Genomic DNA, 288,358 nt, shown 5'->3' on the forward strand with positions numbered 1-288,358 from the left:
AATCTTGTAATCTTTTGTCACAGCCCCAGGAGTGTTTGATACCTTCCTTGCTGTCTGGTATGACAAGATGTTCCAGGCTCAATTTACACATTTCCTGTCCCAGATCCAGAATTAGCCATTTATCTAAGGCGCCAGGGTTTCTTTTAATGGGAAATAGGAAAGAAAACAATCTGGGCTCTAGGAGTGCTTATTAGTCATCTTTTCCAGGCTCTTCCAGTGGATAATATTAGGAGATATATATACACACACATACACACACACACACACACACACACACACACACACACACACACATACAAAATACATAGTGAATTCATATTGGTATTTCCAATTTAAAGTTAGGATTATAAGGTTTTTATATAACTTCTTTAATTTTTGTATCTTTTACACCAAAAGTCTTGGTTCCTAATAATATAATTACTACTTGCTTTCTCCTACAATACATACTAGTATCCAAATAAGGATTCCAGTATTATTAGTAACAATCTAATTACTGAGAACAGGTTAGGATTTCCATTTATCCCGCAAGGGATGTAGAGTTAAATTACCATGTCTTAAAGTCATTTGGAAAAGATTTCATTAAGTTGATAGTGAGCTTTCTTTGTTTTATTTTTCTTTTGATTTTTAGAGTTAAGAATCCTTTGGGCTAAATACATAAAGGGGGAGGGGGCTGACAAACAGAAATGCTCCTGGGTTTCCAGCAGAATGAAATGAAAATGTTGCATAGAAAGCACACTATAAACCACAAGATCTATGGGAATGTAAAGCTCTGCCTACTGTGATTATTGCCCTGTGGCAAAGGCCATCTTCACTCCCAGTTAGAGGATGCTATTGTCCAAGTTGTTCAGAGCTCCCCTGGCTCCTTACTCAGGGTTGATTACTAGCCACTGGGGCCCAATAGTCTCCTTTGGCCATTTGACCTCTCCATGTCTCAGGCTTCTCATTTGGAGAGAAGTTAGAATACCTACCTCATAGATTTTCTGTGTAGATTAAAGGCAAATGTGTACTCTATTACATATTTTTCTTCTTCCCTCTCCTGCTTCCATCAGGGAAGCTGTGTGGGAAATTTAGACCATTTAGAACATGGCAACCAAGCAGACAGAGCCGGTCACCGTCATTAGCCTCCAGAAGCTGAGCCTGGAGACCCCAGAGCCACAGCCAAAAGGTAAGAGGATCACGGAAGTCTCATATCCTGAAGCTGCTGCTTAATCCCCCTCACCCCCCCGTATTTACTAATTTTTATAAAAACGGACTGGTTTCTCAATATCTTCCTCCTCATTATTAGTGGCAAACCTCCACATACATTCTCTTTTCACAGAGGCTATTTCTCTCACTCTGCCCTTCCTTGTTAGAGTCAAAGACATTCACCGTGGAAGACGCCGTGGAGACCATTGGATTTGGACGATTCCACATTGCTTTGTTTCTGATCATGGGCAGCACTGGGGTAAGTGCTCCTTGGAGATCATTTGAGTCTCCAAAGCTAATACATTATTGGACACATAGAATCTTCCCTGACCTCCAGGTCTGGAGTGTCCATTCAGGGAAGGGAGTGATGGGGAACAGGAATCCTGGGAGGTGGTTAATTCAGAAATAATTTTCATTATTTTGGTTTGGTCATGAGCAAATAAATTTGTGTCTTTATGTTCTGGGAATTCAATATTAATTTTTTTTTAAATGTTTATTTTTGAGAGAGAGAGGGAGAGAGAGAGAGAGCGTGAGCAGGGGAGAGGCAGAGAGAGAGAGAGGGAGACACGGGATGGAAGCAGGCTCCAGGCTCTGAGCTGTCTGCACAGAGCCTGATGCGGGGCCCGAACCCACAAACTGTGAGATCATGACCTGAGCCGAAGTCAGACGCTCAACCGACTGAGCCACTCAGGCGCCCCTTTTCAGTATTCACTTTTATTTATTTATTTTAAATGTTTATTTATTTTGAGAGAGAGCGGGTGTGTTTGTACTTGTGCGTGTGTGCATGCAAGCACCAGCTGGGGAGGAGCAGAGAGAGAGGGAGAGAGAGAGAGAATCCCAAGTAGGCTCTATGCTGTCAGCCCAGAGCTGGGCTCAAACTCACGAATCGTGAGATCATGACCCGAGCTGAAACCAAAAGTGGGATGCTTAACTGACTGAGCCACCCAGGTGCCCCTCAATATTCATTTTTTTTAAATGCTTTAAATCGCTTCCTTCGCTGCGAAGAGAGGAGAAAACTAATATCGTTCTAAGGAAAATTAGACACATGGTCCTCACATATTTTGTGCATAAGAATCCCATGGGACACCTGTTGTAATTACAGATTTCCAGAACCTTTAAGCGGCACTAATGCAGGTTTGCTATTTACCGTCAGCTGTTATGAGGAAAGAAGAGAGACGTCTCAGCCCCAGGGCTTTTGCTGACAGTGAAACCACTACAGACAAAGCTACTACTCCTTTTTCTGTAGGTGCAGTGAGAATATGTCAGGAATACGATAATGGCACTGAGACAGAATGGAAAACCTGAGGGAGGTGGTCCACATGACAGTGGCTTAAGGTGGGAGATAAAGATAGCCAAGCGGGGCGCCTGGGTGGCGCAGTCGGTTGAGCGTCCGACTTCAGCCAGGTCACGATCTCGCGCTCCGTGAGTTCGAGCCCCGCGTCGGGCTCTGGGCTGATGGCTCAGAGCCTGGAGCCTGTTTCCGATTCTGTGTCTCCCTCTCTCTCTGCCCCTCCCCCGTTCATGCTCTGTCTCTCTCTGTCCCAAAAATAAATAAAAAACGTTGAAAAAAAAATTAAAAAAAAAGAAAAGCTCTTAGAAAAAAAAAAAAAAAAAGATAGCCAAGAGACCAGTGAATAAATAATAGCCCTGACCCTCACTCTCTGCTAAATGGTTTGAGAAAAACGTGGCACTTGACACGTTCTGAGGCATCACTCCAAAGCCCCACACTCCCAGGAGGCAGCTAGGTAAGGAAGGAGAGAAAGGCAAGACACGTCCTGGCCCTACTTTTATGATAACCAACAATACAATTTAGAGCATGTCTTCATCTATAAAGTAATATCTCACCTAGGCTCCAGAATGTTAAGACTCCATATTTCAAGGCATGAATGGGTATGAATGGCCAGGGTTTTATCCTAACTCTCCTCTACTTTCAACCAGAATATTTCTACTTCTGTTTTTCATATTTGGTTTCCAGTATGGTTTCACTACATGGTCCTCTTGGCTTAAACACTGCTAAACTCCCTGCATCTTTTACCCTCAAATATGGCAAGAACCCTGTCTTTTCTTCCATAGCAGCAAGTGAAAAGGGTATGCAGAATGTTTTTACCTTCCCAAATCAAACCATCTGTACAAAGAGACTGCATTTTTATTGGTTATTATTTGTATTGGAAGCATGGTACTTAGGGGATGGTGCCTGGGTGGCTCAGTCAGTTAAGCATCTGACCCTTGATTTTGGCTTCAGTCATGATCTCATGGATTGTGAGTTTGAGCCCTGTGTCAGGCTTTGGGCGGACAGTGCAGAGCCTGCTTGGGATTCTCTCTCTCCTTCTCTCTCTGCCCTCCTCTGCTCATTCTTTCTCTCAAAGTAAAAATAAACTTAAAAAAAAAAAAAGAAAGATGGGGGAACCTGGGTGGCTCAGTTGGTTGAGCATCCATCTTCGGCTCGGGTCTCATCTCACGGTTTGTTGAGTTCTAGCCCCACGTGGGGCTCTTTGCTGACAACTCAGAGCCTAGAGCCCACTTCGGATTCTGTATCTTCCTCTCTCTCTGCCCCTCCCCCACTCACACTCTGTGTGTGTGTCTCTCTCTCTCCCTCAGAAAATAAATAAACATTTAAAACACGAAAGATGATGCTATTGTACTCCCTTCCCGAAGGATAGTTACCACCTCTATATAACTAATCCCTGATGTCCAGATCCAGATCCACATCTGTGGAGATTGTATGTCTATTGCCTATTTATACTTGGTGTTGTTGTGAAATAGCTTCTGGTTTTCTTTAAGTGTTTTGTAAGTTGCTTCAGTTCTTCCCAACGCATCAAGATAGGAAGGGCTGTTTACCAGGTCTCTTCCTCCCTCCTTCCCCCCTCCCCCCCCCCCCACACAGAACTGTTTAATTGGGTGTTGTAACCAAATCCCTCCCCTGTTTTTAGGATGGGGCTGCTTTGGATGGATCTTCTCATCAGAATAGGTGTGCTGACAACGACGGGCATGGCTCCTCCGGGCCATGGTCTGTTAAAGTTCTTGGTCAGAGGCAGTGGGAGCAATAGTTGGGTTTCAGGGCCTCACACGACCAGGGTATATGTAATAGTATCACAGCAGCCGCACAGCCTCAGTCTGTGACCAGGCTTCCTGCATCCCAGTGTCCTCTGAGGTCTTCTTCTTTTTCTTTTCTTTTTTTTAATGTTTATTTATTTTTGAGAGAGAGACAGAGCACAAGTGGGAAGGGGCAGAGAGAGAGGGAGACAGAATCGGAAGCAGGCTCCAGATTCTGAGCTGTCAGCACAGTTCCAGACATGGGACTTGAACCCATGGACTGTGAGATCATGACCTGAGCCGAAGTCGGATGCACTACCGACGGGGACACCCAGGAGCCTTTAGATCTTCTTATGCAGTGCTGCTCCTTCATGCCCCCTTCCCTAGGTTCTTGCTGGTCCCTCTCCCTTAAGCCTCCTGTATCAGAGTGATGCAGAGCTTTATCCCTTATTGACTTACTTTCTCCTAAGACCATTTAGAAGGGTAGAGTCCTGATTAATATTGACCCAACTGCTCTATATTACTGAGAGATGTATAATAAATCAAACATCCGTCAGAGGTTGCCATGCCATCTCTTATTTATTATACTTTTTGGGCTAAGACATACCCACTATCTGAACTCTAAGCGTGACTGTAATACTCTTCAAGAAGAGACAAGCCTTTACAATACTTTTCCAATTCCCATGTAATAGCTAACACCGTTATACTTCGTTCATCCCAGACCTTCACATTATAAATATGCAAATAGATCATAATACATAATCCACATTACTATCAACTCTTCCCTAGCATCTGCTTCTTCCTTACCCTGGGAGATAAACTCACTCCATAACGGATTGCAAGAAATGAACAAAGGATGATACCCAAACTTCCTATTGAAAGAAATATTTAGTAGCACAGCATACCCTAAGTCTGCTGAATAGACGCTCTTTCCTGATGATGAGCTCATTGTTCTGTACGTGCTGCTTTACTCTCTTCTAGTTTTCATGAAGACTGCCTTCTATCTCAGCTTCTTGAGTTCAGAGACTAGTTCACAAATCCATCTGCAAAGGCTATGCCCTGAGACTTTCACAGTCATGAGTGTGAAGCAGCAAAGCTAGGTTGATGTAGATGCTGGTGATTAGCTAGATTCTCCCACTAGCTAAGTGGCTGCCCCCTCCCCACCCCAACACCCTCATAGTGCTGCCATGCAAATGCATAGATCAGCAACATCACAAAGAGATACGTGTCATAAATCTGTGGGAACCCTCTCAAATTGTTCAAACCATAGCTATTACATCCATGGAAGCCAGAGTTCTACTATACTTCTTTATCCAACTAGAAGGGCCGAGTGGGTTCACAATAGATGCTCCCTAAATGGGGGAAGGGGAAGGAGGAGGTTAGGATTAGAAGGATGGATGGACAGGCACACATGGGCAGAACTGATGAGAAACCAGACAGAATACTAAGAATGTAAGAATACTAAGACATGGAACTCTCTCTCCTTCTTTAAGGTTGCCGAGGCCATGGAGATCATGTTAATAGCGGTCGTGTCTCCTGTCATCCGCTGTGAATGGCAGCTGGAGAATTGGCAGGTGGCATTAGTGACCACGGTGAGTGCCTGCTTTGAATGAACCAACTGAGAACCTAGGATTTCTGTTCCCCTTCCCCCATCCTACAGGGCTGAGAACCAGAGGCTCCCTCCCTGCTTGGTGTGTTGGCTTCCAAAGCTCATGGGTTGTCAGGGTCAAACTACCATTTTAGGTCTTTCTCTGTTTTTTTTTTTTCTCTCTTTTCCTGTAGGGAGCACAACCTTGAACTACTTATTTTCTAGCCTCTAGCAAGAGGTTAGACAAGACAAATGCAAATCAGAGAAAGTAGCCCTTAAGTCATGGATTAGTTATGGTTTGAGTCAGACTGCAAATTAGTTGAACTGTAGTCACTTAGGCAATCATCAGATCACCCTCACTGCAGTGAACTGTATTATGCATTCAACTTTCCTCAAAGATGATTATGAATAGCCTTATGAATTGCACCCCAAGGTTTGCTACAGAGGGAATTAAGGATATTATATATCATTCTTTCAAAAGGTATTTATTAAGTGCCAATTGATTGCCAGCAGGCTGTGTGCAGGCATGAGTGTTGGAGGGAGTGCAGGCAGTTCCGTGTTGCTTGAATAGAAAGTCAGGAAGAGAGCGCAGTGTGAGACAAGGCTGCAGAGACAGGTGGGGACCAGAAGCATCTTGGAGTCTGTGCATGGACTCCATTCTGGAGACTGCTGTAGGCTCCTGTGCCCCAACATGCATCAGCATGTGCAAATTCTCCAAGCAAAAAATAGTTGGCCTATATGATAGTTTTTCAAATTACTGTTTTATGTAACAGGAATCAATTTCACCCAAACACATCATTGACTTCATAGTTGTCATGTGTTTCTCATTAAATGGGTATTAAAGTATACTTCCCATCATGCACAGCTCTGGTAAATGTATTTCTTTTTTTTAATCTTGAAAGAGGTTCTTCATGCTTAAAAATGTTGGAGGCCACACTGTGGATGACAGGGAGCCATTCAGGGGCTTTAAGGAGGGACACGCAGGGTCAGCTTTCCAAAAGCTCTGAGGAGATAAGGTTGGACGGTAGATAAGTTAGTGGTGGTAAAGCAGCAGAGTGAGTGGAGGTGAGGAAGCGTGTTCTGGAAGTATTTGAGACATCACATCAGCCAAGGAGGCAAAAGAAACACAAGGTGAGAAGTGGAGAATTGACTTACTTGGGTATTGAAGCTGGTTTTCATGAAGGCAGGACTTAAGAGAGAACTCTGATGAGCCAGGTGCTGAGATTCTCACTGAAATGGGAGTGTCAAGGGCAGGTGGCGGGTGATGGGTATGGGATACAGAGTCACATGGCAGAGTTCTTGAAAGAGGGTGAGGCTCTGTAAGAGAGTAAGAGTTACGGCCTGAAATTGGCCATGGAGAATGCTGGAAGTTATCCCCATCCCCCTCGCCTTCTGCGGGTTATGGGCAGAGAGCAGCCTTCACTGCAGAAGACTTCTGGGGAAGGGCTGTCCCCTCCTCACACTTGGGAATTCTTGACCTGGGAATTCTCATCCGTGTTGGGAACCAGGAACCTCCTTCTCACCTCAGGGACTGATCTGAGTTCTCTCAGATGACATATTATGTCCACCCAGTTGTATTTCTCTCTTTGTCATGGAGGCCTCAGTCCCAGCAGCACATGTACAGATGTGCTTATTTTCTTACATCCATTTCCCTCTTTAAAGTTCCTTTTTAAATTTTGTTGCACTTGTTCCTTTTTTTTTTTTTTTTTTAAGTTCTAGTACTTTGGGGGCATGTGGGTGGCTCAGTTGGTTGAACATCTGGCTCTTGGTTTCAGCTCAGTTCTGATCTCAGGATTTGGGTGATCGAGCCCTGCGTCAGGCTCTGTGCTGCCATTGAGGAGCCTGCTTGGAATTCTCTCTCTCCCTCTCTCTCTCTCTCTGCGCCCCCCCCCCCAAATACATGCTCTGTCTCTCTCAAAATAAATAAACTTAAAAAAATTTCTAGTACTTTTTTAGTCTGGAAAACCTCCAAAAGCATGGAGGTTAAAGAATACCCTACTAAAGAATGAATGGGTCAACCAGGCAATTAGGGAAGAAATTAAAAAATATATGGAAACAAATGAAAATGAAAATACAATAATCCAAATGCTTTGGGATGCAGTGAAGGCAGTTCTGAGAGGAAACTACATTGCAATCCAGGCCTATCTCAAGAAACAGGAAAAATCCCAAATACAAAATCTAACAGCACACCTACAGAAACTAGAAGCAGAACAGCAAAGACATCCCAAACCCAGAATGAGAGAAATAATAAAGATCAGAGCAGAAATAAACAATCTAGGATCTAAAAAAAAAAAAAACAGTAGAGCAGATCAATGAAACTATGACTTGGTTTTTTGAAAAAATAAATAAAATTGATAAACCTCTAGCTAGTCTTCTCAAAAAGAAAAGGGAGATGACCCAAATAGGTCAAATCATGAATGAAAATGGAATTATTATAACCAATACCACAGAAATACAAGTAGTTATCAGGGAATATGATGGAAAATTATATGCCAACAAACTGGAAAACCTGGAAGAAATGGACAAATTCCTAAGCACCCACACACTTCCAAAATTCAAACAGGAAGAAATAGAAAATTTGAACAGACCCATACGTAGTGAAGAAATTGAATCAGTTATCAAAAATCCCCCAACAAATAAGAGTCCAGGACCAGATGGCTTCCCTGGAGAATTCTACCAGACATTTAAAGCAGAGATAATACCTATCCTTCTCAAGCTGTTCCAAAAAATAGAAAGGGAAGGAAAACTTCCAGGCTCATTCTATGAAGCCAGCATTACTTTGATTCCCAAACCAGACAGAGACTCAGCAAAAAAAGAGAACAACAGGCCAATATCCATGATGAATATGGATGCAAAACTTCTCAACAAGATACGAGCAAACCGAATTCAACAGCATATAAAAAGAATTATTCATCATGATCAAGTGGGATTCATTCCTGGGCTGCAGGGCTAGTTCAACGTTCACAAATCAATCAACGTGATACATCACATTAATAAAAGAAAAGAAAAGAACCATATGATCCTGTCAATCAATGCAGAAAAAGCATTTGACAAAATTCAGCATTCTTTCCTAATAAAAACCCTCGAGAAAGTCAAGATAGAAGGAACATACTTAAACATCATAAAAGCCATTTATGAAAAGCCCACAGCTAATATCATCGTCAATGGGGAAAAACTGAGAGCTTTCCCCCTGAGATCAGAAACACTACAGGGATGTCCACTCTCACCGCTGTTGTTTAACATAGCGTTGGAAGTTCTAGCATCAGCAATCAGACAACAAAAGGAAATCAAAGGCATCAAAATTGGCAAAGATGAAGTCAAGCTTTCACTTTTTGCAGATGACATGACATTATACATAGAAAACCCGACAGACTCCACCAAAAGTCTGCTAGACCTGATACATGAATTCAGCAAAGTCGCAGGATACAAAATCAATGTACAGAAATCAGTTGCATTCTATACACTAGTAATGAAGCAACAGAAAGACAAATACAGAAACTGATCCCATTCTCAATTGCACCAAGAATCATAAAATACGTAGGAATAAACCTAGCCAAAGATGTAAAAGATCTGTATGCTGAAAACTATAGAAAGCTTATGAAGGAAATTGAAGAAGATACAAAGAAATGGAAAAACATTCCGTGCTCATGGATTGGAAGAATAAATATTGTTAAAATGTCAATACCACCCAAAGCAATCTACACATTCAGTGCCATCCCAGTCAAAATTGCACCAGCATTCTTCTCAAAGCTCAAAGAGGCAATCCTAAAATTTGTATGGAACCACAAAAGACTCTGAATAGCCAAAGTAATATTGGAGAAGAAAACTGAAGCGGGAGGCATCACAATCCCAGACTTTAGCCTCTACTACAAAGCTGTAATCACCAAGACAGCATGGTATTGGCACAAAACCAGACACATAGATCAATGGAATAGCATAGAGACTCCAGAATTGGACCCACAAAAGTATGGCCAACTAATCTTTGACAAAGCAGGAAAGAATATCCAATGGAAAAAAGACAGTCTCTTTAACAAATGGTGCTGGAGAACTGGACAGCAACATGAAGAAGGTTGAAACTAGACCACTTTCTCACACCATTCACAAAAATAAGCTCAAAATGGATGAAGGACCTGAATGTGAGACAGGAAACCATCAAGAGTCTAGAGGAGAAAGCAGGAAAAAAACCTCTCTGACCTCAGCCGTAGCAATTTCTTGCTTGACACATCCCCAAAAACAAGGGAATTAAAAGCAATTTCTTACTTGGCACATCCCCAATAGTTCATTGGGACCTCATGAACATAAAAATTTTCTGCACTGCAAAGGAAACAATCAGCAAAACTAAAAGGCAACCGAAGGAATGGGAAAAGATATTTGCAAATGACATATCGGACAAAGGGCTAGTATCTAAAATCTGTAAAGAACTCACCAAACTCCACACCCAAAAAACAAATAATCCATGAAGAAATGCGCAGAAGACATGAATAGACACTTCTCTAAAGAAGACATCCAGAGGGCCAACAGGCACTTGAAAAGATGCTCAACGTCACTCCTCATCAGGGAAATACAAATCAAAAACACACTGAGATACCACCTCACGCCAGTCAGAGTGGCTAAAATGAACAAATCAGGAGACTATAGATGCTGGCGAGGATGTGGAGAAAGGGGAACCTTCTTGCACTACTGGTGGGAATGCAAACTGGTGCAGCCGCTCTGGAAAACAGTGTGGAGGTTCCTCAAAAAATTAAAAATAGACTTACCCTATGACCCAGCAGTAGCACTGCTAGGAATTTCCCCAAGGGATACAGGAGTACTGATGCATAGGGGCACTTGTACCCCAATGTTTATAGCAGCACTTTCAACTATAGCCAAATTGTGGAAAGAGCCTAAATGTCCATCAACTGATGAATGCATAAAGAAACTGTGGTTTATATACACAATGGAGTACTACGTGGCAATGAGAAAGAATGAAATATGGCCTTTTGTAGCAACGTGGATGGAACTGGTGACTATTATGCTAAGTGAAATAAGTCAGGCAGAGAACGACAGATACCATATGTTTTCACTCTTATGTGGATCCTGAGAAACTTAACAGAAGACTGGGGGGAGATGAAGGGGGGAAAAGTTACAGAGAGGGAAGGAGGCAAACCATAAGAGACTCTTAAATACTGAGAATAAACTGAGGGCTGATGGGGAGTGGGAGAGAGGGGAAGGTGGGTGATGGGCATTGAGGAGGGCCCCTGCTGGGAGGAGCACTGGGTGTTATATGGAAACCAATTTGACAAATTGTATATATATACATAATATATATATATATATATATATATATATATATTTTACTATTACATTTTTTAAAGTTTATTTATTTATTTTGAGAGAGAGAGAGAGCGAGCAAGAGAGTACCAGCAGGGAAGGGGCAGAGAGAGAGGGAGAGAGACAGAATCCCAAGCAGTTTCTACCAACTGTGAGATCATGACCTGAGCTGAAGTCAAGAGTCAACTGCTTAAGTGACTGAGCCACCCGGGCACCCCTGAAGTTCTACTACTTTTAGAAAAGGGAAGGGGTATAAATAAAAATAGCTGAAGACCTTACCTGGGCTTGTAATTAAGCGACTCAGCCATTTTTCATTTTCTTCTATGTACAAAAGTTAGTTGCAATTTTGAGAGCATTGCTTGTCGATCCTGGACCCGTAGAGTGACTGTTGTAAGGTTTCGTGTAATGATAGCTGCACCCAGCTGGTTTTGTGGCCACACACGTCTTGATTCCCAAGGATGCTGGGAGATCCAGCTGTGGTGTTTGCATCTGTCACCTCACGAAACTATATTACATGGTTCGCTTTTGACACTTACAACTGACATTTCATCGGTTGCATTTATGTTGTTCCCGGTGGCATCTAAGGAGGCTGCCTAACATCAGCTGTAACACGACTTCCTTGTTAGGTGGGTCCCCTCTCCAAGAACTGTCCTCTAGGGAATTCAAGTCACCCCTGATGAGACCATTTCTTGCTCAGAGTTCCTGGCCGACTACCATTCTTTAGTGTCTGTCATCCTGGCTGTGAGTCCCATCCACCGTGGGCAACTGTGCTCTGGGCTCACTGACCACAGCCTTGCTTACAAGGAGGGGCCCAGACGGATTCAGCCAGGTGGCCACATGTTCCCCATCTCCCAGGCTTCCCTTTCCCCAACCCCAACACCACCTTCTGATCAGCCTGACCTGAGAAGTTAATTGTAAAACCTTGAGGAAGGTGGATGAATTACGGTTCCTCGTGTTTTGGACTGAAGAAACAAAACTTCATGGGGTGTGTGAAACAGAAATAGAAGAGTCATTTCTATGCTAGAAATAAGGGCCTGCAGAAAAGGCAGACCCCTTGGAAGAGAGGGGGGAGAGGCAGGGAGAAAGAGAGAGAGTTTTGTGTCTTCAAGCTTCTGTGTGCTTTTCCAACAGGATCAGCATTCACAAGCTTTGGGGTTCACACAGGCTTTGAGTCAAGGTTTGTGCTCCAGATATGCTTAATAATAAACAACTCAGCCTTAGGAAAGTCATTTCTTTACCCTGAATGGAATGAAAACAGGAAAGAAAAAAAAAAAGACAACTGCCACTGATGGGAGAGAACAGAGGAAACTTTAAATTTAATCTTATTTGACTCTTTCCTTCACCTTTATTAGTTAATTAAATTTAATCTGGTTGCAACTTAGATGCAACATAACACCTCAATGAACAAAAATGTTTTAAATCCAAAGAGCCACTTTCCTTTCTGCCCTGGGTGGTTTGTGTATGACTTCCTTTTATTCAAGTCTGGTCAAGTCTTCTTCCTTCTTGGAGGGAGTTTGATAACTCCATGATAGAAACTGCTTAATTTCAGGGATACCCAAATTTTGAGATTTGCCAACTGATATGATTTTTTTTGTAGTTTTCACATCCAGCACAGAGCCCAATGCAGGACTTGAACTCAGGATCTGAGATCAGGACCTGAGCCGAGATCAAGAGTTGATGCTTAACTGACTGAGCCACCAGGCACCCCACTGACATGATTTTTTTCTTAAGTTTGCAAAAAATCAATTTTTTTTTTTATTTTTGAGAGAGAGGGAGGAGGCAGAGAGAGGGAGGGAGAGAATCCCAAATAGGCTCCACACTGTCAGCACCGAGCCTGATGTGGGGCTTGAACTCATGAACTATGAGATCATGACCTCAGCTGAAATCAAGAGTCAGATACTTAACCAACTGAGCCACCCATGTGCCCCTGATATAATTATTTTTTAACTGGTATAATTTTTTTTTAACTGAGTGGCTGACATAGGGTTGACATTAATATACACACACACGCACATATACACACACACACATATTTGATAATTGATAATTAAGGTCATTGGACAATGAGAAAGAGGTAAAAAATCTTGCTATCAGCTATCATCTTTCAAAAAAAAAGTGCACATTGGGGCACCTGGGTGGCTCAGTTGGTTGAGTGTCTGACTTCAGCTCAGGTCATGATCTCACAGTCCATGAGTTTGAGCCCCGTGTCAGGCTCTGTGCTGACTGCTCAGAGCCTGGAGCCTGTTTCAGATTCTGTGTCTCCTCCTCTCTCTGCCCCTCCCATGCTCATGCTCTATCTCTCTCTGTCTCTCAATAATAAATAAACGTTAAGAAAAAAAAATTTAAAAGAAAAAGTGCACATTAATACTAACAATCAGAAAGAAAATATTCCAGAATAAAAAGTCTTGGCATTTAGAAAGCACTGACTTCTTCCCTCCCCCCGCCCCCCGCCCCCGCTTCTATCCTGGAAAGTACAGTGCACAGAGGAAAAACATGGCTTTGTGTTCAAGAATAGATACGGGTTGTTGTTTTCTTTTTTAATATAGTTCCCAGTGGAAGAAATGTGTTTGAGTCTTCCTTAAGATGAGTAGGGAAGGGAGAAAGAAAGAAAGCAAAGCAGGCAGAGAGAAACAGCTCTCTTATTGAAAAAGTCTTAGAAATGCAAGCTAACACCTTTCCTTTGATTACCCTAGAGGCAATCAGTCCGAGATCTTACTAGGAAGGAAAGCTAGCGAAGCCTGGAACTGCCTGAAAGAAGAAAAATAAGTAGCCTAAAGGCACAGACATCAGATCACAGCTCAGGCTGAGTTAAAATGCTGGTAATCATATCTAGCTTCTTGAATTTTATCAGTGTAGGACAAGCCATTGTGAGAGCAAGTGAGGAAAAGAAATAGATTTGTATTAGTTTTTTTTTTTTTTAATTTTTTTTCAACGTTTTTTATTTATTTTTGGGACAGAGAGAGACAGAGCATGAACGGGGGAGGGGCAGAGAGAGAGGGAGACACAGAATCGGAAACAGGCTCCAGGCTCCGAGCCATCAGCCCAGAGCCTGACGCGGGGCTCGAACTCACGGACCGCGAGATCGTGACCTGGCTGAAGTCGGACGCTTAACCGACTGCGCCACCCAGGCGCCCCTAGATTTGTATTAGTTTTGAAGAGTGTTTCTAAGTGATTCTTTTGGTGTTTGTTTAAAGTTTCTGTTTACCTGTGAGAACACAAAGGAAAATTGCCTCTAGAAGTCTCAACTTACGTGTGGAATAAGGCAGGTCATGAATGACTGGAGTTTGTTTTTTTAATTCTTAAAATGGAAATTCACGATGATACATCTGAGTAGAATGAGGCCAGTGCCATCATCTTGGATCAGAGGGGAAGCAGTGACCTGTTCCTTCGACCCCTGTTTCCACCTGGAGGCAGTGTCTCCAGGTGTGGGGTGAGCCAAGGGGAGACGTCAGCCTCGGGAGCCCTGAACATGTTAACCAGAGACAGGAAAGTTTTGTGAACACACATTCTTCACTTTCCTTCACCTTCACACGTGTCCAGTCGACTTTTCGTTAAAATGGAGGCATGGGAAACGGAGTAAGCAGCATATTACCCTGCCCACAGGATAATTTTTTCTCACTCCACCTCCAGATGGTGTTTTTTGGCTACATGGTATTCAGCATCCTCTTTGGCCTTCTGGCTGACAGATATGGCCGCTGGAAGGTAGGTTGGCCTTGAAGAAGGATTTGTAATTCTCTTTTATGTTTTCCTTTGTGATGATGCCACCACTGCTTCTCTCCCTCTTTTTTAAAAAAATATTTATTTTGGGAAAGAGAGAGAGAGTGTGTGTGTGTGGGGGGGGGGGGGGCAGAGAAAGAGGGAGAGAGAATCCCAAGCTCAAACTCAGAAACTATGAAATCATGATCTGAGCTGAAACCAAGAGTTTGATGCTTTCCTGACTGAACCACCCAGGTGCCCCTGATCATTTTCATTCCAGAAATCTAACCTGTGTGGATCACCAGAGAACCACAGAGATTTATGCACAGACATTGTCACGGCTAATTGTAATAGCGAGAAAACCTCAGCATTAAACTATAGGGGACGGGTTTATGCATTGTATTATGTATTCTAGTCCTTCTTTCCATTGGAATATTTTGCAGCCATTAAAAATATTTTTTCCCTTTCAAACAGGGAAAATAGAATAAAAACATGTTAACAGTATTTTCTTTGGGTTGGGGAGTCAAGCAAGTCAAGCAAGATTTAAATATTTTGTTTTTCTCTTTTTCTTCCATATTCTCTACTGTGAATTTGTACTATTCTTAAAGTACGAAGAAAAAGAGAAAAAGCAATTACTTAAAATTTTCTCCTCATGCCCCTTCCAAGACGTGCTTCACGGTGCTCTAGCGAGGGCAATTTTTTGCACCCTGATTTCCAAGTTTAGGCTCCTGTCACCTGTCAGGGTGGAGGCAGTTGGGCGGTTTTGACACATGGTGTAAATTTGGAACGCCTGGGCTTTCAGGTACTACAGTGGCACTGTTTGTGTCGCTTGAAGATCCAGAGCGATTGGTGATCTGCCTGTGCATTAGCTGCTCAGAGAAGCAAGCGTCTGGATGGAAATGATGAAATCACCTTCGGAAGTTAAATTTTCTCCTGTGCCTTCCTTTGACGCAGGCCCCATTAATAAGTCTCCTTTTGTTGCTTTAGATTTTGCTCATCTCGTTCCTGTGGGGAGCCTACTTCTCCTTGCTGACCTCTTTCTCTCCCTCGTACATCTGGTTTGTCTTCCTGCGGACAATGGTGGGCTGTGGTGTGTCTGGCCATGCACAAGGGTAAAGACTTCACCTGGGGGATGCTTGACAGGAGGATATGTACACCCCCAGATACTTACACACACTCTGTGGTCAATGGGTCAATAGCATCAATAAGTTGCAGATGGATAAGACCCCACTTGGGCTAATTTTTCAGCGAATGACTGGTTGATTGATTGATTGATTGAAGTGATGGCTGCTAAGAGCTATTTGCTCATTAAATGACGTTTGTTTGATGGTGAGGCCAGCAGAGTGCACTAGATTGAAAGTATGTCAACTTTTCCATCCCTAAGGCTGATCTTTATCTCGTTAGACGAAATGCTAGGCAGAAGTGCCATATGAGGTAGGAAACAAACGCAATCTATTCATTTCTTGAGGATTTGTTGCAAGAGTTTAGTTTGATCAGAAGCCCCTTTCACATTTAGGAGTCACTGTGTGTGTGTGTGTGTGTGTGTGTGTGTGTGTGTGTGTGTGTGTGTGTTTTAATGTTTATTTATTTTTGAGAGAGAGAGACAAGTGGGGAGTGCAGAGAGAGAGAGAGAGAGAGAGAGGGAGACACAGAATCCAAAGCAGGCTCCAAGCTCCGAGCTGTCAGCACAGAGCCCGATGCGGGGCTCAAACTCACCAACCTTGAGATCATGACTGGAGCCGAAGTTGGACGCTTAACCGACTGAGCCACCCAGGCGCCCCTAGGAGTCACTGTTTTAAAGTGCCCTTGCCCTGTGACGAAAGACTGTGTCTAAGTGCATTTGCAAAGCAGAGGGGGAATGCTGAACCAGATTGTGGCTGCTTGTCCTCATCTGCCCCGGGATAAGTGCGTGGTGTCTTCTGGGCCTGGGCGTGGGAAAGGTGTCCCATTGAACGTTCAGCAATTTGGAGCCTCCCTTAAATTAACAGGGTCCCTCAGGCTACTCTATCCTGGGTGCCTTGGAGCAAGTTACCCTTAGAATATATTAGGAGATATCAAAGCACCTAATTATTACCTTAATGTGTTGAGGAAAGACTATTCTTCCCTGGGGCATAAATTAAGCCCCACTCTGAGCTTTGGAGCCCTACAGGAGTAGAAGTGAGCTGGAATTTTAAAACATCCCTCAGGAAGGAGCAATAAAGCTACCAAGAAAGCCCAAACCCTGGTTAATAACCGCAACAGAGAAGAGCAATTAGAAAACTGATGGAATATGATTCTCTTTATTTGTCTATACCCAAAATTAATATGTACTTTATTAGAAACCAGTGCTTTGACTGTCATCATGTGTTGTGGTAACTATTTACTTCCTTTCAGGTGTACTTTAATTTCCCAAGTGTGTTTTAGAAAAGGGAATCAGGCTTGGCAAAACATTTTGCCAACTTTGCGGCATGGTGGGGGGAGGGGAGTGGTGGTGCAAAAAAAATGAGGCTTATCTCTCTTAAATGGTAGAAGGCTTAAAATAATTTCGGGAATAAGCATGTCAACAGAGGAGCAGCTGTAAGTTTCTTCTCGTTCTCTTATGTGGATATTGGCCCTGTTAGCAATTATACAGCAAAACATAATTGTTGAGGAGAAACTTCTGTTTTCCTTTACACGCTCACACTCAATACTTCTGACATCTGCACTTCTGACACTAAGTGTGTGGGTTATTTACACACCAACCAGTTTTTCAACACCAGTCGGCTGGTATACAGTTCGATTCAATTCTGACCCTAACTGGATCTGAACCTGACCCTACAAGTGTAGGGCTCAGTCCCGCGAGGCTGTCACCCATCTCCGACACCAATCACAAGTAGTAGGTCCCCAGGTTCTCCACAATTTCTGTCCAACTTGTTACAAATTGGAAGTTGCCACAAATTGTTCCTCAGACGCACTAATTTGGTAGAGAAGCTCACAGAACCCCGGAAAACAGTTTACTTCCTATTGCAGTTTTATTACAAAGGAGATTTTAGAAGAAACAGATGAACAGCCAGATGAAGAGATGGACACAGGGCAAGGTCTGGAAGGGTCCTGAGAGCGGAGCTTCTGTCCCTGTGGAGTTTCTGGCACACCCACCCACCCGGCCCAGCCCATAGATGTGTTCACCCACCTGGCAACTCTCTGAACCTTGTGTGTTAGGGATTTTTATGGAGGCTTCGTTCGGGAGGCATGACTGATTATCAGCTCATTTTCCACCCCCTCCTCTCTCTCCAAAGGATGGGGGACAGGGCTGAAAGACCAAGGTTCTAATCACAGCTTGGTCTTTTATGACCGGCCACCATTCAGGAGCTCACCAAGAGCCATCTCATTAGAACAAATGATGCTCCTTTGGATCAGGGAATTCCAAGGATTCTCAGTGTTCTGTGTCAGAAACCAGAGTCAAAGACCAAATATTAGCAGGAACCGGGAGCTATATATATGCATACACACACACACACATATGTATATACGTATATATATACACACACACGTGTGTATATATATATATGTATGTGTGTGTGTATATATATATATATATATATATATATATATATATATATATATGTGCCATTGCTCTGTGACTGAAGACTGTCTAAGTGCATTTGTAAAGCAGAGAGAGACCACTGAAAGAGATTGTTATGTATGTATAACAATATATGGTTACATATTATGTATAAAAATATATTTCTTGCCACTTCATAATGGTGAAGTCTACATTTTCACCTCTGTGACAAGAAAAGTTATGATTTTTTTAAAGTTATTTGCTTTGATAAAAACAAAATTATTTTGTTTCACCTCCCTTCCTGTTTAGGCTAATCATAAAGACTGAATTTTTGCCTACAAAATATCGAGGCTATATGCTCCCCTTGTCTCAGGTAAGGTAAACTAGGAGATCTACTCGGTCTTTGGTCTTCGGATCCTAAAGGATACAATGTACATGGTTTTTCTTCTGGCCGATCGATTGTTGATTATTTGATCAGCACACTGCCGATTTCTTGGTTTGCACTGGTGAGCACTGGGAATGTTTGATGCTGGAGGTCCTAGTCTGAGGTGCTCTGAGCCCTGGCTTCAGGGGAATGAGAGAAGCCCGGGAATGCATCTGGGACGGACTTCCTCTTCCCACTGAATGGGAGCGGGGGGGCGGTGGGGAGGACACAGCTACCCCATTTTGGGCATCCCATCTGCTCCCCAGGGTTACTGGTATCTGCCAGGCCATAATTGGCCCCCGCCTGTGGGGACATGCCATAAGTGCCTCGTCCGGCTGGGCCATCTATCCAGGGGAGAAGACTGGGATGCTTCCAAGCCTTCCCCAGGCTCCGCTGACCCCTGAGGAGAGGTTTTGCATCCAGAAGCCAAGTCAACGAATCTAGATGCCCTTGGACCATCTCTGATGCTATCACTATCCAGAAGCCCTGACTTTCAGGCAATCCAGGAAAGAGACATCTCGTCTCACTGAAACATATTTGACAATAAAAAAAGCAGTAGGAGAATATTTTAAAATTTATTTTAGGGGCACCCGGGTGGCTCAGTTGGTTAAGTGTCCGACTCTTGATCTCAGCTCAGGTCTTGATCTTAGGGTCATGAGTTCAAACTCCATGTTGGGCATTGTGCTGGGCATGAAGCCTACTTTAAAAAAAAAAATAATAGAGGCGCCTGAATGGCTTAGTGGGTTAAGCATCTGACTTCCGCCCAGGTCATGATGTCACGGCTCATGAGTTCAAGCCCTGTGTCAGGCTCTGTGCAGACAGCTCAGAGCCTGGAGCCTGCTTTGGACTCTGTGCCTCCCTCTCTCTGTGCCCCTCCTCTGCTCGTGCTCTGTCTCTCTCTCTCTCTGTCTCAAAAATAAACATTAATAATAATAATAAATAAAATTTATTTCAAATTTTTCCAACACTAAATTTAGGCAACCAAAAATACAAAAGAACATAACAAACACTGCTGTGCTAACTCTTTACAGCTACCCCTTTTTGGGCATCCCATCTACTCTCCACGGTTAGTGGTAGCTGCCAGACTTTCTTCTGATCTTGGTTAAACTGAATGCACACACTTTGATACTTAGCATTTGGATTTTACACTTAACGTTATTTAATGGGCTAGTCCTGCTCAAGCTTATCTGTGGACATTTTCTCTTTTGCCTGCCATTCATTCATCGGCATGCTTGCTGGTTAGGTCTTCTCCTTGCTCATCTTACTTTCCTGCTCTCCTTGGGTCATCTAATTAATTCCAGTGTTTTTAGCTATCTATATTTGTAAATGCCAAAAATCTTTATCTACAACCAAGAGCATGTCCTTGAACTTCAGATGCAGGTAGCCAACAGACTACTTGACAGTCACTTGACTATCATATAGGCTCCACAAATATAATATGGATAGATTTCACCTCTTCATGTTCCCCTGAAACCTCTTATTTCCATGTTCCCACTGTATCAGGGACGCAAACTCAAGAACCAACCCCGACCCCTCCTGTCCCATCACCCCCGCCCGTTCAATCTGTCACCAAGCCCTGCTGATTCATTCCTTATTGATGGGCCCTCAGTGGCATTGTCCTATCAGCAGACCCTGTCACCTTTACCTCTAATATCTGTGCCGAATCTTCATCTTTTAAATTTTTTGCCATGTTGCTACTAAAATCCTTTACAGTGCCACATCACCTGTGATCTGGTCCACTGCAACAGCTTATTACCCCTAGTCTTGTTTGTTGCCTCTTCAGAAAGTTCATCCCTCAGCACTCAAGTCACACTCCCGGACATTTCTCTCTCTCTCTCTCTTTTTTTTTTTTTTTCATAGTCCTTAGCACTTTCTGAAATACTCTTGTTCATGTTTTATAATAGAAGTCTTTCGTGATAAAATAATCATCCCTTAATTAGTCTCCCCCAAAGGGCCTTTTTTTTTTTTTAATATCATCTTCTCTCCACCTCTGTGAGGTGGAGTTGGGTTGTCATTTAGTCTCTATCTTCCAGCGGGGAGATAATGCTCGGGCTAATACTTGGAATTGTTCTAATTCCCAAACCCATGGAGCCTGGCCATAATTGGCTGCCATGTTATTTGTTGATGTGAAATTATCTTCAAGATACATTTTTCAGTACAAAAAGCAATATTTATACTCTGATGCCATTTGTGAAAAAAGAGAAGAGCAAGATATATCCTTATTAGCTTGTATATGCTTAGAACAACTTTGGAAGGACACACAGGAAATTGGTGATATTGATTCCTTCTGAGAAAAGACTGGACAACAGGGAACTCAGAGAGGAAGAGAATATTTTCAGCATTTTCCTTTGTGCCTTTTGAGTTATGAACCAGTAAATCTATTATTTATTCAACAGGGAAAGCAATATCACTGTCTCAGGTTTTTAAAACTTTGGAGACATTGCTGACCCCCTGTCTAGTGAGCCTTCTATTTATAGACAAGCAAACTGAGCCATGTTGAAGTGAAGCAATGTTCCGAGTTCATCCAGGTCATAGAGGTCGTGCTGGGATTAGAACCTGGGCCTCAGCTCCTCAAAGACCCTTTCCCCCCTCTCCTCCTCTCCCCCCTCTCTCCTCTCATACTGAAATGCTTGACAGGCTCCCGGGAGAGGTGGTGTTGAGCACACTCGATAGGAGGAATTTTAAAGATTTTATTTTCAAGTAATCTCCACACCCAACGTGGGACTTGAACTTACAACCCTGAGATCAAGAGTCGCATGCTTTACTGACTGAACCAGCCAGGCACCCTGATGGGAAGACTATTAATCTTCCATTCTCTCCCCAGGTTTTCTTTTCTTTTCTTTTCTTTTCTTTTCTTTTCTTTTCTTTTCTTTTCTTTTCTTTTCTTTTCTTTTCTTTCTCTTCTCTTCTCTTCTCTTCTCTTCTCTTCTCTTCTCTTCTCTTCTCTTCTCTTCTCTTCTTTTCTTTTCCTTATCCTTATTCATTTTTGAGAGACAGAGAGAAACAAACTGCTAGTTGGGGAGGGGCAGAGAGAGAGCGAGACACAGAATCCGAAGCAGGCTCCAGGCTCTGAGCTGTCGGCACAGAGCCCCACGTGGGGCTTGAACTCATGACCCATAAGATCGTGACCTGAACCGAAGTCGGATGCTTCACTGACTGAGCCACTCAGGTGCCCCTTCTCTCCCCAGGTTTTCTGGCTGGCTGGCTCCCTGCTTATCATTGGCCTGGCCTCTGTGGTCATCCCCACCATCGGGTGGCGGTGGCTCATCCGCATCGCCTCTATTCCTGGCATTATCCTCATCTTGGCCTTCAAGGTGAGGACGCTCACAGCCTCCCTCTGGTCCTCCCCTCCAGCTGGACCAGTGTCCCTACAAGTACCTACCTCATACCTGCGTCTTCCCTTTGCTGAAAACTGTCTCAGTCCACTTCATCCCTCCCCTCCTATATCCTGCCTTATGATTGTTCATTACTGACCGTTTCGTCTGACAACTCCTCCCTATTTGGGCTGACCCCTCTCTAAGCTTTAGAGCAGGTAGTTGGATGCCTTGTACGCATTCTCAGGCCACTGCAGGCCAGCTGGTTTGTCCTTCTGCTCTCCCACTAATGTGCAGAATCACCATCTTCCTTAGGTTCCGTTGAATTATGTTCGTTGTTTATTTATTTATTTTTTTTTTTAAATTTTTTTTTCAACGTTTATTTATTTTTGGGACAGAGAGAGACAGAGCATGAACGGGGGAGGAGCAGAGAGAGAGGGAGACACAGAATCGGAAGCTGGCTCCAGGCTCTGAGCCATCAGCCCAGAGCCTGACGCGGGGCTCGAACTCACGGACCGTGAGATCGTGACCTGGCTGAAGTCGGACGCTTACCCGACTGCGCCACCCAGGCGCCCCATGTTCGTTGTTTAAAGTCGAGGTTGGCCACTCAGTGGAACTGGGATGTATTTTGTGTGTTTGTCACCTAACACTGTGGAATCAGAGAGTTTCAGATTTCAGAAGGGTGCATGAAGGGCATTTGTTTCATACCCCAGCCCAAAGTACACATCCTGTCTCTGCCAGAATACTTGCAGCTTTGCTGGAATACTTCAAGTTTGGGGCATTTTAATATTTATTTATTTATTTATTTATTTATTTATTTATTTATTTATTTTGAGAGAGAGAGAGAGAGAGAGAGAGAGAGAGAGAACACTAGAAGGGGAGGGGGCAGAGAGAGAGGGAAACACAGAATCTGAGACAGGCTCCAGGCTCTGAGCTGTCAGCGCAGAGCCCGATACTGGGCTTCAACTCACAAACTGTAAGATCATGACCTGAACTGAAGTGGGACACTTATCACCTGAGCCACCCTGAGAAGTTTTAGACTTTAGACTTTATAGACTCCTTCAGTATGTTCCAACTGCAGTCAGTCCCAGTTCTTAGGAAGTTCTTTGTTCTGTTGAGAGGACCCCTTCCTCCCTTATGAATTTACCTGCGGTCTTAGCACTTCTCTGTGAAAAACCAGAGGAGTGTCGTCTACATGGTATTCTTCCAAATACTTAAGAACTAGCCTAACCAAAGCTTTCCTTCTCTGAATTAAACAGTACCATTACCTTCAACTCTTTCCCATGACACCTGCTCCCAGATCCCTGTCCATTTTTTTTTTTTCTGGATGAGCCAGGTGGTCAGGGTGCTCTCTGCACTGAACTGTGACTTGATGTCCCCCCAAAGACCTGCAGGAGCCTGGGCCCAAGGGTTTAGCGGGCTTGGTGCTTCCCGTGAGCAGCCCATCTGCCTTGCTTGGTGTAGGCTGACTGTGCAGCTTCTTAGCCAACTGCCTCCCACAGCTGGCTACTGCTGGGCTTAGGATCAACTACAACCCAAGGTCTGTCCTATGTGAGTTGTTTCCAAACCTAGACACCTGAAAACTATAATTGGACAATTGATACGGTTTTTAAAAATTTTTCTTTAATGTTTATTTACTCTTGAAAGAGACAGAGACAGAGACAGAGCATGAGCAGGGGAGGAGCAGAGAGAGAGGGAGACACAGAATCTGAAGCAGGCTCCATAGATACGAATGTAAAAGCTGGTAGTTCCAGTGAGACTCGGTAGGCGCCATAACAGCTTTCCTTCTGTGGGTGTGCAGGGGAAAGAGTGGTTTGTTCCAGTGGGGTGGTGCTCTTGAATTTGGCCTTGTGGGATGGAATGGCCTGCATTGGGATCCCTGGACAGTGGGGAAAGGGCATTTTGGCAGGACTGCTGCGTCAGCCCAGTCATGAAGGCATGAAATGCGGAACACGTTTGGGGGAGAGCAGGCAGGCTGGGATGAGGGGTGCTGGGAAGCTGGCTCATGGCTCCATGGAGCCTGGGTGGGAGGGAACACAGAAAAGGCCAGGAAAGCAGTCAGAATAATCCTGGTGGGCGATGAGGAGGAGCTGCCCTGCCCACTGGCCCCTGGCCACCAGGTGGGGAGCAGGGTGCTGCTGGGGGAGGTGCTTTTCTCAGGAAGAACCAGCTGGCCTTGACTGGTTGCGAGGCATGAGGGGCAGGAAGAGGTCCATGGTGATTTTCAAGGTCCCAGCTTCCATAGAGGCCTGTACCGTTTTCTGGGTGTCGTGTTCAAGACATTCAACAATCAGTGGGGTTGAGGGTCTGGCCAGTCAGGAGCAATTCTTCCACCTCATGGGTGCTAGAGGTCCCTGCTGTAGTCATGCTGTGGGGTGTTGCATGTGGGAGGTCGCAGGGCTACTGGGGAGAGGCTGGGGTGACAGAGAAGTGGAGGCCCTGGGGCAGCAGTTATTTCCCAAGCGAATGTAAGAATTTACTTGTGTTAACAAGTAGGTTGAGCTGAATTGCTGCAAATCCGTACTGACCCGCTGTCATCAAGAAGGAACTCCAATAAGGAGAAGATGACCTTATTTGTTCCGGAACCAGTTGGAATGCACAGGATGCCTGCCTGCTGTTGGTGTGGCTTTGTGCTTGCTAATCTTCCATCTGGAAACTGGGGCGGCATGACATATGCAGCAGTAATAGCCGAACCCCCGGGGTCCCAGCAGTTGCAACTCTGATGTTCTTTCCTTCTGCGCCCAGTTTATTCCTGAGTCTGCTCGCTTCAATGTCTCCACTGGGAACACTCAGGCTGCCTTGGCCACACTGGAGCACATCGCCAAGATGAACCGCTCCGTCATGCCAGAGGGGAGGCTGGTGGAGCCCATCCTGGTAAGTTCCCAGCCAGGAGGTCTCTTTCCCCCACCAGCCACCTCCTCGGGGAAGGGTGGAGGGGAGGGGACCTTCACTCTGGAGCCCTGCCCTGGAGGGAAGAGAAAAGAGCAGAGTAGACTGGGACAAAATCCAGCTGCACTCAGAGCCCGGTGGCCCTGGAAAGTTCCCTGCCTTCGTTTTCCTCATCAATGAAATGGGAATAGTAACATCTACCTGGTGGAGCTAGTCACATGATTTGGCATCATTGTTTATATCGGTGAGAGATTGTTTTATAATTTCGTTTTCTTGTGCTGGCCTTATAAATGATATAAAATTGTATAAATGGTAAGTGGTCTCAAACTTAGAAACCTCATGAAATGATTTGTAGTGCTTTTTAATTTACTTTTTATTTTTTAAAATATTTATTTATTTTTGACAGAGAAGGGGGAGAGGGGCAGAGAGAGAGAGGGCAGAGAGAATCCCAAGCAGCCTCCACACTGCCAGCACAGAGCTTGACGTGGGGCTTGAACTCATAAACTGTGAGATCGTGACCTGAGCCATTGCCAGGAGTCAGATGCTTAACCAACTGAGCCCCCAGGCACCCCCCTTTTAAATGATTTTTTATTTTTATTATTTTTCTTAACGTTTATTTTTGAGACAGAGAGAGACAGAGCATGAACGGGGGAGGGTCAGAGAGAGAGGGAGACACAGAATCCGAAACAGGCTCCGGGTTCTGAGCCATCAGCGCAGAGCCTGACGCAGGGCCCGAACTCAACAAACTGCAAGATCATGACCTGAGCTGAATTCGGACGCTTAACTGACTGAGCCACCCAGGCACCCCTAAATGATTTTTTAAAACACAGTTTGGCATTTACAGTCTAATGTTTTCAGGACTCTCAAGGTCAATTTGAAATCATTTCTCACACCAGTGCTGACCACCCACCCGTAGGCAGGCTGATCATAAGCTCTGGGAAGTTTGACCAATGGCACCTCCCTCACCTGTCCAGCCAACTTGGAGTGCTTGGTGAAACTTGCCTCGAAAGTAGTTTATGCCTAATATTTTTTTTGAGGTGAGGGGTGGGGGATAATGATGGGGTGTTACGGGGAGTTTTTAAAAGTATGAATCAATTTATGTAAAGGTCACAGTCTACTTTTGTTTAAGACTTTTGGTTGAGTCAATTTTGGTAACATATATATTTTAGAAAATTGTCCAGCTCATCTAAGTTTTCAAATTTATTGATGTAAAATCCCACTGTTCCCAGTGTTCTCTGATGAGTTTCAAAAATCTATGTATGTCCCCTCTTTCATTTTAATGCTGTTTATTTGTGGCTTCTCTCTTTTTTCTTGGTCCTCTTACTAGAGGTTTGTATAGTAACTTCAAAGAACAAGAGTTTTTGTTTTTGGTGTTGTTGTTATTCTCTTTATTGATTTTTTTTGGCGGCCTCATTAATTTCTATTCTTTGTTTTCTTCTTTAGCTTTTTATGTTTTTCTAGCTTCTTGAGTTTAGTACTTAGCTCATTTGTTGTCAGTCTTTTTGATTTTTAATGAAGCATTTAGCTACATTTGGCAAGTTTTGTTAGAGAGTAATTTTATTTTTATTTCTATTTTGTAACTGCTATGAACTTCTCTTTAACCAGTGTGTTATCTGTTAACACTCTTTTGTGTTCTTTGTTTCTAATTTAATTGCATTTTGGTCAGAAGATGTTATCAATTGTTTGGAACTTTGGAGACTTTTCTTTTGTTCTCTACATAGTGACTTTTCATTGATGTTCCATGTGTGCCTCAAAAGAGCGTGTGTTCTCATTGTATGTATTTTGTTATACGTTGTTAATTGTGCCATATAAATACTGACACTTGTGCTAGGTTTTGCTTAGCTGAGCTAACAGTTTGCCAATAGATGGCTTTGTTGATTTCTCCTTATAAGCCTGACAGTTTACTTCATATAATTTGAGAATATCTTGGTGCTTCCTAGCATATGATTGGCTTAATTTTATGGATAGATTTTATTATGATGTCACTTCTTTATACTGCTTTGGGCCTTACATTTTATTTTCGCTCATATTAGTGTATTGAAACTAGCTTAGGTTAGCATTTTTGCTGATGGATCTTTTTTCCAGACTTCATTTTTAACTTTTCTGTGTTACTTTGCTTTAAAGTTGTTTCTTCTAATTATATAGCTGATCTTTTTTTTTTTTTTTCACTCAGTCTGGTATTCTGTGTCTTTTAGCAATGAATTTGATTCAGTTACATCTATTGTGATTACTCACATATTTGGACTTCTGTCATTTTATTTTATAATTCCTCTTGACCATATATTTCCTTTTCTCCTTTCCTACCTTTTACTAGAGTGATTCAGTTTGATTTTCTCCCCACTGTGTTTCCTTCTACTGGCTTATAATTTATTCATTCTATTCCTTTTATTATAGAGGTAGCCCTTAAATATTGAAAATGTGCTCCCACAATACCTATGTTTTTTAGTATCTTTATTTGCCATCTGAACAATACAAGGACCTTGAAAATATTAATTCTGATCTGCCCCAGTCTCATCTTCCAAATTATTTTTGTCTGATGTTTTGGTTTCCTGTTGTTTATAAGTTTTCCTAAATTAGACATTACTTTCTAAGCAGGTATCTATTTAGGTTTATTAATGTTTTTACTGCTCTCTTTTTTAGTGGTTTCAGACTTAATTTTTACACCTACATTCTTGTATCCTTCTTCTTCTTATTTGGTTAATTTGGTTTCATACTTAATATTTAAATGTTGGACCATCTGGGTTTAACTGAATATGAGAAACATGGTACAGGTCTAGCTTTGTCATATCCAAATGGCTAACCATTTGCACTCATATATTTTTATTGAATAATTCATCCTTTGTATATTTGAATCTATTTTTGAATTCTCTATTGTGTTCTAATGACAGATTTGTAGATTCAAGTATATATGGGGACTTATTAAGTAATAAAGAGGGCATTTCATGTTGTTGGGAAGAGGATAGAGATTAATTGTTGGTCCAATGTGATGCTTTTAATAACAGTATTTTTTTGTATTAGTAGGGTAAGTCCCCCTTGTCAAAATTCTTCTTCAGAATTTTCCAAATTATTTTCTGAGTACTATTTTTCTAGAACAGCTTTGAAGTCACTTTATTAAGATCTTCTCCTAATTTCCCTCCAAAATCTAAGAGAGTTTAATTGGGATGGTGTTGGGGCACCTGGGTGGCTCAGTCAGTTAAACGTCTGACTTCAGCTCAGGTCGTGATCCCACGGTTTGTGAGTTCAAGCCCTGTGTCAGACTCTGTGCTGACAGCCCAGAGCCTGGAGCCTGCTTCGGATTCTGTGTCTCCCTCTCTCTCTTTGCCCCTCCCCTCTTCCCGCTCTGTCCCTCGTTCTCTCAAAAATAAATAGACATTTTTTAAAAGTTTAATTGGGATGGTGTTGAAATTATTAGTTAATACATAAAGAGAATTGATACCTTTATAGTATTAAAAATTCTTGTTTTGATAAAAGTATATGGTTCCCACTCTTCGAGTCTTTTTATATTCCTCAGCAACATTAAAAAACAAAAAACAAAACAAAAAAGACTCTTACCAGAAGACTGAATTTCCTGAGGGGAAAGTTCTCATATATTTTTTATCTCTATTCTTTGTTCTCTTTATTTTTATTTATTATTTATTTATTTATTTATTTTTGAGAGAGAGAGAGAGAGAGAGAGCGCGTGCGCACATGCACATGAGCAAGGGTAAGGCAGAGAAAGTGTGAGAGAGAATCTCAAGCAGGCTCCGTGCTGGGCACAGAGCCTGATGCAGGGCTGGATCTCACAACCCTGAGATCATGACCTGAGCTGAAATCAAGAGTTGAACCCTTAACCAACTGAGCCACCCAGGCACCCTTTTTCTCTTTACACACACACACACACACACACACACACACACACACACACATTTTTTATTTGATACTTAGAGAAAATCCCTATGAGGTAGGCAAATATTATTACTTTTATTTGTCAAATTAAGAAACTGACCTCAGAAGGGGGACCTGGGTGGCTCAGTTGGTTGGGTGGCTGACTTTGGCTCAGGTAGTGATTTCACAGCTCGTGAGTTCCAGCCCTGTGTCAGGCTCTGTGCTGATGGCTTGGAGCCTGGAGCCTTCTTCAGATTCTGTGTCTCTCTCTCTGCCCCTCCCTGCTCACACTCTGTCTCTCTCCCTCTCTCAAAAATAAATAAACATTAAAAAAAAAAAAAAAAAAGAAACTGACCTCAGAAAAGAAAAGTGAAGAATCCAAGATTCTAAGGTGAGTATAGTTGACTTTTGAACAACACAAGGGTTAGGGGCACTGTGGAGTTAAAAATCTATGGGTAACTTTTGACTCCTCAAAAACTTTACTAATAGCCTGTTATTGACCAGAGGCCTTACTGATAACATAACCAGTTGATTAACATAGATTTTGTATGTAATATGTATTATATACTGTGTTCTTACAATAAAGTAAGCTAGAGAAAAGAAAATGTAATTAAGAAAATCATAAGGAAGGGATGGGGTGCCTGGGTGGCTCAGTTAGTTGAGTGTCCAACTCTTGAATTCCCCTCAGGTCATGATCCCCAGAGTTGTGGGATCGAGCCCCGCATCAGTCTCTGCACTGAGCATGGAACCTGCTTGAGATTCTCTCTTTCCCTCTGCTCTCTCCCCTGCTGTCTCTCTAAAAAAAAAAAAAAGTCATAAGGAAACATTTATACATACATTTATACACACATTTATAGTACTGTGCTGTATTTATTAAAAACAAATCCACATTTAAGTGGGCCTGCATGGTTCAGATCCACATTTTTCAAGCGTCAACTGTAATCTTTTTTTTTCCAGGCAAGGTTTTTTAAAAGTTTTAATTCTAGTATAATTAATGTACAGTGTTGGGTTACTTTTAGATATACAGTATAGTGACTCAACAATTTTATACATTGCTCGTTTCTCATCATGATAAGTGCACTCTTAATTTCCTTCACCTATTTCACCCATCTCCCCACAAACCTCCCCTCTGGTAACCATCAGTTTGTTCTCTATAATTAAGAATCGTTATTTTGTCTCTTTTTTTCTTTGTTCATTTGTTTTGTTTCTTAAATGCCACATATGAGTGAAGTCATGTGATACTGTCTTTCTCTGACTTGTTCCTCTTAACATTATACCCTCTAGATGTACCCATGTCATTGCAAATGGGAAGATTCACTCTTTGATGGCTGAGTATTATTCCACTGTACTCATACACCACCTTTTCCTTATCCATTCATCTATGGATGGACACTTGGGTTGCTTCTATAATTTGGCTTTTGTAAACAATGCCACAGTAAACATAAGGGTGCACATATCTTTTCAAATTAGCGTTTTGGTATTCTTTGAGTAAAGACCTAGTGATGTGATTGCTGGATCATGTGGTAATTCTATTTTTAATTTTTTGAGGAATCTTAATACTGTTTTCTATAGTGACTGCACCAGTTTGCATTCCCACTAACAGTGCTAGAGGGTTCGCTTTCCTCCATATTCTCACCAACACTTGTTGTTTCTTGTAGTTTTTTTTTTTTTAATTTTTTTTTTCAACGTTTATTTATTTTTGGGATAGAGAGAGACAGAGCATGAACGGGGGAGGGGCAGAGAGAGAGGGAGACACAGAATCGGAAACAGGCTCCAGGCTCTGAGCCATCAGCCCAGAGCCCGACGCGGGGCTCGAACCCACGGACCGCGAGATCGTGACCTGGCTGAAGTCGGATGCTTAACCGACTGCGCCACCCAGGCGCCCCCTGTTTCTTGTAGTTTTTAAAAAATGTTTATTTATTCTGAGAGAGAGAGTGAGTGCCTGCACATTTGTGAGTGGGGAAGGGGCAGAGAGATAGGGAGAGAGAGAGAGAGAGAATCCCAAGATACAGGGCTTGATCCAATGACTGTGAGATCATGACCTGAGCTGAAACCAAGAGTTGGACACTTAACATACTTAGCCACCCAGGCTCACAAGAAACACTCTGTTTCTTGTGTTTTTGATGTTACTCAAAATTAACTATAGTGAGGATATATCTCATTGTGGTTTTGATTTGCATTTCCCTGATGGTGAGTGATGTTGAGCATCTTTTCTTGTATCTGTTGGCCATCTGGATGTCTTCTTTGAAGAAATGTCTGTTCATGTATTCTGTTGTTTTTTAAATTGGATTTTTTAGGGTTTTTTTTTTTTTTTTTGGTGTTGAGTTGCATAAATGGTTTATGTATTTTGGATACTAACCCCTTATTGGATATGTCATTTGTGAATATCTTCTCCCATTCAGTAGGTTGTCTTTTAGTTTTGTTGATTGTTTCCTTCGCTGTGCAGATGTTTTGTATTTTGATGAGGTCCCAAAGTTTATATTTGCTTTTGTTTCCCTTGCCTCAGAAGACATGTCTTGAAAAATGCTGCTATGTCACCGTCAGAGAAATTATTGCCTGTGCTCTCTTCTAGGACTTTTATGGTTTCAGGTCTCACAGTTAGGTCTTTAATCCATTTTGAGCTTATTTTTGTATATGGTGTAAGAAAGTAGTCCAGTTTCATTGTTTTGCATGTAGCTGTTCATTTTTCCCAGCAGCATTTGTTGAAGAGACTGCCTTTTTCCCATTGCATACTCTTGCCTCCTTTGTTGGAGATTAATTGGAACATACAATTGTGAGTTTATTTCTGGGCTCTCTATTCTGTTTCATTGATCTTTGTGTCTGTTTTTGTGCCAGCACCATACTGTTTTGATTACTATAGCTTTGTAGGATATCTTGAAATCTGGGATTGTGATGCCTCTGGTTTTGTTCCTCCTTTTCAAGATTGGTTTGACTATTCAGGGGTTTCTTGTGGTCCCATACAAATTTTAGTATTATTTGTTCTAGTTCTTTGAAAAATGTTGTCGATATTTTGGTAGGGATTGTAGTAAATCTGTAGATTGCTTTTGGTAATATGGACATTTTCACAATATTTTTTCTCCCAATGCATGAGCATGGAATATTTTTCCATTTGTGTGTGTCATCATTTTGAAGCATAAAGTTCAGTGGCATTAAGTACATTCAGGATTTTGTCGTCATCCTGAACAGATACTCTGTGAGGTGATAACTCCTCACGCCTATCTACCCCAAACTTCTGGTAACTTCTGCTTTCTGATTCTAGGAATTTGCCTATACTCTATTTCATATAAGGGGAATTATACAATATTGTGTCTGGCATATTTCACATTGCTGCCTGAAACAGGTGTTCATTAATGCTCATCTCGCTGTGGGGTTTCCTTCGACTCATTGTAAGCCTCTGCACAACCAAGAATGATCGGCTGCCAATCCCATTGGTTCTTCTAAAACGGTGGCTTTTACTCTAGTCTCTGTCTTTCTCACAGCCACCTCCTTGCCCCATGCTCCGTGATTTCATCTAGCACAACACAGTCAGACAAATTGTCTTTAAACGTCAATACCACCCCTGCTGCTCAGGAGCCTTCAGTGCCTCCCACCTCCGCCCCTCACAGTCCCTGACTATGAGTGAAGTCCAGAATCCTCATCCCAGCATTTAAGGCTTCCTGTGACCTTTATCAATCAGCCTTTGCATCCTTAGATCCATGGCTAAGCGCAGACTTGAATAGGAGGAGGAAAGACAGAATACAAGGATGCTGGACATATGACAGAGCAAAAGGCATCACCAGAGAGGTGGGGAATGACACAAAGCAGGGACACCAGTGATACGGAGAAAAGTTGTAGGTTCTTACCAGGGCTGGCATGGCAGTTGGAGAGCCTATTCTTTTGTTTTTTCCTCTCCCAGCTTTATTGAGATGTAATTGTATAAGCTTAAGGTGCACAGTGTATTGATTTGGTACGCTTATATATCTCAAAATGTTAGCTGCCATAGAGTTAGTGAACACTTCTGTCATATCACGTAATTACCCTTTCTTTTTTTGTGGTGAGAGCATGTAAGAGCTACTCTCTTAACAAGTGTCAAATATATTACACAGTATTGTTACTGTACTAAATTACTAAATTGGAGAGACTCAATTCCCATAACAACTACGCTCCCTCCTCCACCCCTCTCTGGTCTCCATCTTCTCTCCACATTCCACATCCTCCCTACCCCTGCCTCTTACATCCTTCTCCTTTCTCCCCCTTCCTTTTCCTCTTCCTCCTGCTTTCCTTCTCTCGCCTTCAGCATGCAGCTTCCATCCATATGCCCATCAGAGGGTCTTGTCCATCTTCGCCATTGTCTCTTGTGCGAGGCCCCCAGATACAGAGCTACAAGTCATTGACCCTGCCTTCAAGACTCTTACACTCTGCTTGGTGAGATGAGGCTCACACAGCAAAGAATCACCCACAGAACAGTCAGATGTTAGAACCAGGTGAGTGGCATAGGCAACAGCGTATAGGATTGGAGCAGAGAGGTGACCAGGAGCCAGGGCAGTTGAGCCCCCTTGAGGGGATCGCTGCGGCAAAAGTCAAACCCTGAAAGGAGAGGCAGCCTCAGGGGACGAAAGAGGAGGAATGGTGTGAGTCAAGACCAGAGGCAGGAATGTGCAGTGGATTTGGTCACACCAGCTGTCGTCAGAATGCCATGCGGAGGAGGCTGGACGAGATGGTATGGGCAGACCAGCCTGTGCAGCTTCACAGCGCAGACACGGAGATGAAAAGCTCCGGGCACTGGCTAAGGAAGAGCCACACCACAGATGAGATGAGTGAGTCCACCATTTTGGCTTGTAGTCAAAGGTTCATGGGCAAATAATTTATGTGAATGCAACTTGTAATTCATTATGATTCACTGCAGACTCATCATTCTGAATCTCCGGTTACACTCGGGAAGTTGAGGGGACCATAGTCACACATAAAGTCAAGGGGGCATGTCAGAAAGGTAGATGGGCAAGAGTCAGGACTAGTACTTAGAAGACCTGGATAGCAGGCTGGCTCTGCTGCCCACCAGCTCTGTGACCTGGGGCAAGTCACTTACCCTTTCTGGGCCACATTTTCTGTATTGGAAAAATGGAAGGCTAGGACTAGTTCAGAGGTTTTCCAATGATAAGTAGCCAGAGCCCCAACATGTAAAGCAGATGAAAGAGGACTGTCAGTTGCTCCCCTGTTTCCACAGTGACCTCTAGGAGCTGAGCCTAAAAGTCACTGGAACAGCAGTGTCCCTGGCTGGCTCTTGATCTAGGGGTTGTAAGCTGGAACCCCATGGTGGGCATGGAGGTTACTTTTTTAAAAAGTCCCCCAAGCAAGCTCCTTCAAACTGAAACTTTCTGTGACAACAAAATCCAGGATGCCTGGTTTACTGCTGGTCTCGCCAGAGGGGACCTGTAATTTCAGGTCTATTCGTGAGAAAAGAATAGTTGGTTTTCAACAGAGCACCCCTTGAAGCATTCCTAGCTTTATTTATTTTTTTAAATATGAAATTTATTGTCAAATTGGTTTCCATACAACACCCAGTGCTCATCCCAACAGTCGCCCTCCTCAACACCCATCCCCCACCCTCCCCTCCCTCCCACCCCCCATCAACCCTCAGTTTGTTCTCAGTTTTTTTTTTTTAATTTTTTTTTCAACGTTTATTTATTTTTGGGACAGAGAGAGACAGAGCATGAACGGGGGAGGGGCAGAGAGAGAGGGAGACACAGAATGGGAAACAGGCTCCAGGCTCTGAGCCATCAGCCCAGAGCCCGACGCGGGGCTTGAACTCACGGACCGCGAGATCGTGACCTGGCTGAAGTTGGACGCTTAACAGACTGCGCCACCCAGGCGCCCCTGTTCTCAGTTTTTAAGAGTCTCTTATGACTTGGCTCCCTCCCTCTCTAACTTTTCTTTCCCTTCCCCTCCCCCATGGGTTTCTGTTAAGTTTCTCAGGATCCACATAGGAGTGAAAACATATGGTATCTGTCTTTCTCTGTATGACTTATTTCACTTAGCATAACACTCTCCTAGCTTTAAATAACAATCCACCACTGCCCAATCATATATAACCCATCTTTGTTTATTTTTATTCAAAATATTTAATTAGCACTGACTATGGATAAGACTTCTGCGAATCACCCTACAGACACAAAAAGAAGTCAGACATTCTATCCTTTTTCCACATGTATGCCAGTTTTTCCTTACACAATTCTCTTGCTATGAAAAATAATACTATTTTTCATTTCAATATGAAGTTTAAAAGAATCTTCCACCAAGGGTGCCTGAGTGGCTCTGCGGGTTTAGCGTTTGACTCTTGGTTTCTGCTCAGGTCATGATCTCACAGTTTCATGAGTTCAAGACCCATGTAGGGCTCTGCACTGACAGCATGGAGCCTGCTTGGGATTCTCTCTTTCTCTCTCTCTCTGCCCCTCTCCTGCTCGCTCTCCTCTCTCTCAAAATAAACAAACATATAAAAAAAGAATCTCCAATCAGCTTTACAGTTATACTTTTCATGTATCCTATTTTCCATGCTCAGCTCCACCATTCACCAGCACTGGTGAGAAGAGGAAGAGAAAAAGGGTTAGAGTCTTCAATTCAATGGGTTGGTCCTTGTCAGTGATAATAAAAAGCACGCAGAGGTGCCTGGGTGGCTCAGTTCATTAAGTGTCTGACTTCAGCTTGGGTCACGATCTCACCATTCATGAGCCCCACAGCGGGCTCTGTGCTGACAGCTCAGAGTGTGGAGCCTGCTTTGGATTCTGTGTCCCCTCTCTCTCTACCCCTCCCCCACTGCGCTCTGTTGCTCTCTCTCTCTCTCAAAAATAAACAAACATTTGTAGAAGTTCAAAAAGAACTTAAAAAAAGCATGCAAAGACTGACTGGCTGAGATGGACGTGCAGAAGCAATGATCTGTGGGCCTGGTGAGGTGCACTCCTGGGAGTTGAGTGGTTCTCTCGCCCCACCACATTCCCAAGCTGTTCTTGTTTTCTGTTCTCCAAAATACTAGAGAAAGCTTTGCCAGTCCTTAAGCCACTAAATCTAATCTCCCTGTCCCTTTTCACTACCCCAGGAAAAAAGAGGAAGATTTGCAGACCTATTGGATGCTAAATATTTACGGACCACATTACAGATCTGGGTCATATGGTAAGAGTGTAATTATTTCAAAATGACTTCTCAATAAACACAAAGCTGACTTAAGTAAATCCACTCTGTGCCACTGGACAGAAAAACCACAGGCTGACTCCAGCAATGTCTTATCTTTCCACCACCACCACCAACAAACCAATAAGTAAATGAACCAATTTTTTTTTAAAGGAGAAAGAAATTGTCCATGACCAGTGTTTTATTTTTCATATGAGCTCACGTTTTAAACTTTTGTAGTCTGGGTTTTTTCCTCACCACATGATGGAAAGGGATCCTTTGGAGTCATCAATAATCAAATTCAATGGAATAGGCTATGGCAGTTTTCTTTGTACTTCACATCTCTGTAGCCATAACCTTGGGTCCAGAAAGATTTTCTAAACAAGATACAAAAAGTGCTACTACATTAAATTAGGAGCTCTGTGCCGTGAGATATGAACAATCTGAAAAGTAGGTCACCAACTGGGTGAAAAAATTTCTAAAATATGTACCAAATAAATTCATATACATATTATAAATATCTCAAAAATTACAAGACTGGACAAGAAAAAGGTACACAACGCAGTAGAGAAATGTTACCCTCTATCTCAACAAGAGACTTGAATAGGCATTTGACCAAAATTGTATTAAATAAACATATGAAAATATGCTCAACCTGAAAGTCACCAGGGAAATGCAAATTAAAACCAATGACACTGTTACATATCCACTGGAATGGCTAAAATTGAACAGATTGACTACACCAAGTGTTAGGAAGAATATAAAGTAAGTGGAGTCACACGCTGTTGACTGAAGTTCAAGTTAAAACCACTTTGGGCAACCGTCTAGAGGTATTTATCACAGTTGAAAATAAGCACAGCCTACAGCTCGGTAAGTCCACGCATATGTTTCCACCTAGCGGAAATGCATACATATGTTTACCACAATATATTTTTACATGAATGTCCATAGAATTATTTTATTTGCCACAGCCCCAAACTCTAAACAGCTCACAATTCCATTAACAGTATAATGGATAAATAGTGTTACATTCATAAACTGGAAAGCTATACAGGAATGGAAAGGAGATAACTAGTTATCTCCATTCAACATCGCTGAGTCTTACAAATGTCATAACGAGCAAAAGAAGCCAGACACACAGGTATGTATTATGCAATTCCATTTATATAAATAGAGAAAGCAGACAAAACTAATCTATAGTGTTTCAATTCAGAAAAGTGGTTGTCTGTCTATCTGCTTTTCCCGGATGTAATAATTATTAATAGGTTCGTATGTCACCTCCTAAGATGTTAAGTTTTAAAATATTCTTAATATTTGGAAATTGAACTCAAGCTACTTGAATAACAAGGGAGAGTATTATAATTACTTGTGGGGTGTTTTTTTATATTTCATTATGAAAATTTTCAAATTCACACAAAAGTACAGGATACTATGATGACCTGAAACTGACCCGTCACCCAGATCTGACAGTCGATAGTCACTCATTATTGCTTCAGCTGTTTTCCTGTGCTGACATATTTTCAAGAAAGCCCAGGCTTCATGACATTTCAACCCCAGATACTTTAAGACTCTCAATTACTTGAGGGCCTTTTCTTAGATGACTCCAATTCTACAATCAACCGATGACAGAGATGAACAGTCATCTGATTAAGATCAGCCAATACCCAGAACATTTGTGATTTCCCCTGGTTTTCCCTATATGTGTCTTTTACAGCTGACTTTTGCAACAATTTCTGTAAAGCTGAGAGGAGCAAAAGGGGAGTTTCTGAGAGGCTGATACTATTCCTTTTCCTGACTTTGATACATGAACTTTTATATAACTCTATATCTCAACAAAAATATTAATTAAAGAATAGACAGAATAAAGACAGGAAGAAAACATAAAGCAAAAGCAAAACCCTTCTGTTCTCCTCTCATGGCCTGCTAAAGACACTTGGGGATAGGCAGGATTCTAAAGATGAACCCCAAGATTACCAGCTTCCATTGATTTAATCACACACTAATTTGAGTGCTCATGTGAAAGGACTGCATAGATGTAAATAAGGTTATGGGCCTTAAAATAGGGAGAGTATCCTGGATTAAGCAAGTGAGCCCAATCCAATCACTTGAGTTTTATTTATTTATTTATTTTTAAAATTTATACTCAAGTTAGTTAGCATTTAGTGGAATAATGATTTCAGGACTAGAATCCAGTGATTCATCCCCTACATATAACACCCAGTGCTCATCCCAACAAGTGTCTTCCTTAATGCCCCTTACCCATTTAGCCCACCCCCTGACCCCCAACCCCTCTAGCAACCCTCAGTGTGTTCTCTATAGTTAAGAGTCTCTTATGTTTTGTCCCCCTCCATTGTATTATTTTTGCTTTCCTTATGTTCATCTGTTTTATATCTTAAATTGCACATATAAGTGAAGTCATATGATACGTGTCTTTTCTCTAATTTCGCTTAGCACAATACCCTCTAGTTCAATCCATGTTGTTGCAAATGGCAAATGGCAAGATTTCATTCTTTTTGATTGCTGAGTAATATTCCAGTGTGTGTGTGTGTGTGTGTGTGTGTGTGTGTGTGTGTGTGTGTGTGTATGACATCTTTATTCATCCGTTGATGAATATTTGGGCTCTTTCCATACTTTAGCTATTGTTGATAGCACTGCTATAAACATTAGGGTGTGTGTGCCCCTTTGAAACAGCACACCTGTATCATTTGGATAAATACCCAGTAGTGCAATTCCTGGGTCACAGGGTAGTTCTATTTTTAATTTTTTGAGGTACCTCCATACTGTTTTCCAGAGCGGTTGTACCAGTTTGCATTCCCACCAGCAGTGTAAAAGGGTTCCTATTTTTCTGCATCTTCACCAATATCTCTCGCTGCCTGAGTTGTTAATTTTAGCCATTCTGACAGGTGTGAGGTGTTATCTCATTGTGGTTTTTATTTTATTTCCCTGATAATGAGTGATGTTGAGCATTTTTTCACGTGTCTATTTGCCATCTGGATGTCTTCTTTGGAAAATGTCTATTGATGTCTTTTGCCTATTTCTTCACTGGGTTGTTTGTATTTTGGGTGTTGAGTTTGATAAGCTCTTTATAGATTTTGGATACTAACCCTTTATCTAATATACCATTTGCAAATATCTTCTCCTAGTCTGTCGGTTGCCTTTTAGTTTTACTGATTGTTTCCTTCACTGTACAGAGCTTTTGTTTCCCTTGCCTCTGGAGACATGTTGAGTAAGAAGTTGCTGCGGCTGAGGTCAAAATTGCTGCGGCTGAGGCCTGCTTTCTCCTCTAGGATATTGATGGCTTCCCGTCTTACAGTTAGGTCTTTCATCTGTTTTGAGTTTATTTTTGTGTATGGTGTAAAAAAGTGGTTCAGGTTCAATCTTCTGCATGTCACTGTCCAGTTTTCCCAGCCTCATTTGCTGAAGAGACTGTCTTTATTCCGTTGGATATTCTTTCCTGCTTTGTCAAAGATTAGTTGGCCATATGTTTGTGGGTCCATTTCTGGGTTCTCTATTCTGTTCCATTGGTCTGAGTGTCTGTTTTTGTTCCAGTACCATACTGCCTTGATGATTACAGCTTTCTAATACATCTTAAAGTCTGGAATTGTGATGCCTCCAGTTTCAGTTTTCTTTTTCAGGATTGCTTTGGCTATTTGGGATCTTTTCTGGTTCTATGCAAATTTTGGACTTGTTTGTTCTAATTCTGTGAAAGATGATGGTGTTATTTTGATAGGATTGCATTGAATATGTAGATTGCTTTGGGTAGTATCGACATTTTAACAACATTTGTTCTTCTAATCCATGAGCACGGAATGTTTTCCATTTTTTTGTGTGTCTTCTTTCATAAGCTTTCTATAGTTTTCAGTGTATAGATTTTTCACCTCTTTGGTTAGGTTTGTTCCTAGGCATTTTATTGGTTTTGGTGCAATTGTAAATGGGATCGATTCCTTGATTTCCCTTTCTTCTACATTATGGGTGCATAGAAATGCAACTGATTTCTGTGCATTGATTTTTATATCCTTCAACTTTGCTGAATTCATAGATCAGTTCTAGCAGTTTTATTGTGGAATCTTTTGTTTTCCATATAGAGCATCATGTTGTCTGCAAAGACTAAAAGTTTGACATCCTCCTTGGCTAATTTGGATGCCTTTTATTCCTTTGTGTTGTCTGATTGCTGAGGCTAAGACTTCCAATACTATGTTGAATAACAGTGGTGAGAGTAGACATCCCTGTCGTGATCCTGACCATAGTGGAAAAGCTCTCAGTTTTTCCCCATTGAGGATGATATTAGCAGTGGATCTTTCGTATATGACTTTTATGATCTTGAGGAATGTTCCTTATATCCCTACTGTCTTGAGGGTTTTTAATCAAGAAAGGATGCTGTATTTTGTCAAATGCTTTCTCTGCATCTATTGAGAGGATCATGTGGTTCTGGCCCTTTCTTTTATTAATGTGATGTATCACACTGATTGATTTGTGGATAGTGAACCAGCTCTGCCTCCCAGGTATAAATCCCACTTACAATAGTGAATAATGCTTTTAATGTATTGTTGGATCCGGTTGGCTAGTATCTTGTTGAGGATTTTTGCATCCATGTTCATCAGAGAAATTGGTCTGTAGTTCTTTATAGTGGGGTCTTTGTCTGGTTTTGGAATCAAGGTAATGCTGGCCTCATAGAATGAGTTTGGAAGTTTTCCTTCCATTTCTATTTTTGGGAACAACTTGAAAAGAATAGGTGTTAACTCTTCTTTAAATATTTGATAGAATTCCCCTGGAAGGCCATCCAGCTCCAGACTCTTGTTTTTTGGGAGATTTTGAATTACTAATTCAGTTTCTTTAGTGGTTATGGGTCTGTTCAAATTTTATATTTCTTCCTATTTCAGTTTTGGTAATTTATATGTTTCTAGATATTTGTGCATTTTTTCCAGGTTGCCTAGTTTATTGGCATATAGTTGCTTATGATATTCTCTTATTATTGTTTGTATTTCTGTAGTGTTGATTGTGAGCTTTCCTCTTTCATTCTTGATTTTATTTATTTGGGTCCTTTCCTTTTTCTTTTTGATCACACTGGCTAGGGGTTTATCAATTTTGTTAATTCTTTCAAAGAACCAGCTCCTAGTTTCATTGATCTGTTCTACTTGTTTTTTGGTTTCCATAGCATTGATTTCCTTGCTATTCTTTATTATTCCCTGTCTCCTCTGGTTTTGGGTTTTATTTGCTGTTCTTTTGCCAGTTTTTAAGGTATAAGATTAGGTTGGGCATCCGAGACCTTTCTTCCTTCCTTAGGAAGGCCAGGATTGCTATATACTTCCCTCTTATGACCACCTTTGCTGTGTCCCAGAGGTTTTTGACTGTAGTAGTATCATTTTCATTGGCTTCCATGTGCTTTTTAATTTCCTATTTAACTTCTTGGTTAGACCATTCATTCTTTAGTAGGATGTTCTCTAATCTCCAAGTATTTGTTGTCTTTCCAAATTTTTTCTTGTGGTTGATTTTGAGTTTCATAGCATTGTGGTCTGAAAATATGTACAGTGTGATCTCAATCTTTTTGTACTTATTGAGGGCTGATTTGTGTCCCAGTATGTGATCTATTCTGGAGAATGTTCCATGTGCACTTGAGAAGAATGTATATTCAGCTGCTTTAGGATGAAATGTTCTGAATATATCTGTTAAGACCACCTGGTCCAGTGTGTCATTCAAAGCCATTGTTTCTTGTTGATTTTCTGCTTAGATGATCTGTCCATTGCTGTAAGTGGTGAGTTGAAGTCCCCTACTATTATGGTATTGTTGCCAATTCTTTATATTTGTAAATAATTGATTTCTGTTTTTGGGTGTTTCACATTGGGGGCATAAATATTTATAATTTTTAGATCTTCTTGGTGGATAGACCCCTTAATTATGAAATAATGTCCTTCGTCTCTTGTTACAGTCTTTATTTTAAAATATAAATTGTCTGATATAAGTATGGCTACTCTGGCTTTCTTTTGGTGACCATTAGCATAATAGATATTTCTCCATACCCTTACTTTCAGTATGAAGGCGTCTTTAGGTCTAAAATGGGTCTCTTGTAAACAAGATATAGATGGTTATTGTTTTCTTATTGATTCTGTTACCTTATGTCTTTTGATTGGAGCATTTAGTCCATTGACATTTAGAATGAGTACTGAAAGATATGAATTTATTGCCATTGTGTTGACTGTAGAGTTGGAGTTTTTGGTCATGTTCTCTGGTCCTTTCTACTCTTTGTTGCTTTTGGTCTTTTTTGTTTCACTTCATCTTTTCTCCTCTCAAAGAGTTCTTAAAATTTCTTGGAGGACTGGTGTAGTGGTCATGGACTCCTTTAGTTTTTATTTATGTGGGTAATTATGTCTCTATTTTGAATGATAGCCTTGCTGGATAAATAATTCTTGGCTGCATATTTTTTGATTCAGCACATTTAATATATCCTGCCACTCCTTTCTGGCCTGCCAAGTTTCTGTGGATAGGTCTGCTGTGAATCTGATCTGTCTTCCTGATAGGTTGACTTTTTTCCCCCTTACTGCTTTCATGATTGTTTCCTTGCCTGAATATTTTGTGAATTTGACTATGATATGCCTTGTTGGTGGTCGGTTTTTGTTGAATCTAATGGGAGTTCTCTGTGCATCCTGGATTTTGATGTCTGTGCCTTTCCTCAGTTTAGGAAAGTTTTCCACTATGATTTGCTCACATAAATCTTCTACCCCTTTTTCTCTCTCTTCACCTTCTGGGACTCCTATGATTTGGTTATTCCTTTTTAATGAGTTACTGAGTTCTCTAATTCTTATATCATGCCCTTTTGCCTTAGTTTCCCTCTTTTTTTCTGCTTCATTATTCTGCATAATTTTGTCTTTTGTATCACTGATTCACTGCTCTGCTTCATCCATCCTGGCTACTATGGCATCCATTCGAGATTGCATCTCAGTTATAGCATTTTTCGTCCTGACTAGATTTTACCTCTTTTATCTCTGCAGAAAGGGATTCTATGCTTTTTTTTCAACCCCAGCTAGTATTCTTATTATTGTGGTTCTAAATTCTAGTTCAGACATCTTAGATATATGTGTTGATTAAATCCCTGGCTGTTATTTCTTCCTGTTCTTTCTTTTGGGGTGAATTCCTTCTTTTCATTATTTTGGAGGAAAAAAAGAATTAATAAAATTAAAATTAAAATTAAAAAATTAAGAACAACACAAAAAATCAAATAAAGGAAGCTAGATCCTAGGTGTGTTTTGGTCTGGAGCTGAAAGAAGCTTGAGGGGCGCCTGGGTGGTGCAGTCGGTTAAGCTTCCGACTTCAGCCAGGTCACGATCTCGCGGTCCGTGAGTTCGAGCCCCGCGTCGGGCTCTGGGCTGATGACTCAGAGCCTGGAGCCTGTTTCCGATTCTGTGTCTCCCTCTCTCTGCCCCTCCCCCGTTCATGCTCTGTCTCTCTCTGTCCCAAAAATAAATAAACGTTGAAAAAAAAAATTAAAAAAAAAAAAAAAGAAAGAAGCTTGATAGAATAGAGAAAAAGGGGAAAGAACAAAAAAGAAAGAAAAAGAAAAAATTTTAAACTTTAAAAAAATGTATAGAATAAAATGAAATGGAGAAAGTAAAATAGAATTAAAAATTACCAAAAAGTGTAAAAAAAGGTAAAAAATTTTTTATAAAAACAGAAAATAAAAATATTTTTTCTCTTTCTGTATCCAAGAATAAGAAAAGAGAAAAACAATGAATAGATAGATCAGTGAACAGAATGAAATCTGAATGAAATTACATCCAGTTTCTACTAGAAGCACTTTATAGTCTGTAAACTAAGCAGGTGAAGAGACTTGTGGTCATCCTCTAGGGCTTGGTTGCTGCATTTGAACAGGGCTTGATGTAAGAGCTCTGTACTCCACTAGGTGGCACTGCTTAGCTTATTGCGGTGGATTGGTGTGGTGTGTGTGTACATGTATGCACAGGTGTAGGAGAGGTGAAAATGGCATCACACAGTGACCCAGTCTGTAGCATCAGAACTCTGCCCTACTCAACCAGCCATCAGGCACCCCTCCTTTATCTCCAGCTTCCATCCACTTCCTGCTTCTCCACTGTCCGTGACCAAGCTGTCAGCCTGCCAGGTGGCACTGTTTCCTAAATTTTACCTCAGATGGGGCTTTGTTTCCAAACCTCTCACTTTTGAGGGCCCTGCAGTTTGGGCCTGCCCTGACCCTCTGGGGGAGGGTCTTGCTGAGCAATGGCCAGGTGCCAGCCTGACTCTGTGAACACTTGTGCAACCGCAACACTGCAGAGACCCAGAGACCCAGAGACTTTTCTGCCCCAGAAAAAGTTTGCATGATTGTGTAGCATCAGTGGTTCAGGGACTATGGCAAATCACAGCACACAACTGGCACCAGGTTTCACCACATTCTGTTGTCCTTGTTCCAACACCAGCAAAAGTGGCTGTTCTCCAGGGTCCACTAGGACCTTTTCCCGTGGGGAGGCCGCACAGCCTCTACCAAATGTCCTCTCAGCAGGGGAACTGCCTCTCCCTGTGTGGCCCAAGGACCCTTTGGACCTTGCTGCCAGTTCCTGGGGATTTGCCCTTCCCATCAGAGCACCGCCACGTATTGGGCTGAGGACTTTCCAGTGTTGCTCTGCCCTATTTATAGAGTCCTAATGGTATTGAAACCCTCTCCTTTTTCCTTTATCCCTTTCTTGTTCAGACCCTTCTGGGTGTTTCCACTCTTTCTTTTTCTCTCCATCTGCTTTTTTGGGGGGAGTGCTTTTCCTATACCTCCCCACATCTCTGTACTCTCTCCACAAACTAAATCAGCTCCCAACCCTCCGTGGCTTCTTTCTTCCCCCAGTTCACCTCTCTGCACTGTGTATCTGCCAAATTCTGTGGCCCAAGTTATGCAGATTGTTGTGTTAATCCTCAGATCAATTTTCTAGGTGTGCAAAATGGTTTGTTGCTGATCTAGTTGCATTTCAGGGACAAGAGAAGCAGAGAACTTCCATGCTGCTCCGCCATCTTGGCCCTGCCCCCTCCCCCAATAAGATGCTTTAAAAATCACAAATGCCTGCTTTGTAATTCTAAGAAAAGGAATTGTTTTGAAATTTTCTGGAACACCCTACCTATTCTTAAGGAGAATGAAACAAAAACAAAATGAAACAAAGTACGTAGAGTATGACATCAAAATGGAAGACTCCAATCACTTGGGTTTTTAAGAATAGAGTGATTTTTCCAGTTGGAATCAAAGATGGAGCAGAGAAGAAAGCAAGAGGTGAGGTGGGCGATTCCAGAGCCTGAGAAGGATTGGGTCCACACTCACTGACTGAAGACAAGCAATGAAGGAAGCCTGCAGAAGCTGAGAGCAACTGGTCAATAGCAGCACAGGAGGGGCACCTGGGTGGCTCAGTCAGTTAAGTGTCCAACTTCAGCTCAGGTCATGATCTCACAGTTCGTCAGTTTGAGCCCCACGTGGGTTTCTGTGCTGACAGCTCAGAGCATGGAGCCTGCTTTGGATTCTGTGTCTCCCTCTCTCTCTCTACCCCTTCCCCGTTCATTCTCTCTCTCTGTCTCTCTCTCTCTCTCTGTCTCAAAAATAAACATTTAAAAAGAATAAAAACAAATAGCAGCAAGCGAATGGAGAGGAGTTTTCCAGCCCCATGGAGAAAATTCTGCCTAGAATCTGGAAAGATTCTTCCCCCCACACCTAGAAAGGAATGCAGCCCTGCCTACACTTTGATTTCTGTCTCCTGAGGCTCTGAGCAGAGAAATCAGTCAGACCCATACAACTTCTGGCTTACAGAACTGATAGAATAAATGTGTGTTGTTTTAAACAAGCAGTTTTGTGCTTCAAACTCCCTCACTGACTGTGGGGTCCTCCGGGATCTGGTTCTAGGCTGTGTTTGCAAATCCATTTCCCACTCCAGTTCCCCTGCACACCACCCCCAGGCTCCATGAGATAGGTGAGACTTGCCTTCCATGCCCTTCCCACCCAGTGCCTCCTGTCCTGTCTGCTAGAAGAGGGAGGGGGGGGTGGGGGGCTTCTATCCCCTTCTCTCTACTTCTGGTGGCACTGCCCCTCCTTCAGGCTGGTGGCAGCCATTCTAATGACTGGCTTCTCTCACTTCCAGGCTGGGAATTTCTTTCGCCTACTATGGAGTCATTCTGGCCAGTGCCGAGCTGCTGGAGCGGGACTTGGTCTGTGGCTCGCGGTCTGAGTCTGAGGTGGTGGTGACTGTGGGGGACACAGAAGGGAGCCAGAGTCCCTGCCACTGCCACATGTTTGCCCCCTCTGACTACCAGACCATGATTATCAGCACCATTGGGGAAATTGCTCGTAAGTGTCTACCTCTGGGTATTGGGTCCCTCTCTGTGGCTCCTGCCTGGTAGAGCTGAACAAGTCCCCACATCTTGCTGACATGTCTCCAGTGCAGATTGGTATAGGGAGAAGTCTGGAGGAGTAGAGCTTTGAATTACTGTATTATATCAATTCTAGGATGCGTGTTTTCCTCCATGTTTTGACATCTCTGAAAGTGAGATGTGTCTTACAGTGGCATGTTAGATTTCAATTTGCAGCACTGTTTTTGTTTCAGTAGACATAAAATAATGGTACTTAAAAATCAACAGAAACTTGAATTTGATGAAAAACAGTATAAACCATTTAAAATATAGATCTAGCAGGGTTTCAATTAGTGATTGACCTACATGTTGTAATAAGAATCTTGGGCATAAAATATCCTTTATATATATGCCATTGCTTTTCATTCTTGGACCTATGAGGAAAAAACATATTGAAGGGGAATCCTGAGTTTGATGATCATGTTACTGGGTTTTGGCTGGAACACACATGAGGTTTGGATGAAGTTGCCTCTTTCTTAAATGACAGTGAGGAATCCTTGCCAATGTTGGTAAATGCATCTTGCTTTCAAGATTTCAGAAGTTGTTATTGTCATTTGCTTTCTAGTGAATCCTTTCAATATCCTGGGCATTAATTTCCTGGGAAGACGGCTGAGTCTTTCTATCACCATGGGATGTACAGCCTTATTCTTCCTTCTTCTCAACATTTGCACATCAAGGTATTTTCTCTCTGGTTGCTTCGGAACAATCTAGTTTTGTGCAGTGGCTTTAAGTTGGAGTTTCTTGACCTATAGTGTTCATTGGGGGAAAGAACCTTTCATGAGCAGAGTAATGAATAGGCTGCTGGTCTTACTGGAATGGCCTTTCTGTTCCATGCCACCCCCACTTCCCTCTTCCACAGACCCAGCCCTCTATCAGCTATTCCAGGGTATAGGTGCTAGTGCTGGTGCAATCATTGCACCCACCAGGATACTTAGGATCTTTATGCAAAGCTTCCTGGAATCTCAGGACTGTAATTGTTTACCAAATTTCCTGGACCATTATTAAGATAGTTCAGGGAAACAGGTAATATACCTGTGGCATAAAAATTTATTTCACTATTACTTTGCAATCCTTAAATGTCCTCAATTATTGTTCTGTGAACTGCATTGGTTTTGGAGGGTGGTGGCAGAAGATGTGCTAATCTGGGATTGGGGGGCAAGCTGGAATTTCCCCCTTTGGGGAGAGGGGGGACAGGAAGTTGGGTTAAAGGTTGGAGTCAGGCATTTACTTGAGGACCCCACAATCAGGCCAGTTGAGAAGCAGCATCTCCTGGGACTTGGTTATCTGTAGGCCTGTGTTAACACCTGTAATGCTCAGTTATGTAATGTGAGCACTTGTCAGGGCCATGGAAGGCCCTCCATCCTTTCCTAACTTCTCTGGCATCTTGTTTCCTAGTGCTGGCCTGATTGGCTTCCTGTTCATGCTGAGGGCTTTGGTGGCAGCCAACTTCAACACCATCTATATTTACACTGCTGAGGTCAGTTGTTGGGAGGGGCTTGGGTACACCAAGGCATGCAAGGTGAGCTACTGAGGGTCTCTGTCCACAGACAATGCATCCTAGCTTCTTTTGACTTTGAATGATTTTCTAAAAACACCTCCTAAAAATGATACCAGGAGGTTTATTTGATAGCTTCCTCTACTCCATAAAGTCTAGTGCAAGCCAGTCTCTAAGAAGAAATTTAAGACCTGCCTTTCTTGTGACACATGTAAAAAACAACTTATTGTCCTAGCACTATGCTATTTTTCATCCATCTGTTACTTGCAACATGTAGCTTAAGTTTGAATAAAATAGAAATAGCTTAAATTTGAATATGATATTCTTTATGAATTTATTAAATTAATACATCTATTTTTATGCAAGGTACTACCTAAAGAAGCTTGAGAATTTCCTCATAAACACCCATACTGAAGAGCTAGTATTCCTAGAAATAAACGATATTTGAACAGGAAATTCAACCATATTTTAACTGGTGTTGTCCTTCATTGAGCTAGAGAAAATTGCACTACAGGAACTGGTAAAGCTGTGCTCATTTTCTTTTCTGTCTTTCCAAGTTTTTATTTAAATTCCAGGGGCGCCTGGGTGGCGCAGTCGGTTAAGCGTCCGACTTCAGCCAGGTCACGATCTCGCGGTCCGTGAGTTCGAGCCCCGCGTCGGGCTCTGGGCTGATGGCTCGGAGCCTGGAGCCTGTTTCCGATTCTGTGTCTCCCTCTCTCTCTGCCCCTCCCCCGTTCATGCTCTGTCTCTCTCTGTCCCAACAAAAATAAATAAATGTTAAAATAAATAAATAAATAAATAAATTCCAGTTAGTTAACATACAGTGTAAAAATAGTTTCAGGTATATAATATAGTGATTCAACACCTCAATACATCACCCATTGTTCATCCCAACAAGTGCACTCCTTAATCCCTATCATCTATTTCACCCATTCCCCCCCCCCCCCCACCTCCCATCTGTAACCATCAGTTTGTTCTCTGTAGTTAAGAGTCTATTTTTTGGTTTGCCTCTCTCTCTTTTCTCATTTGCTCTGTTAAATTCTACGTAAGAGTGAAATCATATAGAATTTGTTTTCCTGATGGACTTATTTCACTTAAGCATAATACTCTGTAGCTCCATCCATGTTGTTGCAAATGACAAGATTTCAGTCTTTTCTATGGCTGAGTATTATCCCATTGTGTGTGTGTGTGTATATATATATATATACATACACACCATATCTTCTTTATCTCCTTCAGTCAGTGGACATTTGGGTTTTTTCCATAACTTGGCTACTGTTGATAGCACTGCTATAAACATTGGGATGCATGTGCCCCTTTAAATCAATATTTTTGTATTCTCTGAATAAGTACCTAGTAGTGCAATTGCTGGATCATAGGGAAGTTCTATTTTTAACTTTTTGAGGAACTTCCATATTGTTTTCTACAGTGGCTACGTCAGTTTGCTGGGTTTTGGCTTCATTTCTTGTTCTTTTTCTAGTTCCTTTAGGTGTAAGTTTAGGTTGTTTGAGATTTTTCTTGCTTTCTGATGTAGCCCTGTATTGCTATATACTTCTCTCCAACGACCACTTTACTGCATCCCAAAGACTTTGGACCATTGTGTTTTTATATTCATTTGGTGTCATGTATTTTTGTTTTTTCTTTGATTTCCTTGTGGACCCATTCATTCTTTAGTAGCATGTTGTTTAATTTCTGTGTATTTATGGTGTTTCCAAATTTCTTCTTCCAGTTTCATGGTGTTGTGATCGTAAAATTTGCATGTTAGGATCTCAGTCTTTTTGTATTGTTGAGGCCTGATTTGTGACCAGTATGTGATCTCTTCTGGAGAATGATCCGTGTGCACTTGAAAAGAATGTGTATTGTGCTGCTCTAGGATGAAATATTTTGAATCTGGTCCAGTATGTCATTCAAAGCCATTGTTTCCTTGTTGATTTTCTGCTTAGGTGATCTGTCCGTTCATGTAAGTGTGGTGTTGAAGTCTGCTACTATTATTGTGTTATTATCAACGCGCTCCTTGATATTTGTTATTGTTTTACATATTTGGGTGCTTCCACTTTTGTGGGCATAAATATTTACAACTGTTAGATCTTCTTGTTGGATTGTCCCCTTTTTTTATGATATAGTACCCTTCATCTCTTGTTATAGTCTTTGGTTTAAAATCTAGTTAGTGTGAAATAAATATTGCTACTCCATCTTTCTTTTGATATCCATTTGTATGATAAATGTTTACCCCTCACTTTGAATCTGCAGGTATCTTGAGGTCTAAAATGAGTCTCTTATAGGAGGTTTATAGATGGGTCTAGTTTTTTTTTTTATCCATTCTGACACCATATGTATTTTTTTTAAGTTTATTTGTTTTTGAGGGAGACCAAGACAGTATGAGTAGGGAAGGGTCAGAGAGAGAGGAGACAGAGAATCCCAGGCAGGCTGTGTGCTGCCAGCACAGAGTCTGGCTTGGGGCCTGAACTCAAGAAACCATGAGATCATGACCTGATCCAAAACCAAGAGTCAGAAGCTTAACCAACTGAGCCACCTAGGCACCACTGACACCCTGTGTCTTTTGATTAGAGTCTTTAGTCCATTTACATTCAGCGGAATTGTTGATATGCATTTAGTGCCATTTTATTACTTGTATTATGGTTGTTTCTGGGGTTTTCTCTGTTCTTGTCTTGTCTTTGTCACTTTTGGTCTCTCCTTTTCACTCAAATAGTCCCCTTTAATATTTCTTTCAGGGCTGGTTTAGTGGTCACAAAGTCCTTTAGTTTTTGTTTGTCTGGGAAACTCTTTATCTCTTTTTCTATTCTGAATGATAGCCTTGCTGGATAGTGTATTCTTGGCAGCAAATTTTTCCATTCAGCACTTTGAATATATCATGCTACTCTCTTCTGGCTTGCCAGGTTTCTATGGAGAGATCTGCAGCTAGCTTTATGGGTCTTTCATTGTAAGTTAGGAACTTCTTTTGTCTTGCTGCTTTTTAAGATTTTTTCTTTAACACTCTATTTTGCAAATTTAACTGCAATATGTCTTGATATTGGCCTGCTTTTGTTGATTTTTTTTTCACATCTGACAGATACATAGTGTGTTTTATTGAAAGAAACTAAAACCTCAAAATGTTCTCTGAAACAAATTGGTTAATCAGTCCCCACCTTTTTGCTTCTTCATGATCAGGAATCCTGCTGTTAATAAAGCTTCTATCTTCTTATGATTGCCTTCATGTTCCTTTTCATCAGGTTTTTTCCTTTCCTGTCTAAACAAAGAATGAATGTGTATATAGTCTTGATGGGAGAGAGTCAAAGTCAGGATTTTGTCCCATGGCCAAGAGAAAGCTCCAAGATATTGTCTCCAAGGTCGTATGTCATCTAAAATCATGGACACGTAATAATAAAAATGATGATATTGTTGGCTAACATTTATTAAAGTCCTATTATAGGTGGTAAATTAATGTGCCTCTTTCTTTCTTTTTAGCCTTAGTTATCCCTTTACTTACTAATGCACCTAAGAAATGTTTACTGAATCACCTTAGATAGATGTTTGATTAGATTCATTCATTTATTGATACCTTCTCCCCATATGTTGGGGGTACAGCAGTGAACATAAAATATCCCTATTCTCAAAAAACTTAGATTCTAGTGGGGTGGGGGACAGACAATACGCAAATCTACTTGTCAGGTAATAAGTGCCGTAAGGAAAAAAAAACAAAAAGAGGGAAAAAACAATAGTGATAGAAGCAGAGTAGGAAGCATTATTTAAAAAGTTTATAAGGGTGGTCAGATAGAGGAGAATTACAAATTTTTGTTTTGACGTTTTGGAATTGTTAAAGTTTCCTTTAGCAATTCCAGAATTTGGACTCTAACTTGTTAAAGCTCTCTTGACATGCATTTGCACAGCTTCAGAGATGTACCTGGAGAAGGCAAATAATCTAAAGAAGCATGAGCATATGACCCTAGAGGTTACTTTGCCCTTAACTTGTAAAACAACATTTGTAGCCAGTCTAATGTCAATCAGCAAAGGTTGACAGATGATTCATCCGTGTTCGTACCATTGTTGGTCCCTGTTATTGTTTTTCTCCTCACATTTTATTTATGTATTTACGTATTTATTTATTATTTTAAAAATTTATAGCCAAGTTAGCATATGATGCAACAATGATTTCAGGAATAGATTCCTTAATGCCCCTTACCCATTTAGCCCATCCCCCCTCCTACAACCCCTCCAGCAACCCTCTGTTCTCTATCTTTAAGAATCGCTTATGTTTTGTCCTTCTCCCTGTTTTTATATTATTTTTGTTTCCCTTCCCGTATGTTCATCTGTTTTGTCTCTTAAAGTCCTCATATGAGTGAAGACATATGATATTTGTCTTTCTCTGACTAATTTCACTTAGCATAATACCCTCCGGTTCCATCCACGTAGTTGCAAATGGCAAGATTTCATTCTTTTTGATTGCCGAGTAATACTCCATTGTATATATATACCACATCTTCTTTATCCATTCATCCATGGCTGGACATTTGGGCTCTTTCCATACTTTGGCTATTGTTGATAGTACTGCTATAAACATGGGGGTGCATGTGTCCCTTCAAAACAGCACACCTGTATCCCGTGGATAAATGCCTACTAGTGCAATTGCTGGGCCGTAGGGTATTTTTTAATTTTTTGAGGAACCTCTATACTGTTTTCCAGAGTGGCTGCATCATTTTGCATTCCCACCAGCAGTGTAAAAGAGATCCTCTTTCTCTACATCCTTGCCAACATCTGTTGTTGCCTGAGTTGTTAATGTTATCCATTCTGACAGGTATGAGGTGACATCTCATTGTGGTTTTGATTAGTGTTTCCCTGATGATGAGTGATGTTGAACATTTTTTCACGTGTCGGTTGGCCATCTGGATGTCTTCTTTGGAGAAGTGTCTAGTCATGTCTTTTGTCCATTTCTTCACTGGATTATTTGTTTTTTGGGTGTTGAGTTTGATAAGTTCTTTATAGATTTTGGACTAACTCTTTATCTGAGATGCCGTTTGCAAATATCTTCTCCCATTCTGTCAGTTGCCTTTTAGTTTTACTGATTGTTTCCTTTGCTGTGCAGAAGCTTTTTATCACTATGAGATCCCAATAGTTCATTTTTGCTTTTGTTTCCCTTGCCTCGGGAGATGTGTTGAGTAAGAAGTTGCTGCAATGTGTTTGTTGATTTTGACAGGAGTTCTCTGTGCCTCCTGGGTCTGGATGTCTTTTTCCTTCCTCAGGTGAGGGAAGTTTTCAGCTATTTCCTCAAATAAATTTTCAGTCTCTTGTTCTCTCTTCTTCTGGGACTCCTATACTAGGAATGTTATTATGTTTGATGGAGTCACTGAGTTCACTAAGTCTATTCTTGTGTTTCATAATTCTTCTTTCTGTCCATTTTGTTCAACTTCATTGTTTTCAATTTTTTCTTCTGTGTCACTTACTCCTTCCTCTGCTTTTTCCATCCTTGAGTTCTTGCATCCAGTCGGTTCCCAGTATCAATTATGGCATTTTTCATCTCTGATTCTTCTTTAATTCTTGTATCTCTGTGGTAATGGCCTCCCTTAAGTCTTCCATTCTTTTCTCAAGCCCAGTGACTATCCTTAGAATCATTGCTAAATTCTTCATCAGGCATGTTACCTATATCTGTTTCACTTAGATATCTGGCCATGACCTTATCTTATTGTTTCATTTGGGATAAATTCCTCCATCTTGGCATTTTTGTCCAAATCTCTGCCTTCCTCTGTGCATTAGAAAGGCCTGTTATCCTTCCTGTTGTTCAGAGTAATGGCTTTATGAAGAAGAGGTCATATGGTGTCCAGGCCTGGTGCTTCAGTAAGTGAGTGACTCTGGTGTTTGTTGTGTGCACTCTGCTGTTGTCTTTTGGTTGCTCTGTCCCTCAGGCCAGTCATCTGGAGAGGCTCTGCTTGCCTGGAGAGGCTCTGCTTGCCTGCTATGGGCAGTGTTTGGACCTTTGCCAGAATGTGGTGAGTTTAACTAGCTGTGCTCTGGTCTGCTTGTTAAATGAGACCTGATGCTGCTTCACTAGAACTGAAGCCTTGAAAAACTCCCTGGTTGGGAGATGTGGTGTGGATGGGGATTTGTGCTAGTCTTCTGGGGAGGACCCTGCCACCCTAGGACTGAGGTACACTTACCCAAGGAGGGCAGTACAGGCAGAGTGCAGGGGGAAGCTATGTTCATTTTCATCTCAGGAAATGCAAAAGTCTGTTTGTTCAGATTATAGATATGGCATGTCAAAACCATTAAAGCCACAGTGAAGAATACTCTTTTCTCCTCATACAGATAAAAATAGGAAACTGGCGTATTTGACATGAGTAATACAGTGTGTTTCTAAAGTTATATTTGAAATATTCAACTTAATGACTTTTGGGGCAAATTGATTTAAAAGGTCATTTCTAAGTAATCTTTGTGATACTTGTTGTCTAAAAAAATCAAAGGTATATACCTGAAGATGATTACCTTCTATTATCCCACCCAGAATTGTCAAAACATGAAGGTCATTTCTGAGTAATCTTTGTGATACTTGTTGTCTAAAAAAATCAAAAGTACATACCTGAAGATGATTATCTTCTATTATCCCACCCAGAATTGTCAAAACATGTAAAAAAGACTTTATTTTCATTGCTCTGATATCGTCACCATGTATCTGAATCCATTATTTTTAGTTATTTTCAGCCTCATTTTCCAGAAAAAGAAAAAAGCTTCCAAAAAAGGCACTCAACTCCTAGACCTTCTCTTACAAAAACGGTGGTTTCAGCTAGGCCAGAAAGCTTCTTGATTTTGTATTTGACAGATGCTACTTAACAAAATGTGACTGAGGAAAGGGGCTATGTGCTTTGCTTTAGTGAATGAAATAAAAACTACTGGTATTGTATAGCTTTGAGAGAAAATTCTCAAGTTTTGAAAAACCATTCTTAGATTAAGTATTCTCCCTATAATGTGTTAAATACCATTTGCTTACTTTTGCCAGTTCCTATAAGAATTTGGAATTAATAAAGTCCAGATTAATGAAGTTTTATTATAAATGTAATAAAGTTGCGTCAAAAAAGTAGATTATGCCATAAGATTCTTTTTTTTCTTTTAAGTATGTTCCACACCAAACATGGGGCTTGAACTCAGATCCCTGAGATTAAGAGTTGTGTGCTCTACTCATTGAGCCAGCTGGGGGTCCCAGGACATAAAATTCTACAACAAGAATGTGATGAATGGTATAGCATGTACCTGGCACACTGGTCAAGTCTTTTCACTGTATCTGTATTAAAGGTTTCACTGAATCATTATTTGGGGAGGATTTTCTTTCCCTTCAGTAGAACCACTTTATTTTTTATTTATTTATTAAAACAATTTTTTTTTAATGTTTGACAGAGAGATAGAGCATGAGTGGGGGAGGGGCAGAGAGAAAGGGAGACACAGAATCCGAAACAGGCTCCAGGCTCTGAGCTGTCAGCACAGAGCCTGACGCAGGGCTCAAACTCACCGCGAGATCATGACCTGAGTCGAAGTCGGACGTTCAATGGACTGAGTCACCCAGGCACTCCATTTATTTATTTTTTAAATGTTTATTTGAGAGAGAGGGGGAGTGCAAGCAGGGAAGGGACAGAGAGAGAGCGAAACACAGAATCCGAAGCAGGCTCCAGGCTCTGAGCTGTCAGCACAGAGCCTGATGTGGGGCTCGAACTCACAGACCGCGAGATCATGACCTGAGTGAAGTTGGACATTTAACTGACTGAGCCACCCCAGCACCCCATTAGTAGAACCACTTTATACATTTATAGTTTTAAAATGGAAACCTTCTTTCTGATTCCAAAGCTTACCTTTTTGAAATTATACTTGGAATATTCAATTAAACATATTTTGGAATTTTGTCATTTAAAGGATAATTGCTAAGTGTTTATCATTTCTCTAATATTTAAGAATGCAAGGGGCGCCTGGGTGGCGCAGTCGGTTGAGCGTCCGACTTCAGCCAGGTCACGATCTCGCGGTCCGTGGGTTCGAGCCCCGCGTCGGGCTCTGGGCTGATGGCTCAGAGCCTGGAGCCTGTTTCCGATTCTGTGTCTCCCTCTCTCTCTCTCTGCCCCTCCCCTGTTCACGCTCTGTCTCTCTCTGTCCCAAAAATAAATAAACGTTGAAAAAAAATTAAAAAAAAAAAAAAGAATGCAAAGTTGTATGCCTGAGAACACACATGTCCTGTATCTCATATCCTATATATCTGTATAGAATATCTGGTATTTGAGGGGCATCTGGGTGGCTCAGTCAGTTAAGTGTCCAACTCTTTAATTTTGGCTCAGGTCATGATCTCACCATTGTGAGATCAAGCCCCACGATGGGTTCCATACTGAGTGTGGAGTCTCCTTAAGATTCTCTCTCCCTCTCTCTCTGCCTCTCCTTTGCTCATGAGCACATGCTTTCTCTCAAAACAAAACAAAACAAAAACCAAAAAAAGAAAGAAAAGAAAAAAAAAGTCTCGTATTTGATATATACCAAAGCTTGGCAAGGGGAGGAAGGGAAGGGGACTTGGGAAGGAAAAAGTCCAAGCTAACTGATGCTTCTTATGCTCCTCTCTCCAGGTCTATCCCACAACGATGCGCGCTTTGGGGATGGGGACCAGTGGCTCCCTGTGTCGCATTGGTGCAATGGTGGCACCATTTATATCCCAGGTACAGTCCAGGAGTTTTTGTAGGGGGGGCGGGGGAAGAAGTCTAAAGTAGATGGGGAAAGATGCATTCTACGTCCTTTCAAGTTAAGGGTTTAATCAGGGATTTCTGTTTACTTAATGATTTTTCTTGAGTTGCTGTTTTCCCATTGTGTGGTGAATATGGGTTAGGGAGAGAGGCTAAGTAAAAGCTTCCAGGCTTGTAGCTGGTCAATAAACTGTATTTCATCTCATGCAGGGTTTGAATTTTGTGGGGCATTGTTGTGGGAAGATAGAAAAGAAATGGAGGATGCGAGGAGCTTGAGCAGTTGAATGACAGTTGGTTTGAGCCCTGACCCTATTCTGGGGCACAACTGAAAAACAGACTATAGAAGTGCCCGGAGGCATTTGTGGGCAGCATAAGTCTAGTGCTAGGGCAAACCTAGTGCAGACTGGGATAAAAATCCAAAGGTGGCCTGGAATCATGGATGGACACTTGTTTGAGGAAGGATATAGGCAGATATGGTGCTACACATGGTAATGTTTCTTCAGAGGGCTAAACAGCTGGCTCATCTGCACTGGTCCTTCTCTTTTGGCCACAGAAATGGAAATCCACCCAAGCTGACTGCAGCAAAATGACAGGAGTGAGGCTAGGCCCTGGGAGAGTCTGATCCAGGCAGCGGTGGTAACAGGGACTCAGGCCCTCTCCTCCTCATGTCCATCTGGGCCCATAGTCACTCCTTTGCCTTTCTGAGCATTCAGGATTTACCCCACTCTCCCTGAAGACCAGTACTATGCTTGCCTGTGTACACGGCCATCCCATGAATCTCAAACGTAGACCCTTAGATCCAGCCACCAGAAGACACTGATGCACTCTCTCTGCATCCGTAGAAAGGGACTGTCAGTAGTCATGTCTGGTCAGATGTTCATACTTGAGCTAAATCAGTTGTGACCAGGAGTCAAGGTTACCTACAAATGCAGCTGGGGGAAATGCAGTTTTCAAAGAAAGGAGGTTGTTGCGGGCTGAGCATTCTGTCTCATGTATTTGCTATAAAATTGTTTGTGTGTTTTAAGCTATTTTGGGAGTGCTTTTTCCACTCATCTTAAGGAAAAATGAGGGCAGCTTTTGTCTAGTGATTTTCAAAGTTCTGTTATACTGACGACTTCACAATTTTCAGAAAAGAACATAGTGGTGAAACACAGAAGTAAATTATTAATCCTGTTTCTGGATGATCAGGCCAAGGTATAGTTTATTTTCCAAGCCTTCATTAGAAATTGAGTCTGTTTTTCAACCACTTGAAAGAGGTTTTCTGGGTATTTGTGGGTATTTACCCTAGAGACCACATGGCTTTTAGTGGTTTTGTGGACCAGGAAAGATTGCCTACTGGGACTGAGTCTTCTGGGGCCATAAGGCTCTGGTCTGCTTAGCGTCCTGCAGCCAGAGGGTCACAGCTTTTTATACTTAAGTCACTCGTCTCTATATCTGTCCCCCTCATTTGTAAAATAAAGATCAATGATAGCACCTACCACATAGATTTGTTCTGAGCATCAAATGAGATTAACACATGGAAAGCACTATGACACATAGTAAATAATTAATGCTACCTAATAGTAACAATGATCACTAATAAGGCCAAAATGCTAAATATTCAAACAAATGTTTCTCAATCACAAAAATACTTTTAAGTCCGGTATTTCAATCACGATACAATTGGAATGTTTTGCTTTCTTAACAGATCTGGAATGGGAAGTTAGAATCCACTCCTAGGATATGTGCCTGCATTTGGGGTGGGGTGAGCTGCTTCCAGTGAGGTCTTCGTGTCGCTCTAATGAGCTCATAATCTGTCAGCCTTCCCTTGGACGTGGTTCTCAAACTTCACTGTGTGTCAGAATTACGAGTAACTCGGTAACAAGAAGATTGCTAGATTCCGGCCAGAGATAGATGCTGGTCTGTGGGACCACTACAGTAGTTGTAACAAGTCCCCAGAGCAAAGCTGATGGGATTGGTCTGTGGACCGCCTGCTGAGAAGCACGGGCATCAACCGGGAAAATACCAACCAGGAGACAAGCTTTACTTGCACTTAATTCTTCCTCTTCCCCCTTCCCTTTTCACTCCCCTCACTCTTGCCTCCTCCTCTTCCTCCTCCTGTTGCTCCTCACTTAGGAACCTCTTGTAATGACCCACTCAACAAGCTGACTCCAAAATAATTGTCTGCAAATTCTAGAAACAGTTTGGCAGCTGGCAAAAAAAAAAAAAAAAAAGGACTCAATTAGCTACCATCTATATCTGACAGAATTGAGACTTATTTTATTCCAACTCAACACCCCATCACCAGTTACTACACACTTGGCTCTGTGCCTGGCATCATTCTAGTTTTATTTATTTGTAGCAGTAAATAAGTCAGACAAGTTTCCAGTGGTGGGGCTGGAGCTGGCCTGCTCTGGCTTGTGAAAGTGAACTGTTAAGTTTTCAGGAAATTTTACAAGCTGGTTGTGGTCACGGTGGACCTTGAAATTACTCTTGGTGGTAGTGTAGTATGGAAATTAGCATATGGTAGCCGTGGGACTTTTCCAGGGAAAGCCTACTGTTAACGCTTGGCAGAACACCCACCCCAAGATTCTTGCTCTCGAGAGGCTTCCTCTCAAGTTGGGAATTTACAAATATGAAATAATTATGATAATTTCAGATGATATAAGTGCTGTGGAGGTAATTTGATAATCGAAGGGGTGGCAGGCAAAACCTCTCGGGGAAGGTGACAATGGAGTTGAAACCTGGAATATGAGAAGTTGACAACTTACAAAGAGAAATAGCATTTCAAGTAGGATGCCTGGTGGTGCAAGGGCCTGGAGATGCAGCCGAGACTGGGGTGTTCCAGGAACAGAAAATAGCTGTGCTGAATTAAGGGGAGAGATGTGCAGGGAGAGAAAGTGCCTGACAGGCATATTGAGGAGTTGGGATTTTTTTCTGAGGAGTAGTGGGAAATAATTGAAGGGTTTTAAGCAGGGAGGTGACATGATGAATTTTGCGTTAGGTTGAGTTGAGTTGATTTTTGTGTATGATTTAAGATAGTGGTCTAGGGGCACCTGCTTGGGATCCTGTCTCTCCCTGTTTCTCTGCTCCTCCCCTGTTCACCCAGGTGTTCTCTCTCTGAAAATAAATAAATAAACATTAAAGATTTGGGCTTAGGTATCAGGGTGATGCTGGCCTTGTAAAATGAGTTTGGAAGTGTTCCCTCTTATATGTTTTGAAGGAACTTGAGAAGGATTGGTATTGATTCTTTAAGTGTTTGCAGAATTCACCAGTGTAGCCAATGGTCTTGGACTTGGGTTTGTTGGGAATTTTTTGATTACTGATTTAATCTCCTTGCTAGTAATTTACCTGTTCAGATTTTCTATTTTTTTTTTTAAGGTTTATTTATTTATATTCAGAAAGAGAGAGCATGAGCAGGAGAGGGGCAGAGAGAGGATCCCAAGCAGGCTCCATGTTGTCAGCACAGAGACTAATATGAGGCTTGAGCTCATGAACCGTGACATCATGACCTCAGCTGAAATGAAGAGTCAGGTGCTTAACTGACTGAGCCACCCAGGCACACCCACATTTTCTATTTCTTCATGATTCAGTCTTAGTAGATGGTATATTTCTGGGAATTTGTCCATTTCTTTTAAGTTGTCCAATTTGTTGATATAATTGTTCATAATAGTCTGTTATGATACTTTGTATTTCTGTGGCATTAGTTGTAACATTTCCTCTTTCATTTCTGATTTGAGTCCTCTCTCTTCTTGATGAGTCTAGCTGAAGGATTATCTTTTTTTTTTTTTTTTTTTTTTTTTTTTTTTACCAAAATAGCTCTTAGTTTTATTGATCTTTTCTATTGTCTCTTTAGTGTCCATTTATTTCCACTTTGATCATTGTTATTTCCTACATTCTATTTTTTTTAATGTGTATTTATTTTTGAGAGAGAGTGGGGAGACAGAGACAGAGTGAGAGAGAGTGAGAGACAGAGTGAGAGTGGGAGTGAGAGTGGGGAGAAGCAGAGAGAGAGGGACACAGAGCCTGAAGCAGGTTCTAGGCTCTGAGCTCAGCACAGAGCCCAATATGGGGCTCTAACTCACGAACTGCGAGATCATGACCTGAGCCGAAGTCAGACACTTAACTGACCGAGCCCCAATTTCCTACCTTTTATTAACTTTAGGCTTCATTTGTTCTTTTTCTAGGTCCTTGTGGTATAAAGTTAAGTTTTTTAGGTGAGATCTTTATTCCTGAAATAGGCTTTATCACTATGAACTTCCCTCTTAGAATGGCTTTTTATGTATCCATAAGTTTTAGTATGTTGCATTTCTATTTTCATTTATCTCACGGTATTTTTTTATTTCTCCTTTGATTTCTTCTTTGACTCCTTGGCTGTTCAGCAACGTGTTGTTCAATTTCAACATAATTGTGAATTTTCCAGTTTCTTCTTGTAATTAATTTCTAGTTTCATACTACTGGGGCAAAGGGTACTTGATAGAAGTTCAGTCTTCTTAAGTTTATTAAGACTTGTTTTGTGGTCTAACACATTTATTATCTATTCTGGAGAACATTCCATGTATCCTTGAGAAAAAGGTGTATTCTGTTGCTTTTGGATGGAATCTGTATATATGTTGAGTCCATCTGGTCTAACATGTCATTTAAGACCAATGTTTCCTTATTGATTTTCTGGTTGGACAATCTATCCATCGATCAAAGTGTGGTATTAAAGTCTCATATTATTGCTACTTATTTCTCCCTTTGGTGTGTTAGTATTTGCTTTGTATATTTAGGTGCCTCTCTGTTGGGTACATGAATATAAGTGCTCTGTCATTTTTGTTGAATTGATCCCATTATCATTTTGTATTGCCTTTGTCTTTCACAGTCTTTGTCTTAAAGGCTATTTTGTCTGATAAAATATAGGTACCGCAGCTTTCTTTTTGTTTCTATTTGCATGGAATATAATTTTGCATCCCTTTGCTTTGAGTCTGTTTGCATTTTTACATCTGAAGTAAGTCTCTTATACACAACATTGAGATGGGTCTTGTTTTTGTAGCCATGCAGCCACTCTGTGCCTTCTGATTAAAGAATTTAGTCCTACATTTAAAGTAATTATTGATACGTATGCACTTACTACCATTTTGTTCATTGTTTTCTGGCTTTGTTCTTCTTCTTCTTCTCTTGCTTTCCCTTTGTGACTTGATCATTTTCTGTAGAGGTTTGCTTGGATTCTTAATCTTTTGTGTATCTACTCTAGGTTATTGCTTTATGGTAACCATGAGGCTTATGTAAGACCTTGTATAGATACAACAGTCTATTTTAAGTTGATGACAGTTTAAGTTTGAACTCATTTGTAGGCATCCATTTTTTTACCCATTTTATGTTTTTGATGTCACACTTAACATCTTTTTATTTTGAGTATCCATTCACAGATTAGTGGAGGGGTTTTTTTGCTACTTTATGGGGTGGGGCAGAGGGAAAGTGTGAAGCTGGTACTGCTTCTCTTGAGAGTGGTGTAGTCAGCCCCTAAATGTATGTGGAAGTCTGCCCCTCAGGCCACACCTTGAAGATAAATGAATCGGCCTCTTTACAGAAAGACCCGGTTGTGTGTTTGCTATGTTTCAGTCGGCTGTGCCTGCGCTGTGCTCTGGGTGGGGTCAGAGGGCAGGCAGCCAGTTGGCAACTGTTTCTGTCTGTTGTGGTCTTATGGGACCAATGAATAGAAGTTCTGCTGGCCACCAGAACCAGATGACCAAGGGGTGCCCCTGGGTGGCACCAAAACTGGGGGCAGACATATGTTTAAGCTCCTTTCCGGGAGATGCTGGTGACCTGAAGTGAGCCAGAGGGAGAAGATGGCACTCACCCTCTGAAGGGTCTGGGGAGGATTACAGTTGGCCCCTAAATGTGTATGTAGTTAGATACCTGACCACAGGCTACAGCTATAAAGATCAGCTAATTGGCCTCTTTTCCAGAAATCCAGACAGACAGAGTTTCTGTGTGCTGGCTTTCCACTGCTGTCTCCTGTAGTGTAGCTGGTTACAGTACAGGAACTGTTTGCTTGTTATATTCCTGTGGACCCATAAACTTCAGCCCTGCTGGCCATCGGAGACAGGTGATCAGATGTCTCCTGGGCAGTAGCCACAAAAACTAGGGCACCAGACATGTGCACAAGCTCCTTCCTTGGAGATACCAGAGATCTGGAGCAAGGTCGAGGGAGGATGTAAAGCTGGCAACTGCTGGCCTCCATATTTGGAGAATATTTCAGTAAATTCCTCGTTGTGTGTTCAAGTAGATGCTTGCCTATCAGGGTGATGCTTTAAGAGAAGAAAATAGGCCTCTTTCACAAAAAGACTGGATGTGTTTCAGTGTGTTGCCTCTGTATCCTGGGTGGGGGTGTGGGAGGGTGGCAGTTGGTGGGGGAGGGAGAGAGGGGATAGGTGGGAGGGAGGGGTAGGTAGCCAGGTGAGTTCATGTGAGCCCTTTAAGAACTGTTTCTCAGTTTGATGTGGCTGTGTGGATCTCATGGATACAAGCCCATTCATTGGCTTTCAAAGCTGGTTGTTGTGGGGGCTCATCTCTCAGGCACAGGTCTTAAAAGTTGGGGTGCCAGATGCGGGATTCAAACCCTTAGGTCCTCAGGGAGAAGCTTGGAGTTCTAAGTTCCTTCCTGATTGTGGTGGCTGCACCAGGGGTGGGGTTTATGGCAAGATTGTGTCTCAGCCTCTCCTACTGTTTTGATGTGGATTTTTTTCTTGTTTACCTTACGCTTAGGAGTTGCTCGGCTAGTTTTTGTGTTTCTTTCAGAGGAAATGGTTTCCTATTTAGCTGTAGATTCAGTCTGTCCACAGAGGAGGTGCTTTCAGGATCCTCCTATGTTGCCATCTTGAATGGGAACTTTTTAGGTTGATAACAACATACATTTTGTAGTCTGCTTTTTGTATGCAACAATACATTGCAGACATTTTTTTCATATGAATAAAAGTCAAGCTCTCTGTTGATGCTGAAAAATAGACCCTTGTATGCATATTCCAAAAGTAAATTTCCAATTACTTTATTGGTTCTATATTGTTAAAGGTCTAGACTATTGAAATTTTTCTATCATAAATAACAGTAATGAGCGTCCTCACGTTTGCATTTTTATCTAACTTTGGGATTATCTCTTTAGGATAAATTCCTAGGAATTGGAATGGTAAGTAGGTCAAGGGGTCTGCTCATTTTCCATTTTGACACATTGTGCTAAAACTCTCCTTGGGAATGTTGCACTGGTGAGTAAGGTCTTGCTGCTTCACAGATTTGCCAACTGGCTTTGTCAGTCTTTGTCATATTTGCTAGTCTCACTGGCAATAAATGATCTTTGTTATTATATTTAGCATTTCTTTGACGAGTAATGAAACTGAATGTTCTTTGCGCATTTTAATTGGGTATTTTATCTTTTTTAGCTTGTCCATTCAGGGTCCTTCCCATCCAATTCAGTTTTAAATCCTTGATTGGTGAGTCCTTCATACATGAAGGATTTTAACCATTTTTCCGGCATATTGTAAATATTTGTCCCAATTTTCCATTTGTTTTTCATTCTTATTTATGTTCTTGCTTTGTACAGAAACTGTAAGTTCACAGACAAATTTATCAGTATTTTCTTTACAACTTCTGTGTTCTGTGATTAGGATTGTGAAAATACACGTCTCCTTGCCCGTACTCTGTGGACTTCTCATTTTGGGGGAGAGGATTCATAAGCATTTTATTGAAGTATAGCATGCATATAAAAGTGTTTAAAAGCATCCCTGGTTCCGATCAAGAAATCCCTGACTTGTCCTCTCCCAGGCCATTGGGATATGGCAGTAGGAGGCCTAATGCAGCAAACAGCTTTATGATTCCCTAGATGGAAGGCCAGTGGTCCCTACACACTTGAGTTAATAACCTATTTTTTACTCCTGGATTAGAAATGTCTATTTGCTTACATTTCCACAATTTCTTGGTCTATTTCTAGCCTAACTATTTTAGTCCATTAATCTGTCTGGTTTCGTCATTGTCATATTCTTATTAGTTGAATATTTATAGTACATTTTCAAAACTGGCTGCCTAGGCCCCACCTAATTGTTCTTTTTTCTCAGATAAGCCTCAGAATCATTTAATTACAATGTGCCTCCCTTGCCTGTCCAAATCCTATTAAGATTTTAATGATTAATTCATTAAATGTATCCATTAATTTAGGAAAAAATGGACTTTTCTTCCCCCTTGGTATTATCTTCCTAAGAGCAGAGTTTGTGTCAATTTGTTCAATGTTTGTTCTATGCTGTTCCTTGCTAACATGTTAGTGTTTCTTCAAAGAGCTCCTGCATATCTTGTTAAATTTATTCTTAGGCATTTTAAGGCTTTTCATTGTTATTGTGAATAGATTATTTGCTTTCATTATAAATTCTAGTCTTGCATTCTAAGTTATTTGTATTTGGAAAAGCTGTTGATTTGCAAACAGCCAGCTCACTGAATGCATTCAAGATGGTTTTTCATTCGAGCCTCTTGAGTTTTTCAAATTTATAATCGCATCTGTATTGTGATTCTAGTCTATCCCTCCAGATGGAATGCTTCCAGTCAACATTTATTTAAAAAAATTTTTTTAAATGTTTATTTATAATTGAGAGACAGAGCACAAGTGGGGGAGGGTCAGAGAGAGAGGGAGACAAAATCTGAAGCAAGCTCCAAGATCTGAGCTATCAGCACAGAGCCTGATGCAGGGCTCAAACTCACATGCCATGGGATCATGACCTGAGCTGAAGTTGGATGCTTAACTGACTGAGCCATCCAGATGCCCCTCAAGTCAACATTTAATGTACTTACGATTCCATAGCTTACAAACGGTAAACTCACCCCCATTGACTTTCTTTCCTTCTCTTTCCAGCCAAACTACTTGAATGGGTTCTTTTCCTACACTGTCCTCACTTCCTGTCCCCACTCATTCCCTTGCCCCCCAGACCTGCTGCAGCCATCCCTACTCCACCAAAATGATTCTTGATGGTGTCTCTGATGATGACCATGTCTCTAAATTCAAACTTTGTTTTAATCTCCCATCACACTTGACTTCTCCCTCACTGTAAACACTGATGGCTACCTCTTCCCTTGGCATCCATCACCTGGCACACTTTGGGTTTTCTCCTGCATCTCCAGCTGTTCCTTCTCAACTTGTGATTGATCTTCCTCTGCTTTTTCTCTATTGTTGAGGATTCTCAGTGCTCAATTTTAGACCCTCATCTTTTTATAATCTATCTCCATGTAGGTGATTTCACCCATTTTTATGATTTTAGTTACCAGTCATTTGCTCATGAACCCCAACTTTGTATCTCTGGACTAGGTCTTTCTTCTGAACTCCGGATTCATGAATGTAATCACCTCCTGGGCATTTCCACTCAAATGTCTCAAAATCATACTCAGGATATCTTTCCCAAACCCATTCCTCTTACACAGTCCCCATCAGTGAATGTTGTCACTTTCCAACCTGGTCTTCACTACCTTCACCCTCCCCAACTATTCAATCCCCAACCATGTGGATTTAGCCTCCTAGTAGATCCTGCATAATTCACCTTCCCTCCTTTTTCACCACCTGCACCACTCTGGTTCAAACTACCCTCACCTCACTGGGCTGCCAAGATAGCATCCGGACTATTCTGCAAGCTCTTACTCTCCTTCAACTTCCTCTCCTCCCTGTATCCATGTTGATCTGTGTTCTTTTGTTTATAATCCTTTATTGTCTTGCCCTTCCTCTTAGGCGAAGACCCAGATCCTCAACTTGGTTTACAAGATTCCACCACTAAGGCTCCCAACCTTGTGCTCATACCCATTTACCTAGCTATAAGCAATCTGGTGTTTGTAGTTGATTACCACAGTTACCGCCTTCTGGGATTCTCTCACTTGCTATTCCCATGGACTGGAAACCCTCTCCCTTTCCACCCTGTCTCCACTTCCAGTAAGCTGGGATTCTCTGCTCAGAAAAGCCCTCCCTGATGCCTTAAATTAAGTCTGGTCTCTCTGCTGTGAGCTTTTATGACCCCTTGAAATTTTCCTTCAGATTGTCAGATTATAATTGCTGATTTGTTTTGCCAGGCTATTCAAAATCTCTCTCTTCCAACACTTTAAGCCCTGTGGGGACAATATGGGCTTGTTTTACTATCTTTTGTATTTCTAGCTCCTCCAGTACCTGGCATGTAGTAGGCATCAAAACATTTTTTGAGGGGCACACCTGCGTGGCTTAGTTGGTTGAGCGTCCTACTCTCGGCTCAGGTCATGATCTCACGTCATGATCTCACAGTTCATGGGTTGGAGCCCTGCATCGGGCGCTGTGTTGGCAGCTCAGAGCCTGGAGACTGCTTCCAATTCTGTGTCTCCCTCTCTCTCTGCCTGTCCCCACTTGCACTCTGTCAAAAAAGAATACAAGTTAAAAAATTTTTTTTGAATGTTTTAATATAGAAAATGCATTTATTTTTTATTATTTAAGTAATCTCTATACCCAACATGGGGTTTGAACTCATGACCCCAATATCAAGAGTCACATGCTCCTCTGAGCCAGCCAGGTGCTCCTGAATTTATTTTTTATATTGATTTTGTATCCAACTATTTTACTGAAATAGTTTCAGTCTTTGGGAAAGCTGATGCTAACAGAGAATTCAATGTGCAAGAGACTTGTTGGGGAACACCTGGCAGGGCAAATGAGGGAGGGAGCAGGAGTGGGTGGGGAGAACTTCCACACCGTGGTGCAGGGGATAGCAGCGAAGGTCCACTTAGCCAGTGTTTTGTTAGTGAACTACTAGGTTTTATTTACTGGTACTTATTTACAATTTTTGAATCAATACACTTGAGAGGGCAGTTGGGGTTTTGTGTGTATGTATTTTATTTTTGTTAGGTTTTATAGTCATTGTCTTCCTGGTTTCATTAAAAAAAAAGGAAATTGGAAGAATAGGAGGGAAGGGGTGATGGGCTACCAGCAGTTATCAAATGTTGTAACTTGTCTATGTACATGTGTACATATATGTGAGTATATATGTACCTAGGCTCATATATAAACACACATACACAAACTCTCCATCTATCTACACATATATCTACATATTGCAAAATTTTAAATTTTTATGTAGTCAATTTACCAAGTATTTTCACTTCTAGAGTTAATGTTTTGTATCATGTTTATTTGGCCTTCATCATTCATGCATTATTTCTAAAAATATTTCCAATATACTACCAGTTTAACAGCTTTCAGTGTTTTCATCTAAAACATTAAATTCTTTGATCTTTTCACAATTTATTTCTGCTTAAGGCCTGAGGTAAGAATTCAGCTTTAAAAATCAACAATGGCTAGCTAGTTGTTCCCGGGGCCACTAATCATCCTTTTGTCTGGCTATTCTCAGTTGATTTACCATGACTCCATTGTTGGAAACCCCCGCTTCCATACTGGATTCTATTTTGGCACCAGTATCACACTGCTCATGGTTAGACGTTATTACCACTTAGGCTGGTGACTTCCCTCAGATTCTCTCACTTGCATTTGTTCTCAGAAATTTCCAGATTTTCCTTGCATGTTAATTGTTTCCAAGAAATCTTAGGGTCAATTTTTTCCCCTAAATTGACTAAAAAAAAAAAAAAATCTTACTGGAATTTGGATTGAGAATCCATTAGAATTACAGATGACTTTGAGAAGTATACTTTCACAATTTTCTAAGAACTAGATTTACTCAATTTTACATATTCTTTAGTTACAATTTTCTTCATATACGTCCTACACATTTCTTATTTATTCCTATTTTTTAATTTTTTGTCGCTATTAGTTGTGTCTCACACATTTAATATTCTTTGTTGTTTTTATTTTTGAGATTTGACCCATGGATTAGAAGTGGAGATTTTGCTGTTATATTTCTGTTATTTCAGTTTGATACCCTTTTAGTCAGAACACATTCTAGGATTTTAAATCTTTTAGGTTCATTTTATGCTGCAGAACATGGTCTATCTTGGTGAATGTTGCAGGGGCAGAAAAGAATATGTACTTTGCTGCTGTTGGGTAAGGTGTCCTGTAAATGTCAGTTAGACCCTGTTGGTTGATGGTGTCATGAAGTTCTTCTATAGCCTCCATTTTCTGCCTAGTAGTTCTATCAATTGTTGAGGGAGGACAGTCTTGAAGTTTCCAACTGTATGTGGATCTATCTAGATCTCCATTCAGTTTTTACTGAATATATTTTGAAGCTTTTTGGTACGTAAACCTTCAAAATTGTTGCCTCATTGACTAAACCTTTTATCACTGTGTAATGTCCCTCTTTGTTCCTGTTCTGGGCTGGATTTTAGAAGTAGAGATGAATAGATCTTTCTTTTTGATACAGTACATCAAAGGGGGGCCTGGAAATCCACATTGTAACAGAATTCTCAAATTATTTTTATAATCAGGCATTAGGGTTCTTGGTTCCAAACAAGAGAAATTGACTTTAGGCAGAAAGGAACTTACTGGAAGACTATCCACTCACATCTACTAGGTGGCTAGAGCCCTGTTAGGAAGCCCAGCACGGTTTCTCTGTAGGGAAGCTAAAAACAAAACAAAACAAAACCCCCCCAAACCCAAAATGCAGTTGCCTCTGGTCCTAGCTAGGAGAGCAGTTAGGTTTTGCAACTTCAGGCAGCCCTGGGTTAAGGGATGTAGGAAATGGTAATGTTACTAGCTAGTAACACAGCATGATCTCAGCCAAAGGTTGTGTACAAATTGGTAGAAATTCATTCTGAATGTGGAAAAATGAACACCAGTTTTGTCACACATGAAACATCATGAACATAGATACACATGTCATCTTTCCAGACACTACAGATTACATCTCCAAAACCTTTTTCCTTAATTCATCCTGTCAGAACTGAAGGGGACAAGTGGATGTTTGGCAGAGGGAGTTCTGCATAAAATGAACTAGAGGTTGAGCAAACTAAACTGGTATGAGAGTGTGGGAAAACCAGATCTTTTTACCTTCCCTAGGTACTGGTTTGCTCTGGAGATGCCGGAGGAGTGGGTGCAGAGAGGTCTGACCTGGCCAGTACATGCTTATGTCAGTCCCCACTCACAGAATCACACAAAATGCCTGCAGTAGCTGGGCCCAAATAAATAACTCACCTGAGGCGTCGGGAAGGCACAATTTACAGAATGGCTGCAAAAGACATTCATTCATGTCTGTGGAGAGATGATTTCCCCTCTGACATAAAAAAAAATCAGCTGACAAGTGACTGGGACACAATAAATGGAGTCATTCCTTGTGACTTGCAGGTTCTTATGAGCGCATCCTTCCTGGGGGCCCTGTGTCTTTTCTCATCAGTCTGCATTGTATGTGCCATTTCTGCCTTTACTCTCCCCATTGAGACCAAAGGACGAGCTCTACAGGTAAGTGATGCAGAAATCTCTTAAGTATTCTCAGCTACCACCTTTTGACCAAAGGAAATGACCTTGGAGCATGGAAATTCTTTGAAGTAGACATGACATCCAAGTGTGTACTAACACAATGGTGTTGCATGTAACTTTGAGCAGCACTGAAGCTAGAGTAACCAATTATTCACTCCAAACCTTTGCTAAACTCTTCAAAGACGATAGTGTGGTGTGATTTTCCCTGAATAATGTCTGTATTCCACTAAAATAACAACTATAAAACTACCATTGCCATTACCAGGTACGCAAAGGTAAATGCGAAGCTCTTAATTCATTGTAAGTTTATTAAGAAATCATCTATTACTAGTTTCTAGTGTCTGACAGCTAAGGATGAATGGAGAAGCCTTTTTATTAAATGTATTGATCTACTAAATCACTTCTTATTCCAGCAAATTAAATGAAGACCTGCAAACCAATGTCTACCGGAGAAGAAAAATGCATTTTGTGTTTACAAAGAGCTGTGGCACAGTTTTAAAGACCTGGTTTAATTTCTGTATGCTACTTGGTAATTAAGAAACTGATTATGTATTTCTGAAAAATAAGGCACATGAGAATGAGGTGGGTTAATTTTATATTCCTGTCTTTTTTGGGAGACTACAGAGAACTTTTGTAAAAATATACTTCAAAGATGGGAAAGGTAGGTCTATGGGAGATGGGCAGGGGGAAGTAAAGTTTCTCAGAGAAAGCGCATATATACTTGATATTCTCCCATGAGGTTTATAGCAAAAGTTGGACTGAAATTTTGTAGCTAAGGCATGAACTTGAGGTTGTATCATTAAGCCTTTCACAACAGTCACCAACTTTACGGCAAAAACGAGCATTTAAATTGTCTCCATGTTGATGAAATTTGCTTATTTATAAAATATGCTTAAATGAGTATGAGTCTTGTATATAATTAGGAAGAAGCTGGGAATACACTATTTTTTCCCATTCTGTTTGTATTCTAATTTCATTACTTTATGGGAGAATCTTTGATTCCCATGATGAGATTTAAAAAAATGAAAGTGCAGCAAGCTCTCTGACATCATGTCACCATTTGCCCCTTGTTAAGCAACTGCTTTACGCAGGACATCACACCTGTGCATATCACTTTAGTAGGTTAGGTATGGTGTGGAAAGAAAACACCGAAGGCTTTTACATTTAGATTCGTCGATTGCTATTCAGGCTTACTGTGGACACCTCTAAAACTGGGGACCCTATGGCTTGGCTCATCAATTCCTCCTATCCCCCCTCTGCAGGGGAAAAAAGAACTCACTGCAACTAGAATCAAGTATCACTGTATTACCAAACAGTAATACCCCTGCTGTTTATACCCCTGCTTCCATAAGGGTGCAAGTCACCCCTATTTGAACAAGAGGCACAAATAGCTTAAAGTCAGGAAACTTTTCCTGTCAAGGGCCAGACAGTATTTAAGACTCTGTGAGCTAAACATGGTCTCTCTCACACACCCCCAACACTCCACTAGCCTTAAAAAATGCAAAGGGGTGCCTGAGTGGTTCAGTCGGTTAAATGTCCAACTCAATTTCAGCTCAGGTCATGATCTCACAGTTCGTGAGTTCGAGCCCCACACTGGGCTCTGCACTGACGGTGTGGATCCTGCTTGGGATTGTCTCTCCCTCCCTCTCTCTGCCCCCTCCCGTTAGCTCTTACTCTCTCAGAAGTAAATAAAAACATTTAAGTAATGTTTAAAAATGTAAAAAGCATTGCTAGCTCTCAGACTATTGAAAAGATGGCCATAGGTTAAATTTGGCTAACAGGTCATAGCTGAAATAAATTTTTAGGCCCAAGAGGAAGCAGCTCCTGCCTAGGGTGCCTAATCAGCAAACTGAAATTTAGATAACTTTCATGTCCCTGTAAATGTTCCACTTGACCAGAAATAGTGTGTTCAGTCAGCTGGCACCAAGCCAACTGTGGCCGCTTACTTTCTTCCTTATCTTTTAATCCTATAAAAGTTTCCTGCCTTCTGGCCCAGGTTGCAGGTCTCTGGACTCTTGGGAGTGGACATTGCCTGCTTCATAAAGCATCAGATAAGGTTTGTTTGAATCACCTATGTTGTCTTCTTAAATCATTTTTTTAAACATATATTTTTAAATATTTATTTTTGAAGGAGAGAGAGACAGAGTGTGAGCAGGGGAGGGGCAGAGAGAGAGGGAGACACAGAATCTGAAGCAGGCTCCAGGCTCTGAGCTGTCAGCACAGAGCTCAACGCAGGGCTCAAACCCACAGACCATCAGATCATGACCTGAGCCAAAGTTGGAAGCTTAGTCGACTGAGGCACCCAGGTGCCCCTCTTCTTTAATCATTTTTAACTGATTTTGGCAATGAGGATAATCTGAAGCTGACTGCTAATGGCTTGTGGGACAATGAAACACACAGGCAAGGAACCTGCTAAACACTTTGAGTTCTCTGTTGCTCTAGTCAAAACCAAAGGCTGTGGATGAGTCACTCCAGGCTTTGAGTGCAGCTCTCTGATCTAAACAAACTATAGGTTTAAAAATATATATTTATATATGATGATATGTAAAAATATGTATATATTAAAATATAGTTCCCAGAAAGGTTCCAGACAATTATAGTGGGAATCTGCAAAGAGAGGCAGCAGTTAGGGAACTCCTAAAGCTTGGAGGTATATCCATTGCATAAACTTCTGGGAGATGTGGGGAAATAAGAAATTTGACCTCTTCTAACCAATGGCACAACACAATGGAAATAGGCACAAGTTGGACTATTAAAAGCCACTGCTAATAAGAATCTTGGAAGCTAAAGGTGCAAAGTTGGTAGGTGGGGGATTGAGCACTTAAAGATGTTAGATTGAAGTGGCCAGTGTGCCCAGACTCCATGCAAGGACATATTGGTCACAGAACAAACACTAGGTCACTTAGCAACCTCAAGAAAAAAAACTCTGTGCAACAAGGTACATAGAAAACACCACAAAATCCTAACCTTCCGGTACATCCCTCTTAGGTATTAATTTGGCTCAGAGAAACCCAAGGCTTAAAGGAATAAGATGTTCAAATCTCAGAACTGAGTGCTTTACCTTCCAGCCCACCTACTTAATGTCTAAGAAGTGTGGTCTTGGAAGCTCAATCTACTGACTAGAAGTGCACTTGAAAGGAAGGGTTCCCTTATCAACAACCAGGATGGGATACCTATTTTAATTGGTATGCAGAAGTCTCCAAAATTCCAAAATACATTCATTGATTCAGTGAAAAAGGTTAATGAGAAGTTAAACAGACACAAGAGTTACCTAAAAGACTCTAAGACCATGGGACATCTACAACCCCTTCGATCTTCCTTTACCTGAGTACTCAGTCTACTAATCCATTACCTGAATTGCCTTTCCACTCTGAAGAGACCACTGGGCCATAAACAAGCGTCCTTGACTTTGGTGGCCTTAAAACTGCAGCAGCTCCAAAGCCAGAAACCTAAGACAACAGCTGGGCCTCCTCTGTTGCACTCATCCTGGGGGGGTCCATTAAAGCACAGAACCACAAATTGGTGCAATCAACTGTGACACTGGAAAAAAGATTGTTCTTGAAGATTTTATCAAATCTATATGCCTCCTTATCTACTCAAAGGAGGGACCTCTGCCCCGCACCCCCCCTCCCCGTAGGCTAGGGTTGATGGGACCCTGAGGGCTTCTCTTGTAAACAACTATCAGTTATTCCCTTAAACAACCAAGGGGAGGCTAAAATTGATGGAAACACTTACCAAGTGAGATCCTTGGAAAATTGGCTGAAGCTGGTGAAGAGTGAGTCTTCTGGGGTGGTTCAATACTGCAAGGAATATTTACTATTTGTGCTCATTGATAATTCAAAGACCTTTTTAAAATGGAACTCCATGGTACTGATGAGGGAGCATAAGGGAGGCTGAAGGCCAAGTACAAGTTAGCCTCTCCCCTTCCCCCCCTCCCTGCCCCCCGCCTCCCCTGCCCAGCACCCCCTTCCTCCACCCCAGGTGGGATATGTATGACATTCCTTGGACATTGCTGGCTACCCAAACCAGAAAAGGACAAAATAACCAAACAGTTAAACTGGTAGGAGTCTCCACCAGTTTACAAGAAAAAGGCAATCCTAGGAACTCCCTACTGTCTTAATGTTAATGCCTTGCTAGAGGGACAAACCATCTTAGCTTGATAATAGCTGGGCCTCCAGTAATCTGTGAGTCTTGAGCATATTAAAGTCTCCTTGGAAACTTACCTTTTGACTTTATCGCCCCCAAGTCCATAGTGTATAACTAGTCATTCTACACAGCTCTTTCGGTCCATGGGTCCTGTCCCTGTGCCTTAATAAAATCACCTTTTTGCACCAAAGATGTCTTCAAGAATTCTTTCTTCACTGTCAGCTCCAAACCCCACCATCACCCCAAAACCTCATCAGTACCCTATGGTCAGAAGTTGGCCAAATAATGGGGTGCCTGGATGGCTTAGTTGGTTAAGCATTGTACTGTTGGTTTTGACTCAGGTCATGATCTTGGTTGTGAGATAGGGCTCCAAAGACAAATAGTTCTAAATCAAGAACACAGAAATCTTCTGATTTCTCTTAGTTGGAGATAATCTCCCAGATACAAAAGAGCAAATTGAAGATAAAGTAGTTGGATAGGTAGGTCAGCCCCTTCCTTAATAGCATTCAGGGTGCAACCCAACTCTTTGAGGAATTATAAACAACTATCTTTGTCTTACAAACTGAGTCTTTACAAGAACAGAAAAAGGCCACCCCTCTTTTTACCAATTCCCAAACCTCCTCTATTAATCTCAAAAGTCTTGTTGATTCTGTAAAAATTCTGGTCTTAGGCAACAAAGATTCTCTTAGAGGAACTTGCATTCTTTCTCTGTGCCTTTGAGATGTAAATGTCCTAACCCATCTTTTCTAGGAAACATCTAGGGCCACCTCTTTGGAATGCAATCCTCAGGGATTGCAATTCTTACTTTAAGTCTAGAAATTAGGTAAGTGAAAAATCTTTTAAGTCTTCTCCAGAAATACTAGTAAAAAGTTTGAGCCATCTGATCAGGTAAATTTATTCTATCTGCTAGAAAGACAATTTGGGGGGCGCCTGGGTGGCGCAGTCGGTTAAGCGTCCGACTTCAGCCAGGTCACGATCTCGCAGTCTGTGAGTTCGAGCCCCGCGTCGGGCTCTGGGCTGATGGCTCAGAGCCTGGAGCCTGTTTCCGATTCTGTGTCTCCCTCTCTCTCTGCCCCTCCCCCGTTCATGCTCTGTCTCTCTCTGTCCCAAAAATAAATAAACGTTGAAAAAAAAATTAAAAAAAAAAAAAAGACAATTTGGATCCAATTATTTATAAATTAGTGGGGATCCGTTTGCATCTGTATGTTTATATATGTGTACATATATGTGCATATACATACATGTCTAAAAATGTTATAGATGTGATTTTTTTCTACCTTCAGAGGGCAGTGCCAAAATTAATTTGCAAAGAGCTTTAAGTTGCTTAAAAACAAGTATTTATATAAATCAAATATACTCTCTGAAATACAGAAACTAACCCAAATGTTTTTCAAGTTCAAGCGAACTAGGATAATCTTTGTTTTTTTTTTTTTAAAGCTAATTTCGTTGTCTTAATTAAAACATACAAGTCTTTAGAGTTACCAATATTAAATATAATATAGACATAGGACTTGTATTCTATCTAGTTTACTCAAAGTCAAATAAGGTCATGTTTTCTGTTAGAGAATTTGTCAGCAAGAAAGATAACTTAAGGTGATGGTTAGCTGTTCAATGTCTCATGAGTAATCTAAAGAACAACTACATCAACTGATGAAGGAGCATAAGGCAAGCTGAGAGCAAAGTAGAAGCTGGAATATCCCCAACTCCTACCCTGCCCTGGTGGGATATGTGTGATATTCCTCAGGCACTCCTGGCTGCCCAGGGAAAGGGGAAGCAAACAGTCACACAGGACAGGAATCTCCATCAGTTTACAAATGGCTTAGTAAATTACAAGAAAAAAGGCAATCTTATCAATAGCCTGATCTCCAGAAACCTATGGACTCAGTTTCCTAGAGCCCTAATATCACTTTCCCCTCCATAGTGATGTGGGGAACAAAGGCAAGAAGGAAATGGAAAGTAAAATTTCTTTGTAACCTGCAGCCCAGTGACAAATATTTGAGGCAGGGTGAGTAGAACATTTCTCTGGCAACTCCCTACTGTCTTAATGCTTTGCTAGGGGGAAAAACCACCTTAGCTTGAAAATAGCTAAGCCTCAGTTATCCTGTAAGGCTTCTTTAGCATATGAAAATCCCTTTGGAAACTTCCCCTTGGCTTATGCTCCCTCATCATTAACTAGATATAAAAGTTTACAAATAAACTTTTCAACAATAATTATGGTTTATGGTATGTCTCCTTAAGCATTGTTTCCAGGGGCGCCTGAGTGGCTCATTTGGTTAAGTATCTGACTTTGGCTCAGGTCATGATCTCAGGGTTCATGGGCTTGAGCGCATCAGGCTCTGTGCTGACAGCTCCGAGCCTGGAGCCTGCTTTGGCTTCTGTGACTCCCTCTGTCCCTGCCCCTCCCCCACTCTCTCAAAAATAAACATTAAAAAAATTAAAAAAAAATTGTTTCCGGAATGGGAGAGGGAAGATGGCGGTGTAGGAGGACGCTGGGCTCACCGCGCGTCCTGCTGATCACTTAGATTCCACCTACACCTGCCTAAATAACCCAGAAAACCGCCAGAGGATTAGCAGAACGGAGTCGCCGGAGCCAAGCACAGACGAGAGGCCCACGGAAGAGGGTAGGAAGGGCGGCGAGGCGGTGCGCGCTCCACGGACTGGCGGGAGGGAGCCGGGGCGGAGGGGCGGCTCGCCGGCCAAGCAGAGCCCCCGAGTCTGGCTTGCAAAAAGCGGAGGGGCCTGACGGACTGTTTTCCGACAGCAAGCGCGACTTAGCGTCTGGGAGGTCATAAGTTAACAGCTCTGCTCAGAAAGCGGGAAGGCTGGAGGACAAAGGGAAGGAGAGCTGCTGAGCCCCCTGACGACACAGCTCAGATTGGTGGGGAACAAAGGCGCTCGCCAGCGCCATCTCCCCCGCCCATCCCCCAGCCAAAATCCCAAAGAGAACCAGTTCCTGCCAGGGAACTTGCTGGCTCCACGCAAACACCCAACTCTGCGCTTCTGCGGAGCCAAACCTCCGGCAGCGGATCTGACTCCCTCCTGCTGCCACAGGGCCCCTCCTAAAGTGGATCACCTAAGGAGAAGCAAGCTAAGCCTGCCCCTCCTGCCCCTGTGCACCTTGCCTACCCACCCCAGCTAAGACGCCAGATCCCCAGCATCACAAGCCTGGCAGTGTGCAAGTAGCCCAGACAGGCCACCCCACCCCACCCCACAGTGAATCCCGCCCCTAGGAGAGGGGAAGAGAAGGCACACACCAGTCTGACTGTGGCCCCAGCGGTGGGCTGGGGGCAGACATCAGGTCTGACTGCGGCTCCACCCACGAACTCCAGTTATACACCACAGCACAGGGGAAGTGCCCTGCAGGTCCTCACCACGCCAGGGACTATCCAAAATGACCAAGCGGAAGAATTCCCCTCAGAAGAATCTCCAGGAAATAACAACAGCTAATGAGCTGATCAAAAAGGATTTAAATAATATAACAGAAAGTGAATTTAGAATAATAGTCATAAAATTAATCGCTGGGCTTGAAAACAGTATAGCTGACAGCAGAGAATCTCTTGCTACAGAGATCAAGGGACTAAGGAACAGTCATGAGGAGCTGAAAAACGCTTTAAACGAAATGCATAACAAAATGGAAACCACCACGGCTCGGATTGGAGAGGCAGAAGAGACAATAGGTGAACTAGAAGATAAAGTTATGGAAAAAGAGGGAGCTGAGAAAAAGAGAGATAAAAAAATCCAGGAGTATGAGGGGAAAATTAGAGAACTAAGTGATACACTAAAAAGAAATAATATACGCATAATTGGTATCCCAGAGGAGGAAGAGAGAGGGAAAGGTGCTGAAGGGGTCCTTGAAGAAATAATAGCTGAGAACTTCCCTGAACTGGGGAAGGAAAAAGGCATTGAAATCCAAGAGGCACAGAGAACTCCCTTCAGATGTAACTTGAATCGATCTTCTGCACGACATATCATAGTGAAACTGGCAAAATACAAGGATAAAGAGAAAATTCTGAAAGCAGCAAGGGGTAAACGTGCCCTCACATATAAAGGGAGACCTATAAGACTCGTGACTGATCTCTCTTTTGAAACTTGGCAGGCCAGAAAGAATTGGCACGAGATTTTCAGTGTGCTAGACAGAAAAAATATGCAGCCGAGAATCCTTTATCCAGCAAGTCTGTCATTTAGAATAGAAGGAGAGATAAAGGTCTTCCCAAACAAAAACTGAAGGAATTTGTCACCACTAAACCAGCCCTACAAGAGATCCTAAGGGGGACCCTGTGAGACAAAGTACCAGAGACATCACTACAAGCATAAAACATACAGAACATCACAACGACTCTAAACCCATATCTTTCTATAATAACACTGAATGTAAATGGATTAAATGCGCCAACCAAAAGACATAGGGTATCAGAATGGATAAAAAAACGAGACCCATCTATTTGCTGTCTACAAGAGACTCATTTTAGACCTGAGGACACCTTCAGATTGAGAGTGAGGGGATGGAGAACTATTTATCATGCTACTGGAAGCCAAAAGAAAGCTGGAGTAGCCATACTTATATCAGACAAACTAGACTTTAAATTAAAGGCTCTAACAAGAGATGAAGAAGGACATTATATAATAGTGACAGGGTCTATCCATCAGGAAGAGCTAACAATTATAAATGTCTATGCGCCGAATACCGGAGCGCCCAAATATATAAAACAATTACTCATAAACATAAGCAACCTTACTGATAAGAATGTGGTCATTGCAGGGGACTTTAACACACCACAGAAAAAAGTCTGGAAAACCTCCAAAAGCATGGAGGTTAAAGAACACCCTACTAACGAATGAGTGGGTCAACCAGGCAATTCGAGAAGAAATTAAAAAATATATGGAAACAAACGAAAATGAAAATACAACAATCCAAACGCTTTGGGACTCAGCGAAGGCAGTCCTGAGAGGAAAATACATTGCAATCCAGGCCTATCTCAAGAAACAAGAAAAATCCCAAATACAAAATCTAACAGCATACCTAAAGGAAATAGAAGCAGAACAGCAAAGGCAGCCTAAACCCAGCAGAAGAAGAGAAATAATAAAGATCAGAGCAGAAATAAACAATATAGAATCTAAAAAAACTGTAGAGCAGATCAACGAAACCAAGAGTTGGTTTTTTGAAAAAATAAACAAAATTGACAAACCTCTAGCCAGGCTTCTCAAAAAGAAAAGGGAGATGACCCAAATAGATAAAATCATGAATGAAAATGGAATTATTACAACCAATCCCTCAGAGATACAAACAATTATCAGGGAATACTATGAAAAATTATATGCCAACAAATTGGACAACCTGGAAGAAATGGACAAATTCCTGAACACCCACACTCTTCCAAAACTCAATCAGGAGGAAATAGAAAGCTTGAACAGACTCATCACCAGCGAAGAAATTGAATCGGTTATCAAAAATCTCCCAACAAATAAGAGTCCAGGACCAGATGGCTTCCCAGGGGAGTTCTACCAGACGTTTAAAGCAGAGATAATACCTATCCTTCTCAAGATATTCCAAGAAATCGAAAGGGAAGGAAAACTTCCAGACTCATTCTATGAAGCCAGTATTACTTTGATTCCTAAACCAGACAGAGACCCAGTAAAAAAAGAGAACTACAGGCCAATATCCCTGATGAATATGGATGCAAAAATTCTCAATAAGATACTAGCAAATCGAATTCAACGGCATATAAAAAGAATTATTCACCATGATCAAGTGGGATTCATTCCTGGGATGCAGGACTGGTTCAACATTCGCAAATGAATCCATGTGATACATCACATTAACAAAAAAAAAGAGAAAAACCATATGATCCTGTCAATCGATGCAGAAAAGGCCTTTGACAAAATCCAGCACCCTTTCTTAATAAAAACCCTTGAGAAAGTCGGGATAGAAGGAACATACTTAAAGATCATAAAAGCCATTTATGAAAAGCCCACAGCTAACATCATCCTCAACGGGGAAAAACTGAGAGCTTTTTCCCTGAGATCAGGAACACGACAGGGATGCCCACTCTCACCGCTGTTGTTTAACATAGTGCTGGAAGTTCTAGCATCAGCAATCAGACAACAAAAGGAAATCAAAGGCATCCAAATTGGCAAAGATGAAGTCAAGCTTTCGCTCTTTGCAGATGACATGATATTATACATGGAAAATCCGATAGACTCCACCAAAAGTCTGCTAGAACTGATACATGAATTCAGCAAAGTTGCAGGATACAAAATCAATGTACAGAAATCAGTCGCATTCTTATACACTAACAATGAAGCAACAGAAAGACAAATAAAGAAACTGATCCCATTCACAATTGCACCAAGAAGCATAAAATACCTAGGAATAAATCTAACCAAAGATGTAAAGGATCTGTATGCTGAAAACTATAGAAAGCTTATGAAGGTAATTGAAGAAGATTTAAAGAACTGGAAAGACATTCCCTGCTCATGGATTGGAAGAATAAATATTGTCAAAATGTCAATACTACCCAAAGCTATCTACACATTCAATGCAATCCCAATCAAAATTGCACCAGCATTCTTCTCGAAACTAGAACAAGCAATCCTAAAATTCATATGGAACCACAAAAGGCCCCGAATAGCCAAAGTAATTTTGAAGAAGAAGACCAAAGCAGGAGGCATCACAATCCCAGACTTTAGCCTCTACTACAAAGCTGTCATCATCAAGACAGCATGGTATTGGCACAAAAACAGACACATAGACCAATGGAATAGAATAGAAACCCCAGAACTAGACCCACAAACGTATGGCCAACTCATCTTTGACAAAGCAGGAAAGAACATCCAATGGAAAAAAGACAGTCTCTTTAACAAATGGTGCTGGGAGAACTGGACAGCAACATGCAGAAGGTTGAAACTAGACCACTTTCTCACACCATTCACAAAAATAAACTCAAAATGGATAAAGGACCTGAATGTGAGACAGGAAACCATCAAAACCTTAGAGGAGAAAGCAGGAAAAGACCTCTCTGACCTCAGCCGTAGTAATCTCTTACTCGACACATCCCCAAAGGCAAGGGAATTAAAAGCAAAAGTGAATTACTGGGACCTTATGAAGATAAAAAGCTTCTGCACAGCAAAGGAAACAACCAACAAAACTAAAAGGCAACCAACAGAATGGGAAAAGATATTTGCAAATGACATATCGGACAAAGGGCTAGTATCCAAAATCTATAAAGAGCTCACCAAACTCCACACCCGAAAAGCAAATAACCCAGTGAAGAAATGGGCACAAAACATGAATAGACACTTCTCTAAAGAAGACATCCGGATGGCCAACAGGCACATGAAAAGATGTTCAGTGTCGCTCCTTATCAGGGAAATACAAATCAAAACCACACTCAGGTATCACCTCACGCCAGTCAGAGTGGCCAAAATGAACAAATCAGGAGACTATAGATGCTGGAGAGGATGTGGAGAAACGGGAACCCTCTTGCACTGTTGGTGGGAATGCAAACTGGTGCAGCCGCTCTGGAAAGCAGTGTGGAGGTTCCTCAGAAAATTAAAAATAGACCTACCCTATGACCCAGCAACAGCACTGCTAGGAATTTATCCAAGGGACACAGGAGTACTGATGCATAGGGGCCCTTGTACCCCAATGTTCATAGCAGCACTCTCAACAATAGCCAAATTATGGAAAGAGCCTAAATGTCCATCAACTGATGGATAAAGAAATTGTGGTTTATATACACAATGGAATACTACGTGGCAATGAGAAAAAATGAAATATGGCCTTTTGTAGCAACGTGGATGGAACTGGAGAGTGTGATGCTAAGTGAAATAAGCCATACAGAGAAAGACAGATACCATATGGTTTCACTCTTATGTGGATCCTGAGAAACTTAACAGGAACCCATGGGGGAGGGGAAGGAAAAAAAAAAAAAAAAGAGGTTAGAGTGGGAGAGAGCCAAAGCATAAGAGACTGTTGAGAACTGAGAACAAACTAAGGGTTGATGGGGGGTGGGAGGGAGGAAAGGGTGGGTGATGGGTATTGAGGAGGGCACTTTTTGGGATGAGCACTGGGTGTTGTATGGAAACCAATTTGACAATAAATTTCATACATAAATAAAAAAAAAATTGTTTCCAAAATTTTTCTGTGACAAGAAACTTTAAAGTTATACTGAGGTAAATTAAATGGTGGATATTCACTGAATATCTAGATCATTTACAAGTAAGACAAAATACTGAGACCTTAACTACCGAACAGAGGTTTATCCATGTATGGCTTCCTTTTACAAACGAAATAAAACTATTTGGGTCTATTAAACATGTTTTGTGCCACAGTGAAAAATTTTCTGTGAGGAATATACTTCTAGAAATTATAGAATGTATCCACACACTTGACAATCCACAAAGTGCTAGCGTAAGAGTCCACAAATGCTTACTGTTGAAGAATTAATGACTCTGAGGGTGTTAATAATTCTAAACAATATATATGAATAAAGGAAACATCTCTGCATAAGAGTAAGATGTATTTGGGGTAAGAAAAGGCATCAGATATGAAGATGTGTTTTTACTAAAGGAAAAAGTCTAACAATTTGTTCAAAGGGAAACAATCAATGGATTGTGCCAGAATGAGAGGAAAAAAAGGGCAAAATCTGAATGAATGTTTAAAAAGTTTTTGAAGGGTTGTGGAAAAGGAAGTTTCTGTGTGGTTAAGCTAAGACTGGAATGGATTTCTTTGAAAAAGGAGTTTTAATATAAAAAATACACTGGTACAAAATTAGAATTTAGTTTTCCGTTAAAAAGAGAGTTTTCTTAGATTGTGGGTCTGCTCTTAGAAAGCTAGTGTAAATAAAATTTTTACTTTCTAGGTAGGTGGTAGAGTCTCCTCCCTAAAGAAAGAGACCTCAGGATAAGGGAAGCCACCTGGCTAGTGTGCATCCATGACTTCCCTCATGAGCCTGTAACATGAGGCCACCCAACCAAACTTTATGCCTATACATTACCCATACATGCGAGACAAAGAAGTAGAAAATGTGTAAAAGCCTACGCCACGTGGCATTCCAGGCTGTTTTTCGGGTACAAACCCAACTGAGCACGTGTGGGCACAAATAAAGTGGCTTCCCGGAAAGAAAAGCCTCGGTGTCACTACTCTTTGTGTGAGAAACCTGCTCCAGGTGGATTACTTACCAGAATTTGTATCTTACCAAAATAACTTACTGTGCTTCATGTTGTCTTTAGCAGGTCTTCAATTATTTAACCCAGTCTTCTCAATACCAAAAGAGCTAAGGTTTTTAAAGTTTTTTCCTTTAGAGAGAGCACATACGCACATGCGAGCTGGGGTTGGGAGGCACAGGGAGAGGAGAGAGAATCTCAAGCAGGCTCCAGGCTCAGCGTGGAGCCTGACATGGGGCTGGATCCCACAACCCTGGGATCACAACCTGAGCTGAAATCAAGAGCTGGACGCTCAACCAACTGAGGCACCCGGGTGCGCCTAAAAGAGCTCAGGTTTTTAAAAAAGAACTATGCAAATTTCTGTATTTGCCTTTGAAGTCACTTTGGTTAATGGTTATCTTTGACAAAATTCCCTCAAATTCTAAACAAAGTCTTTTTGACTTTGAACTGATACCTTCTAAAGAAACATGTTAAATTACAGAGAAAGCACTGTCAAGTCATGCTTAAACTTCTTAGACTCTCTCTGTATATGTTGTCAATGTACATGTTCCAGAAATTACATTAAATTCCTGAAAATCTGATATGTACTGGTATGTTATTAGTCACAATTCGTTATTATCTTAAACTGTTCTATCACAGAAATACCATTTGCTGATCAATTCCATTATAATGAATAATCATTACATCTTTAACCATGGGCATCTTCAAGTCTTCCATCATTAACAGAGTGTTATGGTTTCACTCTGGTATTTTTGCAAAACTGAGATTCACAGAAAGGGCCCTACCAAGTACTCTTGACCACAGACACTGCCACCAAATTTTAAGGTGTTAAACCCTGGGTACATATCTGTTCCCAAATATGGAAGTTTCCATCTGGCATCTGGCCCTATGTAAACACTGGAGACTCAAAATCAAATTGACTAGGAAGAGAAGCAGACATCGAGATCAGGTATTTCTCCCATGAGAACACAGCAAGAATGATTCCTCCCTTCCCTCTCTCCATCATTGTCCTAATTGTTATACCATGAAGGGCTTTATGATTCTTTCGTCCACCTTATGCTTTGCCCTGGTCTGCAAAGAAGATACTATTACACACATATCTCAGGTCATTACAAAGGATGGTAATCAAACCTCCTACCAACTCGACTACTGGATCTCCTATGAGGCTGGATATTCTGTAGTTTTTATACTTGTCACAAACTTCTCCCTGATGTCCAATGCCCCAGTTTCTCTGAATAAAGTGTACAGGATAAACACTTCTGGAGAAACAGACAAACAATTACGTGAACTACATAAGCAGGCCAACTGGCTTAAAGAAATATCCCTCTCTTTGAGAATTTCTTTTTCATATATATTTTTTAATTTTGAGAGAGAGCATGCATGCAAGCAGGGATGGGGCAGAGAGAAGAGAGAGAATCCCAAGCAAGCTGTGCGCCGTGAGCAGAGAGCCCAATGTGGGGTTCAATCACGACTTGAGCAGAAAGCATTTTTTTTCAAAACTTTTTATTTTTTAGAGAGAGGGAGACAAAATGTGAGCAGGGGAGGAACAGAGAGAGAGGGCACAGAATCCAAAGCAGGCTCCAGGCTCTGAGCCATCAGCACAGAGCCCGACATGGGGCTTGAACTCACTAACCATGAGATCATGACCTGAGCCGAAGTCGGACGCTCAACTGACTGAGCCACCCAGGCACCCCAGAAAGCATTTTTTTGATTTCTATTTGGGTTGAGACATAGTGATGAGGGATAGAAGCAGAAGAATGTTCACCTTTAGTGCAGAAGACTGACTGATAGCCTGCTGCATGGTTTTGAGAAGGATCAAATATGTACTGGTTGCTACCTTCTTAAAGGGTCTTATGTGTGCCTGCACATCTCACCCATAGTTAATACTGAGCAGGATGATAAACACCAGAAAAATCTTGTGAAAGCGGTTTTACAAGTAGAAAATCAGAGACATTTATGATGTAATACTCCCTGCATGTCCCCTCCCCCTTAAGCACAAAGCGTATAACCCCAGCTTCATACAGCAAAAGAGCAGCCTTTTGTGCCCACGTGTCCTGTCCCTGTGTCATAACAAAGCACCTTTTTGCACCAAAAACGTCTCAAGAATTCTTTCTGGACCGTTTGCTCACCACCCCACATCAATAGGAACCCTGACCCAGGAGCATTCTCCAAACCACAGGCATTATTTTGATGCTAAGAATGTGTCTCCCTAATATGCTGCATTCTCTCAGAAGTTTTAAATGCATGTGGGCAACCACTGACTAGCTAGCAGATCATCTGTCCAACTGGAAAACAAAAGAGAATGGAAGTACATAACCAGCCCCAAGAAGATGTGCCAGACATCTTTTGTGAATACTACACTGAGAGCTCAAGAGCCAGTGGTAACTGAGTCACATTATTTTTGATCAAATATTTTTCATCAACCTTCTTGAATGGTCAAGAGGATGATCAAAAGTGGGGTAGGAGGACTACTGAAAGAAATTTCTAGGTCCAAGATGGAACCACTCTGCTCAGGGTGCTGCAGCAGCAAACCAAAACTTAAATATGTCCCTGTAAATGTCCCACTTGGCCAGAAACACAATATACTCAGTCAACCAATCCCCAAATGCCAAGCCAACTTTGGACTCTACACTTAGCTTCCTTGTCCCTTATTCTTTATCCTATGAAATCTTCTGCCTTCTACCTCATTTTGTAGTTATCTTGGTCCTTGAGAATGGAGACTGCCCACTTCATAAAGTGTTTGAACCACCTAAATTGCTTTCTTTAATCATTTTTAAAAGTTTGCAAGCCCACCTTGGTCTAGTTATCAAAAATTTTAGGCCCAAATATTTTTTTTTTAATTTTTTTTTCAACGTTTATTTATTTTTGGGACAGAGAGAGACAGAGCATGAACGGGGGAGGAGCAGAGAGAGAGGGAGACACAGAATCGGAAACAGGCTCCAGGCTCTGAGCCATCAGCCCAGAGCCTGATGCGGGGCTCGAACTCACGGACCGCGAGATCGTGACCTGGCTGAAGTCGGACGCTTAACGACTGCGCCACCCAGGCGCCCCAAGGCCCAAATATTTTTGATGTAAAGACATCTAGGCTACACGTGTAAGGTTAGCTCAAAAACCTACCACCAATCACAACTGAAAATCCTGAAGCTGATGTTAGCAGCAATTTATAATTAACACCAAAGGATAGTAGTGGTTCACAACCACAGTCAACTATGACACAGCTGATGATCAAGCACCTTCCCAAGAATTTCAGGAACTCTCAGTACCCGTGGAGGTATCAAAGCTTCAGGAACATTACAATGCTGCCCACACTGTCTAGTACCCAGGCTTCCTAGACAACACTAAATCAGTCAACAGCAAATTTTATTAACATGATTTTAATTGCATACAAAATTTGAGAAATCCTTCATAAACTCATGTGTACTGCTTACCCTCCTTACTAGTACTAGTCATTAGTAGAAATGGAAGTCAACATGTATCAAGTCACTTACCTGTAACAAGTTTTTTGGTTTCACAACTTGCTAAAAGGTAATCAGTCACGTAACTGCAATCTCTGTACAAAGAATATTTTACTTGATGCGATACGATAGGGGTTGAATTTGTTTGAACCTAATAGTTGTTGTTGTTGTTGTTTTTTAAAAAGATTTTAAGTAATCTCAACACCCAACATGGGGCTCAAACTCACAGCCTCGAGATCAAGAGTCTGCTGCATGCTACACAGACTAAGCCAGCCAGGCGCCTGAACCTAATAGTTTTACAAATAGAAGAGAATGTGATTTGAGTCTCTTTAAGCATAGTCTACAATGGCAAAAAATCATTCCGTAACATGAATGCCAAAACCTTTAGACTTTCTGTACGTTGGGCTTTAACACACACCCTCCTCATCAATAAATCCCTAAAATCAATGGATTAGAGAACCAGCATTATTGTCAAAACATGGTGCCGCTTCTTGTTGCCATTCTTCTTCTTTCCTCTTTAAGAACACTTGATTTTCTTTGGAAAAATGCCACTTCTCAGGTCCACACATTCCCATTCTGAGGGTGAGAAGCACTTAACCGTGATTGATCTGTATATTCTATGCCCTCCCGTAAACCATAGCTGTGCTTTAATCATCAATAATGGAAAGATTCCTGGGGCACCTGGGTGACTCAGTTGGTTGAGCGTCTGAATTCACCTCAGGTCATGGTCTCACGGTTTGTGAGTTCGAGCCCCACTTTGGGCTCTGTGCTGACAGCTCAGGGCCTGGAGCCTACTTCGGATTCTGTGTCTCCCTCTCTCTCTCTGTTCCTCCCCTGCTCACACTCTGTCTCTCTCTCAAAAATAAATAAAGATTAAAAAAAATAAATAAATAATGGAAAGATTCCTGACTGGATTTTCTGGCTCACTTGTCTTAGGTTTAAAAGGCACTAGAGAGCATGGGTAAGGAATTCACTCCAGTATCCTGATAAATGGCAGAGTACATTAAAGTTGCCGGTTTTCCACATCACATTTGAAAACATGGGAAAGACAATTTTACAGAATGTTTAACTTGTAATTTTTAGGTAAGGGCTTTTTTTTTTAGGACTCAAATTAGGACTTAATTATTCTACTTAAAAACTCAAGAATCAGATAGAAGTTTATTCCTCTACCCCTACCAAAAAGTAAGTTCTATTTAATATCCAACAGTGAGTTTTAAAAACAGTTGTAATTTTAGAGACTCAAAACTTGTTTACAGGTGAAATTAACATAGGTAAACTTTCAAAGTGACCTATCAAAGTCCCCACTCTGTCTTCCCTTCCTCTTCCAACAGGCTTTAGATAAGAATTTTTCATGGCATCTTTGGTTTTCCTACTTCGAGGGGAGTGGGAATCAGTGATTAAAGTTACCATACCCTTCCTGTTTGTAAAATTACTTTTTGCTTATTTTTTAAGGCTGGTGAAATGCATGTGTCAGAATTTTTTAAAAAGTTGTCCTATTATTTATAGACTAGTGGCTTATCCCTACATGTATCAGTTTTATAGAGGAACACACAAAGGTAGTAATGAAGCGAGACTCAAACTAGGTAAAATTCTACTGAATGACATATAGTAATTTTTCTATTAAAATTCCTTGTGGTAAAACATTCACAGTAAAAATCCATCGAAGCTAATTTTTATTAAAAAATCAAAGCACCAGATGCCCCCCCCGCCCCAAATTAAAGAAAAAACAAAGACCAAACAACAACAAAGACTATTGCCTCAGATGTGCTTCACAAAAAGCAAATCTTTGTGAGGAAAGAAATCAATGGTCTGATTGGTTAGCATTTTTCTCACTCAAGAACATGAACTACCACCATGTGAATTATGACTTACTAAATACACACCCAAGAGGAAAGGGAAATATATGTAAAAAGATATCAATTGTTAATTTACATGAGGTTATAAAATATTTTAAAAACTATGTACATGTTATTTAAAAGGAGGACCTCTGTAAGAAACTAGATGGTTGAACTCATTGTCATGTCCATAATAATACCAATCAGATCACTCAATTTCTCTCATTCATAACAGAAAATAAGCACATCTTCTATTTACATCTAAAAACATTTTGCTCATAGGTAGCAACTTTAGGGATTCACATTAATTTATGGATCAGGTTTCACTGAAGGAGGAATTCTTCCTTTCAGTGTCTAACTAGTCTGTCCATGGAACCCAAATTTACAAGTTAAGCACTGTCACAACATAGGAATTTGAAATGCAAATTCATAAATGGAGCAATCAGCTGAACTCACCCTTTTGATTGTGGAGCGAATCTTCCTGAAAGCATTGCTAAATTATACTGCATTTATAATATGGTGTAGGTGTAAAACATGGTGCCTATTCTTTAGATTGGAAAAGCAAGTGAAACTACCAAGGGAAGAGGACATTTTCCTTTTAGCACATCCAGCATCCTACCCCTCCATCCAGAAAGGACAAGTGAGGCCTGTTAATTCAAAGGGAAAAATAACTGCATTGCCTGATGCTCATGTACAAATGTATTCTATATATGTTAGAATTGCCTTATGCCAAAAAGATCAGATGCTTGATGCATGGGAAAGCTCTTGATGAGCCGGACTTCGGTAAATCCCAGTTCCCACAAGATTTGTTCATTCACAAGCCTTGGCCAAAGGTGTGGTCATGTGATCACATTAGAGGGTCTTGTAGCTAAGACACTGGGCACTGGTTCTAAATTCAGAGGGAAATCACCAGGAGTTTTTGATCAGAGGTAAACACTGTAGTGTTTTAAGTTTAGGTCAAGGCTGCTTGAATCACACTGAACTTTTGGGAGATGGCTCTCTAAATGAGCACAGTTATTTAGGCTCACCTTATACCTTACTTCTATTAGAATTTCAGGACTATTTTGCTGGGATCCACCTGGGTACACAGGCACTTGTTAATTTAAGGTCACAGAACTTTAATCGTAAAGAGCATTACAAAAAGGCTGTTTGGAGAGACAAACACCTAGTTTTAATGTAATTTATATTATGTATGACTACAGGAAAGATGGTTCTTAACTGCCTTTCAATCAGCAAAAAAAATGTTAAGGTGAATACTGTTTTTAAAAGATTAATATGACTGAATGTAACAGTGCAAGTTTTGGGCACATTAGTAGAAATTCTAGCTCAGATGCTAGAATTTAAGAAATTATATATATTTTTTCCCTTAAGAGCTACTTCTCTTTGTGATCCTCCTCAAAATTTGTCTGTATTGCTCTGTTTTACCTCAGGAAACAAGTATGGAAGAACAAACAGTCAAGAACAGTATTCTAAGTGCCAACAATAAACTTATTTGCAAAACCTCCGGAGTTGCTGTGCTAAAAATGCTGGAGCAAAAAAACAGACAATAAAAAGGTATATGCACTGTTATCAAAATTTGTTCAGCCTTTAGAGAATGTCAAATGCATCTTCACAACAATACAACAACTATTCTGAAACACACATTTGGAGAAGTGATTAAGACTTTGTAAGTGACATATTATGGACAAGACCTATCTTGAGAAGCTAATGTAACTAAATTATTTTCTCATATTTTATCTTTAGCAACACGTGAAAACCCAATGAATTAGCCACAGAATATTTTCAAATTGTCCATTTTAAGAAGTATTGCCTTGTGGAAAAAGCAAGTCCTCTAGGTCCAATCCGTGGGAGATGATACCATTCACAGCCTAAGATTCTTTCAGTTCAGCTATATTTTTATTCTGTCAGCCTAATGAGAAAGATTTCCTCAATTAATGTTTCATAAAGGTTACTTTGAAAAAATTCATGTAAATATTTTGTCAAAGGTTAGAAGAGAAATATTGTGCCATTTGCCAGTCTATCTTAATTTAGTTTCCTTCTTTGACGCTGAACAAGCAAAAGGAATAAATGGATTATCAGTTCAACTAGTCAGGTCTGGCCCATTAGGAATATGCTTGCTCTCAGAAGATTAGTCTTCTGTATCTCTATCAGGAGAATGAAAATGAAATTCAGAATGAAGTCAGACATAAGATTCAATTTGAGGTTCTGACTTTTTAAAAATAGGAAATATAAGCTTCAGAAAACATTACATTTTCCTTATAGTTCCCTTGAACTGCCCGCTCCTAAATTCCACAACACATTTTATTCCAAATTATAAAGATGAAAACCACCAAACTAGTCCCTTTCGGCGGAACTTATATTTAATGCTCAATAGGGTATATGTTGAAAAAGCCTCACATCAAATATGGCGCACACTGCGGTATTTCATGTCCAGGGTAGTTCCACTAACAGCCGTACTGCTAACAACGAGTCTTGTTATAAAAGGATCACCTGCACAGTTAAAAAGCAAACAACAAACTACACAGAGACACATAGCAAACCAAACACGTGTACGCTTACTTCCTCAGTGGAAGAAGTTATATTTAGAAATGTACGAAAAATGGCTTTGAACACCTGCTATACCAAACACTTCTACAGACAAGAAAAAAAAAAACAAAACAAAAATCAAACATTTGTTTTCCTGCTTTTTCTTTAATACAGTTGCCATCTTACATTATATACTGTTAGGTGCCTCTTAATAGCATCTAATCTACTTTTTCGTTGCACCAGTCAGCATCCTAGGATAGAACTCTTATTACCACTCATGTTCACGGAGTACTGTTCGTAAGTACTAATTCATGGTTGGGCCATAATTAATGGATAGTGGTATTTTCTAAAAATGGATTAACGCACACATCCAAACCACATTAAATTTCCACTTAAGAGTTCATACATAGTCTATTTCCTTTCTATAGTTGCTATCACTCCAAATTATAGTTTTGAAATCCAAGAAGTGGGAAGAACGTCTTTTTGTTGTTGATGCTTCTTTCTTCTTTCCTTCCTTGCTCCCTCACTTTCATTCCTTTCCTTCTTTTTCTTTCTTTCTTAATAAGATTAAAAGAAATGGTTTATTAGGGAAATCAAAATCTAGTAAACATCAAAAACTTACAGATCAGAGTGGTCACAAACTCATTTTGTAATGATGTTAAAATTACTGACAAAATGTTTTTTAAAAACAAAAACAAAAAAATCTAAAAACCAGCACACGCCAATGGTGTTGCTTTATTTAAGCAACTGGCGTTCCTCTATGCTTTTGAGGCGTTTCTTCCGGGGCTGTACAAAGTCATCATCTGAGTCATCACTAAATTTATTATCTTCTGATTCATTCCTGAATTCTAGTTTAGGAAACTTTTTTTCTGGATAAAGGTTCTTTAGAAGTTCTTCAAAATAGCTTTCAAGTTTTATACCAGCATTGGCTACTTCTGAATCAGGCTGTTGGATAAAAATAAAAACATGAATTAAAAACAAACATCAATATTTTAACAGTCAACAGTCAATAAAATAAGTAAATTTCTCACATTTTTGTTCCCTTTTAACTCAAGTTTTGGGAAAGTATTTATGCATCATCAATGATGTAAAGTAAAATAATAGCCTGGGGCTAGACAAAGTCTAGAGAAGGTCAGATAAGAAGTAAATAAAAGGCTTAGACTCATCTGGATTATTCTATAAGGGAGTGGTAACTACTTATTTTCTAAATTGTTTTCAAGTTGTCAGCTATAATTTGCATTTCCACTTACCATATAATAAACCTTGGATAGTAATGTGGATAAAGTTTTCCTAATTACCTTTCATTCTCTGACAAACTTTAACTTTCAGAAATTTATACTATCATTGGTAGATACTCATCTCTTTTGTTGATGAAGTGTTTGATTTAATATTACTTTCGCATTGCTATTGTTTTTTGTTTTTTCCCTCTTACCTCATTGAATTCGGCACAGTTTTGAAAGATCAATCTAAAATCAGCTACAAAATCTTCAGGCTTTGTATACATGGAATAATCTTCTTGTAGTCTCTTCTTGATGGTTGACAAGTCCATTGGATTTTTAATTATTCTATAATAATCAGGCACCTTTCAAAATAAATGAGATGCTGTAATAAAAATGACTAAATTCTACCCGTCCTAAATAAATTCTACAAGCAGGAACCTTTTATAAGCAATAGTACACACACCCACACCCACGCACGCACATATCCCTTCCTGTCTTTTTAAAGTCTACTTAGTTGGGGCGCCTGGGTGGCGCAGTCGGTTAACCGTCCGACTTCAGCCAGGTCACGATCTCGCGGTCCGTGAGTTCGAGCCCCGCGTCAGGCTCTGGGCTGATGGCTCGGAGCCTGGAGCCTGTTTCTGATTCTGTGTCTCCCTCTCTCTCTGCCCCTCCCCCGTTCATGCTCTGTCTCTCTCTGTCCCAAAAATAAATAAATGTTGAAAAAAAAATTTTTTTAAAAATAAAGTCTACTTAGTAGTTGCAATCTGGGTCTGTATAAATCGAAATATCTACAAAGAATTTTGGGGGTCTTTATCTCAAATGAACAGTTTTTTCCCAACAGCTTAGGATATAGGACTAAGCCTCTTGAGAAACAACAGAAATCAGTCCGGAGGGGTGCCTGGCTGGGTCAGTTGTCAGAACATGCAACTCTTGATCTTAGGGTGATGAGTTCGAGCCCCATGTTGGGTGTAGAGATTACTTTAAAAAAATAAAATCTTAAAAAAAAAAAATCATTCCAGAGAATAGTAGGTAAGATGTATGAGATGAGAATATATGAGAAATGAATACAAGTTTTGGACCAGTTTGTGAACATTAAAGTGTATTCAAGATCAAAGCATTCTGTTTGTATTAATAAAACTATAAGATATGCATCAGATATAGGAAATTGACTATACATTCTCATAAATCAAGTTTCAAAAAAAAAAAATCACCCTACTGTGTAAAAATGCACAAAGTGATATTAATACTTACAGTTAGAGGAACTGGATCTTGAAAAGCCAGGCTCATTTCATGGCAATAAAGAAATAAAAGTAGGCGTTCACACTTCTAAGCAAAAAAATAAAATTAAAAAATGTAATAAAATAATGAAACCACAACTTATTTTTAACAACGTCATGGGTTTCAAAATACTAGAATAAAAGTTAAAGCCAGATAAATACAGGAAAAACATTGAAAGAATTTTCATCTCTTCAGTCATTTACTGAACTATATACTGTTTAATAGTTTGGGGTGTATGTGATATAGGAGAGCCATTCTTACAATTATAGGAACATCAAGTGTCATGAGCAACCTATTTGAACCTCTTTAAAAATAAGTTTCCACTTAACTCTCCAAATTGTATATTGGATTATTATAATTATTTTACATTTTATTTTATATTATTTATTTATTTACTTATTTTTTTAATATAATTTGTTGTCAAATTGGCTAACACACAGTGTGTATGGTATGTTCTTGGTTTTGGGGGTAGATTCCCATGATTCATTGCTTACATACAACACTGTATATTGGATTATAATTAATAATCAACAAGAAGAGCATATGTATGTAATAGATCCAGAGGTGGAACCCTTCCTATGGTGTGTCCAGTCCCAAGGCTGCCTGTCTGAATGCAGAAGGTCCCATCGGCTAGTTTTCCCTGCGTAGGGGTTTATCCCAGTAAACACAGTGTCGTGTTGGTAGTGTGTGTTTGGGCCCCTTCTTGCACAGTAACTTTCATATTGATTGTTTTACTTAATAATTTAGCAAAGGAACTTCTTTAGCACTAAAGAAGTGTTGATGTAGTAGCTTTTAATGTTAATTACAGTTAACTATATTAGGTGGCTTTGAGTTGTAAACCCAGTACCACTGGGTAAAAGAATGGAATTATTTCCAGGAAGAATAAATACGAAAACCCGTCTGTGGTGCCAATTCTCAACACATTAGGAAGAAAACTTATCTATAGTAAAAATAAAACAAATTTACTGAAGGTACACTAAATTTAAAACTCTGGACCACATAGAGGATACATGTTTTACCTTGTTCAACTACAGTCTTTTAAGCTTCTAAAAAATGTATAGACAGTACTGTGATTTTTTTTTTCATTTTAACCAGGAAAAGTCACAGGTTGTATCGCTTAAGATTCTTACGCTCTTGTGAAAAAACTAAAGAAAAAAGAGGTCAGCATAAAATTTTGAATATACACTTCTTTGACGAAAGGCACACTTGCATTACAATAATCCATCTAAACAAAAAAACTGTTTAGCTAACAGTCTAGGTTAGAAATGTTTAAAAAAACTTACCCTTTTATCTATTGGTGTTAATTTAACAAGGCCTTCAGTTTTCTTTTTCTCTGAGTTGTGACTGGGAGCATCACAATCATATTCAACTTCTGGTTTGGATAAGTCCCGGCAGAAAGTACAAATCCACTCTCCACTGTTGGGGGATAGAGTATTTCTGAATTCCTTTTCTTTTTTTTTTAAAGTTTATTTTTATTTATTTTGAGAGAGATATAGAGAGCAAGCAGGGGAGGGACAGAGAGAGAGGGAGAAAATACCAAGAAAGCTTTGTGCTATCAATACAGAGCCTGATGCAGGGCTTGAACTCAGGAACTATGAGGTCATGACCTGAGCTGAAATCAAGAGTCAGATGCTTAACTGACTGAGCCACCCGGGAGCCCCAGGAATTTCTGAATTCCTAATGCATCATTTCTCCCATCACCATCTCACTTTCCCACATCCTCCATACCATCTATGATACAGATTTATTTATTTGGCATGAATTTTTATCACTGAGAATTTACTGCATATCTATTATGTACACAGCACCATGCTGAGAGAGCTTAAGAGCAGAAATATAATACAAGGGCCTAAGTGGTAAACGTTAGGCAAGGAGGTATGAAACACTTACATGAAAGAAACACTTAAAAAAATAAACACACACATTAATTTATGGCTGATGTGAGGCACAACTGTTATTTTCCCCAAAATGATTCATGGAAAAGAAATGTTCTTGGTACTATTGTTGCAACTTTATTATTTAAAAAAATTTTTTTAAATGTTTACTTTTGAGAGAGAGAGAGAGAGAGAGAGAGAGAGCGAGAGAGAGACAACGAGAGAGCAAGTGAGAGCGAAAGAGAGCAAGAGAGAGTGAGTGACCAAGGGAGGAGCAAAGAGAGAGGGAGACACAGACTCTGAAGCAGGCTCCAGGCTCTGAGCTGTCAGCACAGAGCCCAACGAGGGACTCGAACCCACGAACTGTGAGATCATGCATGACCTGAGCCGAAGTGGGACGCTTAACCGATTGAGCCACCCAGGCGCCCCCATTCTTTCAACTTTAAATGTGGAATTAAATTTTAAAAAGTACAGCGTTCCAAGAACTAAAGAGATCAACGCAGTGGCCGCTCTTCCCCATCATCATCAGCAGGAGCAGCATCTCAGAGATGGTTGGAAAAGGTACTTGAGATATTTATAAATGATACAGCTCAATGCTTGGCAAAAACATGCAGTAACTGTGGCCATTGTTATGCGTAAGGATCACCGTTTTCTAGGGTAACCATCTGTAGTAATTCAAAGTAATTCAAAGTAATTCAAAAGTAATTCAACGGTTTTTTTCCCTTCTTCTTTACAGAGTAGATTTTTGAGAGAAGCGCACAGAATGGGAAGCAGAGTTATCAAAGCCCCTATGCTGAAGAATCCATTTGTGTGAAGTGGGTTTTCACTGAAGTTTTTTACAAAATTACAACGAGCATCAATTATTATTTCTAGTGAAAGAATGTGGGAAAGGGAAGTAAGTACCATCTTACCTTGGAAAATTTGCCAAGGTGGGCACATGACAAGAAAGATGAAACACTTTGGGACACTTCTCACAGCACAGGAGCTCCCCTCCATTCTGACAAACTGCACACCAGTCCTCATTGGGGTCGTCCTCTTTCCTGGTCTCTCCGACATGAACAGGTGACTTCTGGGAGGCATCCGGCCACTCCGACTTTCCATTGGAGGAATTTTCCTGGTGAAGTCCAGGTTGATCTCCTGTGCTATCAGGAGCATCTGACCTTAGCACAGACTCCTCAGAGGTAGAGCTCTGACTACTATTTAAGAGCAGGGAGGTGAGTATGCTCCTTGGATAGTTGGTCTGCAATGGAAAGAAGTTAAGAATATGTGTTTATTTCTCAAAATTGGCATTCTTCATTAGCACTGCTGCAATTCGGGACCGTAGACTGCTCTCTCATAGGCACCTGCTTACTTCAAAAGAATCTGTGAATATGTATGAGAACAGAAGAGGTTTACTCTAATAGAGTCCCCAAAGGTAAAGAGGACCTGAATCTCTACCAAAAACTATCATCAAAATAGAAGATCAGCAGGGGTGCCTGAGCAGCTTGGTTGGTTAAGGGTCAGACTCAAGGTTTAGTTCATGAGATCAAGCCCCACGTTGGGCTCTGGGCTAACAGTGCAGATCCTGCTTGGGATTTTCTCTCTCCCTCTCTTTCTGCCCCTCCCCTGCTCTTTCTCTCTCTCTCAAAATAAATAAATATTAAAAAAAATTATATCCAGACTCAAAATATGTCTACTGTTGGTTTTTCATTCATAGAAAAGTATTGTGCTTTAATTCTTATAATTAATTTCACTTCTGCAAGAGCTATTAATAACTTTAAGATGAATCTAAATTTTATGTTGGGGCCTGGGATGGTAAAATTTTTAATAACAACATCTATGATTTCCTTTAAACTTTTAATATTTAAAGTAATAAATGCAGATTTAGTTAAAAGCATGATTACATAATCTCATTCCTCAGAGGCAATTATTTTTAAATTATTTAGCTTTTCTTTTGCTATTTATTTTTAAATAATTTGCTTGAGGGGCGCCTGGGTGGCGCAGTCGGTTAAGCGTCCGACTTCAGCCAGGTCACGATCTTGCGGTCCGTGAGTTCGAGCCCCGCGTCAGGCTCTGGGCTGATGGCTCGGAGCCTGGAGCCTGTTTCCAACTCTGTGTCTCCCTCTCTCTCTGCCCCTCCCCCGTTCATGCTCTGTCTCTCTCTGTCCCAAAAATAAATAAATAAACGTTGAAAAAAAAAAATTTTTTAAAAAATAAATAATTTGCTTGTATTGTAATTTCTCAGATTTTCAATTTTAAACATATTTTCAGTCTTAAATGTGGGTATGTATATTCTTTATGATGGAAGATTAGATTTTTCCTTCCTGCCTCTCTACCCACTCCTTACACACATACACGCCACTCATGCCACTTTCTTAACGCTTTATGAAGTAAGTATGTATGTATGTATTTATTTGGTACCAGTATAACTTTATGGCCAACATCTATTCCAATTGGTCAGTATCACTGCTGCACTGGTTAAGTGTCCTGAAAAATCAATTTCTGGTTAAATTCATGTTCAGGTTATATCCTGATTATATCTAGTTTTTAGTTAAATTTGTATAATACAGGTGTTTGTTTATACCACTGTAAGTATAAATATTGTTCATCACATAACCACAGAATGTACTATGACTATACTTCCTTTTTTTGTCTTTTTGTTTTTACTGTGATTCAATTCTTCCTTCCTTCCTTCTTTCCTCTCCCTCCGTCTTCCACCCTTTTCTTTCATCTGCTTACTTTTCTAAATACTATATCTCTAAGTCATTCTCACAGCCTCCAGTAGGGTTATAAAATGCTTTCCAATACTGCCGAACATTTTTTTTTGCTCTTACATATATCCCTACGGAGTCTCCCATCCTCCCTGCTACAGGATGCACCAGGGGAGCTGTTGTACTGGGAAGTACTCTTTTTGTCTCTCTTCTGGGATCTTATGCCTCCTTTCTTGGTTCATTCCATTTTTGATGAAGCATACTTTCAAGTATCTTCTGGAGAATGAGTACATGAGAATTAAAATTTCTCAAACCTTGCATTTATGTCTAAAAATCTTTATTTAATCTTTATGCATGATTGAGAATTTGCCTGGGTGTAGAGTTCTGGCTATGAAATACTTTTGCTCACAATTTTGGTATTTCTCTTTTGTTTCAGATTCAAACATCCATTTTGAGGACTCACTGCCATTATGTCTGATCCTTTGCATAAGGTGTTTTTTCCATCATAGAAGCTTTTAAAATCCTGGTATCCTGAAATTGATGATAATATAATTTGAGTCCTGGTTTCATTTAATGTTCTGTTATTTGGGTCCTTTCAATTCAGATGTGCATGGTTTTCAGTTACAGTAAATTTCCTTGTATTATTATTTTTTTTGCCAATTACCTTCCATGTGTTTTACTCAAATGCCCAACTTCCTTGTTTTACTCAAATGCCCAACCCCAAATGCCCCTGATTTTTCGAACTCTTCTCCCTATTTTCCATCCATCTTTTTCTTTTAATTTACTGAGAGAGGTCCTCAAACTTTTCAACCTTTAAGTTGACTATTTCCCTGTTTTTAAACATAACATTTTTTTAAAGTTGATTTATTTATTTTGAGAGCATGAGTGGGGGACGGGCAGAGACAGAGAATCCCAACCAGTCTCCAGGCTCAGCACAGAGCCCAACATGGGGCTCAATCCCACGAACCATGAGATTGTGAGTGACGCTTAAGTGACTGAACCACCCAGGCGCCCCTCAACATAACATTTTTAACCTCCTATCTGCTAGTTACAAGTTTCTTTCATCCTATCCCCCAAATTGATATAATTACATTTTGAGGCCTAGATTCTTCATCGGATTCTTGTTTCACTATGACCACAGGAAAATCGTAATTTTCAGGTGGTCCACTGTTTTCCTGTTTTATTCGGATTGGCTCCAACATGACCACCGGGACTTTGTGTGTGGAATCAGCTCCTGCTGGTTTGCTGGAAGAGCCAGAGCTGTAAGAGAGAGAGAGAGAGAAAAAACAAAAACATCAAAGAATGCTACCTTAAGTGTCTCAAAACAAAGCATAACGATAGCTTTTAGAAGTAATTCTGTATAACTTCACAGCAATGGTCACCATGTTCCATTATCACAATCCATGATAAATGACAGTGAGATGCAACCACTGCCTGCACACAGATGCCTGCACACAGCTTCCTGTATAAAAAACCTTTTACATATTAACCTATGTCATTAGTCACACTATACTTCTGGAAAGATATTTGAAAAGATTTAAATAAAACCCGAATCATAAGAAAACAGACTTGAATACTCTGAGGCTCTCCAATTGGGCAGTCAGATTTTAATATCTCAGAACTATCTTTCCCACTTCCTTCTCTAGTCAGTGACAAAGAGCACTCTGGGCCCACATTAACGATTTACTGTCACAAAGTGTGAAGACAATTAACTAGAGATATAAACTGTTGGTGTTTGGCTATTTTAAAAAATGTACTGGGACAAAAACCCTTTACGGATACCCACAATGTTCTCATGGGATTAAAGGCAACATTTTTCTCTTGAGAGAATGTATCTTCCATATGATTAGCAAATAAGAACTGGGTTCACTAGGAGAAATCTGTAAGCATAAATAGATGAGCAAAGCAGTAAGCTGGGAGAGAATTTCAACAACTATGACTTTGTTTATTTTAAAGCAGACCTAATGTTTGGGCATTAAAAAAGTCAGAGAACATTGAAGTTAGTATAAAGTTATTGTTTCTTTTCCCCCTAAGTTTGTGTTTGTACATATCCTATATAGTGCAATCTGTTATACCTACTTCGTTTCAATTTCTTCCTTGCTATTAGGCTCAAGACAAACATATCATCCCCCCCAATTTTTGTATCTCTAAAGACACAATTATACTTTATTTACTTAACCCATTAATTAGTTTGTTAAATTATAACAATCATTGAAATTTTGATTTAAAAGTTAAAAATAAAGGAAGTCGTTCAAGATGTATTGAGTACCAAGAGCACATTGAGCCCTGGCAAGAGAAATCTAATCAGAGATTGTATACACTAGAGGATAAGATTAAGTCAGTTTACCTTCCTCGGCTCCCAACACTGGAGGCACTAGGTGAACGTATTGGTGGGTGAACACTAGTCATAGTAACAGGTCCTGGAGAAGAGGAAATCATTCACGTTCATAACATGAGTTAATGATTATGTGTGTCATTTCCTACTGAATACGCTCACTTAGCACTGGAACAAAATGGAATTATATAAAACAATAACCAGTTGTTGGACTCCCAGCCAAGTCTAACCTGGTTAGACTAGCAGAATTAAACCTCAGTACTCCTGGCATTTTGGGCCAGATAATTCTTTGTTGTGGGGGATCTCCGTGCACTGTGGATATTTAGCAGTATCTCTGGCCTCTACTAGTTATTAGATGCCAGTAGTATCTCTCCACATCTCCCACCCAGGGGTGTGACGATCAAAAATGTCTCCAGGGCCGCCTGGGTGGCTCAGGTGGTTAAGCATCTGACTTTGGCTCAGGTCATAATCTCCTGGTTCATGAGTTGGAGCCCCACATAGGATTTTCTACTGTCAGCATGGAGCCCACTTTGGATCCTCTGTCCCCCTCTCTGCCCCTCCTCTGCTTGTTCTCTCTCTCTCCCCCTCTCTCTCAAAAACAAAAAACAAAAAACAAAAAACCAAACCAAACAAAACAAACCTTAAAAAAAAAAAAAAGTCTCCAAACAGAGTCAAATGTAAAGCAGGGCAAAATCTCAGTGAGGACACTAGTACTAGTGAAAGCTACAGACGACAACGAAAAGCAGTAGGTGCTGATGTAAAAGCAGTCCAAGACAGAAAGCCACACAGAGACCAATCAATGGAGACACCGAGACAACTATTCTACTAGGCAACGCATTAAGATACTTTGTCCAATGCCTAGCATACAGTCAGTTATGCGTAAATGTTAGTCTTAGTAATATTGTCAAAATGGTATCCAGAAATGTTCTGTCAAGTTACACTCCCGCCAGCTATGTATCAGAGTACTTCTCTTATCACATTCTTATCAATGAGTATTTTCACTATTTAAGTCTTTGCTAATTTAACAGTTAGAAATTATATCTTATTTTGATATTTATAATGACTACTAGTGACATTGAAACCCCCAAGTTACTGGCTATTTGTATTTCCTCTTTAGGGAATTATCTAGTCAAGTCCTTTGGCAATTCTGAGTATTTTCCTTAATCATTTATACAAACTTGTTATATAATTTAACAGTTTCTATGCCATATTTGTCAACAGTGTTCTTCCATTTTGTTTGTATGTGTTTTAAATAAACATCTCCTTTTATATTGTGTAACTGTCTTATGTTTGTGTGACTGATGAACCTTCAGAAATTCTCCTCTCTCCATATTTTGTTCTAAGGCACCTATTTTGCCAACATCTGTGAGTAGTATTAGGTGAACAGGATTAGGGAGAGTGCTTCTCTCTTAAAGGAAATGAGTAGGTATGTTAAAAATTCTTAAACATCAATTACACACACACACACACACACACACACACACACAGACACACAGACACACACACACACAAAACCCACCAAAGAAGAGACTGACACTGATAAATTTTGACCCTAGGCAACTTACATCCAAAAATATACCATATCACAGGAAAACTTATCAAAAAGAGTAAGTATAATACTAATTTCCTCCTAGGAATGCTCTAATGCCTACAAGTTTTGTTGAAATTAAAAAGGTACAGAGGTTTAAACTTTGCTTCCCACCTTGAAAGTAGACTAAATTTAAACAGTGCCCAAAACTCAGACTCATTTTAATCATCCAAGAAAAGGGTGGAGGGCAGAGGTGAGGGACGAGGGTAATTATGAGTAAAAAAAAAAAAAAAAAAAAAATGGGAAAACACCCCAAAGTCAAAGGAAGCTCACTTTACCTGCAAGGCCTGGAGATGGCACGGATGAGTTTGGTGACTGGACGGTTCTGTTTGAGGGTGGTCTTGGCTGGCCATGATCTATACTGGTATCTTTCCTCACAATATTGTCCAGCATAATAGTACTTGAACAGTCAATCTTATAAGAAACGAAATTATTTCACAACATCCCGACTTTGCAAGTTAAAAGCTACTTTAAATTTAAAAGAAAACTTTAATAGTTTAATTACTATCAAGTAATGAAGTATATGAGTATCATATTTAAGAAGTTCTGATGTATATTTTCCCTATAAACAATCTTGAAAAAAGCTTTTATTCATCTTAATGGTCCATCTTAGTAAATATACTGAAGACATACTATTTCAGAAGTTATGAGGAAGGAGAAAGGAGTATCATGTATCATTCGCACCCTTAAAAACTCAAACAAAAAAATATATAACTTATTTAAAAATAACAAAAAGTAACCCCCCCCCTCCAAAAATAGCGCAGTTTTACATTTTTGCAAGTTTCTTTAGTGTCTGGCTTAATTAATAGCCAAAAGGATTCTTTTATGTGCATAAGAACATAAGCACATTGTGATGTGTGGTTCTGGTTGAAGAATATGAAGAAAATCTGGCCTTACACAGGAAGGACCTTGTGTAGTGTCCTCTGAAAGGGTGGTCACTGATCCACACTGCTGAGAACTCGTCTCTGGTATGCACTACGTAGATGAAATAAGCCCACACATAGCATATTTCTAGAACACTAATCTCACCTGAGTACATTACTATTATTTCGTAGGGGAAAATGGGTCCTTTAAAGATTCTTGCTTTAATGTAACAAGTATACAGGTAACACTTCTTTTCCAACTGATCACTCAGCTCAAATAATGCTACACTTCTACTAAATAAGACTTTAATTCTTTTATTTTTAATGTAATTTATGGTCAAATTGGCTTACATACAACACCCAGTGCTCATCCCAACAAGTGCTCTCCTCAATGCCCATCACCCATTTTCCCTCCCATGCCGTAACCCCTGTCCACCCTCAGTTTGTTCTCTGTATTTAAGAGTCTCTTGTGGTTTGCCTCCATCCCCCTCTGTTTCTATTTTCTCCCTCCCTTCTCCCATGGTCTTCTGTTAAGTGCCAAGTAGTATTCCATGGTATATATAAACCACATCTTCTTTATGGAAAGACTTTAATTCTTTAGATGCAAATACTTCTCATGCTTAAATAGACCATTTATTTCTCCAAAATGTCTTTGTGATTAAAATCAAGTTCAATTATCTAACATAGTTCCAGCCTTTCTGAACTAGGATCCTACAAGAGACTTAATTCCTACTGTCCTAGGGCACAGATTGTTTATGATGAATCTACTTTTCCTTCTCCATCTAGAATGGTGCTACTTATGAACCATCTTTGGGGGGACTGAGAAAACGGTCACTCAAATCAGCTTCTTTATTCTATGGTTCAGCTGAAGAATTTCAGTTGAGCAAGGCTGGTAGACAAAGGTTCACCTGTATCTGAGGACTGCAGAGAAAAGGCCAGAAGGACGATTTGTGCTTTCTGTGGGTCCTCTTCAGGGGAGGGGGAAAGTACACAGGGTCATTTATGTTTAATAATCTTTTGGCAATACCTTGGCCAATACTTTTCGGAGTGTGAAATGTACTGGAATGTGAGTGGATCTATTGAATCTTAACGTAAGGAAAGTTATTTACACTGTGAGTTAATCCTAAAAGCTAAGGTAAAATTATAGGAATGAGACAAAATTAGTTTGCCCATATATTACCTATGAATGAAAAATACATGTCCTTTACCCATTTAAAGTATATGCAATTATTTAAAAAATGAAATAACTCTGGTAAGGTTAATGATGCAACTAAATAATTGATCTCAGTAACCTGAAAAACCAACTAAATAATGAAAATAAAAAATTTATTTTACCATCTGATCAGATGTTTCTTTAAAGTTTTAATGTTTGTGTCACAATTCTATAACCTTGTAGGATAAGGAAAGGTAAAACAAGTATCAACTTATATGGAGATCTATCTATAGGATGGTTTATTTTCTGCCTTTGGAAAAGATTTTTTAGAAAGTCATATTGGTAAAGTTAGTGAGGAAATGTATTTAATTTAAATATAAAATAAACCAGAGCTAATCTTGCACTGGCCAGCATAATCTGGGAGAAAATGTTTTCATTTCCATTGTTAAACTTGTCTCCATCTCTTCTGATGTTTTAAATCCCAGCCTCCCCAGCCCACCGTATCCTTATTCTAATACAGCACATTGCAACATTCACCTTTCCAGTACCTCTTTCCCAGGTCCTTACTTCCCAGCTTAGAGTCCAGAGTCCATCACTATAATCATTAATTTATAACATGTTTAACATCAGTGCCATGAAAGATGTCCTCTATATACGTTTAAGGGCTTATCTTTTTATTTTTCCTGCTGTTTTATTTCTAAAGAAAAAAAAAATAATTTCTAACACCCAACACACAACCTATCATCTGACTAACTCAAGCCTTTTACCAGGTAAATTCACTTGAAATTTTCGAAACATTCTTAGTATAAATGTTATGTATACTTACATCTGGAAGAGAAGGAAGATTATAAGAGCCTCCCACTGGTGAGCTCAAATCAATCATAGGTGAGCCGAAAGCCTTTGCATCATATCCTGCTGCACTCGTAATGGTAGGACTAGAAGGAGTAGAGGATGTGCTGCTGGCGGTTGATGGGGCAGCCTGCCCACTGCTGATCTGCCACTATAGTAGCAACAAAGGAGGAAGGGGGTCTATTAGCAGGCCAAAGCATAACATGTCCTACTAATCTCTGTTCCTTTGTTACAAAACAAAGTAGAAGACACATTTCTGCTATCTGAATTCAACTATAATTTGAATGGAAAGCAAGGAGGGACAGGAATGTATAATTTTCATTAATCCTGTCCAAAAATAAAAAATAAAAAGCAAATTATACATATATATATATATGTATATATACGTATATATATACATATATATATATATATATATATATGTATGTATATATTACATATATTTAACCAGAAAACAGTTGGCATGTATCAGAAAACCACAACATCCAATCCTAAAAAGCTAACACATAGGGGGTGGGCGGGAACATAAGCACATAGCAACTTCAAGGTAAAGATGGAAGGCTAAAAAGATACATTTTCTTCTGTCCCCACCTGAGACACTTGAAACTAAATAACAGTTTGCACATATTGCAGAACCCCTAAGAGCTTGGAAATTAAAAGCATGAGAGGTAAAGCTGGGGCTGAAAACAGGATGATCTGCTGAGAGTTTGTTTAAGAAGCACTGAGGCTCATGTTCCTTTCCCACTTTACTGTAGTTACCCCAAGATAATACAGACTTCCTCCATTTCCACAGATGAAGGCTGGAAGTTTATTCTCTAAAATAGAGAAAACTGTGTCTTTGGATTGAAGGGCACCAGGTTCATCTGAAGGCAGAGACGTACTGCCGTGAAAATGAAGATTATGAAGCCACACTGACACTGAATGCTGAGCTTCCCTCCCCCACCCCCAACTCTGCCACTGGCCCCCACCAATCTGCTTACCCAAGCTGGCTTCAAGGTGCAGCCAGGCCCTGAATTTTAGGCAGACGACAGAAAGACGCTTTGGGAACTGGACCAGTCTAAGAAGTACAACTTAAAGATTGTGACACTAACAATTCTCCCAATAAATCTACCTCGTAGCCTTAAAACTAGAGTGAAACCTCAAACATCAAACATTAGCTCTAGACCCAGGCTTGCAGGATTTTTTTTTAACACTCATTTCTTATATACGAAGAGGTAATTAAACATAAACAACTGAGGAAACTCTTATCATTTATGTTAAAGGCTGAGATAAACACACTAACTAAGATAATAGCAGAATACTAGGAATGAGAAGAGATGAACCATGCTGCTCTCCACAATTTACTTCAAAGCCTATGAAAAAATAAGACTTGACTGATATATGGAAGAATAAATGGCTATATGATTAGTAAGTGAGAAGCCAAATAGAACAATTAGTCCCTGACACAACTCTTTTAGCTGTTGTGTTTGAAAATTTTTGTAATAAAATATAGGGGAAAAGGAAAGCAACTAAGAGGTATCTCAGGACTATACAAGGGGGAAAAATCCCCAAATACAACAATATATGGACTACATTATACAGAGTGATAGTGTGACAGGCATTCCAATTTTGAAAAATCTAATTTGTATTCCTCACTGAAAACACTGTATAAAGAAACCTGTGAATGTCATCTTTACCACCTACCTACTCCTCATGTCCATCCATCTCTTCCTGTGCCCTCTGCCAACTTCCCTCCTTCAGAATAATCATAGTTATGGACGATGTATATCTTTCCAAGGTTTATTTTTTTAAAAAAACCCTCCCCACCCCCCACTCCCCACCCAACCAGAAAAATGAGATAATACCCTACAAAAATTCTATAATGTTTTTTTCCATATAACATCATCTATAGATTACTGCATTTTCTCAATTGCTGAACATATTCCCCTATGCAAGTGTACTATAATTTGTTAATTTAATCTGTTGATTAAATTTATTATCTATATTATCTCCTAGTTTATTCATTTATTCATTCATGTTTAGATTTTTGATCAGGAAACATTTTAAATATATATATTTTTAATGTGTATTTTTGAGACAGAGACAGAGTGTGAGCGGGGTAGGGGCAGAGAGAGAGACACACACAGAATTGGAAGCAGGCTCCAGGCTCTGAGCTGTCAGTACAGAGCCCTACGGGGGGCTTGAACTCACAAGCCAGGAGATCATGCCCCGAGGCGAAGACAGAAGCTCAACCTATTGAGCCACCCAGGCGCCTGGGACCAGGAAACGTTTTTTTTTTCCCCAATATATGAAATTTATTGTCAAACTGGTTTCCAAACAACACCCAGTGCTCATCCTAAAAGGTGCCCTCCTCAATACCCATCACCCACCCTCCCGTCCCTCCCACCCCCCATCAACCCTCAGTTTGTTCTCAGTTTTTAACAGTCTCTTATGCTTTGGCTCTCTCCCTTTCTAACCTTTTTTTTTTCCTTCCCCTCCCCCATGGGTTTCTGTTCAGTTTCTCAGGATCCACATAAGAGTGAAAACATATGGTATCTGTCTTGCTCTGTATGGCTTATTTCACTTGGCATCACACTCTCCAGTTCCATCCACCTTGCTACAAAGGGCCATATTTTGTTCTTTCTCATTGCCATGTAGTACTCCGTTGTGTATATAAACCACAATTTCTTTATCCATTCATCAGTTGATGGACATTTAGGCTCTTTCCATAATTTGGCTATTGTTGAGAGTGCTGCTATACACATTGGGGTACAAGTGCCCCTATGCATCAGTACTCCTGTATCCCTTGGGTAAATTCCTAGCAGTGCTATTGCTGGGTCATAGGGTAGGTCTATTTTTAATTTTTTGAGGAACCTCCACACTGCTTTCCAGAGTGGCTGCACCAGTTTGCATTCCCACCAGCAGTGCAAGAGGGTTCCCGTTTCTCCACATCCTCTCCAGCATCTATAGTCTCCTGATTTGTTCATTTTGGCCACTCTGACTGGTGTGAGATCTGAGTGTGGTTTCGATTTGTATTTCCCTGATAAGGAGCGATGCTGAGCATCTTATCATGTGCCTGTTGGCCATCCGGATGTCTTCTTTAGAGAAGTGTCTATTCATGTTTTCTGCCCATTAGTTCACTGGATTATTTGTTTTTCGGGTGTGGAGTTTGGTGAGTTCTTTATAGATTTTGGATACTAGCCCTTTGTATGATATGTCATTTGCAAATACCTTTTCCCATTCTGTTGGTTGCCTTTTAGTTTTGGTGACTGTTTCCTTTGCTGTGCAGAAGCTTTTTATCTTCACGAGGTCCCAGGAGTTCATTTTTGCTTTTAATTCCCTTGCCTTTGGGGATGCATCGAGTAAGAATTGCTACGGCTGAGGTCAAAGAAGTCTTTTCCTGCTTTCTCCTCTAGGGTTTTGATGGTTTCCTGTCTCACATTCAGGTCCTTTATCCATTTTGAGTTTATTTTTGTGAATGGTGTGAGAAAGTGGTCTAGTTTCAACCTTCTGCATGTTGCTGTCCAGTTCTCCCAGCACCATTTGTTAAAGAGACTGTCTTTTTTCCATTGGATGTTCTTTCCTGCTTTGTCAAAGATTAGTTGGCCATACGTTTGTGGGTCTAGTTCTGGGGTTTCTATTCTATTCCATTGGTCTATGTGTCTGTTTTTGTGCCAATACCATGCTGTCTTGATGATGACAGCTTTGTAGTAGAGGCTGACGTCTGGGATTGTGATGCCTCCTGCTTTGGTCTTCTTCTTCAAAATTACTTTGGCTATTCGGGGCCTTTTGTGGTTCCATATGCATTTTAGGATTGCTGGTTCTAGCTTCAAGAAGAATGCTGGTGAAATTTTGATTGGGATTGCATTGAATGTGTAGATAGCTTTGGGTAGTATTGACATTTTGACAATATTTATTCTTCCAATCAATGAGAACGGAATGTTTTTCCAATTCGTTATATCTTCTTCAATTTCCTTCATAAGCTTTCTATAGTTTTCAGCATACAGATCTTTTACATCTTTGGTTAGATTTATTCCTAGGTATTTTATGCTTCTTGGTGCAATTGTGAATGGGATCAGTTTCTTTATTTGTCTTTCTGTTGCTTCATTGTTAGTGTATAAGAATGCAACTGATTTCTGTACATTGATTTTGTATCCTGAGACTTTGCTGAATTGATGTATCAGTTCTAGCAGACGTTTGGTGGAGTCTATCGCGTTTTCCATGTATAATATCATGTCATCTGCAAAAAGTGAAAGCTTGACTTCATCTTTGCCAATTTTGATGCCTTTGATTTCCTTTTGTTGTCTGATTGCTGATGCTAGAACTTCCAACACTATGTTAAACAATAGCGGTGAGAGTGGACATCCCTGTTGTGTTCCTGATCTTAGGGAAAAAGCTCTCCAGTTTTTCCCCATTGAGGATGATGTTAGCTGTGGGCTTTTCATAAATGGCTTTTATGATGTTTAAGTATGTTCCTTCTATCCCGACTTTCTCCAGGGTTTTTATTAAGAAAGGTTGCTGAATTTTGTCAAATGCTTTTTCTGCATCGATTGACAGGATCATACGGTTCTTTTCTTTTATTAATGTGATGTATCACGTTGATTGATTTGCGAATGTTGAACCAGCCGTGCAGCCCCGGAATTAATCCCACTTGATCATGGTGAATAATTCTTTTTATATGCTGTTGAATTCTATTTGCTAGTATCTTACTGAGAATTTTTGCATCCATATTCATCAGGGATATTGGCCTGTAGTTCTTTTTTACTGGGTCTCTGTCTGGTTTAGGAATCAAAGTAATACTGGCTTCATAGTATGAGTCTGGAAGTTTTCCTTCCCTTTCTATTTTTTGCAATAGCTTGAGAAGGATAGGTATTATCTCTGCTTTAAACGTCTGGTAGAACTCCCCTGGGAAGCCATCTGGTCCTGGACTCTTATTTGTTGGGAGATTTTTGATAACTGATTCAATTTCCTCGCTGCTTATGGGTCTGTTCAAGCTTTCTCTTTCCTCCTGATTGAGTTTTAGAAGTGTGTGGGTGTTTAGGAATTTGTCCATATCTTCCAAGTTTTCCAGTTTGTTGGCATATAATTTATCATAGTATTCCCTGATAATTGCTTGCATTTCTGAGGGATTGGTTGTAGTAATTCCATTTTCATATATGATTTTATCTATTTGGGTCATCTCCCTTTTGTTTTTGAGAAGCCTGGCTAGGGGTTTGTCAATTTTGTTTATTTTTTCAAAAAACCAACTCTTGGTTTCATTGATCTGCTCTACAGTTTTTTTAGATTCTATATTGTTTATTTCTGCTCTGATCTTTATTATTTCTCTTCTTCTGCTGGATTTAGGCTGTCTTCGCTGTTCTGCTTCTATTTCCTTTAGGTGTGCTGTTAGATTCTGTATTTGGGATTTTTCTTGTTTCTTGAGATAGGCCTGGATTGCAATGTATTTTCCTCTCAGGACTGCCTTCGCTGCCTCCCAAAGCGTTTGGATTGTTGTATTTTCATTTTCGTTTGTTTCCATACATTTTTTTAATACCTTCCCTAATTGCCTGGTTGACCCATTCATTCTTTAGTAGGGTGTTCATTAACCTCCATGCCTTTGGAGGTTTTCCAGACTTTTTCTTGTGGTTGATTTCAAGCTTCAGAGCATTGTAGTCTGAAAGTATGCATGGTATGATCTCAATTCTTGTATACTTATGAAGGGCTGTTTTGTGACCCAGTATGTGATCTATCTTGGAGAATGTTCCATGTGTACTCGAGAAGAAAGTATATTCTGTTGCTTTGGGATGCAGAGTTCTAAATAGATCTGTCAAGTCCATCTGCTCCAATGTATCATTCAGGGCCCTTGTTTCTTTATTGACCATGTGTCTAGATGATCTATCCATTGTTGTAAGTGGGGTATTAAAGTCCCCTGCAATTACCACATTCTTATCAATAAGGTTGCTTATGTTTGTGAGTAGTTGTTTTATATATTTGGGGGTTTCCGTATTCGGTGCATAGACATTTAATATTGTTAGCTCTTCCTGATGGATAAACCCTGTAATTATTATATAATGCCCTTCTTCATCTCTTGTTACAGCCTTTAATTTAAAGTCTAGTTTGTCTGATATAAGTATGGCTACTCCAGCTCTCTTTTGACTTCCAGTAGCATGATAAATAGTTCTCCATCCCCTCACTTTCAATCTGAAGGTGTCCTCAGGTCTAAAATGAGTCTCTTGTTGGGGCGCCTGGGTGGCGCAGTCGGTTAAGCGTCCGACTTCAGCCAGGTCACTATCTCGCGGTCCGTGAGTTCGAGCCCCGTGTCGGGCTCTGGGCTGATGGCTCACAGCCTGGAGCCTGTTTCCGATTCTGTGTCTCCCTCTCTCTCTGCCCCTCCCCCGTTCATGCTCTGTCTCTCTCTGTCCCCAAAAAAATAAATCAACGTTGAAAAAAAAAATTAAATGAGTCTCTTGTAGTCAGCAAATAGATGGGTCTTGGTTTTTTTTTTTATCCATTCTGATACCTGTCTTTTTGTTGGCGCATTTAGTCCATTTACGTTCAGTGTTATTATACAAAGATATGATTTAGAGTCATTGTCATGTGTGTAGGTTTCATGCTTGTAGCGGTGTCTCTGGTACTTTGTCTCACAGGATCCCCCTTAGGATCTCTTGTAGGCCTAGTTTAGTGGTGATGAATTCCTTCAGTTTTTGTTTGTTTGGGAAGACCTTTATCTCTCCTTCTATTCTAAATGACAGATTTGCTGGATAAAGGATTCTCGGCTGCCTATTTTTTCTATTCATCACATTGAAGATTTCCTGCCATTCCTTTCTGGCCTGACAAGTTTCAGTAGAGAGATCCGTCACTAGTTTTATCGGTCTCCCTTTATATGTTAGAGCACGTTTATCCCTAGCTGCTTTCAGAATTTTCTCTTTATCCTTGTATTTTGCCAGTTTCACTATGATACGTTGTGCAGAAGATCGATTCAAGTTACGTCTGAAGGGAGTTCTCTGTGCCTCTTGGATTTCAATGCCTTTTTCCTTCCCCAGATCAGGGAAGTTCTCAGCTATTATTTCTTCAAGTACACCTTCAGCACCTTTCCCTCTCTCTTCCTCCTCCGGAATACCAATTATGCATATATTATTTCTCTTTAGTGCATCACTTAGTTCTCTAATTTTCCCCTCATACTCCTGGATTTTTTTATCTTTTTCTCAGCTTCTTCTTTTTCCATAATTTTATCTCCTAGTTCACCTATTCTCTCCTCTGCCTCTTCAATCCAAGCTGTGGTCATCTCCATTTTATTTTGCAGCTCATTTATAGCATTTTTAGCTCCTCCTGGCTGTTCCTTAGTCCCTCGATCTCTGTAGCAATAGAGTCTCTGCTGTCCTCTATACTGTTTTCAAGCCCAGCGATTAATTTTACGACTATTATTCTAAATTCACTTTCTGTTATACTATTTAAATCGTTTTTGATCAGTTCGTTAGCTGTTGCTATTTCCTGGAGATTCTTTTGAGGGGAATTCTTCCATTTTGTCATTTTGGATAGTCCCTGGAGTGGTGTGGAACTGCAGGGCACTTCCCCTGTGCTGTCTTGAATAACTTGCGTTGGTGAGTGGAGCCACAGTCAGACCTGATGTCTGCCCCCAGCCCACCGCTGGGGCCACAGTCAGACTGGTGTATACCTTCTTTCCCCTCTCCTAGGGGCAGGATTCACTGTGAGGTGGCATGGCCCATCTGGGCTACTTGCACACTGCCAGGCTTGTGGTGCTGCGGGTCTGGCGTATCAGCTGGGGGGTGGGTAGGCAAGGTGCACAGGGGCGGGAGGGGCAGGCTCATTTCGCTTTTCCTTTGGTGATCCGATTCGGGAGGGGCCCTGCAGCACCGCGAGTGAGTCAGACCCGCTGCTGGAGGGATGGATCCGCAGAAGCACAGCCTTGGGTGTTTGCGCAGTGCAAGCAAGTTCCCTGACAGGAACTGGTTCCCTTTGGGATTTTGGCTGGGGGATGGGCGAGGGAGATGGCGCTGGTGAGCGCCTTTGTTCCCCACCAAGCTGAGATCTGTCGTCTGGGGCTCAGCAACTCTCCCTCCCGTTGTCCTCCAGCCCTCCCGTTCTCCGAGCAGAGTGGTAGCTTATAACCTTCCAGATTTCAAGTCCCACTTGCTGTCAGAACACACTCTGTCCGGCCCCTCTGCTTTTGCAAGCCACACTTGGGGGCTCTGCTTTGCCGGCGGGCTGCCCCTCCACCCCGGCTCCCTCCCGCTGGTCTGTGTAGCACACACCGCCTCTCCACCTTTCCTCCTCTCTTCCGTGGGCCTCTCGTCTGCATTTGACTCTGGAGAATCCATTCTGCTAGTCTTCAGGTGGTTTTCTGGGTTATTTAGGCAGGTGTAGGTGGAATCTAAGTGATCAGCCGGAGGCGGTGAGCCCAGCGTCCTCCTACCCCGCCATCTTCCCCAACCTCTTCTCCAGGAAACATCTTAAAAACATCCTTAGAGTGTGTATCTACACATTAAAAATAACAACTGGAGAAGAGGGGCGGGGCGCCTGGGTGGCTCAGTTGGTTAAGTGTCCGACTTTGGCTCAGGTCATGATCTCATGGTTCGTGGGTCAAGCCCCACATCAGGGTCTGTGCTGACAGCTCAGAGTCTGGAGCCTGCTTCAGATTTTCTGTCTCCCTCTCTCTCTGCCCCTCCCCTCCTTGCTCTCTGTCCATCTCTCTTTCAAGAATAAAAAAACATTAAAAAAAATTAAAAAAAAAAAAAAAAACAACTGGGGAAGAGGGAAGGTACACGTTTGTGCACACAGAGTGTGCTAGGTGCTTTTGTACACATTAGCAGTCTCAGCACAACTCTGCAAGGGATTCAATATATAGCTGGGGCAAATGACATTTAAAAGATTAAACTTGCACAAGGTCACAAAACTCTTAGGAAAGTAAACAGGACTTAAGGCTACAATGCAGCTTGAGTCCTTTTCACCTCTCTCTACCAATGAAGCAGAGAAAGAAATGACTTATTTAAAAGCGTTTTTATTAAAATATTAAGAAAATTCTGTGCTATTAAAGCAAAGCCAAACTAATTATAACCACACACAAACACACAGCACATGTACTTTTTGAATAGAATTTTCACATCATTTGATTAAACGAATGTCAGAGAATTATAGAAACCACATCATATTCCTTATTTTGGTCTTGGCAAAAATATGAAACTGAAATCAGCCTACAAGTATTAAGCTGGAAAGAGTGTTGACACAAGTGATTGAAGACAGAGAACTTTGACAAATATAACAAAATAGTGTCTTATCTAGAAAATATTTTTACCTGAAGACCTTAAGAATATAAACATTGAAGATGGCGGCGTAGGAGGACGCTGGGCTCACCGCGCGTCCTGCTGATCACTTAGATTCCACCTACACCTGCCTAAATAACCCAGAAAACCGCCAGAGGATTAGCAGAACGGAGTCGCCGGAGCCAAGCACAGACGAGAGGCCCACGGAAGAGGGTAGGAAGGGCGGCGAGGCGGCGTGCGCTCCACGGACTGGCGGGAGGGAGCCGGGGCGGAGGGGAGGCTCGCCGGCCAAGCAGAGCCCCTGAGTCTGGCTTGCAAAAAGCGGAGGGGCCTGACGGACTGTGTTCCGACAGCAAGCGCGACTTAGCGTCTGGGAGGTCATAAGTTAACAGCTCTGCTCAGAAAGCGGGAAGGCTGGAGGACAAAGGGAAGGAGAGCTGCTGAGCCCCCGGACGACAGAGCTCAGTTTGGTGGGGAACAAAGGCGCTCGCCAGCGCCATCTCCCCCGCCCATCCCCCAGCCAAAATCCCAAAGAGAACCAGTTCCTGCCAGGGAACTTGCTCGCTCCGCACAAACACCCAACTCTGCGCTTCTGCGGAGCCAAACCTCCGGCAGCGGATCTGACTCCCTCCTGCTGCCACAGGGCCCCTCCTGAAGTGGATCACCTAAGGAGAAGCAAGCTAAGTCTGCCCCTCCTGCCCCTGTGCACCTTGCCTACCCACCCCAGCTAAGAGCCAGATCCCCAGCATCACAAGCCTGGCAGTGTGCAAGTAGCCCAGACAGGCCACCCCACCCCACAGTGAATCCCGCCCCTAGGAGAGGGGAAGAGAAGGCACACACCAGTCTGACTGTGGCCCCAGCGGTGGGCTGGGGGCAGACATCAGGTCTGACTGCGGCTCCGCCCACCAACTCCAGTTATACACCACAGCACAGGGGAAGTGCCCTGCAGGTCCTCACCACAACAGGGACTATCCAAAATGACCAAGCGGAAGAATTCCCCTCAGAAGAATCTCCAGGAAATAACAACAGCTAATGAGCTGATCAAAAAGGATTTATTTATTTTTTATTTTTTTAAATTTTTTTTTAACGTTTTATTTATTTTTGAGACAGAGAGAGACAAAGCATGAATGGGGGAGGAGCAGAGAGAGAGGGAGACACAGAATCGGAAGCAGGCTCCAGGCTCTGAGCCATCAGCCCAGAGCCCGAACCGGGGCTCGAACTCATGGACTGCGAGATCGTGACCTGGGCTGAAGTCGGACGCTTAGCCGACTGAGCCACCCAGGCGCCCAAAAAGGATTTAAATAATATAACAGAAAGTGAATTTAGAATAATAGTCATAAAATTAATCGCTGGGCTTGAAAACAGTATAGCTGACAGCAGAGAATCTCTTGCTACAGAGATCAAGGGACTAAGGAACAGTCACGAGGAGCTGAAAAACGCTTTAAACGAAATGCATAACAAAATGGAAACCACCATGGCTCGGATTGGAGAGGGAGAAGAGACAATAGGTGAACTAGAAGATAAAGTTATGGAAAAAGAGGAAGCTGAGAAAAAGAGAGATAAAAAAATCCAGGAGTATGAGGGGAAAATTAGAGAATTAAGTGATACACTAAAAAGAAATAATATACGCATAATTGGTATCCCAGAGGAGGAAGAGAGAGGGAAAGGTGCTGAAGGGGTCCTTGAAGAAATAATAGCTGAGAACTTCCCTGAACTGGGGAAGGAAAAAGGCATTGAAATCCAAGAGGCACAGAGAACTCCCTTCAGACGTAACTTGAATCGATCTTCTGCATGATATATCATAGTGAAACTGGCAAAATACAAGGATAAAGAGAAAATTCTGAAAGCAGCAAGGGGTAAACGTGCCCTCACATATAAAGGGAGACCTATAAGACTCGTGACTGATCTTTTGAAACTTGGCAGGCCAGAAAGAATTGGCACGAGATTTTCAGTGTGCTAGACAGAAAAAATATGCAGCCGAGAATCCTTTATCCAGCAAGTCTGTCATTTAGAATAGAAGGAGAGATAAAGGTCTTCCCAAACAAACAAAAACTGAAGGAATTTGTCACCACTAAACCAGCCCTACAAGAGATCCTAAGGGGGACCCTGTGAGACAAAGTACCAGAGACATCACTACAAGCATAAAACATAGACATCACAACGACTCTAAACCCATATCTTTCTATAATAACACTGAATGTAAATGGATTAAATGCGCCAACCAAAAGACATAGGGTATCAGAATGGATAAAAAAACGAGACCCATCTATTTGCTGTCTACAAGAGACTCATTTTAGACCTGAGGACACCTTCAGATTGAGAGTGAGGGGATGGAGAACTATTTATCATGCTACTGGAAGCCAAAAGAAAGCTGGAGTAGCCATACTTATATCAGACAAACTAGACTTTAAATTAAAGGCTGTAACAAGAGATGAAGAAGGACATTATAAAATATGACAGGGTCTATCCATCAGGAAGAGCTAACAATTATAAATGTCTATGCGCCGAATACCGGAGCGCCCAAATATATAAAACAATTACTCATAAACGTAAGCAACCTTATTGATAAGAATGTGGTCATTGCAGGGGACTTTAACACCCCACTTACAGAAATGGATAGATCATCTAGACACACGGTCAATAAAGAAACAAGGGCCCTGAATGAGACATTGGATCAGATGGACTTGACAGATATATTTAGAACTCTGCATCCCAAAGCAACAGAATATACTTTCTTCTCGAGTGCACATGGAACATTCTCCAAGATAGATCATATACTGGGTCACAAAACAGCCCTTCATAAGTTTACAAGAATTGAAATCATACCATGCATACTTTCAGACCACGATGCTATGAAGCTTGAAATCAACCACAGAAAAAAGTCTGGAAAACCTCCAAAAGCATGGAGGTTAAAGAACACCCTACTAACGAATGAGTGGGTCAACCAGGCAATTCGAGAAGAAATTAAAAAATATATGGAAACAAACGAAAATGAAAATACAACAATCCAAATGCTTTGGGACGCAGCGAAGGCAGTCCTGAGAGGAAAATACATTGCAATCCAGGCCTATCTCAAGAAACAAGAAAAATCCCAAATACAAAATCTAACAGCACACCTAAAGGAAATAGAAGCAGAACAGCAAAGGCAGCCTAAACCCAGCAGAAGAAGAGAAATAATAAAGATCAGAGCAGAAATAAACAATATAGAATCTAAAAAAACTGTAGAGCAGATCAACGAAACCAAGAGTTGTTTTTTTGAAAAAATAAACAAAATTGACAAACCTCTAGCCAGGCTTCTCAAAAAGAAAAGGGAGATGACCCAAATAGATAAAATCATGAATGAAAATGGAATTATTACAACCAATCCCTCAGAGATACAAACAATTATCAGGGAAAACTATGAAAAATTATATGCCAACAAATTGGACAACCTGGAAGAAATGGACAAATTCCTGAACACCACACTCTTCCAAAACTCAATCAGGAGGAAATAGAAAGCTTGAACAGACCCATCACCAGCGAAGAAATTGAATCGGTTATCAAAAATCTCCCAACAAATAAGAGTCCAGGACCAGATGGCTTCCCAGGGGAGTTCTACCAGACGTTTAAAGCAGAGATAATACCTATCCTTCTCAAGCTATTCCAAGAAATCGAAAGGGAAGGAAAACTTCCAGACTCATTCTATGAAGCCAGTATTACTTTGATTCCTAAACCAGACAGAGACCCAGTAAAAAAAGAGAACTACAGGCCAATATCCCTGATGAATATGGATGCAAAAATTCTCAATAAGATACTAGCAAATCGAATTCAACGGCATATAAAAAGAATTATTCACCATGATCAAGTGGGATTCATTCCTGGGATGCAGGGCTGGTTCAACATTCGCAAATCAATCAATGTGATACATCACATTAACAAAAAAAAAGAGAAGAACCATATGACCCTGTCAATCGATGCAGAAAAAGCCTTTGACAAAATCCAGCACCCTTTCTTAATAAAAACCCTTGAGAAAGTCGGGATAGAAGGAACATACTTAAAGATCATAAAAGCCATTTATGAAAAGCCCACAGCTAACATCATCCTCAACGGGGAAAAACTGAGAGCTTTTTCCCTGAGATCAGGAACACGACAGGGATGCCCACTCTCACCACTGTTGTTTAACATAGTGCTGGAAGTTCTAGCATCAGCAATCAGACAACAAAAGGAAATCAAAGGCATCAAAATTGGCAAAGATGAAGTCAAGCTTTCGCTTTTTGCAGATGACATGATATTATACATGGAAAATCCGATAGACTCCACCAAAAGTCTGCTAGAACTGATACATGAATTCAGCAAAGTTGCAGGATACAAAATCAATGTACAGAAATCAGTTGCATTCTTATACACTAACAATGAAGCAACAGAAAGACAAATAAAGAAACTGATCCCATTCACAATTGCACCAAGAAGCATAAAATACCTAGGAATAAATCTAACCAAAGATGTAAAGGATCTGTATGCTGAAAACTATAGAAAGCTTATGAAGGTAATTGAAGAAGATTTAAAGAACTGGAAAGACATTCCCTGCTCATGGATCGGAAGAATAAATATTGTCAAAATGTCAATACTACCCAAAGCTATCTACACATTCAATGCAATCCCAATCAAAATTGCACCAGCATTCTTCTCGAAACTAGAACAAGCAATCCTAAAATTCATATGGAACCACAAAAGGCCCCGAATAGCCAAAGTAATTTTGAAGAAGAAGACCAAAGCAGGAGGCATCACAATCCCAGACTTTAGCCTCTACTACAAAGCTGTCATCATCAAGACAGCATGGTATTGGCACAAAAACAGACACATAGACCAATGGAATAGAATAGAAACCCCAAAACTGGACCCACAAACGTATGGCCAACTCATCTTTGACAAAGCAGGAAAGAACATCCAATGGAAAAAAGACAGTCTCTTTAACAAATGGTGCTGGGAGAACTGGACAGCAACATGCAGAAGGTTGAAACTAGACCACTTTCTCACACCATTCACAAAAATAAACTCAAAATGGATAAAGGACCTGAATGTGAGACAGGAAACCATCAAAACCTTAGAGGAGAAAGCAGGAAAAGACCTCTCTGACCTCAGCCGTAGCAATCTCTTACTCGACACATCCCTAAAGGCAAGGGAATTAAAAGCAAAAGTGAATTACTGGGACCTTATGAAGATAAAAAGCTTCTGCACAGCAAAGGAAACAACCAACAAAACTAAAAGGCAACCAACGGAATGGGAAAAGATATTTGCAAATGACATATCGGACAAAGGGCTAGTATCCAAAATCTATAAAGAGCTCACCAAACTCCACACCCGAAAAGCAAATAACCCAGTGAAGAAATGGGCAGAAAACATGAATAGACACTTCTCTAAAGAAGACATCCGGATGGCCAACAGGCACATGAAAAGATGTTCAGCGTCGCTCCTTATCAGGGAAATACAAATCAAAACCACACTCAGGTATCACCTCACGCCAGTCAGAGTGGCCAAAATGAACAAATCAGGAGACTATAGATGCTGGCGAGGATGTGGAGAAACGGGAACCCTCTTGCACTGTTGGTGGGAATGCAAACTGGTGCAGCCGCTCTGGAAAGCAGTGTGGAGGTTCCTCAGAAAATTAAAAATAGACCTACCCTATGACCCAGCAATAGCACTGCTAGGAATTTATCCAAGGGACACAGGAGTACTGATGCATAGGGGCACTTGTACCCCAATGTTCATAGCAGCACTCTCAACAATAGCCAAATTATGGAAAGAGCCTAAATGTCCATCAACTGATGAATGGATAAAGAAATTGTGGTTTATATACACAATGGAATACTACGTGGCAATGAGAAAAAATGAAATATGGCCTTTTGTAGCAACGTGGATGGAACTGGAGAGTGTGATGCTAAGTGAAATAAGCCATACAGAGAAAGACAGATACCATATGGTTTCACTCTTATGTGGATCCTGAGAAACTTAACAGGAATCCATGGGGGAGGGGAAGGGAAAAAAAAAAAAAAAAAAGAGGTTAGAGTGGGAGAGAGCCAAAGCATAAGAGACTGCTGAGAACTGAGAACAAACTAAGGGTTGATGGGGGGTGGGAGGGAGGAGAGGGTGGGTGATGGGTATTGAGGAGGGCACCTTTTGGGATGAGCACTGGGTGTTGTATGGAAACCAATTTGACAATAAATTTCATATATAAAAAAAAAAAAAAGAATATAAATATTAAATCCTATTGGATTTAATATAGAACCTTAAAACATTCAATTTCATCAGATGTATAGGTACTCCATATGAAAACTATCAGTTTTTTTCTAAGTCTCCTTCAAACAATTTAAAGATTTCTCTTTTGCAGAATATAACCTGTATTTGTTAGAATTCTTCTTAGTAAATGTAATGAACTCAGCTAAAAGCTGCACCTACGAGTATTGCCAAAAGTCATACCTACGACTCACTGATTATTCTGGGCCTTTAATCCAACTTAAGTGGATTTCTCTTGTTAATTATAAATCAGGACCCATTCTCTTAGCTTTGTCTCTATGTCTGTAATAAACTTGGTAACTCACACTTATTAAAAACAAAAAAACTTGCTCTTCATAACCATTGCTTTATTTATAGATTCAACATTATCTGAAAGCAGAGAAGCAGAACAAGAAGCTGAAGAGAGTAAATATATATACCTGTTTTATAGCTTGTTGAGCCAAAAAAGCCATCTGTAGTGGGTTGGGCTTTATTGCTTGCCTTGGCATGTTCTGGTTCGGTGGGTATCTCAGCTGTTGAGGATGTGGAGGAAGAACTGGTCCATTGGGTTTGGGGCTGTGATTTTGGAAATTTATCAAACGTGGAGGGGGTTGCTGGAAAAAAGAAATTAAACCATTTTAGTCACAGTCATCTCCTGAAAGACAAATTACAGAGAAGTCTGTAACTTTCAAAGAAAGACAGCAACTCTGTCACAGACGAACAACTTATTAATACTACAACAAGGGTGTGGGGGAAGGAGGCAGCCTTCCAGAATGTGTAAAGCTATGTGAAAAGGGGTTTCATTAGGAAAGAGCCGTGGGACAGGGGTTTCCAACTTTAAGTAGGTTATAATAGGACTGGATGTAGGCGATGTTAGGAAGTAGGGAAAATTTGTGTTAAGTATCCTTCTAAGTCCCTGATTTGCCCTCTTCAGACATCCTAAAATAATATGGTGGTTGAATACTAATCGCTAACATTTACTGAGCAGTTGTTACATGCCAGGCACTGCTTTCAGAGATTTCTATGAGAGAACTCATTTAATCTTCACAACACTCTTATGAGGTAGGGACTCTTTATTTTACAGAAAAGGAAATCAGGGTATAGAGAATTTAAATAACCTATCCAAGATTAACAAAGGTAGTAAAAGATGAAGCTGGAACTTGAACTTAAGCACTCTAGCTCCAAACTCTTAACTGACAAATCATGAATAGTGAAAACTGTTAATATTTGAAAACTGGGACACCTGGGTGGCTCAGTCAGTTAAGGGTCCAACTTTGGCTCAGGTCGTGATCTCACGTTTCGTGGGTGCGAGCCCCGCGTCGGGCTCTGTGCTGACCGCTCAGAGCCTAGAGCCTGCTTCAGATTCTATGTCTCTCTCTCTCTCTCTCTCTGTCTCCCTGCCCCTCCCTTGCTCACACTCTGTCTCTCTCTCTCAAAAATAAACATTAAAAAAAAAAAAAAAAGGAATTAGTGAGTTTTAGATCTGAGGTCAAACCATATGCCATGCATTGTGATTACCATTTTACGTGTGTTACTTCATTATGTCATTTGTAAAATGAGGACACTGAACATTAGAAAGCTTACGTAGCTTGAAAAAGGTCACGTGGCTAGTGAAAGGTGGTGCTAGAGCTTTGATCCAAACCTAGTTTGCCTCATCATTACCAAAATGCGTTCTGGTATTTAGCTGGGGGTTGATTAAGGTACAGATGAGAGGATGAAATTTCCCTAAAAGAAAATAGATTTCAAGTGGAAACCCTCCAAGGACAACACTAGTTGGTTACAGGACAGGGCAAGGGCTGGGAAGACAAGCCTACTTTGTGCATAAATGCTAGCCTTGGAAATTGAGATCTGTGTTCTAGAAAAAGGTAACCTTATATGCCAGTCTTCGTTTCATCATGAACCAATCCTACGGTTGGCAACTTATTGCGAAGCAAATACTTATTTTTAGGTGCTCTAAACTGTGAAGGAAGACAGCTATAAAGTGTAGCCCTGCCTTCTTTTTTAGCTTTTACTCTCTCATTGTTTGAATTTACTCTCCTTGCATGGGTAAACTGCTTCTCTTCCCCCTGTCTTACAAATTAGTTGGCACTGGGTTCACCCTCAGTAACTCTCAAGAGTAGCCAGCAATTACACACCCAAGAAAAACAGATTTAGATACTGTTTCAACACCAAGGGAAATTCTGTGGGTGAAGAAGAGAAAAATATTAGAGAAAATATCAGAACTGTACAGAAGCGTATGCCTGAAGCCATAGCAATTCTTTCTAATTCTTAAAGTTTTGTGACTTGAAGGGTTTTATATCAGAGAAACGCAAACAGAAAACAGTTGGGTGATTACAGTGGAAATAGTACAAAACTTCTAAATTTATCTAAGAGATAATTTTTTATAAAGTGGAAAAGCACCTAAAATGGTCCTTAAGGAGAATAAAGGTAATCCTCGAAGCCCTTTGCTGCCCTACTCTCACAGTCCCAGCAAGAATGAGGTTTATATATTGATACAGTCAAGAAATGACACTTGATGTCAGAGTAATGTACCCTGTGAGAAGTCAGTGTGGGAATGGATGTCAACCCTACCATCAAGGAGCTCACAGTTTGATAAGACGTGAGGGGTTTTTCCCCCCTTTCCTAAACAGTTACAGTTGACTGCATTAGACTGGGAAGGCAACTTCGAAGAATAAGATTAGGAACTAGTTCTGAGCATAAAAGAAAAAGCAAAGCCAGTGGTACTTTAATTAAATGGAATCACCTAATTTGCAAGAAAGATACAGAAGGAAAAACAGAACAGAGAAATAATTGAGCACTTTAGCAAACTAATGTATAATCTTCGTTACCCTCATCTGCACTCTAAGTACCTTCATTATTATAGGGTTTGACTGTATTCTAGGTCAGTAGTTCCCAACTGTGCATAACCATGAAGGATAGCAGATGTCCTTCTGACTCTTCAGGAAAATGAATGTTTACATATGAATGAGAGCATCTCCACAGCAATAAATCTGACTCAGGAGTAAGAGCCATTGCTGTGAATTATGTATTCAATAACATACATGACCACACTCAACAAACTGTAATCTGTCCACTGGAGTATAAAAAGATATACTGTATATTGCTAAATAAACAGAGATACACAGTCTATCAAGTTTGTACCACTTGGTCATAGAAGTGTGTATCCTATGTCTGTATCACCCAACTCTTTAACCACACAGATTATGTGGTTAATATTCAGAGGAAGAAGAAATAAGGAACTCTCATGCAAGCAATTTTTTAGAAGTAGTCCTTCAAATTTACCTGGGTCCTACAGACAGATGCAGAGTACGATCTGAACATGTCCACAAGGCCAGAGGCACACACGCACCTCCTCTTAGGCACACATTTCCCTACGCTTTACATGTAAATAAACTGGTAGAAAACAAAGTCTACAGCTGAGCAGGGCAAGCTTATGGAGGAGGAGAAACTGATGACTGAAAAATATATGAGTATTTGACAGAGAACACATAAAAATGAGGGGTGAGAAGACAGAAAAACAATAGTGTGTGAGGTAATGACCAAAAGATATGAAGGTTATCTTATTTCTAAGTGGGAAAATCAGGTCACATAATGGAGATTGTGCATTATATAGATTATACAGCAGTAAATCCTAGAGAGGAAAAATAAGATCAAATGCAAATTTGAGATACGTAGGCTAAATAAAGGCTCAGAGATCACTTCTGTTTTGTCGCTGCTTAAATAATGAGTGACCAAGTCACACAGTATCTAACTGCTCAGTTCCTCACTTCTAAGTGAAAAGATAATTAACACAAATAATGGAGTTATCCTTTTTTTTTTTTTGCTTTAATAAACTATTAAATAAAAATCACGTTTCTATCTCCCACTTAAGATAAATATTAATCATGCAAATGCTTAGCACTAAGCGCTCAACCCTCTTCTCTTCACATTTATCTTTAGAAATATTTTGGTACTCTTTGAAGTCTACCTGCAATATGTCGCTCTGCAGAGATAATGACAAAATTACTCAGTTTTCTTAAAATTCCAACTCTACCAGTTGAAACTCTTGGTATCTACAGTGTACAACTCTCTTCTCACGGAGCACTCACCAAAGACTTCTTAAATTCTTTGTTAATTACTTCTGTGAACATGTGGGTTAAAGTAAAGTTCTAGAGGAATAATCAATTTGGCATATTAAGTTAGGCATTTTAATATACCCCTGGATTTGACAAGCCTTCTTAATCAAATTATTAGAAAGCCATAAACCTCAAATAAATCAACTCAGGCCTTCACAGAAGCAATTTAACAAAATCACGATCTACATATGCCTACAACTTTCTTCAGGGTTGAAATAAGAGCCCTATGAAGACCAATTCTATGTTTTGCAAAATTGCTACAAAAAAATTATCATGCCATTTAAAATTGCTTTTTCATTAAGAACCACATTATATATTCCTCTTAGTGCTTGTAAAATACTAGTAAAAAGTTTTTTCTCTAATTAACTGGCATTTTTCCTTTTTACCAAATAATATAGATATTATGCCAGTTTCTCATTTTCTTGGGTTGAGAAAAAATTCTGAGCTAAGTCTTGTTCTCAAGTAGTTCTTCACACTTTGATACTTATTAAACCATGTTCTACTTCATTTGTGTCATTACTGTTTCATTACTTCAAATGCTTCTCAGAAATAGGAAGAGTACATATTAATAAATGTAACTGTCAATAACAATTTGTATGATTTGATTAGACCTTATATTCCTTAGTAAACTTATTACGTATGCCCAGATCTAACTTGAGCAAGACGGTTATACTACTTAACAGAGTGCATAAACTTCTTATCTTGAAAAACTGACTTAAAAGTAAATGGAATACTTCATATCTAGTAAGAATAGGAATGGTTCATGGAGTATCTGCTCAGAAATAAAGTTTGAAAAAGGTAGTTTTCTAAGGAACCATTCCGCCCCACTTTTCTATTTGACCCTAGTTTCTAAGATGCAGTGTGGTTTTTCTAAAACACTGCATCCCCACAAAGAACAGAAAACTGAAGTATTAGTCATTCTGAAGCACTAATACAGGAATTATGCATTACAGATTTACAAATTTCCTCATGAGTCATAGGCATGGGTTATTTAGGAATGCAATCATTTATCCTGTTATAATTTGAAGAGTAGATGAAAACAGATGTACCAGCTAAATAAACCATTAATTCCTTTTTGAGAAGGACTAAAAACTAGAAGCTAAATCAAGGATACTTAATGTGATAAATTTTTAACAATTCATATATGTAAATCACAAATGACAGATGTCTTGGTTATTTTAAGAGATGTTGAATACAATTGTACTATCATTATCTAAGTTAGGACAGGCCTGCTTCCAAATTTACCTGATGAGAGATGGAAGGTTGCTGGATGGGCCCCTGCATTCTAGGGTTTGGTAAACCCACAGGTGCTGGCCTCCGTTGCACCTGTTGCCTCTGAGCCATTACCTGTTGCTGCATATGCTGGAGTCGTAATTGAGCTAGGCTGATCTGTGTTGGAAACTTGGATAACTGGTTTGAAGATAAACCACCTGGTGGCTGTGAATTCTGTTCCACGACAGGATTCTGCTTAGGCATTTGTGGCTGGCTCTCTTTATCTTCAATTACTAAAGAACCTAATTAAAGAGAAAAAGTTAAGTTCTAAAGTTTTTCTGAAAGTGAAATAGCATATTTCATAAGGCTCTTTTTGCTGAACTTCAAATTGCCAAGAAACTTTTTCATCTCAGGAACGCTTTACACTCTTAGAAATCAAAGGTCACAAAGAGCTTTTGTTTACATAAGTTCTATCTATCAAATTTTCACATTTTAGAAACTATTAAAAACATTTTTTAGTTATTAACTCATTTAAAAATAACAAGCCCACAGTAACACATTTTTATGAAAAAATAACTTCACAAAAATTAATGAAGATTTACATTGTTTTAAGTTTTTAAAATCTTCACATGTCTGGTCTAAGAGCCGAACTCTCCAATTTGTTTCTGTATTGTCTGTCATTATATGTTGTTTGGGTTGAAATTTATGAAGAAAATGCAGCCACACATAGACATGTAGTTGGGAAAAGTCCCATAAAGGAGTCCCACACAATATTTTGAGAACTGCTCTTGTATATCAAAATAAAACAAGTCAATCTGACGTTGGTTCTAAAAATCCCACAATGTATTTGATTCTTTAGAATGAACAATTTGTAATCTCTCAAGTTCCTTATACCTTCACGGCTCATACTACGTCAGCTCTCAGACAGAGAATACTGTGGCTCACAACTACACTTTTAGAATTTAAAGGTGCCTCTAGTAGGTCTGATTACAGCATAAGGCAAAGCTTGACTTCTTCAACAGACTCAATTTCTGATTCATTAAGCATAAACATCCTAAAAAAATATGGTCATCATTCATTAAATACTCATTGCATGTTAGGTAATGTGATAGTAGGTCTATGTATATTCTTGTCCTTTTTACAGATAAGGGATCTAAGGCTCAGAGAGATTGAGTAAATTACCCAAACTCACCGAGACATTAACTGAATGTTGACATAGATCAATATTTTCCCTCTGTATTCTTCTAGAAGACATTTCTCAGAAGCCACGGATAACACCAAGTCTGGGAAACCTGAATCCTTCTTAGAATATTTAAAATGTAAATCTCATTGTAAATGGTAATTTACACAGCTGTAAGTGATGGCTCTGAGAAGTCTTACCGTAAAGGATATTGTTTAACCTTATTATAGGAATTTCACAAATAGGAGATGCTGTTTTTATTTTGTTTTTGCTGATGCAGACATACCTAAAACTATATACATTTATGTATATAGTTACACATTTTACTTATGTCTACATCACGAGGTTTATGCTGTAAGTTATATGCTTGTAATTACATGTATTTCTGTACATGACTACTTGTATAGATATATAACTTGTGATTCATATCTTCTGTATAGCTGAATCTGTGGTGGTTTGGTGAGGTAGGTAAGAGATAGTTACTTAGAAACACACTTTGTATTAAGATGCTGCTTTTTAGTAAGACAGGTCAGAGTGTGTGTGATTCCAGCTGCCTGCTACCTATCAATAAATACATTGCTGCACGCACTTCAAAACTGAGCTACAGGGGTTAACTTATCACTATCCTTTTTGTTCTTTTGTATGGATGCGATCTGTGTAAGCTTATTGCTTCCTTTCTTGATGTGTTAGGAGAGCACTGGCTCTCTCCAGCCATTTCTTCCTTTCCTACCTAGAATCGAGCTGAGGGTATGAGAGACCAAACATCTGTGATGATTTTGAAACATAGTCTGTGAGCCCAAAAAACTGTCATCAAAGGGAATATACTGATGGCTGATGAAGAATGTACAGGGAATTCTTAAATTTCTGTTTCTATAGTTTCCATGTGAGAAATTAAGAAGAAAGGCAAAAAGTGAAGACTTTTTCTACTATTTGAGTTCCTAATCTTCCCAAAATGACAGTCTCCCTCTGTGATAATTTGGTGGGCTCTAATACTAAAAACTGGGGCACTTTTCTGTGTGCATGTTACATTTCAATTAGGAAGTTTAAAAATACAGTTATTTCAGGGCGCCCGGGTGGCTCAGTGAGTTGAGCGACTGACTTCGGTTCAGGTCATGATCTCACAGCTCATGAGTTCGAGCCCCGTGTCGGGCTCTGTGCTGACAGCTCGGAGCCTGGAGCCTGCTTCGGCTTCTGTGTCTCTCTCTCTCTCTCTCTCTGCCCCTCCCCCCTCGCGTTCTGTCTCTGTCTCTCTCAAAAATAATTAAACATTAAAAAACAATGTAAAAAAAATATACAGTTATTATATAAAAGGTGGAATAAAAGATGAGAAGTCTTCCCTAGCAAGATCAAGCAAATGAACCTTTAGGTGCTCCATGACTGGGTATAAGAAGTAAGCCAATATGAGAAATACTATCTTAACAGAACACATTCCACATAACAAAAATCCTGTATCAATGGCAGTTATGAGTCAGAAGTTTTATTACCCCATTGTGATAAATCTATAGTTAACAGTAAAAGCAATATTCTATGGAAAAAAGAACTTCTAAATTCCCAAGTCTAGACATCCTGTGAGTCAATATTAAGGATGTTTCATATTATCCATTTATTTACATATGTGTATTTATACTCAGGCATGTGTTACACAGATACACACGTTAATAAAATACTGGCAAAAATTCCATGTCTTTAAAATAAGGTAATAAAAACACTTTGATAGCATTATCATAATCATTAAGAGCTCCAGAAACAAATGGCACTTTGAGGAAACGGACATAATGGCCTACCTAAATTGATAATATTTTGAGCCCAGAAACTAGGATCACAGTGAAACTGGATGGTATTGTTGGTCACTGGGGAAGCATCACACCTTGCTCGAAGGAGGTGCCGTAACCGGTATGTAATCTAGGAGAAAGGAGAGACAACTAAACATCAGTATCTTTCATCAGGCAAATAATTTATTAAGTTCCCAGGGAATGCACAAAAAAAGTCATTTCTGGTATGTATGCTGATACAAAACAGGTAATCATATAGAAGCTATAAAATATGGATACACAACATGGTTTTCTTTCTAAAACGTTACGTTTTGAAGTATAATTTAGTTACCTATACTGTTGAATACAAAACTGAAAAGTATCTTCAAGTGATACGTTAAAGTGAGTTTTTTTTAATTAATAAAAGTTTAGAGAAGCACCAACTAAATATCTGTAAAATAAACTTTAACATATTTTGCTCTTTTATTATACTTATGCTTTTAAAGAAAGTTTCAGGATTTGGATTAAGGGGCTAAGGAGTTATGGAAAATACAGATTAATCTGTGCTCAGGAGATGTAAGTACAGCTCACATCTAGGCTGCTAGTGGGATGGCTCCCCTTGCTCCTATGTTTTGAATCTCATGTCATTACACCACACCACCCACCTCCTTCCACCCTGTAGTCCTCAGTGAACACTTGGACCTTCTCTCTCAGCCCTTGAAGAATTTAGCTCCTGGCTCACTATCACCATCTCCAACATCACTCATCATAATTCTTCATGATTTTAATATCCAACCAGCTGATCCTTCTTTGTAGCTCACTTCCTCTGGTGCCCAGGTACCCATTATCCTATAAACCTTAAAGGCCCTATAAGCCTTTGCTCTTATAATTTTTCCATGTCCTTCAATCTCACATTACCATTATCCTTACCCAGCTTAAACCCCAGGGTCAAGCACCATAATCATCTCCTTGCACATACCCTCAATACCTGTTTTTCTCACATACTCCATCAAATATACTCCCATCTCTCTCCTCAACCTTTGTCACCAAAAAAAACAAAACAAGCAGCCCTGGTTAAATCCAGCTTTTGCCTAAATATAGCTGGACTGAGAAAGGGAATGATCACTTCAGACACATGACAATTTACTTCCGGTATGCCCCTAAGGGTGACTGGCTAGCATGTGACATTCTTTTGGTACTTTACTTCCCTGCTCTCCTAAGTAACTGTTCAACTTTTCTTCTCAAATCTCTAGCACCCTTCCTCCCCCATTGTCAATCTCAGCTGATGATTTTGCTTCCAACTTTACTGAGAAAGCAGGAACAATCAGGGACCTTCTACAAATTCCCACCACTTGTGAGTATTAGTGTTCCCTCCAGTTGCAATGTTTCTAGAGCAGTCCTTCCACTTGTGCAACAGCACCCAACCCTTCTTGCCTACTCACAGACACTGCTCAGCAACTTTCTTCCCTCTCCTGTATCACCTAGGCTTCCCTTTTACTGGATCACTCCCATCGACAGAGAAATGTTTTAACTTTTCCCAGCTAAAAACAAAACTCTTGGCTCTTTTTCTCTTGCCGTCAACTGCCCCATTTCCCTGCTTTTTACAGCAAACTCTTGAAAAACTCATCTATTTTTACTGTGCCCTGTTCCTCTCCTCCCATTCTTTTCTGAAACCACTCCTTCACTTGGCTTTCAGCATACTATACCCTCATGGTTTTATCTTTATTTTACCAGCTGCTACTTTTGGGGGCCACTGAGAACAGGTTTGGGCTCCAATGCACCATCGAAGCCTCTACTGTTGGTTCTTTCAACTGAGCCCCAGGGCTCAGTCTTTCAACTGCTCTCATTTCTCCTCTACCCACAGTTTCAGTGATCTCATATGGTCTCATAGTTTAAATGACTTCTTAATTTGTATCTCAAGTCTAGATCTCTCTTTTGAACTTGCATTTCCAACTAGTTACTCAACATCTCCACCTGGTTGTCTAATAGGCACCTCAAATTTAATCTGTTTAAAAGAGAATTTGTGATCTTTCTACACAAGTCTACTTGTCCTATAATCTTAGCCTTGTCCATTACTGTCAACACTATTTTTCCCACAGCTTAGTCCTTGGTTCCTTTCTTTTTCTCATGCCCTACATTCAACCTGTTAGCAAAATCCTACTGGTTCTAGCCTTAAAAGATATGGATAACCCTACCCATTTTCCCATCAACTCTATTATTTATTATTATTATTATTATTTCAGTTTATTTATTTTGAGAGGGAGAGACAAGAGGAGAGGCGAGGCAGAGAGAGAGAGAGAGAGAGAATGAATCCTAAGCAGACTCCACACTGTCAGTGCAGAACCGGATGCGGGGCTCAAACCCAAGAACCGTGAGATAATGACCTGAGCTGAAATCAAGAGTCGGATGCTTAAGTGACTGAGCCACCCAGGCACCCCTCTCATCACCTCTATTAATTCTCCTGCTATCACTTTGCAAAAGTTACCTTACTGCAGTAAGTAAGGCTCTAACTGGTCTCCCTTATAGCTCCCTTGCCCTCAACTACCTATAGTCTGTTCTCAATAGCTACAGTGATTGTTAAAATATAAATCATATTCTGTCTTCCTTCTCAAGTCCCTCTCTCCAGCAGTTCCTCATCTGAGATTAAAAACCAAAGTCCTCATAATGAACTACAAGGCTTGTGCTATCTGACTGCACGACCTTACTCATACTACTTTCTGATCCTTCACTCTGTTCCAGCCCCTCATGCCTCTTTATGTCCATATCACAAAAACCACCACCTCCGTCTTTGTATCTGCTGTGTTGCTTCGCCAGAACAGACTTCCCCCAAATATCTGCAGGAATTACTTCTTCACTTTTCTTTAGTATTTGCTCAAATATCACCCTCTTTAGATAGACCAACTTATCTTAAATTACCACCTGCACTCCAGTGTTCCCAGACTCCCTTTCTTAATTTTCTCTAGAGCACTTAATATATACCAGGTAATAGTTCTATATTTTACTTATTTTGGTACTGTCTCTCTCCACTAAATGTGACTCTTTTTTTTTTTTTTTTTTTTCAACATTTATTTTTGGGACAGAGAGAGACAGAGCATGAACGGGGGAGGGGCAAAGAGAGAGGGAGACACAGAATCCGAAGCGGGCTCCAGGCTCTGAGCCATCAGCCCAGAGCCTGACGCGGGGCTCGAACTCACGGACCGCGAGATCGTGACCTGGCTGAAGTCGGACGCTTAACCGACTGCGCCACCCAGGCGCCCCTAAATCTGACTCTTAAAGGGCAAAGATTTTATTTTGTTCTCTGTTCTCCCAGTGCTTAGAATGCTGCCTGATAAATATAGCAGGTATTCAGTAAATAATTGTTGAATACATAATTTGCTTTAGTTGCTAAATTATTTTCAATAGCTCTAATAAATTGTGAGTAAAAAACCATCGAACTATTTTGGGACTAAGTAGAATACATGGCACAGTGTGTAGCTAACAGCACTCAACACAATGCTCTTCTCCCTACGTTTTTCTGTCTTAATTTTTTGTGTCCTCTAACAGTTCTCACCGTAAAAGATGTTCCTACAAAGCCGACCAAAACAATCATTCCAAGAACTTTCCTTTGTAAATATACTCCTGTTTTATCATTTCCAAAAATTTGTTCATTTTGAAATAATTTTTAAATTGTAGAAAAGTGAAAAGAACCCTTCACCCAGATTTCCCAACGGCTGCTGTATTAACACACTTCTTCCAGTGCCTCCCCAACTGCTTTTGCACATACACTATTGCTACTAGTCTTTTTCTGAACCTTTTGACAGCAAGTTGCAGACATGAGGTTCTGTCTACCCTAAACACTCTGGCGAGTGCACCTTAAAACAAAGATCGTCTAGCATAAAGAGCAAATTCCAAATTCCGAAACCAAGTCTGACAACACTGCCATCCAATCCAAAGACCTCATTCAAATGCCAACTCTGCCCACAGTGTCGCTTGCTAGGATACTGTTAAGGAATACAGGTTGCATTTGGATGCCATGTCCCTTCAGTTCCTTAGGCTTTCCCTGTCATTTATGTCCTTGATGGCTTTAAAGAGTTCAAGAACTTATATTCTAGAAGAGCGCCTTCAACCCGGGTCTGAGTGCAGTTCCTCTTGATCAGACTTGGTAAAAGCATCCTTGTCAGGAATCCCACACTAATGATAATATAATGTGCACTTCTTAGCACATGAGATCAGGAAGCTCAGGATGGCAGCCTGTCCCACCACAAGTGCTGATACGAATCTTCATCGCCTGACAATTTTGCTCCCCAGGTTCCCCACCTTGAATTCACTCGATTTCCCCATTTGTAAATGCTTAGTATTTTGCAAAGAGGTATTATAGCATTACACTGAAATCCTGTTCTATCAATTCTCTACCCAGCAGATTAGCATACACTGATGACTCCTTCTTAATGACCACTACGACAGTGACCATATGTACTATCCTTTCTACGTTTATTGATTTACACTGTGACATAAAATTTTCTTTATCATTTAGATAAAATGGTTAAATCAGAAATGCGAACACTTTCTTAAAAGAAAATCAGCTCTAATAAAAGGGAACTGTGAGGTCAATACTTGGATATACTTTTTTCTCCCCTTGAGATACTATGCTGTAGATGAGAAGCCGGAAGATGCAATTTATTTACAACTCCGATAGCTAGTATCTATTTACTATTAATTTGTACCAAGGTCTAAAAGTAGTATCAAACTTGGCCAAACTCTGTTCCTTAAGTAACATTTTTTCCTGATGTATTTTACTGTCATTCAATGTAAATATAAGAGCTCTTTTACTGTCAAATTATTTTATTACCCATCTAAAATGTAAACCTTGTCAAAACTCCTGACGCACGTTTTAGTTATTTCTGAGAAGTGATAAGGCATGACTAGTATAGAGGGTAATGGTTCATTAAATATACACACTTGTTAATCTCTCCAGATGTATCTGAACTTAAATGAACTCAGGTTTTACACTGAAACCTTAGCTACTGTTCAAAAAGCAACAGACAAAACTTTTTTTTAAATATGAAAGGTATCGGGGCGCCTGGGTGGCGCAGTCGGTTGAGCCTCCGACTTCAGCCAGGTCACGATCTCGCAGTCCGTGAGTTCGAGCCCCGCGTCAGGCTCTGGGCTGATGGCTCAGAGCCTGGAGCCTGTTTCCGATTCTGTGTCTCCCACTCTCTCTCTGCCCCTCCCCCGTTCATGCTCTGTCTCTCTCTGTCCCAAAAATAAATAAACGTTGAAAAAAAAATTAAAAAAAAATATGAAAGGTATCAAAACAGCTTTCAAGATAGCAATACTATTTACTGTCTCCTTTCTAATGAAGTTAAAATAAACTTAAAGAAGAAATTTAGTATTTGATTTTCCAATCCTATAAAAATGAACAGGCGGTTTTGTCTATACTTAGAGCTTCTGAAAGAAGACATTATCTTGTACCTGATTTTTTTTTACCATCAATCTTTCGTTGAATTCCTATGCATCAAGCACTGAGTAACACAAAATTCCTACTTTAAGAAGTGTAGAGTCTAATGAGATTCATAGAAACATATGCAAATATAATAGCAGATAAAAATCAGTAATAGTATGATGGACATATGCACAAAGGGTGTGTAAACACAAGAAAGAGAAACCCAATCCAGTCTTGGTCATGAAAGGCTGACAAGTGGAAAGGAAGACCAATCTAATCTGAAGCAGGTAGTCTTTAAAAAGATGGACATTATTCAGGAGCAAGAAGAGGCAGGAAAGGGTACTAGTACTCAGGCAAGAAAGAATCATATCCTGTGAGCACCAAAGATTAGAAATAAGGAGATGGCAATGAGGCATTCAGGAATACACAAAGAAGGTCACTGAAGATTAATTAGATGGGAGAAGGGAAAAAAGGAGAAAAGAATTCCTTTTTACTACTTATAACTTAATAGTTTGCTAATTGCTAGTATTATAGAAATATTTATGGAGAGTAAAAAGAATGATAGTGTTTTACTCTCCTGGCCTTCCTTCTAAATAATAAAGGATAAATTCAGTGTTAACAGGTTGACAGAAGAGTTCTGAGGAAATACTGTGAAACTGTTTCAAAATATATTTAACACTAGACTTCTGGAAAGATTTTGCTCTTCCATTGATTTTTGTCTTTTCTTGACCACAGTTCCTATAGCAAAAAGTGAACTAAGAATTGCAAGCCAAGCTTGAAATTTCAGGCCTGCAAGGCATTTCTTCCTATTTTTTTAAGCACATGAAAGCCATCATTTAAAGGATAACTTGAGTAAACATGGCTACATGTACCATGCAGAAAAACTATGAGGAACGGAGTTATAGAATATAGTAATTTTCAAATTTTTTGAGGTTGGAGATCCTTGTAAGTGTTTACAAATAAGTATAAGCCTCAGCTCAGTGTGCATTGCAGGCAAATTATTTTATTAGCTACATACATTTGCGACTCAAGGGCCACTTGGGTTCCACAGACTTTTAAAAATCAGAAAAGAGGGGTGCCTGGGTGGCGCAGTCGGTTAAGTGTCCGACTTCAGCCAGGTCACGATCTCGCGGTCCGTGAGTTCGAGCCCCGCGTCGGGCTCTGGGCTGATGGCTCAGAGCCTGGAGCCTGTTTCCGATTCTGTGTCTCCCTCTCTCTCTGCCCCTCCCCCGTTCACGCTCTGTCTCTCTCTGTCCCAAAAATAAATAAAAACGTTGAAAAAAAAATTAAAAATCAGAAAGGAAATGATTTGGCGAATCAGGTATCTAATAATACTGGTTCCTTGTAATTTGCTGTACCCATTTTCTCCTATATAATGTCAACAACATTCTTCCTTTCTCCTATGTCACGAGATCATTGTGCTGATTAAGTAATCCCACCTGTTTTTATTGTTTTCTTTTATTATAATTGCAAATAAAATCATAAAATAAAATTAGAGAAATTTTTAGACAGAGATTTACTAAGTATCTGACTGTATGAATAATATGCTTTCTTACACAATACCGTAATATTCAATATTCATAACTTTTCATTCATAATTGAAAAAAGAATTGTTTCATTTTCTATTTTTATTCTTTTTCTGTTGGACATTCAGAAAAATATCTAGGAAAACAGAAAAGATATGTACTATCTAGAAGCTATTTTTCAAAAGACCAATAAAGCAGTTGGAAGAAAGAAAGAAAAAAAAGAAAGAAAGAAGTCAAGAAAAAATGTATCACTGAAATATTAAGAAAGAAAAAAAAGTCCAAGAGTTGAATACAATTCATGATTAGGAATAGTTTTAGAAATAGTTATAAATTAATTTTTTTTTAACAAGTCTTCAACTCAATATTTGAACCTAGTCTATAAAAGTTTATCCAGAAGTACATTTCCTTATTTCAAAATGGTCATAGAAAAATTTTGCTACCTGATTCTAAAAACAGAATAGGTGAACAGAAAACTGATTTGGAAGTCCTAACTTGATTTCAAAGGGTAACTCTCTGTGTAATCTTTTTTGTTTAAAAAAAAAACAATTTTTTTTTTATGTTTATTCATTTCCTGTGAGAGATAGAGTGCAAGCAGGGGAGGGGCAGAGAGACAGGCTCTAGGCTCCAAGTTGTTGGCACAAAGCCCCACATGGGGCTCGAACTCACCAAAACGGGAGATCGTGACTTGAGCTGAAGTTGGACGCTTAACTGACTGAGCCACCCAGGTGCCCCGAATATATTTTTTAAATGTCTTCTTAATTTTTTTTATGTTTTATTTTTTCTTATTTTTGAGAGAGAGAGAGAGAGAGAGACAGAGTACGAGTGGGGGAGAGAGAGTTAGAGACAGAGGGAGACAAACAATCTGAAGCAGGCTCCAGGCTCTGAGCTGTCAGCACAGAGCCTGACGGGGGCCTTGAACCCACAAACTGTGAGACGGTGACTTGAGCTCAAGTTGTAGATGCTTAATTGACTGAACCACCCAGGCACCCCATTTTTTTAATGTTTATTTATTTTTGAGAGTGAGAAATAGAGAGTGCATGCACAGAGGACAGACAGAGGGAGTGGGAGAGAGGATCCAAAGTGGGCTCTGTGCTGATGGCAACAAGTCCAATGCAAGGCTTGAACTCATGAACCTTGAGATTATGACCTGAGCCCAAGTCAGACGCTCAACCTACTGAGCCACCCATGCACCCCCATTGTGAAATCTTTAATAAAATGAAGGTAAGGCAGCAATTTTTAAGAATGCAGACCAGTGGCACCAGCATCTCCTGGGAGCTTGTAAGAAATACAGAATCTAGCTCTACTCCACAACTATTAATCCAGAATCCTCAGGTGATTACTAGCGTGCAGTGATGAAGTATTTTCAGTAGCAAGGTTCTTTCTAGACTACTACCACAATTGTTCATCATGACACAGCCACTTTTCTTTAACAAATGGGGTTGAGATATCCAGCACCATTTATGGCCGCCAGAGTTATCAACGTGCTGCCGACAAGAGGAACACAGCTTCTAAGCGCAGTGTCCAAGACGGAATTCTGGTTGATACCTCTGTGTGACCTTACAAATGTCACTTAACTTTGTGCCTTCATCATCCATACAAAAAAGATGGATAGGTATACCTATCTTATAAAAATGATGCCTAAGTTTAAGTGAACTATTACATAGAAAATACTTAGAATTAGCACCTGGCACACTACAGGTGATCAGGAAATATTTATTATTATCATTACTGTTAGTGTTAAGTTCGATTGCCACTGAGAGAAAACCTGGCAAAGAACCAGACAGGAAGGACAGTGGTGGATTAGAATACACCTAAACCATGGCAGTTAAATATACTTTTTAAAACCAAAATATTTTGATCACTTAAAATTAGAAATAGGTAAGGGCACTTAAGTACAAATAGACTAATGACCATTTCTGAATTTTAAGTATTCCAGTGACTCCCATCATTTCTCTGCTTTTTGATGGTATGTTCCATGCCATACTTAGCTATCTTACCAGTCGCTTGCTATAAAGTAATGCTGTGCTGCTGCCACTGGAAACTGCCCATTTAGAAAAATGCATGACATGTTCCAATTGTTTAGAAAGTCCAGCCACTTCCTGTTGTTGTTGCATAAGTTTCATGCGATGGTCCTTTGCAAGGCTCTGAAAAAGAAGAAAATTCAAAATTAGTCCCGCATATAACATATTTTAATGGTCATTTTCAGATTACCAAATTAGAGTAACTGTCACCTCTGAGAAGCCAAGCGATAGAAACTTGAATTTTCATAAGAAATATTCTTAGTGTTCTTCCTCTTAGTATAAAAGGATCAATCTCACTGCCACAAAAACTGTGCCCCAAACAACGCAGCTTCTGCTGTTGCCACCACTGCCTCTGCACCCTTTACCCTCCACACCAGGCCCTTGGTCTAGTTTTACATATTCTGGAATTTAGGTCGGTGTTCATGCATCTTCCAATATTCAAAAAGGGGCAAAAACCATGGATTGGCTATGATACAGTCAGTCAATGCCTATTAAATTCAACACTCACAAATAAAATTCAATACTCATAAATAAAATTCAATACCCAAAATTAAAACTCAATACTCACAAATACAATAAAAATAAAATCCAATCTAATAAAGTTATCAGATCACATGTTGTGCAATCACATGATTTCACGTTTTAGGCATTCTAGTCCTGATTGCAACCAGTTTTGTGCCCAGTCACACCATGTGGTAGACAACACTTAAACTTTTTGTGTGTTTTTTTTTGTTTTTTGAGAGAGAGACAGAAGTGGGCAGGGGGAGAGGGGGAGAGAGAGGGGGAGAGGGAGGAAGGGTGCACACACACAAGGGAGGGGCAGAGAGACAGAATGAATCCCAAGCAGACTCCATGTGCAGCACAGAGCTGATGTAGGGCTTGATCTCACAAACCGGGACATCATGACCTGAGTGGAAATCAAGAGCTGGACCCTTAACTGACTGAGCCACCCAGGCACTACTTTATCTTCATTTTTTGAAAAACTCTCCAAGAGATTCTGATTTACAGCGGAGTCTGGAAAGAGCCACAGCAATGCACGCACTAGTAATCTCTGAGAAAGCCAATCTAAGTGATGCTTGATTTTAAACAGAGCTTGGAAAATGTTTTAAATTCTTTGTTTCTATTAAAAAAAAAAAAAAAGAGGGGTGCCTGGGTGGTTCAGTCAGTTGAGCATCCAACTTCAGCTCCTGTCATGATCTCACGGTTCCTGAGTTTGAGCCCTGCAAGGGGCTCTAGGCTGACAGCTCAGAGCCTGGGCTGTGTCTCCTCTCTGCCCCTCCCTCGCTCACACTCTGTCTCTTTCTCTCAAAAATAAACAAACATTAAAAAATTAAAAAAAAAAAAAAAGAAATCACAGAATCTTGAAAAAATACTATAAATGAGGTCTCCTGGACAGAATACTTCTTCACTAAATAAGACAAGTCTTTAGTCTTTGTTTCCTGTATGGCTGATGAGCCACGGGAATGACCATGCTTTCCCAGGAGGGCAGGACTCTCTGAGAAAGACCTTACAATTTTGTCAACTACAAAATAAAGAGGTTAAACCAAATTATTCTAGGAGTTATTTTTTTTAAATCCTTAAACATCAGAATTCTTTCATTCTCTTCTCATTCTAAATTGCTTCTTTACTGTGAATTCTTTTTGCACCATTAAAAGAATACTAAAATACCATGCAATTAATATTATGTTACTATGGAGAAGTTGTAATCTATTATTATTTGGAGGCAAACACTGACTTTGGATCTAGACCTTCAGGAGTATAAAAAAACTCATAAAGAGCCCAATATTTTTCTCACCGTGGTGAGAAACAACTATCCTAAGTGCCCTGAGTATCCTTCCCTACATACTGCTTTCACAGAGGATTAAGACTAAAATGTTGAGAGTGGAAGGCATACCCTTTTACTTAATTTCTCATAGGGTTAAACCGTTATGTTTGAAAACAAAATATAGCTTAATTATCTTTCTAAATCTTTTTTGCTCGATTGCACCCCTTTGGTGGCCCCAAGTTGTCACTTGAATGAATCTAAAATGATTAATCTCTTCAACATTTACAGAGCTCCTTCAAGCAAGGCACTGTGCTTTGTGCTATCGAGGAAACACTAAGCCATAAACTGTCAGCTACAATGTAGAATATGTAAATGAAAACTTAGGAATGGAGAAGCAATATTATTCAATCATAAATGGATGAAAAAGTCTGTGATTTCAAAGTCACAAATACATGAGAAACTACTATATTAAATCGCTACAAACATACTGTCCCATCAACAGTAACTTACCTCAAGCTGATGCAGTAGGGCTTTTCCTTTTTTATTTATTTCTACCATCAATGTAAATATAGCAACTTTAATATCCTGCTCCACCTGCTTTTGATTTTGATTTACTTCAATTATCCTGAAAATTAAATGAAAGGGGGAAAAATCTAAACTCTAAGGCAGAAGATTTGTTTTATAATATTTAAAATTGATTTTCTAATGTCTAAATTAGGCCAAAATGTTTTCAATTCTTAAAAGCTCAGCTGTTTCTAAGGGTCCTTCAGTGTAAATTGACTTTCTCGAAGATGACATAGCAGAAATGTAATTCTTCTGAAAAACACAGTCACTTAATTCAATCTTAAAATCAAAATGTATAAAATTGTAAGAGAACGAACACATTTTAAGAAAATATGACTTGGAAAGATCATGATGAAAATCATTCAAGAAAATCAATACTTGATCTAAAAGGGTAGACCAAAAAAAGGTTTATGAGCAAGAAAACCAGGACTCCAAACATGTTCGATTGTATCCACTCTAACTACCAAGTAGGAAAGTGTAAGCATGTCATTCTTAGTGATCTGAACTGCTGCAGTATTCATTATGCCCGCACAGAAGCAGAGAACAACAGTAGAGAGCTACTGTAAGAACACATCTGTCTTCAAATAAGCAGCTCAATACTACTTTATGTTTCATCAGCTATCATGTACAGTTTTTCCCTTCGTTAGAGAAGACGGGATGGCCATTGTCATGGAGATCGAGATAGATAAGAAATACACAGCATCATACCAGAATATCTTACAAAAGCAGAAGAGAATAACGGGACACCCACTAAACACTTTGAGAGAAATTGGAAGTTTGATTTCTCCAGTCTGCTTCTCCAATAGTTATCCTCCAAGACTTAAAACCAATAGGGCAGAGATTTTATTTTCTGTTGCAACTTAAGATAATCACTTGACACCAATATTGGCTATGAAAATCAAGAAACCCAGATAGATATGGGAAGAAAACAACCCTCTGAAACAAAACAAAACAAAAACTAATTTAGAATTCACATCTTCATGATGGTTAAACGGGATGAAAAAAGGACAGGCAGTGCCATTGTCTGCACACACGTGAAAACGAATTAAAACCAAAGTAAGTCCGTGTTGTAAATGTAATCCTTTTATGACAGTCTATTCAGATATGAGCAATTAGCACCTAATCCGAAGATTCTTTAATTCTCACAATTCAAAACCCCAAATCCTTTCATGCGATAATGTCTGACACTGTAAAAACAGCATAAGGAAGCCACTAACAGAAAGGTAAAAGAACAAATTTGGAGAATTCACACTATCTGGTTTGAAGACTAACTATAAAAAGCTACAGTCATGAAGAAAGTGGGGTACTGTCAAAAAAGAAAAATACAATGGAACAGAATACAGAGTTTAGAAAGAACCTTACACATACATGGTCAACTGATTCCCTACAAAGGTGCCAAGGCAATTAAATAACAATAATTTAGTCTTTTAAACAAATGGTGTTGGAACAAATGGCCATCCATAGGTTACAAAAAAGTGAACTTTGACCCATAGCTCATACCATATACATAATGAAAGAGTAAGAAGAAAGACTAAATTTCCTCAAGGGTGGAGCTTTCACATAAAATTAGTTACTTTACAATTGCTACCATTTGCCACTTACACAGTAGAATCACCTGTAACTATCTCTCTTCATCATTCTGTGAATATCCCTTACAAATTTTCAACTACTCAGATAAACTTTTAAGCCCACCACTTTATTTGGCAAAAATAGTATGGTTAGAATATGGTAAATGAAACACTATTTGGTTAATATAGTTGTTATGTAAAAGAGAAAGGTAAAATGCAATGACAGCTGATAAGGAAGACTAACAAAAACAAAAGACACACGATAGAACTGTTATCACAAAGAATAAAAATGGTCATAGTAATTACTGAAAAAGGTTAATGACAAAAATAACACATTATAATGATCGGTCTTAAGGAAGATAAACCACAAGACTTTCTCTTATGAATCCCCTGTGAGGCCTCTCTTATTCAGGCTCTTTCTAAAAAGGATTTCTTGATTTATTTGGACAGTGATATGTTACTTTTGTATGCATAACAACAAAAGAAGGGAAAATGGGATTTCATAGCTGTTGTAAAGGTTGTACTATGTCAGTGCGGGTTCCAAACAGGATGAAAAAAGGGGGGTAAGCAAAACAAACTCACTCTTCCATGTGGAGGTGAGTGGTTTGCTCCCCTAATCACTGACTTGTGAGATGTGAGACTTTGGACAGTTGAGGATTCCTCCTTCGGAAAACAAAAAGCATAACAGGTAATATGTAGAAACCGTGCAAGTATTGTTATCTGATAAGAAATTAAAGGTGCGTGAAACCGTTTAACAATCCCTGCCTCCTGGTGTCCTAAGACTTCCACCCTATTGTAGTTAAAAGGTGACAGCCCAGAGAAGGCATCTCAAAGTTGACCAATGCTTAAAAAAGCAGTTATGTATGTATAATAAAGTGTTAAAATATTTTATAATAGTGGCAAAAAGTAGCTGATTTTGTTTTTAAATCCTGGCATTTCTTTAAAATTTGAAACATCAGATAATTATAAATTATCAACACCTGCCAGATAAATGATCCATTACTCAATGCAATTTATTACCATAACAGTTTTGAAATTTCATGGCTGAAAAGAATGCTTTCCAGTTTAGTTTCCAGAAACCCAAAGTTTCTAGAAAAGTCTTACAAACTATGTTATTAGAGGCATCTGACAGCTTACTTAGATCTACTTCACCATGAGCTAAGTAAAATACCTGTTCTAAAAGAGAATATTAATATGTTATATAAATATGATTTATCATAACACCACAAATGTAAATTTACCTGTTTTGGATCTGATTTCCTGTGAATTTTATGTATTTTGTTTTTTCCATCAGTTTTGTGATTAGTGTATCTATGATCACTTTCTGATTCTGAAAAGCTTCTTCTATAAATTGGTATCTGAAAAGACAAGTAAACAAGCCAATTATTTCATGCTAATAAATCAAAAATGAGGAAAAGCATCCCCCCAAAAACTAAGATAAAAAGAGTTTAAAAGATATAAATAATACTAAATATATCCCTGGAAGGCAGGTTTTCTGCACTCTCCAAAGTGTCTCTAAGAAAAGGAGGAATCTTTACAGATATTACTCATGGATACTCTAAATTATTTTGGAAATTTGGGAAAGATACATATCTATCACTCATAGTTTAAGAGGCTTAAAGAACTCACCTGGCAGACCTGGCAAAAAGTAACCACAGATATTTAAGTAGATTTCCTTACTACTTTGTAATTTCCTAATTATTAAAGTTTGATGCTGTAAATATTTTGATGATCACTTTTCTTTAACGTTTGAGAGCACATGCGCTGGTGTGCACACACACACACATACAGAGAAAGAGAGAGGAAGAGAAAGGATCCCAAGCAGTTTCCATACTGTCAATGCAGAGCCTGACACAAGGCTCGATCTCATGAACTGTGAGATCATGACCTGAGCCAAAATCAAGAGTTGGATGGTTAACTGACTGAGCCACCAGGCACCGCTTGAAGATTACTTTTGAACATTAGGTAGTTGTGTCATAAAGGTCACAAATATATGCCTTTGGGGAAAATGGTGGGATGAGGAAAAACTCTTGATGCTATGCCTTGCATGTAACAAAGCTTCAAGCAACATAAAACACAGCACTTTAAAAACTTTAACTTGTAAATGAACATGATAATCTCTGACAAAGTACGTATGATGACTCAAGAGTAGCTCCAGGGGCACAGTAATATAGAAGACAACCAGTTTTATCAATTTTTCGTAAAATGCATAAAACACAGTATTTTACATAATGTGATTTAAAAGTGCAAGTGTACTTAAATCAGTATTATAGTGTTGCCAGCATTAGAAAAAAAGGGGAACATAGTTAATATTAATTCTGTTGGATTTTCTCTGTATTGAATGCAGTCTTTGAGACCCTAGTAATGTGTAATGTTATATGAAATGGTCAAAATGTTTGTTATCTGGTTCCTAAACTCAATTTTAAAACTTTCAATAATCTGTTATGATGTTTTCTGGTTCATTTTACAGAAAACCTTTCTCAGGTTTAGGAAATTTCCTTTTATTCTTAGTTTGCAAAGTCTTTATATCATAGGTGCATATTTTTGACAGAATGTTTCTCCTGTCTCTATTGAAATGATTATGTAATTTATCCTTTATTCTTTTAATATGAATTACATAACTGATTTTCAAATGTTACATGAACTCTGTATACCTAAAACAAGGCCAACTTGGTTGTAATTATATTGTCCAAAAATCACATTACTACTGGATTTGGTTTCCTATTTCTTAGAATTTTCACATTCATTTCATGGGTGAGACTAGTCCGTGATTTTCTATTTTTATTCCTCATAAAACAAGTTGGAGAGAATTCATTCTTTTATTGTCCTCTGGATGAGATTGTGTGTATTTAAAAGGTGTTATTTTTATCTCACTATTTTGTTGATTCATCAATGAAGTCATCTGGGCCTGTAGTTTCCCTTGTGAGAAAGTTAAAAATTATGGATATAGATTAAATCTAAGGGCTATTCTGATTTTCTATCTTACCCTGTGCTAGCTTTGGTAAGCTGTATTTTCTTTTCTTTTTTTCTTTTATTTATTTTTTGAGATAGAGTGAGCGAGCAGGGGAGGGGCAGACAGAAAGGGAGACAGAGAATCCCAAGCAGGCCCAGCGCAGTCTCACAAACTGTGAGATCATGACTGAGGCTGAAATCAAGTTGGATGCTTAACCGAGCCACCCAAGCGCCCCTGGGAAGCTGTATTTTCTAAGAATTATCCTATTTCATGCAAAAATTTCCAAATCCATTGATAGATAATCATCTCATAATTTTGAATGCCTTTAGAAAATGTTGTGATGCCCCCTTTTCACTCCTGGCATTGGTTTTTTGGGCCTGCTCTCTAAATCACTCATTAAAGGAATTTGTCAATTTACTAATCTTTTGAAAGATTTGATTTTTGGCTTTACTTACTTCATTAATGTCTGCTTATCCTCATCATGTCCTTTTCCCCACTTAGTTTAGGCTTAATTTACTAATTTTCTGAAGTTGAGATGTTTAGTGTATTTTTTTTATCTACCTAATATATACATTTAATGATATCTATTTCCCTCTTATCATGGCCTTAACAGTGTATTTCAAGGATATTATTTCCACGATCATTCAGATAAAAATATTTTCCCATATTCATTGGGATTTCTTCTTTGATGTTTTATTTAAATTTAGTTCAAACTGTTTATTTTGAAATAATTTCAGTTAAATCTGCAATGGTACAGAGATCTCCTATACCTTTACACAGCTTAGTTTTTCAAGTATTAATTCATCATAGCTCTTTAATGTCTTAATAATCAGAATGCATTTAAGAGTAAGGATATTGCTATGTAACCAGAGTGTGATGATTAAATATAAAACTGACACTGGGGTGCCTGGGTGGCTCAGTGGGTTAAGCATCCAACCTCAACTCAGGTCGTGATCTCATCGTTTTTGGGTTCGAGCTCTGCATCGGGTTCTGTGCTGACAGCTCGGAGCCTGGAGCCTGCTTCCAATACTGTGTCTCCCTCTCTCTCTGTCCCACCCCGCTTGCGCTGTCTCTCAAAAATAGGCAGTGAAAAAAAAAAAATTAAAAAAAAAAAGAAAACTGACGTTAAGATAATACTCTCATCTAAACTACAGACCATATTCCAATAATGCCATTTGTTTCATGGCCTGGTGGCTCAGTAGGTTAAGTGTATCACGATCAGCTCAAGTCATGATCTCACAGTTTGTGGGCTAGAGCTCCACATGGAGCTGGGTGCTGGCAGAGCCTGCTTGGGATTCTCTCTCCCTCTCTCTCTGCCCTCCCCCTACTCACAGTCTCTCTTTCTCTCTCAAAATAAGTTAAAAATAATGTCCTCTAAATAATTTTTCCCCTTCTAGTCCAGGATACAGCACAGGATCATGCATCACTGCATTTCATTTTCATATGAAGTTCATTTCTTCATTTTCAAATATATGGAGATTTTTATCATCTATCATTATTTTCTACATTAACAGCATTGAGTTTTTACACAAAAACTTTATATGGTGTTAACCCTCTGAAATTTAAGATTGCCCTGACATATGGTCAATTAAATGTTTTCTTTTTATGTTTATAAAGCATGTGTATTATTGGGTGCAGTGTTTAATGTCCACAAGGTCATTTGCTATTTAGGTTATTTGAATCTTACAAAAATATACTGTTCTAATTTGCTTGTCAATTATTGAGAAAAGTATGTTGAAATTTCCCACTCTAGATATGTCTATGTTCTGTCATTTTTTGTTATGTATTTTAAAACTATGGGCATATAGATTTAGAACTGTTACATCTTTTAAATGAAGAGAGCCTTTTATCATATAAAGTTTCCCTCTGTATCTCAAACAATACACTTTGACATAACAGCATGCCTTTGGTTAATGTTTGTATAACGCATCTTTTCCCATCATTCTTTCTATATACTTAGGCTTTAGTTGCTTCTTGTCTAAAAAGCAAATAGCAGATTTTCAATTTTTTTATTAAGCTTGCAATCTTTTAATTTGGGACATTTTATCCATTTACATTTATTATAATTACAAATCTATTTATAGATTTACACTTACCAAGTCCTTATTAAATCCCCTCTGTTCTTTGTTTTTCTTCTTTGGCCTGTCTTTAGACTAATTATTCCATTTCCCCTCTGTGTTACTTTGATAATCAGATACACTTCTATATTCTTTTAGTGATTACTCTAGACATTTCAAAATGCAGATCTGGAGTTATCTAATACTGATTTATATTTTTTTACCGTCTTCCTAAACTGTACATAAGCCTTAGAACACAGACTCCATATCCCCCTAACATGTCTGTTGTGTACTATACAGAACACACATGACATATACCAGTAAGACATTTTTATTGTTTCATAAATTGATATTTATTTAGATTTACTCGTACTTACCATTTTAAATGATTTTCATTCCATCATGCATTGACTACCATTTCTCTTTTGCCTAAGGTATACTTTAGTGAGGGTTTACTAGGGATATATTATCCCAGTTTATTTGGTCTGAAATGCCTTTCATTAATCTTCATTTTAAAGAATATGTTCACTGGCTATATAATTTTAGCTCTGTAATTATTTTCTTTTTGTACTTAAAAACATACTGGCTTTTTTTTTTTTTTTTTTTTTTTTTTAGCCTCCTGGGCATTTATAGGGCTTCCTAAATATGGGCTAGATATCTTTCTTCAGTATTACCACATTCCAAACCATTATATTCTGTCCTTACATGTTGTTTCCTTCTCATTCCTCTCTCTTCTCTCCTTATGGGACCCCAGTTGCACCCTGTATTACTTCTTCTCTACTTTCCATCCTGGGTATTTTCTTACTTTTCTTCTAGTTCATCAATTCTCATTTCCTGCTATGTCAAATCTGTTATAGCCTCTAAGAGTTAATTTCAGTTATGGTAATTTTTAGTTCTGGATTTCCCATCTCATTCTTTTTTATAGTTTTCAGTTCTCTACTCAAAATTTCCATTTTGTCCCTGATCTTCAATATGGTAAGATATAGCCTTAAGGGTCTTTTTTTTTTTTTTTTTTTTTTAAATTTTTTTTTTTCCAACGTTTATTTTTTTTGGGACAGAGAGAGACAGAGCATGAACGGGGGAGGGGCAGAGAGAGAGGGAGACACAGAATCGGAAACAGGCTCCAGGCTCTGAGCCATCAGCCCAGAGCCCGACGCGGGGCTCGAACTCACGGACCGCGAGATCGTGACCTGGCTGAAGTCGGACGCTTAACCGACTGCGCCACCCAGGCGCCCCAGCCTTAAGGGTCTTTTTATCTTATTTGTTGTATCTGGTAGGTTTTGTTCACATTGTCTCATCACCTAGCATACGTGATTACTTCTAATTATGTGTTGGACCATTTTGCAAAATTCATTACTGCATCAACTTGAGGCATAGGATGATGTTTTCTCTCTTCAGGGAGCATTTACATTTGAATCTACCAGGCACCCGGGGGCACCAGCAATAGGATTTCAATTTATTCCAACTTTGGGTAATGAAAAAATTTGATGCTGAGGCTTCAGTCCCAGTCAGGAACTATTTACTAGCTAGTTCATCTTTACTGTGATAGCATAGACTTTCAGGGTTCCAAATTAAGGCAAGGAGAAACCTTCAAGCCCTGTAACCCCTGAACTCCAATTGCTGTCTTTCCAGCCCTGTGGCCTATTAAAAGTGCTCCTTGATTTCCTGGTAAAATGCCATGAAGGGTAAAAACGCTCCTCGCATTCTCTGTCCCCACTCCAACCTGGTCCAGTAAATCTTTACTCCTAAGACTTTTTATCAATGACTTCTGTATTTTATCCAGGTTTTCTAGTTATCCTCCCTGGTATGGTTTGGTCCAAATTGTCTAGCCTGCCATTACTGGGAGCCTAGACAGTTTTTTTTTTCTTTTCCTTCTTTTTGTTTTATTTAAATTCCAGTTAGATAACAATACAGTACAATATTAGTTTCAGGTGTATAATTTAAGGAGTCAACACTTAAACACAATATTTGAAACTCATAAGTGCTCTCCTTAATCCCTATCACCTTTTCAACCCCACCCCACCTCTCCTCTGGTAACCACCAGTTTTTGAGCCTTGACCATTTTAACCAATTTTATTTGTACTAATCAGAATCTTACTATTTAAATGAATTAGCGGTTGCTAACTGAAATGCCTATGGACATCAGATTTAGAAATAATCTTCAGTAGGAACTATGATGAATTGTTAAAGGCGTGCCTCATTCTACACAACACTAAAGTGAATTCCACCCAAATGCTAACATGAAAGTGTACGAGGCCCCTGCTATAACAGGTTCTGTTCTCTCAAAAATCCAAAGACGTAGATTTTTTTTTTTAAATGTAAAATCTCATTTTACAACACTGGAAATTAATTCCATTTAGTTTTAAATAGTGTGTAAGCCAGTGGTTCTCAACTCAGGGTAATTTTGTTCTGCAGAGCATTTGGCAACATCTGGAGATATTTCTGGTCCTCACAACCAGAAGGATGCCACTGGCACCTAGTGAATACAGGTCAAAGATGCCGCTGAACACCATACAATGAACCAGACAGGACCCCCACAATTATCTGTAGTGACCAAGTTGAAAAATCCTGGAACAGGCCAACGTACTGTTGGCCGAACAAAACTTCATTTGCCGACTGCCATCTGGCCGGGGTGCCAGCAGCCCTCCAGTCCTCATAAAGCTTACCATACATGTGTGCACATAATTAAAGATGACAGTACCTATGCTCTTTGTGTTCTAATAACTGGCAGTCCCGGCATGTCAGTTTGTCACATGTTTCACAGTAAAGCTTCAGCTGCTCCTTCTTATGAAAAGGACAAAACACTGGCCGCTGACTGGTCACACCAACTGCCTCTGTACAAACAACAGGAGGCAAAAAGAAGAAAATTAACATAAGTGAATACTACATAATTATTAGATTGTTCATTTGCATTTCAATCCGTTGAAATATAAAAGAGCTATAAGCAGTTTCACTGACACCATCACTACTACTAGGTTTGTGGTACAGGGACACATGGTAGTGTGGTGAGCACAGCATAACGTGCAGACTTGTCCACTCACGATGTTGTACACCTGAAATTAACTTGACGTTGTGTGTCAACTAGACTTCAATTAACATCAAGAAAAAAGACACAGAATGTTAGGTATTCTCAGCATTTTAGAAGGAAAAGATAAATAAGCTTTTCATTCCAGAACTTCAAACTAACTCAGGAGAAAAATAAAGTATGTAGCTTAAAATGTGCTTTATGGAATTAAAAAGTCTTAAGAAAATAAGCAGATAAGTGAGTGTGACCCAACTCGATGTTTTCCACCAATATGGCAGAAGACTGTTTTAAATGGAATTCAGAAAATCTAATAAAAATGTATAAAGAACATGATTAAAAAAGTTATTTATCCACTTGTGCAAAAGTCCTTAGAGGGTACCCACTAACACAGAAATAATCATAAAGTTTTCACTATATACTGTAGTCCTCCATGTAACTTACTAGTTATCCAGAGTGAGGATAATATTGAGCAATGCTTATGTATAATGTTAAATTAAAAAAAAAATCAGAATACAAATAAGTATAATAATTGACTCAACAGTAAGCAGTTATTTCACTAATAATTAAGGATAAAATCCAAACATTTCAGAAATAATCCCACTTCTAGAAATAACCACTATTAATAACCTAGTACGTGTTCTTATGGTTGTTTTTCTTTGTATATAACTACATACACTAGCAGGTATTTTGTTTTACAATATTGTCTACAGTAAGTACAGAGCTTCTGACTTAGATAATTAGAACATGTCATTCATTTATAGATTTCTTTTACTTATTGGAGAATTTAGATCCTGACTCAGTCATCTTCCTAGTCCTCAGTGTCGCCATCACTCTGGATGAGTTAGAAGTTTACACAGATTGCCACATAAAAACAAGGCTCTCAGACTTTTTCATCTCCAGACACCTGTACTCCATTTTAGCTCCTTACATCATGGTCCCACCCAAAACTTTGGATTGTGCTTAACTGGTTCATTTCTCTAATCACAGATTCAAACATCCACTCTAATAACGTCTACTTTTTAACCTTCCGGTTTTTAGTTAACTGCTCTCACTGTGCCTCCGTGATCTCTAGTTCCCAACAATTTCTTTCATCCTATCAACTGACAGTACTATCAACTTCAACTCCTTTATAGAGTTATAAAAAAAATCCTTCATTTCAATAAATGCCATTATTTGTACCCCTTCCTCTCCTGAACTTCCAGAACACCTGTCCAGCTAAACCCCAATCCTAGAGAAGTGCAATTCTTCTCTATCTATACCAATCCCCACACTGCTGAAGCCTGATGGAGGAAGTTTTAAGGCCTATACATCAAATGTAACCTCAATGCTACCAAACATTCTGTTTCTGAAGTTGGAGCTCTCTTCCAACTAGAGTTCTTTCAAATATCCCTCACATTCCTTACCTTTAAATCTTATTTCCTCTCTTTGTTTTTCAGTAGATGGCTGAATTCACAGAAAAAGAAGTCTGTCTAGCAGTAATCTGTTCAACGTGTCTGAAGCTGTACCTGGCCTCTTTTGCCTTTTCCTCATCAGTACCTTCAGAAATCATATTCCCTTTTCCTGTGTCACCAGAATCCTAGCTTCATCTCGTTCTTCCTCCTCTTCTTGCATCTTACTTTCCAGGTACATCTAACTGTCTCCCTCTGTAAATGTGCACCTGTACTTCAGTTTTCCCCACCCTCCTCCTTCTATTCGTTTGTCAAGCCCCAGATGTGGCCTCCAACCTAAATCCCCAAATCTGAGTCTGATGCTCCTTTGATGTGCTCCCGTGGAACTTATGAGACCAAACTATGATTGCTAATTTGTTCGTAGTCTTCATCATACTAATAACTCTTGTGGGGGTAAAAGTGTTTTATTTACTTTTTCATCTCTAATACCCAGCAAAATTCCTGGAATATAGAATAGACATATGAACACTGGTTGACTTGAATTAAAAGCAATAAACGAATTTTTAAACAAAAATATATTAATGAGCCATAAAAATTAATGAAGTTCTGATAAATGCCACAACATGGATAAACCCTGAAAATACTGTGGCGAGTGAAATAAGCCAGACACCAAAGGACAACTACTGTATGATCTTACTTGGAGAAATAAGCAAATTTGTAGAGACAGATAGTAGATTAGGGGTTAGCAAGGGCAGAGGAAAGAGGAGAATGAGCATTATTACTTATTGGGCACCGTTTCTTTCTGGGATGATGAAAAAACTGTGGAAACAGACAGTGGTGATGGTTGCCTAACACTGTAAATGCAATTAATGCGACTGAATTGTACTTGTAAAAGTGGTTTGAATGGCAAGTTTTAAGTTACATATATTTTAGTACAATGAAATATTAGTAATCTTTATAAGCAATACAATAAAAACTGAGAAGCCATAAATTACATAAAAAGCAGAACTTCTTCAGTTATCTACATATCAAATATCACAAAACCGGTTTACCACAACAATATCAGAGGGAAAAGAGTTGTAAAACTTTTGTTAAGCCCACCTCTTGTCACACCTTAGAAATAAGTGATGAGAGAAGTTTAAAAAGCAACTTTTTTTTTCATTTGCTGTACATTCGCACCAAATTAAGCCATTTATAGGAAGGGGAGGGTTTATATTTGTCATTTATATATGTCTTCAAATTTCAATTACAATATACACCTCCTTTTTTTAAACAAAAAAAAAGAAAAAAACAGGAGTCTATTACAAGTGTATGAAAACAAAGTCAGTACAGGAAGGAAGAAAGATAAGGGTGGGAAGGATAGAGAAAAAGAGGTTAAAAGAACTAATTTATTACCTGGAGATACTTCCTCCTTCTGTCTCACAGTGTGGTCTTTTGTGAACTTCACTCTTTGATGAGCTCTGATGCATGTCTTGCAGAGCCACTCAACACACTCTACACAAAACCCATTAGCTTCTGCATTGTCCTCACAGCTTGTACACACCTAATAAGAGAAACATGTCACATCAATTTTTAAGAAAAATGAAAAGGTGGTCAAACAACTCGTCATATAAAAATGATATACCAACCATACTTGGTCTCTATCGGTTATCTTAAGAGTGCTTGTAAATTTAAATTTATAAACTTATGAAACGGATATATAATACTGTCCTTCATTCAATATACAAATATTCCAGGCACTGTGCTAAGTGCTGAGGATAGAACAATGCGGAAAAGCAAACATGGTTCCTGCCCTATGATCCTGAGTGTCCTAGATGGGAGTGTGGGTTCATATCCCAGTTCCCCACTCGTCAGCTGAGTAGTCTTGGGCAGGTTACTTAGAAAGCTCTCTAAAATGAGGTTAATAACAGATTTTACTGAGTCGTGGTGAAGACTAAATGTGAAGCACACAAACATTACTGTAAAGCTCACACCAATACACAATTACACACTGAGAAGTGCCATAAAGTATGAGAAGTTGTAAGAGCATTATGATAGGGGAAACGATCTCATTTTAGTGGGGCTGGAGTACTGCAGAAAGTGAGAGATTACCCAGGCAAGGCTTTCTCTGAGGAGATCATATTAACATTAAGGTATGGAAGTTGAGTCATCAGTTATTAATGAAAAGCCTTCTAGGCAGAGAGAAGAGCATGTACAATAGCCTCCAGGCAAAAGGAGCACAGCAGGTTCAAAGAACTGGCACAAAGTAGGATCAAGGGGAAAGACGGGCAAGAGAAGAAGTGAGGGGCAAGGCAAGCAGGGGTCAGATCAAGCAGGATCATATGACAATTTTGGTCCTTGTCTGATGAAGTCTCCTAAAAGCTTTTAAGTAAGTGACATGGCCAGATTTGCAATTTTAAAAATCACTGTCACTGCAATATAGAGAATAGATTAGAAAAGGGGGAAGTGTTTCCTGCAGAGACAAGTAAGAGGGTTTTTTCAATGTTTTAGGTGAGAGTGGGTGGAAGTGGGAATAAATGAGGGAGATTGGGAGTGAAACTGACTGGTTCAGACGATGGACTGGATACGGGAGGTGAAGAAGGGAAAGCTTCTTTGTTTCCAGCTTGTGTAACTGTACATGGTGTCACTATTCTCTGGGAACAGTTATTAAAGTTATAGAGAAGCAGTCCCTATGTTATCTTCTGTGATGGGGAAAAGAAATTCTGCCCCCCTCCCCCTCAGTTAGCGCTTTACCTTAGCTAAATTCCAAATACGTGGATAACATTTTCATTCATCGAACCTGTCTTTTCTTCAGCTCTTATCTTTAACCTTTCTAACATCATTAAAGCCCCTGGCTCCTACTTCCTAGAAACCATTTGGATTCCTTGATATCTCCAGATCCTCTTATCTCCCTGATGCCCTCTGGATATAACCCGCCACTCTTCCTCCTCCCTCTGTAGATTTTTGTTAGAATCGGGAATTGTCTCGTCCTTACTGCCTTAGCTTCAATTATGACGTCTTTAAAGATATAACCTAAAATTTAACCTCTAGGCTACACTATGCTACAAAAAAGAATGAGGACAGGGGCGCCTGGGTGGCTCAGTCGGTTAAGCGCCCAACTTCAGCTCAGGTCATAATCTCACAGTTCGTGGGTTCGAGCTCTGCGTCGGGCTCTGTGCTGATAGCTCAAAGCCTGGAGTCTGCTTCAGATTCTGTGTCTCCCCTTCTCTCTCTGCCCCTCCCATGTTCATGCTCTCTCAATAATAAATAAAGGTTAAAAAAAAAAAGAGAGAATGAGAGATCTCAGTATATGAAGTAAAATAAAAAAGCAAAGTAGAAAAGTAAATCATGCTAGTGCTTATCTAAGAAAGATGGGGATGGGTGAAATGACACTTGCTGATATTTTTTAAACATAAAATTACTTAAAATTACATATGAAATAATATTTTAAACAGAAGAATAAAGGAAATTAAATGGCTACCTATAGGGTAGATTAAACAGTGAGAGTCTAAATTCTCTCAATATACTGTATTTCATAAATTAAATTAAAAACATTAAATGCCTGGGGCACCTGGGTGGCTCAGTTGGTTGAGTGTCCAACTTCGGCTCAGGTCATGATCTTGCAGTTCATGAGTTTGAGCCCCACCATCAGGCTTTGTGCTGACAGCTTGGAGCATGGAGCCTCCTTCAGATTCTGGGTCTCCCTCTCTCTATGCCCCTTCCCCAATCATGCTCTGTCTCTCTCTCCCTCTGTCTCTCAAAAATAAATAAATGTTAAAAAAAATTAAATGCCTAAAAATCAAAAGCAAATTAAACTATCAAGTGGGTGGTTTAACCACACAAAGAATTATTTATTTCAAGTAAACTTTAAAATATTACACTGTATGGTAACTCATGTTTAAATAAAAACTTAAAAAAAAAGTACGATTTGATTGACCATCGCCAGTGCATGCATGTAGTAATTGCTGTGTTCCTTGCTTTCTATTTTGACGGAAACAACTCTATAATTTCTACTTTGAGCACCATCTCTATTCTTCTATACTCTTACTCTGCAAACTGCATTTATGCTTTATGAGCTGGGTCCACATTGGATTCTAACAAGAGATGGTGCTGGAGGGAGACTGCAGTGCCAGAGGAAGAAGTACTTGATCATCTTAGCTGTCTTTTTATTTGCTTGCATTCTCCGTGAACATCAGACCCATCAATACTGCCTCACCCTGGCAGCAGCCGTTCCCTCCCCCAGCAGCACTTAGCACCAGACTACAGTTTTTCCAGTCCTCATGGAACCAGCTTTGGAGATACTGACACCGTAGGCCAACGCCTGCTCCTCTGAGGTCTGCAATCCCAAGGCTGAAACATCGCCTCTTCAGAGGTCTGAACTGACGTTCCACAAGACCCTTCTTCTAACTTTGACTAGTTTCTCCTTTTTCCCTCAGCCGCTTCCTTATGGTTGCTATCTCTATGATACTTTAAGTATTTATTTACCTTTCAGTAAACAAGTTTATATCTAGTTAATTTTCAGGATTAAGATGGTTTCTGATTTTACCAAAACTGATATAGTATACCCTATAATATAATGTATAATATATATATTTGGAGAAAATAAATGATTTTGTCACTGTAATTAAGAACCAAGATTTCCAATACTGGATGAATGAGATAAATGTAAAATCAAAAAAGTAAAACCTACAAATCTAAATTGGACTCACAAATATCAATATACACCACAAGTATATATTGATATTTGTGAGTCCAATTTAGATTTGTAGGTTTTACTTTTTTGCTTTTACATTTATTTTATCTTTTTTTTTTTTCCTAGACAGTTGCTCCTTGTATATTTTCAAATACTAGGCACCCATTACCTCATAAGGAAGCACACTTTATTTTTGGAGAGTGCACTACTGAGCCAGATGAAATGCCTCCTCTTCTTAAGGTCTTCCAGATACAAGAATCTCAGAGATATACGTTATGTCCTCCCTCAGTAACTTCTCATGAGCCTCAAATCAGGCTGTTTGCTTAGTAGTGGAATACATTCATATTTGGTAATCACAGACTTTACTCCCTCCAATGAATGTGAATTTTCAGCAGATCCACGACTCTCCTGATAAATAAGCGGTCTTCTTGGTGCTGTTCACATGACCCTTCCATGGCAGTGAGGGTAGGGAAGGGAAACAGGGAGCCTTCTGTGACCCTCAACAGGGTCAAAGTAGAACCTCAAAGAACGGCTGCACTAGAGATGATCCTGACTCTGGTTATCCTAAGGGACAGCCCAGAAGGCAAGGCTACAACCCTTATTTCTCATATACTCTGCATGACACCAGGTCAAGCTACTAGCCAGCTCTGCAGAAAACTAACAGCAACAAAAACGTCACAGTTGGACATTTGGTATCATAAAGAACAAATACCTGTACACCAAATTTTTATATTATTATCTACCGGTTTGGGTATCAAGGGGATGAAGATTTAGGTTTTTTTTTGATGTAGAGAACAGACACTTGCTGTTTGAACTCTTGAAGTTATTTCTCACATTTTTGCTCCAGAAATTTGTTCATTTGGTAAGTATATTCTGACCACTAGGCTCCCTTTTCTGTTAAAAAATTTGCACCTATGACTTTTCTAAAATCTCAGCCTTCTTAAAAATGCTAGTTTCCTTACTAAGGTTTACAGTTTTCTATCATCTAATACTCACTTGGCATTCTGTTTATCCTTTTCCCTGTCACTTAATAAACATTTCAGAAACTCTAACACGGTTCTTTCCAAAATTCCATTTGTTTGAAGATCCTTTGACTGTGCCCCAGGAGATACTATGTGGCCTAAATTCAAAACCAAGCCAGATGGACTTGTTTATTCTTTTTTACTGACATATAATTAACACAGTTATATTAGCTTCAGGTGTACAATTTTAGGATTCAATAATTCTATATATCCCTCGGTGCTCAACACTGTAAATGTAGTCACTTCTCTTTTTTATTTTTATTTTTTTTTTTATTTTTGGGACAGAGAGAGACAGAGCATGAACGGGGGAGGAGCAGAGAGAGAGGGAGACACAGAATCGGAAACAGGCTCCAGGCTCTGAGCCATCAGCCCAGAGCCTGATGCGGGGCTCGAACTCACGGACCGCGAGATCGTGACCTGGCTGAAGTCGGACGCTTAACCGACTGCGCCACCCAGGCGCCCCATCACTTCTCTTTTTTAAAGTGAATACCCCTAGCACCCATACTGTGGTCTCCAGATACCATGTGTGACTAAAAGCAACCAAAGATCCTAACAAAATCTCGTCAAAACACAAAGTAGGGAAGACAGCAAGGACTACTGCGATTCTATCAGAATGACTCAGGAATCAATGTGAGGCTCCTATTGCCAAGATGGCACAATTTTATCATCAATTAAAAACAACTAACTACTACAACACCTTTTATATTAAAAATCCATGAGTTCATAAAGATACAAACACACCACTCATTAGTTATCTCCGAAGAACGCTAAGAAACTAAGTCACTATTCTAAAAATTAGCAACTAAAGGAAATGAACCAAGTACTTAACCTACCTTTGCTATGTATGTAACCAAAGAATAAATGAAGGAAGGCTTCTGTTTCTCTTCCAGATAAGAAATATAGGGGAATGGCAGAATGAGAATGTCACAATTTTTCAAAGCCCTAATTTAATATGAAATCATGGTGGTGATCATTAATGGTCATTGACATTAGAAAAAAGACAGATAAAACTCATATGCCTCCTGATTGAAGTACACACAGACATATGGATGAAAGTATTCTTATGCCCCCTAACCCAAAAGGACCTGAAATGAAATCAGCTTCTACCTATTTACTGTCAGTATACACAAAATACAGGAAACAGAGAAGCATGTTAAATGACTTTATGAAGATGGTCAGCAAAATGCAGAATAAGGCTAACTCCACAGGACTAACACCCAGTTTATCTAACAAATATGTTTAAAGGGAGGAAAAAGAAAACTAGTGAAGTAAAGGGGTATTTTGAGATTAATTAAAAGATAGATTTGAGACAAATCAACCAAATGCACTGTGTAGGCCTTAATGGATCCTTATAGAAACAAACCACTGTTTAAAAAAAGAAACCATAAGAATTAGAGACACATATCACTGGGTGTTTGATGATATTAAGGTTTACCTGTAAAATTTTTTACATGTGAAATTGATATGCTGGTTAGGTTTATAAAAAAATATTTTTCCAAAGAAGTACTGAAAGATTTATGGATTAGATTACCCTCAACATAATATAGTATGTGGAAGGGTGTCAGGATAAACATAAAACAAGAGTTGATGGCTACTAAGCTAGGTATGTGTACATGGGAGTTTGTTATGTGAAACTTTATGTCCCTTCTCTTGGTAATGCCTAAAATTATCTGTAACAAACATTTATTAAGCTTTATCTTTGTTCAGCTATGAACTATCCTCAGAGCTCCAGTTTGACCACAGATGACATCACCTTAGTCTCAGAGGCAAACTCAATCACATTCAAAACCAATTCTCTATCTACTTCCCTTACCTCTTAATCTCTGTGAAAAGCACCACCATCTTGGCAGTGAGGTCCCTCTCACCTCCACATCCAATCAGGTACATCAAAACCTTGTGTGAGCTGTAACTTATCCCCTTCCTTCTCGTATTGCCACTAGGCTAGCTCAGCTCTCAATACCTTTTGCCTAGGCCTTTCTACCTCCAATTCATCCCACATTATTACCTCTCTAGTCTTCATTCCCAAAATATCCATAACAAGTACCCTATTCCTGAACCAGGTTTAACACTCTCCTAGCCTCACTTACCTACATTGAAGATGTCAATTTGGACTCTATTTCTAGTTTAACTGATTATAACTTCTTCCTATTATGTTTCTGTGACCAAAATAGAGTCAATAAACTTACTAAAAACTAATTGATATACAGAGGAAAAAAGCAGCCTCTTAGATTTGTCCTTTAGATTAGAATCCCTTCAGTTCTCATCTCTTATCATCGTCAATTCATATCAGATCATTATTCCATCCTGTTGATTATTTATGCTGCTTTGCTTTTGAATTTTCTGGATTGAGCATGCACGTGTACTACTAGAGTTCAAGTGATATGACTAACAAAGTTTATGTAGTATAAATATAATCATATATGAAAGTGACATGACACTCTAGAAGACAAAAAAATCAGTAGTATTCACAGGGAAACTTTCAGAAGAGCTAAGTACTTGACACTGTAGTTCACATATAACTACATTTCTATTCTTTAAAGCTGGTTTCACAACAATTAGCAAGTTTATTCTCTGCATTAAGCCCTGGTTTGGCCTTTGATGAACTGTGGATACTTTGTTATTATCATTTTTTACTTTTTTTTTTTTAACATTTATTTATTTTTGAGAGAGATAGAGACTGAGCGTGAGCTAGAGAGGGGCAGAGAGAGGGGGAGACACAGAATCTGGAGCAGGCTCCAGGCTCCACAGAGCCCGATGTGGGGCTCGAATTCACGAACTATGAGATCATGACCTGAGTTGAAGTCAGACGCCACCCAGGCGCCCCTGAACTGTGGACACTTTTGAAACAAAAGGGGTATTTTTGTTAGTAACAGATGTATATAAGATGAGCCCTAAATTCCCACAGTTCCCCCAAGAAACCAACAAGAAAAGCTGAAAGTGAAAAGTACAGAAACTTAGCTATGTGATTAGTAAAGTGTCTTAAAGATTACTTTTTAGATTTTTACATTTTAGATTAATAATCATTTTCTTCTCATAGATTCAATTCCTTCACAGATCTAGTGTGCTAAATTAAAGGAACTGCCTAGAGAAATCATCAATCAATCCTAATTCAAAAGTAGACTAATATACTACGCTTAGTGTACGCTACAGAATCAATCCCAGCTCACCTCCACGAGAGGCACTACAGTTCATCTTCCAGGGACTGGACATCTAGATAGATCTAAGGGGCCAATAGAAATGTTCTACATGTGGGATATGGAAGTGGGGAAAAGAGAAAAACACCAGTGGGCCTCTAAGCGCAATACCCGGACAATGTTACCAAATGAGGCTTTCAAAGAAATACCATGCAGAAATTTTAAGAAATTTTTTTCTTAATACCATTAAGAAATTTTCTTAAACTGTGAAACCATACTAATCAAAGACATGCAATTTTTCATATGTATCATTATAGAGTTCATCATTAAAACAGAAAAAAATGAAAAAAGGGGTCTTAAAATTTAGAAAATCTGTCAATATATAGTAAAATTGCAAAAAAAAATGAAATACATAGAGTAAAATTACAAAAAAAATGAAATACTATCAAATACAGAATAATGGTTTCCTCTGAAGGGAAAGGGAAGGTGAGGGTACAAGCAAGGCTTCTGTATTGGCACTGTTTTAATCCTTAAGATGAATTATTCATTATTCTTTATATTCCTTTTAAAATATTACATAATTTGATAGACATAATGGTCAAAAGGGGGTCAGACACCTTTTATTTTAGCATCCTTCAGTAACTTAGGCTGCTTCATTAAGAGAAGGCAATATGGGGCGTCTGGGTGGCTCAGTCAGCTAGGCGTCCGAATTCAGCTCAGGTCATGATCTCGCAGTTCGTTCGTTCAAGCCCCACGTTGGGCCCTGTGCTGACAGCTTGGAGCCTGGAGCCTGCTTTGATTTTGTGTCTCCCTCTCTCTCTGCCCCTAACCACTTGCATTCTGTCTCTCTCTCAAAAAATAAACAAACATTAAAAAAAAAAAAAAAAAAAAAAGAGGAGGCAAAACATTTTAAGGCTTAATACACTTACCTGATTAGACTTTTCTACTGTACTGCTGGGAACCTCAGTAGTGTCCTTCACAAAAAAATTATCTATGATGTGTCTCTCTGCACATTCTTGGCTGCAAACTGGACATCGAATGACTCCAACTGGGAAAGACAAAATTGCGTTCTAAGTTTTTTTGGTTTGTACAGCATAATGATTTGACTGTTTGTATTTAAATGCAAAATGATCACCGCGATAAGTTCAGTTAACATCTGTCACCATGCAGAGTTACAAAAGTTTTTGTGAGAAGAATTTTCAAAACACTCTCCAAGCTACTTTCACATATGCAATACAGTACTGTTAACTACAGTCACCATGCTATATGTTACATCCCTATGACTTATTCCTTTTATAAATGGGAACTTGTACCTTTTGACCCCTTTCATTCATTCCACCCACCCATGATCCGCTACATCTCAGGCAACCACCAATCTGCTCTCTATATCCATGAGCGCTCATTCTAAAGTTTTAATACAAAAATACAAAGCACTAAATGAGCACATCTCACTTAAACTGTAACTGGGTTCTTTTACAATGTCCACTCTCTTCAAACTCATACCTGTCACTACTTAACACAAAGCAATTCAGTTTATACACATATATGAATTATAAGTATGCATGTGTGCACCATAAATAAAGTAGGTGTGGAATATACCTAATAATGACTAAAACTTCATTATTCTAAATGAGATTCCACCCGCCCCCCACCCCCCCCCCCCCGAATAAGCATCCCTATGGGCTGCTCTTTTTATTGTTTAGCAACTTCTCCTAGCAGTGGTTTTCAAATATACATGTGTAGAACCACAGGGGAGATGTTTAAAAGAAAAGAGTTCCAGGGGAAACTGAGTGGCTCTGTCAGTTGAGTGCCGGACTCTTGATTTTGGCTGAGGTCATGATCTCACAATTTGTGGGACTAAGCCCCGAGTGGGGCTCATGCTGAGAGCACAGAGTCTGCTTGGGATTCTTTCTCTGCCCTCCCTCGTTCACACTCTCTCTCCCTGAATGAATGAATGAATGAATGAATGAATGAATACAGAGTTCTGATTTTCTCTGGACCTATTGAACCAGGATTTCTGAAAGGGGAGCACAAAGATACTTGTTTTGCTTAAAATCTCCATGGGAAATTATTAAGAAACGCTATTTAGTTTCCTTTAACAAGTGCAAACAGTGTTCCTTTTAGGGGAGGAGAGAAATCATCTTCCATAGTACTTGGGAAATCAATAAAAAATTATGAATTGATTAAGATCTAAATTTTTGACTAAAATATTAAAAATCTAATATTCATTTGATGCTGTAATTTGTACCAAGGAGACTGCAATAATGTTCCCGGGTACATTTTTTTGGAAAATGAAATGCATATGAATGAATACAAAGCAACCCAAAGGCCATTTTCATTTGTATATACAAGCACTATTTTTTTTAATTAAAAAGAACCTATTTTACTTTACAATAGCAACAAAAATATACTAACTACTCAGAAATAATTGTTTTAAATATATAAGGTCATTGTGGAGAAAAATGGTAAGCTAAATTTAGAAACCTTTAAAAATATCTAAGAAAAATCATGTTCGTGATGGTAAAGATACCAATTCTCTCCAAACATCTATACATTTAATAATCCCAATAGGAATTTCAATAGAATTTTGATAAGCTGGGAGACATTGTCTACCAAATAACAAGACTTACTCTAAAGCTATAGTAAATAAAATGGTGTGAAATTTATGTAAGGATAAAAAAATGGAAAAGAATACACATAAAAGGCTCACATATAAGTACATTTTATACATGACAGATGTGGCACTAGAAATCAATGGGAAAAGAGATGAACTTTTCATGGTGCTATAGTTCTCTAACATGGGAGGGGGATGAATTAGATCACTACTCAGTTAAAAACAATAATTCTTTTAAAAGATTAAGAACTTTAAAACTTTCGCAAGGAAATGTAAGAAAACATCTCTGTAACCTTAGAGCAGGAATAAAATTCTCAATCAAGAAACAAAAAGCAAGAGATTAAGGGAAATATTAATGAATTCAATTTCACTCAAGAACTACAGCTAGTCTAAAGATACACCCAACACATGCTGACAAAGAATAATAAAAATCCACAAATTAGGTGACAATGCATTTCTAAAAAGAGAAAGATTGAATAAGCATATTTTTCCTTATACCTCCAGATAAGTACAGCTAAAAACTCTAGGCCTTCTATATGAAACAATCGTAAGAACACTGAAAGGTAGAGAGAAGGCGGCAGACTAGCTACAGATCTCAGAACCCAAGGAACGACAGTGGTAAGTTCACTGGATTTTCTTTTAGCCCCATGTATTCCAAAGTGGATGTTCATGAAGTCACCATCCTAGGAACATCAACAGGTGTAAACAAAAAAAAACTATCCCACAGAAACCTTCTGTGGAAGGAAGGTCCAGGAAAGGGGGAGCCTACCAAGACAAAACTTTTAGACAATAACTGCTCTACTCCAGCCAAACACCACAGATAAAACTGTGCTCCCTTTCCCACCAGCGCAGGCCCAGTGGGAAGCCTAGACTTCCACTAGCAGAAATCAAGTACCCCCACTACGCACTGCTGTGTGTGTCAGAGAAGCCTGGTGGGGACCCGGGGCTTTCATCCTTACTGGGCGCTAATGGAGCTTTCATCCTGCAGTGTCAGTGGAGACCACATGAAGAGCCTGATTTTACACTTCCAGGAAATAATGAGGTACTCCTCTATCTCTACGCTGGGATGGAGTTAGAAAAGGCCTATTGGGGGGCGCCTGGGGGGCTCAGTTGGTTGGGCGACCAACTTCGGCTCAGGTCATGATCTCACAGTTTGTGAGTTCGAGCCCTGCATCGGGCTCTGTGCTGACGGCTCAGAGCCTGGAGCCTATTTCAGATTCTGTTGTCTCCCCTTCTCTCTGCCCCTCCCTTGCTCACGCTCTGTGTCTCTCTCTCAATAATAAATAAATGTTAAAAAAAAATAAAAAGAAAAGAAAAAAAGAAAAAGCCTATTGGACATTCAGAACTTTTACCACTGCCTACCAGTAACCTCCTGTCCCTCTGTCCCCACTCCTTAGATGTGTCAATAAAGAACACATGAGCAGCAGTTAATAGACATCCATTTGCCCTATCAACCAGGGAGGTATCAAGAAGTACCAAGAGACTTCCACATCATCTACTGGTAAGGAGGAGGCCCTCCTCTTCCAGATGTCAAGGGAGGCAGAGTAAGGAACACAGACTTCAATTTCTACCTCATAAGAGGCAGAAAATAATAAATATAAGGGCAGAGACCAATGGAATTGAAAACTGAAAAGTCATTGAAAGAAAAAGCTGGTTATTTGAAAAGGCCAATAAAATTAACAAACTTTCACCAAGACTGAAGATGACAAAGGAGAAGATATAATTTAGCAAACATAAAGAATGAAAAAGGGAGTATCACTACAGACCACATGGACATCTAAAAGATAACAGAGGAATACTAACACTAGTCAGAGAAATTTAATGATGTAAGTGAAACAAACTCCTCAAAGAGGGCAACCTACTATAACTTACCCATTATGAAATAATTTCAATAGCACCCTAACTATTTGGAAATTGGCTCTAAACAAACCAAAGTACTTAGGTGTAAACCAAACAAAACGTGTATTGGACTTATACGCTGAAAACTACAAAACTCTAAGGAGAGAAATCAAAGAAGATCTAGATAAATGGAGAGACATAAAGTGTTCACGGACAGGGATAATCAGTGTAATAAAGATGTCAATTCTCTTTAATGTGAGCTGTGGGTTTAACACAATTCCTAATATGCTGGCAACATTTTATTTGTAGATGCAGACAAGATTAGTTTAAAATTTATATAGAAAGGCAAATGTACAATAATAGCTAAATCAATATTGGAAACAAGAATAGAGGAACTGTTCTATCCAATTTCAAGACTGTAATCAAGAATGTCTGTTACTGACTAAAGGATAGACACCAATGAATAAAACAGAACAGAGAACTGAAATAGATTCACACCAGTAGGGTCAACCCATTTTTGACAAATGCGTAAAAGCATCTTAATGCTGAAGGTACAAAATGCTGATGAGAGATATATTGTGTTCACAGATTGGAGGACTCATTTCAGTAAAGATGTTGATTCTCCCCAAATGGATCTACAGATCAATATACTCCTATCAAAATCCTAAACAAGATTTTTTTAGAAGTATAGACAAGGTTAATCCAAGATTTATGTGGATAAGGAAAAGAACTAAAATAGCTAAAGCAGTTTTGAAAAAAAGAAAGTGAGAGGAACCACTAACCAATTTTAAGACTTATATAGATAGAGTAGTTGAGACAGGGTGGTATTGGCAGGATAGACACATAGATGAAAGGAACAGAATAGAGCATCCAGAAATACACCCACACAAGCCCAACTGATTTTTGACAAAAGTGTGAAAATAATTCAGTGGAAGGAAATACTTTTCAACAAATTACACCGGAGTAACTGGGTATTCATAGGCAAGAAATTGAGCCTCAACTTAAACTTTACATTTTATATAAGATTAACTCAAAGTGGATCAGATTTTAATACCAAACATAAATCTATAAAAACTTTAGAAGTGAACAGGAGATTATCTTAAGGGCGTAGGACTTGAAGAGTTCTTAGACATATCAACAACACAACCCATCATTAAAGAACATGGATGAATTTGATTTCATCAAAATTAAAAACTTTGCTCTGAAGATGGAAAAAAAAAAACACTACACAATGGGCGAAAATATTTGCAAACCAGAGGTCTGACAAAGGATACATATCTACAATATATAAACAACTCTCAAAACTCAATAAAGGAACAAACATCCCAATTAGAAAATAAGCTAAACACATGAAGAGATATTTTACCAGTGGGGATATATACATGTCAAATAAGCACACGATAGGATGTTTCACATCACCAGCCATCAGGTAAACACAAATTAAGATTATGACAAGATACTAATACATAGGTATTATCGCTATTTTGGATCTCTCATACAGTCCCAGCAGGAATGTATAATGGTACAGTCACTCTGTAAAATAGTTTGGCAGTTTCTTAAAAATTAAGCATAACGTTAATCATATGAATTGACAATCTCACGCCTGGACATTTATTTGGTGTTCTCCTTGTATATACTGCTTTATATTCCTAAAGATGAATAAACAGATCAGTAAATCTTGTTGACCTGATCAAGGTCACAGAGCAGTGGAGCTATGATCTAAATTCATTGCTGACTGACCCAAGCGCAGGCTCCGTACTACTACACTTTACAAAAATATTTTAGAAAACATGGGTTAATAGATCACATCATTTTGACAGATAAGATATTAGTCCATGAATTAAGAATCCTATTTGGCTCTCTTTTCCTCCCTGGCTGCTTGAAGCTCAGCTGCCATCATGAACAACATAGTAACTATCCAGACCAGTAAGTTCATGACCAACTCATTACTTCAGCAGAAACACATGGTCACTGATTTTCTTCACCTCAGAAACCCAACAGTACCTAAGCCAGAAATTCGGGGAAAACTAGCCAAAGTGTACAGGACCAAGGAGATGTCTTCTTTGTATTTAGATTCAGAATCCACTTGCTGGTGGCAGGACAATTGGCTTTGGTATGATTTGTGATTCCTTGGATTATGCAAAGAAAAATGAATCCAAACATAGATGTGCAAGGCATGTCCTAAATGAGAAGAAAAAGATGTCAAGAACACTACGAAAAAACTCAAGAACAGAAAGAAGAAAGTCAAGGGGACTGCAAAAGCCAACGTTAGTGCTGACAAAAAGAAGGGGTAAAGATCCTGCAGTGACTTGATCTGTGGTGATCATGCAGATTTTTCATGAGAGGATTAATAAACTAAAAACTTTAAAAAAATAATCTCATTTGTGTAAGGTGCTGAATTTGACCTAAATCAATTTAAAATCCAAATAAATGCTAACTTAACAGTATCTTTTTAACCATAGAGTTAATGGGGAAATTTAATTAAAAAAATTTTTTTTAATGTTTATTTTTGAGAGAGAGAGAGTGCAAGTTGGGGAGGGGCAGAGAGAGGGAGACACAGAATCCAAAGCAGTCTCCAGGCTCTGAGCTATCAGCACAGAGCCCGACATGGGGCTCAGACCCACAAACGGTGAGATCATGACCTGAGCCTAAGTCGGGCGCTTACCCAACTGAACCACCCAGGAGCCCCTAATTTTTATTAAGATTTTATTTTATTTTTTAAAAGCAATCTGTACATCCAATGTGGGGCTCAAACTCACAACCCAAAATCAAGAGTCCCATGCTCTACCAACTGAGCCAGCCAGGTGCCTCAGAAAATGTAATTTCTATTTGACCAAGTGTGAGTACATTTATAGTTCCTCTGCATATATTGGTAGAGATTAGCATCCAGAATATATCCTTCCAGAAACTGGAAGGATTAAAATCTGATTAACTAAAGAAAAATCATTCTCTAAGAAGGGTTGAGATTTTTACTTTTATCACTCATCACTATGAGTGTTTAATGGCCATGGTTGTTTCTTTTTGTTATTTAATTAGGTTGAAAAAATTTTTTTAAATGTTTATTTACTTTTCAGAAAGAGACAGAGAGAGCGAGTGAGCAAGCAGGGGAAGGGCAGAGAGAGAAAGACACAGAATCTGAAGCAGGCTCCAGGCTCTGAGCTGTCAGTCCAAGAGCCCAATGCAGGGCTTGAACTCATGAACTGTGAGATCATGACCTGAGCCAAAACTGGACACTTAACCGACTGAGCCACCCAGGCGCCCCTAGGTTAAAAATCTTTTAAGTGGTATGTACCTTCCATTAAGTCTGTTTTTTTTTTTTTTTTTAATTTTTTTTTTTTTTTAACGTTTATTTATTTTTGGGACAGAGAGAGACAGAGCATGAACGGGGGAGGGGCAGAGAGAGAGGGAGTCACAGACTCGGAAACAGGCTCCAGGCTCTGAGCCATCAGCCCAGAGCCTGATGCGGGGCTCGAACTCACGGACCGCGAGATCGTGACCTGGCTGAAGTCGGACGCTTAACCGACTGCGCCACCCAGGCGCCCCATTAAGTCTGTTTTCTAACGATACCTTTGATGACGCCTGCAACCCCACCTACCTTCCTGTACAAATAATCCCATCTTGTTCTAATTCTTCCCCCCTCCCCCACATTTATCCTTTTATTTATTTATGTTTATTGTTTATTGTCTAGCAATCCCAAATAGAACATAAATGCCACGAGGGCAGATTTTAGTCTGTTTAGTTCACTGGTATTCCAAGACAATTAAAAATGTACCTGGCACAGCGCTCAATAAATATTTGGTGAATGATGAATAAACTGCTTAGTAATATATATACTGTATGATTCACAATTCCAACATTGAGAAACTCTTATACTGTAGCATCAGGAGACATGCTCAAGAATGTTCATCACAGCATTTTTCACAAAAACCCATAACTGGAAACAATCCAAATGTCCATCAACAGTAGAAATAAAATCCTAAGTTATATTTAATAAAATACTTCATAGCAATGAAATCAATGTACTTAAGTGTTATCAACATGACTAAATCCCCAAAATTATTTTGAGTAAAGAAAGGAAGTCCTAGCAGAATATATATACCATTTAAGTTCAAAAATCCAAATAAAATATTTTATGTAAAGTATACCTAGCTGATGAACTATAAAGAAAAGCATTTATTTAAATATGTTGATTCACTCACTAGAGCTGCGTTGCTCTGAGGCTTATTAGTCCCCTAGTGACTAGTCTAGAGTTAGAAGAGAGCTGTGACAAAAGCCAGCAGATCTCTGACTGGGTCTGAGGTCTCAATCGCACCATCCATCTCCTTGACTTGGGTGCTAATGATTAGCACACAAGTCTGGACAATGGCTAGGCCTAGCAAAGAGGAAAGAAGCAGCACTTCCTCCCTAGTACTAACTTCAACCCATCTACTGTTCCTGAACTAGACTCCTTCCTAGGCCTAGGAAGATGGGTGAATGGTGCAAATGAGACCTCAGACCCAGTCAGAGTTCTGCTGGCATTTGTCAGAGCTCTCTTCTAACTCTAGGCTAGTCAGTAGGGGACTAATAACCCTCAGAGCAACCCAGCTCTAGTGAGTGAATTAAGTATAATCCCCATTTTACAGATCAAAAAACTCATCACCATCACTTGTCCATGGTCATACTACTAAGCAGCAAATCTGGGATTTCAATCCTGCCTAATGACACATCTTCTATACATTCTACATGGAACATATTTAAATAAAAAAGATAAAATATGAACCTTAAAACCATATACACCTAAGTTATTCCTTTTCATTGATTTCTTTATAACCCCTAAATCTTTCGAGCCTATATTTCCTCTTCTGTAAAACAACAGTAAATGATCATCATGATGATAATGGTTACCATGTTGAGAGCTTACTGTGTGCCAGTTATTGTGCTAAATGTTTCACATTCGTTAGAACAAATTTGAGGCAGGATTTTTATAAGGATTATATGAATAAATGTACAAAAAAAGCCTAACAATGTCAGGCTAGTACCTGGTAAACCTGTGCATTATGAACTTTGTGCCTTCCAATTAAAATTAGGCTAACAGGTGACTCCTGAAAGGACCAGCATGTACTTACCTACCTGATTCCCTCAAAGTATGATCTACTAACATTACAAATGAATTTGGAGTCACAGATGCACTTCTACCTAGATGTAACAAAATGTTGGTGTATCTTAAATTTGTGTCTCTTCTCAAACTTCCTTCCAAGTCTAAGATTTGTCAACATAAGAAAAATCAGACACTGCATTTATACACTAAATAACTGAATGTTTGTATGAAGAAAGTGATTTTTTTTGACACACTATCCTGGGAAGGCCGAGAATACTCTGGAGACATAACTCAACTCTCATTTTTGAAAAGGGAAAAGCTGAAATACAAAAGGAAAGTAGGGAGTCAACTTTAAAGAGAAACAGTAAAGCAAATGGATCTCACAAATGCTATAAACTGCTTCTGTTAGCTGATAGCAAGGTAAGAAGACTACAGAGTATGTGGTGGGAAGTAGCTAAACAAGGAAACCACTATTTATTGAAACAAGTAACACTTCAGTATTATATTCTTCTGCATTTTATTTTTATGTTTGTTTATTTTTGAGAGAGAGATAGAGTGAGAGCCGGGGTGGGAGACAGGGTGGGCAGGGCGACAGAGAGAGGGAGACACAGAATCAGAAGCAGGCTCCAGGCTCTGAGCTGTCAGCACAGAGCCTGACATGGGGCTGGAACACACAAACCATGAGATCATGACCTGAGCCAAAGTCAGATGCCTAAATGACTGAGCCACGCGGGTGCCCCTATTTTTCTGCATTTTATTTTATATTTAAAAAAATTTTTTTAATGTTTATTTAGTTAGAGAGAGAGAGTGAGCGAGCAGGGGAGGGGCAGAGAGAGAGAGAGGGAGACGCAGAATCCGAAGCAGGCTCTAGTCTCCGAGCTGTGAGCACAGAGCCTGATGCAGGGCTCGACCTCACAAGCTGTGAGATCATGACCTGAGCCGCAGTCAGACGCTTAACTCACTGAGCCACCGAGGCACCCCTATTTTCTGCGTTTTAAAGGAAAAGGACTTATGGAGTTATAAATTCATTACCCCTCTAAATGTAAGTTTCTGTGTTGGTGAAGTGAAATCATGAAACATGTTTAGACAACTGTTAAGGTCACATGACTGATGTAGGAAATTAATGACACATTATAAATTATACACTTATAAAAGCAAATGGACTTAAAATGAACTTACTAGGATTTGGTTTTATTCTTTTGTCTACAAATTAAATGTTTACAGCTTTTTGTGAAGCCTTAGTTTCTAAACCTAAGCATAATGCACGGCTTATGCTTTGACATTAAGTGCCAGGAATGACTGGCAACTCTTAGACTACTCATCTCCACAAGAAAGACATATGTGGACTTAAAGCCTCTTATTAAATGCTGTATCACAGACCCAAGTGAGTTCAATGATAGGACCATGAGATGGATCACAACCAGTCAGGAAACTATATTCCAACATCCAGGGGACTTTTTTAAAAACTAGAGGATCTACACTGTGCAAAATAATGCTCTGTCCATGGTCCCATCAATACCAGGATGGCTTCCTCTTTAAAGATACATACATGTGTATATAACAAAAGACCTAATTAACATTTTTAATGTTTATTTATTTTTGAGAGAGACAGAGACAGAGCACGAGTGGGAGAGGGGCAGAAAGAGCAGTATAGACAGACTCCAAAGCAGGCTCCAGGTTCTGAGGTGTCAGCACAGAACCTGACACAGGGCTTGAACTTGTGAATCGTGAGATCATGACCTGAGCTGAATGAAGTCAGTTGCTTAACTGACTGAGCCACCTAGGTGCCCCTCAGAAGACTTAATTAAATAGTACCTATAAGAAACCCAATTAAATACAAACACAGGTTAAAAAAAAAATAAAAGAATGCAAACAGATACACAGTCAACAATAAGCCTATAAAAACCTGGTCAATTTTATAATGATATCAGACAGAGGAGACAACAGAACAAGAACTTTTACCAGATATAAATTGGGACAATGTATAAAGATAAAGGGGTCAATTCCTTACAAAGATATATAATCCTAAATGGAAATGCACTTAATTAACAGAGCTTCATAACACAATGTAAAAATTGATACAGCTGAGAAGAGAACAAAGTTGTAATCATCAAGACAGCATGGTGTTGGCACAAAAACAGACACATAGACCAATGGAATAGACTCCAAAATTGGACCCACAAAAGTATGGCCAACTAATCTTTGACAAAGCAGGAAAGAACACCCAATGGAAAAAAGACAGTCTCTTTAACAAATGGTGCTGGGAAAACTGGACGGCAACATGCAGAAGAATGAACCTAGACCACTTTCTTACACCATTTGCAAAAATAAACTCAAAATGCATGAAGGACCTAAATGTGAGACAGAAAACCATCAAAATCCTAGAGGAGAAAGCAGGACAAAACGTCTCTGACCTCAGCCGCAGCAATTTCTTACTTGACACATCCCCAAAGGCAAGGGAATTAAAAGCAAAAATGAACTATTGGGACCTCATGAAGATAAAAAGCTTCTGCACTGCAAAGGAAACAATCAACAAAACTAAAAGGCAACCAATAGAATGGGAAAAGGTATTTGTAAATGACATATCATACAAAGGGCTAGTATCCAAAATCTATAGAGAACTCACCAAACTCCACACCCAAAAAACAAATAATCCAGTGAAGAAATGGGCAGAAGACATGAATAGACACTTCTCTAAAGAAGACATCCAGAGGGCCAACAGGTACATGAAAGGATGCTCAACGTCGCTCCTCATCGGGGAAATACAAATCAAAACCACACTGAGATACCACCTCACACCTGTCAGAGTGGCTAAAATGAACAAATCAGGAGGCTACAGATGCTGGCGAGGATGTGGAGAAATGGGAAACCTCTTGCACTGTTGGTGGGAATGCAAACTGGTGCAGCCTCTCTGGAAAACAGTGTGGAGGTTCCTCAAAAAATCAAAAATAGATCTACCCTATGACCCAGCAATAGCACTGCTAGGAATTTACCCAAGGGATACAGGAGTGCTGATGCATAGGGGCACTTGTACCCCAATGTTTATAGCAGTACTTTCAACAATAGCCAAATTATGGAAAGAGCCTAAATGTCCATCAACTGATGAATGGATAAAGAAATTGTGGTTTATATACACAATGGAATACTACTTGGCAATGAGAAAGAATGAAATATGGCCTTTTGTAGTAACATGGATGGAAATGGAGAGTGTGATGCTAAGTGAAATAAGTCCTACAGAGAAAGACAGATACCATATGTTTTCACTCTTATGTGGATCCTGAGAAACTTAACAGAAGACCATGGGGGAGGGGAAGGGGAAAAAAAAAAAAAGAGACAGAGAGAGGGAGAGAGCCAAAGCATAAGAGACTCTTAAAAACAGAATAAACTGAGGGTTGATGAGGGTGGGTGATGGGCATTAAGGAGGGCACCTGTTGGGAGGAGCACTGGGTGTTGTATGGAAACCAATTTGACAATAAATTTCATATTAAAAAAAAAAAAAAGAATTTCACCAAAAGAACATTTTGCTCTTTCCAAAAAAAAAAAAAAAAAGAGAGAGAACAAATCCATATAACAGATTTTAACTTTTCTCTTAATAATCAATAGGGTAGAATATAAAAGTAAGTAATGATATAAAAGACTTGAACAAAAGAATCAAATAACTTGCTGCAATAGATGTTTAAAGAATACTCAAAGTTAGGGGTACTGGAGTGACTCAGTTAAGCATGTGACTTCAGCTAAGGTCATGATCTTGCAGTCTGTGATTTCGAGCTCTGCGTCAGGCTCTGTGCTGACAGCTCAGAGTCTGGAGCCTGCTTTGGATTCTGTGTCTCCTTCTCTCTCTGCCCCCTCCCCCACTCATGGTCTGTCTCTCAAAAAAGAAAAAAATGTTAAAAAAAAAATACCCAAAGTTAGCAGAATACATATTAAGTGTGCATAGAATATTTACCAAGATATACCATATGCTGGGCAACAAAACAAGTATGAATAAATTAAAAGAACTAAAAACACACAAAATATGTTCCATGACCACAATGAGATAAACTTAGAAACTAGAAACAGGAAGAAATGGAAAACTCCCACACATGTGGAAATTGAAGAAAGGCATAAAAAAAATCAATGATCTAGGAAGCTTCCACATCAAGAAGCTGGAAAAAGAATTGCAAATTAATCCCAAGGAAAGTAGAAGGAAGGAAATAATGAGCAGAAACTACTTAATAAAAACAAAGAAAATGAGAATAAAGAGGGGGAAAAAGCAATGTAACCGAAGCCAGTTCAGGAGGGAGGTAGGGTGATTGTCAAAATTAATACTTTAGCTAGACTAATCAAAAAATTATTAATGAAATAATTAGAAATAAAAATAGAGGTCATTCTACAGATTTTGTGGACCTTATAAAAGCTAGTATGGGAATATTTTGATCAGCATGATTAAATGTATTGATTCTTTGAAAGACACAATTCTCAAAATCTTCAAAAAAACAGAAAACCTGGGTGGCTCAGTCAGTTAAGCATCTGATTCTTGATTTCAGTTCAGGTCATGATCTCATGGTTCATGAGATCGAGCACCATGCTAGACTCTGTACTGGCAGTGAGGCACCTACTTGGGATTGTCTCTCTCCCCCATTTTCTCTTTGTCCCTCCCCTGCCTGCACACACTGTCTCTGTCTCAAAATAAACTTAAAAAAAAAAAAAAGAAGAAGAAAATGTGAATAGCCCTTTATCAATTAAAGAAACTCAATTTGTATTTAAAAGTCTTCTCACCAAGAAAAGTGAAGATGTAGAAGGAACTGGTGGTGAATTCCCTCAAACATTTAAATATAACACCAACTTTTCTAAACAACTCTTAGAAGACAGAAACGGAAGGGACACTTCTCATGTCATTTTATAAAACCAATAATGCCCTGATACTAAAATCAGATGCAATCATTACAAGGACAGAAAAGTACAGATCAATACCTCTCACAAAGATTAACAAAAACCATTAACAAAATATCAGATGGTCAAATGCAGAAAAAGATACAAAGGAAACTACAAAAATGCAAGGTTGGTTGAGCTTTCAAATAAATTAAACTAATTCACTACATTAATAAAAAAAAAGGAGAAAAGCTATATGACCATCCTTGAAAAATTCAACACCCATGCAAGATAAACTTTCAACACCCTAGGAATAGAAGGAACCTTCCTCAACCTAATAAAATCCATGTGTGAAAATCTTACACCTAACGTGGTTAATGATGAAATACTAAATGCTTTCTGGTGTGACTGGGAAGAAAGCAAGGATTTCCATTCACAACTTCTATTCCAAGCTGTTTTAGTTCATATAAAGAGGCAAGATAAACATAAAAGGTTAACATATTGGAAAGGGAGAAGTAAAACTGATGTCACAGGAAACATAATCGCCTATGTAAACAATTGTAAAGCATACATACATACACACACAAAAGCCACATGAAATAGCTACCAATACTTTAACAAGTTATGTGCAAGAACTGTATAATGAAAACTAAGAAACAAAAATTAAAGATGACCCTTAAAAGAGATATTAAACATGTTCCTGGATTGGAACACTCAATATGGTTAGGTTTTTCCTTCTTCCCCAAACTAAGCTAAAGATTCATTGCAATCCCAATTAAAATCCCAGCAGGCTTTTTTGTAGAAACTGACAAACATGCTAAAATTTATGTGAAAATGCAAAGGACCAAGAATAGCAACAAGTTGAAAAATTAACAAATTCGGAAGACTTATGCTATCTGATTTCAAGACTTACTATACAGCTACAGTAATCAAGACAGGATGGTATTTATATAAGGAAAGAAATACAAACAAACAGAACAGACTCAGGAAATAGACTTATACATATAAAATATAAAACAAGTATTTAATCGTTGTTGCAAAAAGGATGGATTGAAAACAAATATAACTAAGAATTTTATAGAAGTGAAGTGATAAATCCTACAAAGAGAAAAATCTGAAAAGAAAAAGAAAAAAGATCAACAAAAGTAAGACTGATCACCTACTTCTCATGAGCAACAATGGAAATCAGAGGACAGTGGAAAGACATCTTCCAAGTGATAAAATACAATAACTGCCTAGCCAGACCTCTAAACCCAGTAGAATTATCTTTAAAGATCAATTAAGATGTACTACTTGAAAGTTCAACAACTTTATAATATATGATCTGGCCAGTCCACCTCAATATACTATTCTATGAGCAAATCTGACATTATTTTCTTCCTGATGCGATGCGATCTAAACAATATAGCATCTTCTATGAAGTATTATTACCCAACAAGGTTCAACCTGAATTTAATCACCTAAAACTTCCAGTTGAGAGGAACGACTTAAAGAGCCTATGAGGAAACATCACAGAAACCCAGAATGCAAAATATTTTACAATCCAACTGACTTGTTCTCTCCACCAAGTCCAAATCATAGAAACAGGAATAGGAGAAGGAACTATTCTAGATTAAGAAAGATTTAAGAAAGAAAATACCAAATGTAGCTAATCCTTGACTGGATTCTGGCTTGAACAATACAACTGTAAAGGACATTTTGAGAACAAGATGTGAAAATGTGTACTAACCTTAGAATATTAGAAAATAACAGCTACTTTAGTTACCCACAATAATGATATGGGATTATTAAGGTGACTGTTGTTATTTCTGGGAGATGCAAGTGAAGGTATTTAAGGATCAAATGCCAAATCTATGATTTACTTTAAAAAAGCAGTGAAAGTGGCAACAAAGGATGTCAAAAACAATTGCAGCTTCAGGAGTTGGTCTCTCCACCAAAACAAACATTAAGCTAGAAAAAACAACAACAACAACAAAACAAAACAAACTATCAGAATCCACAATGTCAAAACTCTGGAGCTTATTCACACATTTATAGCAACCAGAGAAGTGCTTAATGGAGAGAGAGTCTGCTGAACTTTGGTAAAAAGAGTTGCTTGGGTGAACCACCCACAACGCCTCCTTCCTTTATCCTGTTGCAATGTGGGGAGAGCAGCCTACATTCCTCAAGTGGCTGGTGGTTCCAGGGTGGACAGTGGACAGTAAGGATCTCGTGATCTAAAATTCTGGAGTTTTGTGATTTGAGTAGTATGAGGTTTCTGCAGGCTATAGCAGCTTCTTTGGTAGCATCTATCAGAAAATCTACAGAGGTTCGGGGCACCTGGGTGGCTCAGTCGGTTGAGCGTCCGACTTCGGCTCAGGTCATGATCTCGAGGTCTGTGAGTTTGAGCCCTGCATCAGGCTCTGTACTGACAGCTCGGAGCCTGCTTTGGATTCTTTGTCTCCCTCTCTCTCTGCCCCTCCCCTGCTCGTGCTCTGTCTCTCTCTCTCTCTCTCCGTCAAAAATAAATAAACATTAAAAAAAAAAAAAATCTACAGAGGTTGGGGTGCCTGGATGGCTCAGTTGGTTAAGCATCCAACTCTTGATTTCAGCTCAGGTCATGATCTCATGGTTTGTAAGTTTGAGCCCCATGTGGGGCTCTGCACTGACAGTGTGGAGCCTGCTTGGGATTCTCTCTGCCCCTTGCCCACTAGTGCACACTCTCGCTCTCTCTCTCTCTCAAAATAAACAAATAAACTTTTAAAAAAATCTAAAGAGGCATATACACTAAAAAAAAAATCCACATATTAAAAATATTCTCTAAGATGTCACAGGCTGAGTGCCAAGATTACGGGTCAATACACATAAGAAAGGCTTTGCAAAAACAGTTTAGAAAAGTCATTATACAAATAGGCCACTGAAGACCTCAACAAGCAATAAAATCAAATCCTGAAGAGGAGAAGAACCTGATTTCCAGAGTTATCATAATATACTACTCAAAATGTCCAGTTTTCAACAAAAAATTACAAAGCATTCAAAGAAACCAGGAAAGATAATTCATCCATAAGAAACAGGAATTTGGCAGAACTGGCAGATTTGAAAAGGCAGAAAGAAAAAGAAAAGAACCAGCAAAAGAAATAAGTCAGCAAACCTGAAGGTAAGTCAGCTGAAATTATCCAGACTAAGAAGTAGAGTAAAAAGATGAAGAAAATTGACTAGAACCTGAGGGACCTGTGGGATAATTTGAAAAGATAACAGTTGAAAACCTCCTAAATTTGATGAAAGACATGAATCTGTATACTTAAGAAGGGGAGTGGGGTGGAGGGAGGGGAAGGAGTAGAGATGGGGACACTTCAAACAAATTAAACACAAAGAGATCTAATTACGGTAACTCTGGAATTCTAATGGTCTCACTCCTCACAGACTGCTGATTTTTGCTTGTTGATGGAGGTAATATCCCATTTGAGACTTCTCCAAACTATTTTGCAAAGTATGTATGTATTCTTTGTTGAGTGTACTCACTGAAGTTTCTGTTCCATGCTGTCTGGTGGCCAGCCAATAACCTGAAAAAGATTTCCTTAAATATCTGGCTCCAAAAGGGGAAGGAGATACCATCACTTTAAATTGCAGCAAACATCAATGTCCAGTCCTCAGGTATCTGTCAAACCAGTGAAAATACACAACCCCAAATTTTTGGAGCCCTCTGCCGAAGGGCACCAGCCTCTCCCTTCATCAAGCACTCTCCTGCTTCTTTTAAGAGTCTGTCCAAGGTCCAGAGTCTGAAATAGCAGATTCTAGTCATTTTCTCCAGTCTATTGGTTGTTTCAGTGAAGAGACTGACCCCTACCAAGTCCCACTCTGTGATTATGCATGATTGTCACTTTGACTTAATCAGAATGTAAAACTATTGTACATCAAATAGCACTATTAGGGTGAAAAGACAACACACAGGGAGAAAAATATTTGCAAATCACATCTAATAAGGTTTTAATATCTAGAATCTATAAAGAATCCCTACAACTCAACAAAAATTCAGAACCAGGCAAAGGACTTAAATAGACATATCTCCAAAAAAGATACACCAACAGCAAACAAGCATATGAAATATTCTCATCATTAATCATTAGGGAAATGTAAAAAACCGCACTAAGATACCACTTCAAACTCATAAGAATGGCTATTATCCAAGCGGGGGTGGAGGGGGGTGGGGGGAGGAGAAAACAAGGAATATAAGAGTTGTGCAGAGGATGTGGAGAAATTAGACCCTCAGACATGGCTAAAGGGATACAGCAGATCAAATGGTGCAGCCAATGCAGAAAACAGTTTAGTGATTCGTCAAAGAGTTAACCACAGAATATACCATATGATCTAGCATTTCCACTCCTACTAGATACATGCTCCACAGAACTTAAAACAAGACTCATACATCATACAGCAGCATTATTCACAACAGGGAAATTGTGTCTGTGTCCATCATAGATGAATGAATAAAAAAAATGTGCTGTATCTATAAAATAGAGTATTATTCAGTCATTAAAAGGAATGAAATTCTGATACATGCTACAACATTGATAATCCTTGAAAATACTAAACGAAATAAAGCAGACAAAAAAAGGACAAATGCTATATAATTCTACTTATATGAGGTATCTATAAGGCAAATTCAGAAGGACAGAAAGTGAAAGAGAGGTTACAAGGGGCAGGGAGGAGGAAACGAGTTATTGTTTAGTGAGTACAGAATGTCTATTTAGGATGAGGAAAAATGTTCTGGAAATAGCGGTGATGGTTACACAACATTATATTTGTACTTAATGCCATGAAATTTTATGCCTAAAAATGGTTACATTGGTAAATTATACATTATGTATATTTTACCACAATTAAAAAAATATTCAAAACGTTGGTAAGGCATAGTAAACCCAAATGAATTACAAGAAAATCAATTGAACGGTCATACTTTCTCAAGTGAAACAGAAAACCTGAAAAGTCTTATTATAGATAAAACTTTAAGAAAACTGATTCAAAAGTCAAAAATCTTCCCACAAAGAAAAGCACAAAGCACTGATTACTATTATATATTCGAGAAAGAAAGAATTACAATCTTACACAAATTCTTTCAGAGAACTGAAAAGGGTGGCACTCTCCATCTTATAAAGCTCACATAACTCTACAGGAAACCTCGTAAGAGTAGAATAAAAAAAGGAAAATCACAAATGAGCAAAAGGAAGATGGTAGTGGAGCAGGAGGACCCTGAGCTCACCTCAACCCATGAATACAACTAGGTAACTATCAAAACATCCTGAATAACCTAGAAATTGACCTGAAACTGACAGAACAAACTCTACAACTAAAGGTGAGAGAAGAGGCCACGTTGCAGAAGGTAGGAAGGGCTGAGATGTAGTTTAGGGGAGAAATAGATCATGGCTGCTGTGTGGAGGAGAGGAGGGAGCTGTGGTCACAAATAAAGGTGAGAGAGAGACAGAGAGAGAAGCACACAGGGGAATACAAATGAGAACATTTCTGCCAAACCACTGGCTTAGAAAACAAAGATGGAGTTTCATGAGTTTTTTCGACCAGTGGGGCTTAAAGCCTGGAGTTTTAAAGGTCAGCAGGCTTGGCTGTGATAGAGCGCCAATGGCACTTCACTGCTCCCAGAGAGAAGACAGGCAAACGGCCTAGGAGCATACAGTATGGAAACAGCAATCTATCTGAAGAGTGCCTGGGGCACAGAGTGGGCAGATTTAATTCACTCTTTTCAGAGAGCATCCCTGAAAGGCAGTGTACAGAGACACCTTTCAGGGAGCAAAGGAGCTGGATGGTGCTATTTCCCTCCCCCATCTGTCAGCAGAAACACAGAGCCACCTGTGGGGAAACAGCACAGTACCAACAATGGGTGCCTAACTTGTTTACACTAAGCACCACTCCCCTGCACTCTTGTGGAAGTGCCCTTCTCAGTCATACCTGATTTAGTCCCAAAGCACAGAACCAGCACAGACCCTGGCCTACATCACTTCTCCTGACCAGAGAGTTTTGCAGGGTCTCAGTTCAGGTGGAGGTAGTGAAAGTCTCATTTCACAAGCAGACCAAAGCACACCTAGTTAAAACTTGCCACACTCAGACCAGGAACCAAACACTGACCATAGCAGGCCCAAACACTGACCAATGGGCCTGAAGGATAGAGCAGCCACAACACAACAGCAGAGTGCATGCAGCACACACCAGAGACACTCCCTGAAGCACCAGATCCTGGGCACTACATGATCTCTTCTTCATAAGGCCATTACTTTAAGGACCAGAAGACATAACTACCTTTTTTAACACAGAGAAGGAGGTAGAGACTTAGACAAGGTATGAAGACAGAGGAATTTATCCCAAATGAAAGAACAAGATAAAGCCAAAGGCAGAGATCTAAGTGAAACAGATATAAGTAACATGCCTGATGGAGAATTTAAAGCAATGATCCTAAGGATACTCACTGGGGTTGAGAAAAGAATAGAAGACATCAATGAGAGCCTTACAACAGAGATAAAACAGTTACAAAAGAATTAGAGATGAAGAGTGTAATAAATGAGATTAGAAACACACTTGATGCAATGAACAATAGGCTGGAAGAAGAAGCAGAGGAATGAATTAATAGCCTCGAAAACAAAGCAATGGAAATTAATCAAGCTAAGCCAAAGAGAGAATTATGGAACACAAGAATGGACTTAGGGAACTCTGTGACTCCATCAAATTTAATAACATTCTTCTTATAGGAGTCCCAGAAGAAGAGAGAAAAAAGGAGGCAGAAAATGTATTTGAAGAAATAAAATTTATTTGGAGGAGAGGAGAAAAGAATCGACTCAAATATGAACAATCATCAACTTAATAAAGAAAGCTATTTGCAGAAGAGGTTATATACAAACCTAATGGCAATCATATATCAAAACCTACTAATAAACGTGCAAAAAAAAAATGCCAAATTTATTACTAAAGAAAATCAGCAAAACACAAAAGACAAGAAAGATCAGAGAAAATTTCCAGAAACCACTAAACAAGTAATAAAATGACACTAAATCCATAGGTATCAATAATTACTTGAATGTCAATGTACTAAACACTCCAATCAAAACACACAGAGTGACAGAGTGGATAAAACAAACAAACATTAAGACCCATCTACATACTACCTACAAGAGGTTCATTTTAGACCTAAAGACACCTGCGGATTGAAAGTGAGGGGATGCGGAAACATTTATCATGCAAATGAGTGTCAAAAGAAAGCCAGAGTGGCAATATTTATATTGGACAAACTAGAGTTTAAAATAAAGACTCTAACAAGAGACAAAGAAGGGCACTATATAATAATAAAGGGAACAACCCAACAAGACGGTGTAACAAATATTTATGCACCCAACATGGGACACCCAAATATATAAAACTAATAACAAACATCAAAGAATTCACTAATTATACAGCAATAGTAGGGCACTTTAACACCCCACCTACATCAATGGACACATCGTCTAAACAGAAAACAAATAAGGAAACCATGGCTTTTAATGACACACTGGGCCAGATGGACTTAACAGATATATTTAGAACATTCTATCCTAAAACAGCAGAATACACGTTTTTTTTCCCAGGTGCACATGGGACATTCTCCAGAAGAGATCACATCTTAGGTCAGAAAACAGACCTCAAGAAATACACAAGACTCGATCCTGCTTGTTCACCTACCTCCTTAGTACCTGTCTGTTCCTAGCAAGGATTCTTTGGGCTGGTGTCTCCCTTCTCCACCTCCCCATACAACAATGACCTCTTCTCAGCCCTTAAAGATCTGGGGGTCCCTCAGCGATGAATGAGGGTTCCTGTTATTCCACATCCTCGCCAGCATTTGATGTTGTCAGTGTCCCAGATTTTGGACATTCTAACAGGAATCCTGGGAAAATGGCGGAGTAGGAGGACGCTGTGTTCACCGCGAGTCCTGCTGATCACTTAGATTCCACGTACAACTGCCTAAATAACCCAGAAAACCGCCAGAAGACTAGCAGAACGGAGTCTCCGGAGCCAAGTGCAGACGAGAGACCCACGGAAGAGGGTAGGAAGGGCGGCGAGGCGGTGTGCGCTCCACGGACTGGCGGGAGGGAGCCGGGGCGGAAGGGCAGCCCGCCAGCCAAGCAGAGCCCCCTCCACGGACTGGCGGGAGGGAGCCGGGGCGCCGGCCAAGCAGAGCCCCCGAGTCTGGCTTGCAAATGTGGCGGGGCCGGACGGAGTGTGTTCCAACAGCAAGCGGGACTTGACATCTAGAAGGTTATAAGCTAACAGCTCTGCTCGGAGAATGGGAGGGCTGGAGGACAACGGGAGGGAGAGTTGTTGAGCCCCAGACGACAGACCTCAGCTTGGCAGGGAACAAAGGCGCTCACCAGTGCCATCTCCCTTGCCCATCCCCCAGCCAAAATCCCAAAGGGAACTGGTTCCTGCCAGGGAACTTGCTTGCACCGCAAGTGAGCATCCCTCTGGGGGGTGTGACTCACTCCCGGTGCCGCAGGGCCCCTCCCTAAGCGGATCTCCGAAGGAAAAGAGAGCTGAGCCTGCCCCTCCCGCCCCCGCCCCCCCCCCCCCAGGTGCACCTTGCCGATCCACCCCAGCTAATATGCCAGATCCCCAGCACCACAAGCCTGGCAGTGTGCAAGTAGCCCAGATGGCCCACACCACCCCACAGTGAATCCCGCCCCTAGGAGAGGGGAAGAGAAGGCACACACCGGTCTGACTGTGGCCCCAGCGGTGGGCTGGGGGCAGACATCAGGTCTGACTGTGGCCCTGCCCACCAATGCAAGTTATTCAAGACAGCACAGGGGAAGTGCCCCGCAGTCCCGCACCACTCCAGGGACTATCCAAAATGACCAAACAGAAGAATTCCCCTCAAAAGAATCTCCAGGAAATAGCAACAGCTAATGGACTGATCAAAAACGATTTAAACAATATAACAGAAAGTGAATTTAGAATAATAGTCATAAAATTAATCACTGGGCTTGAAAACAGTATAAAGGACAGCAGAGAATCTCTTGCTACAGAGATCAAGGGACTAAGAAACAGCCAGGAGGAGCTAAAAAATGCTATCAGTGAGTTGCAAAATAAAATGGAGAAAACAACGGCTCGCATTGAAGAGGCAGAGGAGAGAATAGGTGAACTAGAAGATATAATTATGGAAAAAGAAGAAGCTGCTGAGAAAAAGAGAGATAAAAAAGTGCAGGAGTATGAGGGGAAAATTAGAGAACTAAGTGATGCACTAAAGAGAAATAATCTACGCATAATTGGTATTCCGGAGGAGGAAGACAGAGGGAAAGGTGCTGAAGGAGTACTTGAAGAAATAATAGCTGAGAACTTCCCGGATCTGGGGAAGGAAAAAGGCATTGAAATCCAAGAGGCACAGAACTCCCTTCAGATGTAACTTGAATCGATCTTCTGCATGACACATCATAGTGAAACTGGCAAAATACAAGGATAAAGAGAAAATTCTGAAAGCAGCTAGAGATAAACGTGCTCTAACATATAAAAGGAGACCTATAAGACTCGTGACTGATCTCTCTACTGAAACTTGGCAGGCCAGAAAGGAATGGCAGATCTTCAATGTGATGAACAGAAAAAATAGGCAGCCAAGAATCCTTTATCCAGCAAGTCTGTCATTTATAATAGAAGGAGAGATAAAGGTCTTCCCAAACAAACAAGAACTGAAGGAATTCGTCACCACTAAACCAGCCCTACAAGAGATCCTAAGTACCAGAGACATCGCTACAAGCATGAAACCTATGGACATCACAATGACTCTAAACCCATATCTTTCTATAACACTGAATGTAAATGGACTAAATGCACCAACCAAAAGACATAGGGTATCAGAATGGATAAAAAAACAAGACCCATCTATTTGCTGTCTACAAGAGACTCATTTTAGACCTGAGGACACCTTCAGATTGAGAGTGAGGGGATGGAGAACTATTTATCATGCCACTGGAAGTCAAAAGAAAGCTGGAGTAGTCATACTTATATCAGACAAACTACTTTAAATTAAAGGCCATAACAAGAGATGAAGAAGGGCATTATATAATAATCACAGGGTCTATCCATCAGGAAGAGCTAACAATTATAAATGTCTATGCGCCGAATACAGGAGCCCCCAAATATATAAAAAAAATTAGTCACAAACATAAGCAACCTTATTGATAAGAATGTGGTATTTGCAGGGGACTTTAATACCCCACTTACAACAATGGATAGATCATCTAGACACACGGTCAATAAAGAAACAAGGGCCCTGAATGATACATTGGATCAGATGGACTTGACAGATATATTTAGAACTCTGCATCCCAAAGCAACAGAATATACTTTCTTCTCGAGTACACATGGAACATTCTCCAAGATAGATCACATACTAGGTCACAAAACAGCCCTTCCTAAGTATACAATAATTGAAATCATACCATGCTTACTTTCAGACAACAATGCTATGAAGCTTGAAATCAACCACAGGAAAAAGTCTGGAAAACCTCCAAAAGCATGGAGGTTAAAGAACACCCTACTAAAGAATGAATGGGTCGGGGCGCCTGGGTGGCGCAGTTGGTTAAGCGTCCGACTTCAGCCAGGTCACGATCTTGCGGTCCGTGAGTTCGAGCCCCGCGTCAGGCTCTGGGCTGATGGCTCAGAGCCTGGAGCCTGTTTCCGATTCTGTGTCTCCCTCTCTCTCTGCCCCTCCCCCGTTCATGCTCTGTCTCTCTCTGTCCCAAAAATAAATAAACGTTGAAAAAAAAAATTAAAAAAAAAAAAAAAAAAGAATGAATGGGTCAACCAGGCAATTAGAGAAGAAATTAAAAAATATATGGAAACAAACGAAAATGAAAATACAACAATCCAAACGCTTTGGGAGGCAGCGAAGGCAGTCCTGAGAGGAAAATACACTGCAATCCAGGCCTATCTCAAGAAACAAGAAAAATCCCAAATACAAAATCTAACAGCACACCTAAAGGAAATAGAAGCAGAAAAGCAAAGACAGCCTAAATCCAGCAGAAGAAGAAAAATAATAAAGATCAGAGCAGAAATAAACACTATAGAATCTAAAAAAACTGTAGAGCAGATCAATGAAACCAAGAGTTGGTTTTTTGAAAAAATAAACAAAATGATAAACCTCTAGCCAGGCTTCTCAAAAAGAAAAGGGAGATGACCCACATAGATAAAATCATGAATGAAAATGGAATTATTACAACCAATCCCTCAGAAATACAAGCAATTATCAGGGAATACTATGAAAAATTATATGCCAACAAACTGGACAACCTGGAAGAAATGGACAAATTCCTGAACACCCACACTCTTCCAAAACTCAATCAGGAGGAAATAGCTTGAACAGACCCATAACCAGCGAAGAAATTCAATCAGTTATCCAAAATCTCCCAACAAATAAGAGTCCAGGACCAGATGGCTTCCCAGGGGAGTTCTACCAGACGTTTAAAGCAGAGATAATACCTATCCTTCTCAAGCTATTCCAAGAAATAGAAAGGGAAGGAAAACTTCCAGACTCATTCTATGAAGCCAGTATTACTTTGATTCCTAAACCAGACAGAGACCCAGTAAAAAAAGAGAACTACAGGCCAATATCCCTGATGAATATGGATGCAAAAATTCTCAATAAGATACTAGCAAATCGAATTCAACGGCATATAAAAAGAATTATTCACCATGATCAAGTGGGATTCATTCCTGGGCTGCAGGGCTGGTTCAACATTCGAAATCAATCAACGTGATACATCACATTAATAAAAAAAAAAAGAGAAGAACCATATGATCCTGTCAATCGATGCAGAAAAGGCCTTTGACAAAATTCAGCAACCTTTCTTAATAAAAACCCTCGGGAAAGTTGGGATAGAAGGAACATACTTAAAGATCATAAAAGCCATTTATGAAAAGCCCACAGCTAACATCATCCTCAGTGGGGAAAAACTGAGAGCTTTTTCCCTGAGATCAGGAACACGACAGGGATGTCCACTCTCACCGCTGTTGTTTAACATAGTATTGGAAGTGCTAGCATCAGCAATCAGACAACAAAAGGAAATCAAAGGCATCCAAATTGGCAAAGATGAAGTCAAGCTTTCGCTTTTTGCAGATGACATGATGTTATACATGGAAAACCCAACAGACTCCACCAAAAGTCTACTAGAACTGATATATGAATTCAGCAAAGTCGCAGGATACAAAATCAATGTACAGAAATCCGTTGCATTCTTATACACTAACAATGAAGCAACAGAAAGACAAATAAAGAAACTGATCCCATTCACAATTGCACCAAGAAGCATAAAATACCTAGGAATAAATCTAACCAAAGATGTAAAAGATCTGTATGCTGAAAACTATAGAAAGCTTATGAAGGAAATTGAAGAAGACATAAAGAAATGGAAAAACATTTCGTGTTCATGGATTGGAAGAATAAATGTTGTCAAAATGTCAATGCTACCCAAAGCTATCTACACATTCAATGCAATCCCAATCAAAATTGCACCAGCATTCTTCTCGAAACTAGAACAAGCAATCCTAAAATTCATATGGAACCACAAAAGGCCCCGAATAGCCAAAGTAATTTTGAAGAAGAAGACCAAAGCAGGAGGCATCACAATCCCAGACGTCAGCCTCTACTACAAAGCTGTCATCATCAAGACAGCATGGTATTGGCACAAAAACAGACACATAGACCAATGGAATAGAATAGAAACCCCAGAACTAGACCCACAAACGTATGGCCAACTCATCTTTGACAAAGCAGGAAAGAACATCCAATGGGAAAAAGACAGTCTCTTTAACAAATGGTGCTGGGAGAACTGGACAGCAACATGCAGAAGGTTGAAACTAGACCACTTTCTCACACCATTCACAAAAATAAACTCAAAATGGATAAAGGACCTGAATGTGAGACAGGAAACCATCAAAACCTTAGAGGAGAAAGCAGGAAAAGACCTCTCTGACCTCAGCCGTAGCAATCTCTTACTTGACACATCCCCAAAGGCAAGGAAATTAAAAGCAAAAATGAACCACTGGGACCTTATGAAGATAAAAAGCTTCTGCACAGCAAAGGAAACAACCAACAAAACTAAAAGGCAACCAACGGAATGGGAAAAGATATTTGCCAATGACATATTGGACAAAGGGCTAGTATCCAAAATCTATAAAGAGCTCACCAAACTCCACACCTGAAAAGCAAATAACCCAGTGAAGAAATGGGCAGAAAACATGAATAGACACTTGTCTAAAGAAGACATTCAGATGGCAAACAGGCACATGAAAAGAAGCTCATGTCACTCCTCATCAGGGAACTACAAATCAAAACCACACTCAGATATCATCTCAAGCCAGTCAGAGTGGCCAAAATGAACAAATCAGGAGACTATAGATGCTGGCGAGGATGTGGAGAAACGGGAACCCTCTTGCACTGTTGGTGGGAATGCAAATTGGTGCAGCCGCTCTGGAAAAGTGTGGAGGTTCCTCAAAAAATTAAAAATAGACCTACCCTATGACCCAGCAATAGCACTGTTAGGAATTTACCCAAGGGATACAGGAGTACTGATGCATAGGGGCACCTGTACCCCAATGTTGATAGCACCACTCTCAACAGTAGCCAAATTATGGAAAGAGCCTAAATGTCCATCAACTGATGGATAAAGAAATTGTGGTTTATATACACAATGGAATACTACGTGGCAATGAGAAAAAATGAAATATGGCCTTTTGTAGCAACGTGGATGGAACTGGAGAGTGTGATGCTAAGTGAAATAAGCCATACAGAGAAAGACAGATACCATATGGTTTCACTCTTATGTGGATCCTGAGAAACTTAACAGAAACCCATGGGGGAGGGGAAGAAAAAAAAAAAAAAAAGAGGTTAGAGTGGGAGAGAGCCAAAGCATAAGAGACTCTTAAAAACTGGTAACAAACTAAGGGTTGATGGGGGGTGGGAGGGAGGGGAGGGTGGGTTATGGGTATTAAGGAGGGCACCTTTAGGGATGAGCACTGGGTGTTGTATGGAAACCAATTAGACAATAAACTTCATATGTTGAAACAAACAAACAAACAAACAAAAAAGAAATACACAAGACTGAAGTCATACCATGCACCTTTTCTGGCCACAATACTATCAAACTGCAAGTCAACTACAAGAAAAAAATCTGCAAAGACCACAAATACATGGACACTAAACAACATGCTAAAAAAAAATACATGGAAATGAATGAAAATGAAAACACAATGGTCCAAAATCTTTGGGATACAGCAAAAGTGGTCCTAAAAGGGAAGTATAGGGCAATACAAGCGTACCTCAAGAAGAAAGAAAAATCTCAAACCACTGAACCTTACATCTTAAAGGAACTAGAACAAGAACAACAAATGAAGCCTAAAGTCAGCAGAAGGAAGGCTATAATAAAGATTAAAGCAGAAATAAATGATAACAGAAACTAAAAAAACAATAGAACAGATCAAGGATACCCACAGCTGGTTCTTTGAAAAAACTGATTAAATTGATCAACCTCTAGCCAGACTTATGAAAAAGAAGAGAAAGGACCCAAATAAATAATATCACAAATGAAAGAAGAGAAGTAACAACCAACAGCACAGAAATACAAACAATTATAAGAGAATATTATGAAAAATTATATGCCAACAAACTCAACAACCTAGAAGAAATGGATCAATTCCCAGAAGCATACATTAGCAAAAGTGAAACAGGAAAAAAGAGGAAGCCTGAACAGACTGATAACCATCAAAAAATTTAATCAAAAATCTAAAAACTCCCAAAAAATAAAAACTCCAGGATCAGATAGTTTCACAGGTGAATTCTACCAAACTTTTAAAAAGTTAACACCTACTCTTCTCAACCTATTCCAAAAAACAGAAAAAGAAGTAGAAAAGGAAAATCAGTCTACATAACCCATAACCATAGAAGCAAAAATCACAAAATATAGGCAAACCAAATTCTGCAACATGTAAAAAGGATAAAATACCATCACTAAATAGTCCTCTGGCCTAGAAATGCAAGATTACTTTATGAGAAAATCAATTCTTAGAATCCACCACCCAATAGGTAAAAGGGAAAAACTAGATACTTACTAGATACATAAAAGGTGTCTGACTTTTTAAAAAGTCTATTCAGGATTTAAAAAAAAAAAAAATCTATTCAAGATTTAAAAAAAAAAAAAAAAGAAGGCCTAAAATTAAGGCTTAATATTATGTGCTGCCTTAATTCTGGTAAACTTGGAACATCCTTGAAAACTCATAAAGATAAGGCCCCCTACCCAAACGTGTCTCCTGTATCACAGGGACCAGGAACAATTCCTGCTTATCCTTGAATAGTGGGTTTCAATTCCCTGCCAGCTTGCAGAATTATTCAAACAAGCCAATCACATCCTCTCTGGGGAACCAGCAGACACCCCAATTTTCTAACAGTATACATATAGCCTGTCTCCCATGGTACCTGGCTTTTCACCCTGCCCTCAAGTACAATGCTGTGTGGTCTTGCACGGCCTGCAGTGTCTTCCCCCAAAGCTGTGAGTATATGTGACTAATAAACTGCTGTCAATCTTATCTGTCCAGTGTTGTATTGTGAGCCATTCGTATAACCTTAGGGCAGGAATCTCTCACACCAGCAAGGTGAATAGTATGCTATTAAAAGAATATATTATATGTTGTATATATTAAAACAGCACCTATAATTTTATAGAAGATATAACATACTAGAGATTTTAGGCAACACAGTAAAGCAAGAAAGAGGAAATGTTTAAGGATTAGAAATGCAAGAAAAAATGTTGTTATTCACAGATGATATGATTACATGTAGATGGTACGACTATAAATGTTGAAAAGCCCAAAAAGCTAAAGAAAATTACTTGCACTATTAAGATTCAACAAAGCTACTTTAAAGAAAAACTTTAAAGAAAAACTACACATTTGTAGTTTTATTTACCAGGAACAAAAAGGTAAAAATGAAGTTAAAACAGAATGCCATTTATAAGAGCATCAAAAACTATCAAGTTCCCAGGAAAAGTCCTAAGACAGTATGTGCAAATTTCCCATGGGAATAATTATACTTGTTTAATAAGTCACTAAAGAAAACATAGTAAGAGATCGCATAGCTGTGGATTAGAAAACTCACTATTACAAACATACAAATTCTACCGAAATTAATCTAACAATTTCCCACAATCCTATCAGGTTCTTTGTGGAATTTGAAAATGGATTCCAAAATTTATGTGATAACTCAAAGAGCTAAAAATAATCAAAAGACACTTCTGAAGAGTAATAACAAGTGGTGGCCAGAGTTTACATAAGGACCTGTTTTACCAGTTATCAAAATCTATAGTAAAGACATAGTGATTAAGAGAGAGTGGCACTGGTTCAGGGAGTGATAAATAAACGAACAGAGGGGCGCCTGGGTGGCCAGTCGGTTAAGCGTCCGACTTCAGCCAGGTCACGATCTCGCGGTCCGTGAGTTCGAGCCCCGCGTCAGGCTCTGGGCTGATGGCTCAGAGCCTGGAGCCTGTTTCCGATTCTGTGTCTCCCTCTCTCTCTGCCCCTCCCCCGTTCATGCTCTGTCTCTCTCTGTCCCAAAAATAAAAAAATAAACGTTAAAAAAAAAAATAATAAAAAAATAAAAAAAAATAAACGAACAGAGGAGAACTGGCTGAGAAATAGATCAAGTGCTGAGAAACAAACTCACTCATACATAAATACCCAATAACTGATAAGGATAGCAGTGTATTAGGAAAAGAATGGTATTTTCAGTAATGGTGTTAGGACAGCTAGTAAAAGATGAAGGTTGATTTCAACCTCTTGGTACGTACACACACACGCGCGCGCACACACACACACACACACACACATCAAATGCAGTTGAAACAAAAATTTAAAGGTAAAGGGCAAAACTATAGAGCTTTTAAAAGAGAACAGAGAAAGATAATTTTGTTACTTTAGGGTATGAAAAGATTCTTGAAGCTAATGCACTAACCACATAGTATGATTCATAAATTTAACTAATTCAAAGACTATTAAAAAAAAGATGAACAGAATGAGATAAGATACCTACAATATTAAAGAACTCCTATTAAAATGAAAATAAACCCAGTAAGTAGATGGCAAAGACTTGAGTAAGCACTTCATGATAGCTGAAATCCAAATGGTCAATATGCATATGAAAGATGCTCAACCTAACTGGTACTTGGCAAAAGCATATGAGATTCAAAGACATTAACAAGAAACTCAGCCCATCAGACTGATAAATAAAAAGATGAATAACACCAAATGTTGTGAGCATCCCCAGCTTAGTCAACAGGAATGCATGTTAACCGCTGATAGGTATAGGAGAGTTGAGTTGAAGATTTTAGTTTTCAGTCCAAAATTCAGTACTCATATACATGAACAGCAGGATACATCAACAAGAATGTTAATAGCTGCACTATTTTTAAAAGCCCAAAGCAAGCAATATTTCAAATACCCAGCAACAAGAAAAATTGATATTTGTACAATGTACTATTGTACAGTATTAAAAATCAATGAACTATAGCTATATGCAGTAACATGGATGATCCCTTGATCCCTTCAGTTAAATGAAAACACCAAGAAATAAAATGAAACGTACCCAGTATTATTCCTTTTACATTAAGTCCCCAAACAGACAAAACTAAATTATATTATTTACCATAGGTAAGTGAAGAGAATTAACATAGTTATTGGACAAATGGTTATCATCTATGGAGAGGGAAGGGGTGATGAAAAAGAAACACACAAGGAACTTCTGGGGTACTGGCAATATTCATTTCTTGACCTAGGTGGTGGTGGTTACAAGTGTTCACTTAAACTGTTAACTGTTTATGTATTTCCTTCATAAATTTTACAAAATTTGAAGGTCCTAGTTTTTGAGGAGGAAAACACTCTTCAACAAAACTGAGAAAGCAAGAACAGATAGGAAGTAGCTACAATGACACTAAGAAGTAAAAAACGGCCTGAACTAAGAAGGTAACAAAAAGGGAACAGATTTCTGACAAAGGTAGAAAGGAGAAGTGACAGAATTTATTTAGGACAGTTGCTTTACAAAATCAAGGATTAAGTTTTAACTTTTGCTTAGTACTTTTATTTTTTTAAATTATTTTTTAATGTTTATTTATTTTTGAAGGAGAAAGAGACAGAGTGTTAGCAGGGAAGGGGCAAGAGAGAGGGAGACACAGAATCTGAAGCAGGCTGCAGGCTCTAAGCTATCAGCACGGAGCCCAATGCGGGGCTCGAACCCACAAACCGTAAAATCATGACCTGAGCCAAAATCAGACACTTAACCACCTGAGCCACCCAGGTGCCCCATTGCTTAGTACTTTTAAACCTATGTTGATTACATAGGAAAAGACAGCATACAAATAATGAATTTCTCCACAGTTAAATATTAAACAGGCTGAGATTCACCAAAATACTACCACTTACGATTTTAAGAAACTTTTTCTACTTTCAAAATAATTTTCTCTAATATTAATCAACATACTTCACAGTTTTCTTTTTTAATTTTACTAATACACATACTTTCTTTTTAAATTGTAGTATTATTAGAGTTGTCACAAAACCAGCAGTCCCTTGTCCCACTATAAATGGAAGATGGTGCTATACTAAATATTTCCCTCTTCATCCTAACATTTCTATTAGTGTTCTATTAAATCAAACCATTTATGAACATCTAATAATATTCACAACGGAGTCACAGAGCATATTACAATTATATTTCCTTTCTCAATTGTGTTGTTAGTAATGAATAACTCCTGCATTTTTTTAATTTGCTATGTTTTTTAGTAATCACTAAATTTTTCTGTTGGAAAAAAATTTCAAACAGAACTGCAAATCCCTTTCAATATGTTCAACTATATCAAGTAATCTATGAAGTTTACTTTTGTTCCTTCAGATGTATCCTTCTCGAAATCTGAAGTCATTCCTCCAGCTCCAATCTTTCCCAACCCTGTTGCAAGATGCCATCCTGGGACTTTTCTTTCATCATTATCCTGGGAATTCTTTTGCCTAATGACATGAACATAATTACCTATTTGCTTTATGCCGCATGAAATCTAAATAGTTTCAAAGTAATCACACCAATATAACCACTAAAAATAGGCCACTTAATGAAAATACAAGGTTTTTTGTGTTTAGAATACAGCATATCTAAAGATGCACAATTAATATTGTGATTTAAAATCAGATGAAAACATTCTTCACTATGTTAGTACAACTAACCTGGTTAGTTTTACCTGTTGAATACATGTAATGTTCATTTGTTTCAGATAGGGCTTTTTTTTGGGACGGGGCGGTGAAAAGGGTTAATACTTTAGTTTTTACTTGTTATATAACACATTTATATTGTTCCAAAATCAATAGTGCAATACAAGTGACATTTACAAGTCTAGTTTTCATCCCTAATCCCTTCCCTGTTGTCTCTTGCCTCCCTCAGTAGCCATTTTTAGTTTTTTATTACTTCTTTTTAGAATATATGCATTATGTTCTTATTTTTTTGTTACTGAGATATTGTTGCTTTTAGGCCCTTATAGTGGACAGAGCTAAGAAACACCCACACACGCACAATATCACCCCATGTTCCACAAAAACTGGCACTTAATACATACTTTTCTGCACCATTCTATTTTTTACTCAATAGTGCATCTTGGAGCCAACAGACACATGAAAAGATGCTCAACATTGCTCATCATCAGGAAAATACCAATCAAGTATTAGAGACCCCACCTCACCCGGGTCAGAGTGGCTAAAATAACTCAGGAAACAGCAGATGTTGGTGAGGATGTGGAGAAACGGGAACCCTCTTACACTGTTGGTGGGGATGTAAACTGGTGCAGCCGCTCTGGAAAACAGTGTGGAGGTTCCTCAAAAAATTTAATTAAAAATAGAATTATCCTACGACCCAGCAACAGCACTACTAGGAATTTATCCAAAGGATACAGGGGTGCTGATTCATAGGGGCACATGCACCCCAGTGTTTATAGCAGCACTATCAACAATAGCCAAATTATGGAAAGAGCCCAGATGTCCATCAACTGATGAATGAATAAAGATGATGTGGTTTATACATACAATGGAATACTACTTGGCAATGAGAAAGAATGAAATCTTGCCATTTGCAACAACGTTGATGGAAATGGAGGGTATTATGCTAAGTGAAATAAGTCAGTCAGAGAAAGACTTATGTTTTCACTCATATGTGGAATTTGTGAAACTTAAGACCACGGGGGAAGGGAAAGGGGAAAAAATGGTTTCAAGCAGAGAGGGAGGCAAACCATAAGAGACTCTTAAATACAGAAAAATGAGAGTTCATGGCGGGTGGGGGACAGGGGAGAGGGAAAAATGGGTGATGGGCACTGAGGAGGCCACTTGTTGGGATGAGCACTGGGTGTTGTTTGTAAGTGATGAATCATGGGAATCTACTCCCGAAGCCAAGAGCACACTATATACATTGTATGTTAGCTAACTTGACAATAAATTATATTAAAAAAGAAACAGTACATCTTGGAATTCACACCTTAGCAGTCTATAGAGAACTTCCTCATCCTCCTTCTCCATCTGTACAGTAATACACCATAGATTATTCTCCTAATTATCTATTGCTAGTCATTCCAATCCTTCATTATTGCGAGCAATGCTGCAACAAGCCTGTATATACCTCATTTTATACTTTTGTAATTCTATCTTCAGGATATATTTCTAAAAGTGAAGATTGCTGGGTCAAAAAGGAATGCATTTATAATCTACCTAGATGTTGCCAAATTCCATTCCACCAGAGTTTTAACATTCTACCTCCCCACCGACAATATTGCTGAATGCCTTACTTTCCCCACAGTTTCACGCAGAAAGTATAATGCCAAACTTACTTTTTTGGTTTGTTTTTGCAATTCTGGTAGGTGAAAATAGGGCTTTTCATCATAGTTTTAATTTGTAGTTCTCCTGCTATAAATACATTGTCACCTTTAAGGATCATTTGCACTTATTTTCCATGAGCTTTTGACATAAGTTTATCCTTTTTCTATGAGGTTGTGATTTTTTTCCTTCATAATTTTTAGAAACACTTTTATTATTAGGAGGATAAGCACTCTGGATAGAAGTTGGGAATATTTCTCTTAGTTTACCATTTGCCTTTTGCTTATGGTGTTTATTATACTGTACTTGTTTACTAATTCAAATGTTCAAATTTGTCAAATTTTCCCTCGTGGTTTCCAGACTTGAGAGGATGGTTGGGAAAATTTCCCCCATTCCCAGGAATCCATTGTTTTCTTCCAGTATTTCATTTTCTACATCTTAAACCTCTGATCAAATTGGAATTTATCCTGGTACTCTGCAGAGTTGGATCAAATATTATTTTTCCAGATGACCAAGCAATTGTCTCAGTAACAGTCATTAAAAGTATTTTCCTCCCAGTGACTTGAAATACCACTTTTATCATATACTAAATTTTCATATACCTTAAGTCTGCTTTTGGATTTTCTCTCATGCTCCTTACATCTGTCTACTCACGCACCAGTACTGTGCTATTTTCATTACATACCCTTTATATACTTTAATATATCATCCTTATTAAAAACAAGAAATCCCTTTGCATTTGGCCTAACTCCGCTTCTAAGCTTTTCACAAGTGTTTGTTTTCATCATGTGGATCATACACAGGTTAGATTTCCTGACTTTACTTAAATTCTTACAATAACAGTGGAATCTTCTATTATATCGTCTAACTGCTTACTGTTTATATATGTGAAGGCTACTGATGTGTTTAGGATTTCATATCCTGCAACTTTATTCTACCCTTGATTTTACAGGTAAAGACTCTGAAGTTTCTCCCATTAAAATGCTGGCTTTTGAGATAGACTAAATTTGATTTTAAAAAATTCTTTTTCAAGGTTGTTTTTTTTTTGAGAGAGGGAGAGAGACAGTTCAAGTGGGGGAGGAGCAAATAGAGGAGGAGACAGATCCAAAGCAGGCTCCAGACTCTGAGCTGTCAGCACAGAGCCTGATGTGGAGCTTGGAACTGTGAGATCATGTTCTGAGCTGAAGTCAGCTGTTTAACCAAGCCACCCAGATACCCCTATATTTGATTTTTTTAAGTATCTATCAATTCTTATTTTATTATTCGTAACATGAAGGAGAGCTGAATTTTGTCAAATGATTTTTTTTTTTTTTAACTATGGAGACAATCATGATTTTTCTCCATGGCTCTAACATCCAAATACCAACTCCTACATTCCTAGAACAAATCTTTGTCGAGATGAAACTGGTTAAAATGCTTCTCTCTTCTGGGGCGCCTGGGTGGCTCAGTTGGTTGGGAGTCCGACTTCAGCTCAGGTCATGATCTTGCAGTTTGTGAGTTCAAGCCCCATGTTGGACTCTGTGCTGACAGCTCAGAGCCTGGAGCCTGCTTTGGATTCTGTGTCTCCCTCTATCTCTCTCTCTCTCTGCCCCTCCCCTGCTCATGCTCCTTCTCTCTCTCTCTCTCAAAAATACATTTAAAAGAAACATTTTTAAAAAATGCTTCTCTCTTCTGATGTCAATTGGGATAAATTGTTTTCCTATAAAATCCTTTTCACCAATAATTTTCAAATCTATTTGCATAATTTTCATAAAGTTATCTTCATGAATATTTAAACTTCATGTTTTGATGCTTCTTTTCCCACTTAAAGTTTCTTCTCCGTTTCAAAAATTTAGTTGGCTGGTAAGTTGTCTATTTGACAAGCAAAAAAAAATTTCAAAGACCAAATTTTGATGTATCAGTTCTATTATTCCATTATCTAAAACTATTACTTTTATCAGTATTACATCTTTCCTTCCCCATTCTTTTCATTTATTTTGTTGCTTTCTACCTTTTTGAGTATTTCATGTATTTTTGTTTTCATTGATGTAAGCACTTGACACTAAGAATTTTCTTACAGTAATTGCTTTGGCTCTAACACAGAGGTTGGCAATATGGTCCATGAACCACATCTGGCCTTCCACCTATTTTCCATCCCTCTAAACCCTGGCTGTAACCTATTGACTCTGATGTGTCATGTCATGAAACCTAGCAATTTTGTTTGCATTTTCACTTTAAGCCAAGAGTTGTTTGGCAGTGTGTTATTTGATAGTTTCTAGGTAGAGGCAGTTTTTGACTTTTTTAAAAACCGGATTTTAGTAAAAAAAAAAAAAAAAAAAAAAAAAGCTATATATTTTGGACAGAAATTTGAAGTTTTCTTCATATGTCAACAAATACAGTAGTCCCCCCCCCCCATTCCTTATCCATGGGGGATATGTTCCAAGACTCCCACTGGATTCCTAAAACAATGGACAGTACTGAACCCTATATATGTTTTTCTTATACATACATACCTATGATAAAATTTGGCTTATAAATTAGACACTAAGAGATTAACAATAGCTAATAATAAAATAGAACAATTACAACAATATAATAAATGTTATGTGATTGTGGTCTGTCTCAAAATATCTTACTGTACTGTACTCACCTTTCTTCTGATGATGTGAGATGATAAAATGCCTACGTGAGGAAATGAAGTGAGGTGAATGAGGCAGGCACTGTGCCACAGTGTTAGGCTACCACTGACCTTCTGACAATATGTCAAAAGGTGGGTCATCTGCTTGTGGATGCACTGGATTGTGGGTAACTGAAACCACGGAAAGCCAAAGCGCATATGAGGGGGAATTACCGCAATCATTTTTAATCAGAGTTTTGTATGCATTTGCAAAGAAGGTACACTCTTCTCTCACATGTAATAGGAGACAACCATGACACTCATTTATATCTTTAATGGCCTTATAAAAATTTTGTCTGCTTGATCTATCTACAATTAAAAGAGATTTTAAGTCTTCTATTATTAATATGTTTCTAATTCTTATGGACTCTTCTGAAATCTTGTAAAAATCAACTTGTCATTAATTATCTGTGTATCTAACAATCCATCTTCATTGAGACCTGGAGCTCGTAGCCCTGTAATGTGTCCCACCTCTTGAATGATTTCTGGCCCGAGTTCTACCTTGTGCAACATCACAATAGTGACCTCTGTTTCCTTTTTATTTGATTTGTATGGTACATCTTTGCCTAACTTCTTAGTCTTAACATTTCCGAGTCTTTTGGTTTTGTGGTTATATGCATAGAAGATAGAAGTGGATTTTGCTATGTTAGTTAACCTGAAATTTTTTTTTCTCTTAAGAAACCAATTAAGGAGCGCCTGGGTGGCGCAGTCGGTTAAGCGTCCGACTTCAGCCAGGTCACGATATCGCGGTCCGTGAGTTCGAGCCCCGCATCGGGCTCTGGGCTGATGGCTCGGAGCCTGGAGCCTGTTTGCGATTCTATGTCTCCCTCTCTCTCTCTGCCCCTCCCCCGTCATGCTCTGTCTCTCTCTGTCCCAAAAATAAATAAACGTTGAAAAAAAAAATTAAAAAAAAAAAAAGAAACCAATTAAGCCCAATGACTGATATGTTTTCAATTCTCTTAGAGAAAATATATAAATTATTTGTGCGTGTTTTGTTTTTTCTCCTTCAAGTTTCCTTTGACGTCTAAAGAGGTTTGAGTGTATATCCTAATGGTTATCTTTGTGCCTTTATAATAACCTTAGTCCTCTCTTTATTAGCTTCTATTGATTCCCTAGTATGAGCAATACTGAAATTAGCTCTTTTTTCCCCTTCTATCATCTCTGTACTACATCCCCCAGCATCTATTTAAAGTAATAATATTCTTTGATGCACTAGTGAATTTCTATAAGACAAAACCAATGAACCTATTAAACCACTTCTTCGTTGTCTGAAATTTAGTATGTAATAGCTTCCTCAGGAAAGATTCATGTGAACTATATTCTGTAAGTTCTTTAATAACTGCATTGGATCTTCATTGTCAAAGCATATAACAAATACATACTACTTTTTCACTCCCTATCCCCATCACTGAATTAAGTTCTACAGTTACATGTAAGAATTCCCTGCAGAGGACGCAGGGAAGATGGCAGAGTAGAAGGACCCTAAGTTCGCCTCGCTCCGCAGATACAACTAGCCAACACTCACATCAGCATAAATAACCCAGAAGACAATATGAAGACTGACACAACAAACTCCGTAACTAAAGGTAGAAAAAAGGCCACGTCAAAAAAGGTAAGAAGGGTGAAGACATGGTTTGAGAGTGAAACGGACCGTGGCCAACCCCGTAGGGAGGATGCTGTGGCATGGAAAAGGGCAAAAAACAGACTATCATACCAAGGAGCCCACACTCGGAAAATGTATCCCTGTATTTGACTTTGAAAGTGACAGGGACTGAGTCTCATGAGTTCTTACAACCAGAAGGACTTAAAGCCTGGAAATTTAAATATTGGTGATGGTCTCTGCTCTAGAAGAGTCCAGAGGGTGTTAAAAAGTGGATTTCCTGCATTTAAAAAGACAGCACAACAAAGAGCCAGCACTGATACAGTGTGGAAGCAGCAGTTTGAAAAACACCAGGGGAAGATGGAAGGGAGAATATTTATTCATCTCAGAGCATGGCCTGGAGAATTGGGGACTCGGGGGAGACCCTTCCAGGAACAAAGGAGCTGGCAGGTACCACTTATCTCACCCACACCAAACATAAACACATGGCCACCTGCGGGAACCTGCAGGGCACCAACACTTGCTACCTAAGTTGCTTACACCAAGTCATCTCTCCCACCCCTGAACCTTGGTAGATCTGCTCTTCACAGTGATGCTTGCCTCTGTCCTGGGCCTGCAGGCCACCTCCCCCAACAAAACTGCTGCCAATTTCACCAACACCTTGTCTCCTGACCTGAGCATTTTGCCAGACCTCAGTTCCTGTAGCAGCAAGTCTCATTTCCCAAGCAGACCAGTGCACACCAGTGCACACTTATTAAAACATGTCCCACTCAGCCAGGGACCAAAGACTGCCCACAACAGGCAAAGAGAGCCTCTGCAGACAATTGAATTGAAGTAAAAACCAACCAAGACTCAACAGGAGGACATACACAACTCACAAAGGAGACACTGCCTGAAGTGCAAGGTCCTGGGGAACAGGGCACACTGCAGTACAGGGCACCAGAGGACGTCTTCTTCAAAAAGCCATTACTTTCCAGAGCAGATGACACAGATGACATTCCTAACACATAGTAACAGATATACAGAGTTAGATAAAATGATGAGACAGAGGAAAATGTCTCAAATGGAAAGACAAAACCATAGCAAGGGACCGAAGTAAAATGGATATAAGTACTATGCCAGATACAGAATTTAAGTAATGATCATAAAGACACCCACTGGACTTTGAAAAGAATGGAAGACATCAGCAACACCCTAAACAAAGGGACAAAAAAAAAAAAAAAAAAAATATATATATATATATATATATGTATATGAGATGAAGAACAGAAAAAAGGAAATTAAAAGTTCATGGATGAAATGAATATGAAGTTAGAGGAATCAGAGGAACAAATTAATGACCTAGAAGACAAAGTAATGGAAATTAATCAAGGTGAGCAAAAGAAAGAATTATGGAACACAAGAACAGACTTAGGGAAACCTGTGACTCCATTTAACATAATAGCATTCCTACCATAGGAGTTCTAGAGGAAGAGGAGAGAGAAAAGGAGGCAGAAAATTTATTTGAAGAAATAATAGCTGCAAACTTCCTTAATCAGGGAAAGGAAACAGACATCCATATCCAGAAGACACAGAAAACGCCCATGAAAACCAACAACAGCAGGCCAACACCAAGACATATGGTAATTGAATTTGCAAAATATAGTGACAGAGAAAAATCTTAAAAGCAGCAAGACAAAAGAAGGACTTAACTTACAAGAAAAGACCCATAAAGCTAGCTGGGGATTTCTCAACAGAAACTTGGCAAGCCAGAAGGGAGTGGCATGGTATATACAAAGTGCTGAATGGGAAAATTCTCAGCCAAGAACATTCTATCCAACAAGGCTATCATTCAGAAGAGAAGGAGAGATAAAGCATTTGTCAGACAAACAAAAACTAAGAGTTTGTGACCACGAAAGCAGCCCTGCAAGAAATATTAAAGAGGACTCTGTGAGTGGAAAGGAAAAGACCAAAAGTGACAGTATGAAAGCAGGAAACACGAAAGCAGGAACAATGAATATCTCTGTAAAAATCAGTCAAGGAACTCACACCAAAAAAAGGGCATAAAATATAATAACATATACTTAAATCATCAGGGGGAGAGGAGAAAAGAATGGGCTCAAATTTGAAGGACCATCAACATAAATTAGAGAATGCAATTTGCAGAAGAGGTTATATACAAACCTAATGGCAACCATATATCAAAATCCATTAATAAACATGAGAAGAATAAAGAGAAAAAAAATGACAAATAGGTGCTTGGGTGGTTCAGTAGGTTAAGCAACTGACTCTTGATTTTGGTTCAGGTAATAATCTCACAGTTTTGAGATTGAGCCCTGTATGGGGCTCTGTTGGCTTAAGATTCTCTCTTTCTCCTGTTTAATATTCTGTCTCTCCCTCTCCTTCTGCCCCTCCCCCACTCATGTGTTCTTTTGGGGGGTGGGGTGGGGTGGAGGATGTCAAATACATCACTAAAGAAAATTAGCAAAACACAAGAGACAAGAAAGGCTCAGAGAAAATCTCCAGAAACAACTACAGAACGAGTAATAAAATGACACTATAAATTATGGACTAAACACTCCAATCAAAACACACAGGGTGACAGAGTGGATTAAAAGAAAAAAAAAAAAAAAGACCCATCTACATACTACCTATAAGAGGCTCATTTTAGACCTAAAGACACCTGCAGATTGAAAGTGAGGGGATGGGGAAACATTTATCATGGAAATGAGTGTCAGAAGAAAGCCAGAGTAGCAATACTTATATTGGACTAACTAGACTTTAAAACAAAGACTCTAACAAGAGACAAAGAAGGGCACTATATAATAATAAAGGGAACAATCCAACAAGACGGTGTAACAAATATTTATGCACCCAACATGGGACACCCAAATATATAAAACTAATAACAAACATCAAAGAATTCACTGATAATAATACAACAAGAGTAGGGCACTTTAACACCCCGCCTACATCAATGGACACATCGTCTAAACAGAAAACAAATAAGGAAGCAGTGGCTTTTAATGACACACTGGGTCAGATGGACTACACAGATATATTTAGAACATTCTGTCCTAAACAGCAGAACCCAACAGCAGAATACACATTTTTTTCCCAGGTGCACATGGGACATTCTCCAGAACAGATCACATCTTAGGTCAGAAAACAGGCCTCAAGAAATACACAAGACTGAAGTCATACCATGCACCTTTTCTGGCCACAATACTATCAAACTGGAAGTCAACCACAAGAAAAAAATCCGCAAAGACCACAAATACATGGATGTTAAACAACATGCTACTAAACAATGAATGGGTCTACCAGGAAATCAAAGAAAAAAAAATACATGGAAATGAATGAAAATGAAAACACACAATGGTCCAAAATCTTTAGGATGCAGCAAAAGTGGTCCTAAAAGGGAAGTATACAGCAATACAGGTGATACCTTAAGAACCAAGAAAAATCTCAAACAACCTAACCTTACATCTAAAGGGACTAGAACAAGAACAACAAATGAAGCCTATGGTCAGCAGAAGGAAGGGTATAATAAAGATTAAAGCAGAAATAACAAAAACTAAAAAAATAATAGAACAGATCAATGATGCCAAGAGCTGGTTCTTTGAAAAAATTGATCAACCTCTAGCCAGACTTATGAAAAAGAAGAGAAATGACCCAAATAAATAATATCACAAATGAAAGAAGTAACAACCAATAGCACAGAAATGCAAACAATTATGAGAATATTATGAAAACTTATATGCCAACAAACTGGACAACCTGAAAGAAATGGATCAATTCCTAGAAACATAAATTACCAAAAGTGAAACAGAAAGAAATAGAATACTTGAACAAACTGGTAAGTACCAAAAAAGTTTATCAGTGATCAAAAACCTCCCAACAAACCAAAGTCCAGGACCAGATGGCTTTGCAGGTGATTTCTGCCCATCATTTAAAGAGTTAGTACATATTCTTCTCCAACTATTCCAAAAAATAGAAGAGGATGGAAAACTTTGAAATTATTCTATAAAGACAGCATTATCCTGATAGTAAAACCAGATAAAGACACTACACAAAAAAGAGAACTACAGGGCAGTATCTATGATGGACATAAATGCAAAAATCCTCAACAAAATATTAGCAGAGTCCAACAATACTTGAAAATCATTCACCTCAATCGAGATTTATTCCTAGATGCAAGGACGATTCAATATTTGCAACTCAGTCAACATGATACATCACATCACTAGGAGAAAGGATAAAAACCATATAATCATTTTAATAGATGCAAAAAAAGCATTTGACAAAGTACAATATCCATTCATGATAAAAACCCTCAACAAACTAAGTCTAGAGGGAATATACCTCATCATAATAGAAGCCATATAGGAAAAACTATTATCAGCCTCAATGGGGAAAAACTTTTCCTCCATAATGAGGAACAAGACAGGGATGTCCACTCTCACCACTGTTATTTAACAGAGTACTGGAAGTTCTAGCCTCAGCAATCAGACAACAAAAAGGAATGCAAGTTGGTGAGGAAGAAGTCAAACTTTCACTATTTACAGATGACCTGATACTATATTGAGAAAACCTGTAAGAATCCACCAAAAAAACTACTAGAAATGAGAAATGAAATCAATGCAATTACAGGATACAAAATCTGATGTAGAGAAATTTGTTGCATTTCTACACACTAATAATGAAGCAGAAGTGAAATTAAGAAAACAATCCCATTTACAACTGCACCAAAAGCAATACCTAGGAATAAACTTAACCAATGAGGTGAAAGACCAGTACTCTGAAAACTATAAAACACTGATGAAAGAAACTGATTATGACACAAAGAAATGGGAAGACATTCTATGCTCATGGATTGGAATAATACATACTGGTAAATACCCATACTATCAAAAGCAATCTAGAAACTTAATATAATCCCTAATAAAAAAAAAAAACGAGCATTTTTCACAGAACTAGATTAAAAAATTTGTATGGAACCAGAAAAGACCCTCAACAGCCAAAGCAATCCTTAAAAAGTAATAACTGGAGGTATCACAATTCCAGACTGCAAGTTATATTACAAAGCTGTAGTCATCAAAACAGTATGGTCCTGGCACAAAAACAGACACATAGACCCATGGAACAGAAGAAAACAGCCAGAAATAAACCCACATCTGTATGGCCAATTAATCTTCAACAAAACAGGAATGAATATCCAATAGAAAAAGACAGTCTTTCCAACAAATGGTGCTGGGAAAAGTAGATAGTTACTTGCAAAAGAATGAATCTGGCCCACTTTGTTATACCATACACAAAAATAAACTCAAAATGAATTTAAGACTTAAATGAGAGACCTGAAACCATAAAAATCCTAGAAGAGGGCACAGGCAAGAATTTTTCTGACCTAGGCAGCACTTTTCTAGATATGTCTCCTGAGGTAAGGGAAACAAAAGCAAAAATAAACTATTAGAACTAGATCAAAATAAAAAGCTTCTGCACAGCAAAGGGAACAATCAACAAAACTGAAAGGCAACCTATGGAATGGGAGAAGATATTTGTAAATGACATATCTAATATAGGGTTAGTATCCAAAATAAAGAACTTATAAAACTCAATGCCTAAAAACCAAATAATCAGTTTAAAAACAGGCACACAACATGAACAGACATTTCTCCAAAGAAGACCTACATACAGCCAACAGACATGTGAAGATGTTCAACATCACTTATCATTAGGAAAATGCAAATCAAACCCACAATGAGATATCACCTCATATATGTCAGAATAGCTAAAATAAAAAACACAAGTGTTGTCAAGAAAAAGGAACACTCATGCTCTGTTGGTGGGAATGCGACCTGGGGCAGCCACTGTAGAACACAGTATGGAGTTTCCTAGAAAATTTAAAAATCGAATTACCCTATGACCTAGTAATTCTACTGGATATTTACCCAAAGAATCAAAAACACTGACTTGAAAAGATACATGCAACCCTATGTTTATTGCAGCATTATTTACAATAGCCAAATTATGGAAGCAGTCCAGGTGTCCATCGACAGATGAATGAAGAGGTAGCACACATGCGCACGCGCGCGCGCACGCACACACACACACACACACACACACACACACAGGAATATTACTTAGCCATAAAAAAGAATGAATTCTTGCCAGGTGCAACAACATGGATGAATCTGGAGAGTATAATGCTAAGTGAAAGCAGTCAAAGACAAATACCATATGATGTCACTCATGTGAAATTTAAAAAATAAAACAAGAAAAAAAAGAGACAAACCAAAAAACAGACTCTTAACTATAGAGATCAACTCATGGTTACCAGAAGGGAGGTTGCTGAGGGATGGGTAAAACAGGGGATGGGGATTAAAGAGTATACTTATCATGATCAACAATGAGTAACGTATAGAAATGTTGAATCACTTACTATATTGTACACCTAAAACTAACATAACATAGTATGTAAACTGTACTGGAATTAAAATAAAAAGTTTATTTTTTTGAGAGATAACATGTCGCATGTGAGCAACATGGGAAGTGGGAGAGGGAGAGAGAGAATTCTAAGTAGGCCTCATGCCCAGTGTACTCCTCAGGATTTGATCTCATGAAATCTCATGACCATGAGATCATGATCTGAACCAAAATGAAGAGTCAGATGCTTAAGTAAGCCATCCAGGCACCCCTCAAAAATGTAATTTAAAAAATAAAAAGAATTTCCTGCAGAACATCTTGCCTATTGTTTTCCGGCCAAAAGATTTCTTGACATTAAAGACTCAACAGCATGGTATTGATGTAAAATCCTATTGATTGATGGAACAGTGAGCCCAAAAATAAACCAAGACATGCATGAATAACGGATACTTGACCATGACAGCACAGTAAAAGATTGCTTTTTCAACAGCAGTGGTGGAATAATTAAATATCCACATGTGAAACGAACTTGGATCCATACCTTATATCACATATAAACATGGACTCAAAATGGACCAAAGATGTAAATGTAAAACTTAAAACTATGAAACTTCAAGGGTAAAACATTTATGTTAGATAAAGTTTTCTTGATACAAGGAGCTCCTCAGAGAAACAACCAAGCTGGTATAGAAAAAGTACAGGATGAAGCGAGAAACTCTTTGGTCTGCCAGAACGTAAGACGTGCTCAAAAACCAATAGGGGCATGCCAAAGGGTAAGATTTCAACTTAAAGGGGTTTCTACTGCCCAAATTCAAACAGTTTGGTTATCAAAATAAATAATGAAAGGAAAGGTTTATAGCGTATTAACTTAAAAAATTTCACAAGCCACAGTGATGAGTAAATGGAAAAGGAAAATCTCATCCATACAGAATATCCACTAGTAAGCAGAGGATGAGAGAAAAATCACCATTCTGCAACATCACAGTAACTGATGAAGGCAAGAAATCATTCGTGGATGCTCATCTATGGTTTTTTAGAAACAGAACACTCACACTGACCCCAAAGTATCTCACAGGAGGTTATTAATTACAAAGGGGGAAAAAGATATTTGTAAAGTGGAGAAATCTGGCCATTTAAAGTAGTGACCTAAGCCAAACACGAATAATGAGACAGAATGGTTTCCTAATGTAAAGCACTGAAGAACCTATCACTTTAGCCAAAATGATGCATTAGGCTGGATACAGTAAGGAGAGAGAAATCAAACATTAAGTTTGAAAAAAAAGAAGTTTGACATAAGTAATTACTAACGACACCAAGGAACTGGGATAACAGGACTGGATAGTAAGAAGTTGAGACAATGCTAGGGCACCTGGGTGGCTCAGTCAGTTAAGCATCGGACGTGAGCTCAGGTCATGATCTCACAGTTCGTGGGTTTGAGCCCTGCATCAGGCTGTGTGCTGACAGCTCAGAGCCTGGAGCCTGCTTCAGATTCTGTCTTTCCCTCTCTCTCTCAAAAATAAATATACAATTTAAAAAAGTTTTTTAATAAAAAAATTTTTAAAAGAAGTTGAGACAAAGCTAAAAATATAATTATTAGAGCAGATATAATAAATATATGACATATAATAGCCACTACCTCTAAGGCTAGGACAGATTGTGAGAAAAGATACAGCCATCGCTCACTTTGGTGCTGCATCAGTGGGATTTGTTGGAAATTCACCCTCTGGAACTTGTTCACAAATCTTCTTACTCTATGGTACATACTGGCAATCTGTGTCCTGGATTTCTCCCACCACCAAATGAAAAAAAAAAAAAGCTGTTGTGAAGGACATTATTATAACAACTGACAAAATTTAATATAGATTATCAGATAATGTTGTTGTATTAATGTCAAATTTCCTGAATCTGGTAATTATACTGTGGTTATACGAGATTATCCTTGCATATATCAAAACTCATCAACTTGTAGATTTTAAATTTGTGCAGCTTACTGTATGTTAATCTTATCTCAGTAAAACTAAAAACACTTAAAGAGACTATACTTCAGAGACACATAGACATGTTTGGAGCTCAAGGGTCATGTCTACAACTTACTCCCATATAAGTAAAAAATAAATAAAATTAAAAAATAACCCTAAGTATACCAAAGCGAGAAATAAGGAAAATGCAACAAAATTCAGCATCCTTAGGAAGGGCTCATAGGGCTTAATGCTAAGTTCTCACATGTGGGCTTTATGCTGAAACATCAGTTGGCTGGATATGTGTCTCAATTCAATTTTTTTTCTGTGAAAACCTTAGAAATCTTTACTCCAGGTTCTTCTGGAGTCAAGTCCAATGATAATCTGACATTCTTTCCATTGTAAGTGATGCACTCTTTTTGTGTAGATGCCCAAAGTATTATTTTCTTTTTCTTTCAGAGCCCTACAACAAGTTTCAACTGATGGCTGTTGTCTCCATTTTCCTAGGCACTTGGTGAACCTTTTCAATACAAATGTTCATCTTTGTTTTAACAATATTTTGTTTTTGTTTTGTTTCTTGGTTCAAGTAGTCTTCAGGTACTATTATTAACGTTCATATATTTATGTGCATATGTATGTAAAATCTTTCACTTTATGAATTTCTTATGATATCTTTACTTGATTTGTAAAATCATTTATTTCTTTTATGGTACTTTCTGGAGTGTTTAGTCATTCAAGAATTTTCTGGTTCATCTTCATTTCTGAAATCTTTCTAATTCATTCCTCATTCTGTCAATTTTTCTTTTCATGACCTCCTACAGAATAGGAGCTCATTTCTAAACTTTTCTAAATCTAATTTATACTGTTTTTTTCATAACATAGTTTTATTTTCCCAGCTCATTTTATGGAAGTAGGTTTCATTATCTCTCTGCTTTAAGACCAAGGTATACTGCTATCTTCACTTCTTTAGATCTGTTAATTCAGAGGACTTCTGTCATCTTTTTTTCTTATACTACCTTTCAATCATATAAAACTATAGTACTTTCTATAGACCAATTTACAGTAGCATGTGTTTTCTTATAAAGTTTCCTAGGTAGGATTCATAAACAAATGGTACCTTAGTGTAAATACTTCCCTAATACTTTGAGATTTGCCTTCTCGAATGCCCCCTCCCACATGTATCTGAGGCTTTTCTCTTCTTTGCCCCCAAATTCCTACCCTGGTCAACTTGTGTTTATTTGCAGCAGTTTCTTCTCAGTGTGGGGCTCTGTTCTTTCACTGAATATTTCCAAGAATCTCAGGAACCAGGCTGTCCCAGCTCCCTTGCACTTTCCAGTGGCAAACTGTGTCTCATTTCAGACCCTATTAACGATTTGTGGACCACACTTTGAGTAGCACTAAACTGAGATACTCTCTTCTTCAGAGAAATGCTGGGTGGCTTTCTAAGAAGGCAGACAGGTACCACTATAAATGTATATGATGTCTAGCAGCAAGTGGACCTCAACATGATCTGCAATCCTACTACGTTTTACTGGAAAATTCAATCCTCTCTGAGGACACACAGACAAACCTATTTATTCCTGCCTTCTCTCCTGTTCATAACAAAACATCTCTCCTTCTATCCAAAGTCATCAACCTCTCCACCTATGCCTTGGATTAATCCTATCCTGCCTTGTCAAAACCCTCACACACTCACTTAGAAATCTCTTTGGTACATCCAATAGCTCACTTGATTGAACTCTTCCACTTTCATATAAACTTGCTTAAAGCCTTTCCTGTTTACAAAAAAAAGCAATCAACAAGAAACCCTTAACTCCATTTTTTTCTCCCCAAGTATTGCCTTATCCCTTTAAACTTCTCTACAGAGTTGTCTAAACTTTCCATCTATATCTCTTTACTTCCTATCCACTGTATAACCACCCCAATATGGTTTCCCCTTCTACTTCACCAAAATATGCTTTTGCACGATTGCCATGTTTCTAACGCTAAAAATGTTCTTGGCCTCTCTTACCTGATCTTGCAGAAATATGACACTATGAAACACCACTGCTTTGTTAATTCTTTCTTTCCTTGGCTTCCATGACACTACATATTTCTGGTTTTCTCCTACCTCTTTCTCAGTCTCCTTTGTATATTTCCATCCTTATCTAGTAGCCATTACATACCTGACTTCCTGAAGCCTTGTCCTAGGTGATCTCCTCACTTTCACCTCCAGAGGAGAAGGGAAAAGAGCAAAGGAAGGACAACAGGAGACGAAAAAGGATGGGTCAGAGAAGTGGGAGGAAACCTTAATACCAAAAGATGGGTGGGAAAGTGAGCTGAGAAGATTAGTAAAAGCAAGTTAAGGCACATGACACACAAGTATAGAAGAATGATGAAGACTAGAAGAAACATAAATCAACATGCACCAGTACAAAGAGACAGACACTAGGAATCTCATGTGCTATAGGTTCTCTTCCTGGTTATCCTTAATGCTTAATATAGACTGCCAATAGAGCCCAGAAAGAGTATTCATTCACAATCAAGGTAAAATAAAGACCTTCTGGTAGTTATGAATCCTAATTACTATACATGACATTTTTCTTTTAAATTTATTGTATCATGACAAGAGTACCTATGGACTATGTATATTAGAAGAAATCAGAACAAATTTCTTTGAGGAACAGTGTATTTTTACAACTTAGAAGAGATTTGAAAACCATTTTGAAAGAAGAGATAAACATGGAAAAATACTGAGGCAATTCAGCTGATAGTTATATTCACATGTTGTTTTAAACAAATATTTGAACATGAACCCTACATATATTATGTACATATAGTATAGCACTAGTAGATCTTGTACACAATAAATCACATGAACATAAAACAATTTTTAAATGCACAATTTTACTTGTTTCTGAAAGTGAAAGAGAGAGCACAAACACATGAGTGGGGGAGAGGCAGAGAGAGAGGGAGACAGAGAATCCCAAGCAGGCTCCATGCTGTCAGTGCACAGCCTGACTCAGGGCTCAAATCCACAAACCCTGAGATCATGACCTGAGCTGAAATCAAGAGTTGAAAGCTTAACTGACTGAGCCACCCAGGTGCCCAAAACATTAAAAAAAAAAAAAAAAAAAAAAAAAAGAAAAGAAAAAGAAAGTTTTTTAATGTTTATTTATTTTAGAGAGAGAAAGCGTACATGTGCACGAGCAGGGGAGGGGCAGAGAGAGAGGGAGACAGACTCCAGACCCACATACTGTGAGATAATGACCTGAGCCAAAGTCGTAAGCTTAACCAACTAAGCCACCCAGGTGCCCGCCACCCCCTCAGAAAAAAACATTTTTAAAGAATAAAATCAGGGTCAAATATTTTTAAATGTCTTGCTAATCATGATAGCTATGAAGCTATTATCCTCTCATTGTCCAAGATGTGATATACACTTAAGGCATAGTTCATCGTTAATATAGAGGATGTCCATCCATTTCAGAGTCTTCTTGGTAACTTTGAAACTTTTAGGTCTAATTGTTAGACATGGTTAGAAAATTATTTATGTTCATCTCACAGTAAGACTAATTAAGGTCCTATAAAGTATCAGCTCTGTCACTATAATGCTGTTATACTTACAAATTAATATTATTTTTCATCAGAGCTAAAAATGAGATTTCAAAGATTCAAATAATTTAGGGCTGGTGGAAAATCACAAATCCATCAACTCCATACACCTGGTAAAATGGAAAACAAAATGGAACAGCAACAATTACAGCTTTCTACAAAATACAGATCTCCTGGCCAGCTAATCCACCACTGACTGACTGCATATTCAGGTGCCAGGAAATGACAAGTATCTATCCCTCTATGTAACACTAAAGAAGTCATCAAAGGTGAGAAGCCCTGAGGAACCTTTTGTATTTTCCTTAACTGGGGAAGAGCCAAGCTATCAGCATCCAGCCTTGATTACAGACTTAAAATGTAATAACACTCAAGGCTATTAATATTGGCACTGGGGATCACTTTTTATGGCTATTGCACATGTGCCCTACATGCTACAACTTGGGAATTTCTCCAGGCTGCTGAAACTGAGGGGTTTTTATGAGTGGCCTCCATATGGGACTTTCCTAGTAACTGAGATTACAGGATTTTATGTCAGGGTCCTGATAATGGCCTACCATGATCTTCAATTTTTGACAGTCATTTTGGTTCAAAACAAAGGTTATAATCCATAAACCAAGTTATCCCAAAACATGTAAATTGTATAATTTGTGTATGTGCACTAGGGGTAGAATGAGGGAACACAACAGGGTCTGCAGTATAGAAATCCTATCAGGTCCAGGGTAGCTGTGTACAGTTTATAGACTGCACAGCACAAGGGACTTCTCAATTTAAGAGAGCTCTTATTTCTAATTAATGCAAAGGTACCTTTTGGCCTGCAGCAGCCCTGATTCCTTCCCTCAGGATACTTTGTATACTTTATGTGAAATGTAGCCATTTAACAGGCTTATTCATGTGACCATGACGATCTACTTATCAAGTACTTTAAAGGTTAATTTATGCATAGAAGTTCTAATGTTTTCCCTCAACTCAATAAATTATATGTTACCTCATAATGTGACACACATACCATTTTAGAGACTACTGGTCTAGAATGTACTTGCAAATGCAGGAGTCAATTTGAGAAAGGGGTCAAGGTTACAGGGAGAAATGCAAGACTTGTGCAACTAGGTTGATAACTTAATTTGGTGAGATCGCTAAGAAAAATTAAAAAGACAAAAAAATCTAGAGATGTAAGAACCAAAGTTAGCAAATTACTCACATCTAGGTTTATTTAAAAGGTGCAATGCAATTTAAAAATGGTAATTTGGGGTACCTGGATGGCTCAGTCAGTTAAGCATCCTGCTCTTGATTTTGGTTCAGGTCATAATCTCACAGTCATGAGACTGAGCCTGGCATTGGGCTCTGGGCTAAGCATGGACCCTGCTTGGGATTTTCTCTCTCCCTCTCTTTGCCCCTCCGCCACTTGCACATGTACAGGCTCTCTCAAAAATAAACATTTTTTTCTAATGGTATTTTGGGGCACCTGGGTGGTTCAGTCGTTAAGCATCCCACTTCAGCTCAAGTTATGATCTCAAGGTTCCTGAGTTCGAGCCCGGCATTGGGCTCTCTGCAGTCAGCACAGAGCCCACTTTGATCCTCTGTCCCCCTTTCTCTCTGTCCCTCCCCTACTCATGCTCTCTCTCAAAAATAAACATAAAAAAAAAACAACTAAAAAACAGTATTTTGATATCCACTTTCCACCAGGACAGAGTAACCAATACCAAGACAAGTTTGCCTGCTAGGAAAAAATGTATGTAACTGGGAAGAATATAGGAAGCAACTTGTCTTCAGGCATTAGACAATAAGCAAGTAAAGACTGTGATCCCTGAAAAAAAGGAAATTCAGGAGGTGAGCCTCGAAAATGTCTTGATTCTTTGCCTGGGGACTCTTTACCAACCACAGTGCAGGGAGCTAGAGTCTAAGTAGAACACAGCTAAGAGCCAGAGGACAATGTGGGGCTGTGGAACAAATTAAACACTGGAGGAAGAGAGCTGCAAAAAGTAAGGATGCCAGGAGTCTCTGTAGGGTTTCTCCCAAGTCCTTGGCTGAAGGCTACCAGGCATGTGCACAACAAGACTTTGGGAAACTTACCAGAGAGTAGTTGCTAAGGGATTGAGAAAAGCAAAGATACTAGAGACCCAACAAGATCAAAGAGAAAACCAATTTTTAAAAAGTAGTCCAGGGGCGCCTGGGTGGCGCAGTCGGTTAAGCATACGACTTCAGCCAGGTCACGATCTCGCGGTCCATGAGTTCGAGCCCCGCGTCAGCCTCTGGGCTGATGGCTCAGAGCCTGGAGCCTGTTTCCGATTCTGTGTCTCCCTCTCTCTCTGCCCCTCCCCCGTTCATGCTCTGTCTCTCTCTGTCCTCAAAATAAATAAACGTTGAAAAAAAAATTTTAAAAAATAAAAATAAAAATAAAAAGTAGTCTGAACTCAGCCATACTAATAATTACTTAAAATGTAAATGGTCAAATTAAAAGCAAAAATTTACAGGTTGGATTAAGAAAAAAAAAAAAAAGACACAGCTATATACTATCTACAAGAGACATAATTTAAATATAAAGGTTAAAAGTAAAAGAATGGGAAAATATACTACGCAAATAGAGATTAAAAAAAAAACTGGTGCAACTGTATTAATATAAGACAATGCAAACTTCACCAAAAAGTAGTGTGAGATAACATTTCAGTGTTAAAAAAGGGCAAGCAATTCATCAGTAAGATAAAGATTCAAAATACCTGTAGCAAAAACTAACCAGGATTAAAAGGAATAAAAAGATAAATCAACAATTATGAGATTTTAACATTCTTCTCTCCATAACTGATGATTAAGTAGACAACAAAAAAACCACACCCAATACAAATATAGATTTTTACAACACTATCAACCAACTTGACCTAACTGACATTTACTGAACACTACACCCAACAACTGTAGATAGAATTTAAGTTCTTTTCAAATACGCATGGAACATTCACCAAGACAGAGAATACGTTAGGACATAAAAGGTCTCAATAACTTCAAAAGATTTAAGTCTTAACAGAGAATTTTTTTTTTTTTTTTACTACAATAGAATAAACTACCCAGAAAATCCCATTTACCTTTAAATAAACACATTTTTCTTTTTTTTTTTTTAACACTTATTTTTGAGAGAAGGAGACAGAGCACAAGTAGGGGAGGGGCAGAGAGAGAGGGAGACACAAAATCCCAAGCAGGGTCCAATCTCTGACCCGTCAGGTCCTGACATGTAGGACCCAAACTGAACCCAAACCAAAGAACCGAGAGATCATGACCTGGGCCTAGGTCGGACGTCTAACCAACTGAGCCACCCAGGAGCCCCAAATTAATACATTTCTAAGCAACCCATCAGTCATAGAAGAAATCACAAGAGAAATTAAAAAAAAATGTTTTTAATGTTTATTTTGAGAGAGACACAGTGCAAGCAGGGGAAGCCAGAGAGACCCACAGAATCTTAAACAGGCTCCAGGCTCTAAGCTGTCAGCACAGAGCCCCACGCCGGGCTCAAACTCACAAACCGCGACATCATGACCTGAGCTGAAGTCGGACGCTCAACCAACTGAGCCACCCAGGCGCCCCCACAAGAGAAATTTTAAAATATTTTCATAGAATGTTAATAAAAACACAATGCAAACTTTGTTTGAGGTGGCTAACACATAGAAAATAATACCTTTAAAGCAGAGACAAACAAGAAATAAAATTAAAGCCAAAAGTTAGGTGATAAGCCCTTAGTGACTAGCAAGCAAGAAAAAGAGTAAATATTACTAATAGAAGCAAAATAGGGGACAGCACTCAGCCTCTGAAAACATTAAAATGATAAGGGAATACTGTGACCAAATATATGCCAAAAATGTAGCAATTAGATGAAACAGAAAATTTTCTTCAATTTACCAAAATGGATTCATGAAGAAATATAAAATCTGAATAGCCCTGTATCAATTAAAGACACTGAATTCCTAATCAAAAACCTTCTCATGAAGAAAACTCCAAGCCCATATGGATTCACTGAATTCTGTCAAATATTTAACTACTAATTTTACAAAACCTCTTTCAGAAAATGAGATGGAACACTTTATACATTGAGGTCAGTATTACCTTGATACCCAAATCAGATAAAAGACACAAGAAAGCTTCCTCATCAACATAAAAATGTCCTTAAAATATTAGCAAACCAAATCCAGAAGTACACCAAAAGGATAATACATCATGACCAAGCAGTGCATATCCCAACAATACAAGATATGTTTAACATCTGAAAATCAACATAATTCACATTAACAGAAAAAAGAAAACCCACACTATCATTTTAATAGATACAGAAAATTCAATTGACAAAATTCATCATCCACTCATGATTAAAACCCTCAGCACTCTAGGAACAGAAGGAATCTTCTGAATTTTGATAACGAGTATCTGTAAAAAGGTAATAGATCTAACATATTAATTGTGACCAACTAATGTTATCCTCCTAAGATCAGGAATAAGGCAAGGATGTTATCTCTCATTTAATAGTGAAATTAAACATCTATTCAATATTGCAATAAGGGGAAGAAAATGACCAATTATTAGGAAGGGAAAGAAAGAAGTAAAACTATCTACCTGTAAACAAAGGCAGTCTACACAGAAAATCTTAAGGAATTTACAAAGAAACTACTAGATTTAATTGAAGTTAGCTGGATAATGGGATACAATCAATATACAAAAGTCAATTATATTTAGACTAGCAACCATTAGAAATAATATTAAAAAAAATTTTTTTTTAATGTTTATTTTTTGAGAGAGGACAGAGAATGTGAGCAGCCGAGGGTTAGACAGAGAGGGAGACAGAGGATCTGAAGTGGGCTCTGTGCACAAAGAGCCTGACTCGGGGCTCAAACCCATATGCCATGAAATCATGACCTGAGTTTAACCGACTGACCCACCCAGGCACCCCTAGAAATGATATTTTCAAAAACACCATGATCATTAAACAACATTATCATAAAATTTTTTGGAATAAACTTCACAAATATTGTGCAAGCCTACTATGAGAAAATAGTAGTCAGAGAAACTAAAGATCTAAATAAATGGGAGATAAAACATGTTTATAGATAGGAACTGTCAATATTGTTAGATCATTCTCCCCAAAGTAGTATCTGGACTTAATGCAATTCTAATCAAAATCATAGCAGGCTTTCATGTAGAAATTAACAAGCTGCCTCTAAAATTTATGAAGAAATGCAAATGACTTCAAAGAGCCAAACAATTTTGAAAAGGAACAAAACTGCCCAATTCCAAATTTGCTTTGAAAGCTACAGTAATAATCGGGGCGCCTGAGTGGCTCAGTCGGTTAAGCGTTCGACTTCAGCTCAGGTCACGATCTCATGGATTGTGAGTTCGGGCCTCATCAGGTTCTGTGCTGATGGCTTGGAGCCTGGAGACTGCTTCAGATTCTTTGTCTCCCTCTCTCTCTGCCCCTCCCCTGCTCACGATCTGTCTCTCTCTGTCTCAAAAATAAACATTAAAAAAAAAATTTTAAAGCTACAGTAATAAAAAAAAAACACTGTTAGTACCGAATGGATAGATCAATAGAACAGAAAAGAATATAGAAATAGAACCATACTATGTTCAACTGATTTTTTACAAAAATGCCCAAGTGACATAATGGGAAAAGGACTCTTTTCAGTAAATGGTGCTTTAACATATGGTTGAAAACATGAACCTCAACCCTTACCTCATACAAAAATTGCTCAAAATAGATTATAGCTCTAAATATAAAAACTAAAACTACCAAAAGACGGTATAAAATCTTAGTAAATTTAGGGTAGGCACAGAAGTATTAGAACACAAAAATCACTAATCATAAAAGAAAAAAATTGATAAATCATACTTAAATCAAAATTTCAAACTTCAGCTCTTCAAAAAATACCATTAAGAAAATGAACAGGCAAGCTATAGGCGTGAAAGAAAATACGTGCAATACACATATTTAACAAAGGACCAGGATACAGAATATATATAAAGAATAGTTTTCTGGGGCACCTGAGTGGCTCAGTCAGTTAAGTGTTTGACTCTTGATTTTGGCTCAGGTCATGATCTCTGGGTCATGAGATCAAGCCTTGCATTGGGCTCAGTGCTGAGCATAGAGCCTGCTTGAGAACATCTCTCCCCTCCTCTCTGTCCATCACCCCAACCTCCCCCCACACTCCCCTCCAGGAAAAAATAAACATTAAAAAAAGAATATATACTTTTCAATAATATATCCAATTACCTAATTTAAAAAATCTGCAAAAGACAAACTGAAATTTTACCAAAAAGTTGTAATAATCAATAAGCATAGGAAAGATGCTCATCATTATTCATTGGGGAAATGAAAATTAAAACCATGAGACAACCCTTCACACATACTAAAATGACTAAAATTAAAGACTAACAACACTCAAATTGGCAACGATGTGAACCAACTGGAACTCTTATACGTTGCTGGAGGGAATGCAAAACAGTACAACCAGTGTAAATATACGTTTATGATGCAAACAAGAAATTCCAATTATAAGTATTTACCCAAGGAAATGAAAACATATCCACATAAAGACTTGTCTACAGATATTTATAACAATTTTATTCATAATAGCCCCAAATTGAAACCAATAGTATAATTTCCATTAATAGGTGAATACTGAATATAATATTGTATAATAAAACTGGTGGACAATATGGATCAGTGCTAAATACTATTAATTCTTTGTCATTGTGTCTTGTACTCACAAGGTGATTTATACTTCTCTCACCAAGAACTCAAAGAAACCAGATCCCAGAATTGACAGTTATGTATCTCTTAGACCACCTATTAGAAAAGAAGTCTAGGAAAACTGATGGATTCTTTTATTTTACTCTCCTTGGTCAAATAATGTGATCCCTTTCAAAAGTATGCTCAGTATTCTTGTAAAAATAGCTTAGAGTTTGCTACGCTTGCTGACTACATCACCACCACAAAATATTACACCATGTTGTAACATCTCTCCAGGATTAGTTTGTCTTCTGACTTCATGTACCTGTAATGTACCTAAAGAAAAACTGTTTTCTAAGCCCTTCCCTCTTTCCTGGATATAACTGCACACTAAGAAAATGACAGTCACACCTGAGGTAGTCATCCAACTTTAGCATGTGGCCACTCATTCTCATTCCTTCCAACTGGCAGCCTTACAAAAGGACAGTTTTGACCCATGTTCTCAACGGCGGCTTGGTAGCTAGTTTAATTGTGTCTGAACATTTATAAATTATAATACTTTGTTGTTATAAATTAGCTTTATTTCTTTTTCATAAAAAATATCTTAGGATTTATTTTCCATGAATCTCATTTAGGATAACGGGGAGCACCAAAAAGTATTTAATAGAAAAATTAGGTCTGATAATGTTGAAACCTATCACTCTATACCTTGAACTTTAGTCTTAATTTCCTTAAGAATCCTCTTATGATCAATTTTATTTCAGAATATAATACTGCTTGAGCTAAAGAAGCACTAGGGTTTAATATTATACTCTAGAATTCTAAAACTATGCCAAATTGGGCACTCTGGGGGGATGGGCCTAGAAATCTAAATTTTTTATTTTTTATTTTTATTTTTAAAAAAAATTTTTTTTTCAACATTTTTTATTTATTTTTGGGACAGAGAGAGACAGAGCATGAACAGGGGAGGGGCAGACACAGAATCGGAAACAGGCTCCAGGCTCCGAGCCATCAGCCCAGAGCCTGACGCGGGGCTCGAACTCACCGACCGCGAGATCGTGACCTGGCTGAAGTCGGACGCTTAACCGACTGCGCCACCCAGGCGCCCCTATTTTTATTTTTTTTTAACGTTTATTTATTTTTGAGAGAGAGAGAGACAGAGCACGAACGGGGGAGGGGCAGAGAGAGAGGGAGACACAGAACCGGAAGCAGGCTCCAGGCTCAGCCATCAGCCCAGAGCCCTACGCAGGGCTCGAACTCACAGACCGCGAGATCGTGACCTGAGCTGAAGTCGGACGCTTAACCAACTGAGCCACCCAGGTGGCCCTAGAAATCTAAATTTTTAATGTAAATTTTTAACCAGTGAGGGGCACCTGGGTGGCTCAGTGGGTTGACCTTCCAACTTTGGCCTACATCATGATCTTGTGGTTCATGAGTTCAAGCCACACATTAAGGCTAGATGCTGTTGGCGCTTCAGATCCTCCACCCCTCTTTCTGCCCCTTCCCCACCTGCATTCTCTCAAAAATAAATAAAACATTTAAAATTTTATTTAAAAAAGTAAAAAATAAAATTTTACTCAGCGATTCTAGTAGCGCTAAAATTTGAAAACCACTATCTAAATCTAAAAGGGAAGAGTTTAACTGCAACATAATTGTGGCCTCAACAAAACTTGTTTTATTTGGCCTACACAATGGGCTTGTGTGCAATATATATTTATATATATATATATATATATATATATATATATATATATTTTATTCACTTGCCAATATCTAATACTAGCGAAAGGTTACACAAAAATCCAGGCTTCAGACTTCTCATTAAAATATATACATAAATGTCCTTCAATACTGGCCCTGCCCTCCCTTACATGACCATCTGCTGAGGCTGAGTTTGTTCGCCTTCTCGTTCACTCTCCACCATTCCCTATTATTTTACCCAGATACCTGGCTTAGCTCCTGTAGGTATGACAGTTTGACCCTCAAGACTGTACCAACACGTTCATTAGGAGAATGAAAAACAGAGATGATCAAATGAACCCTAATTATTTAGTTATGAAACGTACTGGCTAAAGTTTTACTTCAGCTAGTATTAAAATAAGTTTGCAATGAGAAAGAATGGGAGAACATAAGTCATTAAGATTCAGGATAGATAGTATTTTTAATTTACTGAAGATAACACTTTTTTTTTAGAGTGTATTTAAAAGTGTCATTTGATAGAGACTTTTTCTTTCTTGGTATAAAAACAGAAACATTACCTTCCAATCTTAAATGCTTTCTTGAACTATTGCTTACAAACACCAAGATAAAATATATTTAGAGATTAGAATTAAAAAGAACATTTTAAGAAATCTGGAATTGCAAATTTGTCTCAGAGTTGATTTTCAGAGCTTGTCTTATCCATGTTCTCATTCATTCTGACCTAAATGTCACTGCCGGGCACATGATAAATCTTAATTCTAGAATTATGCAAAATTCAGATCCTGACTACTAGCCTGTTTAACCGCTTAAAATATAAATAAAAGAAACTATAAAATGTATCTAAAAACTAAGACTTAAGTTTCACCTGTACTAAATTTCCAACAGGTGAGCCACATCAGAGAAAACAAGTGTGAAAGATCTCAGACTTTTGCAAGCTAGCGTACCAGGGTTGAAGACACAAAGACTCAGGGGTGAGAGATAAGGGGCAGTCTGTTAGTTACAATAACATAAAGCAAAGCACCAACACTTTTGCACTGGTTCCCAGAACCCCAGTTCCCACCAGGCAAGGCGAAAATGGCCAGCTGACACCTGCACAGGCAATGGGTTGTGTTACACAAGAGGAAACCTAAGCTTAGAGAACACCAGTCTTTTATCACAGGCAATAAGCACGCCTGCCTTTTACCCCAGTAGACATTTATTATACTGGACCATACGCATGCCTGCTCTTTGCTCTGATGGAAGACACTATCTCTATCTTCCAAGGCTGTTCCTTATACAAACATCTTTTAAAAAACAGAAACAAAGGGCAGTCAGTACCTTCCTGGCAAGACCTGCAGAAACTTAGAGACCCGTGGAAAATTGTCTCCCTCAACTGGATACTGTTCCTAACATATACTCGAATGAGAAGTCTAACACTACAATCTATTTATGGCATCAATTTCATATACCCCTTGATCGGCTCAATTACTTAATCACCAATTTATCTCAAATTAAATCAACTAGAGCCTCTAAAAAGGAAGTATATATTAAAAAGGAATGACTCCCCTTTTCCAGTTACTTTCTATTTTTAAAAAGAAGATGCTCCAATATTTGCAATATTAAAATTTAAAATCCTCAAGCATTCCACTAGAAATGATTACTATGCTTACTTTAACTAACTTTAAATGTTTCAAACCTGTTAACGCTAGCAATAGGAACTACCTGTCAAAAGTCTCATTATACAGTAACAAACACCACAAAGAGAACAGTAACTTCAAAATTTCCAGCTGCTGTCTACAAAATACGAGAAAATTCTGCACCCCAAATCACTCTGTTCTATTTCTCCTTACCCTTCACCGTCTCAAAATAAAATCTTCGAATGAGAAAGACAACAAAATACCGTCTCTTTGGGTTCCTTTGTCCCTAGCTGAAGGTAGAAAATCGGGGACTCGTTAAGGTAAAGAACCTGAAACATGCAAGATAGAAAATAGACGGCATCCGATCTGTAATCAATCACCGGAGAAAGTCCCCATCACTTCATCTTCATCCCTCCCTTCCCCCCTCCAGCTCAAATAACGTGGGTATATACGAGATGATTAGGATCATATGGACCCGGACAAAGCTCCGGGGAGGCAGAGGGTAGCAGTTAACTAGATGCAGTCGGCAAAGAATCCGAGATACACGCTACAGCCGACTCCAACGGAGGTTTTCAAAAGTGCGGGTCGCACGGGCCACCCAACCCTGGAGGAGAATGCTGAGCAGCAGGAGGAGCAGCGGCGGCGCCGCCAAGTCCTCAGCGCCCGTGGAAGTTGCTCGCGGGGCGCGCGGCACGCCGCAGAGCGCGCGGGCCCTCCATGTCACCGCCGCCAACACAGACCCTCCTCCTCGCCCCTCCCCCGCCGCGCACCCCGGGCGGCGGCGACATGACAGCGGGTCGCGCCGCACAAGGGCGCTCGCCTCCCGGAGCCCCTCCCCGGGCTCCCCGGCGTCCACGGCCAGCTCTCACCTTGGGTGGCGAACGGCGAGGAGCCGCTGACCGGCGAGCCGGGGGCGGGGACGGGCGGCGGGGTCTCGGCCGAGCCCAGCATGGGCGCGGGCAGCATGAGGTAGCGCTGGGGCGCGGGTAGGCAGCGCTGGCAGAAGGAGTGCAGGCAGGGCAGCAGCTTGGGCGCCCGGCTCTGGATGTTCTGGTGGCACACGGCGCAAGTGTCCAACAGGTTGAGCCGGGCCGCCTCGCCTCCGCGCTCCGAGTCGGGGCCCTGCCGACTCTCGGCCTCATTCTCCCCGCTTGGCGCCGCCGAGGGCCCCCCGGCGGCCGCCGCCGAAGCCGCCGCGGCCGCCGTCGCCGCCTTCTCCACAGCCACCTCCATTGTCCTGCCCCCGCCGCCGCCGCCGCCGCTGCCGGGGAAGGGGGAGCGCGGTCTCCGCCGGCCGCCGCCCCCGACGACCTCCTCCTCCTCCTCACAGGCCGTTCGGGTGACCCGCGGGAGAGGGAGGGAGAGCGGGCCGGGCCGAGAAAGGCTCCTCAGGCCCCGGGGATCCGCCTCCCGGGTGGCGCGGCCGGAAGAAGGGGATCTGTCAGCGGGAACCGTTCCTCGCACCGGGAAGGCTGCGCCCCGTCCGCTTCGCCAACCGCCGCGGCGCTCGTCGAAACCGCCCAGCCCGCCCTCGTCTCCCCGCCTTTCTCTCTGGGCCCCTGGCCCATCTCAGGCCCCGCCCCCGCCCTCCCTCTCCCAGCAACTGAGGCGACAACGAGGAAGGCGCCGCCCAATAGCCGCAGCGCCTGGCCGGGGGGCGGGGCCTGCCCAAGCCCGCGAGGCTCCGACGGCCTCGGCGGGAGGCTGGGAGGTGGGAGGGCGCTTGCCCAGCCCCGCCCCCCGAGCTCCTAGAGCCGCGGCTTCTGATTGGGCCTTTGTGTGTGTTTCGCTCCCCTGAAAAGATTAAGGGATCGTTTGTGAAAGACAGACCGACTAACTCGGTCCGCCTGTGATAGCTCCTCCTATGGGGCGGAGCTCCACCGTGTGTACTCAACGCCGTTAATTAAGTAACTGCTTCGGAGAAAACTCTCGTTTTACTGCTGAAGACGGGGGTCCTGTGGGAGGAGTAAATATGGTGGGAGGGTCAAAGGATGACGAAGTACAGATGGTGAGGAGCTAACAAGGTAAGAATTTTACAAAAGCAGAAATGTTGTGTAAAAAAGATATGTGGAGGCAGCATGGATTTGCCACCTGAATTTACTCTTCTCTATGATGAATGATGGAGCCTGAAGAATAGGGGGATGGGGGGAGGTTCTCTTGCAAGTCAGAAATTTTTTTTAAGGAATTCTCCAGTGAAACGATGAAAGGTGAAATCAATTTTTAAAGTAAGTGATTTGTTGGGGCGCCTGGGTGGCGCAGTCGGTTAAGCGTCCGACTTCAGCCAGGTCATGATCTCGCGGTCCGTGAGTTCGAGCCCCGCGTCAGGCTCTGGGCTGATGGCTCAGAGCCTGGAGCCTGTTTCCGATTCTGTGTCTCCCTCTCTCTCTGCCCCTCCCCCGTTCATGCTCTGTCTCTCTCTGTCCCCAAAAAAATAAATAAAAACGTTGAAAAAAAAATAAAGTAAGTGATTTGCTTTTCAAATGAATAAAAATGGTTCTTCAAGGACTTAATATATAAAGATGGTCTGAAAATGTCTTCGTTGTATACGGTTGGCACCAACTCAAAAAATAAAAATAAATCTCCGTACTGACGTCCAAATAACGCCTTCAATATTTTTTTCATTCTGACCCCCAAAACACAGGCTTACGTCAGAAGGTACACACGTTTTCCCTCAAAATATAGCCAAGCTTCCGGGCACCTGGCTGGCTCAATGCATAGAGCATGCGGCTCTTGATCTCAGGGTTGTGAGTTCAAGCCCCATGTTGGGCGTGGGACATAATAAAAAAATGACCAAGCTTTTAAGGAACTGGAGGTATAGAAATGGAGTGAGGAAAACAAAACTTCTGCACACACATGTAAAAAGATTGTATGGAAGTGTAAATGGAGTAGTGTTGGACCTTTGAGGAAAGTGGGATGGGGTCAGAAAAGGCCTTGTTAAAACTGAAATGATCCTGGGGCGCCTGGGTGGTTCAGTCGGTTGAGCGTCCAACTTCGGCCGTGGGTTCGAGCCCCGCGTCGGGCTCTGTGCTGACAGCCCAGCCTGGAACCTGTTTCAGATTCTGCGTCTACCTCTCTCTCTGTGCCTCCCCTATTCACGCTCTGTCTTTCTCTGTCTCAAAATAAATAAACGTTAAAAAAAAAAAATTTAAAAACCGAAATGATCTTGGAAGAACAAATGGCAGCGAGAGAGGGCAGGCTCTAGGCGTCCTGGCCCTCCCTTACCTTTCCCAAGTTATTCCCCTCCTACCAGCCTCTTTTCCAAACAGATCGTGAATCCAATCACGATAGGCCTCCAAGAGTGAAGTTCTCCTTCTTAATGGCTTTCAAGAGCTCACTATTTGTTTTGTATAGTGGTAGTTTCTTAAACCTTAGTTTGCATCAGAATCACCAGGCAAGCTTACTTAAAAGCTGGTTCTTGGGCTCATCCCCATATTCAATTTTAAAAGCATCTGGTGATTGTGATGAAAGCTCCCTGCGCTCTCATACTTTATGCTCTAGCAATTTTCATACCTCCTGCTTTGCACATTCTGTTCCCTTTGTTGTAGAATGCTTTTCCCTCAAAGTTCAGGCTTACCTAGTGTCCCCCTAAATGACCCCATGTGAAGTTTATCACTCTTTCCCCCGTACTCATTCTGTACTCCATCTTTTGGTAGCTGCACCCTGAAGATCTTCATATACTAGGAAAGCAAATTATAAATTAATGACTTCATATGCTAATAATTCATTACAGAGATGGTAAACGGGATTCAAGCAGACTAAAGACAAGCGCCTTTTATTCCCTTGGATGATGGTAGTGAATGAAAGATAAGGCAGTATAACCTGGAGGCTTGTTTTTGGAGAATTCCATGCAATTTGATAACAATCCACTAGTTTAGTTTCTCAAATCATCATGGATAATCAGTTCTACAGAAAATTATCTTCCATATTCTTAGGCTTCCTAGTCTCATATACTTAAAACAATCATATGTTTTACTTTGTTCAAATATAGATGGCTTCTGGTTTTATTAAATTCCAGAAAGCAAATTTATTGTTTTAGGGTTTTTTTGATCATGCGATTTTCTTATCTAGATATTGTCGTCTCAAGTGTGTTGCAAAAATAGTTCACAGAGATTCATACTATGATAGCTGATTCGTCTTTAATTATAGCTCTCATGTATCTCCCTCTCTTATTCTATAATGTCTATGACTCCCGAATTCATCCAAGGCTCTCCATATTTTCATCCCTATCTGATCTCCCTGCCTGATCCTACTGCTTTCCCACATCCATTCTATGCTTCACCCTAACTGGATGGCTTGCCATTGTCTAACTGTACCAACATCACCTCTACATCCCTCTGAGAGAGGGGGTAATATTTGTCTACGCTGGAATAGAAGGCAGTCTGCAAAGGACAGCAAGAGCATTCGATGCTCATTAGTATTTCTCAGGGCCACCTCTCATGTGGTAGTAATGAGTGGAAATTCTAGATCTTCCAGGAAAGTGTAACGAAACCATTTTTCTTTAGAGCTCTTAGAAATTATAATACATGTCTATGCAAGGAACGTGTGAGATAACCCCTTTAATGCAATCTTCTATATCTTTAGAGAAAAGATAAGGAAAAAATTCATACCTTCAGAAGTAGCTGAGAGATTTGGGTAACTTTCAACCTCATTGTTAGAGCTAGGAGAATGCAGTGTGCAGGGGCCAAAGACTGTCTTGTTATCTCAGTGGCTTCCTCAGATATGCCCACGGTCAAGAACCGATGGGAGCAAGGCACATTCTGTGTACTCCATCATGAAGCGATGTCCCGGGACCCAGTATCTCTCTCACATATGCCATGGCCCTATTAAATCCTTGGATCTTCAAGCTGGCCCTAGATAGAAAGGAGAGTGAATATTGTATTGACGGTTTTAAAACCCCAAATGATGACCAAAACCAAAATGGACACAGAACCTAAAATAACTGAGAATATAACTAGATTAAGTTGTCTGCCCTCAGGAAGATAAAAAGTTAAGTTATTAAAAAAAAAAAAAAAAGTATATACTACTTGGGGTACAGTAAAGGATTAACTCAGTGAACATGGGTTATTCAAACCCTGCACGGTCCAGACAAAGCACCGGTCTTTAACTCGCTATTGGGAGATGACCTCTGAATCTTTGCCCTACCTGATAAGAGGATTGCTATATGCCTGAGGCTTTGGCCTCACACCCAGATAGTTTACTCTATGACTTATGGCTCACGCAGTTTTTTGTGTACCTGAGGCTCTGTGCCACAGTGTCAGTCTGTCCTCTGGAAGGCAGGAGACTGTAGCTAAGGTCAGTTACCTGAGGACTTACTCCTTGCTCTGTGACTGACCCCTAATTGGATCCTGGGGAGGCTTGGGTGAATTTCCCGCACTGGCAACACTTTGCACATGTTGTTACGCATTGTTGCTAGAGGAATAAGCGTGTTGGTGGGACTCCACTGGCCAAGAACTGGAAGCTCTCTCCTGGTTTCTCCTGGGTTTTGCCTACGTGCCTTTTTCCTTTACTGATTTTAATCTGTATCCTTTTGCCGTAATGAATTGTAACTGGGATATAGAAGCTTTTTCTGAATCTTATGAATCCTTCCGGAAAATCATTGAAACTGAGGGTGGTCTTGGGGATAGCCAATACAAAGGGCATGCCATTTTTCCTACTAGTAATTCTTCTTGTAATTCCTTGAGGCTAAGGAGCATCTCTTCCGTATTCCTTTAATACCGCACAAACTGCATGGAAGCAAAAAACCTAAAGCTTGCTTCCTCCTGCTTTATTCCTTTAATCCTTTGCTTCATTCTAAGTATTTGCTTCAATTACAGCTCATTTCCCCAATTATCTATCTTCTATCTATCTATCTATGTATCTATCTATCTATCTATCATCTTTTTTGCTTCTTGTGAGCCATTTGCTGAAGAGAAAAGTCCAGGAGAGATCATTGCAGGGATTTCCCTTTTCCCTCATCACCTCCCCTATACAGTCATTCTTTTCTTCTAGGTAAACATTGTTTTCAGAAGATGAAGTGTGGAGGGAAAGAAGTCACGAAAGGGCCGGAGAGTGACAGGAGAAGGGGCATATTTATTGCCTTGTCTGAAGGACAGGAATAATGAAGAGAGTTGTAAACTGAATATTGACTCATGAGGCATTAGGCACAACGATTTTTATGGACGGTTGGAGCCAAGTCAACTTAAGTATTGGGAGCAATACCTGTGCAGACTGTTCTGCGAATATCCAAAGGCAGAGAGAAGCCCCTCAGTGCTGTGGAAGCACTTTTATTGGGCTTTATTATGAGAGGACGTACAGAGGAGAGAAAGCAGAAGCAATGGAAAACCTGAGGATCAAGAGTAAGTCCGTCAGAAGACTAAGAAGAAGAAGAAAAAAAAGAGGATGAGAACAGTGAAGATAATAAGGGAACAAGTGAAAGCACACAAATGGAAGAAAAGGAAAAAGGAATAACGCTTGCAGATAACATAACAGAAGAAAAGGTGGAGTAGCTAGGAGCTAGAAGGAGAAGGAGGAGTTTCATGACACTCTGTGATGAAGGAGGTAAGTGAGAAACGAGTAGATGAACCAAAGTGGAACTTTGAAAGGACTCTGAAAATGGTGACATGGTTTATTTTGAGACATAACTTGTAAAAATCTATCCAGTCCCAACTCAACATAAAACACAGCCAGAGCAGAAGCCATTTCTACTTTCCAAGAGATATTTCACTTGATAGTAGAATTCCTTGTACACATTTGTGTTTTTGACAAGTGTCATTCTTTCGGGGTTCCCCCCCCCCAACGTTTATGCTACATGAAACAAATATTCATTTGTTACATAGCTTCTGTTTGTTTTCATGATGGTGATATATATCAAGCACTACTTTTAGCTATGCCTGCTCTTCTGTTCTGTAACTTGTTCTTAATTTAGCCCAAAGATGCCTGACATAGCCCCCCTGAACTCCATGTACAGAGTTTATTGCTACTGGGGAGCATGTTTTCAGAATCTATGTAAACATGTTCTATATGTAAACACCCACACATATATAATTTGACATAGCTAGAATCACAATAGCACAATTTTAGTACTTTTTTAAAATTAATGCTGGGAACTGAATTGTGTCCTCCTTCAAATTCACATGTTGAAACCCCAATCCTATATGTAACTGTATTTGAGGATAGGGTCTTTAGGAGTTAATTAAGATTAAATGAGGTCATAAAAGTAGAGACCTAGTCTGATAGGATTGGTGTCATTATAGGAGTAGGGAAAGAAATGAGAATACACTCTTTCTCCCCCTAGCCCTCAAACCCCCTCACTCTTCTCTCTCCTAAAGCACATGCACCAGGGAAAGCTCATGTGAAGATCTAGAAAGATGGCCATCTGTAAGCCAGGAAGAGAGCTTTCACCAGAAACTAAATTGGCTACAGCCTTGACCTTGGACTTCCTACCTTTTGAAATATGGGAAGTAAGTTTCTGCTGTTTAAACCCTCCAGTCTGTGGCATTTTGTTACAGCAACTCAAGAAGACTAAAACGCCCAACAATACATGTAGATACCTATAGATTTATGAAATCACTTTTAATGATTGCTTATGATTCCATTATAACAAAATTTATGCTTAAAAAATACATTCACAGACATTTAAACCCGTATTAATCAAGTTATGGGCTAAGCTGGTTTGAGAATTCCAGTGGCTCAAACCATATCAAGTTATTTTTCTTTTACATAACACATCCCAGTGTGGATCCACAGCTCTGTTTCGCAATCATACAAGGCAACAGTGCCTTCTAGCTTGTCATTCTGTCATCCCTTAAAATGTTGTCTTTGGTGACAAGGCCAGATGGGGCCATAAGCACTATGTTTTCACTTGAGAGGAGAGAGGAATTGGCAATTTACATCAAGTAACACAAACGTTGGGCATTAACTTCCGCTCACATTATGTTGTCACAGGGCCACACCTAGCTTCAGGGTAAGCTGCGAACTGTCCTTTTCAGTGGCGTAGTCATGAATCCTAAAACTCAGCAGAAGTGGACATTCTGTTAGTAAAGGGATAAGGGAACATTGGATGGGGCAGAAATTAGTAATCTCATGTACAATTACTTTCAGCATTTCACTTATCTCTGTGACCTTACATTGAATTTCTAGAAGTGAAATTCTTAGAACAAGGGTTGCACAATTAATATTTTTATGTTTATTGCCACACTACACTTCAGAAAGAATTTAATTACACTCCCACCAATGTTGTATGTAAATATGAATTTCCCTACCTCTTTGCCATTATTCTACTTAATCTTTGCTAATCTGAATATTTAAAGAAGGTAACTCAGTATTGATTTTATTTTCATTTCTTTGATTAATGCTGGGACAGAACATATCTTTGTATATTTAGGGACATTTGTATCTTTTTTCATTTGTGATTATCTGATCACGGCCTTGGCCTCTTTTTCCATTGGGTACTCATCTTTGGTTTTTTTGAAAAAATTTTTAATGTTTATTCATTTTTGAGAGACAGAGAGAACAGAGTGTGAGCTGGGGAGGGGCAGAGAGAGGGAGACAGAATCGAAAGCAGGCTCGAGGCCCTGAGCTGTCAACACAGAGCCCGACGTGGGGCTTGAACTCACTGACCTGGAGATAATGACATGAGCTGAAGTCAGATTCTTAACCGACTGAGCCACCCAGGCACACCTCATCTTTTTTCTTATTCATGTGAAAGGGATTGTTGTTTTTTACACACCGTATCTTGCAAAAGATTTTTTCCTATGTGTCATTGGTCTTTTAATCTTACACATTTCTTTTTCTGCTAGGCAAAACTGTTAACTTTTTATGTAGTCAAATTTATCATTTTTTTGTTTTCTGGCTTTCAGTTTTGTAGCATATTCAGAAATGCCTTTCATCAAGAGATTATACAAGTATTCACTCATGTTACCTTCTAAGAAATACATTTTCTTTTCTGTTTTTTAAAGTTTATTTGTTTATTTTGAGAGAAAGAGAGAAAGAACGAGTTGGGGAAGGGTAGAGAGAAGGAGAGAGAGAATCCCAAGAAGGCTCCTCATTGTCAGCACAGAGCCCCATGTGGGGCTCCATCCAAAGAAACCATGAGGTCATAACCTGAGCTGAGATCGAAAGTTGTACACTTAACCAACTGAGCCACCCAGGCGCCCCCTAAGAAATACATTTTAATTTTCACTGTGTGGCTTACCGCCTACTTATTGCAGATGGTTGTTCCCTTTCCTACATCTTACTGATATTTCAGGCAGAGGGAAGTGGAACTGTACATTCTGCACTCTTTCAAAGAATATTCCCAGAAACCCTATCCCTTTTACTTCCCTCTCGTTGGCCAGAACTGTGTCGAATAGCCAGTCAAATCTCAAGGCACCTTGGAAATATTGTCTTTTATGTGAGCACATATTTATCCAGAATAGAATGAACTTCCATTATAAGGAAGAGGAGATTGTTGGGGATTTGGTAAGAAACGTATGTGTGTGCATGTTTGCATGTTCTGTGTGTGCGTGTGTGTGTCCATATGCACTCACACTCGTGTGCATGCACACTTATCTATGCAGTGGATATGTGTGAGGAGGAATAAGAAGAAGATGGTTTTAGTTTCCTCTTAGGAGGAAAACCAAAAATTATAAATAAGAGTAAAGATTTCCTTTTTACTGTATAATGATTTTCCTTTTACTGTATAATGTTTTACAACTTTTGAATTTTGTACCTCATACATATTATTTATTACAAAAATATTTTAATAAGAAATTAAACTTCCTTTAAAAAAAGAAATACATTTTAATAGGTAACATATTTGTATGTTTTTCTTTCTTTTCCAATTTTTATTTAAATTCTAGTTAGTTAACATACAGTGCAATTTTGGATTCAGGAATAGAATTCAGTGATTCATCACTTACATACAACACACAGTGCTCATCATAACAAGTGCCTTCTTAATACCCATCACTTATCTAGCCCATCCCCCACCCACCTCCCTCCATCTACCCTCAGTTTGTTCTCTATCTTTAAGAGTCTTTTATGGTTTGTTTCCCTATTTTTTCCCCTTCCATATGTCCATCTCTTTTGTTTCTTAAATTCCACATATGAGTAAAATCATATGGTATTTGTCTTTCTCTAACTTATTTTGCTTAGCATAATACCCTCTGGTTCCATCCACATCATTGCAAATGGCAAGATTCATTCTTTTTGATAGCTGAGTAACATTCCATTGTGTGTGTGTGTGTACATATATATATGTATATGTATACATGTATATACATACATATATATACACATATATAATGTATATATACATAATATACATATATACATACAGCTGATGCATATATACACATATGTATATGTGTATACATACATATACATATGTGTATATATGTGTGTGTGTGTGTGTGTGTACACACACACACGCCACATCTTCTTTGTTCATTTGTTGATGGACATTTGGGCTCTGTCCGTGGTTTGGCTATTGTTGATAATGCTGCTATAAACATTGGGGTGTATGTGCCCCTTCGAATCAGTATTTTTGTATTCTTTGGGTAAACACCTAGTAGTGCAATTGCTGGATTGTAGGGTAGATCTATTTTTAACTTTTTGAGGAACCTCCATACTGTTTTCCAAAGTAGCTGCACCAGTTTGCATTCCCACCAGCAGTGCAAGAGGGTTCCCCTTTCTCTGCCTCCTCGCCAACACCTGTTGTTTCTTGTGTTGTTAATTTTAGCCATTCTGACAGGTGTGGGGTGGTATCTCATCATGGTTTTGATTTGTATTTCCCTGATGATGAGCGATGTTGAGCATCTTTCCATGCATTATATGGTTTAAAAATAAAAATATAAAACTACACAGTGAAAATTCTTGCTACCTCCGTTCTCTTTGATTCCATTAACCACCTGACCCTCCTCGTCCTCTGGCAAATCCACTGTAAACTGATGAGAGCAAAAAAGGAAAATAATATATTAGTATTGTTTTTTTGAATAATTTTGATCTCCTAGTTCCCATGAAAGGGCATAAGAAACTTTCGGGAGCTCTCATACCACATTCAAAAACCACGGAGCCAACCCATTACTAGCAAGTGGAAGACTTCATAAAAGCTAGCCGAACAGATTCATTTATTAAATAATTACATACTTCCTGATTTATAATTTATACAGCCCTTCCCACATGACTTTTTCACAGTATTATTTCTTTTTGAAATAAGTTACTATGGAAGTTTGGAAAAAAGATTGATATACTTTCAGGGTGCCTGGGTGGCTCAGTTGGTTAAGCGTCTGACTCTTCACTGCATCTCAGGTCATGATTTCACAGTTTGTGGGTTAAAGCCCCTCATAGGGCTCTGCGCTGGCAGCATGGAGCCTGCTTGGGATTCTTTCTCCCTCTCTCTGCCTGTACCCCACTCTCTCTCTCTCCTTGAAAATAAATAAACCGGGGCGCCTGGGTGGCGCAGTCAGTTAAGCGTCCGACTTCAGCCAGGTCACGATCTCGCGGTCCGTGAGTTCGAGCCCCGCGTCGGGCTCTGGGCTGATGGCTCAGAACCTGGAGCCTGTTTCCGATTCTGTGTCTCCCTCTCTCTCTCTGCCCCTCCCCCGTTCATGCTCTGTCTCTCTCTGTCCCAAAAATAAATAAACGTTGAAAATAAATAAACAACAAAAAAAGACTAATATACTTCCACATATACCCTACTCCACTTTGACAGTCGTCCTCACAGTCCCCATGGTAGTAGTTTGTTGTATATACTTCCAGACCCTTTTTTCTGTATGTGTGTATTCATACATATGTATGTATTAGGAGCTTCAGGTTTGTCACACACACCCACACACACACACAAACACATGTAAATAAGATTGTGCTATATGTACTGTTTCTGTAACTTGCTCTTTTTACTTTATAGTCTGAAGATCATTTCATATTTTTACACATAAATGTATTTCATTCTTTTCAACAACCACGTAATATAGCAACAGCTCTGTGACATGAACGTTTGCTATTTAGAAAGAGAAGGGAAAAGAGAACCAAATCTATTCTTATTTCCATATGGAGGACGAGTGGTACCCACAACATTCATTAAATGTATATTTACTATTTCAGATACTATTTCATTGATTGATTTGTCTATTCCTGAATAGTTTTTAAAAAATGTTTATTTTTGAGAGAGAGAGGGAGGGACAGAGAGAAAATCCCAAGTGGCCTCTGTACTGTCAGCTGTGGGGCTCAATCTCATGAATGGATGCTTAACTTATATCTCTATAATATGTATTGCTATTTAAGAGAGTAAGTCCACCTTTCCTTTGATTTGCTTTGCAAATTGTTTAGACTGTTCTTGTATGTTTACTACTCCATATATATTTTTCCCACAAGAAAACAAAGTATCTTTATTACCTTCCACGATATATTTAGTTTTGCTTCTCAGAAGAAATTTAATAGGAATATAAATAGTTTTTTTTTATATAATCATATATATTCTAGTCAAGGTGTATAATGTAAACTTCAAGCAATCAGGGAAATACCACATCACTATCCATATACATTTTACAATCAGGTTATCATGTTCTATAAAAAATGTAATCGTGACTTTTTTAATGAAATTTTGTATTTTGAATAGGAAATACATGGGTCTGATGCAAAATTCAGAGTGTATAAGAGTGTATGTGTGCACATGGGAAAGCAGTCAAAGCAGATAGCACATAGATGCTAATGGCTAGTAGAAAAGAGCTTTATGATCCTTATGTTCTTAGTCTATGTCACAAGCATTAATTCTGTCTTTGGTTTGTACCCTATTTTTCTCTTATTTTTATTATAGTTAATGGTATATATAATTGTATCTCTCTCCCCAACAGAAATATGAACTTCCCAGGGACGGTGTTTATTTTCACTTCTCTTTGCAGTCTAGCACCAAGAATACAGCCCAAGGTTCTGGGATACCATTAAGGAGAGAGAAAAATTTGATTTTGATATATAGGAAGGTGAACTATATTAAGCAGGAGTAGACACTGAAAGCTGAAAACAATCATCATCTAAAATATATAAACAAGGGTGCCTGGGTGACTCAGTCTGTTAAGCGTCTGATTTCAGCTCAGGTCATGCTCTCGTGGTCTGTGAGTTCGAGCCCTGCATAGGGCTCTGTGCTGCCAGCTCAGAGCCTGAAGCCTGCTTTGGATTCTGTGTCTCCTCTCTCTGCCCTTCCCTCACTCACACACACTCTCTCTCTGTCAAAAGTAACTAAACATTAAAAAAAATAATAATAAAATAAAATATATAAACACATCTGCCTACTAGGAGAGACTTCGTATACATTGAGGCAAACCATCCCTGAGTTCCAGGGAAACCTTCATAATTTTCTTTTAGTTGTGCAAATGCAAAGTAAAGAGCTTTTTGGAACGCAGCTGTGGTCTAGGAGCTAAAGTGCTCTTCATAATTCTGTGACATTTGTCTTCATACTGCAAAGAATTGTGTATCTGAATAACCATGTTTCCTTTAGATTCTCATTTAGAAATATTTGCTTCCTGGATTCCAATTGTCCTATGTAATTACTTCTGCATATTCTTGGGCCATATCTGTAATTATACTATGCGTGCTATTAGTTACCCACAGGAAATCAAAAAGACCCTAAAGACTGCTGAAATAATATGCAAGCCTGGTCATCCCTTCAAGCTGTAGGAAAATTGATCAGGGCACTATGCTGATCTTGGGGCTATTTTGATATAGACTGGACTGTTGATAGCACATGGTTTTATTCAAGATGGAATCCTGGACTCCAATAACACCACTGATATTGAGTTACTGTATTCTTATATACCTAGCATACTGAAAACACATGAAATATTTCTTGAGTAGATTAAATAAAGTATGTTTAGAGGGATAAAAAAGCAAGACCACATCTGTGGCTGAGGATGGGGATTCCTTTGAATGTAATATGATTTCTAGTCTGCTGGGAAGAAATCTATCCAGGGAGAAGAAATCAGAACATTTGAAATAGGAATGTAGATAAAGGGAAGCTGAATTCTCCCCTGAACTGAAAATAATTTAATGTCTACACTCCAGGCGTCGGTTGTGAGAGCTGGATTGTTGTGTTGTGCTGGTTCTCAGCTGGTAAAAACTGATTGCCAAGTTTTTGAGAATCTTGCAAGTTGGTTGTTAGACTGTTTAGAAGCTTAAAATTGGCCCTGGTGGGAGTATTTACACTATGGAAATCTACCAGATAGAAGCAAACATCGAAATGGGCTTCCCTACCCCTAAAGAGCCAGTTGTTAAACATCTGCTGGCACGTTACTGATTCCAAGTAAAAGAGAGGGACTCAAAGTACAGTGGCCACACATCCCTCCTTTGCCTGGGACAATCTCATTGTACTGCAGTTTTCCTGATGTAAGTGTTAATAGCTCCCCTTTCACTGCTGGAAGTTTCTAGTGTGCACAATAAATATTTGGTGATTCTAGCTGAAGGGAACTCCTCTTATGTAGCAGTAAGCTGACCCTGCAGTCTGGCTTGTGTCTGGGCTTTGTGACTCCTAGTATAAGACGCTAGTTGGGACCTGGTGTATAAGTTTGAGAAACACCAAATACAACTCTTGTTTAACAACATTAATTCATTCCCTTAAACACTGTTGCTAATTAAAAATACATTTCCAAAAAAAAATATTTTTCATTACATTAAAAAATTTTTAAGTTATTTATTTATTTATTTATTTATTTTTATTTTAGAGAGAGAGAAAGAGAGAGCACATGTGAGTAGGGGGTAGGGGCAGAGAGAGAGAAGGAGGATCCCAAGCAGGCTCCACACTCAGCACAGAGCCAGATGTGGGGCTTGACCCCACGACCCTGAGATGAAATCAAGAGTCGGATGCTCAACCAACGGAGCCACCCAGGACCCCCTAGTTTTCATTAATTTTAATGGAAAAAAATTATGATTCTTAAGTCCCAGCCCAAGATCCTATATAATTTTTGCAGAAACGTGTACAACTAAATACTGCAAACAAATTTGCGTAGGTAATAATTTGGAAAAAAAGAACATGATTTGTATGTCAAGCATAATGTAACGAAGGTTTAGTGTACTTGCCAATTGATGAATTAAAAACCTGGCGTTAGGTTGAGGCAGAGGAAGCGAGGGAATCTAAGGACTTTCTGCCAGATATTCAAGATCAGAGTGAGGCTCACTTGATAATAATTTTCTCTTTCTTGAGACAACAGCTAGAAACAGCTTCTTTTGTGGTCACAATCAGTTTCTCAGAATATATGACTGATTCAGAATTTTTCTTCATCTTCTCATAATTTGCAAAAATTCTATACCCAATGCGGTGAGGTCTCCTTTAAAAATATTCAAAGCATTTGATTCTTTCTCCCTTTTTATTTTGCTTATCACACCCACCTTTTTTCAGTGGTTAGGTTTCTCATTCTTTTGTTCATCTTTCTGTACCATTTCATTTCCACAAATAAATTTGAACACTTTGGAGGCTCATACTGCTTTGTACTCGAGATGCTTTTAAAAATAAAGTTATAAGACAAAACAACCCTTTAGGACAAAATGAAGACCAAACAGAAAAGCACTTCAAAACAGACTGAAGAATCCCTCTCACTTAATGCACATGAAAAACATACACAAGCCTTACACAGTACACAATTCAGATCTGTTCCACATGATACTCTTTAACTAGAAATTGTTGTGTCAAGTGAATTGGTGAATGGGTCTTTGAGATGATAATGTCAAAATACTGCTGCTTATAGATATTTGCCTAATGTGTTTGTGTGAAAATATGCCATACTAGAAAAATGGGTTGTTGGAAAAGTGGCATTATGGCTACTGTGGTGAAAAGGTGTATGGACACTATGGGCCAAGATGATAAATACAAAAAAGGGAGCCTGATGTGTTGAAATCCCGTTCTGAAATCTTTAAGCATTTAGGAAAGTCTTGTTAAATTTTCCAGTCAAGTCTTGGCTATCACCACTCGGAATGGAAGGAAATGTGCATGCCCACGCTTAAAAGGGAACAACAAGAGAGAAGGAGACTACTTAGAAAACAAGGGAACTAGACATCCTAAAACCTTTTAAAGAGAAGACAGAACGGGTCATATATAAAGGACTAAGTCAGATGGAATCGAACTCCTCAGCAGCCACACAGGAAGCTGGAAGACAACGAGGAAAAGCCTTTAGACTTATACCAAGTCTGAATTTTTTCTAGATATTCACTTGAATTTTAAAAAAGATAACATCAGTGCATAGCTTTATGATTATATGTATTCCTAATCCCCTCACAAGCCTGAAAAGTAGTCTCATAGCATAACGTCTCTGACCTGTTTTTAATGTTACAGTCATAGTAAAGTGTTGCCTGTTACAGACTTTATGACTGGATGCCCTAGAAAGTTGTGAGATCTGCCCCCTTTCATACTTGCCTTTCAAGGAGAATTCATTCTCCTTTTCAGAACTCCAATGTCACTTATTTTGTATTATGATGAATTATCTCCTCATTAGATTGTGAGGGTCAGAAGCTCAGCTTAATCATCTTACCACACCTACTTGTCTAGCAAAGGACCTTGAACATGGTAGGTGCTCGATAGTTAAGAGTTGAATGCTCCTACACCTGGAGTAATTTTTTATCTTGGAAACCTGTTTAAAAACTTTTCTGTTATTTCAGATTTCCTCCCAATACCACTCCTACCTTATAGAAAAAAGAGAAAAATTTCTCTCAAAACCATGACTTCCTACTGTTTGTTGCATAGGAAAAAAAATTCATGTTGAAATCCTGATATCCAATCACACTTTGTCCCCTGATGATATTTTCCTTCTTTCACGTTAAATATCAATCTTTAAGAGAAATAACTATTTATTATACTCAATTCATTATTCATTGCTCATAAATATTTAAATTGAATCACTCCAGATGAGATTCGGTAATAAAATATTCAATTTGAAATGTTGCTTTCTATTGGAATAGTTGATTTCAGTACTTTTTAGAGCTTCAAGTGAAATTTTTTCCTAAATTGTACAATGAATGAATCCAGTTTGACCCTCACCTGGTGAGCACCGATTGCTTGGAAATGAAATGGTATATCCATTTAGCTTTTCTTTTCTTTTTTGTTTTTTTAAAGAATTATTTATTTTGAGAGAGAGAGAGAGAGAGCACAACCAAGGGAGGGGCAGAGAGAGAGGGAGAGAGAGAATCTGAAGCTGGCTCCACACTGTCAGCACAGAGCCCAATGTGGGGTTTGAATTCACAAACCATGAGATCATGACCTGAGCCGAAGTTAAGAGTTGGACCCTTAACCAACTGAGCCACCCAGGCACCCCTCCATTTAGCTTTTCTAGACCAAATGACCAAAAGGTGGTATCTGCCTTTTTTTTTTAATGAAAGCATATACTATAATAGTATGAGTGCATTAGTGGGAATATAAATCAGTTCAAGTTGAAATATATAGCAAAATTCTTAATTGCAGTTATATATTTGATCCCCAAATTCTACTCTTAAGGCTTTATTTTATGGAAAAGTATGCATAATTTCAAATAATAGTATATGTGCAGTTTTTAAAAATCATAGCAGTAGTGGGGTGCCTGGGTGGCTCAGCTGGCTAAGTGTCCCACTTCAACTCAGGTCATGATCTTGCACTTCACGAGTTTGAGCCCCATGTTCTCTGCCGACAGCTCAGAGCCTGGAGCTTGCTTCAGATTCTGAGTCTCAGTCTCTTTCTGCCCCACTCTCACCCTGCTCCCTGTCTCCATGCTCTGTCTCTCTCAAAAATAAATAAACATTAAAAAATAAAGATAAAAATAAAAATCATAGCAGTACTTATGATAGCCAAAAAAGTAGAAATAACCCATAAACCAGTACTAAGTTTGCTTAAATAAATTGTATTATAATCCTGTAATGAAATGCTGTGTAGTCTTTAAAGATTCTTTTGTCAATAGGTGAAAAACTCAGTTTCAAAAGACAGAAAGAAAAAGAGGAAGGAGGAAAGAAGGAAGGAAAGACCTGGAAGTCTATATACCAGAGGTCTATATTTCAGTGGTCTTTTCCTGGGTGAGAGTACAGGTGATTTTTATTTTCTTCTAGGCGTTTTTCTGCTTTTCCAAAATTTTAGACACTAATAGTTTTTTTTAAAGTTTATTTTTTATTTTTTGAGAGACAGAATGAGAGAGAGAGAGAGTGCATACAAGCAAGGAGGGGCAGAGAGAGAGGGGGACAGAGATCTGAAGCGGGCTCTGCGTTGACAGCAAAGAGCCCCATGTGGGTCTTGAACTCAGAAACTACGAGATCATGACCCGGGCCAAAGTTGGACGCATAACCAACTAAGCCACCCAGGCACCCCCACCCCCCCCCTTTTTTTTTTACATTGGACCACAGGGTGCCTGGCTGGCTCAGTTGGAAGAGCATGTGACTCTTGATCTCAGGGTCATGAGGTCAGGCCCCACATGGGGTGTAGAGATTACTTAAATAAATAAAATTTTAAAAAATCAAGCAACAGATTTTCATAAATAAAAATTCAATACAATCAAGAGCACACCCTAATGTAAACTGTGGGCTTTGGGTGATAATGCTATGTCATTGTAGGTTCATCAGTTGTAACAAATGTACCGCTCTGGTAGGGAATGTTGATAGTAGGGGAACCTATGCATATTGAAAGTAGGGGGCACATGGGAAATCTCTGTACCTCCCACCCAATTTTGCTGCGAACTTAAGACTGCTCTAAAAATGAAAGTTTATTAGAATAAATAAAAACAGGTGTGTCTCAGTGGCTCGGTTGGTTAAGCATCCAACTCTTGATTTCGGCTCAGGTCATGATCTCATGGTTCATGGGATCAAGACCTGATATGGGTTCTGTGCTGGCAGTGTGGAACTTACTTGGGATTCTGTCTCTACCTCTGCCCCTCCCCTCTCACAAGCAAGTGTGCTCTCTCTCTCAAAATAAATAAATAAAACATTTAAAAATAAATAAGTAAGTAAAAATAAACAAATAGGAAATAACAGGGGATGAGGTCAAAGCATTAGTACTGGTGTTGGGTAAACTAATGGATTCGGTAATATCCCAATTTCGTTAACAATCTCTATCCAGCTTCTCTCTTCTTACTCTCTAAATTACATCTTCTTTCAAACATTGGAACCATGCATAATTATAAGTTTATATTTTATATAGCTCTTTAAATAATTTATGAAACATCTTATTATTTGAGAGATAAAATTGTCTTAAATTTGAGAAAAAGTGGTTTAAAGTAGAATTTGGTTGTATGTAAAAATTAAACCACCTTCTGGGAAGTATCTAGCATTTCTGAGAAAATGTTTTAAGCAGTTTTCTGATACACTTTGATTAGGTTAAGCCAGGAGTCCTCACAGAGATGACTGATCTCAGATTTGGAGCGGGAAATGTATAAAATGATCCTAGAACCTCTTGGCCTAACCGAAAAGCAAAGAAACTATGAAAGACTACTGTGGTCACATCACAAGGATACAAAAACCAACTGGAAGAGGCTCACATTGACCAAAGTGATAATTTGAACATTAAAAAGAAGAGTAATACAGGGCACCTGGGTGGCTCAGTCGGTTGAGTGTCCGACTTCGGCTCAGGTCATGATCTTACAGTTTGTGGATTTGAGCCCTGCATTGGGCTCTGTGCTGACAGCTCAGAACCTGGAGCCTGCTTCAGATTCTGTGTCTCCCTCTCTCTCTGCTCCTCCCCCACTCACTCTCTGTCTTTCTCTGTCTCTCAAAGATGAATAAATGTTTAAAAAAAATTTTTTTAATATAAATAAATAAATAAATAAATAAATAAATAAATAAAAAGAAGAGTAATAACCACAACGAATTCTCATCATGGGTGAAAATTCAAGCACTCATAAATAGTCAACATTAAACCACATTGATCATCTTTGGAAGATGCCAGAGAAGCAACTCATTTGCCCACTAACAAAAGTTTTCCTACCTCTCCATAAGAACTGTACCTCAGGGAAATCTTATAGGAAAATTCTTCCTTATAGAGGAATTCTAGATTATAAATATAGAAGAATTAATAAAATTACAACATCACTACACATCCCTTAATGAAATAGCACATCTAGGAAATGACCATCAATGGCTGTGAAAATCATTAGGTGAAAAGTTGGTGGGAAGCTTAAAATGAAGGGGTCAGACTAACAGCACCAGAAACCAAAGATCAATCTTGACATCACAAAAAGAGAGCATTAAGTATATTATACTCCTCCAGATGTAATAGAGAGTATATATTACCACCAGTAAAGTATTAAAAAAACTTTTAATGTTTATTTATTTTTAAGAGAGAGAGTGCAAACAGGGGAGGGGCAGAGAGAGAGAGGGAGATACAGAGTCTGAAGCAGGCTCCAGGCTCTGAGCTGTCATCACAGAGCCCGACACGGGGCTCAAGCTCACAAACCATGAGATCATGACCTGGGCTGAAGTTGGATGCTTAACTGACTGAGCCACCAAGGCGCCCCTAAACTATTTTTGTAAAAAAAATTCTTATATGAGTACGATCAAGCCCCTATATCTAACTACTACTTTATGGGAAATTCAGAGAATTGAAGAACATTGTGGGGTGGAGGGGAAAAGGAGATGTGACTGGCAAAATTCAGAAAATGGGAAATTCTATACAAACACAAATAACCTGGGTTCTTCAACACCAGCAACAAAATGACAGAGAAAAAGACAGGTAGACTATAGGTTTAACGAGACCTAAGAAATTTATCAACCGTGAGCAATGGGAAGGCCTTGTTTGTATCCTACAGAACAAAACAATTATAAAAACCAAAAGTTTATGAGATGATAGAGGAAGTGTGAACACTGGGTGGGTATTTTATTATTCAATGATATTAAGGAAGTATTGTAAATGTTTCTTAGTGATGTTAAAGTGAGGGGGGAGAGAGAAGAGATCTTAGAAATACAAACTCAAGTTTCTGTAGGAGTAGAAAATTTCCCTCTATTTCCTTAGGTTCTTCAGTTGGATCTGCAAAATAAACTGACAATAGACAGATAAACAGAACAAAAGGCACATGAATGTATTTGATGTTTAAAATTTTGCACTTTTGAATGAGAGGGCTTCACAGAGAAGAGAAAGCCCCAGAGGAAATGGAGGCATTTATACGATTCTGGTAAAAGAGGATAGGTTAAAAGAGAAGTGACAAGGCAAAGCAAAGAGACTTGGAGCTTCAAGAGGTAGAAAATTGTAGCAGGGCAGGTGTATGAGGGAACTACTGGTAAATAGGGGCTAGTTAGCAAGGTTTGTTTGCGTAGACTCTTTCTTGGTGCCCTCTCCTCTCGAGTCCTAAGATTGTTATTCTCTTCTTGGTAGAAAGAGGGAAAACGAGATTTATGGTGTTTTCGGGAAGATAGGGGGTGGCAGAAAGCTCATCCTGTGTCTGCTTTTACTCCATTGCCTTCAGCTCAAAATAATCATTATGCCAAAAGTGGCATATTGTGGGTGGCATATTCTGATCTCCTGCATATCCACTGGTGAAATCTGGAATTCACTTTATTTTTTGTTAAATGTTTATTTCTTTATTTTGAGAGAGAGGGAGAGAGAGCATGCATGGGGGAGGGGCAAAAGGAGAGAGAGGCAGAGAATCCCAAGCAGGCTCTGTGCTGTCAGTGCAGAGCCTGATATAGGGCTCAACCCTGTGAACCCTGAGTTCATGACCTGAGCTGAAATTGAGTTGGCATTTAACTGACTGAGCCACCCAGGCACCCCTGGAATTCACTTTTAAATAATCCAGTTTGATAGATGGAAAATAAATAAATAAAAATCAATACAGTTTGGGAAGCGGAGTATACAGGAGTATATATAAATGAGCTGGGTTATGCATCGATACCCTTTGAATCAAGGTGACAGGTACCAGGTAATTACACAAACTCTCTTATTCTGCACAATGAAATGTTTTAAAGTAGAGAGTCTTTCTAAATATTAAATTTTCCCATACAGTTTTGTGGAGAATAACTTGCGCATGAGAAACATAACTTGTGCCTAGACATTTTCCTTCCACTTCGACTAAAAATGTTATCTAGCTACCTATTCTTGTTCAAAGAAGTGTGTGTGAAAGAAATCTATGAACTGCCTTTCTTCAGATTCCCTTGAACGAGATAGAAACTAACTTTGACCATGCCGGCAATGAATTGTTGCCTTGGCAATCATTTGAACAACCCTGAGAGATAGGTAAAGTATTAGCTTGCCCATTTTTTAGATAAGGAAACTGAGATTCAGAAAAGTTGACTTCCCCAGGGAGAAAGAATTCTACTTGAATAATTGGAAGAATGCCTAGTAGAATCCAGGTAATGTAATACTTAGGTGAGTGGTGTTCCTTCTGTGTCAACTGCTTCCCCCTACCCTCCCTTCTGTATAAGGCAGAGGGAGGTGTCCATGATTTCAGTCCCCAGAAACCAGAGTCTCTGAACTGTCCTATGTTAGACTCTCTTTTTCTTACCTTGATGCTGTGCATCTGACTTGAGTTACGCCCAGTGAAAGAACAATCTTCCTCTTACTCATTGTGGGGCATTCTGGTATATGGTTGTTGTGGTATTGCATATTGTAATATCACATTACTAGAGCTTTAGTGTGGGCGAGATCACTTCATGCAGGAGAGGCTGTTCTAAGGCCACTCAGTGCTATTCATTTAGGGGAAAATAAATCTTTCAGATAGGAGGTAAAATGAATATAAAAAACTGTGGTTTGCAAAATATGACATTTCTTCTCTGTCTGCCAGACCTCTGATCTTTCTTGAACTCTATGTTTATTTCCTTTGTGTAAGACATTTAGAAAATTTCAATCTGTTTCAACTCTATCTGAGGCTAACCAGAAAAGGCTTTGGTCTACCCTTGCCCCAGAGGGTTAACATGGAAGCAGGGTAATTTTGTCAGGATTAGGGTAATTTTAAGTAAAGTCATATGTAAGTTACAACCCAGGAGCACCTGTGTGGCTCAGTCAGTTGAGGTGTTTTTGTTTTGTTTTTTAATGTTTTATTCGTTTTTTGAGAGAAAGAGACAGAAACAGAGACAGAGAGATGGAGACAGAGTGTAAGCAGGGGAGGGGCAGAGAGAGAGGGAGACACAGAATCCAAAGCAGGCTCCAGGCACTGAGCTGTCAGCACAGAGCCCCAGTGCCAGGCTCAAACTCACCAACCCTAAGACCATGACCTAAGCCAAAGTCAGATGCTTAACTGACTGAGCCATCTTGGTGCCCTACAGTCAGTCAGTTGAGTCCTGACTCTTGATTTCAGCTTGGGTCATAATCCCAGGGTTGTAGAATCAAGCCCCCTGTCGGGCTCTGTGCTGTGCATGAAGCCTGCTTAAGATTCTCTCTCTCCCTCTCTGTCCCTCTACCCATCTTCCCTGCTTGTGCTCTTTCTCTAGAAGAAGAAGGAGAAGGAGAAGGAGAAGGAGAAGGAGAAGGAGAAGGAGAAGGAGAAGGAGAAGGAGAAGGAGAAGAAGTAGGGGAAACATTATAACTCAAGGGGAAGTCGACACATCATTTAAATTAGCAGCACCAAATTCATTAAGTAGCATATAGGAGAATGAGATGATAAGTGGATTGTGAGTAGATTTTCTCCATGAACTCTATTCTAACTTGTTAAGACTAAGATATGTCATTATTGTAGAAATAACAATAAAAGAACTTTCAGTCCACCAACGAATATTTATTTTCTATTGAAGTCTAACTGACATATGATATCTTATTAGTTTCAGGTGTGCATCATAGTGATTGGATAGCTTTATACATTTTCAAATGATCCCCACAAGAAGCCTGGTTACCACACGGCACCATACAAAGTTATTACAGTATTTTTGACTCTATTTCCTATGTAACAAATATTTATTGTTGCTAGTATCATGTAGGTTAGCACTCTGAAACTAGATCTCTAGAAACTGAAGGGAAACAGAAGCACAGTAATAGACTCGTTGGATGTAAAAAAGAAAAGGCCAAGAAAGAGTGAGCTTCAGCGAGAAATTGAAAACCACTTCTGCACAATCAAAGCAACCAGATTCTCTTCCAAATTTTAGCACAGTAATTCTGACAAGAGCCTGTTAGACACTGGCGAGTTTGAAGCTGAAGCAATGGGAGAATTAAAACAACTTGGAAGACCTTCAAACGGAGTTAATCAGCAGTTGAAAAGATTAAGCAATTGAGACAAGGAGAGAGAGGAGAGGGGTGGTGTAAGAGCCCTAAATCCTCATTTATCACTGCTGAAGTCAATAAGTAATGTCTAAAATTGATCAATGACAAAACAATGGTATAATGGAAATACTAATAGCCACCCTGTATTAAGTATTCATGTGCCAAGCTTAGTCCTAAGTTCTTGACACATAATAATTCACTTACTCTCAATAAGGCTACGAGCTAGAAATTATTATATCTCCTTAAGCATGTTATTTAAATCAAGAAAGGTAGGTAGTAAGAGAAAGAACTAACAGTTAAAATGTGGTTCCCTCTGGAAATGAAACTAAAAGGTAGAGAAGGGTGGGGCAAGGTTCAAGTGTTTCTCATTAAAACTTTTCTGACGAAGGGTTGATGGAGGGGTGGGGGCGAGGGGAAAATGGTGGGCATTGAGGAGGGCACTTGTTGGGATGAGCACTGGGTGTTGTATGCATGCGATGAATCATAGGAATCTACCCCCCAAAACCAAGAGCACACTGTATACACTGTATGTTAGCCAACTTGACAGTAAATTATATTTTTAAAAAACCCCAAAAACAAAAACCAAAAGCTTTTCTGTACTAGGGGCACCTGGCTGACTCAGTTCATAGAGCATGTGACTCTTGATCTCAGGGTTGTGAGTTCAAGTCCCACATGGGTTTTAAGGCTTACTTTAAAAAAAAAAAAAAAAACCCCAAACCCCCAGCTTTTTAAAAATTACCCCAGTAGTACATTTTCTTGAAACAATGTGAACATTTCAGATAAGGCTGAAGGCTAAAATCTGCTATGAATGCCCACCACCAGCTACAGTAACTATTTTAGCAGTTTGGTGTGTACTTTTCTAAATATTTTCTTCTGTGTTTATGTATTTCCATATGAACTCGTGAAAGTGTATGGTATTGTTCTTTGTATACCTGATTCCATATATGATATGTATATATTCATACGTATTTTATGGATTGATTGCATCCCCCCAAAAAGATAAGTTGAACTCCTAGGGGTGCCTTGGTGTCTCAGTCAGCTCAGCATCTGACCCTTGATTTCTGCTCAGGTCATGATCTCCTGGTTTGTGAGTTCGAGCCCACTGTGGGGCTCCATAATGACAGTGCTGAAGCCTGCTTGGGATTCTCTCTCTCCTCCTCTGCCCCTCCCACCCTCAAAATAAATTAATTAATTAAAAAAAAAAAAGATAAATTCAACTCCTAGCTCCCAGTACCTCAGAATGTGACCTTATTTGGAAATAGGATCTTTACAGGTAGGTAATCACAGTCGTCAGGGTGTATCCTAATCCGATATGACTGGTGTCCCTAATAAAAAGGGAAATTTGGACATGGAGACAGATACATACAGAGGGGAAGTGATGTGAAGAGTCAGAGAGGATGTCACATGAAGACAGAGGGTAGGAGTCATGCTGCCATAGGCAAAAGAACACCTGGGCCACCAAAAGCTGGGGAGAGTATTCCTCTAGGAAGAGAAAGGATTCCCTTATAGTTTTCAAAAGGAGCGTGGCTCTGCTGACTCTGATTTTGAACTTTTAGCCCACAGAACCATGAGACAATACCTTTCTGCTATTTTAAGCCACCCAGTTTGTTGTGAAACTGATACACCACTCTGTGTGTCTTTAGGTTTCCTGCTTTTTTACACGCCCCCCCCCCCCCCCGCCCCATCCAAAAATAGGTTGGAGATCTATCCATTGGGGGTATTTTTGAGTATGAAGGAGAACAAGTATAAACTGAGACTATCCTGGGTAAACTGGGATGAATGTCACCTAGTATATATAAAACTACCTACTATTTATCTATTTATCTATCTAGTTATTTATTAAATTATTATTTTCTTCCACGATTTTAGTTAAATTCAAGTAAGTTAACATATAGGATATAGTGTAGTATTGTTTTCAGGAGTAGAATTTAGTGATTCATCACTTACATAAAACACCCAGTGCTCCTCCCAACAAGTGCCCTCCTTAATGCCCATCACCCATTTAGCCCATCGCCCCCCCACCCCCTGCCCACCTCCCCTGCAGCAACCCTCAGTTTGTTCTCTATAGTTAAGAGTCTCTCATGGTTTTCCTCCCTCTCTGTTTTTATCTTATTTTATTTTTATTTCCCTTCCCCTATGTTCATCTGTTTTGTTTCTTAAATTCCACATGAGTGAAGTCACATGATATTTGTCTTTCTCCGACTGACTTATTTTGCTCAGCATAATACACTCTAGTTCCATCCACATCATTGCAAATGGCAAGAGTCATTCTTTTTGATTGCTGAGTAATATTCCATTGTATGTATATACCACATCGTCTTTATCCATTCATCAGTCTATGGACATTTGGACTCTTTCCATAATTTGGTTATTGTTCGTAGTGTTGCTATAAACACTGGGGTGCATGTGCCACTTTGAATCAGTATTTTTGTATCCTTTGGATAAATACCTAGTAGTGAAATTGCTGGGTTGTAGGGTGGTTCTATGTTTAATTTTGTGAGGAAACTTAATACTGTTTTCCAGAGTAGCTGCAGCAGTTTGCATTCCCACCAACAGTGTAAGAGGGTTCCCCTTTCTCTGTATCCTCACCAAACATCTGTTGTTGTTTGAGTTGTTAATTTTAGCCATTCTGACAGGTATGAGGTGGTATCTCATTGTGGTTTTGATTTCTATTTCCCTGATGATGAGTGATATTCAGCTTTTTTCCCTATGTCTGTTAGCCATTCATATGTCTTCTTTGGAGAAATGTCTGTACATGTCTTCTGCCCATTTCTTAACTGGATTATTTATTTTTTGGGTGTTGACTTTGATAAGTTCTTTCTGTATTTGGGATACTAACCCTTTATCTGATGTGTTATTTATAAATATCTCCTCCCATTCCGTAGGCTGTCTTTTTAGTTTTGTTGATTGTTTCCTTGGTTGTGCAGAAGCTTTTTATCTTGATGAAGTCCCAATAGTTTATTTTTGCTTTTGTTTCCCTTGCCTCTGGAGATGTGTCTAGTAAGAAGTTGCTCTAGGGGTGCTTGGGTGGCTCACTTGGGTGAGTGTCTGACTTCAGCTCAGGTCATGATCTCCCAGCCTGTGGGTTTAAGCCCCGTGTCAGGCTCTGTGCTGACAGCTCAGAGCCTGGAGCTTAATTCAGATTCTGTGTCTCTCTCTCAAAAATAAATAAACATTTAAAAAAATGAAAAACAAAAAAAAAGGAATTGCTCCAGCCAAGGTCAAAGAGGTTGCTGCCTGTGTTCATCTCTAGGATTTTGATGTTTCCTGTCTGACATTTAGGTCTTTCATCCATTTTGAATTTGGTTTTGTGCGTGGCATAAGAAAGTCACCCAGTTTCACTCTTCTGTATATTACTGCCCAGTTTTCCTAATACCATTTGTTGCAGAGACTGTCTTTTTTCAATTGGATATTTTTTCCTGCTTTTTTGCAGATTAGTTTGCCATATAGTTGTGGGTCCATTTCTGGGTTCTCTATTCTGTTCTTTTGATCTGTGTGTCTGTTTCTGTGCCAGTACCATATTGTCATGATGATTACAGCTTTGTAATACAGCTTGAAGTTCGAAATTATTATATTTCGCACTTCGCTTTTCTTTCTCAACATTACATTGGCTATTTGGGGTCTTTTCTGGTTCAAAACCACCTCCTTTTTAAAAGCTGAGTAATATTGCATAATCTAGCTATGGTTTATTTAGTCATTCTTCATCTGGTGGACAAGTTACTTGCTTCTAATGCTTCATTGTAAAAGTGATGCAATGTAGGGGCGCCTGGGTGGCTTGGTTGGTTAAGCGGCCGACTTCGGCTCAGGTCATGATCTTGCGGTTCGGAAATTTGAGCCCCACGTCAGGCTGACAGCTCAGAGCCTGGAGCCTGCTTCAGATTCTGTGTTTCTGTCTCTCTCTCTGCCCCTCCCCTGCTCACGCTCTGTCTCTCTCTCAAAAATAAATTTTTTAAAAATTAAAAAAAAAAATAAAAATGATGCAATGTTGCCTTTTTATGGGCTTTCCTGCATATGTGTGTTAACCCTTCTCTAGCATGGATACATAGAAGTGGAACTACTGGGTCTTAAGGTAGATGGATTTTCAAATTACCCTCAAAGTTGTTTGACCAATTTAGTTTTTACTAGCAATGTGGGAGAACATCCATTTTCCTATAACTTCACCAAACCTGATATGGCCATATTGTCAACTTTGTTCTTTTTCTTTTTTAAATTTTTTAAAATGTTTATTTGTTTTTAAGAGAGAGAGACAGGGCGTGAGTGGGGAAGGGGCAGAGAGGGAGACACAGAATCTGAAGCCCAGGCTCCAGGCTGTGAGCTGTCAGTACAGAGCCAGACATGGGGCTCAAACTCACAAACCACGAGATCGTGACCAGAGCCGAAGTCAGACCCTTAACCAACTGAGTCACCCAGGTGCCCCCATATGGTCAACTTTGTAATGTTTCAACATTTATTTCCCTGATTACCACTGTGGTTTATCTTCTTATATGTTTATTGACTATTTGTATTTTGTCTCCTATGAATTGTTTGTTCATACCATTTGCTTATTTTCTATTAAATTGTTTGTCTTTTTCCTTTTGATATAAAGGAATATATATATTCATGTGAACATATTTATATATATACACATATATGAATTTATATATTCTAGCTTATAAACTTTTGTTGGTTATATACAGTGCAAATATTTTCTATCAGTCTATCAATTTCTTTAACTTTGTTTATGGTATTATTTTTTATTGTCCAGAAATTTAAAAATTTCAGTGTAGTCCAATTTATCATTATATCACCTTTTTGTCCTTAGATTTTTGTATCTTAGTTAAGAAGAACATCTTTCTTACTTTAAGGCTGTCAACAAATTATTCCATATATTTCCTCCATTATTTTTATCATTTTGGTTCCTATTTGATTTTTCAACTGTGTGTCTGCATTACATTAATACAGATTTTAAACTTATACACATACAAATTAAAAAAAAAAATAGGGTTTTGAACTAGTCAGAAAGATGTGGGCTGCAACCAAATTCCACCACTTTCCAGTCACATGACCTTGGGTAGATGAGATAAGCTCATTGGGGTTTTGAAAAATGAATGAAATAAGTATATATGGAAGAAGTTCGATAAATGTTATCACTATTATTTTTTTTAAAGATAATCAGTGATGGTTTCACAACATTGTGAATGTACTTATTGTCCCTGAATTGTATACTTAAAAATGAATGAAATGGTAAATCTTATGGGTGTTTTACCATGATTTTTTGGACAGTTTACAAAAATTAACTCAAAGTTAATCAAAGACTCTATGAATTTAGATATGACTTTTAAAAAGAAAATTGAGTGATTTTAAAAAGAGAAAATAACATGTGATCTTAGCATTTGAAAGCCTGTGATAAATGAATATTTGGAAAGAGAAAAGGAGGGAAAATGTGTAAATATTTAATGAGAACCAACTGATACAAAATTTTAACTAGCTTAAAGAAAATCTTATCAATAGTAAATGGCTTTGGAGAGAAAGATCATTTAAAAATAATATCAATATAAAATTCCACAGCTTACTTTAGGGCCATTATGACAAGAGTTTTTAGTCTTCATTAGATAAAAAGCTAATGGAAGAGAACTGGACCCTTCCTTATCTTACAACTTACAGAAAAAAATCAACTCAAAATGGATTAAAGGCTTAAACATAAAACTCCTAAGAGAAAACACAGATAAAACACTTCTTGACAACTGTGACCACGATTTCTGGATATGCCACCAATAGCACAGGCAACAAAAGCAAAAACAAATTAAGTATAATGACATCAAAAAAAAAAAAAAAAAAAAAAGATTCTGCATAGCCAAGGAAACTACACAAAGAAAAAGAAACTTACAGAACAGGAGAAAATATGTGCAAACCATATATCTGGTAAAGGATTAATATCCAAAATATAGCAAAACAAAACAAAATATTTTTTTAAGTGGACAAAGGAATTGAATAGATATTCCTCTGAAGAAGACATACAGATAGCCAAACATTCTCAACATCTCTAATTATCAGGGAAATGCAAATCAAAACCACAATGAGATAGATATCACCTATCTCATCTTGGGATGACTTATCAAAAATAAAAAAGATAACAGGTGTTTTTGCGAATGTGGAGAAAAGGGAATCCTTGTACAATGTTGGTAGGAATGTCAGTGGGTGCACCCTCTATGGAAAAGAGTTTAGAATTTCCTCATAACAAAACAAAAACAAAAACAAAAACCAGTAATGGAAGATAGACCCAGTTGCACTCTATACTGGCAACTGATAGTATTTGAAGGTATGTATAGCAAAACCCTTAGGGAAAAGGCCTCACATTGAAAGGGGCAACAAAACCTGGTTTGGCAACAAAGCTGCCAATACGGAAGAGCAGAGACTTTTCCTCCATTAGAATTCCTTCTACATAAAGAAGAAGTTTCATTTGCAAAAGATTACACAAAAAGATTTATCATCCTGAAAACAACAACAACAAAACCACAGTAAGGTATCCAAGGCACTTAATTTAACAAGAATAATGAAAAGAGGAAAATATGATAAAGCATAGCCAGATGGATGTTTCTTTTTCTTTCTTTCTTTCTTTCTTTCTTTCTTTCTTTCTTTCTTTCTTTCTTTCTTTGTTTCTTTCTTTGTCCCTTCCTTTCTTTTCTTTCTTTCTTTCTTTCTTTCTTTCTTTCTTTCTTTCTTTCTTTCTTTCTTTCTTTCCTTCTTCCTTTCTTAAGGATTTAAATATAATTTGTTGTCAAATTAGCTAACATAAGTGTATACAGTATGCTCTTGGCTTCAGGAGTAGATTCCCATGATTCATCACTTACATACAACACCTAGTGCTCAAGAAAAATCCCAAATACAGAATCTAACCTCACACCTAAAGGAACTAGAAGCAGAGCAGCAAAGAAACCCCAAAGCCAGCAGAAGAAGAGAAATAATAAAGATTAGAGCAGAAATAAACAATATAGAATCCAAAAACAAACAAACAAACAAATAAAACCAGTAGAACAGATCAATGAATCTAAGAGCTAGCTTTTTGAAAGAATAAACAAAATTGATAAACCCTTGGAAAGGAGAGAGAATCCAAATAGATAAAATCATGAATGAAAGAGAAGAGATCACAACCAACACCACAGAAATACAATTATTAGAGAATACTATGAAAAATTATATACCAACAAACTGGACAATATGGAAGAAATGGACAAATTCCTGGATACCCACACACTACCAAAACTCAAAAGGGAAGAAATAGAAATTTTGAACAGACCCATAACCAGTGAAGAAATTGAATTGGTTACCAAAAATCTCCTAACAAATAAGAGTCCTGGGCCAGATGGCTTCCCAGAGGGACTCTACCAGACATTTAAAGCAGAGTTAATACCTATTCTTCTCAAGCTGTTCCAAAAAATAGAAACAGAAGGAAAGCTTCCAGACTCATTCTATGAAGCAGCATTACCTTGATTCCCAAACTAGACAAAGACCCCACTAAAAAGGAGAATTACAGGCCAATATCCCTGATGAACATGAATACAAAAATTCTCAACAAGATACTAGCAAATTGAATTCAACAGTATATTAAAAGAATTATTCACCATGATCAAGTGGAATCCATTCCTGGGCTGCAGGGCTGGTTCAATATTTACAAATCAATCAACGTGATACATCACATTAATAAAAGAAAGCATGAGAACCATATGATCCTGTCCATAGATGCGGAAAAAACATTTGACAAAATACAGCATCCGTTCTTAATAAAAACCCTCAAGAAAGTCAGGCTAGAAGGAACATACCTTAACCTCATAAAAGCCATATATGAAAGGCCCAGCTAATATCTCCTCAATGGGAAAACTGAGAGCTTTCCCCCTGAGATCAGGAACACAACAGGGATGTTCACTCTCACCACTGTTGTTTAACATAAGGTTGGAAGTCCTAGCCTCAGCAATCAGACAACAAAATGAGGTAAAAGGCATCCAAATTGGCAGAGAAGAAGTCAAACTTTCACTTTTCACAGATGATGTGATACTCTACATGGAAAACATGAAAGACTCCACCAGATGGACATTTCTAAGTATTTCAGGTCCATGAACATTCCAGAAACACCCTAAGTTAAAGACATTATAATGATAAATAATAAAATTCATTCACTTTGAAGTTTTTTTTCCTCCAACCTCTATGAAGACTCTGAAAAACCATCAAGGGTTTTTGACCATATAACAAGGTAAAATTTAAGTTTTAAGTTATGTTTGATTTGGAGCTTCAGCTTCCCACATTTTGACTTGAAAAATAGACTTACCATAAAGAAAATCATACGTTTTGTTTTGAGAATGATCGAAGGATTTAAAAATATTCATCTGAAGTAGTAATACAGAATGAAACCCTAGAATAACTAAATGTAATACACACCTCCCCACACACACACATACACAAAATGGGATATTATTCAACCATAAAAAAAGAAAGAAATCTTGCCATTTGTGACAACATGGAGGAACTTTGAGGGCATTATCCTAAGTGAGTTAATCAGACAGAGAAAGACAAATACCATATGATCTTATTTGTATGTAGAATCTAAACAAACAAACTGGAAAACAAAACAGAGGTCATAGGTATGGAGAACAGATTTGTGGCTGCCAGAGGTGGGGGGTGGGGGTTAAGGGGTGGGTGAAATGGGTGAAGAGGGTCAAAAGTTAAAAAAATAAGTCATGGGTCTGTAATGTGCTATACGGTGACTATAGTTAATAATGTTGTATTGCATATTTGAAAGATGTTAACAGAGTAGATCTTAAAAGTTGTCATTATAAGAAAAAAAATTTGTAGCTATCTATGGTGGTGGTTGTTAACTAAACTTATTGTGGTGATCACTTTGCAATATACACAAATGTCAAATAAAAAATTGTCAAATAAGAAAGAACTGACTTAAAAAGAGATGTCCGCTGGTCAGGTGACAAAAGGTACACAAAAAGATGTCCAGGCACTCTTAATAGAATAAATTTAGAACCAACTCCTTATCCCCAGGATCATGGGATCAAGCCCCACATTGGGCTCCTCAATGACTGTGGAGCCTGCTTGAGATTCTCTCACTCTTCCTCTGCCGCTCTCCCTGGCTCACACTCTTTCTTTTTAAAAAAATAAAAAAAATACTGCATTTGATATTTAACTTAGAGTATGAAAGAAAGGGTTGCTCTTTGTTGAAGCAATTAGATGACTAAACTATTAAAATTAAGAGTTATTTTATGCACCCAAAAGCCTCAAAATATTGAGCAGTTATAAAGTTTTTATAGCTGATGAATAATTAGTGAGGGCTTTATTTCAGTAAGAAATTTTAAAAAATGGCTAACTCTTTTCATTTGTAGCTCTGAAAGAATGCAGAGTACAGAGCGTATAATTTATTATACATAATAATCTTATGGACAGCTGGGAAACACAAAACTCATCTAAAAGGGATTGCATTTTTATTCACATACATGCAATTTACTCAAGAGTGGATTATTTTTTAATTGTATGTGTTTGAAGGAATTTCATTATATCAAAAGAGATGAAACAATAACATATGCCTCGCTCGGCAAGCTTCTAAAAAATACAGCAGACAATAAGATACTGCATTGTCGGCTTACCAGTTCTCTTTTTTTAATGCCCCACAACCATCTGTCCCATATTTTCTAGGACAGACCTGGTTTCAATATCCTTTACAATCATCTCCATAAACTTGTACAACTCTCTGGGAATTCAAATATTTTGAATATTTTGGCAAGTGGGAAATGAATAAATCAAGTTAGTATCCATTAAAACAAAGCATACGTATAACAACAACAAGAAAAGGCAGGAAGTCACAAGTGACAGAGAATGACAGGCTTAAGAAACACCTTGATTGTTTACAGGAGTTCATGCATGCCTGTTAAGTATCTACATATGGTATCATCACAGATCCAGGGGCTATGGAGAAGGAGCACAGATTCTATTCAGCACCCCAAATCTCAGGACACACTTTCTCAAATAAACATGGCTCCACCTCTGTTAGTTGCTCCGTTTCCGCCCATCTGTTCTGGTTAATTGCTTTTCCTTCCTCATTGTAATTTCCAGTGTCTGGACAGGCTTATCCTGTTTCCTCCGGATGGTGTTTTTGTTTGTAGTCAGTTCCTGACTCTTCTTCCTGTTCCCTTTTATTCACTCTCGTTTCGCCTCTCATGGGCACTGTAGACTACTTACACAGAACATGCTAAGCATGATTCCAACAACCATCATGACATTTTGGTATGATGGCTGGAATATTCTGGTACTTGACTTTAATATCATAGGTGTTTTTGTACCATAACACACACACACACACCCCGCCCCCCCAAACCTCTACCTTCAGGAAATTGAGAAGAACACGATGGATGGGAGGAGTGGCTAAATGCTTTAAACATATTATGGTACTTAGGTTGTGTGGCTATATACAGACAACAACCGACGAAATTCTTCTTAAAAAGCTACAATACAGGAGAGAGCATTTAGTTCTGTGTTGGTGTTGGGGCGATAGGGTAGGTAGGGTATATTTCTTTGAAATGCCAGCAGAGAAGGAATCAAAGCTGGAGGAAGTCATTAGCAAAAATCCAATTCACTCACAGGAAAAGGGGGACTCATTTATAGCTATGGGGATGAATGGGAGGAATCACCATAAAAGATCAAGTCCAAATAGGGGATGTTGAGAGACAATTCTCCAAGAGTTTCTGCATTTCTGTACAACCTGCAACGAGGTCACTGATTGCCTTTTGTTCTGAACTGTGTTTTCAGTGATGTTTATTTAGCAATCTACCTTGGAAGATAGAGATAGTGTCCCCTTCAGAGCAAAGGACAAGTTCGCTTGTTGTCTAGTGTAGTAAAAATAATGTTTGCTACTAGAGCAAAGGACACATGTGCTTACAATCTTATAGTGCATTGTAAAAAAAAAAAAAGTTCTTGTTTCCCAGTCTCAAGGCATTTTTCCTATAAAAGAACCTACTGCATGCACAGGTGTAAACTGACCCTTGTGTCACTCTATGGGAATTGGAATGTGGGGAAATGGTACAAAAATGCTATTATTGTGGCTACTGCACTAGCCGTAAGTAGTAAGCTGTCCTTCATTTCCTATCCAGGAGTCTCATATCTTATACCAGCATCCATGAAACTGTGGCAGGCTAGCTAGATATCATGTAGGGTAGAATCTCAGATCCTTTAAAGTTCTTGACAGGAACTCAAGCCTAAGTATTAAGATCTGATCCAAGGGAATTGAGGTGTGGGATGGAAATGCCAGATATGAAGCCAGAGGATTTCAGAGTTTTCATTGCAAGCCAAAGAAGAACAGTCCTTAAGTCCAATCCCTCATGGAATGGAACCACGAGACCCTAGGCAAGTGCCAGTTTTCTAACTGGAAATTGACAGTGGCATGTGGTCTTATGGTAACTATGTTGAGAAATCCTAGGTACCCAAGAAAGCTGGGTAAGAAGGGGTCAGGTAGCTTTTCAGGCTCCCTCATGGAGAATTCATGTCGCTGTTGTACAGTGCCATAGAAATTCTTGGTATTTCAGTTTGCGGATCCTTCTGATTTATAGCTAAAGGCTCTACATGAGTCCTCCATGGTTTCATAGGAGGAGAGTGGAGCAAACTGTAGATTGTTGAGTGCTCATTTTGAATAGCAAGTATGAAACAAGAGCTTATCATCGGACACTAGAGTGGGAGTTGGCAAACTTTTTCTTAAAGGGCCAGATAGTAAATATTTTAGTCTTTGTGAGCCATATGATCTCTGTAGTGAGAATAGAATTCTGCTATTGTAGAGTAGAAGCACTCATAAACAATACCAGTGGGCGTGGCTATATTCTAACACAACTTCACTTGCAGAAATAGAAAGCCGCTGGATTCAGGCTGTGGGTAATAGTTTAATGACTCTTACACTGGAGGACTGTTATATATAGGATGACCTCATTATTGTGTGACCTTAGTAGTGGCTCAGGACCCTGAGTTCAGAAGAGCCCTACACTTGGTATGATGCCCTGCTGTCACTGTCTGAAAATTCTTAATAAGTTTTAAACAAGGGTCTTCATATTTTCATTTTGCAGCGAGCCCAAAGATTATGTAACTGGTACTGGTTATATACAATCTTTTTGCTATCATATCACTATAGCCTGAACAAAACCAAATGAATCTGAAATTTGGAATGTACAATGATGAAATGAGGTCAGATGTAAGATATCAGATGTGTGCCAGAGGTGTCTTAGAGATAAAATGTTTCCCAGTGCGGAAGCAAGTAAAGTAAGAACATGTCTCTTCTCCTATCAATAATAATGGCATATATAAAGAAGGGATGAGTCTGTTTGAAGAATGGCTTTTTACTGATCCATTAGGCAATATAAGAATTCAATGTACATTAGGAGTCTGTTACTGAAACGTCAAGCCTAATGCCAACAGGTACGAAAAACATACCACTTCTTGCCCTGATTCTAAGTGACGTAATTTCACTTATGATAGTTTCCTCACACATTTCTGTCTAAGAATTCAGCCTTGAGCTGGTCAGAATAGCCAGTCCTTTTGCTAGTTAAATTTCTCATTGTAGTTAAATACACTGGTACTGTTGTTCACATTTCTGTGTCACTTTAGTGAGCCTTGAACTTTGGGCAACTGGCAAAATTAATTCAAATGAAGACCCACCATGGAAGTGATGACTGCAGCAAGGCAAATAGCATCTTGACAAGCCAGCTGCTAGTTCATATCTTCTTCACCACATACCTTCTTTCAGTTTTTCTTTATCCAGGCCCTGAGAGTCCATTAAAAACATTCACACAGACAAGTACTATGATTGACTCTTGATCTGGTGATAGTTTGAAAGAAGGGATAGATGGAGATCGACTGGTGGAGTGGTGTGACAAGGGAAAGTAAGAAGAGAAGTGAGAAAGAGATAATCAAAAACATTCCATTATATATATATATAAGAGTTGGCCTTTCTACTCAGCCAAGTAATTGAGGGTAGAATTACCTCTCATGGACCCTCATCTCACCAAATGATCAGTGGGAAGGCAGAATGGAAGATAATCTTTTTCATATGTGGGGGGTTTGCCCAAGGACAGTTAAGAGTTAGAACAGCACATTTTAATTATGAGGAATGTTTGCTTAAGGATATTTGATTACTATTAAATACATTCCATAAGATCATTGTTTAACTTTAAAAAGAAAGTTTGCTTTCAGTTTTAATAGTTGTAAAATGCTGCTAAAGAAATCAGAAAAATCTACTCAAATCCAAGCTTGGGTAAATGAGATATGGAAAGATAAGATACAAGAAAGACATACCATAAATGAAAACACATTTGCAATTTGTGTGAATTTTTTTTTTAGAATATAGGATGACTTTTATAAAAAATCAAAAATTCAAAGGCAATTTAAAATTAAGGTATAAAAACCAAACGGTGATTTATAAGCAGTGATATAGCATAGAGTGAAAGGAGTTATAAATATCTAGAGCAAAATAGTTGGTAACGATATTTATGTAAAGCAACTTTCAATACATGCTTTTTTGTTACTAAAAAATGTTTTATAGTAGAAGGGTCTAAAAATTGCTTATTGATTACCTACACTGTGTAAAGGACTCTTTTAGGGAAGTTAGAGCATCCATATTATTTTGTGACATAGTCTTTCCCTCAATCTTGGAATCTAGTTGAAGGAGAAAATGCACACATAAAAACGTAATGAATTTTACAGAATCCTAGACAAATAAAAGTCATTAAAAACCAGTGTCGATGAAATTTTCTTTCTTAAAACATTTTTATGCAAATAAAACTAAATGTAAACAAATTTGAGAAAAACACAAGAAACTGCCTGAAAGGAAAAACTTTTCTTCTACCCTCTTATTTTTGGAACCCTGCAAATTAAGTTAACAAAAGACAGATTAATAGGTCTAAAGGTCCGCAATTTTTGTTAATATTTACATGCACAGGAGTTCACAGGAAAGAAATGAAACTCAAAGAAGTGGTCAGACTCAGCAACTCATACACCCTTTTGACAAAAGAAAGAGGTCTTGGGCTTCAAGGGATGACAAGTGGTGGGAAAAGGACTAGTAAATGAATGGTGGAATTAATGGAATATAAGGACTATTTAGTAAGGTCTGTTGATGCAAACCCATCGTGATATTTACTTCCTGTCTTCAATACTAAGAGTCTTCTAGGTGAAGGTTGGGGCCAACCTTCCCTCCCTCAAAGAGAAATTTATGTACTGCTTTCAGGCAGATAAGGGGAGGGTAGAGAACTCTTCCTGCACCTGTTGATTCTCACTTGCCCTCAGTTCAAAATAATCCTCAGGACAAAGCAGTTTTTATTTTGAGGTGACTCCTTCAGATCAAGACAGCCCATGCTAATGGCCATGTTTAATATTGTGATAGGAATATGGAGAGGACAGATTGCTCTCTGGGCTTCCTAGATACAGAAAACTTCCTTAGGAAGCCATGACGAATTCTCCTATCTCTACTATTACGAAATTGTGAAATAACTTAAATGTTTTTACTGATTACAAAATAATACATGCTGCTCTAAATGGAAAATCAGGAAAATTTAGAAAGAACAACTCCATCATCCAGAAGATACCATTACTATGAGCATTTCCCCACATTACTTTCTTTTTTTAAGTTATTTATTTTTGAGAGAGAGAGAGCGCGCGCGCACGCGCGCGCGCGCGCGCGCGCGCACAAATGGGGGAGGGGCAGAGAGAGGGAGACACAGAATCTGAAGCAGGCTCCAGGCTCGGAGATGTCAGCACAGAGCCTGACATGGGGATTGAATCCATGAACTGCCAGATAATGACTAGAGCTGAAGTCAGATGCTTAACTGACAGAACCACCTAGGCACCCCTCCCACGCTACGTTATGACCATTTTTTAAAGTGTATTAAAGAACATGTAGCTGGGACAGCAAAAAAACAAAACAAAACAAAACCACTCCTGTTAAAAGTCAAGTCAAATTAGTAAGTATTGGAACATGGAATGGAGAAGGCTACTAAAGCTTGGTCCAGTCTGTGCTTCTTCATGACAAAAAAAATGCATAAAATTCATTAATTGTGAAGTCCCTGTTTTAAATAATTGCTGAGAGGAGATTGGCAATTTCTTCCACTCTTTGTTAGAAATGTCTCGTTTATATTTTAAACAGCTTTATTCAGATATAATTCACACACTATACAATTGACCCATGTAAAATATACCATCAGTGGTTTTTAGTGCATTTATAGAGTTGTGGAGCCATCACCACAGTCTATAGGTATAGAGCAGTTTTACGAAACAAAAAAGAAACCTGGTATGTTGGAACAGCCATCAGCCGTTTGCTCCCAATCCTACCAGACCTATGTAGTTACGAATCCACTTTTTGTCTCTCTGGGCTTGTCTATTCTGGACCTTTCATATAAATGGAATTATACATTACATGGTCTCTTATGATGGACTTTTTTTACTTAGCATGATGTTTTCAAAGTTCGTCCATATTGTAGCTGTACTTCTTTTCTTCTTATTGAGGAATGATATTCCATTGTATGGATGTACCATATTTTCCTTATCCTTTCATCAACTAATACGAATTTGGGTGGTTTTCATTTTTTTTGGCTATTAAGAATCATGCTGATATGAATACTTGTGGATAAGTTTTTGTGTGGACGTATATTTTCATTTATCTTGTAGATACCTAGGAGTGAAATTGCTGGGTCATGTAGTAACTCTGTGTTTAACATTTTGAGGACCTGCCATATGGTTGTCCAAAGGAATTGGGCCCTTTTACGTTTACACCAATGTATGAAGGATGCAATTTCCCCACATCCTTGTCAAAACCTCTTACTATCTCTCATTTTTGTTATAGCCATCCTAGTGGATATGTATGGTTTGATTTGCACTTCCCTGATAGGTTATGATGCTGAGCATCTTTTCAGGTGCTTATTGACCATTTGTATATGTCCTTTGGAAAAAAATGTCTCTAAGATATTTTGCCTATCTTTAATTAGATTGTCTTTTTTATTATCGAGTCATGAAAGTTTTCTTATATATTCTGGATACAAGGTCTTATCTCATATATGATTTACAAATATATTTTCCCATTCTGTGAGTTATCTTTTCCCTTTCTTGATGTGTCCATTGTAACACAAATATTTTTAGTTTTTTTAAAATTTTTTTTTATGTTTTTATTTATTTTTGAAGGAGAGACAGAGCATGAGCAGGGGAGGAGCAGAGAGAGAGGGAAACATAGAATTTGAAGCAGGCTCCAGGCTCTAAGCTGTCAGCACAGAGCCCGATGCTGGGCTCGAACTCATGAACTGTGAGATCATGACCTGAGCTGAAGTCGGTCGCTTAACCGACTGAGCCACCCAAGCGCCCCGCAAATATTTTTACATTTAATTAAAAAAAAAAAAAATTACCTATTTTGTTGTTGCTGCTGGAAATTTTGGTGTCATATCTAAAAAGGCTTTGCCAAATCCAAGATCACAAAAATTTATCCCTAGGTTTTCTTCTAACAGTTTTATACTTTTAGCTCTTATATTTAGGCTAACAATCAAAACAGTGTGGTACTGACATAAGGATAGACACGTAGATAAATGGAACGGAACTGAGACTCCAGAAATAAATTTGTAAATTGATGATCAGTTAATTTTCAAAAAGGGTATTAAAATAATCCATTTAGAAAACATAGATTTTTCAATAAATGGTGCTGGGACAACTGAACATTCACACACACTAGAATGAACTTGAACTTCTTTCTCATACCATATAAAAAACTAACACAAAATGAATTATATGCCATTAAAAAAATCTTCTATTTTTGTATATGGAAGTGTGTTACAATCCCTTATCATAGACACATTTTTACAACAATAAGTAGAAAGTATACATTTTTGCTACAATAAGTAAAGATCTTTTTATATAAACCTTTGTTTCACATTTATTTCTAATTATTTCTTTGAGGTATATTTCTCAAAATAGTATCGTTGGGTGAAGCAATTTATTTGTTTTTAATACATATTGATAAATTACTAAATCAATTTCAGTGATTGCAAAATAGGTTCAATCATTTACCATAATGCATTTACTTGATTAGTTCCCTACACAGCATTTCCTAATACACAATAAATACTAAAGAAATATTTATTGATGAAAAAATTAATTCCACTCCTGTGGAACATTTCAGTTGCTTCCAATTTTTCCCTATGTTTTATAAATAGTATTGAAATGCATATTCTTGCGCATTAATCTTTTTGACACCTCTCTTTTTTTTTTTTTAAGGATACATTTCTAGCAATGGAATTTTTTTGTAAAAGAGCACATGAGTCTCTTCCTATGTAACCCTTTCTGAATGAGTTCTATTTTAACTAAAGAATTCTGGAGAAATTAGGTTTAATATTTTTCCTTTTTTCTCCAAATTATAAGCTTTTGGATTTATCAACTTTATTGTTACCTTAATTTTTTTATTCTTAATTTTATTCTTTTTATTTTTGATCCTTTTGACCTGCTTTAGGTTTGCTTTGCTATTTTTTTCTGATATTCAGTTATATGTAGCTCTTAAACTTTTATTTACATTTGCCTTAAAAGAAGTGACCTAAATATATCAAAGATTTACTCTTAGTAGTGAGTCCTATAAGAAAAGAGAATGGTTAAACAGCCATCATCATCATCCTTAGATTAGATAAGAGAAAAAAAAGAATGTTTAGATAAAGATCATCTGAATAAAAATTGATAGTCAACTTACTGGATGAATATTTAGTTTCTCAGAAGATATGTTTAATTCCATTAGGTTTATTAGACTTAGTTAAACCTAATTTCTTCCTAGAAGATTTATAGAATAGATCTGGCCCGGACAGCTTTGGGAAATTTTTTCTTCATCTTTTTACACTAATAACAAAGTAGCAGAAAGAGAAATTAAGAAAACAATCCCATTTGCAGTTGCATTAACAAGAGTAAGATACCTAGAAATAAACTTAACTAAGGAGGAAAAAGACCTCTACTCTGAAAACTGTAAGACATTGATTGAAGAGATTAAAGACAACAAAAACAAATGGAAAGATATACCATGCTCATGGATTGAAAGAATTAATAATCTTAAAATGTCCATGCTACTCAAAGCAATTTAAAGACTCAATGCAATCCCTATTAAAAATACCAATAATATTTTTCACAGAACTAGAACAAACAATCCTAAAAATTTGTATAGCACCACAAAAGACCCTGAATAGCCCAAGCAATCTTGAGGAAGAACAAAGCTCGACTTACTGTTTTTTTCTATCTTCCCAATGAAATTACTCAAAAGAGGAAAAAAATTCTACATGTAACCAAACAGAAGAAGTCACCTTATAAGAAAATCCATCAGACTGGACTGAGATTTTTCAAGTAACATTTGAAAACATAAAAAATTTCAGAAAATGATTTCCTTTCTGCTCAGTAATTATTTATTGTAAAAGCAATAGGAAGACATACTCTTATGTGGAAGTCCTCTGGAAAGGTCCTCTAGAACCTTTCCTAAAGAAACAAGCAACATAAGCCCAAACATGTTGTAGGGAAATAAAATTAAATTATATATATATGTATATATAATTATATATAATATATATATTTGTTTATATTTATTATATAAATAATTTAAAATAATTATGAGTTCTTGGCAGAGAACTCCTGTAATAAAAGATAGATTAACAAGAAAAAAAGTGAATAGAAGTTTAATAACATATATACTTTACATGACTGATACCCAAAAAAACTGAATAACTCCCCAAGAAGGCCCCAAGACACTACCTTAAATACAATCTCCAAATAAAAACAAAAGAAAGGTGTTGGGGAAGGCTGGAGGACAGTTCTAGGAAGTTTTGAGGAAGGTTGGCTGTGGGCATTTAAGTAGTTCCTTCCCTATTCACAACATTCTTTTGTCATTTAGAGTAGACTTCCTCCTCCTAGGAGAGTGGCAAACACTTACAAATGGAGATTTCATTTATAAATGTATGTCTCCTTTACAAAAGAGTAACTTCTACTCTCTTTTCAGAGTTCCTCTGTGCCTGCATTTTCTCAAAATATTCAGCTCAAAATAATCCTTATGCCAAAGAAGCACATTTTGGAGTGGCTTATCTTGCTACTATTCAATACAAACCAACTAAATGACATGACCCCAAAATTGGGTGAAGAATCAAAAAGAAAAACGACAGCACATGAATGAGGAAACAGTTATAGGAAATGAAGGGCTGTGTGTAATTAAGGCACTTATCTATAGAACTGGTCTAAATAACTATGAAACAGAAAGTCTTATGATTTTGAAAGAAATGTAAAATGGATGAGGCAGGGATTCTCATAGGTTTCGTCTACTGTTGTAGCCTAAAAACATAGTAAATGCCCAGTAACATTTGTTGAATCAATGAAAAAATGCTACACTGTATGGTGTAATGGTATCTTATTATAATGAACTGGAAAAAAATTTCAAAGCATACTAGCCAAGAAAATGGGAGTGATAAGCATATGTGTATTACTTTTATTATAGATAATTGATAGAGTATTTTCTGTAGTTGGTTCATTGAAGTGGGCTTTTTCCTTCAACAGTAGGGAAGAGTTGTCTCCCCTGATAAAAGATTAGGAGGCACCTGGGTGGCTTAGTCACTTGAGCATCCAACTCTTGATTTCAGCTCAGGTCATGATCCCAGGGTTGTGGGATCAAGCCCCATCAGTGCTTGAGGTTCTCTCTCTCTCCCTCTGCCTTTTCCCCCTGCTTGCACGTGCTCTCTCTCTCTAAAATAAATTTTTTTTAAAGTTAAAAGAGATTAGAATTCTGGTATTAAAAAATTTTTCAGGGGCGCCTGGGTGGCGCAGTCGGTTAAGCGTCCGACTTCAGCCAGGTCAGGATCTCGCGGTCCGGGAGTTCGAGCCCCGCGTCAGGCTCTGGGCTGATGGCTCAGAGCCTAGAGCCTGTTTCCGATTCTGTGTCTCCCTCTCTCTCTGCCCCTCCCCCGTTCATGCTCTGTCTCTCTCTGTCCCAAAAATAAATAAACGTTGAAAAAAAAATTAAAAAAAAAAAATTTTCAGCCTCATCCATATATGCCCAAATGCCCCAATTTCTTAACTCAGGATGTACCTCATTCCCCATCAATGCCCTTGATGAGTGGAAAGATCCAGAGGTATAATTGTTTTTTTAATTTTTTTTAACGTTTATTTATTTTTGAGACAGGAAGAGATAGCATGAACGGGGGAGGGTCAGAGAGAGAGGGAAACACAGAATCTGAAACAGGCCCCAGGCTCTGAGCTGTCAGCACAGAGCCTGACGCGGGGCTCGAACTCACGGACTGCAAGATCATGACCTGAGCTGAAGTCGGATAAGTTCAGCTGAACCGACTGAGCTGAACCTGAACCGACTGAGCCACCCAGGCGCCCCCAGAGGTGTAATTATTATAGTTAGATCCTGGCCTTGGTCCTTTGGGAGTGACTTCTGAAGGAGAAGAACTCCTCAAAGCTGTCTTGGAGGCGTTTTAGTTCTCTATATGTGTTCTTTGTTGCCGATACATAGCTTTTCATTTCTCTATTTTCTGGCATCAAAAGATGCCAAGCGACTAGCTGTGTCAGCACTGAGCCTGCTTCGGATCCTCTGTCCTCCTCTGTCTCTCTGCCTCTTCCCCCATCATGCTCTCTCTGCCATAAAAACAAATAAAAACATTAAAAAAACAAAGATGCCAAGAGACTCCACTATCTTTATGATCATTATTGTCATCATAATGACTTAAGTACCCAAGCCACTAGATTTCCCAATACCTTCCCCTTCACCTGGAATCATCTTGTTACAAGATAAACCTGAACATATTAAGATTTTTAAACAATGTATTTAAACAAAAATTGATTAGAAGCCAGCAATTCCAAAGCAGAGGTAGTTAATAGCTCTCCACCCACAGGCAGCAGAGGAAAGACTCAGGTAGAGAAAATGTGGAAGTAAAGAAAGGAAATTGTTTGATTGGTCATGGCTTAAAGCCTACTTGACTGTTTGTGATTGGTTGGCCTTAGTGTTTTGATTTCACAGCGTTAAGGTATTTACGGGTTTAGATTTTGATTCGCTTATGAAGGCCGGTATGGCATTAGAACCACCTCAGTCTAATGTCTTTCTTGTTCAGTTAACCCCAAGCTTCCACTGATGATAATTTGAGTCATTTTGATACTATAGCATGAAATGAATTACTTGGGTTTTATGCCTGCCACCCCCCACTCTTTTCCATGATAGGGGTGCAACTAGGGGGTAAGCACAGGAGACATTTAGGGTGAGTCACAATCAGCCTGGTCCTAAAAGTGAGCGTCTCCTTAAGTTTTATGCTCCTGGTGCTCCATCCTAGTCCTGGCCCTGCCCCCAACACCGCAGCAAGAAGGTTATCCTTAAATACACAAGTGAATGTCATCTGGAATTCTATTTTGAGGTTATGTTTTGTGGGGTCACTCCCAGCACCAATTAATTCTGTCACTCAGAGTCCCAGGAGGAAACAGATGTCACAGTCAAATTAGGATAATTTGAGAAGGATTTATAAATGGACTCAGCAAATGTGAGGACAAAGTAGAGAGAAACCACAACACCCTGGGAGTCCATTGAGACCTAACCCTGGTGAAGAGAGGGAGTGGTTACTAGGACCTAAAGATAGTCAGGGAGAGTGGAGTGGAGAGGACACCTGACAGGATCTTGAGCTCTGATCAGGTTTTTAGTGACCTTGTGGGGAGGGGCCCACGGCAATAAATGCTCTGATCACTTGTTCTATGTACTGATTTACTGGCAGTTTCCCCACTGGCTGCTCGGTATTGCTCAGCTTCCTGAAGCAGGTGTAGAAAGGGGAAGAGTAGGTGAGCACTGGCAGCTAACTCTATAAGAAGTAAAAAAAAAAAAAAACAAAAACCAAAGTGACATAAGGAACAGTGGGGTTGTTATATTCGTATCAAATAAAGTTTATAACTCACAAAAAGCCCCACATAACCTTCGTGAACACTTTTTTTTGCATCTAATAACATAGCTACAAAACTATGAAAGCACATAGTTGCAAAAAATCTAAGGAGAATTCACAGATGGCATATAGTGAGAAGCTTTAATGTTTGGTTTAGAAAAATAAAGTGGGAGGGCTTGATACGATAGTAACAAGAAAAGCTGAGAAACTTCTCTCTGATTAACTATAAAACTGGAAAACATATCCCAGAACAGGAGTTGGAGATATCCATAGACGAGATACAATAAAAATGTAATCACATGTATAAACTGAAATCCAGGCATTGGTCTGGAGAAGTTATGGTATTGCAGTTTTAAATTGAGATATTTTTTAATTAGGATTCATGTAACAGGTAAACTCCAGGTAACAGAAAAATCCCAAAACAACACTGACTTAAAATTAAGGTTATATTTTTCTTTCTTTTTCTCTTTTTGAGTACAGTTGACACACAAGATTACATAAGTTTCAGGGATACAACATAGTGATTTGACATGATGCTTTGCTCACCACAGTGGAGCCACCATCTGTCACCATACAATGCCATTGTGACATCATTGACTGTATTCCGTATGCTGTATCTTTTATTTCCATGATGTGTTCATTCCAATACTGGAAACTTGTTGTATCTCCCTCTTCCCTTCACCAGTTCTGCCCATCCCATCACCCTTCTTCCGTCTGGCAACCATCCATTTGTTCTCTGTATGTAGTGGCCTGATTTTGCTTCTGATTGTTTTTTTCATTTGTTTTTTAGATTCCATGTATGAAATCATATGGTATTTGGCTCTCTCAGTCTGACTTGTTTCCCTGAGCATGATACTCTCTAGGTCCATCCATGTTGTCACAAATGGAAGACCTCGTACTTTTTCATGGCTATGTAATATTCCAGTGTGTGTGTGTGTGTGTGTGTGTGTGTGTGTGTGTGTATCACATCTTTGTGTATGTGTGTGTGTATTTAAATTCCAGTTAGTTAACATACAGTGTAATATTTTCAGGTGTACAATTTAGCGATTCAACATTAATATGTAACACCTGGTTCTCATCACAACAAATGCCCTCCTTAATCCTCGTTACTTATTTCACCCATCCCTCCACCCACCTCCCCTCTGGTAATCATCATTTTGTTTTGTTCTCTATAGTCAAGAATCTGTTTCTTGGTTTGTCTCTCTCTTTTTTCCTCTATGATCATTTGCTTTGTTTCTTAAATTCCACATATGAGTGAACTCATGTGGTATTGGTCATTCTCTGACTTATTTTGCTTAGCATAATACTCTAGCTCCATTCATGTCATTGCAATGGCAAGATTTCATTCTTTTTGATGGCTGAGTAATATTCTATTGTATGTATGCCACATCTTCTTTATCCATTCATCAGTGGGTGGACATTTGGGCTCTTTCCATAATTTGGCTATTGCAGATAACGCTACTATAAATATCCAGGTGCATATATCCTTTTGAATTAGGATTTTTGTATCCTTTGGGTAAATACCTAGTAATGCAATTGCTGGGGAGTAGGGTGGTTCTATTTTTAACTTTGTGAGGAACCTCCATGCTGTTTTCTAGAGTGGCTGCACCAGTTTGCATTCTCACCAACAGTGTAACAGAGTTCTCCTTTCTCTACATCCTCACCAACACCTGTTATTTACTGTGTTGTTAATTTTAGTCATTCTGACTGGTGTAAAGTGATATATCTTTGATTTGTATTTCCCTGATGATGGTGATGTTGAGCGTCTTTTCATGTGAGTGTGGGCATCTGTATGTCTTCTTTGGAAAAATGTCTATTTGTGGTGTGTCCATTTTGTTAAAGTAGGCTCCATGCCCAGTGTGGAGCCCAACGTGGTGCTCAAACTCACAACCCTGAGATCCAGACCTGAGCTGAGATCAAGAGTCAGATGCTCAACCAACTGAGGCACCCAGGCACTCCTCTTCTGTCCATTTTTAAACTGGATTATTTGTATTTAAGGTGATGAGTTTTAGGGGCACCTGGATGGCTCAGTCGGTTAAGCATCTGACTTTGGCTCAGGTCATGATCTCATGGTTTGTGAGTTCAAGCTCCATGTCGGGCTCTGTGCTGACAGCTCAGAGACTGGAGCCTGCTTCAAATTCTGTCTCCCTCTCTCTCTGTCCCTCTGCCACTTGCCCTCTGTCTCTCTCTCTAAAATATAAATAAACATCAAAAAATTAAAAAAATAAAAGGTGATGAGTTTTATAAGTTCTTTATATATTGGATACTAACTCTGTATCAGATACATCATTTGTAAATATCTTCTCATGTTCCATAGGCCGCCTTTTAGTTTTGCTGATTGTTTCCTTTGCTGTGCAGAAGGTTTTTATTTTGATGAAGTCCCAGTAGTTTATTTTTGCTTTTGTTTCCCTTGCCTCTGGGGTTATATCTAGTAAGATGTTGCTATGGTCAATGTCAAAGAGGTAACTATCAGTGTACTCCTCTAGGATTTTGATGATTTCTAGCCTCACATTTAGGTCTTTCATCCATTTTGAATTTATTTTTGTGTATCGTATAAGAAAATGGTCCAGTTTCATTCTTTTGCATGTAGCTGCCCAGTTTTCCCAAAACCTTTTATTGAAGAGACTATCTTTTTTTCTGTTGTAAAGTCTTTACTGCTTTGTTGTAGATAAATTGATTATATAGTTGTGGGTCCATTTCTGGGATATCTGTTATGTTCTATTGAAGCATGTGTCTATTTTTGTACCAGTACCATACTGTCTTTTTTAAAAAGTTTTGTTTATTTATTTATTTTGACAGAGAGAGAGAGAGAGAGAGAGAGAGGAGGGGCAGAGAGACAGGGAGAGAGAGAGAGAATCCCAAGCAGTCTCCATACTGCCATTGTGGAGCCCCAAATGAGGCTTGCCCCATGACCCATGAGATCATGACCCAAGTTGAAATCAAGAATCTGATGCTTAACCGATTGAGCTGCCCAGGGCCTCAATACCATACTGTCTTCATCTTTGCTTTTCATTTTCAAGGTTACTTTGACTATTTGGGGTCTTATGTGCTTCCATACAAATTTAAAGATTGTTCTATCTCTGTGAAAAATTCTGGTGATATTTTGACAGGAATTGCATTAAATGTGTAGATTGCTTTGGATAATATAGACATTTTAACAATATTTGTTTTTCCAATCCATGAACATGGAATGTTATTCTATTTCTTTGTTTCTTTAATCAGTATTTTAAAGTTTTCAGTGGACAAATTTTTTACCTCTTCGGTTTCTTTCATCAGTATTTTAAAGATTTCAGAGGACAAATCTTTTACCTCTTTGGTTAGGGTTATTCCTAGGTATGTTATAGTTTTTGGTGCAATTGTAAGTACGGTTAATTCCTTGATTTCTCTTTGTGCTGCTTCATTATTGGTACATAGAAATGCAACAGATTTCTGTACATTAATTTTATATCCTGCCACTTCACTGAATTTGTGTATCAGTTCTAGCAATTTTTTGGTGGAGTCTTTTTGGATTTTCTATATAATATCATGTCATCTGCAAATAGTGAATTTGACTTTTTCCTTGCTGATTTGGATGCCTTTTATTTCTTTTTATTGTTATGATTGCTGAAGCTAGGACTTCCAATCCTATGTTAAATAATAGCAGTGAAGTGGACATCCTTGTCGTGTTCCTGTCCATAGAGGAAAAGCTCTCAATTTTTCCCCATTAAGGATCATACTAGCTGTGGGTTTTTCATATATGGACTTTATGATGTTGAGGTATGTTCCCACTATCCCTGCTGCACTGAGATGGTTTTTATTAAGAATGGTGATGGGTATAGAGGAGAGCACCTGTTGGGATGAGCACTGGGTGTTGTATGGAAACAATAAATTTCATAATAAATAAATAAATAAATACCATCTTTAAATTCCAGTTAGTTAACATATGGTGTGATATTAGTTTCAGGTGTACAAATAAATTAAAATAAAAAATCCCAGATAAAAAAAAAGTATGTTGTACTTTGTCAAATGTTTTTCTGCATCTATTGAGAGGATCATATGATTCTTATCCTTTCTTTTATTAATATAGTGTATCACGTTGATTGATTTGCAAATATTGAACCACCCTTGCAGCCCTGGAATAAATCCCACCTGATCGTGATGAATAATTCTTTTAACGATGTTCATAAATTTTTGAAGTGTTCCTGCTACTGGCCCAACTCCTGATCCCAGGCTTGACCCATTTTCTATCTTCAAAAATGTCTTTTATTTCTATTATTTAAGTTCTTTGACTTTTCTCTCACTGAAAAAGAAATGAAGGACATTGAGGCCTTAAATAAAAATGTCCACTTTGTGAAAATGCTCATGTGAGTTCAGTGGGACCATCTATCAAGTACTGCTCAGTGGTTTGGATTGTCCGAGGTTCATAGAAATCACAAGGGTGGAAGCGCCTGGTTGGCTGAGTCAGTGAAGCTACCGACACTTAGTTTGGCTCAGGTCATGATCTCACGGTTCGTGGGATTGGGTTCCGCATTGGACTCCACACTGACTCTGGAGCCTGCTTGGGATTCTCTCTCCCCCTCTCTCTGCCCTTCCCCAGCTTGTGTGCATGCTCTCTTTCTCTAAAAAAAAAAAAAAAAAAAAAAAAAAAAACAATAACAACAAAAAAATAAAAGAAAAAAAGGAAAAGGAAAAAAATACAAATCAAGGGTAAAGGCCAGTTTTTCCACATTGAGGCTGCTATTAGTTGCAGGCTTTTCTCATGGCCTTTATTATGTTGAGGTATGTTCCCTCTATTCCTACTTTTTGAGTGTTTTTTTCATGAATGGATGTTAAATTCTGACAAATGCTTTGTCTGCATCTACTGAAAGGGTCATATGGTTTTTATCCTTTCTTTTATTAATGTGATATATCATGTTGATTGATTTGCAAATATTGAACCACACTTGCAGCCCAGGAATAAATCCCACTTGATCATGGCAAATAATTCTTTTAATGTACTATTGGATTTGATTTGCTAGTATTTTATTGAGAATTTTTGCATCCATGTTCATTAGGGATGCTGGCCTGCAGTTGTGCTTGTGTGTGTGTGTGTGTGTGTGTGTGTGTGTGTGTGTGTGTGTGTTTTAGTGGAGTCTTTGTCTGGTTTTGCAATCAGAGTAATGCTGGCCTCATAGAATGAATTTGGAAGTTTTCCTTCCATTTCTGTTTTTTGGAATAGTTTGAGAAGAAGAGGTATTAACTCTTCTTTAAATATTTTGTAGAATTCCCCTGTGAAGCCATCTGGCCCTGGACTTTTGTTTGTTGGGAGATTTTTGATTACTGATTCAATTTCTTTGCTGTTGAGAAATCTCCAGCTAGATTATGGGTCTTCCCTTATAAATTAGGGACTTCTTTTGTCTTGCTGCTTTTAAGATTTTTTTCTTTATCACTACATTTTACAAATTTAATTACAATATGTCTTGGTATTGGCTTGCTGTGGTTGATTTTGATTGGTGTTCTCTGTGCCTCCTGGATGTAGATGTCTGTTCCCTTCCCCAGATCAGAGAAGTTTTCAGTTATTATTTCTTCAAATAAATTTTCTTCCCCCTTTTCTCTCTCTTCTTCTAGGACTCCTATAATATGAATGTTATTATATTTGGTGGAGTCACCAAGTTTCCTAGTCTATCTTCATGTTCCATAATTCTTTTTTCTCTCGTTTGTTCGACTTCATTATTTACCATTATTTTGTCCTCTATATCACTTATTCATTCCTCTGCTTCTTCCAGTCTTGCGTCCATTGAATCAAGTCTGTTTCCAATTTTAGTAATTGTATTTTTCATTTTGACTGTCGCTTTAACTCTTTTATCTCTATAGTATGGGCCTCCCTGAAGTCTTCCCTTCTTTTCTCAAACCCAGTGAGTATCCTTAGATTATTGCTTTAAAATCTCCATCCGACATTTTTCACTTACATCTCTGGCCATGACCTTATCTTGTTCTTTCGTTTGGGATGAATTCCTCCCTCCTGGCATTTTGTATATGTCTCTGTGTGTTAGAAAATCCTGTTATGTTTCCTGCTCCTGATAGTAATGGCTTTATGAAGCAGAGGTCATAAAGTGTCCAGGGTCTGGCTCATCAGGGAGTGTCTCTGATGTGTGCTGTGTGCAGTCTGCTGTTGTGTTTTAGCTGCTCTATCCCTCAGGCCAGTCATCTGCAGAAGCATTCCTTGCCTGTAGTGTTTGGTCCTTGGCCAGAATGTATATCACTACATCTTGATCAATTTGTCTATCAAGGGACATTTATGTTGCTACCAAATCTTGGCTATTATAAATAACACAGCAATAAACAGAGGTGCACATATTTCAACTGGTGTTTTCATTTTATTTGAGTAAATACCAAGTAGTAGAATTGTTGGATTATATAGTATTACATTTTTAATTTTTGAGGAGCTTCCATACTGTTTTCCATAGTAGCTGTACCAAGTTTATATATATATATATCATTATCCAAAGGAAGACAGTCTAATGCTGGTACAGTGGCTCTACACAAAACCTTCTGGAATCCAAGTTACTTCCATCTTTCTGCCCCACTGTATCTAAATGGTGGCTTTAAACTCATGGTCAAGGAAATGGAGGCTGTCAATCCATTCGTATTCTGGGCAGCAGGATAGAAGAAGAGAGGAAGAATGGACAAAGCAGAACTGCTAATTATATTTTAAGGAAAGCTTTTGTGAGTTGCCATGCAATACTTCTGCTTAAATCCCAGTAGCTAAAACTTAGCCACATTGCCAACATCTAGTTGGGGGGGTTGGGGGGGGTGGGAAGGGGAAACAAGAAAAATGCACAGTTCTTTTTCATGTTCTAGTTGGTTATTTGACCAGGTGAAAATCTGAAGAAAAGAAGATGAGAGCAGATACTGAAAGACAACCTGCTCTCAGTCTCAGCCATAGCTGGCATTTCACATGCTTCCTGGGACACAGTGGAGCCTCAGTTGGAAGAAATGTTGATGTTTTTTATGGGTGCATAGACACAAAAAGTTCAAAAGGAGAAATTTGGAGTTATATATTCAAGTTCCATTTTCAATTTGACCCATCAACTTGGAAAAGCATGTGGATAATACAGTCTAAGACCAAGCCTACATTCTCTTTATCTCTGGTTGAAGTGACTGCCCCTCACATAGTAACATTAGATAATGTATGTGAGAGTGATTATGCAGTGGGTAACCCAGCTAAAGACTGAGTGTTTTGTTTTTGTTCCTCTTCTTTATTGGGATTGTGCCAGAAACCCCTTTGGACTCACTGGAGAGAACATCTTTTAAATATCAGTGAGCCTTCCTTATCATTTGTCTAAACAATAAGACATAATTTTATTTGAAATAAGAATAACTCATGGCTCCAGTTTACTAGTCAAGAGACCAGTGATTCTTAAGCTTATGTGTGCATAAGAATCAGCCAGAACCCTTGTTAAAATTTCTTTTTCCTGGTCTCCGCTGCCCAGACATTCTTATTCTATAGATATGGGATTAGACCTGGAATCTACATTTTAGCAAGTTTTTCAGATAAGTTTGATGTATATGTTTAGAATAACACTATCCAACAGAAATGTGTTATGAGCTATATGTAATTTAAAATTTTCTAGTATTCACTTAAAAAAAAGTGAAAAGAACTTGGTAAAATGAACTCTGATGATACGTATAATTTAACCCATTATATTAAAAAAATTACCATTTCAACATACAATCAATATAAAAATTATTATCAGATATTTTACATTTTTTTGGTGCAAAGTCCTCAAGGTCCAGTGTGTATTTTACACTATGGTACACCTCACTTTGGACCTGCCACATTTCAAATGCTTGATCACCATATCTGGCCATGGTTATTGTATTGGATAGGGCAGGTTTAGAGGATTAGACAATACTAGATTAAAACCACAGATGTCAGAGACTGCATTTCACTCATAGTAGAGCCTAGCATAATGTCCAGAATATAGGAAGTGTTCAAGAAATTCTGGTTGTTTTGTTAGTCATGTTAAAGATTGGGCTGTAATTACATGAAGCCATGTGCTGTGACTGTGGCTTGGAAAGGAGCCCCAGGGTTTTCTGGGGCGTTCAGAAATCTGCAAGGGGCAGTTAATAGATAATCTTTAGTTTTCTATTCAGAATAACTTCAAAGGCTGATGGGAGAAGAAATTATCTTCAAAGGCTTTAAGAGAGAAAAACAGAACAAGTTAGTAAAACTGGTTGCTAGGACAACCTTCTCAGGATTGAAAGAGGAGAGTCATACATTGTAGACCTGAGCTTAGTACGACTATGATCTCTTCTTTTGTAATATACTCTCCATTTGCTTGGCTCTAAGAAAGAACAATTTTTAAATGGCTATTTAAGAGTATAATTTGGAACCAGAGGGCCATGTAGCTCTAAAAGCGTGTAAGTGCTACACCTGTCAGAAGGGCTAACATTAACAACTCAGGCAACAACAGATGTTGGCAAGGATGAGGAGAAAGAGGATCTCATTTACATTGTTGGTGGGAATGCATGCTGGTGCAGCCACTCTGGAAAACAGTATGGAGTTTCCTCAAAAAAATAAAAATAGAACTACCCTACGACCCAGCAATTGCACTACTATGCATTTATTCATGGAATACAGGTGTTTCTAGGGGGCACATGCACTCCGTGTTTATAGCAGCACTATCAGCAATAGCCAAAGTATGGGAAGAGTCCAAATGGCCATGAATGGATAAAGAAGATGTGGTATATATATATACACAATGGAGTATTACTCGGCAATCAAAAAGAATGAAATCTTGTCATTTGCAACTACGTGGATGGAACTGGAGGGTATTATGCTAAGTGAAATTAACCAGTCAGAGAAAGACAAAAATCATATGAATTCACTCATATGAGGAATTTAAGAGACAAAACAGATGAACATAAGAGAAGGGAAACAAAATAAAATAAAAACAGGGAGGGGGACAAAACAGAAGAGACTCATAAATATGGAGAACAAACTGAAGGTTACTGGAGGAGTTGTGGGAGGGGGGATGTGCTAAATGGATAAGGGGCATTAAGGAATCTACTCCTGAAATCATTGTTGCACTATATGCTAACTAATTTGGATGTAAATTTTTTTCCAATATGAAGTTTATTGTCAAATTGGTTTCCATACAGCACCCAGTGCTCATCCCAACAGGTGCCCTCCTCGATACCCATCACCCACCCTTCCCTCCCTCCAACCCCCCATCAACCCTCAGTTTGTTCTCAGTTTTTTTAAATTTTTAATTTAAAAAGAATTTTTTTAATGTTTATTTATTTTTGAGACAGAGAGAGACAGAGCATGAATGGGGGAGGGTCAGAGAGAGAGGGAGGCACAGAATCTGAAACAGGCTCCAGGCTCTGAGCAGTCAGCACAGAGCCCCACGCGGGGCTCGAACTCAGGGACCGCGAGATCGTGACCTGAGCCGAAGTCAGACGCTTAACCGACTGAGCCACCCAGCCGCCCCTTTTCTCAGTTTTTAAGAATCTCTTATGCTTTGGCTCTCTTCCACTCTAACCTCTTTTTTCTTCCTTCCCCTCCCCCATGGGTTTCTGTTAAGTTTCTCAGGATCCACATAAGAGTGAACACGTATGGTATCTGTCTTTCTCTGTATGGCTTATTTCACTTAGCATCACACTCTCCAGTTCCATCCACGTTGCTACAAAGGGCCATATTTCATTCTTTCTCATTGCCACGTAGTACTCCATTGTGTATATAAACCACTATTTCTTTATCCATTCATCAGTTGATGGACATTTAGGCTCTTTCCATAATTTGGCTATTGTTGAGAGTGCTGCTATACACATTGGGGTACAAGTGCCCCTATGCATCAGTACTCCTGTATCCCTTGGGTAAATTCCTAGCAGTGCTATTGCTGGGCCATAGGGTAGGTCTATTTTTAATTTTTTGAGGAACCTCCACACTTTTCCAGAGCGGCTGCACCAATTTGCATTCCCACCAACAGTGCAAGAGGGTTCCCGTTTCTCCACATCCTCGCCAGCATCTATAGTCTCCTGATTTGTTCATTTTGGCCACTCTGACTGGCGTGAGGTGATATCTGAGTGTGGTTTTGATTTGTATTTCCCTGATGAGGAGCGACGTTGAGCATCTTTTCATGTGCCTGTTGGCCATCCGGATGTCTTCTTTAGAGAAGTGTCTATTCATGTTTTCTGCCCATTTCTTCACTGGGTTATTTGTTTTTCGGGTGTGGAGTTTGGTGAGCTCTTTATAGATTTTGGATACTAGCCCTTTGTCCGATATGTCATTTGCAAATATCTTTTCCCATTCCGTCAGTTGCCTTTTAGTTTTGCTGGTTGTTTCCTTTGCTGTGCAGAAGCTTTTTATCTTCATGAGGTCCCAGTAGTTCATTTTTGCTTTTAATTCCCTTGCCTTTGGGGATGTGTCAAGTAAGAAATTGCTACGACTGAGGTCAGAGAGGTCTTTTCCTGCTTTCTCCTCTAGGGTTTTGATGGTTTCCTGTCTCACATTCAGGTCCTTTATCCACTTTGAGTTTATTTTTGTGAATGGTATGAGAAAGTGGTCTAGTTTCAATCTTCTGCATGTTGCTATCCAGTTCTCCCAGCACCATTTGTTAAAGAGACTGTCTTTTTTCCATTGGATGTTCTTTCCTGCTTTGTCAAAGATTAGTTGGCCATACATTTGTGGCTCTAGTTCTGGGGTTTCTATTCTATCCCATTGGTCTATGTGTCTGTTTTTGTGCCAATACCATGCTGTCTTGATGACTACAGCTTTGTAGTAGAGGCTAAAGTCTGGGATTGTGATGCCTCCTGCTTTGGTCTTCTTCTTCAAAATTACTTTGGCTATTCGGGGCCTTTTGTGGTTCCATATGAATTTTAGGATTGCTTGTTCTAGCTTCGAGAAGAATGCTGGTGCAATTTTGATTGGGATTGCATTGAATGTGTAGATAGCTTTGGGTAGTATTGACATTTTGACAATATTTATTCTTCCAACCCATGAGCACAGAATGTTTTTCCATTTCTTTATGTCTTCAATTTCCTTCATAAGCTTTCTATAGTTTTCAGCATACAGATCTTTTACATCTTTGGTTAGATTTATTCCTAGGTATTTTATGCTTCTTGGTGCAATTGTGAATGGGATCAGTTTCTCTATTTGTCTTTCTGTTGCTTCATTGTTAGTGTATAAGAATGCAACTGATTTCTGTACATTGATTTTGTATCCTGCGACTTTGCTGAATTCATGTATCAGATCTAGCAGACTTCTGGTGGAGTCTATCGGATTTTCCATGTATAATATCATGTCATCTGCAAAAAGTGAAAGCTTGACTTCATCTTTGCCAATTTTGATGCCTTTGATTTCCTTTTGTTGTCTGATTGCTGATGCTAGCACTTCCAACACTATGTTAAACAACAGCGGTGAGAGTGGACATCCCTGTCGTGTTCCTGATCTCAGGGAAAAAGCTCTCAGTTTTTCCCCGTTGAGGATGATGTTAGCTGTGGGCTTTTCATAAATGGCTTTTATGATGTTTAAGTATGTTACTTCTATCCCAACTTTCTCGAGGGTTTTTATTAAGAAAGTTTGCTGAATTTTGTCAAAGGCCTTTTTGCATTGATTGACAGGATCATATGGTTCTTATCTTTTCTTTTATTAATGTGATGTATCACATTGATTGATTTGCGAATGTTGAATCAGCCCTGCATCCCAGGAATGAATCCCACTTGATCATGGTGAATAATTCTTTTTATATGCTGTTGAATTCGATTTGCTAGTATCTTATTGAGAATTTTTGCATCCATATTCATCAGGGATATTGGCCTGTAGTTCTCTGGATGTGAATTTTAAAGAATAAAAAATAAAAAATAAAATTAAAACAGAAAAATAAAAAAATAAAAGTGTGTAAGTGCAAGCAGCAAGAATATGGGCTGAATGTTGTTTGGAAAGGGCCACCTAAAGTGAGGCACAATCACTTATAAGACTCTTGTTAAACTATTGGAATGTGCAGTTCAAGAAGAACTTTTAACTCCCAGCTGCAGACAGATCTCACTCATGGGAACCAAGAATGGGGGTCAAAGAAGTTTTTTTCCTTGGGCCTAGACTGTCATTAGATTAAGCAGTTTAAGTTTGTTAAGAAAGTAATTATTGGTACTTAAGAGATTTTATTTTATACTTATACAGATATTAGTTGGTAATTAATCTTTAAAAAAAATTTTATGTTTATTTTATATTTGAGAGAGAGAGAGAGACAGAGCATGAGTGGGGGGTGGGGGGTGGGGCAGAGAGACAGAGACAGAATCTGAAGCAGGTTCCAGGCTCCAAGCTGTGAGCTGTCAGCACAGAGCCTGACATGGGACTTGAACCCACAAGCTGTAGTTCAGGACCTGAGCTGAAGTTGGGGCTTAACTGACTGAGCCTCCCAGGTGCCTCTAATTGAGAATTAATCTTTAAGTTTTTTAATAAATTCTAAATAGCAAACTTTTGTTGAACAATTACTGTATTTGTGGCACTCTGCTAAAGGTTTTCCATGTTTTTAATTCCTAGGGAAAAACATTTTGATCTACATGTTACAGATTTTTTTAAAAAATGAAATTTAGAAATATAAATAACTTGTTCAAGAATTTCTTCTGTAGGAACAGTGTAACTAAGAATCACTTTTATATTGTACTTTGCATTTTTAGAAAAGATTGCGAATATTTTTCCTCATCGTAGCCTTAATTAAGTGGCAAAATTCAAATTTATAACATGATGTGGGGTGCCTGAGTGGCTCAGTCTGTTAAGTGTCCAACTCTTGAATGTGGCTCAGGTCATGATCCCAGCATTGTGGGATTGAGCCCCACGTTGGGCTCTGTGCTAAGCGTGGACCCTGCTTAAGATTTTCTCTCTTTCTCTCTTTCTCTTTCTCTGCCTCTCCCCCAATCATGCTCTCTCTCTAAAATTGAAAAAAAGAGAAAGAAACATGGTGGTAAATGCATAGGGCCTTTAAAGATCTAAAGATTACAATGGTAGCTTCATGTAATGAAAGTGACATTTGAGGCACAAATTGCCCTAATGATATTAGGAGAAATTGAAATAAGTAGACATTGAAGGCAAATGCAGTGACTAGAAATAAGCTGTCAGAATCCCAGCAGGAGGGAATAGAAAGGCATTTCTACACTAACAAAGGAAGGCAGTGATGGTAATCTTTGGTAACTAGTCTTACTTATCTGATCTCTTTTATTTCCTATAGGCTTTCTATTCTGGGAGAATAATGACTATGACTCTTCTACTCCATTCGTTGCCACCTTGGCATTAAATACTGATTCTTTTCCAACTGGATATGCCTTCCTTGAACTCTGTTGAGAAGGAATAACTGGGCAAAGAACAGACTGATTTTACTCCCTTTTCCTAAACATGAAAGTAATTGATTCATTTTATAAAATAGTGCAGAAAACATTCAGAATTCAGGGAGGTAGATGAGAGTCACAAGGATTTTTCAAAAGAATACTTTTTAACCTAATATTAAGCCACAAACAGAAGTTACCTGTACTTGTTCCACAACCCTCTTTCGTAAGGGCTTGTTTTTATTTTTTAATTTAAAAAGTCTAATAGTGAAGACAACTTTCATTACCTCTCCTGCCCCCACACCCCTGCTCCCTTCGAAGGAAAGACAGGTAAATAGTCAAATTACATATTTAAGACACTGCATACTCTGACTACCTTTGTTGGATTAATGACAGTGATACCCTTTGTGATAGTCAGCTATTCCTGCCATAGTGAAAGGGAATGGAAAGTCCAGAAATTTGGGTATTTGCAGGATTGGAAGTCCCAATCCACAATATAAAATTCAGAGAACCTTTGTGTGACCAATGCCAATAAAAATTTGTCCTCTTGGCAAGGATTAAATCAACAGTGTGACATCACATCATATCCCTTCCTAAAACCTTTTAATGGATTAAGTTAAAGTCAAGTAAATCCTTTTAGTTAGACAAATGGCCTGGAATGGTAGTTGGTGTGTGTGGGGGGGGTGGGGGTGGGGGCAGGGAGTAAGGGTAGGGATATTAAGAGTGTGGTTCTCCCAGTGGAGCTTGATAAACTTAAGGATGCTCACTTAAGCCCAGCAAAATCATGGGACAAGAAAGCCGACAAATATAGAAAACCCCAAAAAGTACAGCTAGAAGTATGGGATGGGATTATTCAGGGTTTTTTTTTTTTTTTTTTTCATTTAATTGGAACCAAATAGCTAAGAAATTGACTAGAGTAGGTGCCAAAAGAACCACCATCTTAGACTAAAAGATAAGATTGATCAAGTTATAAAATTGTACTTAGCCTCCAACCTTCTATCAGCAGGAAACAGGTTAAGAAAGCAACTTAGTCTCCAAGGAAGTCATATTCTCCAATGATCTTTTCAAATATAGCTGAGGAGCAAAATAGAAAAGGAAGGAAATTCTAAAGGGTGGAACCAAGGGTCACAGTAAACCATAGACTATAGAACCTTCTCATGGAGATACTTGATTCTAAAATGGACCAGTGTGCTTAGTGTATCTCCTGCTCATTCCCTTTTTAAATGGGAATATTTTGTGTGTATCCTGTACCTGTTCACCATTGTATATTGTGTTTATAAGTGAGAGGCATTTTATACTTTTAACTCACAATTATGATGAATTAGATTATTATTCATCAAATAATTGTTCTTCTCCACCTTTCCCTTGTGGGAGTGTATATTTTCCTGTCCCAATGACTTTGAACAAGGCCTTGCTTTGTGACTTGTGAACGTGTGAACATGTGACTTGCTTTGGCCAATGGAATGTAAATGTATGTAATACATGTAAAGGCTTAAAATGTGCATTTGGCTTGTGCTCCTCTGCTCCTATAAACTCACAGAATGAGCTTGTCTCTTGGACCAAGAAAATGTGGAGACACCTGGAACAGAAATGAGTGAAACTTGAGTGAAAACAGAAATGTTTGTTGCTTTAAGCCACTGAGTGTAGGAGTGATTTGTTACACATCATTATTACATTAATAGCTGACTAATTCACCAATTCTTTAGATGAAGAGAAGCTACATCTGGATATGATGTAGAGAAGCCAGATATCATTATAGATATAGGGTCTATCATGATTTGAGCTTGATAATATAATTAGATGAGACTTTGGGTTGTTAATTTGGGGATGTGGTCAATGTGCTAGAGGAAGAAAGAATTAAGTACTTAGTATACAATGGTAGTCACTAGTGCTATTTGCTCCATGTTGTTTCCTCCCTTCCAGGCATGGAGTATAATTGTATTTTCTGGCCCCTTGTGATTGTGTGGGGTCAAGTAATTAGTACTGACAAATGAATTGTGAGCAGAAGTGACATGTAATTGCTAATACAAGAACCTTAAGAGCTTTCTTTTCATTTTTGCACAGGGATTGGTATTCCATGTAATGGCTGCTCTATTGGCCTGTGTCCTGAGTGAGGACATTGTTGACATCAAGCAGAGCCTACAAACACTCAATGGAAGTGTAGATAAATATCAATGATGGCTGTGTTAAGTTCACTAGAATTCTGTAGTGGTGTGGGGGTGGTAAAATCATCTTTCCCATCTATTTTTGGATTAAGTGTCTGGATGTGGGATAGCTGGGTTGATATTTTCCTAATATACTCAAACTGGTTTTATGACAACCTATTCACATTCTGCTTGTTCAGTGCCCATGCTCTATTTGGTACTAAATTTTGAATATCATCCTTGTGGCTGGCCAAAAATAATGGAAAGTGCACCGTGCACTAGTCATTTAAATTTTTTTTTAATTCTTGGATTACATTGTTGGTATAGAATCCCAAGAGAAGGCACATGATCTCACATTACCATAATACGAAGTAAAGTAGATAAAACCTGGGCTGAGACTAAGTAAGCTCTACCCTAAAAGCCTATCAAATCAGGAATATTTGATGTGAAGATTCAAATCCAAGTGTTTCCCTATCCCTTTGGAAAACAGTACTGGGAGAAAACATACTTTCCATGTCCCAAGTTAAACAGTTCTGGGACTCAATACCCTTTCTGTCCCCAAGCTAAATGGTTCTAGGATAAGGAATACACTCGTCTCTTTGCTAACTAATGCTGAAGACAAATAAGAACAACTTAGCCGCTTGCTCCAGGACATACCTTATGAATCAACACATAAGTGTTTCTTAAGATTGAAATATGCAAATCAAGGCTCCCTTGCCTCACTGTACTCACCAGTCCAAAGTTATGCAATAAACTATGCCCAGTCCTCAACAGTTCCCCATCTTGTAAGACCTACATTAAACATCACCCAAGTCAGGCACTAAAACCCTAGAAATAGAATTCTGAGACACTGTTGAGATTTTGGCAAGGTCATGTTCTGCCTCATTGCAGTAAGTCTAATAAAATTATTTCCCCTCGATCCAGTAGGGTTTTCTGACAGTTTTTTTAAGGAGTCAACGGACCAAACTGCTTTCGTAAGTGCAAAGTTTCACTAGCATGCATGAGTATGATGAAATTCTTTTATCAGGGCTAGCGTTAAATATTATTATATGGGGAAATCTTTGCTTATTTGAGAGGGAAAAGTTTGAACACATTTCAAGTTTTAAGTATTCCATCTATCTAATGTGGACCTAAAATTAGGGTCCAGCATCATGTGCTGCCTTGAAATCTAGTGAAATCAGGAGGGCTTTTCACGGACAAAGTGCAAGTTCCTCCAGTCCATTCTGCTTTCAAGGTTAAGGTCGTCTAGCTGAACAACCCTCCTTATCAGAGGGACTGGGTATAATTCCTGCATATCCCCGAGTAGTGGGCTTTAGTTTCCTGCCAGTGAGTGGAATTATTCAGAGAAGCCAATCACATCCTCCCACGAGGGAGGCATGTCACCCTCTTGATACCACAAATCCCGCCTTCCTCAGCATCTGGTTGTTCACTGTTCCCATGTACAAGCCCCATTTGGTCCCTGGTGTGTCTTCCTTCTCCACGCTGTGATTACATGACATTAGGAAACTGCTGTCAATTTCACCTATCCAAGGGCAGGAGTTATGTCTTCAGCCATCTTCATGACCCTGGGGGCAGGAATCTCTCCCTCACCAACTGGGTGAAGAGGATGTGATTAATATGTCAACATTAATTGTGTTCCTACAATGTGTCAAGCAGTATGTCAGCTGTGAGGTCACCATAGTGAACAAAACAGACTTACTCTGCCTTCACAGACCTGATAGGTCTGTAAGACAGACACTAAACAAATAGTGGCACAATAATATATAATTAAAATTGTGCTAAATACTATGAAGGAAAATGTAAGGGTGCTTTTGGGAATTGTTTATGTCTTTGGAGCGTTTACCTGTTGGGTTCTTAGTGTTTGTCATGTTGATTTGAGCTAATAGTATAGTTAAGATATAAACCTTTGTCAAATTTCTTGTATGCAGTTTTCTTTGTTTGCAACGTAATTTTTATATTTTAAAATATAGATGATTTTAATTTTCTGTTGTCAAATTGGTCAATCTTTTTCCTCCCGATTGTTGTATGTTGCCTTTACTCTTAGAGTTCTTCCCTTCCGGAAATTTGGTGACTATTTATTTATTTAATTTTGTATGTAAGTATTTTTTATTTGAAAAGAAATACATGCATATATGTCATGCAAGAAAAATGTCAAATAATACCAAAGAGCATAGAATGAAAAGTAAGGTTCCTTCCCAACCCAGATCTCCAGACACATCAATGGGTCTCAAGTACTCTTTTAGAATTTTCTATGCACATATGGGCACATACCTTTTAAGCAATGCTAGCTTATTACAAACTGTCTTCTGCCCTTGTTTCTTTTACTTAATGATATACTTAGGACATTTCTAGATTAGGTATGTATGTACACTTGTAGTCCATTTTTAAAAATAGATGCACAGTTTTCCACTGAACATCTCAGAATGAAAGACTATGCTTCAGTCTATGTTACATATAAGGCTACAGGGAACAGTTTTATAAATATATCTTTGTATATGTATGTAAGAACATAAATGGTTAAATTTTCAAAACCTGGTTTGCTGGTTGAAGCAGTTGTTTATTAAGAACCCTCTCTATATTAAGAAAATCAGTACTTCGCCAAATAATGTCATAATTATTGCTTCCTGGTTTGTCATTAAAGTTCTTTTGTGTTACTTTGGCCGTACTGAAAATATAAGTGTTTATATAGTCAAATTTAATCAGTCTTTTCCTTTATAGTGTCTGGGATTTGTATCTTGTGTAGATATATATCAAGATTAATTAATTTTTTTTCTACTACTTTTAAGATTTCATTTTTACATCTAAAGTTTTGATTCATGTAAAGCTTATTTTGGCTAAAAGAATGAGATAAGGAGCCAAGTTAATTTTTTTTCCAGATGGCTTCTCAGCATCTCAACACCATTTATTACAAATCAATTTTACCCTACTATTTGATATGTTGCCTTTATCCTATACTAAATTCCCACATACATTTAGATCTATTTCTATAGCTTATATTTTGTTCTATTGATCTGCTTGTTTATTCATGCATTGGGACCAAATCTTTTAAATTGCTGTTCTTTATAAAACATCCTATACATTACTTTCTATTCCATCTGGAATCAATTTTGGTAATGATGTCATGTGAGACTCTAAATGCCAAATAAAGTCACGCTGCAGACAGAAAGAAAGAAAGTTAAATAAAATGGAGGCAGTGGGTATATATCTCTCAGCTTGTCTGTAAAATTAGTGCGTGAAAGGTGGGAAAGAGAAAGAATAGCTTGTGACTGTAGCATTTTTGTCATTTTATTGTGAAAAATATATTATGATATTTATTATTATTAACAATATGGTAAATGAATATTGTTGCAATATGGTCATTTTGATCACTTTTTCTGTCCCTATAGTCCTTTGAAATTGTTAATACTAGGGGCGCCTGGGTGGCGCAGTCGGTTAAGCGTCCGACTTCAGCCAGGTCACGATCTCGCGGTCCGGGAGTTCGAGCCCCGTGTCAGGCTCTGGGCTGATGGCTCGGAGCCTGGAGCCTGTTTCCGATTCTGTGTCTCCCTCTCTCTCTGCCCCTCCCCTGTTCATGCTCTGTCTCTCTCTGTCCCAAAAATAAATAAATGTTGAAAAAAAAAAAAGAAATTGTTAATACTAAATTTTGCTATCTGAATAAATTATGGAAGACTATCCTATTATTGCACTACACTACCCTTCTCCCTTTATACTTTTGCCTTTCCTGTTTTTATGATTTTTGTTTAAAAAAAAGATTTAAATGCAAGACAAAATGTTTGAATTTTGCCACAGGGCTTCAAAGAGAAGCAGTACCATGATATAATAAAAATATGTGGAGCTGAGCCTAGAATATTTGACCAATAGATTCAACTTGGCTATAATTATAAGCATTAGCTTCCTTTTAGTGAAGTACAAAATGAACTAGAGCTCTAAAGTAAACAGAAGCATTAAGCCTTGGTAGAGGTTTAAAAGTCAGACTACAAAAGAGATTGAATCCTCAATGGGATGGTATTAGGAGATGTTGGTGAGGTGATTAGGTCATGAGGGTGCACTCCCGTGAATGAGATTAGTGCCTTTATAAAAGAGACCACAGAGAGCAATATTGTTCCTTTTGTCCTGTGAAGACACAATAAGAAGACAGTCATCCACAGGGGACTCTCAGCAGACACCAAATCTTCCAGTGCCATGACTGCTTTCCCAGGCTCCTCAACTGTAAGAAGTAAATGTTAAAGCCATTGTATGGCATTTCCACTATAACAGCCCGAGCAGACTAAGGGAGAGATGTGGCTGAAACCCCCTTGGAGGCCGGGTGCAGGGGTGCAAGAACATCTGCCTCCGGGGTTCACAAACAGGCCAGGTTTGACCACTCACTGCTGACAAAATTCAAAGGCAGAGAGACTAGCGGTGGTGACACAAGACAGGAATTCATCTCAGTGAGCCATCATCTGGAAGACAGCGGACTAGCATCTCAAAGACTGTCTCCAAAATGCCAGAAATACTTCCAAGTGTATATAAGGAAAATGTGGGGCAATTGGTGAGTGTGTGCAGGTGGGCAGTGAAGATCAAGTCAATTATTGTCGTGGGGTCTGACGTGCAGGGTCTTGCAGACTCAGGGCTGTCCTTGTTGCTTAAGAGAGTAGTTTCAGTTACCATCGCAGGATGTTTCGCCCACAGGGTCTTTTGCCTGAGTTAAGAGGCAAGCTAGAAAGAAGAACCCAGCTAGAAAGAAGAACCCAGCTAGAAAGTCTGAGGTCCACATGTAGGCAGCTGAAGTCCTCTTTCACCAAGACTTCAGTATGAAGACTCTTGTTGCCTGATATAGCTGATCAGTTCTCTTTAAATTATCCGAGGAAAAGTTAAGAAGATTCACAGAGCTGAAATACAATTTCAAGAAATGCTCTATTCTTGCTACTCATTTTCTATCAGATGGAGAATGAAACAAAATTCTTTTGAGTGTTTTTTTTTAACTGTTTCAAGTTTAAAAAGCTCTTCATCCAAATTATACTAGACGTTTGCCTGACTTTTTTTTCATGTTATAGTTTTATCGGGTATGTTTTTTTGTTTCACGTTTTAATCTGACCAGAATTAACTTTTGATTATAGTGTTATGAGGTGAGAGAGAGAGATCAAACTTTGTTACTCCAATAGAAAGACATTGTCCCCAACTGTAGATCGAATAATTTATCTTTTCTCCATTTATTTGAGCTGTCACCATTTATCACCCAATTATCATATACATGAGTATTTACATATGCATGGATATGTATCTACTCATTTATATACTCAGTTATCATACAAAGGAGGCTGTTTCTGGATTTTCACTGTGTTGCCATAACACAACTATACATTTCTGTGCCTGTATGATACTGTGTTAGCCACAGCACCTTTGACCTAAGTTTTCAGAAGTTATTGTCTTGTGCCTATTTCTTTCACATGGGATTTGCCCAGCTTCTTTCAGCTGTAGGCTTATGTCTTTTGGCAAACTTGGGAAGTTTCTGACTGCTATTTCTTTGGCTATTTTTTCAGCCCCTCATTATCTCTCTTTTTCTGGGGATCCATCAGGTAGATCTTTTGTTACTGGCCCATAAGTCCCTCAGGCTCTGTTAATCCCCCCTTCCTGGTCTTTTTTCTTTTTTCTTTTTTTTTTTTTTTTTCTGTTGCTCAGTAAGTAAATTCTATGAGCTGGTCTTCTGAT

General features: G+C 39.1%; 2 protein-coding genes and 1 pseudogene across 4 annotated transcripts; 2 read left to right on the top strand and 1 right to left on the bottom strand.

The window, feature by feature from the left end:
• The first annotated feature begins 404 nt into the window (after nucleotides 1–404).
• SVOPL (SVOP like) lies at nucleotides 405–71,123 on the top strand. Of its 2 annotated transcripts, XM_086689103.1 has the most exons (15): nucleotides 405–1,165; nucleotides 1,353–1,444; nucleotides 5,712–5,810; nucleotides 14,747–14,818; nucleotides 15,800–15,924; nucleotides 18,642–18,705; nucleotides 21,945–22,070; nucleotides 24,816–24,944; nucleotides 35,893–35,966; nucleotides 46,076–46,281; nucleotides 46,909–47,020; nucleotides 47,739–47,820; nucleotides 56,421–56,510; nucleotides 69,769–69,882; nucleotides 70,314–71,123. In XM_086689103.1, the coding sequence occupies exons 1-15, from the start codon at nucleotides 1,084–1,086 to the stop codon at nucleotides 70,323–70,325; spliced, it is 1,479 nt and encodes a 492-aa protein (XP_086545229.1). In that variant the 5' UTR covers nucleotides 405–1,083; the 3' UTR covers nucleotides 70,326–71,123. The 2 variants fall into 2 exon arrangements, with proteins under 2 accessions (XP_086545229.1, XP_086545237.1); XM_086689111.1 differs by lacking the exons at nucleotides 15,800–15,924; nucleotides 18,642–18,705.
• Nucleotides 71,124–91,051: 19,928 nt separating this feature from the next.
• Nucleotides 91,052–222,794, bottom strand: TRIM24 (tripartite motif containing 24). 2 transcript variants are annotated; one of them, XM_086689126.1, is made up of 19 exons: nucleotides 222,116–222,794; nucleotides 160,673–160,791; nucleotides 152,311–152,458; nucleotides 149,204–149,336; nucleotides 142,734–142,850; nucleotides 139,871–139,985; nucleotides 137,572–137,718; nucleotides 128,660–128,777; nucleotides 125,831–125,997; nucleotides 120,809–120,982; nucleotides 104,855–105,028; nucleotides 102,291–102,426; nucleotides 100,437–100,509; nucleotides 99,181–99,349; nucleotides 96,311–96,639; nucleotides 94,809–94,941; nucleotides 93,499–93,573; nucleotides 92,460–92,609; nucleotides 91,052–91,972 (listed from the first exon to the last, which is right to left on the bottom strand). In XM_086689126.1, exons 1-19 carry the CDS (start codon nucleotides 222,477–222,479, stop codon nucleotides 91,763–91,765), a joined length of 3,051 nt encoding a protein of 1,016 aa, XP_086545252.1. In that variant the 5' UTR covers nucleotides 222,480–222,794; the 3' UTR covers nucleotides 91,052–91,762. The 2 variants fall into 2 exon arrangements, with proteins under 2 accessions (XP_086545252.1, XP_086545246.1); XM_086689120.1 differs by having other exon boundaries at nucleotides 125,729–125,997; nucleotides 222,116–222,793.
• On the top strand, nucleotides 166,095–166,509 carry LOC147583027 (small ribosomal subunit protein eS24 pseudogene; annotated as a pseudogene).
• Nucleotides 222,795–288,358: the final 65,564 nt, after the last annotated feature.

Source organism: Puma concolor, chromosome A2 (assembly GCF_028749965.1).
Source record: "Puma concolor isolate L17-30 chromosome A2, mPumCon1.1.hap2, whole genome shotgun sequence".
NCBI classification, from domain to species: Eukaryota; Metazoa; Chordata; class Mammalia; order Carnivora; family Felidae; genus Puma; species Puma concolor.

What these genes read in the sequence shown, in the direction of transcription:
- SVOPL (XM_086689103.1), top strand. Translation starts at nt 1,084, where the DNA reads ATGGCAACCAAGCAGACAGAGCCGGTCACCGTCATTAGCCTCCAGAAG. An exon ending in ATATGCTCCCCTTGTCTCAG is followed by an intron (nt 18,706 to 21,944) that starts GTAAGGTAAACT and finishes TTCTCTCCCCAG; the next exon opens with GTTTTCTGGCTGGCTGGCTC. An exon ending in TCTATATTTACACTGCTGAG is followed by an intron (nt 47,821 to 56,420) that starts GTCAGTTGTTGG and finishes TCCTCTCTCCAG; the next exon opens with GTCTATCCCACAACGATGCG.
- TRIM24 (XM_086689120.1), bottom strand. Translation starts at nt 222,479, where the DNA reads ATGGAGGTGGCTGTGGAGAAGGCGGCGACGGCGGCCGCGGCGGCTTCG. An exon ending in CCCTACTGCATCAGCTTGAG is followed by an intron (nt 137,719 to 139,870) that starts GTAAGTTACTGT and finishes CTTCTTTTTCAG; the next exon opens with AGCCTTGCAAAGGACCATCG. An exon ending in ACTGTGCCGAATTCAATGAG is followed by an intron (nt 91,973 to 92,459) that starts GTAAGAGGGAAA and finishes TTTATCCAACAG; the next exon opens with CCTGATTCAGAAGTAGCCAA.